A 286,125-nucleotide genomic window follows, 5' to 3' on the forward strand; every position below is an offset into this window, starting at 1 on the left:
ACAGAAGTCACAACAGTTCAGAGGGAGAAGAGAAACCCGGACATGCAGAGAGAGCGACATCTGCTGGACAAATGGAGAACTTCCGGCAGCACAAATGTTAAAAGGCACAACGCGACGCTGTGTGTTTGTGTGTGGAATAATATGACGTTCAGAGTTTAACTCCCGCAAAGATGTTTCTCCAAACCCCAAAGCAGATATTTTCTGTACACCAGCATTCACTTCCAGCCGCTTGCCAGATCAAGTTGCAGACAAAGACTCTGCTCAGTTCAGTTCCTCACCTGCTCAAAACAATGTGACACAAAAACACGTGTGCCCATGCGCGGGCTTTTTTCCAAGCTGACTTCCTGTCAGGAGGATGACATTATTTATATGCAGATTTCCTCCTGCTGTTGTGCTGTATTGTTCGACTTTCAATAAGAAGTAATTAGCTGCAGATCCGTGTGGATGAGGCTATCACCTTCAAGTTGATTTGTCATTCATAGCACAGGCGTCAAAATGAAAGAAAGCCTGTAATAACAGATCTCCAACGACCAAACAGCCAAGAAAAACTCCTCACGTTTTCCTGAGGGCGGCTACACCACATCACCAAAAGTATCCAGACGCCTGAACATTAACCAGCATGTGAATGATGAATGCTTCATTCTAATCCAGGGGCAGGCTGGTTTGCTCAGAGTCTTTGGGCTCGTGTATATTTGTGCTTAGAGAGTTTTCATCCCTGTAGTGCAGCTTCAGACCACGTTGTAGTTTTTATCAGTCTGACAGCTGCTGCTCTTGAGTGTTGCAACACTTACTGCAATGTTTTCCTCCCATCTCTCCCATAATTGTGTTATGTTTGCAGTGTAGTTTGTCTGTCTCAGAGGGACGTCTTCACGAGGTGTGCGGCCCTACGAGGACGTGGAGTCTCCTGGACAGCAGCAGTTCTAAAAGTCTGGTGGACGCTGCACTGAAATGAAGATGACTTCGATGTGATGCTGGAGTGGAGTTTACCACTAACTCTTTTGGTTTCCTCACAACACTTACAGCTACTTTCTACTTTACTTTCCATTTCCAGTGGAAGCAGCCAGAGCAGCACTTCCCTTTTCAACATGTGGTTCTGGAATGAAAGGATGGACAGACACAGCGAAACAAAGGTGCATTTCAATGAAAATCAGTAAGCCAACAGGAAACAGAGTTTGCCAGGCCAACACTCGCATCGTTAACTCTTCTCTCCAGCTCATACAGTTTTCCTGAAAATGTCATTTCTGGTAAATAAACTGCGTGGTTACCCACAGGTGTTCTGTCTGTTGTGTACCTGTCTGTCCTTTGCAGGGCCACAGGAGGCTGGAATCAGTCCCAGCCCGTACAGACGGTTTACCTTCCCCACAGAATCCCTTGGTGAACTGGAGTGCCAGGACCAAACGGAGAGAGGACCCAGCAGGGCTGCAGATGTGACAGCTGTGTCCCTCCCTGCAGCGATGACCGCCGCTCACGTTTCATACGCTGAAATGTTGTGCTTTGTCTGCCTTCATCTGCTTCTGTCACCTCCACAATGAGCCGCACTGGTTTTACTTTAAAGGCCAAAGGCTCAGAGAGAATTTTGATGTGAGGTCTTCTTTCTGTTTTTGCTCTGTGTTGCAGTAATAAAAGCCTGAAACTCCAGAGATGCTGTTGTTTCTACCAGGACAGTGCCAGTTTTGCTCGCTCTCAGTATTTTTACCGACTCATAAGTGAGATGTATGTTTTGTAACACTTGTTTTTCAATAAAGCACGACAGACGGGAATACAAATACAGAAGACAGAAGGAAAAAATACTGCAGTCATATGGACCTTTAATATGTCTTCCAGTTTGTCCAAGGGGAGCAGATTATTAGCAGGCTCTGCTGATTGTTCCAAGTCCAGAGAGCAAAATAAGAGAAGGTTTTTGTTTCCTGCTCAGTGAAAACCTTCAAGTCTCTTTTATGTTAATTCATTTAACACCATATAAATTTCTGTTTGCTATTTATCTGCATGTAGAGGAAAACACTCCTGATCTCAGAGTCTAATACTCCGTTCAATCAGTTTAAATAAGTCCTGATTTAAAGCAAGAGCCGACTAATCAGTCGTTTTGGCCACTTTGGGGCAGAGCTCTGCACAAACTGTGACGTGCTATGACTTATTATTGATTAGTGCAACTTTAGAAAATACTCCTGAGCTTTTTTACAGACATAAAACTGGAAGTGCGATGGCGGGAGAAACCGGTCTGCGCCGTCTGCCGACAAGGAGAAGCTGACTGTTGGCTTTGCTGGTGCCTAAAGACCAATTTCAGTCGCACAACAAGCTTGAAACTAATGGTAGTTATCTTTCCAATCAGTGAGACGTCGTGGCGACACACGTGGTGAGGAAACTTGGCCTGGAGAAACACTTGTGTCGGTCTCACGTCCCTCTCTGAGCTCCAGCTCTGGCAGAAGGGAGGCAGCTGAGGTCAAAATCCCCCCGGAGGACTTCAGCAGTAAGAGCTCTTCAACAAGTCTTTTCATCATCCTGGCTATATCATGTGCAGACAGCTGTGGTGGTGGCAGCTCTTTCTCTGGAAGCACTCAGTCTGCTTGCTCTCCTCTGCAGTGCAAGAGAGCATCCTGCCCAGAGGACGGAGGTTCAGGGATGCAGAGGGAATGTGGGGGAGTTTAGCCACCACGAGGTCCAGACCACCCAGAGGGAGGACTCTGGGAGACCCGAGTCGAGCCAGTAAAATTATTTCTTGTTCATCCTGGCCTAAGGGGACATTTTTACTCACAAGCAGAGGTCAAATGCTTTTCAGTGTGGCGAGATATTAAAATATGGTCCTGATTCTAACAGGCACAAACATGCGAGTGAGTAACGACAGCACAGCAGTGAATTTTAAAAACAACCTGCACATTTTGCCATCTGGGAGACAGGAGATCATTTTAAAGGTGCGCCTCACGGCCATCACTGCTTTGCCTCTGAAAAAAAGTCAAATCTTATGTTCACGTGCAACACAAAACCAGAGGCGTGCGGACGGGGCTGTTAGCCTGGCTCAGAGATCACGTCCCCGGCTTGGGCTTCAGCTGCTGACAGGCAGGTGAGGCCCTCTCGAGGGGATGAGATTAATACTTTTCAGCGGGGTTCTCATCACATCATCAAGACGAGAGATTCAGGCACAGCATGTTTCCTTTCACTGAGGAAGAACCTGGACCGACCGCAGGGCTTTAAGACCCTCGTGCAGACCTGACAGTCGGGTAACCTTTGATTTTATCGGGCCAAACATATTTCCTGTCGGCAGCTTCTTCTTAATTTGTCGAGTTCCTTCAGACTTTGACTGTTGCTCAGTCACTTGCACTGCATATTAAAATAAATAATAAACAACTGAGCAGAAACAAAGAAGCGAACAAGACTCCAGTGCTTAGAAACAAATTTGAGCCTTTATTGGAATGTTGCAAGGCATTAAATACACAAATCCCAGTCTTTTAATAATTTGGTATTTAATAATAAAAAAAACGTCTAGTCTAACAATACTGGTCTGACAGTCATTCTCATTCAGTTCCATCGTTATAACCTCAGCAAGTCCTCCTTCTCTCTCATCTCTCACTGCATCACAGAGGTGGAATCCCGACAGTCCGAAGTGAAAGCAGACGTGAATTAAATGTGCTGTATGAAGAATTAAAGGGCAGACAGCCATGACAGGAGGGGAAAGACAGGAGAGCACCCACTCAGACTCTGCACAGCACCGCGCATCAAAGCTGCATGGTGGGTCAAAACAGTCTCGTGCTCAGATTTATTTTTTAGCTCTTTTTTCTTTTTTTTTTTACCCCTGATTTCCCAAGTTTTACATATAAAAAACTTTTGTATGAAATATAAACAAGCTCTTACCGTCATACACAGACATGTGCATTTCAAGTTGGGAACAAAAATGCAGGAAATAAAAGGAGACAATAATATGTTCTAAACTCGATCTCAAGAGTCTTTCCTGGTCAACATAAAAACATGTTCTGGTGTCAGGAAGTTACTACTGATGCTCTGGTGTTCAACCTCCACCAGCACCACCCTAATCATCATTATTATTATCATCATCATCGTCATCATCTGCATGTCAACAGATCCAGAAATGTTCTTTTTGGCTTACAAACCGTTTTCCCTCATTTTGAAAAGAAAGACACACACACATACACGCACACGCGCACACACACGCACACACACACACACATAAGAAAAAAAAGGAATATTCATGATAAATTTTGCAGCCGGTCTGCGTTTGCTCCGGTAACTTTTCTTATTTTTTCTCTCCTTTTCATTTTCTGGATCACCTGCTCATCACACACACCCACAGCTGAACAAGTAATCAAAAAGCACAGAAGCACCACCGTCCTCCACCTCCTGAGCCCCTCCTTTACACAACATAACTCCACCCACTCTCTGCTGTTAGACTTCGGAGGTCCAGAGTTAAGACATGACTCCAAACACGGGGTTGTGGCGACAGATGCTCGGCCCGATCTCTTCGTAGTCCTTTTTGGTGTGGCAAACCTGGTAGAACTCGGGCTGCGGGAGCACAGAATGAAGACAAAGGTGAGCGTGAACACGAGCTTCGTATGAGAACACGTGAAACATTGACAAATAAATACAAGCCACATGTGCTGCCTTCGCGGATCTATTTCCCGCAGTGGAAAAGCAGCCTTTCTCATGCATCCCATTTTAGGAAAGCAAATGTTAAAGCTTTTAAGTGTCAGAGAAACTTTAATGGTGCGTTTCTGGTTCCAGAAGTGGACGATAATGTCTGTTAGTTTTACTGCTGCCAAATTAAACCTCTCAGATGGTGATGACTGCGAGCTGGATTTCTATGAAGAATACAGTTCTGGGTGCTGCTAATACAGAGAGTTAATTCTCCTTTAGCTGGGAAACCCGAGACATACACAAAAAGAGCAATTACTATTATCAGGGAACGACGCTATTCAATTTTAACATCAATTAGCCTTTTGTGAATCAACTGTCAGAGACCTTCGCTCGCGGTCATATTTCCTGCTGGTAAAATTATCATCTCTGCTCACACAAATAACTCATCAAGAAGGGGGGAAAATAATGAAAACACCCACAGCATTCCCTGCCATAAATTACACAACACATAAGGACCGAACAGAAGTGCTGCACGGCCTTCAACGTCACAGCAGATGAAAGCCGTAATGATGGCGAGCCTAAAAGTTGATAACATCCCCCTGTCAGAAAGTACAACCGGTACAGGATGATGAAGTAGTGCAGTAATACTGTTTGAAATACTTACAGTCGACGCTAGCATTGATCCACCGAACCACACGGCATATCTCTGCATGTGATGAGTGATGACTTGGACATCGATCGGTTTGGGCTGAGGAGGGAGGACGGAGAGACAAACGGGGGGTCAGTTTGCAGCTTGTGAGCTTCATTATGTGAGTGTGGGACCGATGTGGGTTTTTCAGTGCTTGATGGCTGACACATCGTCCCGATATGCTGCTGTTGGTCATTCTGGCTTTGTTTTTTTTATATAACGAGACACAAAATTGGTGCACTTAAAGGTCAAGAGGTGAGTTGCTGCAGTTATTTCCTCGTCTGGATCGTTGATATCAGCTGAATGCGCAGCTGTGACTTTGGAATTAAATATTTGCTGGCTTCAAACTCCTCTCTGACTCACGTTTCCACGGTGGACTTCCTGCAACAACTCACGTCTCGCGAGATTTCAGAGGGACACTTGTCTCCTGAGCGAGACTTGTGTTTGTGGTTAAACATAAAGGGTTTTACCCTTTAACAAAAAGGTCTTCCTCTGTAGGGATCCTCCCTGTGATGCTGTCCCCCATACTTCTCCCCTGAAGGTGAATCTTTTGCCGTTACAGACTTTAACACCCTGTTATGTTTATGCACATCTGTGCCAACACTAACTGTAGTGCGAGAGGACATAAACTTTACAGACATTTTATCTCCGTTTCGCTCCTCACACAGTGATTATGTTGTGTCGGACCGTATCGACCTCACCTGTGTGTAAAATAATGTGTGTCCTCACCTTGAGTTTGCCTCCGCTCAGCTCCTCACTCATCTTCAGTCGGGCATCAACCGTCCTCTTCAGGTCCCTCTGCAGACGACGTCCAAAGTCCCTGAACATGGTGGAGCCTCCTGACAGAACAATGTTCTGTGGAGGAAAAGGTGACGGGGATTACAGAGCTGTAGGACGAGAAGCACTTAACACCTGTGACCTGCAGCTGGCGAGTGGCCAGTCAGTCTGCGAAAAACAGTCCACTTGTGTTGGAAGTCTGTGATGGGAAACACCACTCGATGAACACAGCGATGCATCACTTCAGTCTCTGCTCAGTCGGGGTGAATGTACAGCAAAAAATAAGTTTAATCAGAATGAGTCAAGGCTCTGACACGAAGCCCCGACCCGATTAATCGCCAAAGACGGAGCAATTCATCACGTTAAACCGGAGGGCGACCGACGGTGGGTTTCAGTGGCTGATGAAATAACGAGAGTTTGGAGCAGGAGGAGGCCAATAACCCGCAACAACGTGACTTTACCAGAAGCTGAACACATGAGTCAAAGTCATTAATATTCCAATACATAAATAAATAAATCTGGATCACTGAACATCAAACTCGAAGTAAAGTGTCTTAACATAGTTTTAGATTATCAACGGGAGTTGGTCCTTAGTTGTGCATCATTTAAACAGAAACATCTCAGATACACAATGACTTCACCCTGACTTTGTGTATCGACCCGCCGCGTTAATGTTTTATTTTACCTGAGTGAGAAATCTACCTGCTCAAAATAACAACAAAAAAAAAAAATTCAGAGAAAATCCATTGAAAGTAATGAAGGCAGACTGCTGGTCGCGTCCGCACTAAGCTGCTTAGGAGATAAAACCCTGCAGTTCTTCAATGCACGTCAAAAACGGACGTCTGAATGGATTCACTGAAAGGTCTGAAGGTGATGTAACAAAGTGTGTCATAACTTCAGCTACAGTCAACAAAGGTGTTGCTGAATGCTGCACAGCCTGTCAGAATAGAAAAAGAGCGAAGCCTTCAACACCGGTTCATCACCAACACTCAGCCCGTCGTCTCGTCAGCTTACCTTATAGAGAGGACGCCTGACATCAATGGGGCAGTTCTGAATAACTTCGTCCACAACCTCAGAGATGGGCTGGGTGAAGTCAGGGTTGGCAAACTGGGATCAGAAGTGAACAGAGAAGACATGTCATGCTGCAACGCTACAGCAGTAATAATGACAGAGCAAAACGTGTCAGAGTGATGTGGAATAACATAAGCAGGAGGACACAGACAGGTGAGCTGACAAACTAAATGTTTGGACCGAGTGTCTCAGGATTCTGCTGGCTGGTATCTTCACCCAGTCACCATCTTTCATTCTCAGATTAATTTAAACATTTCTATGACCTAAATCCAAATGCAGCACTGAGCAAAGCAAACTGCCGTCCTGCAGAGTCACTTGCTCATGCGCCTTTCGGACCTCCAGCACTGTGCTCCGTGTGTGTGGGCTGCCTGGTGTTTGCAGGCTTCCATAATGCTGACTTGTGCTCCCTGCTGTGACGCACACCGCACTGACAAACCTCTGGGTGGAAGAAGATCTCAGGGCCCAGGAAGCGTTCGTAGCCCACATCGATGGTGAACTCCTTCTTGCTGATGGCGTTGATGCCGGTGTACTGCTTGATCCACTTGGAGCCATCCGTGTCATACTTGTTGAACTCTTTGACGAGATCTGGGCACACGTAGCTGAACCGCTCCTGGTGGGCACAGAACGAGTTGGGTTGTTTAATCAGCTTGAGTGTAGCACACAGAAGAAGAACCTCGTGTTAATAACGCTTGTAAAACGCTAACAAGGTCGCAGTGACTCCAGCACTTTAATCCCACTTTTAATCTCTGTGTGCAGACGAGTTACTGAGCAAAGTCATCAGTGGGAAGGAAACAAACTGAATGATTGAGAGCTGATAAGAAGATCAACAAATAAAGTTGTTTTTGCAGCTTACACAGAACAAATCACCAACACGATGGGAGGAAAGCTGTTATCTGATGAGGGAATCCTTGCTATTTATTTAGCTTCTCTAGTGAAGCTTTGCCCATTTACTGTGCAGTCGTCTCTAATATGAGTTTTTGTACTCAGTGCAGCATGTAAGCCTGACTCTGGTTAAAACAGGTATGATACCAGCACCAGTTTTTTATCTCTAAATATCAAAAAGGTCGGCTCATGGAGTCATGTTGTTGTGCTTGTAGAGTTTTTGAATCAAGCAGCAAAATTAACCTCCAAAAGTCCTCTTGTGTTCGTGTCAACATTTGTCATCGTGCAGTTGTGATAATGAGAGCCGGGACTGTTTGGTGTTTACCTTGCTGCTGTTTTCTACTGCTATTTGTGAAGCTCTAGAGACACGTTCCACTAAAAAACTTACACGTCTTTATGGTGTAATTGATTTTGCTTCTGTACCCGTGAATACGAATGAGCACAACACAAGCCATTAGTCTGACTTGCAGGGAATCTGGTCCATACTGTGAGGCAGACAGCAGCCGAATTAACATTTCCAGACATGATTGGCAACATCCCCTCAATGTTAATGCTAATTATTTGAATTCACACTATTTCTCGTTTGTCTGTCTCGAGGGATAATGAAGAATGGTCCTTGACATCAAGAACAAAGTCTTGGATAACAAGCTGTTTAATAAACATGAGGGAATTGCGGAGAACCGAGGTAAATCGATAAACTGCGGTCACTGACAGAAGGAATGACGATAAATGAAGGTAAATGGTGTTAACACAAAGTCAAATCTATTTGTGACCTGGAAAAATTGAAACTAAAATATATATATATATAAAAAATAAAACACTTCAAAGTATGTCAGACATGCAAGTTTGGAGAATCAAAGTTTAAACTCCACAGTAACTTTTGCAGTTCATCTTCTGTCCTTGTTGTCCTGTACTTTGGCCTGATCTCAGTTTGGGAAACGGTGGTTATTATCTGACAACAAACAAACAACGCAGAATAAAAGCAGTGGGTTTTTGAAGGACACCGGCTGCATGTGACACGCAGACCGAGAGTGCCATCTGCTGTCCGCATGAAGAAAAACAGAAAAACAACGAAATTCCAAATTTCCATCTGGTTTCTCAAACCGAGTGCAACGTCGTCACTGTGAAAATGGAGCTGGGTTTAGAGGAAAGGACAGCTGTGGGGATATTATCTGTAAACACTTTCAAATACGACTTCACGGCCTTACGCACTGATGGGTTGGGAAAAGGAGGCTGATGTGCAAAGCATGGAGGTAACAAGACTGAAAAGGTAACAAACCAATTAAAAATAATGAGCTATGTTGGTTGTCCCCCTACCAACATGTCAGCCACAGACATCGCGAACCGGATCACAGTTAAAAAGAATTTTTAGCCATCCGCAGCTTCCAAGCAAACAAACCCTCAAAGAAACGTGACTGTATGTCTCTTAAGCTTTCCAATAGCTATTTTCATTAAACCCTTATATAATCAATTCCAATTCCACAAATATACATAAGATTATTATGCCAAATATATTTCATTGAGACAGCAGGAGGTGTGTGACAGTATTCAGCAAGACTGCATAGAAATGAAGCGTTCATCTAATTCTCATCAAGTCAAGGTTAATTTATTTATGCATAAAACTGCTATAGATAAAATAATAGATAATCAAATCCCCATGAATAAAGAAAGATGGTCATTTGATGTAAATTATGAACATAAGGTCACGAGTCGAAGAGCTCCGTGTGCAGTTACATTTCAGCTGTGGAAACAGGCAGCTTAATGTCCTCCCTGAAAAGACTTTGTGATGTGATTCAGGTGAGACTGAAGCTGAAGTCCTTCTAAGGCTACACTGTTGATTACACTGCGATTTAAGGGCTAAACTTTTCATTAAAGATGTCCTTCATTTCACATGAGGTCTTCTGAATGGATGATGTGGGAACCTTCCTCGGGGCAGATTGTATTTATGGGACAGAAAACAATGGTCTGTGTTTGCAATGTCATTTAAAAAGTTATTTTCATGGTTCACCACAGCAGCTACAGGCATGACACAATAATTGACGTGACAAAGTGGAGAACTATTCGAATATCCTTAGAACATCCACCATAACATCACCCACTGGTTTGTGGTTTGTGTTCTACCACTTTGAAGACTCGAGTTTGGCATTATGTCCAACACCGTCTTGTCTGTTAAGAGCCAAAAGTGACCACATCTGAGCAAGACAGTGGAGTTTGAAGGGACACGCATTACTACATCTCTGTTCTGATAGGATCTGACTGAGAACCAGAAGACACAGCATGGACTTATCAACCATGTGCTAAAGCATCCCTGAAATTAAGGTCTGTTTAACTCTAAATCTGAGCATAATGTACAAAATGAACCTCATGCTGTATTGAAGAAGACTTGAAACGAGCGACTGAGACCATAAACTCATTTGGAAACAGCTTACCGAGGTCATAAATCAACTGAGAAGTAGGCTCATTTTCTCACTTTTCAGAAACTCTGTCCACTTACTATACTGTCTTTCATGTGATTTCGCACCTCACGTGTGTTGTTGTTTTTGTAGCTACTCTATAGTTTATATTATATTTCATCAGTATGGCATATTGACCTTCAGTCTGTGCATTCTGTCCAGAGCTTCTCCAGACCACTAGGAAGAGATTCATTAGTGAGGTAGGCAGAATATTCAAAAGATGCCCACACCAGAACAGCCACTGCTGCGAACGTACAGGCCTGTGTGTTGTATCCCACTGATGGTACATGGAATGACTCCTGTGACTCCGGTCGGTACCAGTGGGGGTCACCACATCACCGCCTTCTCAGCAGAGGAAGAAAGGGCTGATGGGAGGTGTAGCTGTGGACCTACCTTGACTGCCTTGGCTGTCTCCAGAGACTGCTCCGGTGGGATGCCCACCTCCCTCTCCCTCAGGAGCTGCTGGGTGAAGTAGGTGATGTCTCGTCCTGCGATGGGAATGTGCTTTATACAGCTGCCAATAACATAACCTTCAGCCTGAGAGAGACAGAGGGATGAATAAAGACACAGAGGTTATGTCACATGACGTGCTCCGTGACAGAACCGCGTAGAACAAACAAAGACATGCAGCTGTTACAGCTTGAGGTTTTTTCATCAGATGGACATACTGCGAGGCCTTCTCCATGTCCCCACTGTGTTGTGTTTGGCTCGTTTTATGTGCGTGTTCAGCAGTAGCTACAGACATGCTGATTCAGTCTCCCAGCCTCTAAATATAATCTGCAAGCACATTTCCTAAATGTGAGTAATTTGTTCCAGCCCCTGAAACACCGTGGCCTACTTTTAAACACCAACACGGTCCGGTTACAGTGCAAGTAAAACAGGTGGAAATGTATTTATTTTAAAAGGCAGAAATTCTTCATTCTCATCCAGTTGGTGTATAAAACCTCAATATGGCACCTCTGCCATTTTGTTCTTAAAATCCTAAATTACTGTGAATTTTTACATGGGAAGAAACATGAAACTTCCAAATGACCTGGAGAGTACACACATAAATGTTGATGCTTAGGGAGTGTGTACGTGTGTGTGCGAGGGAGCGAGTGTGTGCCTGTCGATCTGGAAACTCACCACAGGGATGACGTGGGTGACGCCGTCTCCGCTGTCGATGACGGTGCCTGTCAGCGTCCTCTCTCCCACCTGCCTGGATGTCCAGGAGGCGGCTAGAGCAAGCACAGCCTGACACACACACACAGAAATGTCATTGTGATAATAACCTGACTGCAAGTACACGACACATGTCTGGAGTTTGATAAGATGATGAGTTTAAAACTGACTTTTAAGTGCATATCAGGATAACAGAAGGAAAAACCAGAAGAGAAATATCTGAAGGCATTGAGTATATTTCTTTGTACCAACAGAAGGGAAATTTATAATATCATTAATTATAGCTGATAATAAGAAGCTAAACGGCTTTCAGGGATTCAACGAGTGCAGCATCCACACAGACTGATGCAGTATGTGGTGGTATGAACCTTTAAAGTTGGTTTACAATTTGAAACAGAGAGAAGAGGAGGAAGAGCAACAGCAAAAAGCATGTTCCTGTCATGCTCATGACCAGCTGTTGCGGCACCCAAATGTTTTTCTTCAATTGTTTTTTAAAACAATGTTGGAAAAATCCGAAGACCATCCATCATTTGACAGAATGGTGACAACAACAGTATTAAAATGGCCAAGAGAAGTTGTCTGCCTGAGGCAAAGACGCAAAACTAATGACAATCGCCTCTGCAGCAGTAAGGAACCAGTTTAAGTCCAAGCCGGCCAGAACCTCATAACATCTTAGTCTTCCTAATCCTCAGGTGAGCAGAAACTAACAGGTTCATTTTTGTTTTTTTGATTATTTGTTGTCAACATCTGACAAAAGCAAACAAACAAAAAACTATTTTCTGCATCCCAGATTTCCCTGTCAGACGCTACACAAACTAGATGACCCAGCATATCTCACCTGCACAGCGATGTAGAGCCCCGGGACGTTGAAGGACTCGAACATGATCTCCGCTGTGTACTCTCGGTTTTCTGGAGTGTTCAGAGGCGGCTCTGTCTGAAAGCGGAGAATAAAGAGCACACAAGTACACGGTTACAGTACAATTAAAATACAAAATCAGACTTAAAACAAGTAGTGTGGATAAAGCATTTATGATTTTTGATTTACTAGGCTTTAGCTGGGCTGAAACGCTAATTTCACACTAAGAGAAGAACTCCGAGAGTCTGAATCCATACCGGACTGACGACATTCTTTAAATCCTCTTACCAGGAGGAAGTAGTGGTCCTCAGGCTCAGCTCTCAGGTATTTGAAGATGATCTGCTCCATGAAGCGCTCCATTAGGTCCCAGTCCTCAACAATCCCGTGACGGATTGGCCACTGTTGGCACAAGGCTTCAGCTGGTCAGAACATTGCATGTGAGATCTGTTTATCTGCATGTGACAGTACACTGTCCTCCACTACATTCATTCAACTTCCTGTCTGTACGGCTACTATAGCCACCGATGTTTTTGTGAGATCACTGCACTGTTGACCTCTAAACCACTGAAGCTGAATATCTGTGCTCAGTGATTCCCATAGCTGAACAGTGAAAGTGTGAAGAATACGATAATAAGCACAGTTCCAGTAATGAGTAATAGTCTTTCCTCACAACTACTTCATAATCTGCTCACACACACACACACAGTCTATTTTGTTTTTTTAAATATGCCTCGAGACCCAGATAGACACAAATAACTGCGTCTGACAAAAAACAGACCAAGTCAGTAAAGTCAGGGAATGTGTACAAAATTTACAGTCACCTCACACAATGTTGTCACATTATTTAATTTCTAAATAATCCCCAAAAGCAAAACAGTTGCTCAACATCTCTGCAACATGTCAGAAAAGTCTTTAACTTGCCTCTTGTGTACAAACTGCAGAAAGAATCACACATTCAATCAATACATCAGCTCTCTAAAGAAGCTGAACCAGGTTAGACATGGTGACTGCTCTGCTGGGTGCTGCTGTGGGTGCTGCTGTGGGTGCTGCTGTGGGTGCGTTGAACCAGCGCGGTCTCATACCTTAGTGGAATACGTGGGCTTGTCCACAGCCTCGTCTCCGATGTAGAAATCCAAGTCATCCACCCCCTTCATCATCCTCCGCTGGGCCTGGTCTCCGACCTTGGCTGACTCTTTGATAGCGATACCTGACAAGAAAACAGAGAGGATAAACTCTCACACAAAGCTGTCTACACTTTGTGGGCAAAAAAAAGGTGAAACAATCAAGAATTGTTCAGAATTTTACAATTGTTTTTGCATAAAAAACAAAAATGGATCTTTAAAGTTAGCACTAAACATGATGGTGTTACAGTGACAGTGGTAATAGAAACTGATTTTAAAAAATTGGGACAAATGAACAAAGGTGTCAAAATTGTAAAAGTTTTCCCCCTATCAAAAATGCTTCGTGGTCTTTGTTAGTGTCACTAGCTGGTGTGAAATACTCACATGATGGAACGATGAACTGTGGCTCTGTGTTTCCTGCATACCCCAGTTTGGTGTAACTGCAACAGAAAAGCATCACGTTTCATTTCACAGATCCTGCAGGCTGAGCACAAAACCAGCCACCTGCTACACCGTGTTCGCATGCATAAAAGTTTGCATCAGTAAAGATTATTTTTTGGCTGCTATCATTTTGATCAATGCCATCACTGTCCTCTGGCTGCTTGGTCAGATGCCAAAAGCAGCTGCAGCCCTCGAGTTTGCTAATGGGAGCCATTCATGTCGCACTGGGAGACTGAAGACTATTCATATTTGTCTGGAGAAAAAGAAAAAGCTCACTTCTGCATGAACCGACCAGTCTCAACATAAACTAGCCATGACCTCAACACTACTGCATTCTTCTGCCCACTTCTCTAAACCAAAGAGAGAAGTTGTATGAATGGAAAAAAATGACAGAAGATGTTTCTACAAATTATTATGACTAAGGCCAGTAATATTTTGACCTCCGTTCTCCTGTGATATTCAGCCAAAACAGCTTCAGCCTTAGCATCAAAGTCTTGAGGCCTCACAGCCCTCTCCAAGTCTCTGCTCTGCACAGTGGCTGCACATGCTAACCAGATGTAGTAATGACCGGGTTAGGCCCACACAGGACTCCTACACTTCCTGCACACAGGGCCCAAGGGACTGATAGAGGACACTGCTGATGACTGCCAAAGCACTGTGGGCATAGCAGGCCACATCCTGGTCATAACAGTGGCTCCTTTGAATTTCAATTTGTGAAAAAAAAGAAGCAGGAGGGGCCACATGAGCAATCTTGCAACGACGTGGGAATGTTATATGCAAACTTTGGCCTTAAAAAGGCTAAAATGTGAGTTAAAACGGCCGACAACTGTCTACGTCAGGCTTCTTAGAGTCAACCTGCAACAACTTTATGAACGCTTCCTGTCCCGAACACTCAATCAAAGGTTTCTTTTTCCTGGATCACAGGAAACGATGCATTTAATTGCTATGCATCTATTTGTGTAGAACAAGTGCTGAGCGGAAGCAGAAATATAAGATGAAGAAACAGCCCTGTACAAGTGCAGGGTTAGCGGGGTTAGCGGTTATGGTGGACCGCAACCACTTAAGTGCACAACACCAAAGCGGCAACTTCTTTTCATCAGTGACGACACTACATGGGAAAATTTCACCTTCTATAGTTTTTCTAAGAGTTTAAGGCTTCCAATAAAATAAATGTAGATAAAAGGTGAGTCATATGATCCCTGTCAAGTTTGTTTCTTGAGCTAAAATGCAGAAAGGAAAGGCTGCTTCTCAGGACATCACCATGTATGTCTCATGTGAAACTGACACAGCCTGAGCACACATCCTTCAAGTGAGTGACTCTTGGTTTGTCTGGAGCTGAAAACAGTCTGGTTGTGTGAATAAAGCTATATAATCTAATCTGGTAATCTGTTAAACACACAGAAAAACAAAGCTGCCATAGTGGATATTTGAGGCAGAGTCAAGAGTCCAAATATGGTAGAAAACTGGAGGAAATATTTGGCACGACCACTATTATTAAAAACATAGTCAGATTTTAAAATTTCTGTAAAAATCAACTCAAACCGGTACAACAGATCCCCACGTATGCACCTGCACGCATGTCCAAAAGTTAATGTCAGACACATTTTTTCAGACTCTTCAGGTTTGGGCTGAATGTAAGACTGAACAGTGAAGGTCACTTTAAAACTGCAAATGGCCGACTATTCCTCTACTTAATAAGAAAAGAGGAGAGAGAGAATTATCACCCGACTCTGCAGGAGCCTCACGGTCAATAGAGTATTTTAGCATTTTCAGTTCACCGGTTTGTTTAAAATTGGCTGTCGGGCGACTGACTTGACTGACTTTAATCAACCCTGTTTACAGCCACAGTATGTTCAGTGAAAAAGTGATAAATCTTCAGTGCACATTTAATCTGCCGATTATTTTCAACATTAATCACTTATGAGAGGTCAAAAAAACAAACAAAAAAAAAAACTCATCACAATTTCCCAGAACACAAAGTGACTTCTTCAGTGTACTTCCTTTGTCCAACCAACAGTCTAAAACCCAAGACTTTTAATTTACTGTCTTACATAAAAGAAAATCAGCAAATCCTGACATTTAAGAAGATGGAACCCATCAAATGTTTCACTTTTCGCTTTAAAGATTACAGAAATTATTATTTGATTATAGTTGAATGCATCACTCACACATTATAACATATTTAACTCAACCCAGTAACGATTTTAGGTTATTACCGGTTGATCTGATTTCAGATCAGATTTGAGAAAAGACAACAGTGACTAAGGAAATTTAGGTTTACAGCAGGATGTAACTTTTTAATCACCTTCCCAAAACTCACAAGGTGGAGCACTGACTTCTCTCTACAGCAGCCACACTGTCAAAGGTGCCTACAGATGTGTCTGCACGTTTTTTATGAGCCTCAAGAGCAAAAGGAACGACCGATGCTGATGCTGATCACCTCAAAATTCCAGATAATCGTCCCTGTTAATCAGCCTATCACTAGTTCAGTGATAACAGCAGCCGCCTTGTGACACTGACAGCAACAAAATGTAGCAGCAGTACTCTGAACACCTTCATACCACAGAACAGTCCCAGCTTGTCTACCTGAACCTGTCTCGACAAGCTTCACATACACCACGTCTGAATGTGGACATAACACCACAGCACACCAAACTCAGCAACCGACTGAACAGCTGCAGTCCAGCAACTGGTCAAATTATTCTATGTTGGTAGATTTTTGTAGGGATCTTATACTTGTTTTCTTGAGCTTAATGAAGCATCTACCTTTTGGCAAATGTTAACAGAAAACCTGTAGTCATAACGTAGGTACACTTTGTTTTTAAATTTATCCCTGTGCTCACTGACGCTCATTGATGACTGCAGGCTTACGTTATGAAATATCAACAGTTTGCTTAAGATAGATGAAGAATGACTCCACCCTTACTTGGACTGCACCAAGCTACAGCACCTGAGATGTTTTTTTTTTTTGGGTAAAGAAGCCATGATTTGACAGTGCAACACTAGTTTTGAGGCCACAACCAAAGCCAAACTACACCCCAACCCAAATATGACCGCAGTCCTTCCATTGCACAGTCAAGTAGTCTTCTCTAATAATAGAAGCCAGGCTGTTTAGAAGGCCGGCATATAAGAGGAAGTGGAGTTGTCACTATTTGCACATCATGAGCATTACTCAGCGACAGCTGTTGAAAATCTGCCAATAACTGGCACTCTCTGGGCAAGCTGCAAAATCACATGTCAAACTTTCCCCTTAAAATCAGGAGCCAAATCTCAGCCTAAACTGTGACTTCATGACCAAGCGTTATTTCTGCAAGAAGTCCTGTAGTCACTAACGTTGGAACATATGTGTTACGACTGTAAGGCTTGGCCGGAAAATGGAAGCCATCTACCTGACGAGTAGAAACTAGCGCAGACTAACCTAATTGTCAGCTGCACTTTCTTCTGCTGTCCGAGAGAAGATCAGAAGCAGTGGACTGTTTAACAGCCTGAAGGGAGGAGGGGGATGAGTGGGGGAGTATGCAACGTGAGGAGTGACGAGTTCAAGTCTCTACATGCAAGCAATGCAAACCACTTTTAGCCCCCAAAACTTAAGCATACCTGTCCTGTACTGTTATTTGGAAAAATCTGCATGTCTGCATCGGTGAAAACACATTTTTCTTCCTTTAGGTGTGAGTCATTCATGCAGAAAACCACATACAATGACTGCGTGGGTTCATATGGGTACAGTAAAGAAAACAACAGGTAAAAAGAAATAATGACTCAAAAATATTTTTCAAATCTCTTACATGGTTTAAATCCTCATCTAAAAAGGAAAAGAAACAATCAGAGGTGTACGTATACCGAATACCAATACAGGAAAAAGAAGGTATTTACACAGATCAATACAAACACTGCTGCAGGAGGAGCCAAGACAATGTCCAGTCCTGTGTTGTTTTGTCTGTCCCTTAAAAATAAAATACTGCTAAAGCAGGTTCTTGTTGCGGCAGCACAACTGAGACAATCTGGTTCGGAAAACAATCGGTAGCCTGGCAAAGAAGAGAAATTAGAGAAGTTAATCAAAAAAGCATGCTCGGATGCCGAGAAACGACCATATATGGACTAAAAAGCGTGAATGAGGAAGTGTAGGCTGAATAGGAAGTAGTATTGCGCCTGCTCAAATCCAGACAAACGAGCAAAAAGATATATGAATTTCACTAGCTGCAGTCACGATTATCTTCACGGGACACATATTACTGTGAGAAAAGCTGATAAATGAACACGAAGCGTTTGACTATGAAGGCAATAACGGCCTGCTCCAAATGAATGAAACCAGCTGTGAGGGAAGTCTTCCTTCCTCAGCCGCTCTCGCAACAGCACACACTGGCTGGCTGGCTGCTTGCAGCGAAATCCCTTCGGCAGGAAGAAAACACAGTCCGGTGATGAAACTCCGCTAATGGTGAGGCTAGCTCACGAGCGGGAAAACGAATATGAAACATAAACGGCCGCGGTGCCCTTCACAGCCGTTCGAATGGCCTGGCAGGGTTTGACTCGGAATGCAACCGGGCAGAGTGTTAATATGTCACAGTTAGCTGGCCGTTAGCATATTAGCTCGCTGGCTAGCTGTCTGCATATACAAAGTGAGACACACACACACACACCCAGTTGCTGCTGCTGCTGCTGCTGCAGCTGACACTGACAGTCCCTAACCGTACTCAGCCTTTCGGTGACACCCGAGTCCCCTGTCTGCACGGAGGTCAGGTTTAAACAGCTTACCCTGTGCCGCAGTCGACAACACACGCCGGTAACCGTCCTGCCATCTCTCCCTGGGTCTCTGCGGTTTAGAAACGGTTAAATGTGATGGACAGCTGGCTGTGTCGGCTAGAGGATCTGGCAAGCCGTCCACAGGCGGAACCCGAGCCCGCTGCACAGTGCTGTTTCCACTTCCGCACTCGGCTCCTGGCAGGCAGGGAGAGGCAAGATGGCGGAGGCCGGGCTGGCTGTGGTTGAGCGACGCAGGCAGGGCTGTGCAGCTGTCAATCATCACACTCGTTTTACGTTGACTCAAACATGAGTTCTGAGAAGATGAGGTGATGTTTTTTTTGTTTACTTTTCAATATTAAGGATAATAAGAATAATAATAATGATAATGTTATTTTTATTCAGGGTAGATCTCTTTAATGGATTTATTATTTAGCCTACATTAACGTCCGATAAATAAATGAATCTTAAATGGCTACTACAATACCGAGTCTTGTTGCCATTAATTAACAGAATAAGTAATGATATAAGTTACATTGCTGTAACTTATATCAGTACTGTAATATAATAATGTAATATTAATAACAATTATGGTGACTCACAATCAGCTATGAATAATAACGACTCGTCATGTGATACTATATGATAATATCTTCATAATACATGTTATATAATTTTTACACACAAGCAGTCTAAAGCTAACAAATAATAATGGTCAAATAATGATTAGAAATATCAGATAAATACTTAATTTGTATTATTATAATTAAACAAATCTTAGGGTTTTTTTTACACAAAATAAATTAATAATTACACCTATATAAATAAATAAAGATAAAACAGTAAGAATAAATGAATATAAGCTGCTAAATCTCAGTCCTTACTCCAAATCGGCTGGTGGCAGTATCGCCCAGTACGCAGCTCTACTCCATCCGGGGTGCAGCTAAACTACAGAAGAAGAGAGTAATAATCAGCCGGTGGAGCAGGTTCAGCATGGAGGTTCAGCATCTAACGGTCCTCGGCTCGTGAATCTGGTACATGTCAGAGGTTTTGACCATGACGCACTGTCGAGGTCAGATGCGGGGGCGGCACTGGGGCCCTACGATGGACAGCATGCTGATCGACTTCTGGCGCAAACACGACTGCCTTTTTAACTCCTCGGCGGATTCTTACTACGACAAGAGTCTGAAGACGAGGCTGTGGGGCGAGTTCGCCTCATCCGTCGGAAAGTCTGGTAAGCCCGTGTGGCGGTTATGAAGGATGTAACTCGTCTCTGCGTTGTGTGATTTTTAGTGAAAAGCCGACTCGGTGAATTTGGTTCAACTCGCCGTTTATAGACCATGTCCTGGGAAAACAGGAGCAAAATGTCTCACAGGCAGGACTGTAACAAGCTCCGCGACGAACATACACTGAAATATACAAACTAAGATTAGCCATTATTGTAGCATTTAAGCTAGCGACTTTCCTATATTTGAGTGCACTTTAAATATTGTTGAAGCACACTTGTTTCCCCGAGTAGGTTGATGTGAGAGAGTTAAAACAGAGTCGTTGAATAGCCTTAAAACAGAGTTATTTATTTAGAAACAAAGATCTTTGGAGATCTCACCACAGAGTACAAGTCTGTTTCAGCCAAACGCCAAGTGGGATCTAAAGCACTCAAGGAAGTACATCATTATATGTACTTTAAGATGACACCGGTTGTTAGTCTCAGCACCTTTCCACTCAAGCCAGAGGGGAGGGGTGGTGTATCAGTGTCTCCGCCTGTCGGTCAGAGTGACTTGAGATATGATGTCCTTCTAGTATGCATGATGCCTCTATCTCCCTCAGAGTGTGCAGTCCTGAGACAAACAACCAGTTCTACATGATTATAACATTAGGAATTATACCAAAGCATATAACAGAATAAGGCACGGTAAATATGTATTAATCCACAATATATAAAAGTAAAATGGAATGTTTACAGGCTAGTTACTGTCGCATTTGAGAAATGCCAAGCCATACAAGTACTATATAAATTTACAGTGTAGAATAATAAAAGTTCGTCCTTTTATTAGCAGAGCTTATTACGACACAACTCACCACATGGAGCAAACTGGCAACAGTAGTGGGGTGTCCCTTGCCAAGTTTGCAGGGGCTCGACAGGTGTACCAATCCATATTGTCCGTGGGGAACCAACAACTGCCACCCACAGCCACAACAATATCCCAATGGCAAGTGGAAAAACAATAACACCAAAGGAAGTTATTACCCTGTTACACCTGCCAGGTGAACAGTGAAATGCACAACTCTTTATTCCAGTTCGTATTCAGGATTTGTCCGACAGCTTCATGCTGAATTACATTTGCACTGGGCAAGACAAGGTCTGCCACTTTGAACAGAAGCAGGCTTTTTCTTTTACAGCTGGTGTTTTTTTCTTCTTCTTTTACTTCTTCAGGCATATTTTCACCTTTTCCTTGCAGTATCTGAAGTTGAGAGAAGGTCCAGATCGCTGCGGACTCAGTATGGGAGGGTCTTATGGCATCCAGAGAGGGTCAGCTCTACCCAGCAGGAGATGCTCAGGGAGAAACTGGCTTTCCTCAGGCCTTTCATCGTTCGCAGGCGAGGGGATTCACATGTGGTAAGTTTAAAACTAATTCAGAAAATCCTGCAGATGCTTCCCCCGATTGTGCAAAATTCTGTTTCTGCTAATTTCGCAGGGGGGAAAGTTTGAGGACAAAGAGGAGTTGGAGACTGATGGAAGTACTGAGCAGGAGATGGGAAGCTCGTTTGGTAGCCCGCTGGATGCTGATGTGACTGACCAAGATCTGGATGATGGACCCCCGTGTGTCGCCTCCACCTCTGCTCCCCTGCATCGTCCACACCCTCAGCCCCGGGTTACAGACGTCGTGTCTTTGAGCTGTCCACACCATCACGGTAACGAGGCCTCCGCTGATCAGCCTGAGCAAACGACAAACACATCCGAAGGCGACTTGCTAAACCAGTTTGCACAGGTGATGCTGGCGGATATGCGTCACATTAAAGACCCTGTGGTGCTCATGAGACTCCGCCGAGACATCACCGACCTCGTGTTCAAAGCAGTGGAGGAGGACCAGAAGAGACGATGCGTTCGAGTGCCGTCCACACCCCGGCTGGTGCAGAGCGTGCAGTCACGGAGCTGCTCCAGGCTCCCACAGGTCTCTTCACAGACAGACTACGGCAGGAGGACGAGGTCTTTGAAGAGTAAGTGGACACGAAGGTGGGAGGACGTGAAGCACATGAGGAGAATGTCCAGGAGTCAGGTATTAATGCAGCCCATCCCGCAAGGTCAAACACCAGAGGAGATGAATGAAAGCAGCTCTCAGGTTATTTTTCAGCCCTCTGAGATCAAAGAGGAGACAGAGCGGCACATAGTTAAGATCGAGGAGGAGACGCTTCCATCGGCTTGAAATTTAAGGGACAGAGGTGACACTATTTTCCTGATCACAGTCATTACAGTCAATAAGTGTAGGATAGAAAGACGTGGGACATTTAAAAGGACGGTTCACCACAAAATCCATGTTCTTCCTCTGCCTGTACTGCTGTTTATCCATCTATGTAGTTTGAGTGTGAGCTGCAGAGTTTTGGAGATATCAGATGTAGAGATGTCCTCCTTCTCTTGAATATATACATTTGAATAACTCAACAGCAGTGTCTCTTTGCATATGATGCAACACAGATGTGCTTAACTCACATTAAAAATCAAAGCAGAGAGACTTTTTTGCGTTTTGCAAACAAGCTGCCTGGTTTCTAATGGATCTAAGCCTTCCAGAATCGATCCAGGCCAGCCGTCTCTCGGTCTTTAACTGTGGTATTTAACATGAGAGAAGCTTTCAGGCTGAAAGCATCAGGCAGTGGATGCTGAACGGATGTTCTGATGTTCTTCTCAGAATGCTGCCTGTAACCTGTCCTGCACTGTGCTGTATTTATGAACCATAAACATTTTCCACAGGGAAGGAAAATACTGACCGTTGCAGCTGTTGACCAGCAGATGGCACCGTGAACACGTTCACTCAGTCAGAGCTTCTGCTGTCGTTGCTGGATATGCTGATGTAGTCTTTTTATTTGTATTTATTTTCTTTTCCATATTACTACTTTTATTCTTTCCATTTGTTATATTAATATTTTGTGTTTTGCATTTTGCATGTTTTATCCTATTGTCTTAACTTTATCTTGACCTTTCATTCATTGTTTCTGCTCTGTTTGGCTCTCTGTTGTCACATTGTCTGAGTATCCTGCTTTTGCTTTGTCTGTCAAAGTACTTTGTAAACTCTGTTTTTAAAGGTGTTGCATCATCCAAGTTGTTGGTGTTATTATATTGTATTATTTTATTGTATTACACAATTTCACTTTAAGGATGAGCAATAGCAGGTTAAGGTACAAAACCTATAAACAACACTTGAGTACCTCAACATGATTCATGCAGTGATAAAAAGTGAAAAACTCAGTTGGATTCGAAGGACTGAGTATTGAATGTGTGTTGACATTACTGTAAATGTATATAGAGCTGACATTATACCATGTGTGCAAACACATTCTAACCCCACACAAGATAATCCCAAAGATTATTTAAGTGAGAATAGAAGATGCCTGAGGGAAGAGACACAATAAATGTGGATATTCTGCAGTGCAAGATAAAAGATCTGTTCACGTCTAGGACCAGACTCAAAATTCTTATTCTTTTTAAGGATATTGCATTTAATGTGGTAATCCTCTGTAAACATGCATATTAATCACTCTTTGGTAGAGCTGTTAAGTAATAGACCCCGTGAACCTTGACTGCAAACTGCCCTTTGTAAGATGTCAGAAGTCAGAAAGGTTTCGTCTGTAACAATGTGTTCTCTTTTAAAAGCTCATTATTTTATCCAGTGTCTAAAACCTTTACAATCTACTGGAATGGAACTATAAAGCAGCATGAAACAGAGATACGTAAAAGTAAAGCACAAGTACCTCAAAATTGCACTTAAATACAGTAAATAAATAAATAAAATATAAAATAAAACTCAGTAAATATATTTAGCTACTGTCCACCAGTGGTTAAAACAAAGCTGACACTTACTTTGCAGGTGTAGACTACAGTTTCCCTCTTGATTTCAGGATAGACATGAAAACACATAACATAGATAGATAGATGACTTTATTCATCCCTGAGGGGAAATTAGGTTCTCATAGCAGTCCGGTATATTTGAATACAATAAAACACACAATAACATGAAGTACTGAGTAGAATAATACAATAAAATATACCTAAAGGAAATAAATAATAGTAAAATAACATGTCCTGTAATTTCAACAGCTGGAACTGAAGCTTATTTTAAAATTATGTTTAGGGTTAGTGTGTTTAGCTCTCATTTAACAGGTCTGGTATCATTCATTAACTCAGTTCTTAACAAGTAATTGATCGTCGATCGCCACTTAAAGGTCATGACACTATGTTACGATCTGATGTATTTTATTTCTACTGGAGAAATTCTCTTGTATTTCTATTTTTTCAGAATAATTAAATAGTTTCCTGTGTGTTTTGAGACTTTTATGTCACATACTGAAACAATTTGATTTTTCACCACATACGCAGCATGACTTTTGTGCTTTGGAGCCACAGCACTTGCACCTGGTGCCTCTTTTTGTCCGTGCCCTCAGGCGCTCTGTGTCCGCCTCTGCTGTAACCACACACATAATCTCTGTGGTCGTACAGTTCTGGACCAACCCGTGGATGAGGCCGGGTGACATCATGAGTTCAGGCCGCCATGTATCGAGTTTCCAGACTTGAAGAGGGAGTCATCTGTTCGAGAATCCACCTCGTTAATCCGTGGAAACGACACGGTGGATTTTTCTCGCCCCCCGCGTCCTAAAGAGGCTCTCCACGTGCCCCCAAACCTGATTGGACAGCGCGTGGCCGACGCCTTCGAACGCGTAGCCAATCACGGACTCAGCACTGACCGGTTCCGGTTACATCCTCCAACTGATCCAGAGGGTCTGCCCCGTGGACGTGGTCGACCTACCACCTCACGAGGAGCCGTGCTTGCCATTAAGGAAAACACAACTCGTTTCCACAGCTAACTGTTAAAGCCGACGGCCGGTCGTGTTCCGTGTTTTCTTCTGAGTGTTTTCCACGGACAGGAGGAGGAAAAGAAAAAACTACGAGGATGGACTCGCTGGTCGCTGCCATTGATCAGGGCACGAGCTCGACGAGGTTTCTGGTGAGTGGCGTGGTAAAGCCGGTCAAACGTCCGGTGCATTTCACGCAGACGGCTGCTCCTCACTGTCCCTCGGCAGTACAGCGAAGCGGGGTTATCGACAAAGGCGTTATCGAAGTCTTCGATGACAAATGTCGAAGGCTTAGGCTGTTGCAAGCGGAACTGATAAGTCTTGTTAAGAAATACCACTGGAGGGTGAACGAGGCTACACGCTAACCCTCTCCGTACATGTGTTGTGATGTTAGCTAGCAGCGTCTTTATTTTTAAGTTTAAACTTAGGAACTCCGTGTCCTCAGTGCGCCCCTACCGGCAAGTGAGCGCATTGCTGGTGTTTCAGCACAGAAACTGTAGCTTTGGCTCCTAACAATAGTTTGATCATGAAAAACTGTTAACTCAAAATACGATAATGACAAGACTGCCACCAGTCACTTCCTTAAACATTATACGAATAATCGTGCAAGACAATTGTTTTCATACAAATATATTTGAATCCTTGAATATTTTGGATAACAGTCAGATATTTGTTGAATGAAATGTTGAGGATTGCTGAAGTTCGTGACCCCCTTTTCAAGCCAAAGTGAGTCAGTCATCCTGTCAGGTTTATACTGCTTTGCTTTAATCTGTGTGTAATTTCAAAAGTTATCCTGCCTCTTGGAAACCCACCATTTTTTTCATTTGTTTTCACTGATTGGAGAACAAAATGAATCCTGTTCAGTGATATTTTGTGAATATAATTGGGCTTCCTCAAGTAGGTCAGCTGGAAGATCCAGACTTGACACAGAATACAGCAGCTCTGTAGCAATAACAAATCTTTTTTCATTTACCTGATTGAGGTCACAGGCTTGGGAATCTGAACTTTGCAGGGTCATAAATGATGGGTGTCCACAGAAAACAGGTGTCACAACTTTGATCTGGATGTTTTAATTAGTGAGCCATTCCCTGCAAAGGACCTTTGACCCTTTGTGAGGTCTGTGGCTGAATGCTGATCTGATGACACAGAAATGACATTTCAACCCTCAAAGTTAAACTTTAACATAAAAGGTTGTTTTTGAATGTGTTTTTCCCCCCCGCAAGACAGAGAAGTGAACATGTCTCTAGTCATAAATGACTATGATAATGATGATCAAATGTTAAAAGGAATCATCAACATAACTGATCTATGACTGTGTATTCTCCGGCACACACACACACACACATATGTCTGCACACTGTTAATGTTGCCAACAGCAAAATGGAGATGTTTGAGTGTTGGAAGCTTTGTGGGGAGTCATGTGATCTCTGCTCTTTGGTTTTGATCCTTTAAACAGACAGTCGGCCTGAACTCACAATAAGACATGTCGAAGCTTTCCTGATGGACTGATAACACGCCGGCCATGTGGATACACGGCTTGTATTCTGGGTCTTTCTGGGGTCAAATTGACAACTAAAATCCAGTGCAAAGAGTGGAGTAAATAGAACTTGACATCAGAAGTTTTACTCCAACAGAGCCGGTCATGACGTCAGTCCTTTTTATTTTGGCGGGGTGTTGATATTCCTGTTCGCTGTCCAAGTGCGCGACCTCAGCTGAATGTTACCTCTTGTAGTGTCAACGGGGTCATCTTGTATCCTGCTTGTGTCGCTGTGCGTCTGCCCAGTCTTTGCAGCTGTGGAAAGTTTCAAGAGTTCGAGCTGCTTGTGGCTCATGTTGTCCTCGAGGGTAATGTTTCCCGGTTCTTCCTAGTGTGGTGTGTTGCTGTGATGACTTCATGTGACCTGGGAGGCTGGAGTTCTTGTCTCTAGCTGAATTCAGTACACGCATTTATCCTCTTACCTCATTAGAAGAAATGCTGACTTCTGTCTGCAGGTTACAGCCTGACCTGCTGCCACATGGGAAGCCTCCACTGTCAGTGACGGGGAGCAGTCCTGTGTTATTGTGTTTGTTTAACTTTTTCACAAGCGCCCCCTGAATCTTTTGTTTTGTTTCTACTCTTGGTCACTCACAATTTAAATTTCTTTGCAGGTGTTCAACGCAAAAACAGCTGAACTGTTGAGTCACCACCAAGTAGAGATCAACCAGAGTTTCCCCAAGGAGGGGTGAGTTCTTCATGTTCCCCATGACCACAACCACCAACGTACTTTCATCAGTAATCAGTCTTCTCATTGAAATCCTTGTGTATAAAATGCTTGAGACGAGCGATAATGCCAGTTATAATTTTCCACAGACCAAAGTGACGTGTTCAGATGTCTTGTTTTGTCCAACAGCAGACCAAAGACACTCAGTTTACTGACATACTGGTTTAGTCCTGCTATTTGCTAAAACTCCCGGACAGGAAATCTGTCAGGATGGCAGAAAACTTTACATACAAAGTAATATTAGAAGATGTAGTTTTTAAATCTATGCTGCTTTGCACGTTAAAACAGAACATCTGGAACAGATGAGTTCCAGATTGTGCTGACTTTGCCCTCCTTTACTGACTTTACAATGTAACTTCCTTTCAGGTTAATGACTTATTTTATTTGACACAGGCAACACATTTCAGGTTCAGCTCTTATTCTCCTGCGCACACAAAAGCTGGCTTTGCTGATACACATTCAGATGTTATTTAAAATCTGGTTGATGAGTACCGTGTTCAGAGTACCAGAGTCCACTGATGTTCGGCACTGCCTGCTGTGACAGAAACATTAGAGGCCGTGCCAGTCATGGGTATCACTTTACAATTTACAGTTCTAATCTTTGGTCTGTGTTATGTAACAAGTCTAAATCTTCCCTCACATATCCTGAAGCTACCATAGATCATATTGCAAGGTTACATCAGCTACTCCCTGTCCCCTCAGGAAGACATTTTCACCTATTTGTTGTATGTGAAAGACTTTTTTTTGCTCTGTAATTGTGGGTCCATGTGAGAAGTAGCAGTTTCAGGCTTCACTCAAAGGCCACCATGTCAGACCGGCTTCAGAACCTGGGGGTTTACATGTTTGTATTTGTGTTTCAATCAGCTGGGTGGAGGAGGACCCCAAAGAGATCATGCAGTCTGTCTACGAGTGCATCGAGAGGACTTGTGAGAAACTGTGCCAGCTCAACGTTGACATCTCCAACATAAAAGGTGTGTGGGGGTCCTGGTTAACCACACCTCTGTCTGTAGGTGGATGAACAAAAGCTGCCCGTTGACCACACGCAGCAGAGAGCAGTGTGTGGGCCGTGGCTTCTATTGACATTTATTCTGTTGTTGCTTGTCTCTCAGCGGTGGGTGTGACCAATCAGAGAGAGACGACCCTGGTTTGGGACAAAGAGACCGGAGAGCCGCTCTACAATGCCATTGGTGGGTGCATTTAACATCTGAGTGAACAAATGTCGCTGCCAAGTATTCTTACTTACATTTAAGTAATGTTTAAAATGACAAATTATTGCCCTGCAACAAAGTCCTGCACGTTAGTGAAGGAGTAAAGAGAAATCAGTTAACTCATCTCCTCCTTCAGTTCGACCAAGATTCTCTTTGTTACGGCATCTTTAGCGACAAGCTCAACACTTCATACTTCTGAGCTGGAACATCTTTAATTGAGCAAACAAGATTATGTCATCTGGGAAACGGCACATTGCATGCTCAGGTTGCGTCAGCCTGCAGTGTCTCACGTCCTGTCTGTCCACGTCCCCACCTCCTACCGTCGCGCGTGGCAGTGATTCAGCGTAGGAGCCGAACGCTTACGGTCATCTCCCACTCGAGGCCCGTGTGCTGACATCAGCAGCACAGAGAAGCTTTCATTCTTACCCCAAAGGCCTTTCAGTTTTTTGAGTTTCGTGTGAACTGGCTCTGCAGGTTTCTAGAAGTTTTGTCGCAGCAGGTTCAGTTCCTGTTTGATGTTGAGGCGTAACAAAGTAACTGTTAATGATGGGTTATTGTCATTTGCCTCGAGTCTCAAAGAATAGAAATAGAAAAAATAGCGAAAATAGAATTGAGTTTAAATGAGCAGAATTTTAACTTCAGTGTCAGTACTTAGTCTGCTGTGTTAGCAAATTGCATATACACAAAAAACATGATTAACGTGATTAAAGAAAACAGTTCTATAGCTACAACAACAGACAGCTACACAAAATAAATACATTTTTTTCTGAATTTTCTGTCATCTTTTTTTCTCTAAAAATCACACAAAGCCCTTTGACTGATTTTTCTTTTTCTAACTCATGTCAGTCTTCTCTTCTTTGCTCAGTCGATATTTTGGATTTCTGATTTGTCCTTAGTTTGGCTGGACCTGCGCACACAGTCGACAGTGGAGAGGCTCATCAACAAGGCTCCGGGCCAGAACAAGAACCACCTCAAGGTAGGAGACGTGGACATGAAATCCTTCAGTTGGGTCCAGTTTTTTCATTCAGAGTGCAGCATCCACAGACACAAACAGGATACACAGATTATAGTACACTCATTACTTTGGAAGTCTGAAAGATTCTTGATTTCTGATGTAAAATCGGAGCAGCCAGACGTTTTTCCCTTTTCATTTGCTGACATTTTAGCACCTTCAGGTCGAGGTTTTTCTCACTCCTTTTTGTACCAAACAATCACTCTGATCTGTGATTCTGTCCAGCACAAGACAGGCCTTCCCATCAGTACCTACTTCAGCGCCGTGAAGCTCCGCTGGCTGCTGGACAATGTGGACGAGGTGCGACAGGCAGTGCTGAGCGAGCGCGCCCTGTTTGGCACCGTGGACTCCTGGATCATCTGGGTAGGAGCCGCTCAAAGCCTGCAGCTGGTCACACTCTGTTGCTTGTTTTGCTGCACTGAATGAAGTCTGTGTACAGCCTGGAAAATGTGGTTTCTCGTGAGCCAAAGACGACTTCTTGACGTGGCAGCTGATTTCAAATGAAGCCACAGAGAACAAATCGATTGTGAAAATGGATCTGTGAAGTCCGCTGGGTCTAGCTGAACGCTCCCAGCATTTTATGCACACTTGTTGTACACAGAGTTGTTTTTCCTCAGTGCCTGACGGGGGGCAGGAAAGGAGGTGTCCACTGCACAGACGTCTCCAACGCCAGTCGCACCATGCTCTTCAACATTCACACCTTGGACTGGGATCCTGAGCTCTGCAGGTCAGAAGTACTGAACGTGAACACAGCTGTGTTTGCTTGTGTCTCGTTTGGCGTCTTACAACCCCGTAACCGACTGCTTGCTGTCGTGCTGCTTCCAGGTACTTTGATGTCCCCATGGAAATCCTCCCCAAAGTCAGAAGCTCCTCTGAGATTTACGGCTGGATGGTGAGCTCAGTTGACCTTCACTTTTTGTTCTGTGATCCTCTTTGTGTTTGATGGACCTGATAGGTCACTTAAACCCTCAGAGCTATAAATCCATGTAAATCGAGACTAATTATAATCATAAAATATTCTGCTCAATGTTCTCATGAAGCCCTCTAATGACTGTAATGGCCACAGGACTTGATAAGATACAGCATGTGATTCCTCAGAACAGCAGGTAATGTACTGATAGGACTTCTGGCTAAAAATATAAAATATATGGGTTTCTGCAGGTCAGAGGCAGGAATTCAAATGAAAACAGGCTGATGTAGATGGTGTTTTAAAAAGAAAACATGTTCCTTGAAGAATGGAAGATTTCTTGTTGTGTATCGGAGAGATCAACGTGGATGAGGCTTGTGTAAATAGCCAATCACAAGCCAAATACTGCATGCATACTCTTTTGTTTTACTTTTACTATGCACTACAGCTGCTCCTGTAAACTACAAACAGATGCATTTTATGTGATTGTGGGTTGGAACAGCTAGAAAAGCAGGCTGTAGGCAGTAGAATTTGCTGGTATTTTTTGGCACATGCTGAGTCTCTTCCTGACATATTAAATGTATGGCGGAGCAGCTTGTGGGACACGGGGTTGTTTTCCTGCTTCTGTTTTACAATTGTTTACTCTAGAGTCTTGTTTAAATTGGCTGTTGATTCTGGATTCAAGGATTAGTTGAATAAAGTTGTTTATCGTGGCCTGATTGATAAACGCAGATAAGATCCTGTGTTGTTGTGTCACACGGGCGGGTTGTTTACACACAGTAGACACACACACACACACACACACACACAGGCTGAGGTGGTGTGTGAGTCCCACAGCTGGTTGCATTATGATCAGTTATGATCAGGCCTGTCATGCACAGAGTGGTAACGCTGTGTGTGCTGTGGATCCTCGGTTCTGTCGTCATGTGTTGTTTGTTCGTCTGCCTCATATCTTATCTCCAGGCTACAACATGGTCCTCCATGTTAAACCTGTTTTATGCAACACGCACTTTGCCCTGCAGGTCAGCATGACAGCTATCTTTGTTTTCCTCATTTTTTTTATTTTATCTCAGTTTACTGCTGTTGTTAAGCCTCCACCCACATCCTCCCAAGGCCTCCATCTAAAGCGTGCACAGTGTGTCCTTTTGGGAAAACACATCTCTCACATGCTGTGAAAACGGCTTTTCTGGCAACTAAAGTAAATGACTAAAACAACTGAATGTTATTGGGAAAGAGTTCTTATCTTGTATTGGAACCGCTGAATTCCATCAAGCAGAGAGACGTGTGTGTAAACAGATGTTTAACTGTAAAGGTGATGAGTGCAGCAGTGATCAGTTGGGTGATGTAATGCTCAGCCCCAACTCTGATCGTACAGTGTTATTGCACCAAAGGAGGTGTATTGCATAAAGCTGAAAATTTACATGAATGATTAATCATTGATTGTTTGATTTTTTTTTTTTTTTTTTTTGGTTGGGATCACTACAGTTTATTTTTTAGCAGTGAACATTTCTCTGATGTAAAAATACACTATAGTAGTAACTTTTTGCATGTTTTTGTGAAATAATTGCGTTAAGAGCTAGAAAGACGCTCAAAGACGAGGGCTGCCACTAATGATTATTTTCAAGATTGATCGTTCAGTGTATAAAGTGTCAAAATGGCCGCCACAGCTTCTCAGAGCCCAATGCAACGTCTTCAAGTTTCTTTTTATTTGTGTGTCCAACCAACAGCCCAAAACCCAAAGACTCTTCATTTGCTGTCCAGAAATGACAAAGAAAAGCAGCAAATCGTCACATTTAAGAAGCTGGAAATGTTTGACACGTTAGCTTGAAAATGAGTAAAACGATTTAATGACGAAAGGCAGCAGCTCTGAACACAACAGTCGCCTTCCTTAAGTTCTTCTTCTTCTCACTGGATCCAAAGGCGTCCACTTCCCCTGGTGTGTTTTAGCTGACCTGCAGTCTGAACTGTGAACATGTGTCTCTGTGTCCTCACCAGAAATCCGGTCCTCTGGCAGGAGTTCCAGTCTCAGGGGTAAGACTCAGCAGTGACGTGTGTGTGTGTGTGTGTGTGTGTGTGTTGCATGTGACTTTCATCCAAACGTTGGAGTGACAGATTTTTCCACGAACACCCCATGACAGTGCAGCACAGGCCAAAGTTAGCTCATCACAGATATATCATGTCAGTGCATATGTCAAAGTAAAAGTACATGAAAGAGTACATGAATCCTGAGTCATTTATACACTTTAGTGTAGTGAAGCGTGTTACAGCCAGCATCTGTTTTGCTTTTATCAACTACAGAATTTTATTCTCATATATTTTTGTTGTTTATAGATGATGTTTACAGTTAAAAATGTTGACAAGTTTTGCTTTTCAGGTGTCCTGTTGAGTTTCAGGCATCCTCTTAAAAGGTCCTGTGATTTTTAAAAAAGTTATTTCTGCTGTTATATTTATTCAAATATGCTCACAGTGTCCTCTGTAATATATTGATATAAAATCATAAATTAACTTTGGTTAATTGCTTTGTTACCATCTAAAGTCATCGATTGGGATCATTTTTGCAAAGTCTCATGAATGGTTAGCAGAAAAGAGACGACTGGAGGACCAGGAGATTTCTGTTATTATAGTTTTACTTTAATTGTTCCTAATCTCTCTTAGACATTATTGTAAAAAAGAAAAGAACAAAAAAAAAAAGTTGATTCCATGTGTTGGCAGAAAGTGAATCTCGAAATTGTGGTCTCCATGGTTACGGCCTTGAGATAAATGCATGCGTGGACTGTCACGGCCCTCTAACTGCCACCTTGTCTCCATCAGTGTCTCGGCGACCAGTCGGCTGCCCTGGTTGGTCAGATGTGCTTCGAGAAAGGCCAGGCCAAAAACACGTAAGTCACCCGTCTGTTCGCCCGCTACAGCCGCGGTCACGCCGCTTAAAGGAAGGGATTCGGTCATTGTCTACGCCCGGTAACCCATCGGTGTGAAGAATGTCACTGATAAGTCATTTGTGTTTGTCTTTAATCTGTCTCCTGTTCCTGTCCTGTGAAGGTATGGGACCGGTTGCTTCCTGCTCAGAAACACAGGGACCAAGGTGAGATGTTCCACCCGAGAAAGTATTTGATGGGCCGAACATTTTCCACTGCGTTCATGTCCTCACACGCCGTTTCCCCTCCGACTCTTTCAGCCTGTCATGTCGGACCACGGCCTGCTCACCACGGTTGCCTACAAAATGGGAAGAGACGAGGCCGCCTGCTACGCGCTCGAGGTGAGGGAAGGCTTTCGCTGCGCCGCGCTGCAGTAACTTCCTGTACCCGTCTGCTGCTCTCACGTTCTCCTCTGTTGCTCCCAGGGCTCCGTGGCCATCGCGGGGGCAGTGGTGCGCTGGCTGAAGGACAACATGGGCATCGTGCAGTCCTCTTCAGAGATCGGTACTCAGCATCACACCTGATCTCGTGTGAATTCTGTGACTCGTTCATAAGCAACAGGCAGTCGTGGTTCTGCAACGACATCAGTCAACTCTGTCGCTCTTTTGTCACATAATACGGGCAAAACACAGATTTGTGTTCGAGTAACAGCTCTTCTTCTTGTTTTTCTCACCTCAGAGGTGCTCGCAGCAGCAGCCGGCACGTCTTACGGCTGTTACTTTGTGCCGGCGTTCTCCGGACTCTACGCTCCCTACTGGGAGCCCAGCGCGAGAGGGTGAGAGACGCTCAGCTGTTAAAACACTCGTCTTAACGGCTAAACGGGGGGGGGGGGGGGCAAAGATTTTAGTGCGACAGCCGTTTGTTTCCTCTTGTGCTTTCAGGGACACGTCGGCAAAGCGAAAGCGTTTTTAACTCTTCTGTTTGTTTTCCAGCATCATCTGTGGGCTCACTCAGTTCACCAACAGGAACCACTTGGCTTTCGCAGCACTCGAGGCCGTTTGCTTTCAGACCAGGGAGGTGAGCAGCGTCACAAAGAGCACAACGAAGGCTGTTGTCATGTGCGACAGCTGACTGCAGATACATTACATGTTGTGCTTATTTGGCCTGATATCAGTGCTTAACTGACTGAATGATTTGTGGTTCATTTTATCCTTCTATAACCATTAATGCGCAGATTGTGCTTTCACCCACTGAAAGGCTAACAAGGACCCCTTTAAAACAATGAAAACTCATTTCATTTGAATCCCTTCGCACACGTCTCTGAGTCGGTAAACACAGAGAGTAGTTTTCTTCGATCACAGTCAGCGCTGCTCGAAGGAAACTCAGAAAGACTCTTGACGTCCCCCTCACACAGTCACAATATGAGAACTGGTCTGTTGGCTGTTGAAGGTCCTGGAGGTTGAGGTTTCTGTTGTCTGGTTTGTGTGCGTTGTTCAGATCCTCGATGCGATGAACCAGGACAGCGGCGTCCCTCTGACGCAGCTGCAGGTGGACGGAGGCATGACGTCCAACAGGTTGCTGATGCAGCTGCAGGCCGACATCCTCTGCATGTCCGTCGGTAAGAAGACACTCATGCATTTATGTGCTAATACACTCACAGAAAACGGCGATGGTTTAATTGCTTTTAACTGCCCATCAGCAGTCGGACAGCACAGCAGGAGTGCAGCTCTGAAGGTTGGAAATCTGTCAAAACGAGTAACTGCTGACACGGGTCTGAACCTGGACTTTATACTCTTGTCTTCATGACTTTTGTCCCATTTAAAAACGCACACAAACCTTGACTTTGATGTGGATGAGCACAAGCGTGTTGGCGCGTACGTGAGGCTGATCTGCCACATAAAAACATTAAACTGTCAAGTTTTACTTTTGAGGAAGAAAGTTTTTGATTCTTTGTGTTTGGTTCACGTCTCCTGTCGGTTTAGTGCGCCCCACCATGTCAGAGACCACAGCTCTGGGTGCAGCCATGGCGGCGGGTGCAGCGGAGGGGGTGGATGTGTGGAACCTGAGTCCCCGTCACCTCCCACACATCACATCAGAGAAATTCGAGCCGCAAATCAACTCTGACGGTCAGGAAAAACAGAAGAAATGAGTGATGCACTTTTTCAGCTGTGCGTGTCACCTCACCTGACCTGTCTGTCTGTCTGCCTGCCTGTCTGTCTGTCCTCCTCACAGAGAGCGAGTTCCGCTTCGCTCGATGGAAGAAAGCCGTCCAGAGGGCCATGAACTGGGAGACCACAGAGCCTTGCAATACCAACGGTACACGTTTGTCTCATTTATGACCCGAGTTTTAGTTTGGAATCTGTTTCATGACGTTTCGTGAACCTCGGATGCTCTCTTTTCTTCTCCACTGACAACAGGTTTAGGAAAGAAGATGAACGGCGCCCCCTGGGGGGTCCCTCCCACCCCTCCCCCCTCCAGAGTGGACCCCTAAGGTCCGACATTGAGCGCTGCATGATGTGTGTGTGACACTTATTTTGTATGTTGTGGCAGGGCTCAGTGCAGCGTGGTCACCTGTCATCACTAACGCAGTGTGCTGAAGGCCAACACAGAGGGTTTCTTTATTTCCAACAAGCCTCTGAAAAGTCTCCCCCACTGGACACTCGGTTTCCCAGCAGTGAGGAAAACCTGATTCTGACACTTCGAGATTCTGTGTAGAAATCAGAAATCTAAAACCGTTACTCAACACTGTGACCACCCGTAACCACCAGGCCGTGTGGATGGCGGCAGAAATAAACGTTCAGAAAATACTGGGGGGGCTGACTGTCAGTGCTGTCACAAAATATTCACACAGGGAAATTTTTAATAAACGATCATCAGTAATGTGGATATAATGGCAGAGTGGATAAAAACCAGAAGATGACTTAAACATGTCCAAAATCTAAGCTCGTATCTCAGTATGCATATAATAAGGATGATGCATTTAAAGGACCAGTTCACATAAAACACTAAGCAGCAGTAAATGTACAGTCTGTCCCGTCTGTGAGCTGAGTGGACTCTGTGTTGGTCCACATGTCTGCATGTTGCTCTCTTACTTCTTCTGCTCACTTGTTTTGTGGCTCACCAACGGGGGGCCGTCGCTCTGTCTTCAGCACAGCTGCGGTTCAAGGACGGCGTAAAGTCTGCATCACGTGATCTCCGACTGTCTCAGTCCTCTGAAGCCGAGCCTTAAACTGCACGTGTGGTTCAGACTAAATCCTTCACAGCGTGATGACATTTCCTGTCCCGAAGGTCAAAGTTCAGCTTCGCTGTGACATCATCGTGTTTTCTGTCCATCGTTCAGCAGCAGAGCTCAGGAACAGGTTTCACTTGTGGTCACATGCTGAGCTGGTGTCCACGTGACAGAGCGACGGTTCCATGTGTTTGGTTTTGTACTCAACTGATTTACATGTGAAGTTTGTATTCAACCAGAACGACGACGTGTTTTTGCCGTCATTGTCATCTAAAATGGTCGTTTTTCACCTCGCAGATCACCAGCAGTAACTCTGGGACAAGAGCTTCACGGGAAAGTGACTACAGGGGAAAACGTGCTCACAGGGACTAAAGAGACTCGACGGCTGCAGGAAGTGACACGCGGCCGTCACACGACTGTGAGACACTTTATCATCGACCTGTGGAGCGTTCTGAAGCGACTGCGGCGTCGTTTCTGATTAACTTCCTTTTCTGAAGAAGAAGAAGAAGGTGTTCTTAAACCATCCCTTGAAAACTATGAATTTGCATTCTCCAGCTCCCTCTGGACTCGGTAGACAAGACGGTTTCATTCAGCACGTCTTTGTATGTACGTATGTATGTTCGGATGTACGGGATCCAAACCCAAGTGAGCAAAGTCAAACATGCTGACTGCAACTCGGTTCTCGCTCAGCTTGTGTCGTGTTGAAGCAGCAGTTGGAGGAACAAGAGAGAGACGTGTTTTGTTCTTGGACTTAAAGGTTTAACGTGAGACACGTCGGGTCGAATCATTAAAATGAGCTTCAACTTTCTGGATTGACGTGGCAGGAAAGAAAAACACTGAAATGTTTTGAATGTTTTCTGTTAATCGGTACTGATGTCAAAGCGACTCTGCGGGCTCTCGACAGCACTTTAACTTATCCAGACGTGGGGCCTGCAGGGCCTTTTTTTAAAGAGTGACCACTTGACCATTTTTAGGGAGTGATTTTTATATTTTTTAGATTCATCACTACTGTAGTCAGAGCCGTGACGATTAAGGAACCTTCAACTAAATGTAAAACCAACAGCTTGATTTCTGTTCACACAATTTTATATGCAAGTCCAATGAAAACGCAGCCGTCTGACATGCGAGCCGTCCAACGCGTCCACTGAGGAACATCTCAGAATGAAGACGAAGTCAAACTTTCAGAAAGCCGAACGTTGTTTAAATTCAGATTCAGAAGGGTACGTTTTATGAATTTCTGTTGACTGATTTGTGATTTACTCAGAAAAGGTTTGTTCATGTTTGTACTGAGGATTATTACACCATATATCAGCATGCTGTTGAGTTTTGTTTTTGTTTTTTGTAATTGTTTTGAAAAGACGTACAGCGAAAGTGCTTTAGCTCTGGAGGAATGCTGTAGACCGTGCAATAAATGTGATGAAGATCTGAGCTGGGTTGTAAACATCATGACTTCATTGTAATTAAAAAAAAAGTTGATATAATATGAATGAACTTTAAGTATTCAAAGTCAACAGATTTAATAATCCAGTCAGGTGTAAGGAACACATTTCTGGTACATTTACAAAATACTTGTACACAACTCACAGGAGGAAATGAGAGCCTAAATAAAGTCTGAAGGTGGCGTGTCACAAAGGCGACATTATGCCCAAGTCGAAGCAGGAAGTTCATGTTCATGTCAACCGGGTGGTTCTCCAGGCTCGCAGACGAATCAGTCCAGAGTTTAAATGGCCTCAGCGGGAGAACTGCCTCTTCTCACTTTTGCCTTTATTGACGTGCTTAAAGAATTTGGACTTTTGCACGTTTTTGGACTTCTGATATCCAAAACCGCCTCCGCCACCACGCTTCTGCAACTTCACGCCTTTACTGCTGTGGACGTCTGGAGAGGAACAAGTTAAGGACAGCAACACACCTAAAGTACAATCTGACCTTTTGAACACATCAAACAAACGAGGTGAAACGTGACGGCGTGCAGAATCGCTGCAAAGGATACTCAGGTCGACGTATGGAGGCACTTTGAAGCCGAACGAGAGCGCCACCATGGGGAGGTTCAGGGTGTTTACGCTGTAGATCTGTTTGAGCGAGTGGGAGTCGTAAGCCCTCACGTAGGACTTGTAGGCCTCTTGGGCTGACTTGTGGAGATAGTAGTTCTTCTCAATCAGCTTCTCCAGCTAAAGAACAAAACAAAGTTTCGAATTAGAACCAAGCAAACAGTTTGTCGCCACAGAAAAGAATAAAATTTAGATTTTCTTGAAAAACAAAGTTAATGTCTTAATAATATAACTATATACACACACTACAATAAATAACTTTGTGATTTGTTTAGAATGTTGGTTTTTATTTGAAATACAAAATGGGAAAAAGGTTTGCTGAAGTGTTAAAATCACAAGAGAAGATTTCATTTCACCCAGCCACACTGTCGATAACAACCAACATTTAACGATGTGCGGTTACACCTGATGATTTCCTACCTGGGACTGGATGTCAGAGATTTTACTCCATGAAAATTCAAACTCACTCAATGGGACCTGGAAACAAACAAACAGCACATTTGCAGTTAAGGCTGCATAACCGACTGCTAAGTAGAAATTATGTAGAAAACTAAATCAATTTGCAGCTGAGCGTGTATGTAGATTAAGAAGGGCAGAGTCTGAGATGTTACCTTAGCCTGTTTCAGGAAGCGGAGGAAGCCGAGCTCCTCTGGACGCAGGATGAGGAGCGCGTGGCCTCTGCCGTTGATGCCTCTGGCTGTCCGGCCCACCCTGTGGATGTACTCCTGCGGACAGAAAGATTAAAAGCCGTGTGACAGGCCTGAAATCGATTGTGCTGTTGTTCCTTTGAATTAGTGCTGCGTCTTTACAGTTTGGATACCTTGGGGTCATCCGGGGGGTCGTACTGGACGATCCAGTCCACCTCAGGGATGTCCAGCCCTCGAGCTGCCACGTCCGTGCACAGCAGGATGCCCGAATCAGCGTTGCAGAACTGGAAGAAGGTGGTGGTGCGTTTGGTCTGCTTCTGCTTGCCCTGCGAATCAGAGGAGGAGAAAACATTTTTCCAGCAGTTGGTTTAGCAGATGATGCACCCGAGTGACGATGATGACGCTAGTGGCTAAGTGATTCGTCTTACATGGATGGCCATGACTGGCAGGTCGATGTAGTTGAGTAGCTCGTAGTGGAATTTCACAGACATACAGGACGAGAAGAAGACCATCAGCTTCTTCTTGCGGTTCTTCTTCAGGAAGGTGAAGAGAAGCAGGAAGCGCTTCTCTGACGGACACACCACGTAGCCCTGAAACACAACACACACCAGGTTACATCGGTTTATACACGGTACGTATCACAGCACAGACCGAACAGGAATGCAGCGGCCAGTACCTGCTCCAGGCCATCCACGGTGGCTTTGTCTTTGTTGTCGTCCACACCCACGTAGAGGGGCTCCCTCTTCAGGGAGATGCGAGCCAGGTCCTCCACCTTACGGGTCTGAGTGGCTGAAAACAGCATGGTCTGTCTCTTCTCTGGGGAAAACATCCAATGGTGACATCAGAGAGAGCAGGACAGGTCAGAAAGGTTTTGTTGAAATACTGCGTGCAACTTAAACTGACCATAAAGAGAACAAAATATTCTTGCTCCAGTCCCCTAACATTATGGAAGAGCAAAACCAAACCACACAAACTCAGTTGGACAAGAGGAGATACGCACTCGGCAGCAGTTTGATGATCTGCTTCAGCTCCTCCTCGAAGCCCACCTCTAAGATTCGGTCGGCTTCGTCAATAATCAGACACTGCAGGTTCTTGAACATGAATCCAGGAGTATTCTGAGGGCGCAAAAGTCTTGTTAATAAAGCGCTCAGTACATCTCGGTCAAGTTTTTGGGTCATATTTCCTCGTTTACCTGGAGGTGGTCGAGCAGACGGCCAGGTGTGGCCACCAGGATGTTGACGCCGTTGGCCAGTTTTTGGGCCTCAGCCGAGCGGTTGCTGCCCCCCATGATCAGACCGTAGGTGTGCACGTGGTGCGTCATCAGCTCCTTCAGCACGCCGTAGGTCTGCATTGCCAACTCACGAGTGGGTGAAAGGATCACGACACCAGTGCCTGGAAGGAGGAGATCAGTTCAGGGCTTTGTCTCAGTGTGACGTTAAGTTGGCCGATATGTAAACTGGGCCCAACTGGCCACCTTCAGCCCCACAACCACTGACGGATGACAGTGATGATGCAGTTCTTTAAAGTAACAAGGTTCAACAACACTGAGGACAAAGAGCAAATGAACAGCAGGATTACCATTCCTGGGCATGAACTTGAGTTTGTAGATGAGCTCTATAGACGGGATGAGGAAGGCCAAAGTTTTACCGCTTCCTGTCTTGGCTGCAGCCAGAACATCCCTGCAGAGAAGCAAAGCAAACAGTTCAGGTGTCCACAAAGTCACAATACGATTCTGGTGACAGCAACAGTCTTTCTCCGACCAGATCAACATTTGTGAAAATACTGAAGGGTTGCATCCATTAGGCACAAAGCCCAGTTTGACATTCTGGTGCACCAGTAAAACCAGCCACACCAGATCTCAGACTCACCTCCCCTCCAGCAGGGGGCGAATACTTTTGTGCTGGATCTCGGTCATGTGTTCGAAGCCCATCTCCTTCACTGCCTTCAGCGTGTTCTCGCTCACCAGCCCATCGAGGGAGGCAAAGGACGTGTCCTCAAACGCTCCTGTAATATCAGATAAGAGTTAGTGACGAGTGCACCGAGGCGACCCGCCATCACCCAGCGTGTCCTTGTAGTTGTTCCCGTCAGGGGGAGTCAATGGTGGCTCCTCCCAAAGACGACCACAAGAGTCTCTGTCTGCCTCCGCTGACACCCGTTTCATGATGGAAACACTGAACGGGCAACACATGAAGGCAATAAACTACTAAGTTAACTAATAATGTCATTTTGTATTTTAACAAGAAGTTTACAACCTGCAGTTTGTGCACACAGAAGGGTAAGGAGCCCTTAAGGAGCCTGTCCAGATGCTAATGGTCCTCACAAGCACTAAAGCTGCTGAAGACCCCATCAGCTCACATCCAGTCCTTCAATACCTGTTAAGCCAGTAGGCAGTTCAGGCTGGTCGTCCTGTTCATCATCTTCCTCAGTGGATTTGTCCTCCTCCTCATCTTCGTCTCCCTCCTTTTCTTCATCTGAAGCTCCCTCTGGTTTACCAGCAGCCTGTTCTCCATCTTCATCTGCTAATGCTGCCTCCTCCTCCTCCTCCTCATCATCATCATCATCTGCTTCTTTCACTGTTTTGGTCTTCTTCTCAGCTGAATGAAGATTACAATTTGTTAGTCATCCAACATATTATCTAAGCTGTCAGTCTCAGGTAGAAGCTCTTCCGGCTGTTACCTGGTGATTCGGCGGCATCAGCCAGTTTTCTTTTCTTCTTTGTCTTCTTCTTCTTCTTCAGAGGAGTTTCCTCTGCTGTGGTCTCCTCCTCAGCTTGCTGCTTCGGGTTTTCCTCGGGTTTTCCAGTTGTCGGCTCCTCACAACATTCTTCTTCCAGCCCGTTCGACTTTACTGTCAAACACGTTGCAAGAAGAGGACATTTTTACCTGATCGGCCAAATTAACGCGCAAAGAGCTGACAGTGGTTATGGCGGTGGTATGATTACCCTGAGAATTTCAGTTTTTCACTACAATTGTGTAAGTTGATTCAGTGTAAAGTTAACGCTGATGACAGGTTACCGTACTGAAGCAGAGCCCTGAACATCTGAAGGTGTATCAGTGTTAGCTCGCTAAAAGTTTGTCGAGCAAAGCTGGAAATCACACAATTCATAGTGACACACACAAAGTATTAAATTATGTTACACTTTTATGTCACACAAAGTTATGACTGTTAGTAAAATGCCAAAGCTAACATTTTAGGACTCCCGAATGAAAATCGTCCCGTGAGAAGCTAACACAGCTAGCTTAGCAGGGCGACAGAAAGACGGAAAACAAAGAAAAAGCGAAGAGTTTGTGTTTACAGCGCAGCAGCACATACCCGCCTCTTCTTCTTCTTCTTCTCTCTGCTTGTTTAACAGTTTGCGCTTTTTGTTCTTCTCGTTTCTTTTCTGGATTTTCTTCCGGAGAAGCTTCATCTGTAGGTCCGCCATGGTAACGGCGCACAGCACACGTGTGTATGTGTGTGGTGTTCAGGACCCTTCATGGTACCAGTCTGCTTTGCCTGAGTGAAAATGTGAAGGACCCCGCCGGCCTCAAAGGCAAAGCGTGAATGTATCGCATATAAAATCCTAAAATGATTTTTTAGGCTGCGGAGAAATTTAACTAAATGACATAAACCGAAAAAACAGATGTGCCAATAGACTCTGGCTAAAAACGGCTCTATGGTAATTATTGATTCATTACTGTGTTCATTACTTAAATGAACCAAAGCAACCCAACGTAAATGCACTTTAATTCTTCCAAAACACTTTTCATCAGAAACGTGATTTTGCAGTACCTGAATGTTAATGAATGTACGTATTTATAATCCATTAATCCTTTATTCTTCACGTTCCTTTTGTAAAAAATAATTCAGACAAATCCTAATTTGTCGTTCTGCACTTTGGAAATATTAAACTATTTTACTGTTGAGACTTTGTACTGAACTCTCTAAGTGAAAGCTCCATCTCATCACAACACATACTGCATACACCAAAACTACAACAATAGAATGCCATTTAATCCAATATCAAATAAAAAATATCAATATATGAAAAGTTAATATACTCCAATAAATAAATAAAAGTAAAGTATATTTATTTATTTGTGCATTCATTTATTTATTTAATACTGAATGAAATGGCATTTCATGCAACAACAGCTGCTCAGAGCAGCACACAGTACTCGTGCTTAGTGCAAAGTACATGAACAAGTAAAAGTACAGACTTCTGAGTGTATTTAAATCAATGCAGAGTTGTTCAGTCTTTCGATAAGATGCCTGAGATCGGCGCTGTTCACTTCCACCTCGTTTCAGTGTGAGGCTGCTTTCGAGGCCTGAGGTCCGGCGGCGTCTGCGTGGCCGTCGGCGGTGCTCTGTGAGCCCACGGCCGCCTCTTTAGTCTTGGCTGTGCCGTCGCTCTGAGCCCGGTTCTGCTTCTCCCTCTCCAGAGCTTTCTCCATCTCTGTGTAGTAATCCAGAGCCTTTCGCACTGGATCGATGATGTGTTGCTGCACAAGGAATGGAGATTTGTGTCACTTCCACGCCATGCGAGCTGTCTTTCCCTGCATTGAAACTTAAAACGAATTACCTCCAAGCAGGGGAAGAGGTTGGCCAGCTCGATGAAGAGAGGCAGGAGGACAAATCTGATGAAGCCCGTCTGAGATGAAGGCTTAGTCACTTTGTCTCGATCCATGAAGGGGGTGACTGGAAGACCCTCTAACTTCTCCACGTCACTCTGGAAGGAGCATTCAGAACTTTTACTCAAGTGTCAATAAGCAATAAAATTATTCTGTTTCAAGAAAAAGTTGTCTTTTTAAAGTATTACTTAAAAAATGCAGAAGACAGACTGAATCAGGGTGACTAATTATTAGATTATTATAATGGATTTTATTTTGTAGCTGGTGAAAATGAGACAAATTTAACAAGTTTTTACAGAATTAGTTTAATCTAACAAATCAACATTTGCATCTGAAACGTGTTGGAGTGGAAGTTTAAAGTGGCGTAACACGGAAACAGCAGGACTCAGTCACCTGGTTGTAGAACTCCTGCAGGAGGCAGTCCAGCCAGGGCTCGGCCACCTCCATGGGCCTCGCCTCGTTGGATATGTCGCTCACTTTGATCAGAATCATCATCAGCTGCACACACCGCGGGAAGGAAGCAGTCACACATTAACACAACTAATCACGATGCAATCGGAAAGTGTCGGCAGGGTAAACTGTTGCAATGCTCCGGCTGACGGTCAGCTTCCGTGTTGATGTAAAGGACTACATGGTTCGTTCATAGTTGATCCGGATGAGTTCGGTCTGCAGGTCTCAGATCGGGGACAGCAACAACAGAGACTGAAGCACTAAGGCCTTGTGCTAAGATAAGACGCTAAGTCTACTCGCTGCTTTGAATTATGTTTCTCTGTTTATTTTTCATTTGCTCTGAGGTCACATCATCTCAGCAGCACACTGATTTAATGGAAAACACAGACGTAATTAGAATCAGATCTCAAGCCCTAATGATGAGTCTGATAGAAAGAGCTGAAAAGGAGAGAAATCTGCACACAAAAAAGCTCCTTTTCACAGAGCTTTAATTCAATTCATTTAAGGACACAGCTCTTCCTCAGATGGGACTTCTGTTTAATCATCTTCACAGTGATACTATAAGCCCATTCATTTACACGTACACACAGTCTGCGCTGTCCTTCCTGTATTTGCTAGCTGCAACTGTCTGGGATTTAGTCAGGGCCCTGTGTTGTATATTTGTCTAATGTTAAAGCTGGCTCTCTGTCCGCTTGTCTCGTCCACGGTTGTGATTGGCCACATGCATGCGTCTCTTTCATGTGAATCCTGTGTTGACTTATTGAGTGGCTGTGAGTTAATGTAGAAATCAGAAGTCTAATCAGACGGACGTGGAAGCACCTGTGTGGGTGAGCTGGGTCTCTAATCTGCACACCTGTCTTAGAGAATAAAAATAATGACGTCACATTGGTTTGTTGATGTATCTGCCCATTGACCGTATTACTGCAGCGTCCTGTTCAGTTGGGTTTACATTTGTGCTTCTCTCACCACGTCTCTGTGGTCCTTGTTGGTGAAGTCGAAAGTCGGCAGGATGGACTTGAACTTGTTGAGGATCTCATTGTGCCTCGACATGTCGGTGGCCAGAATGCATCTGCGATTAGGACAGAGTAAAGATTCTTGGCGTAAATCACGACCAAATAACGCGTGATGATGAGTGAGAATTAGATGGATGAGCTCACTTGATGATTCCTTCTCTTATCCGTTTGTACTGGTCCACGGACAGATTTCTGAAGATGTTGTTCTCCGTCTACAAAACAGAAAATGGTCGGTTCATTGTTGCTCACTGCATGGTCGTCAGGCTCCAGCCTCTGATCTCGTCCAGGTTTAGTTCAGACCCTTAAACTAAAACGTATGTTTCACAGCAGCTTGCATGACGTCTTTACCTTCTCCAGTATCTCAAAAGCTACAGCACAGTGGTGGTTCTCCAGTGGAGAAATGTCGTTGTAGCGCAGAGCAAGTTCAGTGCGAGCATTTATCTGAAAGGCAGTCGGACATTAGCTCATCATTAGCTTTAAACGGAGTTCTGTATGCATCTGGACAACAATGAAATATTCCCCAATATTACAGTTTTATCAGCACCAACTTCCCATTTGTGTTGTGGCTCAGCGTGTGGAAGCACAAAGCGGGAATTTCACTGACCTGATAGGCGTTGTTGTATCCTGTGTGGTCGAGGTCGTGGCAGACGGCAGAGGTCAGCATGATCAGCAGGTCGATGCTGTCCATTTTACTCCTCAGGTCAGTCAGCCAGATCAAACCATACATCTGCCCAGAGATGAAGAAACACACTCTCACAGAATATTCCTCAAACGAAGGCTGCCAACCTGCAAAGTCGAGTTGTTCACTGATTTGAGTCACCTCTCGACCCCGAGGACCGCGTGTCCTTCACCGATTAGCCATCGACGTGATGGCATAGACGCATGATTTCCTGATTGGGCCCTTCATGATTTCCCTTGATGAAACGTCTCTCTAAAACACACACACACACTTACCATCTGCGTAACACAGAAGCAGTGTTTGAAGTTGTGGAAGGGGATGTTGTTGTATCTTCGGTAGACTTCAAACAGGAACTGTTGCAGCACTTCAGGCTCGATGTTGAAGGCAGCTATGAAGTCTAAATCTGTGTACATGACCTGCAGGAGCACCATGATCTCTGCATCCTCCCACTGCCTACACACACACACACACAATACACAACATATAGGAATCATTTCCCTCTAACACCTTCTAAAAAGCCCACATCTATAGTGGCCTTCATAGTGTCTTATGAGGCATACATAAAGCTTTATGCCTCCACTCATAAACACACACAAATATTGCACCACATAAACAGTCATGAAACATTACAGATGTTTGTTTGCTACTTGCAGTTTTGTTGGTGTCCAAAAACACTTTGACTCTCACAAACAACATCCTACTGCACTTCAATGTGTATTAATCCACTGCTGAAAATAGTCCATAACTAACGTGTTATTCCTGTCTGAGTAAAGTTTGGAGAAAACTTCAGTGTCCAGCTGAAATAATTGCGCTTTCTTGGGAAAAATTAAACTGTGTACTTGTAAGATACTTTTCAAAGATGTCTGAATGAGGAGCTTTGGGCTGAGCGCCGCAGACAGAGGAGGGAAGTCAGCGATTCGTCATTGCTTTTGGTATTTTCATTTTATTTGCTGACCATAACAATAATGTAGAATAATCCCAGATCCATCTGTCATAAAACCTTTAAAAACCGCATACAAAGAAAGCAAAGAATCAGGGCTTCAAAGGAATCTTGTGGAAGGATTGTGCGACGCCTCAAGCCTCGGTTTGTCTTTCTGAGCTTGTGCATAACCACATTTGTATCAAACCGCCTTCAGTGTGGGTTTGCTTTAAAAGCTTGGGAACAAATGAAATCATGACCAAGCCTTACTGAAAGCAACGTGCGCTTCCTCCCCATGAAGCCCACTTCAAACATGGTGTGTTGATTAAGCCTTTTATGAAGGCTGTCTTTTGATTTGTGAGCCCTCTGCAGGCCTATTTATATTGAAATGAGCGCGTCTCCCAGAAGAAACGGGTGACAGCTCCCGTCCTCTTCAGAAACGCATCAGAGGTGCTTGTTGGGCACGACTGCCATTAGCTGACCGTGCACCTCACATGAGCACTGACAGAACAGGTGCGCTGAGTGTTTATTCGTGATGGCACAGGTGCAAAGACACCCCGCACATCGCGGTGACATGGAAACACCTCCAGATTAATACTGGCCAGGTCACAACTTACCAGTTATCAAAGGTTGGAGTCTTTAAGTACTGCCTCACTTCGTCTGAAACCTCCAGGGAGCTGCCAAAGTGCCATCATGAGCATTAATGACTGCTAGACATTCAAAGGCAGTATTTATTTCTGTCAGTGAGTTTTGCGTGTGAACATGCCTCATTTGAAGAAACTTTTCCCGCACGTGCTCACACTCCTTCCTGGTTTTGTGCAGCGTCCTCTTGTGGTAGAAAGGGGACGGCTTGTGTGTTCCCTCCGACAGGTCTTTAAACAGCCCCAGCCAGCTCAGGTGTTCCACACTCTGACACAGAACGAAGGTAAATCCACTTAACTGAAGCTGGAGGTTAGAGGGACACATCGTTCTGCACATCAAATCCCCAGACTGACCCTTCAAAGGAGGCCAGGGACCACAAATCTATTAGTTAGTATAGATAAATTTCACAGCCATTTAACTAACCGTTTCTACAGAAATATTAGTAAGTAAATCAAGTGTCCCAAAGTGTTTCGAGGTTTAAAGACTTCGAGTACTTTGTGCGCACCTCCAGTTTCTCCCGGAATGAATCTACCTGCTTCTTCATCTCATACACGACTGCAGGAGTCTCACCGGCTTCAATCAAGATTTTCTTTTCCAGGCCCTGCAGTCTGAGATCACACACCACCACTGAGTGTTAAATCATTAAACATTCATCTTTACATGTGGTTGTACAAAGTCGTGTCCTCAAATGGTCAGTCTGGTCAGCATAATGAACCTAAATGCCAGATCTCCCGTTCCTCACACACCTTTTGTTTACTTTGATGAATATCATGAAATGTGTCCTGTTTCTCTTATTTCCCACCTTGCCTACCTTTTCTCCATGGATGAGAGGTCAAATCCTAGTGCACCAGCAACCTCCGCACCTGAAATTACAAGAGGAGAGGAGGACAGTTAGGAATTTTTACATGAACCCCGCCACGGCGTTTCCCATGCTGCTAAGTTAAAGATACCTAACGGCTCACTGTTGCAGTCAGCGGCCACCACCTCCAGCTTGTAGCAGGAGTTCGGACTGTTGGGCTCCAGACGCGGGGAGATGTTGATGATGTTGCCTTTGGGGTTGTACAGCTTCAGGATGTCATGGGGTCCTGCCTCGGCTGCAGAGCGGAACAAATCTGGGAAGAAATGGGCAACAGATCCCGTTTTATAGAGCAAACCTCGACCGTTGTGGAAGATCATGGGGTGCAGTGAAGGCTGTGGAAAACCTTAGTGAATAATCCTGGAGTGATGATTTTTTAGTCAAAACTTTCTTTATTTTTCATTACTTGGCAACCCCAAAATTGAGCTTAATAACGGCTGATCAATAAGCATTTGTAATGGTTAATCAGTATCAATATAAGCATTTAGTTACTACTTATGAGCCCTTTATAAAGTGCGTCTTAAAAGGCTTTCATATAAGACTGCCACAGATACACGCAGACCACGAATAACAAACAAGTGCTGCTCGAAGATGGCAGCTCATCGAGGTTCTGTGTGAGACCTTCATCAGCCTTCATCAGCACTTGAAAGACAACATACATGAAGAGCATGTGAAGCTGATGTGACGGGTGAGGAGCTGTCAGGGGCAGCTGTATCGCTGCCTGTAGCGTGGACAGCCTCCATAGCACTTACACAACTCTTTAATCTGATGTGTAATGACTCATCTGTGCACCGTACCAAAAACACTGTTAGAGTAGTTTTCTGCCTTTGAATTTTTCTCTGTTAAAGCAATTCATACTCAGTCTGTAGTCTGAAATGACACATCTGATATGTATATTATATTTAATGTCTTTCTGTAAATGTAATCATGGGAGAAATTTGTACATTATAATAAAAAAAAGATCATATTACAGATATTAATTATTGCACATGTGGACATGTCACGTATGCAATGAAATATTTTTCTAATGAAGTTTAAATTCTAACATACTTTTCTGCTCCTACCTTTGACATCCTGGGCCGGGCAGTCCACTGGAAACTCGGCCTGCTCGGGTCTCCCATTCACCGTGAAGTAGATGATTTTTGTTGCCATGTCATGGATTCAGAGGCCCTGATGTTGCTCTGTGCACTGCTGATCTGCACCTCATTATTTTACTGGCAGACACTCCTTCCCTCTTGTGTTTATTCCGTCCACCTCCTCCTCCTGTGCTCCTCCCCTTTCCTTTTTTCCCCTGCTTCCTCCTCCTTCTTACAACAGGAATTAATTAATCAGTACATCTTTGAATGGAAACTGTTGCCGTCAACTGAAAAACAAAGTCTACTAATGAATGATATGAATACATGAAAGCATTTTGTGTAATTAATAAACTCTTTTTTCTTTTCCCACAACAGTAAACCATTGCATAATTAATATCACATAATGTTGTATTGTTATGTTATCAAGTCATACAGATTGCACAAAAACAAGCACTGTAATGTAAGCACCAGTAATGGCATACTTAACACTTATGAATAAGCGCCAAATAAGATAAGACTATGATGATTTAACTAATACATTAAAATAAATAGAAAAAGAGATTAAATTTAATGGCTATATATATATGTGTGTGTGTGTTTTGAATTATAACACTTTAAGCCATATACATGATCTGAGCATCCCGTAAAGGTTTCATAATTAGGAGAGAAAGTGTTTCCTCCAAGCCTGCAGATGGCGCTGTGCGCAGCGCGCCACTGTACACAAGACTTAACTGACTTTCGTACCGCACCTCTTTGGTTGTCACCACATGGGCAGCCGGAAGAAGAGACCAACGTGGTTTGTGGCGAGCTGCGCGACGGTGTTGTTTTCGCTTTACACTCGATGTCTCGTTTAATTCTTTAGTCGAAATGACTGAATGTAAAGCAGAAGTGGCTCCAGCGCCGGCCAAAGAACTGCTGGCTTTGAACCCCAAACAGGAGTCCGAGTTCAAGAAGAAGGTGCAGGAGGCGAAGAAGAAGAAATCCAGAACGGTGGGTCGAGATGAGGTGGCCCTGAGAGAACACGAGTTCACGATAGTGCTGTTGATTTATTTAACGTACCTGATTACACCCAAAGCTAACAGACGTTAGACTTTGTCGTGTCGTCGGGGTTTTAGCTAACTGCTAATCTTTTTACTGCGGTCGCGTTTAAATGGCGGCTCCAAAGTTTTCGCTCTCCGATTGAAGATGTTCTGTTGTGCGTTTAGGGATGATCAGAGAGAGGAAATATTAAAATAAACTGACATTCAACAATAAAACCAACCAAATCACTGTTAGAAATGATAATAATAATGCCAGGGACCAAACAATTGTTCTTAACACAATTATGTATGTACTCTTTTATACAAAATCTGTATACAAAAATGAAATATGAAAAGGCCTTTATGAATTGAGCCTGTTTAACAGCAGTCATCTTGACTTGACTTGTTGTAAGCAACATGCTCAACATCATCCAGTGAAATGGAATGCAGCCATCCTTCATGTTGTACATTTTTACTTACAGTACTCAGTTAATTTAAGCTTTAATTTAGCATCTGTGTGACTTCATCCTCTTGTTTATTGTATTTTCTGTTTGCAGGGGAACCGTTTGGCACCTGGAGTGATTTATGTCGGTCACCTGCCACTCGGGCTGTTTGAACCACAACTCAAATCTTACTTTGAGCAGTTTGGGAAAGTCCTAAGGCTGCGGCTGTCGAGGAGTAAAAAGGTAGGAGAGACAATAACGAAATGCTCAGACATGATGGACGTGTCAAACTGGACACAAGCAGATTGTGTTGGTTTCTACCAGAGAGCCATGTTTCTCACAGTAAGAATCAACAAGATAATTTTTAGCGATTTTTAATTTGAAGTTTGGCTCAGACTGAAAATGATCTCAGATGTACCAGTGGTCTGAGGTCAGATAACTGAGCCTACAGTAATGTGGTGCGTAAAGCTTATCACCTGCTCACCTGCTGGCAGAGCGATAAAACCCATGTTCCAACAACAACGAGAGCAAAACCAAAATCCTCTGTTTTTTGCTTTTGGTATGCTTTTCTTATTTATCACCATTTGTACTGATGCTATTGTTGCATCAACATTTTGCTGTTGGTCATTATTATTTATTGTACTTTATTAGAACTTTTGAATGGTGTCCAGTTATGTGTATTATTTCATGTTTTGTACCACTATTTTTATTGTGTGTATTACAGTGTATTATCATGTTATATTCATCTTTTTTCTTTCTGTCATCATCTCCCTGCAGACAGGCGGCAGTAAAGGCTACGCTTTTGTCGAGTTTGATTGCGATGAAGTTGCCAAAATTGTTGCAGAGACGATGAACAATTACCTTATGGGAGAGAGACTCATCAAATGTGAGTCCTGCACCTGTCTGAGTTCGGTTAAATTTTTAGAAAATTAGCCACTAAATCCCGTCTGTGCCATAATATGAAAATGTGATCTTTGTTCACGGAATCGTTATTAACTGGCATTTTACCGATGTGTGTACAGAAGCTAGCATTTTCAAGCTTTTGTTGGACAGCACTTTTTATCCATTGCTTTGCTTGCGTTAAGATCATCAGCCCAAACTTGCCTCTTGTCGTTTCTCAGGTCACGTGATTCCACCAGAGAAGGTGCACGAGAAGCTTTTTGTTGGCTGCCAAAGGGAATTTAAAAAGCCCTCGTATCCTGCTGTAGCGCGCTACAACAAGAAACGCACGGCAGAGCAGATCACCAAGATGAAAGACAAACTCGTGCGGAAGGAATGGAAGCTCCGCAAGAGACTCGCAGCTCAGGGCATCGACTACGACTTCCCTGGATTTGTGAGTCGAGTCAATTTTATTTAGTGAGGCCACTTTCTTTCAAAGAGCTTTACACTCAGCTTCCCTTAGAAGCTCGATTTGTACGTGATTGGATTGATTGGAATAGTAATGTTAGATGGAAGCCTATGTATTGTACAGCTGTAACACCACAGAGCTGATCTACACATGTCAGCGTTATGGTGACCTTTAGTGCTCTGTCTGTTTCTCCAGGCTGCCCAGGTGCCTCCGAAGAAGAAGTCGTCTGATCCCATGAATGCGTCGACGTGTAGCGAAGTAAGGCCAGCACTGGTGATGCTACTTGTAGCTTTGGCACAGACTGAAAATGGCCCCGGGTGTGTCAGTGATCTGGGGTCAGATAACTGTGCCGACACTACCGTGGTGCATAAAGCTTATCGCGTGCGTCTTTCGGTGGCCGCGTGATAAAACCCATGCACCGACATGCCGTATCAAGCGGAATGAACACGTGTTTCTAATGAGCTCCTCTTTTCCTCTGCAGGACGCCACACCAGTCTGCACCCCGTCCCTGCTGGAGAGGAGGAAGTCCATGGTCATAGACGATGATGCAGATAATGAAATTGTCATTAAGATGCCAACGGTAGAGAAAGAAGAAGAGGGCTCCTCGGAGGAGGAGGAGGAAGCTGGAGACAATGAAGAGGATGAGGAGGAGAGTGAGGAACCTTCTGAGGAGGAGGCCGAGTGAAAGGTCCTCGCTGTTTTATTGTGGACTTGGTGATCTGACTGTCAGAGCACAGACGTGTGCATCGGGATCACGTTTAGTCTTTGATTTGCTTTGAGAGCCACAGGACAAGTTTGAACTGAGTTCAGAAATCACGGTGTTTCTGTCAGCCATTTGTCTTTCTGTATTTCAAAAACAAGTATAATGGGCAGTTGTGAGTACCGTGCACGGTGCTTTTGACATGGTCACAGTAAGCTGGATTTATGGGCAACAGCTGTGCTTGAACTTCTTTGACCCGACGGCAAAATGTCTGTCTCAGAGCAGGCTGTTTCCTGTGCCGTAAGGCCTGTAGTGTTGATCCCAAACAGACCGAGACATTTGTTTTATAGCTACGCTTGTCTAAATACGTGGTTGTATTTGTATTATGTAAACTATGATCTATAAAAATAAATGATGTGAGAATGAGTGTGTGTGTGAGTGTTGTTTTTCAGCACAAGCTTCTTTTTAGCAGAAGATATTTTCACAGATGGAAGAGCGCGGCTGTGAATAGAATAAGCGCTGGCTGAATGCCATTTAGCTGCTTTATTTCCCAGTAGGGTGCATGCTGCTTCACTGTTGTGGCTGACTGGGACGCTTGGATCTAACAGCCAGCATTAATGTTATCAGTAACATCTGAATCATAGTGTCGGCTGTGAAGAAAGGAGTATCAGTGACCCAATGAAAGTCCAGAATAATAATGAAAATTTGCATGCCATTGGAAGGTATTGTAGCTTTGACTCCTACTGAAATATGAAGGTTGTGTTCTGTGTATTTAAGCTTTGTGTTAACATGTAAATGAAAGACTGTAAATTGAACGATTCATGTAAATTGAACATTCATTTACATCTTGAATTTCCCTCAGGATCAATAAAGTATCTATCTATCTATCTATGTACCTCTGTAGAACCTGGCTGCACCTGTACCTGACACAACAGGCTGTGTTTGTGGGCCATTTTGTAATTTTTGTCATACAGTAGATTTTTGGCCATGTGTCCCTGGTGTCCGTATTGTCTTGAGCCACACACACACATAACCCTTAAATCCTCACTTTTATCTTTCTGTAGCCAACAGTTTGAGTAAAAATGTAAACGCTGTAGGCTTTGAGTGGAAACGACCCTTCACATACCACACGTCTCCAGTAGATGTCGCTACACGTAGAGTTTTCAGGTCCACGATGCACACCGACGGGTTTTTTTTTTACATTGCCATGCGACAGTTTTCCAAGTGCCAACATCATCCCTGGACCGACTGCGCCTGCGCACGACGATCCCATTCTTGTCCTGCAGGCAGAATTCCGGGTGGAGAGTGTGAGAGAAAGAGAAAGACAGGAGATTTGAGGCCGTGGACTGGATATTTACAACAAGAAATAAGCGCTGTAGGTCCACTCCAGGTGCGGCGTTTGAGCAGGATATGGTAAGTGGAAACCTGAATGATGTATGGACACCTCCTCGCCTCCTTGTCATGTTTTCTTTTCTCTTTGTGCGCTGCCTGTCTGCCTGCTTGGTGAACTGACGTTTCATTGAAAGGAAGGGCTTCGCTAGGGGCTAGCTTTAGCTTTTATTCCCCCACACACACCTACTCTGTCCGGTGCTGTGTAAAGGTTAGCCGGCTGTTTTAGAGACAAATGAGGCAAATGAAGGAAGGTTTCATGGCCACGGGGGTGAAATTCACGGGGAGGGGGAGGCTTGTTTCACGTTAGCAGTGACGAGAAGCTGTCAGGGCGCTCCTCCGTTGGGCATTTGCTAGCAGTGATGGTCAGGCTCCGGGCTAGCTGGAGATCAGCTAACGATGAAGGAAAAAGAGGTGTGTGTGTGTGTGACAGAGAGATCGAAAGAGAAAACAGACACCAGGTGAATCTGTGTGATAAAGATGAACAGCTTACCAAAGGTGAAAGTAGGTCTGATTAAATGAACAAAGAGGATGGTGAAATTGCAAGCAATTTTAGGATGGTGTAATAACATCATAAGGCGGCAGCAACATGTTATTGGCATGTATTTTATTTTCATAGCTTGGGTTTAACAGCCTCGTAACAGCAATAATAATAACGATACTGATAACAGTGGACTGGAGTCATTATTACTAAAATGTACTCCACTCGACATGTCACCGACACGTCGATGCTCACACTCCTGTTGTTTTTATCCTGTATCTGTTTTAGCTGCCTGTTTGTTGTTTTAACCGTAATTTAAAGGTCTTGTATCCAGGGATCCTCAATGTGAGGTGTGAAGTCCCACAGGGGTCCTTCAGGGGGTTCCTGAGGCCCCCAACAAAAAGGGGAATAACAGAGTGTGTGACTGTTTTGGTCATGGGTTTTATACACACTAAAACCTCTAAAAGCAAAATTCCTATGACATGGGAAACCCCCTGACAAAATGTTATGAAATGATGGTCTGTGGTCTAATTTGTGTCAGTTTATGACCATGACATAAATAAAAGTTTGAGAACTGCTGTTCATCCCTGTTGTCCTTGTTAAATAAACCAACAATAAATTCAGCAGCTTTTACCATAGACAGCCAGTGAAACTTCGCACGTAGTTTATTGTTTCAACAACATGATTGCACACGCTTCACACACTAACGCTCCAACAAGGTCATAGTCCAGTGAACCTGGCTCACATCTCACTGCTTACAGGTTTGATTTTCACTTCCCAGAACAAAGGCCCACGTCTGATAGAGGTTGTCTAAGCATTCCTCTGTGGTAGATAATCCTGTCGCGCCGAAAGCTCGGGGTTATATGAAGGGAAGAAGGCCAGTCGGCATACGATGGAACGGTTTGGAACTGGAGAAAATAAACTCTGCAGTGACGTCCTTGTTTCTTGGTCGTTTGAAGCCCAACCCCTCAGCCCCCGCGTTTCCACGGCAGTAGTGGGTTGTCAAGAGGAGCATTTGAAGCTGTCAGACATGGGGGATGTGCGTTTGAGTGGGGAGGTTCATTCAGAGCCCTAATTCAGCTGTCATCGTGGTTTTGAATGTTGTGTGGCTGGATGACATGGGTTTATTCAGCACACTGTTGGGAAGTACCCAGGAGTGCTGGGGACTTTTACTCTGTGGCCAAAAGTATTCGGACACCCATATGTGATTGTTGCAGATCTCAGAGCTTCCACTCACATGACACACGTCTTTTCTAACACAATTTTTTTCTTCACGTTCTGATGGGCGACGGTGCTGCGTGCAGCACTCCTCACGGAGGATCTGAACTGAAAGTGTGCAACGACAAATCATTGCGGCATGCGTTCTGGTGGAGCAGCCAACTTTCAGATGGCACCAGCAGTTAATATTTTGCAAAGCAACAGTATTGACATCAGAAATTGGCAGCGGCAGACCATCTGCTGTAACAGCCTCATATCCTCACAGATAGTTGCTCTCATTCAGCAACAAGAGCTTTGATGAGGTCCAACACTGATGTAGGGCGATAAGGCCTGGCATAAACTCGACGTTCCGGTTCATCCCAAAGGAGCTGGATGGGCCTGAGGTCGGGGCTCAGTGCAGGCCAGTTCAGTTCTTCCACACCAAAGTGGGAAAAGCTGAATCTATACCATAAATTGTTGTCTCAAAGATTAGATTTGATTAATAAATTAGATGTTAATCAATATAAATGCTATCCAAGCCATTTCCAAGCAAAAGTGTCAGACCTTATCAGGCTTCAGCTGAGTTTTGATGTATTGGTTGAACAAAACAAATTTGAAGACCTGTTCTTGAGGACTGGTGAAATTTACAGATAAGTTTCACTGTTTTCTTACACAATAATGTCCACGTACTTTTAGTCATACACTCTAAAAAGTTTTTTTTTTTTTTATTTATTAAGCTGCTCTGGTTTCATTGTAAATTCAGAAATCTGTAACAGGAAGAATCAGTAGTAATGTTATTAAATTAGGAGATTTGATAATGAATCGACTCAACTGTTGTCCTTTCTGCTTCTCTTCAGGGTTCTCCAGGGCAGATCCCGGGACAAGACATGGAGCTCTAAGCTAGCCCTCTTCCATTCGCTGCCTTGCACGCTGCTCGCCAAAACCATCTCTTCTACTGCCGCTGTAGCGGTTTGGCTCAGACTACTCTAAGAGAAGAAGAGGGGGGAAAAAACTAAGTGGGAGGGAGTGGTGAACTCTCCCCAGCTGCTGTCCAGACACACACATGCTGCATTTCTGCCATTCCCCAAGCTCTGCTCCATCCATTCCGAGGGCACGGCCACTAGCTTGCTAGCGAGCTAGCACTTCAAACAAAGACACGGCCTGTCCTCTGGGATAAAAATACAACCAGACTGTGTACACTTTCCTTGTTTTTTTTCCTCTTCCCTTTTCCGGGTCACTCAGCCACACACTCATTAATCGGGGCTCCTTTTGTTTAGCTGTCACTCCCGCTGCTTTGAGCAGTGGTGGATTGCTAGTAGCCAGTCATTCAGCTGGGCAGACTGAGGAAGCCAGAGGGGTTGGTTATCAGAGGCCAGGATGATGGAGCCCAGCATGGAGAACTGCCTGGCCCAGGTCCTGCAGAAGGATGTGGGCCGACGGCTGCAGGTGGGGCAAGAGATCATTGATTACATTTTGGACAAGGAGAAGTCCCATGACCTGGAGCAGGATCAGACGGCACTGGACAAGATGGTCGACGGCATCGCCAGCTCCTGGGTCAACTCCAGCAACTTCAAGGTAATCCCCACTGACGAAGCAGTAAATGACATGAGCAGGTTTCCACACACTTGCACCCATGCTGGCTTAACGATAACCAAATAGCTTCGGGACCTCCACCATTTGCATTCTGTTTTAGACAAAAGTACATGACTGCACTCAGATGACTGTGTTTACTTTTTATTTCAATTAACATATCGTTTTCTACCCACTGAAATTTTCTGTCAAATTTCGACCGACTCTCCTCGTCAGTGTAAGAGGTGGTGTATTGTTTCACAACATGCTTGAAGTATCATTTGGCCTTCACTTTATTAGGAAATGTCTGCTAGGACTCATTCATCTCTGAGTTATGCTCATCTTTGAGATAAAGGGTTCAGAGACACTTAATGGTTATCAATGATTCAGGAGGCCATCTGTCATTTAGATATGGTCTGGTTTCATTGCCAGTTTTCCTTACACGTATAGTATTTGCTACAACTGGAAAACACTGTAAGCTTGCTGCAGAATTCTGACTGCATTTCCATGTCATTGTAGAACCGTATAATGGAGTTTTTCTAGTTTGTTTAAGGAGGAATTTCCAGTTTTTCCGACTGTTTGCTGTGCAGTGTTCTCAGGCAGACAGAGGCTCATAACATTATTGTTTCCCTTAACCATGGAGCTGGCTCACATTCTTCTTGTGTGATTGATTGTGCTTTATTTTGGAGTTTAATCTAGGGCACAATTTTATCTGACCCTGAATCGTGACTGCATCAGCAGTTCTCTCAGTGCCCAACCACAGGTTGCTTTCTCTGCCATGACTGTGAGAACACATTGTTTACTAAAGCTCTGATTTCATGTCGGGATATGCTGCTTTTGCTCTGTGTGGGCCTAAAAATGTCCAAGATATCTGCCTGAACAAAACCAAGCCTGCCTCACAATGCCCTACGTGCTGTATCTCGGCTGGTACTTGCCTTCTCTCAGTGTCCCTTCAGCCCCTTCAGTGTTGTGATGAGATGTTTTCTGGGATGGAAGTTTTTGCGTGCTGCAAATTACCATGTGTGTTGCACTGCTTTGTTTTTGCTCCGAGAAGTCTGGCACATGCCTGAGAGAAATGGTGATGTGAGGCCAGAGAGAGAGGGAGACTTTGAAATGTATGTTTGCAGGCTTAATTGGATCTGGCCTGGTTACTGCTCAAGGTACTGGAAGGCCTGAGCCGACAGATAAGAGTTTTCATAAGGGGGGAGGGGGTGGGGAGCAATATTTTTTGAAGCAGAAAGTCCTCCCTACACTGTATCATCAGTGGGCCTTTCTGGCTCTATAATGTATGATATTATCCTCCTTAGAATTTCATATTCTCTCAAAAATGCATCAAATCATCCACCCAGTTGCAAACACTGTTCAAGGTTAAAAAACACATTACTGTCTTTGTTGTTCTGGCTGCTGTAAACCTGGTGAAGGTTAGTTTGGCTCATTCTGTCGTCCTGTCTGATGCAGGTGATGACATTTCCTCTTCTTAAGGTCTGCTAATGCTGATAGAAAAACACATCTGTACATTTTCTGTGGCACTGCTGGTGCTGTTAGCCCAACAGAGGCAGTAACATCAGCACAAACTGAGCTGATCACTTGGCAACTAATGCGGAAACTATTTAGTTTGAGAGAGAGGGTGATGGATTCATTCGCCATAAATGGAGCTTCGGGCAGATGCTTCTAATACCGAGCAACTGTTTAAAGAAAGAGCTTTACAGTGTTCGACACTGCTAACCTAAACTGGAGTGTGCCATTAGGCCATTCTGTGTGTTTTCTTTGCTTTTGTGTTTAGATTCCAAACATTAGCTTGTTGTACTGCTGTAGTGGTGAGCCGACAGGTCAAGTGAAGGTGAAAACTCAGAGTCACGACTCAAAGGAGGTCAACATCATTTAAAACTGGCAGTACAGTTTAGTTTGGGTCTGCAGCTTACAAATAAATCAGTTATTTTTTGCTTGAACCGAATTAAATTATTTCTGCAGCAGCTCTTGTATTGTATTTCAGGCCTGCAAAGGTTGCTGAGAGACAGAAACACAACATTTGTCCCTTCTTGTTGAGAGCTGGAAGTTTGTTATGTTAACCTCTCCTGCTGTAGCCTTTGTGCTGCAGCCATATTGTTTTGTTTCAAAATGAACAACCCCAGATTAAAATCCACTAAACTTAGTTCATCACCCACCAGCCAGAGCATTTATTGGTCCAGTGCAGTGCATTGTGGTTGTTGTAGGTTTCTTTCTGTCTTTTTTCTTCTGCATAGACATCCCAGGTTTATTCGGCCATGTTCCCAGCGCTGAAATACTTCTTTAAGTGCAGTATCTTTGCATATCTTAACTTGCAGTATGTTAAACAACTTTTGTTTGCTTAATCTCAGGTGAGCTGTCTGTCACAGTACCTGTTCAAGCTAAGCTGTTCTGGTGCAATCTAGTATGCAAGATATAAGATTTCATTCTCTGTGTTGCAGACTTTGTTGGCCCACAGTAACCTTTCCACACACAATGGGCTCCCATGCATGTGAGGAACTTAAAAACAGAAAAGCCTATTACTGTAAGATTGGTAAAGTACTTAAAAATATTGGTGAACAATGCGTTTTGTGTCTTCTTAAGGGAGCAGAGAGCTTGAACATCCCTGATTGCTGTTGCCAGGCTATTCTGACTGTTTCTAAATCGAGCGATTAATGATTCATGTGCATGCAATTTCAAATCAAAGCGTGTGCTGTGGATGGACATGTCCGGGTGGCAGTTGTCATTTTCCAAAGCGACTTCCTTCTGTGTGTCTCGTCCATGTCGGGGTGTGTCAAGTCAGCAGCCACATCCCAGCTGAGTTTTCAGCTGCTAATTCAGCTTGGAAAAACGTCTGCATACGCCTAATGATTGGCTAAATGCAGCAGCGCTGCTCAGGAAGCCAGAGGTAGTGAGGGGCGTTGTGCTCGTCAGAAGTACCCTGAATTCACTGTGATGGTTTTGTAGACAATCTAAAAGTCTGTAGAAAAGGTGAAATTTAATCTGAGTGACTGAGTGACTTTGGCTCTGTTGCAGTCACTGGTAACTAAAATTACTAAATAAATGTAGTGGAGTGAAAAGTGCAGTATTTGGACTAGAAGTATAAAGTAGCAGAAAACACACAAAGTAATGGTACTCAAGTAGACCAATAATCAACATATGGAACTTGTAGTAAAAATAAAAGTCTTTGTATGGAAGTTTAGAATAACCAGTGGTGGAATGGACTGCAGCTAACCACAGTTTTCTCAAGTACTATACGGTACTTCAGAACAGTTTTGAGGTACTTTTCGTTGCTTGAATATCTTCTGCTGCTTTATACTTGGACAAGGCTCACACCAAAAAAGACAAAAAAACATTTGACATTTGATGGTCACTTGTATTCAAAGCACCCTCCTGTGACGGCTTCATTACCACGTTCAGCTCCCAACCACCATGAAGCTTGAGAAAACAAACAATAAACAAGGAAGTGGTTTATACATGACTGCTGTTCTCACACCTTTCCTGCCTCCAGGAGCCCAGTTAGGCTCTTTGTCAGTAACAATCATGTCAGCTCTCTGTTCTATCGTTTTCATCTCCCTGTGCAGAGCTGAGACCAGGAGCTCAGCTCGGTCACTGAATAAATCAATGAGGGCTGGCAGGACTGGCTCCCAGGTTGACGAGGCTTGAAGCAATTCTTCAGACAACCTGGTGCCGCCTGTAATGTTGTTGGAGACCGCCGATATGATTCTAGAGATTCTGTTACACTCCCTACAAGAGGTCAATGAGGAGACAGTATTTTTACAGTATTCTGGGACAATTTATCAGCTGCTATTGTGTATTATGTGGTGTCTTTCAAGCTTGGTCAACAGTCTGAAAAGTTGACGTTTGTGTTTTGTTTTTACCTCTCGTCCTGACCACCCAGTCGTTATTTCTGTTCATTCTGCTTGATGACTGAGCAGCACCAGGCGTGTGTTCAGTTTCGCTCATAATGTCGGCTACACAGATGCCCGAGGAACATAGCATGACCACGTCTGCCTCTCCTGCAGCGCGTTGGGCCTCTCCAAGGGTTTCAGTCAGCTCGCTTTAAAGTGTTTGGGAAATGTGTCCAAGCTTGTGTTTCTCAGATTCTGCGTAGAGGACTGGTGCGGTCTTCAGGGAGCAGTTGAGTGGCTTTTAAAAGGCTTTATCTCTGCTGTTACATTACAGTTTACTGCTGGGTTTTTGTATATGATGGTAATATCATTTCTTCTCACTTCCTTCAACAGAAATAATTACCAACGGTTCTATCAGGCCAAATGGTTTGAGGTTTGCCATGTCAACAATGACTTCATCCTTTTTTTATAGTGCAGAATAAGGTGCTTGGGGTAATAATAATAATAATAATAATAATACTTAAAATAGATGTCATGTATGAAGAACATTGGCTGGTATATTGTCATCATCCCCAAAAATCCAGCGTTGCTCAGGCTCTAATAGAAACAAGAATGGACAGGAAAGTCAGGACCTTTTGTTTGTGTCCGTCTGTAGTCTGTAGCTGGAGGGACGGCCGACTGGCTGACTCATTCAGAGACTGGACGGATGATTAGCTGCATGATGCTCAAACACTCGGGCAGCTAAATGCTCCAGGGCGCAGCTTAATGACATCATTTTGAAGTTGAACTCAGAAAAGGCTGCTTCTGTTGTTCTGCAGGAGAGTCCGATGTCTCAACAGGATATTGTACAGCGAATACTGTGGCCTGTAACGCAAGAGACCCCTTCCTCTCTAGCAACATTTTAAGTGCAAAGTCTCACATTTAGTCTCTGCTGCTGAATGGGAGGCAAAAGTAATGTGGCTGTAGTCCAGTGTTAACATTGGAGTGTTTAGCACTGAATACTTATACTGTCATTAGCCTCCTCTCTTGTCTTCTGTTTCGTACTTTATGTAATAAAGTGTTCATACAGAGTTATCTGTATTTATTTATTTATTTCTTTTTTTAGCTAAGATTTTATCTTACTATCATACCTGTTTGCAAATACTTATAGTACATTAGACTTCACTTTATTGATCCCTTTGGGATGACTCCCTCAGGATCAATGAAGTCTAAGTCTCAGTCTAAGTTTAATAAAAACGTAACCATAAATACAGGGATAATGTTTTATCAGACCAGTTAAAGAGCAGTCACAATAAAAGAAGAGCATCAACGCACGTCATTTTTCCTGCACTTCACTCTCTCTGTCTCGCAGTTCACTCGGGCAGTGTGTGTATTCGGGCAGGCTCTGGGTTTTGCTCAACAACGTTATCCAGATGGCTGAGTAAACCTGTAGTTTGGCTTGTCAGGGGACCGATGACCCTGTCTGTCTCTCTGCCTCATGGGCTCATTGATCAATGGCTTTTCTCTTTCATGTACTGCATCAGGACACTGTGGAGGTGGGGATAGTGTGTGTGTGTGTGTGTGTGTCTGACGTCAGTTTGAATGACAAACCCTTAAAGGAGCAGCTGCAACCTTTAACCAAAGCCTGGTCTAATACTTAGGATTAATCAAGCTTGGACACAAACACACACACTCTTATAGGCACTAAAACACACCTCCTGTTGATTCTCTTCAAGCGGTCAAACAGTCAAGTGAGTGGAAATCTTAAAAAGTGACGTACGTCATATGTTGCCTGTATGTGTTTACAATGTGAGCCTGCGTGAACTGACCACGCTTGTTCCCCACGTACACCTCCAGGTCCGTTTCCTGAGTGATCCGGTCATTTCAGCCTGAAGGAGGACTTTGAAGCCTTGGCACGGCCTCACGTTGAACGTTAATCCTAAACCGTGGTAACTTAGTGAACCGTGTGCAGACCTCAGGGGAAAAAGCTGCAGCACGCAGCTGCTTCCTTTGTCATTTATGATGATAAATGAACAGTCTTTGGGTTTCTCAGTTGGACACAAGCCATTTGAAGATGTCCTCTTTGGGCTCTGGCAGACTTTGAAGAGCATTTTGCACAGTTTTTTCATTTATAGTCTAAACCATTAATTGGGAAAATAATTGTCAGATTAATTGATAATAAAAATATTCATTATTGCAGACCTTGTGTCATAAGTAAAGTTTCATTCTCATTTTGTGTGTTCAGAGTGTCAGGAAGCACATGATTTAGGTCTGGCATTAGTGGGTGGAGTCAGTCCTTTAGGAGAAATTTACTGCACTCGTAGTATTGCTGTAATTGGGTTAAGCCGCAGAATTTAAGATCAGCACATCTTCTGTATCTCTACTGATTTTACTGTTGGTTAATTCTGTTTACTGCAGACAAACACTGCTGAATCGATCTAATATTCAAGTAAATCTACTTAACGCGACAGTTCTGGTAGAGCTGTTGTTCAGCGTTTCAGTTATTCAATTACCAAAAGGCCACGCATTCGTGTAAATGTTTGGTTTTTAGCGCAAGGATGTCCAAAATGGGGTCTGCTGGCCAACGTTTTGGTCCTAGTCTTTTGTGGCAGAATCAGAACTTCTTCTGGTTGGAATCTTTTCGAACTTAATGATGTGACGGATGCTTGGCTGTGTGGTGTGTAGTGAAACTCTCCGCCTGTGGTGGGGGGGCGTGTGCAGAGTGTAGCTGCTCATGTTTGTTTTGTGTGTATGTGTCCAGCCACAGCAGAGCCAGCTTGGCAACAGGGCTGCACTGCGATGTAAGTGATGCAGCAGTGGGTCGAGAGGGAGGAGGAGGATGAAGGTATTGATGGACCTCCTGCTGATGCTCAGAAAGCCTTGTGTCAAAGCACCCAGCACCTGGATCCATACTAACTGTCCCTTTATTCTGCCTGTGCTCCTTTTTTCTTTTTGTCTGTGCCTATTGTCTGTCCTTTATTGTTTTTTTTAACTTATCCATTCTTCCACTGGAACATACACTTCTCTGCCGTTATTGTTCTCACTCTCTCTGCAGATCTCCTTCACATTCAGCCCTATTTTTAACTCCTGTGAAACCTCCTGACTCCTGTTGCCTCTCTCAGTGCATCGTCTGCTGACGTGGTACGCAGCCCGTGTGTTCATATCCTTTGTTCAGTTGTGCGTTTGACAGCGAGGTGAACTTCACCCCGGTCTTGCCTCTTGAGGATGCTCCTTTCACACCCAGTCATGATGCAGTCACCTGTTACCAATGATCCTGTTTACCTGTGGACTGTGCTGTTTTTTTTTTTGTTTGTTTTTTTTGTCCCAAATGGTTTGTGGTGTGCTGCTGGCATCAACTTCAGAGGAAGCAGATATTTACAAAAATAAAATGAAGTTGATGAGGTAAAAAATTAAATGTATTGTCTTTGGATTGTTTTTAGCATATGCCAAAAAGGATTAACAAATCGTCATATTGATATTTATTAATGTTTTACATGGTGTCCCAATTTTTTGGAATCAGATTTGTATTTCGAGGTTTAACTGCATTAAAAAACCCAACAAAAAGATCCCTTTGTCACCACCACCACCACTGCAGCAGCAGCTGTAAACCCCCACCCTTCCCATCACTGCCAGTAAAAATCTGTCCATTGGTGAGACCTTTTCCGGCGCCAACCCCATAGTCATAATCTGCTCTTATTTAATCTGATCAACCCAAGGATTTTTTTCCTTTTTCTGAGTTAAGCTAGCAGCTCCATGTGTGTGGCAATCCTTCATTTCGACATGCCACTTGATACATGTCAGATGTATTTTCTTTTCCAGCAATTTCTTACACAAACTGTGTGTTTTTAAAATGTGCGAACAAATCACAGTGTTTGTTGCAAAGTGGGACTGCTGGTCTCCCTGAACGCTGTGAATGAAAGCTGAAATTCCACTCAGCAGCCGTCAGTTGGCAATTAATGAGCACAACTGTCTGGCAGATGGAGAGAGGAGATAGACCACTGAGTCTGTTTAGGCTGGGTTAGTCCGCCTCTGCCAGTCGCCTCTCATTACAGCACACGCTGACCGATGAATGAGGGGCCAGTGCATCTTATCAGCACTGCAGCAGGCTATGCAGCATCACATCCTGAGGTGACTGATGAAAATGTTTGTAGACCAATAGATGCCTTGTGATGCAGTTGTTGTGGCGGATGTATGATAATAAGTACTAGTACATGTTGTACTTGTGTGAATTGTAACTAGTTACATTTCTACAATGCATCACAGATTTTTCCTGCAAATGTATATTGGTTTGTCAATATATATATAGCTAGTAATAATTGGTATCGGCCCTGAATGTCCAAGTGTTAATCAGTCATTTAATTTGAAGATAAAAAGATTGTTTAATTACTTAATTACTCTTTTGTCTCTGTTGTTTTACTGAAATTCAAGGGATAAAATGTCCTTGAGGGAGTGAATGAAACAGAGAATGAAATAAATACAAAAGTGTTGTGAGGTTAGCTTGTTTGGGCAGAAGCAAAAAATGCAAGGAACTTTGTGTATAAAGAGATGGATGTTGACATTTGATAGCCAGGAGTTACTATGTTCTCTGTCCCAGCTAAATATAATGAACAGAGGGAAAACCGCAGTCTAGACTGATGCTCATATTCATGTGTAATGGTCCTTACTGGCAAAGATGGTCGAGTTTTTCTCCCCAGCTGATCAAATGTCTTGGATGATCCACTGCTGAAACCGTTCAGTCTGAGAGCTAATTATGTGTGAATGACAAGTCGGGAGGAGTCGGTTTGCCAGTGCACAAATTAAAACAAGGGTGAAATGCAAGTCTTTCTCACTGTGAGTTGTGCCAGACAACATCAGGGGAGGTCACAGAGAGGGTTTGATCACACCTGAATCACTGCAGGCTCATTTAATTCACTTACTGAGACATATTATCCAAGTTGTTCCGCCTTAGTTGGGCCAACTCCCAGTCAGCTGTGGAGGAAGTCACAGCATGTTATGTCACCGCTGTCTTCTTTGTGTGTGTGTGTGTGTGTGTGTGTGTGGGTGTGGGTGTGTGTGTGTGCGGGCGTGTCTCTAAAAAAAACCCAACCTGCAGGCATTGATCAGCTGAGCGTCAGTGTGTGGATTCGTGTTGTGTGTGTTCTGTTCAGCCACAGTTTCATAGTTCCTCTGACTGTATGTTCTTCAGGGATCAGTGCTCATGTGCAGGCAGACCCACAAGCAAACCCTCCTCCTTTGTCTTTGTGTTGAACTCTGTCCCCTCAGCTCGTTCACCGCCGGAATACTGCTGCGTCATTCTGTCTAAATTGCTGTTTGAATGTGAGTCATGCAACACACAGCTTATGTTTTAAATTCTTTTGTTTCAGAAGAGAGGCCTTGCTTAGCCACATGGTAGTGATTTAAACAGCTTTTTGTGCGTGTATGCAAATTGCACCTGATTAAAATCTTAAGATAATCTGTGGCCAAACATGGATAGAAATTGGATTTAAAATCAAGTCACATCTATAATCACACACAGTGCAATGTATACCGAAAGTCTTTGGTGCTTTTCTCCAGAACGAGCCTAGCAAATAGACAAATAACATAAAGATCGATTGGAAAAAAAGCCATAAAAGAATCTAGCACATAGATGAAATAAAAAGTAAAAAATGAACAATAGAATATTCAGTAATGATTTTCCCTCAACACTTATTGTTGTAAATTATATAATGAGGAACAGTCTGAGTAGCTCCATGTTCCAGTGCATGTGCTGCTCTCCCTGAACGCCTGCCTCTCACACCGCGTTCGATGCTTTGCTTTGGCGGCCCGTCGCTCAGCCTTGACTTCGATGTTGTCATCACGTCCTCTTGTCTTCCGTTGTTGTGCACTGCAGCTCCGTAACTCCTGTCTGTTGCAACAGGGCACGTGACGTTGTCCTTTATGGCAGATAATACCACAGCCTCTCCTTCAGCAGCTGGATTACATCATGAGCAACACTGACAGCGAAATGAACACAACAGTGACAAGCCCACCTCTGTGATGTGCTCATTGTCCACTGGACTGAACTGAAACAGTCGATTGTTACTGCTGAACGGGACTTGTCTTCTCCTAAATCAGAATCAGAATTCCTTTATTTTCTTTATTTATCCCTGAAGGGAAATTCTTAAACACTCCTGAACTCTGAATAACTCCTGACTCGTGATGCAAGTGTGATTGTCTCAGTTTTTCCCGGTGAGGATGTTCTCACCTGCTCCCTGCATCAGCCATCAAGCTAAGCAACTCATCTCATCCTGGTTCTGTGTTTGTTTTATAAGGTTTATATTTAAAAAAATGTTCAAAAAGGATGAGGTTTGGTAGGAAATGGGTGAGTTCTGGCATTAGGAATAAGTTAACCGTCCTCCAACTATACAGAAAATAGACTGACAAAATGTAGCTCAACTAAATAAAACAAATGGAGTAAAAGAATGTGGGCAGGGATGGTTATAAAGAAAATACCATTATTTAAACAAAAACTACAAACTCAATGGTCATATTGAGATTAATTAGGGTGCACTTGTAATACGATTGTCGGTGTGTACGTTTCCCCGGTGTCGCCGCTCCACCTGCCTCTGAGAGGAGCGGCGACGGGCCAGTTGTGTATATAATTTATATTAGGATAATCTCTTTTGTCCCAGCAGTGAATGGAAAGTCACATGTTTGTCAGTACAGTGTGCTCGAGTGGCAGCGAGCTGATCCAGGACGCCGCTTCCTGCTGTGCTCCACCTCCTCTTGGGAACTGCATACAGACATGTCACCCTCGGAGGAGCGCGTGATGAGACAATAACCCTGTAACACTTGCTATAATCCTGGGATTATATTCTTGAAATTCAAAGAAGTATATCCCTCCAGTCAGTTTTCCTTTGATCTGCTCTCGTCCGTGTCATTCTCCACGCCAGTCCACAGGGGCTCTAACGGCCGTGTCATGTTATCAGCTTGGCCATTTGTTCTGCCGAGTCAGCAGGGCCCAGGAAGGAAGCCGCCGAGTGTACAGCTAATGCGCTCTGTCATGGTCCAGAGTGTGGAGGAGTGCTGCGTCATGGACAAAAGAGTGTGTTGTTTTTTTCCTTCTATCAGAGTATGTAATTTTATATCACAGTAAATGGTTTAGAATGACCCTGCTGCACTTCTTCACATTTGATCATTTTCTTCGTTCCTTTGGGCTCCTTTTGGGCTCCATCGGTGTAACACGACCATTTGTCTTTGAGTGGATAATAAGAGAGCAGTTGTTTTCCTGATTCCCATGCCCCTAAAGACGGAAGGAGAAGAAGGCTCACAGGGATGAGAGGGGCTTTTGGGGGAAATGTACAGCGACAGTCGTGACCTCCTCTGTTTGACGCGGTCATGTTTAGACCTCCTGCTTGACCTCCTGCTCTGCTCTTCTGCTTTTCACTCCCAGACAACACAATCTGGAATATCTACAGAGCCGCAGTAACAAAACTCCTGCTGAATGCTGGTTTTATTTTGTAGCTTTTGCTGACTAACTGCTGATGTTATGACTTGACCCTAAGTGAACTGTCGGCTGGCAGTCATACTGTAGTCATATTGTTTCTTTCCTTTTTTTTTTTTTTTTCTGCTAATTCTATTTGTATCTCTGGTTAACCATAAAAATGTGACCGCACATGCATGCTGGCAACATTATACTTCACTTCAACACATTAAAAGGTAATCTCACTGGCAGCCACAGCACAACACAAACGCCACATCGCCCCTCATTTTCAATACAATAAGTGCAATGCAGGGGTTGCCATGAAGTCTGAAATGTGAGAAGACAACACAGAATATCTTCTTTTATCTTTCCTTCAAGCACAGCCTGATGTTTCCCCTGGAAACTGTGCACATGACGCCTGCAAGTCACCACACTGCTGTCACAACTCAAGGTTACAACAGGGACTGTCCTTCTTCATGATTAGTTTGGACATATTCCTAGAAATTAAGGCAGGGGTTCCCTGTGAGCTCTGGAACGAAGGGTTGCCTACGTGCTTAAAGTTAAGATACAGCGAACTGATTTATGTTTCTGTCTTCAACCACTCCTCTGACAGTTAGTCAGCCCAGCACCATCTGACAGTCGTGTTATTGTGAAGTGTTTGCTGATGCAGCGACTGTCCCTCTGCCTCCATGTCTCTTTTTGTTTTGGAGCTGAGCCATGTTAGTTTGCTGCCACTGTCATTAGGGCTGTTGTCTGCCTACAGAGTGATGTCCTCCTCTATCCGGTGTGGCAGGTGCCATGGTGGTGTATGCACGACACCGTCAGACACTAACTTTGTGTCAGAGGCGTAAGCATCGACAGTCACGCCAAATAAAGCTGCAAACAGTTTCCCAAATTCGGTTCAGTTAGCTGAAACATCCTGCAAAGTGTTTATTATAGTCGAATAATAAATATAAATAAAGTGGTATAATAAATAAAATAAACTGATAAAGCATTTATGCGTAAGTGCATTTGAGTATTTGTTTATGAGTAGACCTGTGAGGGAAAGTGACGCTGAGGTGCATGTGGAGAACAGCGGTCCCAGTGTCCTCGGTAGTCTGGGCTCTCTCTGCTCTCAGCAGAATCAGTAAAGCATATTCATCAACAAACCGAAGTGCTGATTTGTCACATCGCAGTAGCTGGTCGAATATCTCGTCTCTGTCGGTTGTGTTCTGTGAGTGTGGTCAGTTGCTGCCTGGCTTGCTGCTGCTGTTTTTAGTCATCTGCCTGAGGGAACTGGCGCTCATGAGCACTCGTGGTTACCGTCTGATAGGCCCCATCTTTTCCTCTAGGACACGCTGCAAAATAAAATTCTTTCAAAATAAACAAGCAACTTAAATCAGACCTCCAGCTGCATCAGGATAACAAGTGGCTGTTCGTAGGTTACTTAATATGCTTTTTGACCTACATGCTTTTTAAGTGTTTCCACGCTCTTTTCCGTACAGTCTGAAACAATAGAATAGGACTGCTCAACATTTGGTTGCTCAGTAAGTTAAGTCATATGCCACATGTTTGCAGCGACACATACATTCAACCTGGTGCTAATGAGAAAGCTGCATGTGCCGTATGAGGAAATATTGCCATGTTAGTGGGTGGGAAAGAGTGTGTGTGTGTGTGTGTGCTGGTAAGTCACCAGGGTTTATCAGTGAAATAGGCTCAGTTAGACTTTTTGCTTAACCAGAACCACAGGTCTCTCTCAGGGGGAAGTCTCACTCTGGTGAAGTGAGTGATTGCAGTTGTTTCCTCAACTGGATTGTTGAAATCAGCTAAATATTCAGCTGTCACTTAGGAAGTAAATTCTTGCTGGCAGTTCCTCAACAACTCACCTCTGGTGAGGTGTCAGAGCAACTATAGATTTCTGTCTATAGTATATATAGGTCCCAGGTTTGAAATTATAAGAGTTTCTCTCCAAGTCCTGCACCTGACCAGAGAAAACACAACATGAAGAGGCAGATTTTGTGTGTGTCTTCAGCTGAACTGTTGTCATATGCTTTTCTTCCTGTGTTCTTCCCAGAGCTTCAGTCTCACGTTAGTCATTTTTTTCACCTGTCTGCCTCTACATTTTCTCTTGGTCACTCTGTTTCCCAGCACCGACTCCGGTCTAGCAGGAAAAGTGTTACTACAAAGAGATTGGCATTGTTATACTAATTGCCAGCCAAATGTAGAACATTTTTGGCAGGTCTGTGAAGTTCATCTCCGTGTCCCTTTTGGAGGAAAGAAGTGTTTTTAGGTTCAAGGGGAATTTTTTGTCATTCTCCTCTCTTTTCAAATTTCCTCGTAGACCATCCATCCTCCCTGCTTCCCTGTTGTGCACTCACTCTGTCTACTCTGCATGGCCCGTGTTGTGGCCGTACTTGTTTACTACTCTTATCAGATGGCACTAATGATAGAGCTGTGGTTATACTCTGTCTGTCGAACTGTGTGCACTAGGATGCGTGTTTGTGTGTGTGTGTGTGTCTCTGCAAACCACGACGCAGGCTGAGTGACATTCCCCACAGCTGTGTTGTATTCAGATATCAGGGGAAAGTGTTGCATGCGGTCTCTATATGCAAATTTGAGGTAATCTTATTGTGTTCCTGAGATAAATTCTATTTAAATGAAAGTTGCTGTCTCTGAGCATTAATAATAAACTTGATTGTTTATAAGACCACCTTTTTAAGCTGGCATATTCAGAATGGACATATGCAAGTTGAAAGTCTCAAGCTTTGTATCCAGAGTAGTATGTCCACAACTTTACCATGCGACTGTCCCTCAAAGACAAGCTTCTCATCTTCAGTGGTCAACTGTCGCTGACAGATTTATTATCTGCAGGTTGTTAGTTACAGCTCTGTCAGGGAACCCTGGTGGTAATGAGGTTACAGCTCTGACCATTAATTGAAATGTGATTACTTGTCTCATTTCCTGTCATCCCTCAACTGTCAAAAATACATTAAAAAAACTTCACAAATTATTTGATAACCTCTTCTGCAAAAAGGTCCTAAATATTTGATTGCCACACATGACAAAATACTAATTCTGCACTGTGTAATGCTGTCTTAATGCTAAAAGCTAAACAGGCGAATATCAGATTGTCTAACATAACTCTGTTCAGATGACTACCGCAGGAAAACATGCTCAGGCTAGCAACTCAGATGTTAGATATTAGATAGGCTTTAACTACACTTAATAATGTGGTTAACAAGTGGTATCCTGAACTTCACTGTTTTAATCCAACCCTGATGCTTTACTAAGGCAGTTTTTGTTTATTTTTCATTTTAATTTGTTACCACATTCATGTTAATCCTGTTTAAAATATATAAATAAAGAGAGAGAGAGACGGTGAGAGGGAGGGAGGGAGGGAGGGAGGGAGATGTATTAGTATCAGTAGCAGTATGTCTGGGGGAGGATGCTCTCATTTTAGTGTTTTCACTGCAGGAAGTCAAGCGTGACGCCTCGTCTCTGGAGGAAGTGAACTGGAAAAGACTGATGTGTTTGTGTGTGTATTTGTGTGCTCTTTTCATTTCTGTGTAGGTAGGTCGCTGTCTGGTTTTCTTCCATAATGAATGTTTTACTCCACATTCCGCCGTGTAGTTGGCCACCACACCTGGGGTCCTGAGCTCTGCTGAGCGGCGTTGAGTCACCGTGTGCTCACTGCTGGCTAATCACACCTCAGGAATATGATAACACCAATGCTGCCATCTTCAAATGCCGGCATGACATCAGAAACACCCGCCCCATTTCCATAGGAGGTGATTAAATCCTCAAACATTTGCGGCAGAGACTGCTGTCTTGTGTTGAATGGTGCCATGAGTTTTCCCTCACACAACTGTTTGACCATTTTCAGCTTATCCTCGAGCAAAATGGCAGCTATAAGTTTTTAGTTTGGCTCATCTGCTGAGGGGTTTATGAGCTGTATGGCGGTGAGCCACCAAGGGGCGATGCAGATTGTTTGGCATTGCTTTTAGGGAGCTCTCATGTCGTCCATCTCTTTATACACCCATTGGCCCCTGCCTCCCTCTCTGTGCCATAACCAGTCAGCATGCACTCACTCTTGTTTGCCCAGAAAGAAAAATTATTTGCAAGAAGGCAATCAAAACAAACAACAATTACTGTCACTTTTTAATCATTGTCGTGACAATAACGAGATCCGACAGCAGCCTGCGACACAAACACTGACGAGACAGACTGTAATCTGCAGCGTGTAGTTATTTTACAGTTCATGTCTCTTTGTCTACAAATGTAGACACGTCTCATCTTGTGTGGTGGTTCAGTGAAGACGCTACAAAACCAAACAGGAAAAGGTGAACTTCTTTTGTTGGTGCGCAGGATTGGTAGCTAATAGAAGCACTTAAAACAACTTAAACCAGTGCCTGCTAATGTCAACAACTGTCAGTGCAGGTGCTGAAGGATTTGGTCCCATTTCTGCAGTGATACTGCAAACAGAAAGCAGCCCTCCGCGTTGCAGTCACAGCTACAGTTTGATTTCAGTTGGACTTGACACTAGACCTGGTCCAGACAAAGCCCTGGCTTTATGGAAAGCCCTGAGGTCTCAGAATCCAGTCAGTACGATGTAGCAGGAAGCAGTGAGGCAGCGCCAGGTATGCTGCATAATCATAAAGCACTTTGCAATAAACTGCAGCCTTCATCACGTGAACTCAGTTTGGAAGAGTCTTACAGTTTGAATTGCTCTGTGTGCTTTTAGATTTTCCCTTTAATATCCAAGGAGATTTTTTCTAGCTTAATTTGGGAAACTTAAGCCTTGTTGTGAGGTGATCTTGTGTGGTTGTTTATGTGGAAAAGAACAGCATGCGGTGCGGCAATCACTGCAAAGATGGCAACATGTTTCTGTGGCTGCACTTGTGTCTGCCTTTTCTCTTTGTACATGTGTGTGTGTGTGTGTGTGTGTGTGTGTGTGTGCGCCGTTTTGTCTTGTGATGAGATGACAAGTTTGGTGAGTGAAGTGAGTGAAGAGAAGAAATCCTTCATTTGATTTAAAGACTCCTTTGCTCGCCTCTCAGGAATGGAGATGGAGAAGCCGGCTTGTGGTTTTGCAAGCAGTTTTTCAGGCTGAACAGGCACATTTTGTTTGAAGTGAACTGGGATTCATGTTCCTGGGTTGGTTTGATCAGTGGTTGATCCCTGGGATCCAGCAGCCCTCTTCTGGAGCACACAGTCCCTCTGCAGTTGCCTCACATCTTAAATCTGGTCAGAGCTGTCAATCAGACACTGATTTGTTGTATGCAAGGTTGAAAATGGGCTTGTTTAATCTCCTGCAGCTATTTTACCATCCAAAGCCTAAACAGAACATCCACAGACGTAATGATTGGTTGACAAGCACATTAGCGTCTCGCTTGCTTTCAGCGTCTCATTTATATGATTGATGTTGTGTTCAGACATGCAGCTACAAAGACACAAGAAGAAGCAGGATGTCAGTCTTATTCAATCCTGCTCCACAAAGACACACTAATGTCAGAGGTGTGAAGTCTGGGACGAGAAAAGTTCTACTTTCAACTGAGATGAAACACATTTGTACATAACACAGGTACACGCAGAGGAAAAGTAAACAACCAGTCATAGCTGGGTATGTAAATGAGGGCATACAAACCCAACTGCTACTCACTGAGTCAAAGGCAAGAGACAACCTGCCTGTTTGAATTCGTCTGAGCAAATGATGAAGTTTCAAGACCGAGTGTTTACTTGTGTGGGTTTTTCTTTTAGCATTTGGATTGTTTTTGGATAAAAGATTGAGATGCAGTGGATTTCTGTCTTGCCAAGACTCTTCTTAGTTCTTGCTGAAATAAGCTTATATATTAACTTTAACATTCTAGACAAATATATAAAAATGTGCAATCAAGAAAAGTAAATGTACAATCAAGAAAAATAGCGCCTTTATTTACAGATTTTTACTAATACTGTACCAAGCAAAGATATCACATCACCCAACTGTATCCAGACGTCTGGGTTTTAGAATTGGTTGTATTGAAAATTTGGATTATCAAGCTATGAAGTTTTTCTCAGCAAAGGTATTAAAATGTAATAAGTTTGTCTTGTTGCTTTTTCGGTGATCCCCCCCCCCCAAAAAAAAATATCTTGGTGTCTAGAAAAGAGTGAAAATCCATCGCCAAAGCCTGGTCTTTTAAAGAGGTGAGTTTATGGAAAGCCTGAGGCTGTGGGTTGGTAGGTGTCTGTATTTTAAATATGAGCCATAAAGAGAGACGGCTAACAGTGAAAGAGCCTGGATGTCCTTGTGCACATTATTGTTATTTAAAATTTAAAGGTTGCTAAAGATTGGTTTTCAGGATTGGATTTCATATCCAGTGTCCTCTGATACAGAAAAATGCTGTAGATAAAGAGGAGGAGTAGAAATGAGAACGTAGCATGTCGGGTAGGAGGATTTGTCTGTCTGGAGTTGAAGGGGGTTGTGTGTGTGTGTGTGTGTGTGTGTGTGTGTTTTGGGGGGTCTGGAAGTGGATGACAGCAAAAGGGAGTTTGCCGTCTGTCTGACAGGAGGAGGAGCCTGTCTGTCCTCATCCACACCGGACTGGACTGTAGTGTTATTCTGTGTTTTTGACAGAAGTCAAACACACGGTGCAGTTGTTACCAAGGTCTCCTTTGTGACTCAGCTTCCATGAGCCCAGAAAAGGGATGACGTTAAGAGCGTGTTTACCTCCACTTGTCACACCAAGAAAGACCTCCTTCATCGCCCTTACCCAGGCTGAAGCTGAACATAGATTTGAGATGGCCTTTTCAGACTGAGAAGTTTCTGTGGAGGTTTAACGTATTGTTAAACTGCCCTCAGAGCTTTCATTGAGTCTGTATTTGGGCCCTGTCATCAGTCTAATTACTGTAATTCCCTGGAGAACAAAGGGGCCTGCTCTGAAGGATTAGGCCTGCGCACACCAGCCCTGCAGCCTGCTTGGATGGTCACTAACCTGTTCTGCAAGTGGGAGGAAAGAGCTGGAAAAGCAAGAAAAACAGTATGTGATAGCATAATGTGTGTACAGAATAGCCCAGCATGGTATTAAAAAGGAACACGAATGATACCTGGCAAGGTGGAAATGTTATTTGTACGTCAGCAGAGGTAGAAAATTAAAAAGAAATCCTTAAGCTGTGACAGTTTATCTCATTTGCTTTGGCTCATTTGTTGTCGTCACAGCTGTTTCATGGGACATCACAACTCAATAGCACGTCTGCAGACGGGAATAACTCACCCAAAACATTTCATTCAAGATTCAGAACAGATTTATTGTCTAAATGTTTGTCACATACAAACCCCTGCTTTGTTCTATTTTTTTGTTGACACCGACTGCTTCCTGCGCTACACAAGGACGTCAGTTTGGTCGACCTGAAAGCTTTTATGTATTTCAACAGCAGATGAAAGTTAACCTGGAAAAGGCAGTGCTGTACCAGATACAATGTACAAATCCTGTAGTACACAGAAAAAGGATATGCGTGTGTGTACACAACGAATTTATTTGTGTAGTGTTATGTGTGCTGTAAACAGAAATTTCACCTCTGTTCCTTTGCGTAAAGTCATAGACAATGAATAGAAAATTAGCAGAAAGTGTTGTGACTGGTTGATTGTCTTCAGCGTGTCATACATATCTATGGAAACAAACATGTATGTCTGTCAGTCTGACAGAATTTGGTGCATGCGTGTGATAGCTCAAACAATGAAAGAATATTTAGAAGTCTCTAAGAGAATGAGAATAAGCCCATCGATTTCAATCAGTGTGCCAAACACATCCAATTTGCATGAATGAATAAGAAAACCTTTTAACTCATTGTTTTGTATTGTGACATAGTTGTCCTGAGCTCAAGGAAGCACCCACCAGGTGGCAGTATGTTGTTCTTCTTATTAACATAGTGTGAGTTTCCAAAAATTGCACCGTAATCTGCACAGGAGTCCAGGTGGTGCGTATGTGTTGTTATGGTGTCAGCAGAGCTACTCTCACGAGACGTTCACTGAGCAGCTTTCTCATCCCATGACAAGGCAAGACGTGATCTGAATGACCTGCTCGTGTCCCACTGTTTGGTCAGAGGGTCTGCATTCATGGTGTGGTGCTGAAAATGTTTCTGTGTTGCCCTTGAGTCCCAGATGAGTAAAAAAGGTTGGTTACCCATAATGCTTTGCAGCATTTTGAGTACAGCCATTAAACTGTTGTCCAGAGTTGTGGCAATGATTCTTCCATTCATTTGTGATTTTGAGTTTGTCTGGGGGATTGAAGAAGACTGATGTAATTCACTTTGATGAAATGTTATTGTAAAATTGCATTTAGTTGAATTGCTGTTTCATTGTGTCCCCACCAGGTGGCGCTGTTGGGCTTGGACCTCCTCTCTGCCTTGGTGACGAGGTTACAGGAGCGATTTAGGCCCCATGTGGGAACAGGTAAGATTCAGCTTCAAAGCCACTTACTTCACATTTTTGAGCCATCAGTTTCTCTTGGGCTCTTTATGGCCTCAAAGAAATCATCATACATTTTGAATTTTAAGTTCAGTTTTTGTCAAGTTAAACAACACCATGTCTGTTTCTTTGGTAGGTACTCATTCCCCTTTCTCTTGTGAAATCTCACCGTCCTCTCACCTGAACTAAACCGTGCTTGAGTCAGGTCATTAGATTATCGTTCAGCACACTCCCTGACAGCTGGTCGTCTTCTTCTTCATTTGAATAATGAGATTCTCTTGTCCTCCTGGCTTTGTTTCTTTCACTCCTCACTTTTGCTTTGACTGCTGGCCACTTCATTGGATCTCTGTACTTTGTCTAAATGAGAATGAATTCATTTGAAATTCAGATTGTTCCTCTGACTGTGTGGCCACATCCAGAACTGATTTTTTCTTTTAAGTTTGAATGTTGGAAATTAGTTTTTGGAAGTTAAAAAAAAACAGATCTGTATTTCCATAACATTTAGCATTAAAAGTCCCCTCAATGTTATTTCCTGCCCACATGTTGTGCTTTGTCTGATTTCTGAATGGACAATTGAACATTTCCTTCGGTTTTCTTACCTCCAGTTCTGCCCAGCCTTATTGATCGATTGGGAGATGCAAAAGACCAAGTTCGAGACCAAGACCAAATTCTGCTGCTAAAGATCATGGAACAAGCTGCCACCCCACAGGTACCAACACACACACACGCACACACACTCACACTCTTGCTTTTGTAAGAGTTATTTTTAAATAGCTATTTTTATTGAATGTTTCAGCACACAGCCCCAATTCATTCCGATGCCGATTGCTGCTCACCTGAGTAACAGAAAGTAAAATGGCCTCAATTAAACAGCAGCTTTTTAAAACTCAACACTGATACAGTCAGTCTGATTGTTAAACCTGTGATGCTGCGACCCAACACGACCCCACTTTTAAAGGGTCAGTTTGCCCAGAATGAAAATTCATTCATTTTGTACTCATGCTAATGGCAGGGGCACAACCAGTTCAGTTTTTCTTGTACGTTAGTGCACTAATTCATTACCACAATAAGGCACATGTGTATATTGTTTGGTGTGTGTTGTTGCAGTATGTGTGGGACAGAATGCTGGGAGGCTTCAAACATAAGAACAACAGGACCAGAGAAGGAGTGTGCCTTTGTCTCATCGCCACGCTGAACACGTGAGCTTCCCTCCCATTTTACTTAAAGTGGTCGTACTGGTGAGACGGTAGGAAGGCTTCATTTTCAAAGTCCTTGATGCAGTTTTGTCTTTCCGGTTGGTTGTTTTTTTTCCCATGTGTCAGTTCAGGTGAATGGATTAAGGTTTCTTCAGTTAAGGACATTCTGACCCAAGGTTTCCACAGATCTTTGAAATCCCTGGAAATTTGTCAATTTGAGGGGAAAAAAAATCAAGGCCTTCAAAGTGTAAATAAATAGACATAGGTCAGTGAATGCGCTTGATGTGTTTTGTGCCAGAACAGAAACTGAAAGTCTTTGCGGCTCTCTGCTCGCGGTTACGTCTTGTTTCACAATCTGACTGTCTCGAGAAAGCGTGACGGCCACATGCATGCATGAGTGACCGAGGTTGGACTGTGCCTGGAACGTCCTTGAATGTCACGTGAAGAAGTGCGTGTTAACTTAGCTAGCTGTCATTTGATAAGAAACAAGACTTTATTTAATATGCTTCGAAACGCTGTCCGGTTCATACTTACTTACTAAGTGTGTGTGTGTGTGTGTGTCTGTGTGTGTGTCTGTCTCCGGACTGATTCATTTTAACTCTGGTCTTCCAGATACGGAGCCCAAGGCCTGACCCTCAGTAAGATTGTTCCCCACATATGTAACCTCCTGGGGGACCCCACAAGTCAGGTATGTTATCTCAGTTATCTTTGTCGACATCTCTTTTCTCACTGCTGTGAAACGTGTTTCATTGTCAAAGGTGATTGTGGTGATTTGCTCCTTTCAGAAATAAGATGTGCGACCTGACATTTTCCCATTCAGATGTCTAAAAATGTCTATGTTTTGATGAGTTGTGCACTTATGATATCCTAAGTGTTTTCAACAATACTCAAATCCAGTGTAGTCTAATTTTGTTCAAGCTAATGAGGTGTTTCATTTCCTGTTGCTGTAACTTTCAGCAGAGTCAGAGAGCGACAGAAGGAGGTGGTGACTAAACGTAACGTGAATAAAGCTTTGAAACGCCACCTCGTCTGTGACGTTTCACTTCAGACTGACTTCATTGATAATGGCTGTGGTTTAAAATGAAGACAACAACTCCCATGACCCCACGCTGCTTCACTGCATCGTCGGATGTAGACTCCGTCTTTTGTTTGCATTGTTTTGACTGAGAGACTCCGAGCAGCAGAAATGATGCTGTATACTGTATTATTTAATCAAACATCAGTTGTAGTTGACAATGAAAGCAGTTGTTCAAAGAAATTCTCTTGGTCCAGGTGGTTTCATTTTCACCCCAGTTCCAATACAATGAATCTGGTGCAAATGAAATGAAAAAAGAAAAGAAAGAAAAGACTTGAATGAGGAGCAACACTTGCTGAAGTTGTTCATGAATTCTTGCGGCGCTGTGTGCAGGTTCGTGATGGGGCTATGAGCTGCTTGGTGGAGATCTACAGACATGTGGGTGAGAGGGTGAGGATGGATCTCAGCAAAAAGGGCCTTCCTCAGTCACGGTACGTCAGCAGGAAGCTGCTGCTGCTGTCTGTCCTCTTATGTGTCTCTCCTGCTGCCGCCCTTTTCGGCTGTTTGTTCTTTTCTGTTTTTGCATCATTTTGCTGTCACTTATACTTACACACACACACAAATACACACACTACATCTGGGTGAGATGCTGTTATAATGGTGAGATGAAGACTTTCTCCATGTGTAGACACAAACAGGTAGCAGACCTCAGCACCCTGGTGGTCCCCCTGGTGGCAGAGTTAACACACAGCAGCTTCAGAACACTGACGAGGGGAGCTTCACTCCCGAGTCTTAGATTCAAGCTGTCCAATACAGCAGAACTGCACTGAATACACCATTCAGGAAGATTGTATTGTTCAGTTTTTATATGTATTATTTCCTACCCGTGTAAATCAGTGAGAATAACAATAGAAACACCTCTCACTTTATAATCCTCATATAAACTATAAAACCTTCTGTGCCTCCCTCTCTGTCTCCCTCTCTGGTCCTCATGCCAGTTTGTCACCTGTGTGGCAGTTTTGGACCTCGTCTATTTTGGTCTTGGCCCTCTCTGCTGCACAGAGCAGAGGGAAGAGATGGACAGTGCAGTCAGCAGCGCCAGCATCCTTTTCACTGTCCGTGCTGCTTTGTCCTTTCCTTTTTTTCCTTTTCTATCCTTTCTACATCGGTGTCACTTCCTGTTTGCACATCGTTTTCCATTCTGTCTGTCTTTCACAGGTTGAATGTAATCTTCAGCAAATTTGACGAGGTCCAAAGATCCGGAAACATGATCTCATCCTCTGGCTCTGGTGAGTTTTCCTCCTGTGTGTCGTTATTTAAACTATTCAAGCTTCTGCCTTTGTCTTCATGTGGTATTTTAAAGTGTTTAGTTTGCCAAAATGTGGAGCATTGTTTTTTCCTTTAATTCTTTGCTGGGTAGCTGTGCTCTCACTGCTCACGTCATTGTTTTTGTTGTTTTGCTCCCCACTGACATGCAGCACAGTGGGGAATGAGCTGCACTGTGAATGTCAGGGCTCTTGCAGTGTGGTTGTAGTGTGCCGTGAACTGAGGACAGCTGATGGGTCTTGAGCAGCTTGTTGTTGTTTTTCAGGGAGAAATTTAAGGAGCGTCTTCTTTATTCAGGTTTTCATCACATTGCCCTCGCCCTTCAGTTGACTGTTCCTTGCCTGTCACACTGTGCCGCTGGGTGTGTCAGCTTCCTTTAGACTGTATTTTCCACATTTTGTGTGTGTGTGTCACTATGTGTGTGGAGGAAGAAGGGGCTTTGCAGGCCACACGGGCAGCCTGGGGCTAGAGGGATGAGATTTCTCCACAGGAGGTGGCCTTGTTCTGGAGCTTTCAGATGTCCCTCTGTGGATCCAAAGACCAAAACAGACTTCCTGAGGCTTCCCTCTAAACTGTATATCAAAGCAGACAGGACCAAACAGAGTAGAGGCACTGTAAGATTTAAAAGGCAGATTCTTATACCTGCATTCATCCGCTTGTGAGTGTTTGTGTTGTGTTGAGACCTGTGTGCAGGTAAAATCACCCTGACACTGACTACATCCACAGGAACAACATCTGAGCCGGGGACAGCGCAGTTAGACGGGGCTCAGCCTGCAGTGGGGCTGGGTAGGATTCTGGCCTTCCTGGTCTGGTGTTTAAGCCTAAACTGGTTTATGTGAACTGACTGAACCAGCATTTGACATGTGTGGGTGCAGATAGATAGCAACATGCAGCCATTTGGCAGAAGTCCTGGGACAGCGGATTAGCTCACCACCTCCTCTTTAACTTAATAAATTGACTTTGAAATTGGGTTTGACTAGTTTTAAGCAAAAATGATAACATTGCTGAATGTGAGTCCTAATAATTAGGATGGACATTTCTGCCATGCGATCCCCGTGTTGCTTTTGATGAAAGTTAATTTGGAAAGTTAGGAGGAAGGTGCAAACGTGACTCATTTGGCAGTTATTAGACAGTCGAGCATCACATTCATTGCAGACTCGACTTCCCTCTTTTCACGGTAGATGACGGCTCATTTTAATTTAAATCCTTTTGCCGCAGAGCTGAGAAGAATGTCTGGTGTTAATGTGGACAGAGGGTGAGCTGTGGCTCTTAAACAGGCCTCCAGCTTAGTTTGACAGCTTGTGTTGACAGCTCCTAAATAAACTCAGCAAACAGGAGCCAAAGAGGAGGAGGAGTCACAAAGTATGTTGAACAGTAACTTTATGGACTGCATTTTTTTGCTCGCAACTTCAACCATGAAGGTTTCGACGCGGCACAAAATTCCCAAATTCTTCCTTGTATTCATACTTGTGATGCATGAGACTTAATGATGAGAGGGATGGAGGCAGCGAAGCAGGACAGGAGGGTAGGGGCGGGGAAAGTGAGACGTAGAGAGATAGTAGAGGAATAGACCGAAGAGAGGGAGGGGGTGATACAGAGCAAAACAAAGCAGCCATTTCTGTAGCACCACTGAGAGGTAAACGGTGGGCGAGAGCCGAGCTGTCAGCTGCGAGGCGACATTCCTCTCCGGCTTCAGGACTCAGGGCGTCTTTGCACCATGACAGCAGGAGAAGGTAAGACTGGAAAAGGAAAAGGTTTTTGTCTTTGCTGAGGTCAGATCGCACACATTCATAATGCAGATTAAATGGATTATCCATCTCTAGGCTGTGTGTTTGTCGGATAAGGAGAAAATAACAGTTTAAACTCTCTTATGTAATCTTTGTTTCTGCTGCAAACCACAGCTGAGCGGGCTCAGTGTGGTGCTGCTGTTTGCTGTATTGCAGCAGCACTTTTTCCATGCTGGGCTGTGAGTTACACATCACACCTCTTGTTTATCTCTGCCATGTAAAATGTCCCGTCTCCAGTGTCCTCCGAGCGCCTTGAGCGACAGCTTGCCTGAAGCGTCCTAAAACTTGTCTCACCTCGGTCCAGCCAAGATGAAGAGGGCAGAGAGTTACTGTCAATAAGTCAACTTTATAGGCATAATATGCAGCAGTTTCCTTAAAAAGCAATATATAGACTCATGCAAAATGAAATTTTTCTCCGTCATCACTTATGAGACTCTAGAAACCTCCAGATGTATTTAATTTAAATACTTATTACTTTGACTTACCCGCTTCCCTGACAAAAGCTATTGTTATTATATTGGTCTGTGAAAATCTACTCTGTCGACCTCCACTTCTGAGAAAGTAAACAAACATAATCTGTGTGGTTTTGAACTTGCACTACAGGTTTAATGAGATCAGCCATGTTGCCTTTTGGAGAAAATTACAAAAAATATATATACTCCATTCGTCCCTGCACCAGGAATGTGTTTTGCACAACAAGTACTTCATTAAGGTTGATTGGCTGAAGCAAATCATTGATCAGAGTGCTAGTTAGATTAATCATGCCGGCATCCATAGACTGGATTTAAAGGGCTGAATAAGTAAACGTGAATTAGGGAGAACATTATAATCTCAGTTCATTGTAAAGAATTATCCATCACAGACATTTTTGCTGTATCATGTATGGAATCTGAAATAGACAAATGAATGTACATCTGAGTAGTAAGAAGGTGTAAAGCTGCTGTCAAACAGTGCTGAAATCTGCTGGTCATGATGTAGGGTACAGAACTGCTTTGTCACAAGTATTTTCATTATGTATGAATCTACTGATTGATTGGTCTGTGACGTGTCAGCAGACGGTGAAACAGACTATGATGAGTTCAAGGCCTTGATGACATTTCCAAATAGTTGATCTGACCAGAACTCTAAAACCCAAAGAAGAGGAAATACAGAAATCAAGAGTGTTGTGGCATCTGACCATGATGCTGTAGCACATTTTAGATTTAATCATCCACCAATGCGCAGTCACAGCTCTGTTTATGATCTTTGTGTCGTGCTAAGACAGTCTCACAGGTTTGTCTTTGAATTGTGATCATTAAATTACATTTCTGAGGCTCCATGTTCATGACGGCTTGACAGGCCGCGCCGAAACGCCCGCCTAATTTAGCCGACATCTGGTGACGTGGGACTGTTGGTGTTGTCAGGTTGTCTGTCGTCTGTCTGGTTCTGCACTGGGACCATTTATAGCAGATAGCTGCACAATGCAAACTGCAAACTTCAAACAGAGGCAGTATTTATAACCACAGGGAAAACTGCCAGCCGGCAGTCGCTTCTTGAAACTGGGAACACTGAGAATACGTGTGAATTGTTGTGAATATGGTACATTGTGGTACATTGGCCGATGGGTTCTCAGCTTCTTCCACACAGTCACAGAACGCCTTTGTAGTTGACTTAATCCTTGAGGTGTTTATGTGTGTGTGTGTGCATGTGCTGTGTTCAGTGCCCTCAGTTCTGGTGCTTTGCTGTAACATTGTGGTCTTTTCCCCAGCATTGTGCTGCGACTAGGGGAGCACCTTCAGTCCCGTCATGTCACCGGCTAATCGCATGCAGACAGTCATGTGAAAATCCTGTTGCATTTACTCGACTGCAATTTGAACTCTGTGGCACTAACTTGTCTTATAGCGCACGGCACACTTCTTCTACAAATTTACCAAGTGCAGGTTAATACAAATGATAAGGATTCTGATGAATGTGAAGGTGAAAATTAGTTATTGGGATTGTTAAACTTTCAAAAGCCAAGTTGTGTGTCAGCCGGACCTGCTAGTCTCATGCATCTAGGATGACACAAGTAGCACTGTGTGTGTGTGTGTGTGTGTGTGTGTGTGTGTGTGTGTGCGATTTTATGCTGCACCGTGTATGAAGTAGTTAACACCAGTGGGCGAGCAGTAGAAAGGGGGGTTGAGTGCTGAAGGAGTGCTTTGATCATCTCACACACATGCACACACACACACACACACATAGAGGGAGAATATGCTGCTTTGCAAAGAGATTAACATGTTTTCTTGTGTGTGTGTGGGTGTGTGTGTGTCTATTGGCTGCTGCTTAGTGTGGAGGAGGCTCAGGCTTTAAAGCACTGAAGAAAGACCTTTTCTATTTTGGGTGTTTTCATCTGTTTGTGATGCATTCAGATTTAATTTGTAAGAATGAGCTCTGAGGAAAAGGATGCCTTGATTTTATCTGCAGTCCGCAATGGGTTGATGCATTTCTTTTATTAATTGGATCTTTTCAAGTTAGTGGAGTTTATGTACAATTTCTCCACGGTCACAGTCAGGGTTACTGACAAATGAACGACTTCATTATTGATCACCTCAATACCTTGTTGAGTGTGAGGTTTCCCTGAAACCCTGTGAGAGGGAAGCCCTTGTTTTGATTTTAATGGCCATGAGACAGAGTGTGTGTGAAGGGTGAGAAGATAACATGCAATAAAGAGAGACAAGAGTGTAAACTGTGTCCCTTCAGCTGAGTGACGTGATTGTCTTCTTTATGCTCTGTGCCAAGTGAGATGGGCGAACAGCCCCTCTGTCCAAGTGACTCTGGGCATAAAAGGGAGCCTTTCAGGGCCCCGTAAGAGACGGCTGTAGCAGAGGGCCCCTCTGTTAGGACACAGGACTGAGAGTTGGTCTCAGAAGGCACAAACTCAGTTTCTCATTTCTCTGTCTATTTATTTTTAGTTCAGTTTCTCATTGGTTTTTCTTGCATTGCTTTAAAACTACCACAATAACATGGTGTGAATGAAGCTGAAGTGAATAAACAAGCTTGTAAGCAACAACAGCAGGTGCTGTTAAAGATTATTTCATTTTTTTAGCGTTGTAAACTCGCAAAACGCAAGCCTGTTTATGGATTGATATTTTGAAGACTTTCCTTTCTGCATCTGAATGTTTCCTATGCAGCGAAGAGAGAAATAAGAGCCTGCAGTAGCTGCAGTGGCTGCAGTATTTATCCACAAAATAAATTTTTATCCCCTGCTGTTTTCCCGTCTCAGTCGAGCTTGTTGACTCTCCACGTATGGGTTATCCTAAGAGCCCAATGACGATGCATAAAGAGGATCTTTGAATGCAGTATTTGACTCACAGTGCAGCTGACTGGGGATTTTAGCACCCGCGCAGCATTTTTAGCTTCATCAGAACACCCTGTAACGCCTTGAGGTCGTCGTGTTTATCAGCAGGTGTTCGTAATAAAGTACAATGCTGCCTTGTTTTGCAGTGAACACATGTAATGTTACTGATGCTGATGTGGCCCTGGGGCCTCTTTTGCAGAAGAAAATCCTAACTGACTGTACCGTTTTTAAGTTTCAAAGACAGGAAAAATACTGCAGTCCTCTCACAGAAGTAATTCTCCTAACCTCTCTCAGACTTCTTAACTTTTCAGCTGTCCAAGATCCTAACCAGAACAGTAAACTCAGTGCTCGTCCTGCCGTCACGACTGTGTCTGTTTAGAAAGTATTGCCTGTATCCATGACAACGGCTGTCTCACTTCACCTGATGCCAGCTGGCTACATCTTTAATGGACAAGAAAAGACATCAGTGTTGATGTCATCAAGTAATGACTATTAAAGTCTTAGATGATTCTGTAGTAGCTGAATTCTTATCTAAGATAAAATAAGTCATTTTTCTTAATGCAGTTCAGGCAATGTGACATGTGACAGCTGCATGGGGGGAAAGGTTTTCCCCCCATTTTCAAAACACTACACCCACTCACCCAACATAATGAACACAGTAACATTTAGGCATTTGGGATGAGCTGAGAAGAAGATCCTGAATGTTGGCAGGAACAGTAGATGCTCTGGGCTGGCTGTAATAATTTGCTATAAAATCAATCTGGTACACCGCAGCAGGCTAAAAATATAGCCCGATGCAGGAGGCCACTGGGAAATCAACAAGTTGCTTCTCTGCCTCTGTTCTTCAGCTGATGATGAAGTTTGAGTGGGACAACCGGCTCCTTGTCCTCACAACCAGCCAGACTACAATGAAGTGTTTCTGCTCTGTCTGTTTGCTGTGAAAACATCACCTCCACACTCAGTGGCCTTTGTTGTCACTTGTATGTCTGAAACGCTGCTTTTTAGGGATCATTCGTCCATTTTATCACAGCTGGAAGGAGCTGATGTTGGTCCGTCTAGTTACTGATGGTTTTATTTTTTTGGACCCACTGGTCAGAGAAACAGCTCGTACAGACATAATCTGTTCTGTAATCAGAAGTCGGTGCACTGTTGAATACATAGGTCACTGTATTCATTAAAGATAGCCTTCTGCTAACTAAAATTAAAAGTTAAAGAAGAACCTTTAAGGGGCTTTAAAGGCAATTAAAATTCCCTTCGTTGCTTGCTCTCATGTGGAATAAGCGCAACCAAAATGATCTTTTCTTGAAGTTTGAACATTTTACAGGTCAATCGATCTTCAGTTGACTGTTGTTCTTCCTGCTGCGTAGAGGTGAAATGCTAATCTCGTACTAATGATACAGAAGCTGTCATCAGCAGCCACAGTGCACAGTCAGAGCTCCGCCTGGATATAGAACAAGCTCTTCCCCTCTCTGGCTGTAAGTGAGATGTTCCAGGGTCCCTGGTAGATGTGTGGCAGGCTTAAATTCTGACTGCCTTAAGCAGGTAGAGCCGAGTTTTCTGGGGGAGCAAAACTCAGCTAAATAAACTGACAGGCAACAAAAGCAAAAGTGCTAAGTGACTGGTAAATGTTCGTTCGTATAAAAACATAACATGTAGTCCGAAGGCTCGTTTCTGCCCCGCCAGCAGCCTCTCTGGTGTGTAGGCAAAACAAGACATCTTTGTTATGACATAACGCAGATCATCAGTCATCTGTCTCTTATGTAACCCCACAGGCTGCTGGCTAAACCACGTAGAAGCAGGGAGACCCAGGAGGAGACAGAAGGGTTGGGACTGACAAGAAGCAAAATGAGAACCAATAATGAGATGTAAAATGACAGATTAGGGGATAAAGAGGGGGAAGCTGCAGGGAATGAAGAGGTTAAAAGTGGAAGCAGTGAAGGAAGTAAAAGCCAGACTGTGTCTCCCACCACTTCTTCTGTGTCCACCCCATTTTAAGGCCTTTACTTTCCAGAACTTTGTCCAAATCCCCGATGCCTTTGGCTGTTTAATCTTTTTTTTCTAAAGAGTACAGTGAGGGGAGAGAAAATCCTCCCCATTATATAAATGTGTGGTTCAGAGACAGATTACTGGTGACTGCTGATGCCAGTGCAGCTTCAGCAGCTCTGAGTGCTTCAGTGTGTTGTGGTGTGTTGCAGTTTGCAGAGTATCCTGACACCCAGTGCTCATATAAGGTAGCACATCCTTAATCCCTGAAATGGACCTGCGTGTGTGTCTTAATGGTAAAATAACACCAATGTATATCCTGTGTCACAATATGTTGAATGATGAAATAACATACAGAAGTGGAGGAGTATCCGAACTGCTGCAGCTCCCACTGGAATGAGAGAAATAACCATCAAAGGACAAAATGGGCCAAGAAAGCGAAGGTGTTGAAAGGCTGTTTTTCAGAGGTGCTGAGGTGTTTTTGTGGTTCAGTTGTTCTTGTCTGTTATGGCCTCCTCTCTTTGTAGAAGAGAGAATGTGTTTCAGCCTTCTTCTTTTTTAAGGTTAGGTAAATAAATAATATATTTCCAGCTGTCTGAAGGTCAACAATAGACTTTGCTCCTTCTGTGTTTCTCTCTGTTGTGTAACTGTATGTGAAACGTTGCTAAAAGGAAAGTCAGTGAACTTTCACCAAGTTAAGACTGTAAATTATTGTTTTGAGTCAGTATGGTAGAGTATCGATGCTGCTCATGGGATCTCTTCCCCTGAGAGGATGTTGGCAGCTGCAGTATTCTTTGTCCTTTGTCCTTTTGCTTCTCGTCTGCTGTCGTGTAGTGAGGCAGACTATTGCAAGTCCTGAATGCGCTGTTGTATTTTCCTGGAAAAACAAGAAAATGTCTCATTGAGCTGCTGATTTGACACAATAAGCTGCTGCCTCCTGCTCTCCGTGTTGAGCAGCTATCAGCAATTAGACGAAAATCAGAGGTGATGTGATGTCAGGAGGCCCGTCACCTTCGCACGGCACGAGTGACCGGCTTGTGTGTGTGTGTGTGTGTGTGTGTGTGTGTGGACTGCTTCCTGTGTGTCTGTATGCGTACAGCTCGTCGCGTGTTGCATGCTCTAATTGCTCCCCTGACACACAGATAAATCACCTCGACATTTGTGTCAGTGATGGGGAGCACAGTCTGATAGCTGTGATCAGTGCTCCTCTGAGTGTGGCAGGACACTGTGCTTTCATTAAGGTGCTCAAGCTGTTAGCTACATAAGCAAAGTGGTTCAGATGGTGTGAGCTCATATATCTCTTTTGGAAGGTTTGTGTTTGGATCATTTCCTCTGTGTTATAGTTAGCTTTAAATGGAATGGAAGACAGCTGGCAAAACCAGCCTTTATATCTGACGTTTTCTGCTAAAATTCAGACTCCAACAAACGATTATTTTCATTATTAAAATGTCGAGTTCAAAGTGATGTCTTTGTCATTGCTTCTTTTGTCCAGCTAGCAGTCTATATTGTTTACAGTGGTCTATATGAGAGCCTTTGATTCAGGCCAGCATTAGTCAGCAGGACACTTTTTGTGTGCTGAATTGAAATGAGGGGAAACCACGCCCGAGCAGCACTGTTGGGGTTTGGAGAGCGCCCATCATTATTAGTGCAGAGTTTGGTGACATCATTTTATTCCCAGCAAAGCTTGAACTGAACGTCAGCCTGACTCGAGGTCTCCAGAGTCAGGCTGATGTACGGAGGTTTCCAGCATTAATGTTTTTCTGAGTTTTGGTTCTTGCTGTCTTCTTCTTACAGCTCTGCTAGGTCAAGCTCAGAGCTGTCAAAAGGGAAGCTGTGGTCACTTGGTCGTTATTCAGTCGTTCAAACACTGGCTTCGCTGAGTGCTGCTTCTAGGAGCTTGTTGCAGGGCTTTAAAAAACTGGTGTGGTGGCATAGTGTGCCATCGTCAGCTTCTGACGCGGAACAGGTCGTGTGTTGTTTCTTGGGTAAGGATTTCAAGCCGTATGCTTTGTAGCTTTGTTCTTAAGGGCCAGGAAACAGAAGAGGGCCCTCCAAAACCAAGGTTAGGACCAATATATCGCAATATATTGATTTGTAACCGCAATATTGTGATATTATGTGCACATACATAACAGTACGTAACAGTAGTAATATCTTGTTTTGCTGTTGTTGTTTGAATGTGTGTGTGTATACTCACTCAGCACTAAAGAGGTGATCTCACAACAATAGACCCCTCCCTCATCAACACACACTACTGAGCTGAGGGAGGCTTAAAGGGTGGTTAGTCTGGCACTTTGTCAGAGTCCAGTGTGCCAGAGGCACACGCAGAACACACACACACACACATCCTGCCGCCAGAGATGCCTGACGGAAGGGAGAGAGTGTGTTAGAGGGAACAGCAGAGAGATGCTGAGGAAGCTGGTGTGCAAGAAAATCTGCGCTCGTAAGAACGATGTCTTTTATCTTATCTTTCCTCTCTCTCTGTTCTCCTCCCGCCTTTGTCTTTGCTCTGCTTTCTCTGGCTGAACGGCTCTTGTCTCCGTCAACCTGTTGCTCTTTTGTCCCCATCTTCCACTTTTTTTCTCTTGACTGTCTGTCTGGTAGATGCAGTGTCATGGTTGTCTTCGCAGCAGGGACATTAAGGGAGCTGGTTTTTGTATGTGAGCCTGATCTCTCTTCTGTGATTTTATTTGTTCCACTTACATCGATGTAAGTGATGTCTATGTGTGTTCCTAAGCTTATTGTAAGCTAATCAACAGATATAAGTTCCCTCTGATAAATTGATCGAGAAATTGTTTTAAAATCAATCTGTTTGTCTATATGACCTCAAAAATAGACACTGACCAAAGCTGCAAACATTCACGGTGCCTCAGCTGACGACAACCAGCCAGCGTCGTCATATCTGCCCGGGGCTAATCACTGGTGTGAATGGTCACGTTGGGCAGGTGACAGGGGGCCGTGTATCCACGCACGGCTGCCAAACCAGATTAAAGTCAGATGGATGGATAGATAAAGGTTGAATGGATGCATACACACGACCTGACAGATCCACTGTGTTCTACTCTCTGCTGAGGCAGCCGGAGGTCATACGGTGCTGAGATGACTCTGTAGGCGGATTAATGGGAACAGAATGATGATGCATTTCATCAGGAGTCCTAACACTAACCAGGAAGAACACTGACCCCCGAGGGGAGCGACTTGTCACTGAACAATGAGCCAATAATAATTTATTGATCCTTACAGGAAATATCTCTCACGCAGTCACCGAGCTGTCAAGGCTTCCGTTTACCTTTACGTTTGCTGTTATTTCTGGTTTAAATGAACTGGTTTATGGCGTATTTTCCCTTTTTTCCTGCCTCTTTTGCTGCAGATAAGAACTTTGAGGATGAAGACTCTGTGGATGGAGGCCGGTCCTCCTCCTCGTCATCATCCAAAGCACCCCCCAGTGGCAGGAGGACTGTAGTGAGCTCTGTTAGAAGACCCAGCTCAGCCACCACAGCTAAGACCACAGGTGAGGGAGGGACTCAGTCCACACAGAAACACAGCTATCATATACTGTACTATACTGTACAGTTCATACATATATATACTGTACAGTACTGTACTATACTGTACATATTTATACTATACAGAACTTCAGCAGAAGACATGGTATATTTGACAGCTACTAGAGTGAATAACTCTTTGCCTGATGTGTTTAGCAATGTTTTGACACAGCATTTAAAGAACTATGACTTTCCTGCTGCCGAATCGCAGTTATGACACCTTTTACACTTTTTTCAAAGGTAAGGAAGCAGGTGCTGGTGCCGTCGATGAGGAGGATTTCATTAAAGCCTTTGAAGATGTGCCCTCAGTCCAGGTAAGCTGAGCTAAGTAAATGAAGTGCAGCACAAGAAGCGGCCAGAGAGACAAGTTTGAATAACTGATTGTGATGATAATAACATCACTTCTCCTGTCTTTCGTGTTCAGATCTACTCTAACAGAGAGCTCGAGGACCAGCTGACCAAGATCAGAGAAGTGCTGTCCGATGACAAACATGACTGGGAGCACCGAGTGGTGGCGGTAAGACTCGCACACACGAGGTGGACATGTAAGAATCCAGTGATGAAATACTGACACGCGTCTCTTGTCTCTTGTCTTGTCTTCTTCCCGTCCAGCTGAAGAAGGTCCGTTCTCTCATGCTGGCCGGTGCAACTGAGTATGAGAGTTTCCCTCAGCAGCTGCGTCTCCTGGAGACTCCCTTCAAACTGTCGGCTAAAGACCTGCGCTCACAGGTGGTGCGTGAGGCCTGCATCACACTGGGGTAAGATACCGAGGAGGGCTTCCTGTCCCGCACGCAGCTCGTCATCACACTCTGCAGAAGAGCTGACAAGGATCCCTTGATTTGAATCGGACGTGTTGAAGCAAGGAAACATCTAAAACATGCAGAGCAGGACTGAGAAACACTGGATTCAACACACTTGATTTCAAAGATTTTTAACATGATAAATTTAAAATCATTATGGTCGAGGCTGTTGGTTCCTCTTGTATTTGTCTTGACCACATGTCGAGCCGCCTCATTATTCCTGCCAGCTCAAAGCACTTCTACCTGTTAGCTCAACATGACCATCGTGTGCTGTGTGAATCAGAGACTTGACTTTGAGTTTTACTCATAATTTTGGTCCATGTAGGGATTTAGCACTTACTTAAAGTGTAGAAGCATTACATTAAAGTACCCTGTATTATTTGATAAGTACATAGTAGAGAGGGCAGTTAGAGAGACAATATTTTTGTCATCAACATTGTGTCATCAACAATGTGTTAAATCGCTGAGAGTGTGAGATTTTGTCAGGAGAAAGAACAGCACAGCACTAATAAACACATTCATACAGTGAAAAACTCAAAGCCTCATAAAATGGTTTTTACTTGTGTTTTAATTGAAAAGTCGTTCAGTTTTCATTCATGGATCAGTCGCCTTGCCAGGATAGTCTTAATGGCTCTGATTGGCAGCGGTGACATTAACACAAACCTTTAACTGATAAGGTTACGCCATATTTTCTTTCCACATACTTAAGCTAATGAACATGAGCCCTACTCGGGTATGAAACACGCAGCATGCTGGCCACCCTCAGGCATCAATCATCCAACTTTTAATACAACCGTGATGAGGTGGAACAGAGCAGAGACGCACTGAAGAGCAGCAGGTTGATGAATAGATGGGAGCTTCGTGGATCCCGTCATCCCCTGTAGCATCACAGTTTGCCTTTCAGTCCAGTACAAACACTCACCCACTGAGGTGGACCAGGTTTTGAATGTTTACAAGACCGTTTTCTTGATTTGAATGTCAAAAAATGCTGTAGCTGTCGTCTGTGCACACCTGCCACACCTGTCCTCTTCATATTGTCAGAGAGAACAGTAACACACCACCATGAGTGGATAACCTGATGCTTTGTTGTCTTTAACAGATATTTGTCTTCAGTGCTGGGAAACAAGTTTGACCACGGAGCGGAGAGCGTCATGCCCATACTGCTGAACCTCGTGCCCAACAGTGCCAAAGTCATGGCCACGTCCGGCATCGCCGCCATCCGCCTCATCCTCAGGGTAAGTAAGACGTCTAGAGGGGAGAGTTGAAGGTAGTCCACATGTACCACTGGACTACAAAGGCATCGTCGTGTGAGAGTGACAGGAAAATTGTAGGACAAAATAATGAAAGCTGGTGTTTCTGTCTTTCTCCTCCAGCACACACACTACCCGCGTCTCATCCCCATCATCTCCAGTAACTGCACCTCCAAATCAGTAGCAGTCAGGCGGTAAGTGGAGCTCAAAACTGCACCGACGTGAAAATCATCCGACACCTGATCATGTGGTTACAGGTGTGAAAAGCTGTATTAATTAGCTTTTTTTAACTGACTTTCAAAAATGAGTAGAGTTTCGTTTATATCAAGCACGGGTTTATTTTGAACGGAATGGACAATTTTGATTAGTTGTCGTTTAAATTATCACCAAAAGTTTTAGTTTTCTTTTGTATTTCTTGTGTCACACTCGCTTAATTTGACATCATATATCATATTTTGTTCATGAATGAATTTTATAGTGCAGATTTGTTTGTGGAGCTCTTTGTAACTCATTTTTTGTAAAATGTTAAATTCCTAGTCAGTGATTAACTTTGTCCCTTTTGCAGACGTTGTTATGAGTTTCTGGACCTCATGTTACAAGAGTGGCACACCAATACACTGGAAAGGTAAGCTGAATCACTTCAGAAGGAAAATATCTGCTGTTGAAACCACCGCAGCACTTGGCAAGCGTGCATGTAGTGTGTGCAAGTTGGACAGAGTGTCTTAACGTACATGTGCTCCTTCTTGCTCCTCTCACATGATGGCATTTCAGTTTTCCAACATTTGAGTTAGCTGGATGCACTGCTGATGAGGCCTGTTAAATTGATGAGTCCTGGGAGAGCCGTCATCATCAGGAGCCCCAGCGATAAGACGACTCTCTGTCTCTGTAACCATGACAACCGCGGCAGAGACTTTAAAAAGCGTGCGAAAAGCCCCGTGGGTGGTCACATTCCCTTCTGGAATCAAACTGGAAGAGACAGAAAAAGATCCAGAAGGAAGATACACGGCTGGAGTGTTATAGTTTAGCTTACCGGTGACATCTGCTTTTACTTCCTGGTTAACTGTTTGTGTCCTCCTCACCATGTTCCCTTACTACCCCAGACACGTGGCTGTTCTGACCGAGACCATCAAGAAAGGAATACACGACGCTGACTCTGAGGCCAGATCCATCGCAAGAAAGTAAGTGACATTTAAGGGTTTTCAATCCCAACATTTTTTTATGTCTGTACTGTTTGTCTTTATCTCATCTTTTTACCTACAGGTGCTATTGGGGTTTCCATGGTCACTACAGCCGGGAGGCAGAGCATCTGTTCCAGGCACTGGAGTCCACCTATCAGAAGGCCCTCCAGTCCCATCTGAGGAGCTCTGACAGCATCGTGTCTCTACCGCAGTCTGACCGATCCTCGTCGTCTTCCCAGGAGAGTCTTAAGTAAGTTCCCTCTATCTCCTCTCGCCCATGTTACGTTCCCATCCCTTTGTTCCGTCTTTACTCCTGAGGTTACGCCACTCTCTGTTCGTTGCAGTCCTGTCTTCTGTCTTTTTCTATATTCTCAAAGCTCACGCACATGTATTTGCTGTAATTGATTGGAGGAAACTGCTAATGCATCTGTCTTGTTGGATATGATTGTAAAAACACTGGTAATTATTATCAGATGGGCAGCAGAGGGGTGAGCTCCCTCACACACGGCCACATGCACACCCTCGCGTGGATCGATTGCCATCATTTATCCAGTTCATAGATTCCCTGTGGAGTGTGTTGGCTAATGACCTCATACTCAATCCATCAGGACTGCAGCTGTTGCTGTTCTGTGTGTGTGTGTGTGTGTGTTTTAGAGGGGTGAGCTCACTTTTCTTCTAAGATTTTATATTTTTTTTTGTCTCACAGGAAGCTTAGGTTTACAGTCTGATTCTAATGATTTCTTAACCAGGAGCTGGTGTTCCGCACTACATACTCATTTACTACTTTTGTTTTCATTTAAGCTGGCCTGCAGTACAGTGAGTCCATATGCTCATTTGGTTGGAATGTGATGTACACAAAGCCTAAAAAGTGTCTTGCTGTTCCTATTTCTTTTCAGCCGGCCTTTGTCTGTGAAGAGCGTCATTGGAGGGAGCATAACAAGGAGTAAGTTACTTCACCGTGCTGATGCCTCCTCAGTCAAGACCTTAAAGTGCCCCACAGCACCTGTCTGTAGCTTAGTGGTGCAGATGAGATAAGGCTTTGCTTTGCTAAACAGCTAAGAAAGACATAATTAACTGTTGAGTATAGTAATAAGAATTCTAAAGTACAATGGCATTAAAAAGCTGTATTTGTAATATGCTGAACATTATAATGAAGTAGACGTAATGCAGAAGTGACTCATTGTCGTGTGTGTACTGTTGAAGGTAAGCTGGTGAGCACCAGGGGGCACACTACGCCGGGTTCTCTGCAGCGTTCCCGCAGTGACATCGATGTAAACGCCGCCTCCAATGCCAAGTCGCGCCTGTCCACCGTTCCTGCCTCCTCGCCGTTCAGCTCTGCGGCTGCTCTTCCTCCGGGTTCCTACGCCTCATTAGGTAATCCGTCAGTCGTCTCCCTCAAACCTCCCAAAAAGCAGAAAACCACAGCTTTGCCTTTGAGTTATAATACTTGACTTTCTTAAAGCGTCATTATGCTAGAAATGGTATTTTTTGCAGCCATACACTTTCTCAGTGTAACTCGCCAGTGTTGTAAATATGGACAGCCGTACATGCTTTTGTCATGTTTACATTACTCAAATGTCGACAGCTTTGCTAACGGCCAAACATCAAGCAAGTGCCACAACACACCGCAGAGCAAACACGCCGCTGTTGCATTTGAAGACATTTACTCAGTTCTGAGTCAGTGTCTGCAGTATCTACAGTATTTGAACAAAGCTTAGTTAGGAAAGTCCTTTTTCAGAGGCCCACTGAAGCCAATCATCATGAAGTATTAAAACGTCTTCTGCTGTAGTCACTGGCTTTTATGGGCCTGACTGGGGTAATTAATGACTACTGATGTTGCCATTAGACTGTTCTGCCAGCAGGAACTGTTTAAATCCTCCACTGACACTTTTGACAAATCAAGTAGTCCCCTAGTGTGATGAAAACCCCTGACACCTTTTAAGGATGTTTTCACCAGCATCCTAAGCTAATGGGGAATTTTAAGCCAAACCCTTGCAGGTAGTTGTCACATTTGCTGTCTTGCCACGTACAAACTTTTCTCCCTCCCTCGTTCTTCTCCAACAAGTCCCCGTAGCTCCATGAAGGCCTTTACTAATGACAGTGAGGCCCCTTGCTTATCCACTCACTCCTGCTCCTGCTTCAATTGCTACTAATGTCTTCCTCTATACCTCTCCTCCCACTCGCTGCTGCACCGCCTTTCTTAAATGCCCTAAAGATGGCGCTCCTGGTAAAAGCGATGGTAAGACTTGTGTGTGTGTGTGTGTGTGAAGAAGTGAAGGTGTGTGAGTGTGTCCTTTTGTCAGCTGTCACAGGCTACACGTTTACATCCTTTCCTTCTTCATCTGTGCCCTCTTTTGCTCTCTTTATCCCCTCAAGTGGTCGTCACTTATGTGAAACTCTGCATGGACTGTCTGCATGGATTTCCTCCTCTGACTGTAACCCTAACAACTGTGTCCATCACCTCTGTTACTGACACAGAGACCGAGTCTGACATTTCTGTCAGGAGAGATGGTTGTTTTCTGTTTTCTTCCTTACTTCATAGAAGTTGGTGCATCACTCTTTAGTGCAGTGCAACACCTGCAACATCAGTCTCGGACTGTTCTGTTGTGTGTACAGCAGCACGAAATATAAAGAGAATCAGAGACCCTCTGTGTGTGAGATCATGTTCTGTACATGTTTAAGTTAAATTAGCTATTTATCAGTTATTATGATCCATGAGTCAGTTGTAATGCTGTGAATGAAGCTGAGTCAAAGTTCAGGTGTACTTTGGCACAGTGTAGTAAATGTCGACGACCTGGAGGAGATTATTGCATGTAGTTTGATCCCAGAGTGACACTTGGCCTCTGCTTCAAGAAGACTTGTTTTATTTTTAGCACTTTATCACTTTCAGCACGTTATCACACTGGCCGCTACTCGGGTGCTATTTCTGCCGTGTTATGTAACAGGCTGTGTTATATGTTCTAGGTGAGATACCTTTTGCCCCCAACTTACGATAAATTCCTTCAATGAACTTGCTGAACTCAGCGGCTCTCGCTTTTATCACAGCTCACATTTTATAACAGTGTATGGGAAACAAGAGTTTCAAACACGCGTGTGTGAAGTAACCAGCATGAATTGCTTTTATGTATGTACAAAGAGCTGTTGACACTTAAAAAGAAGAAGACCAAGCCTGGAACTGAAATGTATTCTATTTTTTCTTAGAGGAGTGTTCTTTGGGTTGTCTTATCCAGTGTATTTCAGGTTGAGTTGTTTTGATTGATGCTGATAAAGTTTTTGTTGTTTTTTTTTTTTCAGACCCTCCATATATTTAACAGAGGAATACTTTGACATGCCAAAGCCTGATGGTACACACTAACACTAGAAATGAATCTCTCTCAAACTGGAGAGGAGGTTTCTGTTAATTTCATCGTGCTAACTTAAAAACAGATAACATTTAACCTTGTAGCTAGCACTAAGAATTTGAATTAGGAAGGTTAGCAAATCTTCTAAAAACTGAAAAATGATCACCAGATTGTTTTCATTCCTCACTTGCCTCTCAGGTTTTCTGTGAGTAATATGAAGATGTGAATAAATTTAAAATGTCAGTGTTCTTTATGTTTGAGCTTCCTTTTGAAGCAGAGCACATAGGCATGTGCTAAGAGATATTTAATGTTTGTTTGTCTTTCTCCAGACCTGGGTTTGACAGTTTGCCAATATTTCTTATAGTTTCTTTCAGCGCTTTAAGCCGCACAGACGAGATATAACTCAAGAACTTAAAAGTCTGAGCTTTTCTGTACTTCTTGCTGAGCTGTAGCTCAAGTGGGCTTACAAAACAGGTTAAAGTGAAAGATGAGGATTATTTGCAAACACGAATAGACCCAGGTTTGACTGTTTCCCTCCTGTGTGTTTACAGGGGGGGCTCCTCTATCCCCTCATCCAGGTCTTCATTCTGTCTCCCCAGACTTTTTCTTCTCCAGCATCTCTGTCCAGGGTTGGGGTGAACACGTTTCAGTTCTTTGTGTGAGTTAACTCGCTCTGCCCCCCTTTTCTCCTTATCATCCAGGTCGTGTTCGCACCAGGAGGCAGAGCTCGGGCAGCGTGGGCGGGGCCAGTACCTCAGTGGTGGACAGTAGGGGCCGCAGTCGAGCCAAAGTTGTCTCCCAGTCCCAGCGTATGTATAAACACCCCACATATGCTCTCTGAGTTGAATTCAAATCGTAGCCAGAACCTCGTCAGTCACACTCATCAGTCTCTCTCCTGTTTCAGTATGATCTTTGTCTGCGTCGGCTGCGAGATCATACAGGATGTTTTGCTGTTTCTTCTACGTGTGTGTGAGACGTTTCTCATGTGCAGCAGCGCCCTGAATTAAACCTCCAGTCTCTCACAAATCCTGTGTATTTGTGCAAGTGCGCCTACATGCATGCATTGTGTGTGTGCTTGTGTTTTTAGGTATATGAGTGTGTGTGTGTGTGTGTTGGTATCTATGTTGAGTTAACACAGCTAACATATTCACAGCCGTCCAGAGTGCATGCTGGCTAAATTCAACAAACATAACCCCCTTCTGTCTCATTTTGACCGTTCTCGATCTCCACCCTGTCCGGCCTATTGCTTCCATCAACCAGGATCCAGATCAGCCAATCCCATCAGTGGTAAGGCCTCAGCTTCATCCAGTCACGAGCCAGACGCCTCAGCACCGTCCCCGTAGCCGACAGAGCTTTGCACGCCCTTCTGTTAGCCTCTCATGTTTGTTTCACCACGTCCAGTAGCAGCATGCTCTGCTCATCACCTTCCTGTTTTTCTTTCACATCCCTCACCCACACAGTTTCAGAAGCTGCTTGGAGATGGAAATGTTGCTGTCCACCATTTTATTTAGTCTTTGTTTTCACTGTTAGAGTGTTGTTTGTTCCCATTGGTGACTGGTGCCACTGTAAATGTTCCTCTGTGGATCTGCCCACCCCTCCACACCCACCCTGTCTGTGTCTGGGCTGTAACTGTTGTTCATTCAGACTGATTTGATTTCCTGCAAGGTTTTGTTTGCCTCCTACTTCTGTTTTGTCTCTAAGCTAGTAATCATTCACCTTCAAATTCAAATAAAGCCATGAAATAGACAGTACAGGTTTATACTCAGCACTGAGATGGAAGATGACATTATAGTACGTTACCTTGTGTATTGTTACTCTGTCCGCGCAGCATTGGCTCTGTTGACACAGGGCTTGTGTTTCGGGATTTGACTCATTCCAAGCATGTTGTTAAAAATTGTGCCCCTCACCTTTTTTATCCCAGCCAGTGTCTCAGCCACGCTCAGTCTTTTCTAACTGTGATACATTTGTTTGTTTGTCTTCTCTCTGCCCCACAGCCGGCAGTCGCTCCAGCTCCCCAGGCAAGCTGCTCGGCCACAGCAGCTACGGCCGGATCCCTCGAGCGACGGCGTCAGCCTCCACCACGCCAGCAGACAAGCGCAGCAGGATCCCTCGCAGTCAGGGCTGCAGCCGCGAGACCAGCCCCAGCCGACTGGGACTCGGTAAGGCACTACAACGCTCACACAAATCCATCTCTTTCTGTAGTAACAATCTACTGTGGTTCTGCAACATATACACACACATATATCTATATATATATATATATATATATATAGATATATGTGTGGATATGTTTGTGTGTATATATAGAGTACAATGTATTTATCATGTAAGCAATGCATCAGTCATTTAATTAGTTGATTCCATTGGCTACATGAGCATGAGCTTGCCTGCATGTGCAGGTGCAGGTGTGCCCATCACCAAACAGCACATGAGCACATGTTACGTTACATAAGTCCACGCAGATTTATGTGAAAACAGGTGAAACTGGACTTTTCTACCTTAACTCCTAACAAAGAGCTTCTGATTCTGTTTTGTCCACTGAAACACTGCAGACTGGTTTTTGGGTGATGTAGTAGCTGGTATGAAAACATCTGTGGGTGAGGTTGAAGCTACAGTGAACTGATTCCTGTTTGGCCGTCATCACCATTAGGTTTAAATAGCGTGGCTGAGCAACTTTGCAGAAATATTAAACGATAATGGAACTCTGTGGATACCAGGCTGAATCAGCATTGCATTGACAGTTTCCTTTAATGGACCGACTGCCTTTTGTATGTTTTCATGTGTTTCAAAAGGAGAAAATGTTGAATGTTTCTGATTAATTGCAGTTTCTTCCATTTTGTTCAGTTTACATTTTTGTTTTTAAAAGAGGAAGATACTCTTAATGTTTGTTTGTAACTACTGTTTGTAATACAGTTTGATGTACTAATTTATTAATATCTAAATATCCCTGGAATACTTTTTATAATGTGTCTTATCATTGTCACACGCTAACAGAAGCTTAAATTGCTCTCTGGAGTCTCCAGACGATCTAACCTTTACTAGCAGGATGATGTTTGACCAGCTTATTCTGCCACTGCTTCTTCTTCTCTCTATCTCTTTTACTTGTTCTTCTTCTTATCTCTCAGCCAATCTTTGTCTCCCTTTATATTTTGGCCACAGTATTGGCAGGACTGCTGGATGTCAGCAGCAGTTGATTGTCTGTATGTCCCCTCACTTTGTCCAAGACCTCACCAGTTACTGTACTGGCAGGGTTACCGAGGAATTTGTTGTAACCTGAACTTTCATCTCACATCCTATTGGGCCACAGTGAGCATTTGTTCATACATATGAACAAAGTATGGAAATTTCTGTACCACAAATGAAACTTGCCTGTTGTGGTGTCCCGCAGAGGCCAGAGGCCATCAGATTGATACGCGCAGTGCCTTATCATAGACTGAACAAATTTACATGAAGTTTGCTGAGCAATTCAAGGCAATGAAGCCTTTTGATTTTACTGAGCTTAGTGCTTCCCCTAAACGCCAGCCTCATTTCATCAGCACTATAAACAAGTGTGGATGAGTCGGAGTTTGTTGTTTGTTTTCCTCTGTGACAGTGCAGCCTGCAGGGCTTTATACTCCCAGTCTTCTTCTCTCTACCCCTCATCTTCTTTTCCTCTTCTCTGACCATCGTCCCCCCATGAATGCACACTGACATTCCCGCCTAACTTGTTGTCCTGACAGCCAGCCTGTGTGGTAAAGCTCTTCTTCCTGCTGCTCTTCCCTACCGCACGCTAGCCCGGAGCCGCATTCCCCGTCCCAGCATGAGTCAGGGCTGCAGTCGCGACACGAGTCGCGAGAGCAGCCGCGACACCAGCCCCGCTCGGGGCTTCGCTCCTCTGGGTGAGTACCGCTGAGCTAAAAGCTGCGCAGACTGCTTCTCCCAGTGAGTGTCCCGTCCGGACAGTCTTTACCAGACGCTTACACGAGCTTCCTTCCTGTTGTTGTGTTGTACTGTCTTCTGGCTGTGCCGGCTCGGCCCGTCTTTCTCTGTGCATGCACTGACTCTGGGTTTGGGGAAGGTTACTGTTCTGTTATGGGGACACAACCTGATTTCTGTTGGCTGGAGCTCTGTCTTCAGATTTATTTTCAAGTCGGATTTATGTGTTTGAATTGCCTCTGAATTTGTACAAATGTTGGGATTTGAAGTCTGGGGGGCAACATGGAGAAAAGAGCAGTGAAGGAACAACCAGAGCGTCACCGCCTGATCTGCACCAGCTGCCCCATCCGTGCTGCACACACACAGAAGTGGTCCTGCCAGTCAAAGCAGGTTACCGCAAATGTGCCTGTTTGTGCAAGACATCAGCTTCTTTTTATTATCTGCTCTTTGTTATTTTATCATGAAGAAAAGTGATACACATAAATGAAGTTTATTTCTGTGTTCTGTGTGTACATTCTGTTTTAATTAAACCTCATAGTTGAATCACGCATTTTTAAGTTTAGCTGTATCATTATCAGTATTATTATTCTTATTATTTGTTTATTTTTTCACTAAGCGTTGGAATGTAAATGCAGATTTAGTTGATGAATAATGGACCTTTACTCTAATGTACTGAATAAGTGTGAATCATTTAGATGTGACCCTTTTCATGCTGCGGAGCTAAAATCACAATCCACATCAGAACTGTGAAATTTATCAAAATCTTTCTCTGTATATAAAAAATAAGCAGTAACAGTGAAATGGACACATTATTACTGATCAGAAAGCTACAGTAAGGCTGGTGTAAATCGATTAAATCCTGGTTTAACTTGGGTTTGCTGAGCTTTTAGATTTTGAAATATTATCTTTGAATCTATATTAACGGGTTTTAAACGAGTTTTACCAAACTGACTAGAACTGATCCCAGATTAAATTAGTCTTTTCTGCTGTCTCAGCCTAATTCCTACAAATCAAACGTTGATGTAAATATCAAGCCACCAGAATGAGGCCGGTGATGCCTGACGGTCAGTGCAGCAGTGTGAAAATGGCTCCCTCAGTCTTGTCTTGGAGGTTGGTGTGAAACCTGCCGTGTCCTGTCTCTAACCCCCTGGTCCGGGTGTTGCCCACCTCTGCTGTCCCCTACAGCCTCCCGACGTCACTCCCGTTCAACCAGCGCTCTCTCCACAGCCGACCCCCACAGCCAGTCAGGTGACCTGCATGTCCAGACCCCCCCAGTCCCTCTTGCCACCCCCCACCACCCCTCAACCCCACCTTAGAGGCGGTAGTGCCCTCTGAACCAGCATGTGTCGGTGATTGTGTCAAGTGATGTGACTGCAGGGAGCATTCATCATCCCATACCATTATGTTACCTATTTTTGAGCATTTTATTTAGTATTTTAGCACAAAGGTAAGAATGGACAAGCTGTTTTTGTGTAGCATGTAGATGGAAACATTGCGTCCTTCGCTTGTCACCACTTTGTGTTTTCACGGTGCCTTATACATCCTCTTTTTTTGTTCTCATGGAATCAACAGCCTCCCGTGTGCTGCCTCGACCTCCTTAAGTTATACTAAGTTGTTTTCTTTGTGAATTGTGTCTCTCTTGCTTTAATTTTTAACGTACAAGTCCATATTTGTGGTTTTTCTTCTTTGGTGCATCGAAGGTGCTTTATAGCCTTCAGTTTGAGAGGAAACGGCGCCTCTGCATTGTGTGCCTGTGCTTCCCAGGGCCTGGTCATCCCCCATTTGTGTTTTAGTTTTGCATTTTGTTCATTTTGCTTTCGGTGGTGGGAGACTTGAGTAAATTCCTCTCTGGTGATCTTTTCAGCTCAGTCGTGTGCAGCATATTGTTTTATGTTGAAAACTGTCTAAAATAAACCGTTAACTCTGTGTGGTAACAGAAATAAGAAAAGCATCCTTTGCTTTAAGGTAAGTTACAGCGGTGGGTTTTTTTTTTTAATTCTTCACTAAGCTTCACTCATCATCTTTTTTTTTTTGTGTCTTTTTCTTTTCCCACTTCCTGTTTAGACCGATATGGTTTGATTCACCAGGCAAGAATCTCTGCGTCAGTCAATGCCATGAGGGTCCTTAACACGGGCACGGAGGTGGAGGCGGCGGTTGCTGATGCTCTGGTCAGTTGCTGTGGATATTTTCGTTTCGTTGGTCAAGCCTTGTTTTTTCCTTCTGATTTTCAAACTGAAAACATCTGACACTGATTTTATGTTTACATACGTGTTGAAAGGTGTTATCGGACAAAGATGCATTAAACTAAAACCCCTTTAGATGGGAGTTCTGATTGGTCACTGTGCAAAGCTCATCCATTAGACCAGAGTGGATCACCATTAAATGTTATTACAACTTCATTCAGGACATTTTATTGGATAATTAATCAAGTTTTTACATTCGTGGGATTTAGTACATTTTGATCAGGCTAGCGTATCATCTGCTAACTTTTACGTACTTTTAATGTCATAAGAGAAACTGAGTGAGCAAAACACAGTCAGCTTTTGTTGGGTTACACTCTTTGAAAAGAAATGTGATCTGTGTTCATGCATTACAGCATCATCAAACCTAAAGGAATAAATCAAGGTGTCCACGTGTCTCCTGTTTAAACCTTCCCTCTCTCCTCTTTCCCTCTTGGTTGTTTCTTACCATTTCAGCTATTAGGAGACTCCAGGAATAAGGTAGTTGGTCCTTTTACACGCTGTTCATATTTCAATGCCACCATGCACTAATCAAATTCTGACAACAGCTTGTGTCATTTTGTTGGCTCACGACTTCCCGCCACCCCAACCCCCTTCTGATTAATTTATTTGTTCTTTTATTTGTTTAGTTTTACCTTGAATGTTTCTGTCCATCGCATCCCACCTGTGTGCATCTACGGTTTTTTCACATTGTGATATTGATGTGTTAAACCTCATCATTTTGCTGCTTTACTGTACTCATGTTTATTTTTCAAAAGACATTAAATATGCTCGACTGTTTGGAGCTTCCAACACTCCGTCGCATTTGTAGTTGAGACTTTTGCAAAACTGCTTGGTTGGCTTTTGATGTTTATTTGAAGCAAACAAAAAAGTTGTGTAATTTAATTATCTAAAATATGGATGAAATTTATTCTTAAATGTAAAAGTAACATCCACAGAACAAAACCTGAGCACACAACAACTGCATGGCTACCTGATGCACCTGACAACCGTGTGTCAGAGATTCTTCCCTCTGAGTATGGCTGAGTGTATCTGCTGAAGCACTTTCCCTGCACAGCTTGGTTAACATTTCGTCATCATGCCGTGCGTTGTACGCTTCCCTCACGTTCTCCATCTTTCTCCCGCAGAGGAAGCCGTTGAGGCGGAGGTACGAATCTCCGGGGATGTACTCTGACGACGACGCCAACAGCGACGCGTCCAGCGCCTGCTCAGAGCGCTCGTATGGCTCGAGGAACGGAGGCATCCCTCACTACCTGCGCCAGACGGAGGACGTGGCGGAGATCCTGAACCACTGCGCCAGCTCCAACTGGTCAGAGAGGAAGGAGGGCCTGCTGGGCCTGCAGAATCTCCTCAAGAGTCAAAGAATACTGAGGTGGGACTGGACTTGTGTGACAAACTGTACCAGAGGGGAAATGGGAGTTTTGCACTGCGTTATTAGCATTTATTAGTTGAGTAAAGAGCTCAGGTAGAAGTGCAGGACTGTGTAGCACCTTTCTGAACTCTGTGAGCATGTGAAACAATGGAAATGACAAACCCTGCCTTTTTGTTAGATTTCCTTGCTTTACTTAACTTCCTGCGTGTCCTTCCTTCACTGCAGCCGAGTGGAACTGAAGAGGCTTTGTGAGATCTTCACAAGGATGTTTGCAGATCCACACAGCAAGGTAAAGAAGATGAGTTATACTGACGAAAGCAGCACAGCTACTGATGACTTTAGTGTAAAGGCATGGTGTCCACAATACAGCAATAAATAATGGAGCCGTGACTTACTCAATACTAATGCAGTGTCTCTTGTTGCATGGTCTGCCTTGCTGTGGGTCTAACAACAGAGAGTAAGTGTGTTCGTTATCCATCATGCATTAATAAATCTTGACAGTTGAATCTCATTCAAGTCGGAACAAGCAGAGTTGTGTAATGAACTCTGGACTGCGCTCTCAGGTGTTCAGCATGTTCCTGGAGACTCTCGTGGATTTCATCACGGTACACAGGGAGGACCTGCAGGACTGGCTTTTTGTCCTGCTCACTCAGCTGCTGAAGAAGATGGGCGCAGATCTGCTGGGCTCGGTCCAGGCCAAAGTCCAGAAGGCCTTGGATATCACAAGGTGTGAAACATAAGCCAGACATGGCTGTACGGGTCACAGGGAGGGGACTGCAAGGATTAGTGGCTGCTGAGGATAAGGGAACATTTCACAGTATTGGAGTTTAGTTTTCTGTTCATTTGTTTAGTTAGTGTCAACTTTAGTGTAAACCGTAGCAACCTTTGTGCTTCTTTGTCCCTCAGTGTGTGATAAACTATCACCTTCACTGTACACCTTAACAGTCCTTGCGTAATGTTTCTGCACATATTAAAGCTCTGACAGTCCATGTTGTGAGCACCAGAAGTCACCCGAGGTCACTTCGAAAGACAAATTTCTTCCTGAGAATCTCAGCTAGTCAATCTTATCACTGCTACAGTTTCATTAACTTAAGGTTGTAAGATAATCAACAAATGCTTTCATTTAAGAAGTTGCAGTCAGCAAACATTCTCCATACTTGGCTTGACTGAATCAGAATCAGAATCAGAATCAGAAAAGACTTTATTGCCATGTAAGTGAAGAGGTTTCACATTACTAGGAATTTGTCTTGGTGATTGGTGCATACATAGAACATAACAGTAACATATAATTGAAGAATAAAAATAAAAAATAAAGATAAAAATAAAATAGAGTAAGGCAACACAAAATAAAATAAGTGAAATAAATATTTTTCTGGAGGTAGTTCAAAAGTAAGGTGCAGGGTGGAGTATAGTGCAAGTGGGTGAGGTAGACAGTGCAAATGAACAGCAGGTGAACCGTGAAAGAGCAAAATCAAATGCTGAGGTGCAGGGCAGCATGTTAGTCAGTTGTGTTCAACAGTCTAACAGCACAGGGGAAGAAACTGTTCTTGTGGCGTGAGGTTTTGGTCCGAATGGACCGTAACCTCCTGCCTGAAGGGAGTTTTACAAAGAGTCCATGTCCAGGGTGAGAAGGGTCAGCTGTGATCCGACCTGCGCGCCTCAGAGTCCTGGAGGTGTACAGGTCTTGGAGAGATGGAAGACTGCAGCCGATCACCTTCTCAGCAGAGCGCACAGCACGCTGCAGTCTGTGCTTGTCCCTGGCAGTGGCCCCAGCATACCACACGGTGATGGAGGAGGTGAGGATGGACTCGATGATGGCCGTGTAGAACTGAACCATCATCTTGGCAGGCACCTTGAGTTTCCTCAGTTGCCGCAGGAAGAACATCCTCTGCTGGGCCCAAATGCTTCATCGATTAATTACTATTCATCAGAATGGTTGGCGATTAATGTCCTTTCCATGGAGTAATCAGATACTGGGCCTAATAGAAATGAAAACGTTAAAACTTGTTATTTCTTCATGTTTGTCAGGGAGTCCTTCCCCTTTGACCAGCAGTTCAACATTCTGATGAGGTTTATCGTCGATCAGACTCAGACACCTAATCTCAAGGTAAAGCACAATCTGATTCTGTTCATAGGCAGAATGATTTTGATTGGTTAGTGTGATTGATGCGACTTCTGGCCCAACGTTTCCTGTCTCTTCAGGTCAAGGTGGCCATTTTGAAGTACATCGAGTCCCTGGCTCGGCAAATGGACCCGACAGACTTTGTCAACTCCAGCGAGACGCGCTTGGCTGTGTCTCGCATCATCACCTGGACCACTGAACCCAAAAGTTCTGATGTCAGGAAGGTAAGCCCTGATTGGTTCTTGCTGTCAGTCCGCACTGGAAATGGACCTCTTTGCTCAGACAAAACTTTGAGTTTGTTTGGGTCTTTCTTTATTACTTTTTTTGATTTTGATGTTGATATTCATTCTTATGTGAAGCAGGTGATAAGATGTGTATATTCAGTACACAGTTTTGACTTTAACTAAATATGTTACTTTAGTTTTAGGTCAAACAGATTGTGACGTACAACATAATGGCTGCTGGTTTTTATTTCATGATTTTATTTTGTTGGCAGGTACTATTATGACTTATCTTCATAGGAAGTTACTAATCTACTGTAATAAAGTAACGACCGGGTGAGCAAGCTTGTTGCAATGCTAACTGCTTAGAGCCTTAAGTTTGACGAAATGATGTGAAATGGGGTGTAAATTATTAATTGATATTCTGAATATTTATTTGGGGAACAGATTCGTCACCCCTGAAAGATAAGTTGACAGGTAGTCAGGGGACACACTCCACATCTTGTGTACCTCCATGATATTGTTTTTTCATTTGGATTCTTCAGCCTGTAGCGTTTGTGTAGCAGCAGTTGTAAACTCTGATAATCGTCTCTCAGCGTATGGCTGGCCTTGGGTCAACGGCCCATTATCTTCCCCTTGTCTGATCCGCGTCATATGTTCTCCCCTCTGTGTCCCCTTTTGTTTGTTTTTCCACTGCTGTTCCTCAAAACGAAATAAACACTTAGTTTCAGTTCCTGGTCTGACCTCCAGGCAAGCTGATAATAAATGCACAGGGAAAGAAGTCCTCGCAGTTTTCATGAGTACAAGTACCCATTATCTGGGAGGATGGATGGTTTGTGGTGGGTTTGTTGTGAAGAATGGTTCAGTGTTTCATCCATATGTGATGGTGGAGGACCTGTGTCATGTCGTAACGCCCATTCTGCCTTGCCACTGTGCCCCAGACCCTTCATAACTGGGTGAGCGAGGAGCTAGCTGGCAGGTCCAGCACTGCAGCCTTACTGTCGGCTGAGGGCAACCAGGAAGAAAGGTGTAAGCAGGTAGAGCCCGCTGCAGCAGCCAATCACAACACGACACGATAAGCACGCAACGCCCAGCCTGCCCGGCGCCTAACCAACACTTTCAAGAGAGCGAAAAGTCGACTGTGACATCTCTCACTCACCTCTGCCATTTACGCTTTAGCAGTTCTGCTGTAACAACTTAAAAAAAAGACAACAACAAAAAAACAGTCTGTGCCTTGCAAATCGATGACTCACCAGATAGATTCAGCTTGTTGTGCAACCAGAAAAGACTTTTGTTCAAACTTGATATATTTTCAAATTAGAGGAAATGCTTGTTGCTTTGAAGCAAATTTTACTGCTCGACGTGGATAAGAATGCTGTTTTGTTACTACTGTGTGCCTAACACATTTTGTTTGTCTGACTCACCGTAACAACCTGCATACCTGCATGCTGTTAACACGTTACTGTGGTACAACACCAGAGTTTCGCAGGACAATTAATGCTTTGACATTTAGAGGAACAAGAGTTGGATACCATCTAAACTCAGGACGTGTATTCCTGTCAAACAAACTATGCTAAAAGTGCTCAGAGTTTAGCGTGGGTCCAAGAGATAACTCCTTAAAGTCAGTTAATCTGCAGGAAATATTTATGAGAAATGTGTTTGTGCCTAAATGAAACCAAATCAAATGAAATGAGGTTTGATCTGTACTCACTTGCATGTTGCACTGAAATGTTGAAATCATGTCCTTGAGTAGTTGTGTACTTCATTAGTTTTCCACTGAATGCAGCTTTGAACACTCACCTTATAACAGTTTCTTTCTACAGGCTTAAAGGGACAGTTCACCCCAAAATAAAAAAAAAAAACCCAACTGTAATGCTGTTTATCCATCTAGATTGTTTTGGTGTGAGTTGCGAGTTGTGAGTTTTGACAAAAAAATACGTTTGAAATAAATGACCCAATTACTCAAGATAATCCACAGGTGATTCATGATTTTTTTCCCTAAAATGTATTAGTCTCAAAACCTCTGCAGTTCACACAAAAACAATCTAGATGGATAACCAGCACTGCAGTTAAGATGAAATGTGTATTTTGGAATTTGGTGGTGAACTGTCCCTTTAACGCATGGTTTAGTCTGAGTACACTGTGGAGCTGAAAATTTGGTTTCCGTTGTTTCAGAATTGTTCCAGCCTTTATTAACGCTGGATCAGATCAGTCTTCTGTGGTTTTACAGATGCTGACCATGAGGAAAATTGTCAAATATTACAGTAATTCAGAATTCAGCCAGCACCTGTACTGTCGGTCAGTACAGGTCCTCTGACTCACTCTGATGAAGTAACTGGTAGAGTCACATGGTTGAGGGACTTCTGGAACCAGGGAAGCCATCTGCTCCTTCTGAGCTGCAGTGTTCACCATCCTAACTGGCACCTTGTACCTCCAGGCTGCCCAGGTGGTGCTGATTGCTTTGTTTGAGCTCAACACCCCAGAGTTCACCATGCTGCTGGGAGCTCTGCCCAAAACCTTCCAGGACGGAGCCACAAAACTGCTGCACAACCACCTGAAGAACTCCAGCAACACCAGCAGCGGTGTGGTAAGATGAAGCCATTCGCACAGAAATCCAGCTCTGATGAAAGATTGTGTGCCAGTCCTCAAGTGCCAAATAATCTTTCATCTGCAAATGGTCCTCAAATGCCTCATTTTGTCCACAACCCAAAGATACTCAGGTTATTCTCATAGAGGAGTGAAGAAACTAGAAAATAACTAAATGAAATAGTCAAATCCATTAACCAGCTATCAAAATAGTTGGTGATTGATTTAATAGTTGACAACTAATTAATTAATCATCGCAGCTCTATTCCGTTCCAGTTCGCATACCTAATTTTGAACCATTTGGAGCATTTCGTACAAAAATGAATTTGTTCATTACCCAAACATTTGGTTCCCAGCTGGAATCAAAAAACAGCACCTTGATCTGTGCAAACCGAAGTGGGCGTGTCTTATTCGACACGTTCTGCATTTTGTCCGCTGACAGTGCGTCCTTGATTACAGTGCTTAGCTCAAAACTGTTGGAAATGCATACGTTAGATAGCAGGTTTCAGTAGCCTTGAACAGACTCGGCTCATGAAACCAGAGCTGTTCGGTTGGGGGCCGAAAGGTGACCACCATGCTAGTAGAACCATCATTCAGCAGGGTGACCACATGTAGATTTCATCATCATTTCCATGTGTTCCAGGGTTCTCCGAGCAACACCATTGGTCGGACGCCACAACGCCACACCCCCAGCAGAACCAGCCCGCTCACCTCTCCGACAAACTGTTCGCATGGAGGACTTTCTCCAAGGTAGCTTATCACTAATCTGACATGAAACTGTTTATTCTACAACACACTTCCTGTCCTGTCCTCCTGTCCAACTGCTTGGCTATGGTTCAGCCACATTTATACTGCTGTTGGTATGATCGGTCATTTCTAACTGAACTAACACTCAGACCGTCAGGCGGGTTGGAGCTCGATACTGAGTGAGCTGCTCGCAGATGAAATACAAATTACAGAACACCTCAAACACACTCGACTGCTAAGACATTTACTGCTTTCAGTGCAGTTGATGCTGTAAAACAATTGATAAACGGGCTCTTTGATGTTGTCGTGACTGATTGGTACAGTTCCATAAAATACAGCTGAAATCAGAGCAGCTCATTCACCTGACGCGCTGTACAGTCCTTTTATCTGCAAGCAGAAACCCATAAACACAGATAACAGGGCTGTTGAATTTTCTGGTTGTAATTAGTCGAAGTATGCTGAGATCATTCTGGCTAAAACATGCGGGAACAGAGTTTCCGTTACAAAAAACTGGTGCCAGTCCACACGTTCTGGAAGATTTCAATGTGCCGACAAATGGCAGAACATGCAATCAAACATTATCTGTGTGTAAAAACAAAGAGGCCACTGATTCCTGCATCACCAACCCAAAGTGAAGCCAGTGTCTTCTTTTCCCTTCTTCTCTCGTTAAAGTGCTTCCCCTCCAGTTAGCAGCCAGTCAAGGACGAAGGGGACCAAATACAGTATTACACCTTACAGTTCATTACAGAAGCCTGCACAGCGAGTTGCTGCTGCAGAGAGGAATAAAAATTGACTTTTTGATGTGAAAAGTTAAAAACTCTGAGCCTCCTCCTCTTGCTGGTAGACAGCAGGCTCTGGATCTGACCAGAATCTGGTGGTTTGTTCCTGTTGAAGATCCAGATCTGCCTGCTCAGTCCTCCCCACACTCTGCAAACCCCGCGACACCTGCTGCTTTTTAACTCGACTGGCCTTTGCATTGATTTTGTGTGTAATCAGGCTGCGCAACACAAGGGGATTATTTTCAGTGGACATTATGACCAGAGAGATTCCAATATGTTGGGCTTGAACAGATCTCTCCGGTGGATAACGGAAACTCTGCGTGGAAAATGGCCGCTCTCTCATGATGAGGAGAGATAAATTTTAGCTGACTTTGTGGGATTCTGCTCCTTTCTTATGCTCCTATAAATGAACACTTTCCCTTAACTCAAAGCTCAGACTGGTTTGTCTTTTCTCTTTCTGCACACCTGTTGTTTGTTCTCTTTCTCCTCCCCTCTCGTCTCGTCCTGTGGTCTCCACTTGTTGTTGATTTCCATCCTCCTCGCCCCACTTTCTCACTCCTGTCTGTGCATCCTTCCCTGCCGGCTGCACTGTGGCCACAGTCGGTTATGGGGTTGGGGTGTCGACGGACTGTCAAAGCACCCCCCTGCCCCTCCTCCTCCTCCTCCGCCCCACTCCACCCCTGCTGCCCCCTCCCTAAGGGTCCTGCGCAGAGCATATTCACCCAGGTAATGAGGCGGGCTGAGACACAAAGGACATTATTCCATCAAGGGAACCAGACCCTGAACCTTTTCCTTTTCCACATTTCCTTTTCAAAACCCAGCTGAGCAAGTCTTTCAGTTTTCTTGTGTGTCAGTTTCTCCCTGAATGCAAATTACTCTGATCAAATGAAGAAATCATTTTGCATTTCTTCAAAAGTGTGATTGAGGCTGTGCTGCGTGTCCAATTCAAAATAGATTAAAATAATTAAGTTTACTTACACCTGATCTTTCCCTTTCCAACAACTAACATTAGCCTGCGAACAGCAATGCTGAAGCACTTTGCATGATGGCAGATCAAATGCATGCTCGTGACTCTTCTGTAGAAATACATTGCATTTCATCTTGTGTGCGTTTCTCTCTGTGTTTGTGCGTCTGGTAGCATGATGGAGTATGACACTGAGAACATGAACTCGGAGGAGTTCTACAGCTCGTTTCGTGGGGTCACCGAGGCCATCCAGAGCTTCAGCTACCGGAGCCAGGAGGACCTGAACGAGCCAATCAGACAGGAGGGCAAGAGGGACGACGCAGTAAGTCATAACATGTTCATCCAGCAGCCATTTCCAGAATAAACAAACTTGCCTTGCAGCAATTTGATAATTAAGGTTGATTGTTAAGTTTTAGAGAGGCATCGCTTGATTTGTCTGAACTGAACCTAAAGTATCTGTACGTTAAAGTGTTTGCTCGCTCGGATCATGTTCATATTCAGCACTTTTGTTCGTGCTTTACACTAAGAGATGCAGACAAAATCCACAGCACCGTGCAAAATTTCACTCCAGAGTTTATCTGATGCCAGGCTTCTGTCGAATGAAAAGCAAATGTTCCAAAGTTTCAGTCTTATTAGTGAAAAGTTCCTTCTGTCTAGCTCAGCAAGGAAATGCTTTGGAAGCACAAAGAGGAAGTTTTATCCATAAAAGACAGAAACTATAGATGATACTGAAGTGTCACAATTAGCATGTTGTGAGGCTGAAATGTGAGTGAAATGGAGTAAGGAGTCAGGCCAGCAGGACACAGGAAGGCGGCAAACAGGGGAAGGCTGTAGGGACTCGACCGCTGCTGGACGGGTCTCTTCTGATCCGCTGTAGAGGGGAGGCTGAACTGGGCTTCTGCTGTTTTATGGTCGCGTCTGTCCCTCCTCCCGTCTGTCTCACAGGCAGGAAGAGAAGGCGTAGCGTCGTCTCCCGGCTCTGACGCCCGCCTGGGCTTGGACATGGTGGAAGGAGGTCGCACCGCCTTGGACAACAAGACGTCATTACTCAACACGCCATCGCCTCGCTCGTTCTCTGGTCCGCGGAGCCGTGAGTTCGCTCCTTATGGTTACGGCGAAACCATCTGCACGTATGACAAGAGCGCCCTGAAGGAGGCCGTCTTTGACGACGACGTGGAGCAGTTCCGTGATTGTGAGTGATAAGGAAGTAGTGAAAGGTGGTGGTGGTTGATGTAACACCGGGAGGGGAGGGGTGGGTATGGGAGCAACAGACAGAAATCATGTGTCACAGTCTACTGTACAAACACACATTTGAGTTTTAAAGGCTTTAAACGTGACGTCTGGGACACGTTTTTTGTTTTCAATGACATTCACTTTGGGCTCCAGTTGAGAACGTCTTCCAAATTACATTTACTTCAATGCCTTCCAGTATATTCTTACTAAAAGATTATTTTTTTTATTTTAATAACAAACAAAATAATGTCACAGGAAGAGGGTTTGTGTGACTCTTCCTGACTTTTCCCTTATCACTGCACGACCTACCTGTCACCCCCCACCCCACACCCCACCTGTGTGATGTCACATGAAGAAAGGCGCCTCTGAGGCTGCTGCTGTGAAGTCATGTTGAGACTTCAAACACGAAATGAACCACAAACGTGGTTGTAATTATTTGTAGCCAGTTTTGACCGTCAGTTTGTTGGCTAAACGTTGTTTTGTACAAGTTGACATGTTTGTTTACACAACTTTAGCTGCAGTGTGTTTAGCACCAACATCAGTCTGCAGCTCCTCTGTGCTCTGTCATCATCATCACTTCCTTTGCTGTGCACCCTCTCTTGTCCCCTCTGTCCCTCACCTCCATCCCCCCAAACCTCCCTCCTCTCCAGGCCGACGTCAGGAAAGCGCTGAAAACAAGATGACGCTCCCCAAGGTCTTTGCTCCTGGTAAAGATACCTGCCCCGCCTGACTGACCGACTGTCTGACTGATTTACTGACTGCACCTTCACTCCACTCACCCTGTGTGTGTGTGTGTGTGTGTGTGTGTGTGTGTGTGTGTGTGTGTGTGTGTTTGCATCCTTCACTCAGCTCTCTCAGTTCCCATCACCATTTTTCATGCTCTTTTAACTACTTCCTGTGTGTTCACTTGTTCCGACCAGAATGAGCTGATGTGTTGATGCTTCCAACTTTCTCTGTAATGAACATAATGTTTGGATGGTTGTGTTAGCATCTCTAAATCATCTTTAGAGATCTAACGAATGGCATAATGATTATGAATATGAAAGACACTAACACCTGTAGCACAGTGAAGTACATTTCGTCCAACTGGACATGGACGCCTGTAATAAGAATATACAAATAACAAAATGGTTATTAAACACTTTATATTAAAGTACACATACGCACTATTAATTCAGTGCTTATTCGCATGCATATTTGTAGCATACTGACTCTTTTCTAGTTATTATAAAGCTCTTAAACTACCAGACCATTAACCGGTTTTCCTACACTACAGTGTCCATCCTGGCATGTCATGTTTCAACGTATTTTTAAACTGAGAGAGATTTTTAGCCGTTTTAACGAGTCAGAATCTGGAAGATCATTTTACTGTTGAATTTATTTCTATAAAATAATTTGGTCTCAACCTGCTCTAGTTGAAAAGTGTCATGTAAATAAACTGAATTAAAGTTGAAATTTGCATTGGAATTGAGTGAAATCTTTTAGACAGCTTTGGTTAGTTTTTTTCTTCTGAAAATGCAGATGATGCATTTCCAGTCAGATGACTGATTGTCGACGTGTTAGCAAGATGTCTTCGGCTGTAACGTTCTCTTCTCATCCTCTCTTGGCAAGCAGTCGGTCAGGACCACTCAGACCTGGTAGCCGACCTGCTTAAGGAGCTGTCCAATCACAACGAGCGTTCTGAGGAGCGTAAGGGTGCCCTGGTGGAGCTGCTGAAGATCACGCGAGAAGACAGCCTGGCTGTGTGGGATGAGCACTTTAAAACCATCCTCCTCCTTCTGCTGGAGACCCTGGGTGATAAAGATGTACGTGACGTCATGTGGCACTGAGGGGGTGTGAGATCTGCCGATTATCAGACCCTGAAATTACATGAATGTGTCGAGGATATTGATTTCCACTGAATTTAACACCCACCAGTGGGAATCCCGCTGCTGATATGGATTCGAGTTCTAACTGACATGACGCTGTTCTCCCCAGCACACCATCCGAGCCCTGGCCCTGCGTGTGCTGAAAGAAATTCTGAGGAACCAACCGGCCCGCTTCAAAAACTATGCTGAGCTGACCATCATGAAGACGCTGGAGGCTCACAAAGACTCTCACAAGGAGGTACGGCGGTGCACAAGCAAAGATGTACAAACTGATGTGTTTCACAGACTGTTTCCTAGTGGCACATCTAGCAGATGTGGAGCAGCGTGTGCATTTATGTGGTGTTGGAATAATCAGAAAAATGATTTCCTGCTTGGGAAAATTCACATGAACGCAGCCTCATGTCAGAACAACCACCGACATTGACAAAGAAAAAGTTTTGTTTTACTGTGAATGGTCTTATGGAATCTGTGTGACGCTGCCCACATGTATAATAAATAACACAATAATGTATGACACGTCGGTGACTATAAGCATTCGAGTAAGACGGTCTGTTTATCAATACGACAGCAGTGATCACAGTAGAGCACAACCTTTGGCCGTTTACTCAGGAACTCACACTCAGGGTTCTCACAACTCAAATTCTTCCACCGGGACGCTCAGCTGGAACACCGAGTGGATAAGCAAAAATCAAGTCTTGATAACAAGCTGCTTTTGATGAAATTTCCAGATCAATAATAATCTCCTGTGAAAATCCAAGATTCAGAGTCCAGAATTTGTTCTTCAGTAGATGAAAAACAAACTTTTGAATCTTCTGCAGAGCCAAAACAGACTTTCTGGCTCCTCATGTTGTTCAAAAAAAGGTTGTTTTAATCTTAGAACTTTAGTGATTATGTCTTGACCTGCGTATATAAAACACAAGCACACATAAAACGACAGATTTTTGAATGGAATTTGGCTTGTTTTGTATGTATATTTACATTTGGCACAGGACAGTCATGTAGATTTACATAAATCCTTTTCACAAAGCTGTTGTTTCAACTTTTGTACGGTTACATAAAGTATCATATGTTTTGAGTCCTGGTGATATTCCTGAAACTGCTGCAGATGTTTCAAGATTCCCACTGATTGATTCTCCACCAAAGATACACAGATTTCCTTCTTTTTTCCCACGTTACTTTATCGATCTAAACCTGCGTGTTGCGTTCGTGTCCCCTCAGGTGGTGCGTGCAGCCGAGGAGGCGGCGTCCACGCTCGCCGGCTCCATCCACCCCGAGCAGTGCATCAAGGTGCTGTGCCCTATTGTGCAAACAGCTGACTACCCAATCAACCTGGCTGCCATCAAGATGCAAACCAAAGTCATTGAACGCATCGCCAAGGAGTCCCTGCTGCAGCTGCTGCCTGACATCATCCCTGGACTCCTGCAGGTCTGAGGCTCAAACGTTACATGCTGTTTGTTAAGACGCAGTATAGATAGATTGATTTTATATAGATTATATACTGTATATTATTATATATATATTATTATAGATTATAGATTTTGACTGTTGCATTTACACATTTTTATGTGTTAGTTCAGATTCAGTTTACTTCTGCTATTTGCTTAAAAAACAATCCCTGAAATTCTTTTTACTTCTGTCGTCTTAAAACTTGCAAACAAAAAGACATCTTTAAGAAATGTGAATAAACTCTGCTAGACAACAGTGTTAAATGCTTGTCCTAATTCATTAAATAACAGAAAAACAGGTTTTGGACACAGACAGGGCAGAGACATCCCCGGCGGCTCCAAAGAGGCATATTTGGACAATGTTCATATTTGGACAGTGGGAATTATTTGCCTTATTTGTCCCTGGAAATGTTTGCGTGTACTCTGCACTCTTTGCGACTCCTCCCACGTTCCTGCTGACCCCTGGTGTGTGTGTACGTGTGTGTACGCTCGCGTGTGCGTGGTGCCTGATGCTGCCTCGTCTCCCCGCAGGGCTATGACAACACAGAGAGCAGCGTTCGCAAGGCCAGCGTGTTCTGTCTGGTGGCTATCTACTCTGTGATTGGCGAGGATCTCAAACCCCACCTGGCACAGCTCACGGGCAGCAAGGTACTGTCTGCGCCAAGTCTTTGCATTCTCACACACACACACACACACACACACACACAATTCTTCAACAGACGTAGAGCCTTATCATCTTCCCATGTTGTTATTTCTGTGCTGGTTTTAACCGGTTCTTCAATTATAAGGGGTCGGGGTCATATTTGCCCTATTTTCGCTACATGTGTCCTTGGGTTATATAAGGGTTGAGGTCTGAGGGTCACATTAACTTGAATTGAGGGGCCCATCCTCCACTTAGGATCACCGCTGGTAAAAAGTGTGTTTGAAAGCATGTGATGAAGACATCGCCCGTCGGTGCTTCATCATCAGACCTCACAGCAGTATGCTCTTACTGAAATAAGGAGGCGTATTTTGAGAATTCAAAAGGCTTTCGTGATGGTTTAATTCAGTCTTCCTCCCTCATTTTAAACCCACACACAATGAGTGTTGTGTTTGTTTGCTGCTTAAATCTCTGATGCTGCAGCAGCTCTAGCAAATAATCAGCGAGCGGCGCTGAACGCATCTTAATAATTATGATAATGATCCATAATAATCACTGTGCCGAAAATGGATTAATGTGTGTGGTCTGTGCTTGCCTGCAGATGAAGCTACTGAACCTGTACATCAAGCGGGCCCAGACGACCAACAGCAACAGCAGCAGCTCCTCGGACGTCTCGTCTCACAGTTAACAGAGGGACGTGTCCTTTGGAAACCCTGTGGACGGGCGGCGGTGGAGGATTTCCGATTTCTGACTTGTCTGTCACTTAGCTTCCCCTCCTTCTCAGCACAACTCGAGCTCCACTGCGCTTTCCTCCCACTTCGAGGAGCTCCTCTCAGCAGCCTGTTCGTCGTCTCTTTCCTCCTCCTCCTCTTCCTCCTCCTCCTCCTCCTCCTCCTCCTCCTCCTCCTCCTCCTCCTCGCTCGCTGTTGCTCCAGAAACTTTTGAATGTAACTGTGGATTGGTTTTAGACCTCTGGGGAGGGAATCAGCACATTTGGAGCTTTTGGCTATAAGAAATGCACTTTCTCTTCCACGTCGGTTCCCACAGCCTCCTTTTTGTCAAAGGAAGCCTGTTTCTCGCTCAGCCCTCAGATCTGATAGAACAGTTCAGGATGAAAAACTGAAGAGAACTTCCTGTCAAATCGACTACAGCTTTGGCATGACATGTCATTCGGCGGGCCCAGTGATGGCAATGAGCCCGTAGGTCTTGGGATGAATTCTGGTTCGGGGAGCATAAAAACCAAATATTGTGAGAAAACAAAGTTTAAGGGAGCAACGTGACAGAAAATAGAAAATACTGAATGAGTATTTTAGTTTGACGTTTATTGAACGCGATCATAACTCAGAAGTCTGTGCATCAGTTTTAGTCTTTTCTTCTTACTGAGAGTGGCTTAACCCCTTTCACAGAAAACGTTACGCTCTCCGAGGTAACAAGTCGCCAAAACGTAATTTTCAGCTTCAGAATTGACAATCCTTCAAATTTTGTGCAGCCGTGAAGGCACCGAAGATGAAATCTCTGTTAAACTGCACAGTTAAAGCTGTCTGAATTTGTCCTAAAATTCACCATCAAAATGAGCCTGTGAAATGTTGTGTTGTATTTTCACACGTTTGAGTTTGTTCTCCTCTTTGTGGCATCTTAACCTGTAAAACTCTGAGGCTGCTGCTCAGTCCACTGACTCTGTTTGAAGAGGAAGTCCTTTGTAAATACTGCACGTTCCCTGCCCCACTTTGGAGTCGGGAGGGAGCTCCAGCGACGCCAGACAGTCGAAAAGACATTACCAGGCCTTATTCACTTCACACACACACACACACACACACACACACACACACACACACACTCGGGCGTCCGCTGACTGGGAGTGAATGGGATGTACAGCACTGTAACTCTTGGCTCTCAAAAAATGTGAATCTGCAGGAAAACGGAGCCTGGCGGCGTCTCAACCTGCGATGATGCAAATACAGTATTAGTCTTACCCCCCCAACATACCCACAGCTTCTGCAATAACCGCAAACCCACAGATACTTTGTACATACACTTTCTGACTGCTGCTTTGCAGTTTTACACAGTGTCAGTGGGGGAACAAAGGAAAGAAAAGTGAGCGGGTTTGCTATCTTTTTGCACGTTAGCAAAATAACTTGCATGTAACCTGCAGCACACGTCAGCTTTGTGCGGCTCCGAGGGGCCCGAGGTTTTCGGCTGTTAAAAGTGCACTTGTGACATCATCTCTGATTTCCTGTTTCGGTCGAGGAGTTAGTCGCTTTTGCCATGCTCTTATGGATAAGGTACAAAACGCAGCCGCTGCAACCAAAACTACGAGTTTGGTTTACTGGTTCTGGTAGAAGTATCCAGGAAATTTCTTTTTCGTGTCAGTGTTAAGTTTGAATTATCGAGAAGCTTTAAAATGCTGGACTCCTCTTTTAGTTGGTGGTTTAGACCCTAGAGACCCCACAGAGATACGAGTGGATTTTTCTTATTGGAAATGGTCCAATTCATCGTGGTACAGTTAATCTACTGTAGGAAGGGATTAGTTATCACATTTGCTAACTCCTAGCAAATTATTAATAATAAAAATATTCCTGATTTCACCGGGGAACAACCTGGGGTGCACCATTTTGGACTGTTTTATTTGAGTGGGATCCCACAGAAAATGGGCCAATAGTGGTTATTTAAGTAAATGAATGTATAGACTTTACATGTGTTAAGATTAGCTTTTTAAGTATTGGTACTGAAAATGATTTCAGCAACATTCAACTCTGTAATAAGCCTGTCTGCACTCGACCTTTTCCTTATCCTGATTGGCTTCAGACCATTAATCAGCCTGGTTTTGGGTTTTATCTCCCGGTTTAAGTAAATCCGCACATGGAGGTAGTTCACCAGTCAAACTGCAGGTTGCTGTTTCTGGTCCTGGAAGCAAACAAGATGGTTTTTCTTGCAAACTGTTCACTATGCATGTTCTGCAGTTCACAGTCTTTCTTTTGTCTCAGTCGGTTATGTAATATTCATACCTGTATTTATATATTTTATTTTATTTTCTCTCATGATAAACTGTACAGAAGGGTTTTTTGTTAACTTCCACCTGTGATAGATTTGCAACAATGTAAAGAAATTGTTTGCTCTAGAAATAAACCAAGTAAGAACTGATCTTGGTGTCGTTTTGTTCCTCATTGCAGATTTCACAAGTGCTAAAAAGTCGCTTCGTCTTTTCTGGTCCGTCTTGCCCCGTTGTCTTCGGGTTGGACCTTGTTCCCTGACTTCCACAGGCCTACTGGCAGCAGCACTGCCCAGTTGTTCATCCATTTACGAGCACATGCATCCAAGCGCTGAGGTGTGCTTAGCTGCTCTGTATAAACATTAACCTGAGCAGCCAGTCAGATGACCTGTTGAGAATGCTCTGAAGAGACCGGACAGCAGCTGCTGGAGGCAGCATGGAGGCACATGTTGGGATCAAACTGGTGTCCCTGTTCGTCTCTGTTCATACTGTTATTTTGTTGGTGTGATATGAGTTGCCATAAAAGTCTGAACTGTTTTGATCTGTGGAATTTGAAAAATATTGTCCGTACTGATGCTCTTCCATGGCTGTTCTCAGACCTGTGAAGATAATTATTTCCATTAGTTTCAGTGCTGCTTGCCCCTCATTATCCCTGCAAAACCTGTGGCCGTTCTCATGTTTGTTTTCCAAAATTTACCTCCAAATATCACAACCCATGGTGAGCGTGAAGTCTGCCTTTAGGGCCGTGCTGTTGGCAGTGTCAACAAGTCAAGCGAGGCTGCTCATTAATGCATCAACCCAGCTAGACGCTGGTAGTGGGAGGGGTGCCTACACAGTCCGCCTATCAAAGGTCATCCAAGGTATGCTAATGGGGCTCCTGATGACATCAGCGGGACTATAAAGGAGGCAGGCAATGAGGTTTGGCTGCAAACCTCTCTGAGCTGAAATCTGAGGAAACCAGCAGGCGCAAAGCTCGCTCCATCTTGTCTCCACGTCTTCCCTGTGCTCCTGGGATACTAGAAGACACCGCCCTGGAAAATATGCTGTTCTGCCATTCCCAGCCTGAGTCCTACCACCAGCACTCTGCTAGTTACATTAGGTAAAGCACAAGCCATGCTGAGAGGCTCTGCAGGCGCTTGCATCTGGGAAAAGTTCCGTGTACGGCAGGTTAAAGAAGTGTCAGTGCAAAGCAGGGTGTGTGGAGGAGACTGTGGAAGTGCTTGTATAACTTTAATTTATCTTTAAAATGTGCAGATTTGCAGTAATTCTGCCTCCCGGAGTACATTTAAGTGACTTATTATTCACATTAAACTGCCATGTGAAAATGAAATTTTAAAATGCATTTCAGTGGCACATTTTAAAGGGACATTGCATTGAAACTCCACATTTAGACTACAAATAGAGGTCACACAGACTACTTTTTTTTCTCAAACTAACACCCTTGAAATGAACTGAGCTAGATGAGTGACACTGTATTTTGTAACATCAACCTCTCGCACCTTTGTTCCTATGAGTACATGATTAGATAAAAGAGAAAGCAGGACAAACACGTCTACTGTTGCCATACTCAGCCCCTCTTCTTTCCGTCTGTGCTCTTTCAGAGAGGCCTTGGCACCTTTCTTGAAAAACGAAGAAGCGAGGCTTATGGCTGAAAATGGTGCCAGGAGGACCCCATTCCAGTATATTCTGTGCGCAGCCACCTCGCCGGCTGTGAAACAGCAGGAGGAGAGTCTCACTTATCTCAACCAAGGTAGCTATCTGTCCTGCTAGTTGGATGTCCACATTGACTAAATGGACTGGAGCTCATTTTGTCACAACCCAGCAGGGTTTATTCAGGATTCAGAAACATCTTGCTAAATTAAATCAGGTTCTCTTGAATTAATTTAAATTTACTCCCCTGCAGTTTGAGACTTGAGTGCAGAGGAATCTGGACTTGTCCAAAAGATTTGGGTTACCTGTGGGGATTCCCTTTGCTGAAGCTCTTCACTGTCACAGCTCTGAGCTTCATCTTGTCTGGGTTTATGGAAGCAAAGAAAAGCCATAATGAAGTTTACTAAGTCATTTTTAAATAAGCAATTTGCTCCATTATTATCAATGAATCTGACAATAGTCTTGATTCATCTCTTGAAAGTTAGTGACGTGCTAGAATTTCTCACAGGCTGTAATTACGTGTTCAATTTGCTTGTTTTGTCTGACTAACTTGAACGTATTGCTGTCCCATGTGACAGCACAAAGCCACAGTTGAGAGGCTGAATTATATTTGATTATCAAAGTAACAGTTTTACATGCTGCTGATCAATTAATCTGAATTTAACCACTACTGAATACTGATATATATTTAATATAGAAATTAAATTTACTGCTTTGAAATGCTTTACTTTGAAAAGTGTATCATTCAAATTCATGCGAGGTTTCTGGTCACTGATCCGAACTTTTCCTTCTCGGATCATGTGATCAGCAGTATGTAACCTCGTAGGACAGAAGTTTGATCAGTTCCATTCAGGCTCGATCAATTATCCTTTTTAACTGTGGTGTCTAAGTTAGAGTAATGCAATTAAAGGCAACCTGATGGTTTTCTTTTTAACCTGATTTGAATTTTAAGATCACAATCTGACTGTATTTGGGATAAGGATAAATTTCACAGGTAGGTAATCACTTTGCTCTTAAAATGAAAGAATGGTCTTGTTTTGCTTCCATAGATGTCTGGATTTAGTAGACGGATGTTAATATTCACACTTACGGTCCAGACTGGACTTTTGAATTACTAACTTACCAAAGTTACAGTGTTAAGCTTTGAAAGACATTATGATACAGCTGTGAGCTAAGCATTACTGGTTTATCTGTACAACATGAGCCCCTACATGTATGCAAATCTGTCTGACTTTCATCTTCTAATCTAATTCGCCCTCCTTTATTTTATCTCCTTTCCAAATTGGACTTTCCCCTTCTTCTTCTTCTTCTCCTTCTTCTTCTTCTTCACATCCTTCTCTCCCACTGATCGTTTCTTTCTCTCTCTCTCTCGTTGAACAGTGACATTTTTATATGTGCTTTGTTTACCTTTATTTATCTACAAGTTTGCCCTGCTTATCTGCTGTACAGTAATTTGGCTTTTGGAGTGAAAATACAATGAAAGTAAGCTTGCTGTAAGGGTTAAACTGCCCTGTAAAGATGGCTTGTATTGATTAGAGGTTACCTGCCATCAGGGGCCACAGCTTAGCTCTGATGAAAAAGCAGTTAGTCTTATAGTGTCCCTTACTGGCTATTTTAATAACATTTTCTGTGATATTAAAGTTAATGTATCACATTTGATCAGGATGGAGATACTTTAAAGTTTTCTTGTGGCTGGCCTTGATATCTGGCTTGACAGTTTTCTAATTTAATTTAATTTCTATCTCCACTCTTTTCTGATTGACTGATTTCCCATTTTTCAATTTTAATCAGGTTTTTTTTTTTTTTTAATGTTTTAAAATGTAGGTCAGTCCTACGAAATCCGTATGCTTAACAGAAAACTAGTGGAGTATACAGATATAAGCAGCAAATATGTAAAGGTAGGTGTAAGGTATTGTGTGTTTTTGTTGTCTGTTTGTGACTTTGATGTGACCTCTTCCTCTTCCTCTTCCTCTCTTATCTCTTTATGTGTGCACATTTCTTGGTTTGTCTCAGGTCCCTCAACCCGCCCTTCCACTTCAGGGGTGGGGTGTCCACGTTGAAGAGCTTGGTACTATCACCCAGTTTACCTTTTCCTCTTTCCTAAACCTCACATTAAACCCTTAGCAAACACACGACTCCTCTTACCTTCACATTGTTTACCACATACACACACACGCACACACACACGAACACACACACACTCATTCATCTGCTTTTTTCTGCTTTACTGTGATTTTTTTTCATGAAGACTTGTGCATCGTTACATCAATACAACACTCTGTTTCTTTAACTGAAACTTTTAAAAATGTGCTGGTGTATTCCCGATGCCGTGGCTTTCTGAATAAAGCTCGTTAGCCACTTTTGTTTTCAGCGCACGGGCCGACTGACTAGATTTCACAAAGTTGAAAGTGACTCAATTTATTGCAAAGCCGTTTGTCAAATCACTCACTTAAAGAGTAAGGAGAGGTCATTCGATTTCATTTCTGCGTGAGTGCATCCACTTGACATGTCTCTGTTGTCGGGCTGCCGCTGCTTTGCGACTGCAATGCTAGCGGTAGCATCCTAGAAACACAAGTATGGGACAGGTGGCGTCCATGCAAACACATGACATGCTGGGTCAGGGGCTCTTTGAGTTCTGGTGCTCGGTCAAGCATGAGCCCCCCTCCATAAATACCCCAAATGGTCCGTGTTTTTGCAGGTTGTTCATTTCATGTCTTAAAATACACGATCCCACGTTTCCCCTGATTTGATAGCGCACTTAGCTAGCCCCACGTCGCCCCGGCTGTGACTGAAGCTTTCTGTTAAAAATCACAGTCCTCATACTAAATCCAACATGAATGAATTCCTAATCTAGAACACTAGAACACACTATTTTTTTGTTTGATATGGTGACAAGACAAATCACTGCCAACACCAAGTCAGTAAGTCGGCAAGCTCATAACAACAGCTGAATTAGGACGTCTTTGTTCAGGGTTCCCACATGAATCCAAAATGACACAAAAGCTTGGTGGTGATGTAAGAATAATTCTTGTGAAGTTTGGAAAATTAATGGATGAAACCACAAGAACTTTTGGTTTGAACTGTGCTGATCATTAGTTGTCAGTGGTGTTTGCCACACCCTCTAAGTCTGTGTACCTGAATATCACCAAAAAGCCTTAAAGGTCCCATAAAATGATGTGAATGAGCTGCTTTTCTTTGTGAAACCGGTCAGACGGTTTAATCTGATAAAGAAAGCCTAGCGTGGCATCACAACAGTAACTCTCAAATGCGTATTCATCTGGTCTGTTTCGCTGGATATTTCCAAACATTTGAGGCGACAAACAGACAGTAACAGAACTGTGGCAGCTCAGACGTTCCTTTCATGGGATCTTCAAAGTTGCCGTCCATGTGAATGTGGGAGCCCTGATTTTTAGGCAGAAAGTCACTGTGCTGCACCTCACAGATCACACGTAGCTCATCGGCAGGACTTTCCTCATGGGTGAATGCAGATGCTCTTGTTGAGTATGACTGATGTATGACGGGCAGCAATGGAGATGAAATTCACTGTGAATTTCCACCTCCTTGCCTTCGCCCAGTGGAACTGCCTCAGTATGTCTTCATGAATAAGTCAGGGGAGCGTTTTCGCACTTTGCCCAACAGTCCGGCTGTTCGGCGATGTGCGAGCTGCCCCGCTCAGGCTGTAGCTGTACTCCGGCCTGAACGCCTGATCCTGCCTGTTCACAGAGCATTGTCCGCGTGGTGTTTCATGAACGTCGGCTGCAGTATATGGAGCACCAGCAGCTGGAGGGGTGGAGGTGGAACAGACCTGGAGACCGAATCCTGGATATAGGTGAGTTAACTGAACGTATGACCTGAGCTCACTGATGTGAAGACTAAAGATCGTTGGTTTTGGTGATGACCTTGTCTACTCTGTAGAGTTTACTTACCGAGTACAGCATTAATCTGTTCTGAACAGTGGCTGAGTTCATTATTGGCCTCCACACACGTGACCTTAATAACATTTTGAATATTGATGACCAAAAAAGTAATAAGCTAAAAATCAATGGATGTTTTTTATGAGCCAAAGATTAGGTTTTGTTTCAACATGAGGGACAAACACCTCATTTCAGGCATTCGTCAATTTATGCACCAGTTTGTACCTTTTCTGCATCAATTAATAGTAAAATATCTTAACTAATAAGTTTGGTGACATGAAGTCAAAAGAATTTGACCTCCTTCGTATAAAATTACACAAACTTACTGCCATGTTAGCGGCTCTATCAGACTGTATCTTGAGCTAAATTTAATGGCAATTCGTCCAACAGTTGTTGAGATCTTTCAGTCTGGACCAAAGTGCTGGACTGACCGACACACAAATCTATCTGCTATCTGTACAGCCACGCCACCAGCGTGGCTAACGAAAACCCGAAGACTTGAGCAAAATATCAGTTTACTAAAATCTGGACCTGCCAACTTCAAAGCAGCCAGAAGAGCAAAGACAAAAGACAGGAAAGTGGACAGTGAAGCGAAGTGTCCCGACATTCACACTAACCGTCACTTATGGCAAGACGCTAATTGAGAAAATATTTATGTTTACTGACTGACTCATAATTTGCAGATATCCCTTTGTCAGTGGGGATACTGGAGCCTCGTTCACACCCTCTGCACCTCAATACCATTGAGTTCCTCTGGGATCCGGTCAAGAACGCGTCTGTGTTCATCCAGGTACATGTAGAATCTGGTCGGGCGTCTCGGGAGGACGCTAATACCGTTGGTTGTTCAACCTTCTTTGGTCTTCTCAGGTCAACTGCATCAGCACTGAGTTCACCCTCAGGAAGCATGGTGGGGAGAAAGGAGTGCCCTTTCGTATCCAGGTGGACACGTTCACCACCAATGAACACGGCGAATACATGGAGCACATCCACTCCTCCAGCTGCCAGGTCAAAGTCTTCAAGGTAAACCTGCCCGCTCTGTTGTGCGAGGTCATGCTGTACTCTAGTAAAGTGGAGTGTTGCTTACATCTGTGTTTATAAATTTAAATAAATCCATTTGTATTTATTTATTCGTTTGTTTAAGCCTAAAGGAGCTGATCGGAAACTGAAGACTGACAGGGAGAAGATCGATAAAAAGTCCCCCCAAGACAGAGAAAAGTATCAGCCGTCCCACGAGACCACCCTGCTGAAGGAGGTGAGCCGGCCTGCATAACAGCACATCTGAGAGGAGCCTGTGTTTGCTTTCATTTTGTCACGAGTGTTGTAATGCCCTTTGTTGATCCCGCAGTAGTAAATTCTCGCGTCACCTGGATATTTATCTAATCTCATCCGCACTCAGGCCACACAGTCATTGTTTTATTTTATGTGCTTCGCCTGACGGGCAGAACTTGTTCCTCCATCATGCCCACCGTACGTTTTAAACCGGCGCCACACAATATCAGTGTCAACATGTTACTTTGCTCGTTTTGCGTCATTTGTTCATTAAAGTGTGCTCGCATCGCCGCTGAGCTCTGTCAATGATTGGGCCTCTGGTGTCTTTGAAATGACTCAGCTGTTCCTGCTTTAGTCTTAATCTGGTTTTTCATTCATCTGCACGAAGGAAAGTGAGCACAGACTGAAAACCTGTGCTGGAAAGTAAAGTACAAGTTATAATGTCACCATGTAAAAATACTGCATGAAAATGAAAGTCCTGTTTTCAAAATGTGTGGTCTCTGTGAAAGTGCAGACGTGTTATCAACAAATTGTGCTTAAAGTATGCAGAATGGCCTCCTTCAGACTCTTACATTATTACAGGACTAAATGTTAATGTGTTGCTGTAGTTACTGATGGACTACAATAGAAGCAGCGATTTAATGTTGTTAACTGGTGAAACTTCATGTTTTATGAACCGGTCAAACATTTTGCACATGAAATATTAATCTGCGACTATCAATCAGTAACTGTAGCTGAGGAAAGTACTTGGCTGTAATTGTACTGTAATATTTGCTTGCTTGGTTACATTGCATCACTGAAATGAAGTGATGCCTTCACACCAAGCACATCAAGCAGACTCACTGAGCGACATTAGCCTTCATGTGGAGTCGTGCTTCTGTCTTTATCTGCTCACCGGCTGGTTTCTAACTTTGCCAGCATGTTGTTTGGTGCTGATCAGGTTTGCTGCCTGCTGCAGCTGAAAGCAAAGTTAGTTAGAAGAGATTTCAGGCATGAAAAGCAAAACAGTGAACGCTGGTTGGTCTCTCTGCTGTTAGGTTTGTTATTACAAGCAGCACATCTACAGTATTTATGGTATAAAAATACTATGTTTGTGCTAATATACACTGACTTTGGCCGAATAATTGAATAATAATTAACACCTTCCTTCTTCCTTCTCCGTCTTAAGTGTTCCCCTTGGCCTGATGCCCTAAACCTTACGGCCCAAACCAGCGGCAGCAGCACTCCATCACCTGTTTATCACAGTTCACCAACTTCCTGTGGTTTCACAGACGGGTGAGTCAGCATTTTTGTATGTGCTGTTGGAATTAATTTGGGTTAGTAGTGATCTGCTGGAAAGCTGTGGATTAATTTGATACTGGGGTCAAAAAGCCAGCAAAAATCTATAAGTTTAATAAGTAATAAGAGGTTTCTAGGCCTGGGGTTGACCACAGCAGCAGTGGTGTAACACAAACTGTGGTAACAGCTCCCTCTATGGGTGCTCACCAGGATTACTCACCACTGTGTGTCAGCATGAACTTGCACAAGCTGTGCTCCATAAACAGAGCTGAAACAGATCACTAAATGGACAGACAAATGTGTTTCCGAGCTGTGTGAACAAAATACTCAAACAATCACCCCAATCTGTTCTTTCTTCCTCATGTGCACGTTTCTGTAGCAACTGTTCTCCAAACCAGCAAGGGGATCTGCTCATGTCCGGCTGCTCTGATGTAAGTAACAGAGAACAGTGCAGTGTGAAAGTGTTAATGTTGCTCTCTTATTCCTTTTAGGCCATTATTTGGAGACAGTGGATGCTGTGCTGCTATACTCATTTCAAGGGCTCTTCTTCTTTTTGACATGTAGCACCTTCTGCCATCGTCCTCGCCGCAGGACACTCAGCAGTGGCTGCACCGTCACAGGTTCTCACCTTTCTCAAGGCTCTTCTCCAGCTTCTCAGGTAACGGGGGTAAAAACCACAAGAAACAAAATGAAAAAAAAGGCAGGCACACGACTGAGTGACCCAATCGTAGGGACGAAAGAGAGGAATTCATTGATCATCTCTGAGCGGGAAGGAAGCAGAATCGATTCCCTGCTGTTGTTGCAGGTGCTGATCTGCTGAGGATGAGCAGGGAGGATCTGATCCAGATCTGCGGCCCGGCGGATGGCATTCGTCTCTTTAACACCGTGAAAGGAAGGTGAGACGTTAAAAAACAACCGCTGAGTGTTAAGAAACTCTGCCCATTTCCATTTCTTTTCTGTTCCATCAAACACAAGCAGTTCACAACAGGTCCATGTTACGTGTCATCCCTCGAGTCCCACACAAATTTACTTTCACTTTGCTCAAAAGTGAACAGTTTCAGGTTCTGAACATCCAGAGGAGAGAAGATCTGAGCTGATGAACGCACCCGAGTCTCCTACTGTGAGCTCAAATCGATGAACTTAACGAGCAGCAGCGGGTCTAAAATTCAGCGTTGGGATAGACAAGAGGGCAAACAAAGACCCGCTGTGAGTCGTGTCCTGGTGGTCCTCGCATCACTCTCATTACAGGTTCTGCTCATGTTTTCCAGGTGTATTCAGCCCCGTCTTACCATCTATGTGTGTCAGCAGCAGACCAGACATCAACCTCCCATCAAGCCAGGGGGTGGAGAAGGTGGGTGCACATACTGCACACAATCATTCTTATTGTATGCATATTAGACGATCTAAAGTAATCTTTTCCAACCAGCCTGCCATAGCATGTCTTTACAAAGCTCACACTGCTGGAAATGTGGAATATCAATGAAGTTTTTATCGCTGAGCTCACAGGCATCATGATGGAGCTTGTGTTGGAGTGCATTGGGTTGTACAGGCGTTCCTGACAAAGTGGACTCTGAGTCTAAATGTGCTCTTACAATATGTGAGAATGAGTGAGAAGACTGACTGAAGCTTTCTTTTAAACTGGGGACTGGGATATCATGGAATACTAGCAACAAGTGTTTCCTCTGTGAAAGATGAAACTTTACAAACTGGTCACTGAAGACAGAACAAAAGTGATTGAGGAAAACTTGAATAATGTGATCTAATGTGTTCATGGCGTGTCTCCTTTGTCTTCCCTGCAGTCTATCAAGCTCTGTACCTGGAGGAGCTGACACTGCTGGACCTGTCTGAGAAGATCGCCATGCTGTACAACATCGGTCCACAGCACATCACACACATCTACAGACAGAAACCCAACGGGATCCATGTCTTAGTCTCTGACGAGGTAACCTCACGAAAACATCGATGCCAGACACAAGGGGTCACGGGCTGATCTGCTGGGGGTTTTGACTCGAGATGACACGTACATCAGGGTGCTCATAGAACTGGAGTTACACCCACGTAACTTCACTTCTGTGCACTGAAAACTGAGCGCTTTCTTCAGCTTGCTGACCAAACACACGTCTTGTTGTAAACTGGGAAGAAATAATCTGCATTAAAAAAACAACAGTGGATTTAGCAAAAGCTTCATGATTATGAAGTACAGCTGGAGATTTCTTCAGGTTTGAAACGTTAAGATCGGTCGGCCTTTTCTTTTCAGATGGTGCAGAACTTCAAGGAGGAAACGAGCTTCATCCTCAGCACTGTGAGGGGTAACTTATCTTCACCTTCTCATTTCACAGCTGAACATTCAGCATCCATCACAATGTGTCCTTGATTATTTGGTACTTTTGAATGACCTTTTGCTGGATTGTTTTCCGCTACACAGACGAAAACACCGATGGCTACCACGTTGTGTTGAAATGACCGGCGGGTACTCGAGAGGCTCCAAGTTTCATCAGTGGAAATGTACAGACTGTATATAAATTCCTTTAGACTACAATACGATAAGACTGACAGTACAGTAAAAGGCCGAAAGCTTTCAGTTTAGTCTTGATTTTGTAGTTTAGCTTTCTTTAATTTTCCAGTTTTCTTTGTATTTTTGTTAAGTTACTGATTCATGTTTGATATGTCGTGTAATTCGTGGTAAACAGCGAACTGTATTAACTCCTCTGCATGTGAGTAAGTTTTCGGTGACTTTTGCGATAATAAAGCAAAGCGAACGTCACACATCATCATGTAGACAAATAGAAAAGACAAATGAACAAAGCAGTGTTACGTTGTGTTGATGCAATGCGGACTTCATGCTCGCAGTGCACTTCCTGTTCCTGTATGCCGTGTGGCCTGTTTTCTCCAGGAGGTGTAACACTGAATTAGGCAAACGTTCATGCACACGGGATGTTCAAACGGAGACACTGTGTTGCAGTATGGACGATGATTTTGACCGAGTGTATTTCACTCAAAATAAAGTATTTTGCACTGTTTTCTATTGGTCCACTTTTCTTTTTTTCAGGTAGGTATGTGAAAATACCTGTTCTGACAGTGACTGTATAAGAAGGATTTCCTGATCAATGAGGCCGTTGACCTAAAGCCGCCTTTTGTTCCACAGACATGTTTATCTCAGACACTCCGTCCCAGTGTCATAAAATAATAATTAAAATTCAAGTTCAGGGAGCACAAGTTCATGGAGCAAGGGCTATGGCCTCCTGTAAATCCATTTTCCCCCTCCGTCAACCCACCGATAAAGTCTGATAATGTGCCGGCGCTTTATTTTGATGTTCAAAGGGGACCATAACAGGAAGTCACAAAAATCTTACGGGACAGGGAGTGTTTGAGGAGGGAAAACAACCGCTGCTTTGGTCCAGGTTGTAATATGACGAAACCTTTCAGATTTCACTGCTTTCTGATTGGCCAGAAACTGACACCGAGCCACGTATGGCACGACAACATATTTAATACCAGCTGACTAAGGTTACTTGCTGCCCACCAAAGTATACTTGTACTCATCAAACACTACACACGTTTTCAGGAAATGGGCCAGCAAACTTAGGCGAGCGCTCACGCACGCACGCACGCACGCGTCACGACTATCACGCACACCTCCGCATAAAAAACGTTTTTGTTTGTTTGTTTATCTCAAGGAAATTCAATCGGAGTCCCAGCCTAGTCAAGCCAGCATGAACTGATGAAGCCTCTTGGATGAGAGGTGAAACGTCTTCAGAGACAAATAACTAAGTCCAGTTGCATTCGATTGAATTTCCTTGAGATAACCATGACCTGGATGAATGAGAATATCCACAGGCTGTTTGTTTGTTTGTTTGTTTTCTTTAATCAGACAACAGGAAGGAGCAGGTGATTGTAACACACTGAGGGCATGTGAAGGCTTAACGCCGAGTGAAAACAACGGTTTGCTTCCTCTCGACGGAATGACGCACCTGAGAAGACGTCGGCATCTTGACCTGAAAGTTAACGGTCTCTCGCGGTCCCCCCGCCCCGCACGCGCGCACAAAATACCGAGCGAGTTTCGTTTCTCCTGAACTGCCTTCTCATCGGGGTGGGCAGCCTTCCGCGTTGGGCGGTTCGGTCGCTCTCCCTGCCGGCACTCGCGTCTCGCGTCTCGCGTCTCTCGTCTCGCTTGTTAGAAAACGATGTCTTGTTTGAAGGCCTGAAACCACGGCGGCCTGCGCACATAAGAGCTCAGATGTGTCCGGAACCGGTGAGTGTGTTTTTTCATTTATTTGCGCAGTGTGATTCCAGTGCGGTCGGACAGGAAGGATCTAAATGGTTGGTTAGTGAAAGTCGACATGTTCTCAGTTTTATATTCTCCTGCTCGCTTGGTGTCGATCGGTCGTGAGATTTCACATATTTTGAGTAAACACTGAATGTTTTCCCTTTGACGTCGCACTGATGTCCATCACACACACCGCGGCCGAAAGAGGCAATAAGCACCGATAAAAACTGTATTGTGGTAGTTCTGTGTGCTGTGCTGCGAAACTGCGCACTCAGCAAACAGTTGAAAACCAGAGCTTCTTCCTGGTTTCGTTTTTGGTCAAATCCTTATTCTCTCGTTAAGGTAAGTTTAGATCAGGCAAATTAACCAGAGTGTGGAATATGAAGCCTTCAGCGTACTGCAGCCATGGCATTGATCAGTACTTCAAGTTAGTGGATTCAGTTTCACCATGGACCCTGCTAATACAAATACTGAACGTTAATGAGACGTCCTACAGTCACGACTCCAAAAAGTTGGGATGCTGAGTGAATCATGTTGTATTTACTGTTCACAGCATCCCAGCTTATTTTGAAACTGGGTTTGGCACGAAAAAAAGACAAACGGGTCTTTCCACATCTCTTAGTAATTACAAAACGCTGTCTCCTACCCGTCAGAGACAGCAGGTCTTTCTCTGCGAGATACAACGAGCAGGTTATAAGTTTAGCTATCACAGTATTTATGGTGCCATCACTGATGTCACCTCACAGGTAGGAACAACGTTGTGTCGTGGTCAAGAGGTAACAGCTATCATAATCATAATGTACACTAAATGTGCTGTCAGGGATAAAAAAAAACAACTTTATAAAGATATAACAACATTAAAAGATGCAACAGAAAATTAACTCAGCTGAAATGATTTAAGCTGAACATAAATGACAGCTCAGCCCCAGTTGTAAAATCTGTCGTATTCTTCCACTCATCTGCCCAGGTGATCCGCCCACCTGTAACCCAGGTGAGCTCCACTCCTTCTACGGCATGACACAAGCTCATGTGTGTGGTTGGACAAGCTCAGTCGTGTCTCCTCTGGTCCTCTTCAGCAGCACAGGGCTGTTTTTTCAGGGTTTGGGCTCGGCCCCTGACCTCCAGTGAAGGGAAATCTTAATGCTTCAGCATACCAAGACATTTTGGACAATGCTATGCTTCCAACTTTGTGGCAACAGTTTGTTGAAGGCCCTTTTCTATTCCAGCATGACTGTGCCCCAGTGCACAAAGCAAAGCTCCATAAAGACATGGTTGGATGAGTTTGGTGTGGAAGAACTTGACTGGCCCACACAGAGCCCTGACCTCAACCCCATCCAACACCTTTGGGATGAACTGGAACGGAGATTGTGAGCCAGGCCTTTTGGTCCAACATCAGTGTGTGACCTCACAAATGCTCTACTGCATGAATGGGCACAAATTCCCACAGAAACACTCCAACATGTTGTGGAAAGCCTTCACAGAAGAGTGGAAGCTGTTAGAGCTGCAAAGCTGTCTGTGTGTTTACAATGAGACGTCATTAAAGTCCCTGTTGGTGTGATGGTCAGGTGTCCCGATACTTATGTCCATATAGTTTAACAAACAGTTCGGAAGCCAGTTGCTGCTTGCTTGATCAGAGTATTGAGGTTCAATATTTAATTCTAAATCTTCTCAGCCATTTGTTCATACACTAATGCATTCATTTTCTCTTGCAGCATTAGTGGTCAAGATGTGTGACAAGTGAACCAGCTATCGTGAACAGATGATCAGAGAATAAAGAAGGTAAAGATGAAGTCTGTGACATTTTGTGATTTTGTTTTAGCAGTACTGTGTCTTTGTTAATCACTCTTTTAAAATAATTTTGCAGCATGAGTGATCCCCACATTGGTGAAGAAGGAACCAACGCTGTAATGGCAGATCAAGGCGAAATGAAGGTAAATAACAATTCAGATTATCAGCATTTTAATGAAAGATGTTCCTATACCATAGTATATTAAACCACTAGTCACAATAAAAGTCCTTTTTACTGTGTATTTAATTATTATTAATGTATTAAACCAGTTCAGGTCTTTGTGCAGTACCTCATCTAAAACTGCAACATTAACCACAACCAATCAACAAAGTTAAAAATTAGGAGAAATTAGGAAAAATAACAGCACTTTTTTATTTTAGAGTCAGGAGGAGGATCTGTCACCTGACATCAAGGACTGGAGTAAACATCAAGTGAGAAATTGGGTTCTCAGTTTGAAAAACGTGGATGCCAGCGCTGCAGAAATACTGTATCAGCAGGACATTAATGGGCATAGTCTTTTGCTTTTAGATGCAGCAGACTTAAAAACAATGGGTGTGACCTTTGGACCAGCAAAACTTCTCATTAATTACAGAGACGAATTAGTGAAATTAAAGGAAGAGGAACCTGCAAGCTCATCAAATCAGCCTGGAAGACCATGCAAACCTTACCCATTTTGTAGGTACCACGATACATACAGATACATGGAGAGCAGCATTCTTGATGTTACAGAATCTGGTCCCTCAGACTTTATCGAACCCTGCCATGAGTATAAAGCTTTCATCAATACAACAGAAGAGACAAAAATGAGCAAGTTCATAACTGAGGTCATTCGCTTTGCAGCTGCCTGCATGAACAGCCGAACCAATGGCACCATACATTTTGGAATAGGGGACAAGCCAGACTTTGTCCACGGTGAAGTGTTGGGAGTGGTTGCTGAGGACAAAGAGGCTTTTGCAAATGAATTAAAATCTGCCATTAATGGATATTTTGAGCATAAAGACAAAACGACAGCTCATAAGTGCATCAAACCTCCTCGATTTGTTGGGGTTCTCAATAAGAATATGACTTCATCTGACAAATGTGTGATAGAAGTGGACATAGTTCCTGACTCTGCAGTCTGTGAAGAAAACATCTATCACACTTTCAACACGGATACAAAAAAAGCCAAGAAAAAAGCAAAAGGTAAAGAAACAGTCAACACCGAAACCAAACAACTGAAGCGCTTCTTTGTCCGAGATGGTGGCAGCAGCAGGGATCTCCTCGCAATGACCACATTTGCTAAACCTATGGAAGAGTACAAGCGGTTTGTCGACGGTATGGCACAATTATCACTATGTCGAAAACAAGCGGAAGAGAAGCACTTCAGTGTGATAAAAAGCAGTACTCAAGGCTCTAGACTGAGTCAGATGGTAACTGGTGGAACACTCTCTTTGGATAAATCGCACTTTGAACAGTATGTGATAGTAACTAACAAATCAGATTCCATCCAGTTTGAATCGCTAGGATTTCTTGTGGAGCTTAACCCAACAGCTGTTTTAGATTTTGATCCAGAATCAGCTAAACATGGATTACACCATCACTTTGAAGAGCAGAGTACAGTGAGTGTCCATTTACCAGCAAAGTATAAAATCACGGAAGGAGTTGAGGACATTGCCAGCAAGCTGAAATTAACTCGAAACACCAGCTGGGTATTCTGCAATGGAGGTATTGAGGATGAGCTACCTTCTGACATAGACCAGTGGTTAATGGAGAAGGGAGCTTCCGTTAGAGATGTGATTTCTTTCTTGTGTCGGAAAGAAGTGCTTCCAAACAAGAAATTCCTTGTCATTTTCCTACTTCTGTCAATAGTGAGTGAGAAGATGGACCCTCTTGTTGAGACTTTCAGTACATTCCTGCAGGAGCTCAAAGGCACAGAACAAATCCTTTGTATATGTGACAGTGAGAAAGCATTTACCTCCTGGAAGGACCTCATCAATGCTCGGTGCGGAATTGACATCTCTTTTAGATGCATTTTTGAGCTTAGTTATGCTGAAGTCAATGGCACCATTCTCAGTCTTTTCTCAAAAAACCGACTATCCAGCCGTTTCCTAACATGTGGCGGAGGAAGCAAAGTCCTTCTCGAAAAGAAATTTGAGCGTAGCTTAAACACATTAGAGGTCCTGTGCGTGAACCAATGTATTGGAGAAAACGAGGACAAAATTGCCATTGAGGAGAACTTCTACAAAGGGGAAAAAGTGTCATGGTGGAATTTCTACTTCTCAGAGCAGGTAGGATCCACACCATTCATCAAACGAGACAAGTTTGACTTCATCATGAACACAGTCATACCAGATGTGTGCTCCCTGAGAAAACCCTGTGTGTTGTTCAACCTCATGCATGTACCTGGATGTGGTGGGACAACTTTGGCCATGCATACTTTATGGGCTCTCCGCCACAGATTCCGTTGTGCTGTTCTTAGAGACAGTAACGCTGACTTCACTGAAGTAGCTGATCAAGTGGTCAGACTTCTAATGTATGACCACGGGGAACAGGTGCCACGGGTCCCTGTTTTGCTGATGATCGATAACTTTGATGATAAGGAAAAAGTGTTTGACTTGCAGCATCTGATTGAAAAAGAGTGTGTGAAGAAGGACATTCAATCCAAGTCTCCACAAGTAATTCTCCTGAACTGCATGATGTCAGAGTCCGCTGAACAGATTGAATCTGAAGACACGGTATTCCTCGGAAATAACCTTTCTGAGAACGAGAAGAAACTGTTTGAGGAAAAACTTGTAGAAATAGAGAAAATTCACAAGGATGCTCAAGAAACATTTTATGGATTCATGTTCATGAAGAAGAACTTTAGCTCAGATTATGCCCAGGGTGTGGCCTGCAAGACGCTGAAGAGCTTCAATATCAGTCAGAAACAGGCACAACTCCTGGCTGTTTTAGTTCTGTTGCATGTATACTGCAAGGGTGCCTCTCTCTCTGTCTCTCTGTGTGAGGAATTTCTTGGTCTTCAACCAAAACCAATTTGTGGAACCATCAAAGTTGAAGAAGGATTTGGAAAATTTTCACCTTTGATTGCCAGCTGCTCAGTTGAGGGTAAAGTAATATTCAAAGCTGTGAAAATGATCCATTCAAGTATTGCACGGCATTGTCTGACGGAACTTACAACAAAACACAATGTGACCAAAGCTGATATTGCCGACCTTCTGCTGACCACAGACAAGCTTTATGAGAGCACGCAAGGCAAAGACAAACTTCTGCAAGATGTTCATCACATTTTGGTGAAGAGATATCATTCAGTGGAGGACGAATCTAAATTCTCTCCACTCATTCAAGATATTGCAAAGGAAACCCCGGGACTGGAAGAGATGGTGCTACAAAATGCATCAAAAAGATTTGAGAAAGATGCCATTGTTTCTCAGTTATTAGCCAGGTACTTTTACCTAAGAAAGAAGAATTTCTCAGAGGCAAACCAGTGGGCAAAGAGAGCACGAGATATTTCCAAAGACAACTCATATATTGCAGACACATCAGCACAAGTTATCAAGCATGAACTGAAGCTTTCCATTGCAAACCACAAGGAAGAGCCTATTGCTCCTGAAACACTGAAGATGTTTCTCAAAATGGCTCAGTCAGCAATAGAGGCATTCAAGGAGACACAGAACCTTGCAAAAAAGGAGTCAATCCAGCGATTGCAAATCAAGACAGACAACTGCCCTTTTAACACATCAGGGTGCCTTGGAGAAATTCAGGTTGGGGTACTCATCACTGAAGTGCTGGCCAGGACCCCCGTGTTTTCTTCTGACAGAGTCCGCCATGACATAATGAGTCAGGTTCTCTCTGGGAACATGAAACTTGAGGAAGTAGAGAGATGTGATCAATGGAAAAATAAACACAGACCCTACTACACTGTTCTCAGACAGTTTGAGGATGTCCTGTACAACCTCAAATATAAGATGAAGCAGAACTTTGACTTACTTGAGAATTTTTATGTGAACTTGGGCTCCAGATTTGGAATAAAAGACAGCCGTGAGCAAGTGGCCCAAAATGAGCTTTTGAGATGTTTTGAAAAGTATGCAAAGCTCTTCTGCAAGATAGATTCTGCAGCTCTCTTCAAGAATAAACCCATGCCACCAATGCTGAAGCTACTCCAAGCAAGACAATACCTGGAGAAGCAAAAAGCTGATACCTATTGTGGGATTCTGAATTGTCTATCAGAAGGCACATCACCTGAAGTAATGGAGAAGATTGCTAGAGGGTATGAGTTTGTTTATGAAACTGATAAGACTGTGAAGGTGAGAATCAACTTCCTCTATGTCAGTGTTGTGTTGAGTCTAATCAGACTGGGATCACGACACCTTCTGCCATACCCACAACTGATTAATCTCCTCTGCCAAATTCTGCATGGGCCAATCCCAATCAATGATAACTTGCCACTGCACTTCATTGCAGTTGTGCTGTTGTGGCCACAGCAGTACCAGACCAATCCAGAAACCTGTAGAAACCTGGGAATGTACATCTCACAGATGAGGACCTCCTACCACACAGTGATGAAGGAAGTTTGCAATGGCAAGAGACCCATTATCCATTTCTTCCTGGGGAAGAAACAAGGCTACGAACGACTGTTACACATGGGGGAAATCAGAAGGTACTTCATGGCCGAGCAGGAACAGTTTTCCTCCCTGTGGGAAAATGGCAAAATATGGAAAGAGAAGAGGGTGGAGGAACTCCTTAGCAGGGTCACTGGTGAGGTGAAGAATGGCTCGATACAGGCAAATACTTGTATGCCAGGTCTGAAGGTTGAAGTCACTCCGGTGTTTCGGAGTGAGCTTTGTGGGCTTGCTCAGGGATCAAGAGTGTCATTCTTCCTTGGTTTCACAATGAAAGGCCCTGTTGCTCTTGACATTAAACTGTGAAACCAGTCTACTCACTGTGGATCCATCTGTGTCTTATACCTTTGTGCTCTTTGAACAGGGACCGAGTTGCTTGTAATTAATTATGACACCATGTTACATTTTGCCTGTATCCTTGACTATGTAACTAACATTATTGATGCTGTTGCTTTGAAAGGAAAACATTTGTATATTGTATAACCTCACAGTCAAACCTCTAAAAAATTATTCATATTAAAAATGTGTGCTGTAGCTCAGTCATAGTAAATATGATCATTTTTCAATCATGAAAATTTAAATGTATTGAAAGGAATTTATCTGTTACATTTTGTCATGCACTCCATCAGCTGAACAAATTTAATGATTGTTCTGTGAAATGAAAAAGTCTTACAGTTCGTTTACTTGGTGTTCTTGAGCAACTATGTGAGAAATTGCACTGTTTTACACGTAGTATCTATGATCTTGTATGTTCCATTATTGATACAACAGATTTGCTTTAAATAACATTTGAATGATGTTTTACTTACACAGAAATGTTTCTCATATTTACAGTCATTTATTTTTACATATTGAATATTAAATCATTGATTTTATGTCCATTTTGATCCTATCTATAATCTCCCTGGCCTGGGATCAGTAAAGTCTGTCTATCTATCTATCTATCTATCTATCTATCTATCTATCTATCTGTCTAATTCTGTGTCTTTGCTGGGCGAATGTTTGAGACACAGTTTTTAATCTTTTGCCAGTATGTATAATTAAGTGATTTTTTTGTTCAGTTTTTTTTTGTTCTTTTGTTTTTTGCATACCATGAAACACAGTGATGAACATTGATGAGTTTTGTACTACTTTTTGAATAAAGATGTGCTATAACAAGTCTATGTGTGAATTTATTTCAAATCAATCACCATGTAACTCTCTAGTCCAACAATTAAGAGACACATTTCTACCCTGAACTGAGTTAATTGTACTAACCTGTAGTACATTATTCATGTACTATTAACATACAAACATTAAACATTTAATTATTTGCAGGTACTGTACAGTTTGATTACGTTAACGTTTTCAATTTAAGGATTTTTGGGGTTTTACCTGTGTCACGCACTGGAGGGCGCCACAACTTTATATATGAGTCTGTGAGTTCCCATAATTTCATTTAAGAGATACAATATTTGGCTGTTTTGTCCTCCAGTGTCCAAGACAAAAACAGGATGATATCAGCTGGTTAGGTTTCAAACATTAAAACAAATCTAAACTGACTTTGCATTTCATGCTGATCATGTGAAATGAGTCACTACATTAAAAGTAAATAAAATTTGAATTTTTGTGGAACATATTTAGATATATGGAACATGACCATAACAGAGTCCTGTGAACCTAAAGGTATGCAAAACCTGATTCAGAGAGTGAAAATAAATTTTAATTTAGGGTGCATAATAACAAGGGACAGATGGTTGTAAGTTGACCTGAAGGTGGAGGAGAGTCAGACAAACAAGCAGTTGAAATTGAAATGACCAGAGTAGAAATACTCTGATACCCTTTCTGAATAACGTTATTGTATCACAATTACTGATGCATTAATATGGAATTTCAACAACATGTCAGGAAAGTCTTTTGTGTAATGATACAAAATAATCCCGCGACCCTGACGGATAAGCGGTATAGAAAATGGATGGATGGATGGATACAAAATAATGTATTTGTGATTATATTGTATACATTGCAAAAGTACAGTTTTTACCTCTGAACTGTACTTGACTGCAATACTTCAGTAACTGTACTTGTAAGTTTCCACCATTCAAAAATGGCAGATAACGAGCTAATGTTGTCATTGGTATGCAGAACTTCAGTCCTTCTGCTCTGTCACTTAAGATGGATCGAGTCAGATGTTAACACTCGATGTACGAGGCGCTGCAGCACATGGCCGAAAGGAAACTTCAGCAGGTCATCTTCTGTAGGTCAGAGGTCATTCTGGTGAAGAGTGTGTCCCACCTATGACATACTGTAGTGAGAGGGAGCTGTGGATACCAAACGTAGGTGTCAGCAGAAGACAGGTGTTCCCTCCCTCAAACAGGAATGAAGGATCACCAACTAAAATGCATGTGAGCACAGTGCATTAGAGAATGACGAAGGAGGTGCATTTAGATGACTCGCGCCATGTCGACAGGTGTGTGTCTCTGCGATTTGCAGCCACACAAAAGTGAAACCTGCACCTTTGGCATAGATGGTCAACAAGGTCTAAACGAAACATGATGCGCCTTCTTATCCCCAAGAGCTGGGCTGCTACATCTTCAGAACATGCAGGCTGGAACGTGAAAGCAAGCATGTTACTGTGCCATCTTGTTGTGTCTCTTCAGAAGGCACAGTTTCACTGGGGAACTAAAAGGTATGGAAATTTAAAGACCAGTCAGCTTGCAAATCGCAGTCAAATTATCTGCGCTCCAGTAACTTTGTTGGACTCAAAATGGTCAGTTTAGAAAAAGATCAAAATCAATGCGGCAGAACCTGTGATATCATCTCTTTGGCTTTCGTCTTCCTTGCCAAAATCTGCGCCAAACCCCAACCGGGAAAGCAGAGATGAACGGACCTCCGAGGTCTGCTGAGCTTCTTCATTTTCAGACGTCGCACAGCAGAAAGCCGTTGTATTCCAGGTTAAAATTGCAGTATTTTTCAACTATATAACAATAAAGTGATAAGGTTATCATTTAAACGTGCTAGATTGTGTGTTTGTGGTCATTTTTTCTATCTTTAGAAGAGTCAACAAACCAGACCAAACGTCTTTTGTTCATCTGGCAAATTTACTTTTGGAATGTGAATTGAGTTGGAACTTTCAGTTGAGATTTTTTCAGTTGTTGTTCTTAAAAATTTTACGTCTGCTCTGCACAAAGTTTGGCCTGAGTGTGTGTGTGTGTGTGTGTGTTGAGTGATTTTGATGCATCACTTCCTCCCCTGCAGAGTGCGCATCAGAGCCGTGTAACGCTGATCTCAGCTCTGACTAAGGCCTTTGTTGAAGGAAAGAAATAAAGAATCTTCTTCTTCTCTCTCTCTCTCTCTTTCTTTGTTAGCCTGTTGAAGTTTTTATTTTGGAGGAGCCGAAAAGCACGTGTGTTCCCTCAGTGGTCAGTGGGGATGAAAATGATCCTGATCATCTTGCTCCATTCTGCCATAAAGTGCAGCTGTCCGCCCTACATTAACACATCTGTGAAAAGCTGAGCCGGCTGAAAATTGGAAGAAAAACTTCTGGTCAGCTCGGCCATCAGAGATTTCGCCTTCACAGATGTTGTTCCCACTGCAATAATGCGTCCCATTCATGATAGATTATTGCTGTGATTGTGAACTTGGCTTAGAGGATTGGAATAAACATTTATATGATTCGTTGTGTGCCTCAGGTCGACTAATGTCACGTTGTTTTACATGGATCTGTTTCCCACAACCCCTCTGAGCAGAAGTTCTCACTGAGCCTAAAATACACAACCTTGTTGACCTTCCTCCTAAAAGTCTGCTACCACCAAACCCAACCTCCCAGCTCTGTCTGCTGGCTTTGAATTATAACCTTTGCACACAGGCGGGAGCACAATGCGATGATTGTGATTGTATTTTAATTCTGATGGCAAGTGAAAAAAGATGGCTTCCTCTGAGAATGGGCGAGATTTATGGGCCCTGTCCTGGCTGCCGGCCCCACATCCTCTCTGATCTGCTTTTACTCTGACGACCCCTCGACCCTGGGGGGTCATTAGAGAGCCCCCGAATGGTCCGGCTGGCTGCCAGCCCATCTCAACACTGCTTGTTTTCCAATCAAATCACTATATTTAACGGGGACACGAGCCCAGGGCCAAGTCCAAACAGACATCTGTTTGAAATTGTTCCTCGCAATTATTTCACGCAGAAGTTCTCCCTCTGCACCCCCCGTCCGCACTCCTCGTCCCACTTTGGTCTTTTGTTTGTTGTTGTTTGTTTTCAGCAAATCCTCCCCCACTGGATTGCTAATGGAACTGAGAGGGGGAAGTGGGTGAGGCGGGTGGGATGGGTGTATGTGGTGCTGGTGGCTGGTGAGTGTGGTGGCGGTGAGAGTCTGGCCCAGAGTCACAGAGATATGCAGCCAGAGGAGAATAGGAAAACCAGCAAGGGCTTTTTGATTTAGCACAAAGCAGGTTTTTCACTCTGAACAGGCGACAGCTTTTACACTCAGAGGCCCTGAACTGCTGCCAGCTCACATGACGTCTCCATCAAGACTGTCAGTCAGGCGCTTTCATGCCCTGCTGGCAGCACGGAGTTATAAAGAAGGCCAGTCTGATAGAGGAAACGGCACTTGTTGTTATGATTACTGGTTCAGTGTGTTTTTACTTTTTGGCAAAGACCAAAAAATGTAAAAAATAAATAAATAAAATAATGCAACCACCCAGTGTTTCCTTTTTTAGGTTTGTCACGAGATGCATGAGCTGAAAAGATTTTCTTCCTCACAAAGATATCTTGTGCTGTGTGTATCATCCTCATTAAGCCCTCATCCTATTTTCCCCCCGGGACAACTGGCTTGGGACCAGAAAGCCTTCCCTCCTCTGAGACTTTGTTCAAACAGTGGACTTAGAGGAAAAGGTCAGACCGAGATCTTTCTGCCATGCACTCATATGGCTGCTCTGACAAGATGAGGACACATTCTGAGTCTATAAAGGATCTGCAGCCATGCTAGCGACTCTATGAAGCTGATGTTTAGCAGGTTTCATTTTCACCGTGTTTACCACCTGCAGCGTCATGTGAAATACCCCAAAAGTCATACTTACATAAAAGTAAAGCTGTTGAAAATCTTATTTTGGTAGAAGTGGGAAAAAAAGCAGTGAAATTTGGTAAGTTACTTTTATGGAAGTGAAAATCACCCATAAGATTTGAACTCGAGTAAAAGGTGGAAAATGTACTTGATGCAGTTCATCCTCAGCGGGACATAAAGATCTGTCCAGGATTTAATGGCAGTTCATCTGACAGTTAAAACATCTTAATCAGAGGAACTGCCCAACTGGCAAACACAGAGCCAGACTTCCTCTGTGGATAAAACAAAAAAGGCACTGAATTCAGCTGAAAAGATGAGATGAAATTCAGATGAAATTTGTTTTTGGCTGCCACATGCTGAAGTAACATGCTTAAAGTCTCACTCTCATGTTTTTAACAGAAGAAAAAGCTTCTTTTCAGCCGGAGAGATGTCAAAAGCCACATGTGTGTTGACATAACAAGAAGGTAGTGAGACCAGGGTGGGAAAATGTTTTCATCAAAATGTTGTATTTTGAAAATCAATCTTTCACTCATGCTTTCTTTTCAGCCATTAAGTCAAATAGAGGGGGAGACAAAGCTGGGAAAAGCCAGGATCCTGGATGCCTGTGGGATCGTGATTGTTTGATCCCGTTTCTGTTTCATATAACTTCAGACTGCATGAAATGCATAAAAAGGGCCATTTAGTTGTTGAAGACATGTCTGTAAAGATGTGAGTATAACAGGCTCTTATTTCTTGTTGCTTGGCTGCTGAGATCCATTTATACAGTATGAAATAGTAAAGTACGGCACCATGCAACTGACACTTTCAGAACTACAGTGTTGTGTTTGTACATCAGAGAAATTTGTGGGAAGGCAATTACAAACGTTTATGAGTTTGTTTAGTCCACGACTGACACCTTCATGACTCACAGAATATAATGGTTGGTTTCCTGGATAAGCAGAGTAATGATTATGCATAAGTACAGGACCTTGCTGGATTTACCCTAACTAGACAATTAAACATTTTTGCATTACTGATTCATAATTAGATCACTTCTCTCTGATCCACTTTCCAGTGTGTTTCAAGGACGATGCTTGGTTCAGAGGAGCTGTGCATGTGCATGGAGTCTGTTGGGTCTTTGTGCATTTAGCAGGAGTATCCTGATGTCAGTCAAAATGATGCTCTTCATCACCCCCACCCATGTAGCCGGAGATTAGACGTGTGATAATGCATTGTCACCTAAAGTGGGACGTTTTGACACTTTGGAGTGCTAAAAGCAGGGATATCGGTGAGGACGCTGTACCTGAGTTACACTAAAAGCCAAGTAGTGAGTGGTTTTCCTTCAGTCATTTAGCAAAGCTGCAACTAAGGATAAAGTACGTGTGTAGGATCAGATCCTACAATTAGTCTTCCTGTTTTAATGGGTGACCTCAAAGGACAGTCACATATACTGGAAAACAGCAGTGTTTTCCATTTTCCATTTCCATTCCCTACAGAACGTATTAGCAACAGGATACCAGGATATGTTACAACTTTTTTTTCCTGTATGTTTCATCTGTGACAACACTGTTCTTTAAGTCTGGTTAGGTTTAGGGGCAAAAATCCCTTGCTCAGGGTTAGGATAAGATCACATTTCGGCTTAAGATACCCTGTTTTTCTCCACAAACATAACTAGAAAATGTCCTGATGTCTTGCTAAGAACGCCTGGTTTTGTTTCCACAAAGATAGCTTGAAAATGTTCCGACAGTTGCTAAAAAAAATTGGGTTTTGTCAGCTGAAATGGGAGGCGAACTTCAGTGTCAAAGTGTTCAATTGTAAGTCACCTCATATGCAAATACACTCTGTGATATGCACTCTTTGTCAGGATTGTTGGAATTTTCCATTGTGTGTGTGTGTGTGTTACCTGGAACCTATCCAGAGCTGAGCAGGGCTGTCCATTCTGTTCTACCTGCTTTCCAATTATTCGACACACCTGTTGCAGATTCTGCCAATCACCTGCTCCTGCCTTATTTAAACACCAGTCCTGCCTCACCATCTTGGCCACATGATCCTCTACTGCTTGGTGTTATCACATCAGTCCAGAATCCTTTCTGTGCGTGCGTGCGTGCGTGCGTGCGTGTTCTTACTCTGGAAGATTTTTGCACACTCGCTCTGGTTTCTCTGTGCTTTGGTTCACCTGCCACCTCTGCCTGCTCAGCACCGTTCAGCTCCGGTGTTCAGTCCATCCTGTTTTCTGAGATTCATTTTTTGAGCCCACATGCGCTCACCTTCCCCCCCGAGCCTCTGAGAAGACTCGCTGAGTTTAGAGACTTTGTGTTATTTTGCCTTGATGTATTTTGTGAACTGTGAGAATATTTTTGAGTGAACTTCAGTAAAGACTTCTAAACTTGACTCACTGACTCAGACTGTTCTGCTTTGGGGATGCATTTTTAATTCACCCAACACTCTAGAAATGTTATGAAATGCATGAATTTATCTGTGGTTTGCCTAACATACGACCTGGTCTCACTTGTGATTTTCCCTTTATTTTTGGGAAAATCCATTGGCTTATTTGACTTGTGTGATTCGTCATGGTGATTGTCAGGTGTCTGTTGTTAGATTATTGCTGCCTTGAGTTACGCTTTGAGCTTTACCTCAAAGTCTGATCACACACCTAACTGTTCTGTCAGTTTTAGTTTGTGGTGTGTAAAATATGTTCGCTGGGATATTTAATGTAGTTCAACCAAATTCTGGTAGTTTTTAAAGACAAAAGATGACCAAGAATGAGGGACTCAGTAGTCCCTTTTAAAAATAGACACCAGCGTCCCACGTGCTGGCACTGTGTCCAGGATACATGCAACACTTGTTCCTTCCTTCTGAATGCACCACAGTGGTTTACCATTCTACACAGACCTGCTGTGTGTGCTAAAAAAGAGGAACTTTATTTGGCAAGTGGACCATTGTGCATTGTATGGAGGGAAACAATCTGTGTTTTGTCTGAGCTGACTTTTCTTGCTGCATCAGACTCCTTTTCCTGCCTCCAGCCCTGGGGAAAAGCTGGGTGAACACATGATACTTGTGAGATGGTCAGGACTGTTAATCTCTGGTCACCAGCTGGGACTTTTGCAGCAGTTAAAGGTAACTGAGCCCAGAACCTTACTGTGCTTGGTTATGGCGCTAACATCCCCCTCAACACGATATCCAAGCTTTTTGTGATATAATCATGAAATATACATGGACACAAATTTTCTATTTTTTCATGAATCTCAGCTCGTGTCTCCTGTTTCTTTGGCTGAGTGGAGCACTGCATTCATAAGATGGTGGACAGCTGGTGTATCGAGTCCAGGACTCCATCAGCAGATCTGGAGTTCCCATCTGTGGTTGGGTTTTAAACGAAAGCTCTTTGAGATCAGGAAAAAATACTTTCAGGTCATGAAACAGTCACGTTATTTAATATATAAGATTCACTTTGGTTAAAGTTAGGGAAAGGTTTGAATACTGACAACGTTTAATCTTGAGGTTGACCTCTTTGTTCCAATGATGTATGATGGAGTGTATATTATTATTAGTTCTGAGCCTTTTTAGGGGATTCCAGGTTTATGTGATTAAGAAGAAACTAAAATATTTGTTTGCAAGGCTTTACAGGTAAATTCTCCTGCTGAAGGCCTTTCTTGAAGCCCAGTCATTGCATTTTCTCTCCCCTGAGCTCAGTACAGTATTTTGGATGTGAAAATACTAGTCCATCCACGACAGCCTTTATGTAGCAACATCAGCTACAGCCCAGGTCTCCCAACCTCTAAACAAGGTCAAGGGTTCAGGCTTGGGGTGGGAAACCTCCTTTGGCTTATTAGCATGTTTGCTCCAGAAGAAGCAAAAATGCTCACAGTGTTGGGGAGGTGCTTGGGTCAGTGTGGCCTGAGGAAAATGTGAGCCAAACCAAAGGAACATTAGTGAAAACAGAACTGCCCAAAGTCCCTGTGGTCTTTACCCTGCAGATAGGTCTGTGCCACAATAACAGACAGCATACAGGAATGTTAAAGAATGTTTAATATTTTATTCCAGTAGCAGGATATCAAACAGTGAATGCACAATTATGCTTCAGAAATCCAAGTTTAAAACCATTCATTTCAAAGGCAAAGTGCAGTGGGTGATAGAGATGCGTGGGTGTACGTTCTTTGTGCCAGTTACAACAGCAAAAGTTGAAAAAGTATGAAAGAGGAGTTCAAAACGTTGCTGACCAAGAGCTAAGATAAGGTCATCCACTCCCTGCACCCACTAAAGATCCCCCTCACTTCAATCAAACGATGGCATTTCTCAAAGGCCTACTCATGACAAAGCTCTTGGAGCATCTGACCTCCAGTCTGGCTGGCAATAGAGGATAACCTAGAAGAGGTCGTGATCTGAGTTTGGACTGACCCTGGACTCTTACACCCAGGAGGAAGGCCACAATGCTGGCCTTCATCACAGACATCCCCCAGGCTCTGCTGCGAGTTCATCATAATTCTTGCACTTCCGGAGCGTAGCAGAGCACGTTCTGCCCTTGGGCCAGCAGCAGCAGGATGGGCCAAAGCCCCATTGGAGCAGTAGGTAACCCTGACTCAGACACGGGTCACGTCCCTCTGATCTCAGAGCTCAACGCAGGAAGCCTTTGATGAGAAAGTGAGCCAAGCCTGGGGAGAACCGCCCCGGCCAGTGAATCGCTTTATTATGATGACCTGACCTCAAAGGCCAAAGAGCAAAATGTGACACACTCTGGTACTTCAGTTCCGTTACAAATTCATTCACTTAGCATTTCAAACTGAAGTTTGGCCCATTTTGTCACAGTTTCACAAAAGCAATTTAGGTTAATTCATAGCAGCAACATCAAATTATCAAATGTTCAAACTGGTGGCTGTAATGGTGATATCAGTGTATTATCAGTGAGAACTGTATGTTTAATTTCCACAAGAGGAAGGATTTTAAATGTGCCTTTAGCAGCTTGTCTCATGAAACAATGAACGACTGCTCACACACTACTGGGAGCTGATGAACTGCCAAGAAACTTAAGTCTCCCGCAGGTGTGAAAGACGACTTTGAGGTCCTAATGGATCTGAATGATTAAAGAAATAAGAGTCTATATGGAAGCCTATATAGCACTCTGACATAAATGTCACTAAAGAAACGTGTAAGTAAAGTAAAGCGCAGTCAAGGCTAACGCAACAGGCAGAAATCAACAAACATCAACAGGCTTTTGTGCTCACAATAACAACGTTAACAATGTTAAACAGGAAATATTTATGATTCTCATCATATCAGAATCATATCAGCTTAGTATGATCGCATGTGAAAAGATGTGCTGTGTTTAGTGCTAATTTGCATGACACACAGACAGCTGAGTCTGATGGGAATGTTGTGGCTTTGTGTTTAATCGACTTTGACAGATTGAAAATTTGACCTGATGATGACACTCAGAGATCTTGCAGTTTATCCTTTGGTGAACATGAATAAAGTTGTCAAGATGTATAGAAACAAAGCGTTAGAGGAAAAGTCGGTAGCATCCGATCAACGTGACATCCCTGAAGTCTGGCAGCTAGTGTGGCTAAAGAGACACCAGTGAGCTCGATCCAAGCGCTGTTTCGTGATACTGGAATACTTCTGCTTCTGCTTTTACGAGAACATCACTCTCTCGCCCGATTGTAAAATATAAAGCCAGAAATGTCAGAAAAAGTAATTGTCACTCATCACATTGTCTCCTTCATATCTGTCCTTTAAAGCACTTCACTAGAATCTATTTGCGTTCGTTCCATTGTGGGTCAGCTGAGGACAGCAATCTTTCGTCCATGTGACCCTCTGCCCCCCTGACGTGTGTTGTTTTGTCGGGAAGCAGCCATGGCGCATGGCGTGAATGTCACCAACCAACAGCTGACTTCCTCCGAATGCCTCCGTCTTGATGGGCAGCAGCACTTTGGAGCTCGTACTGAGATGCTGGCCAACTTAGGGACAGCTGAGCCGACAGGAGGGGGATTTCTCAGACAGAGGTTGGACCCTGTCCCCTCTTCTCTGCATGTCTTAGATCCTGGATGACAGTGAGACCTGCCTGATTGTGCAGCTTTAAAAACACTGAAAGGGGCAGTTTGAATGGGTCAGATTACGACCCCAAATAATTCCAGCATCAGAGTGGGTGACTGAAGGGTTTTGCACCAACAACTTAATGTAGCCTTGACATCAGGTGTCTCAAACAGCTAAAGTCCCACTTCGTCTTCACTTTAAATTCTTAATTTTGAGTTGATCATTGACAAGGAAACAAGCAACGTTTCTGTACTTTTTCACACATGGCTGCACTCCTGTGCCATGTTTCGCTTTTCTCTCCTCATCTGTGTGCTTTGTCTAATCATCCATTTCTGCCTCACTAACCTCTTGTTCTCCTCTCTGGTGAGACTCCTCACCCTCGGGCTATTTTTCTCCCATCCTCTCTCTAAGAGAATAAGGAATTCCAGTGGCAAAAGCAATCAGTGGGCTCCACTTCTCACCAGTCCCCAGCTGAATTTGCTGTCAAATTAAACATGATTTCTTCTCCCTCTTTTAGGAGTCCGTATCTTTTCTTGTACCCCTTCTCTTTTCTCAAGTTCCTCTCCTACTTTGCTCTGTCCAGCAACTGCAGCAGCTCTCTATTTTTCTCCTGATTTTTCTTTTTCTCGCAACACCTTTTCTTCTTTATGCTGCTCTCAGACCCATTTGTTTAGAGCCATCCTGCCACTGTTAATTCTGGACGACATGCCATCTAACTTTAGGAACTGCTCTGTATGCATTTTGTGTAAATGGAGTGTTCTTTTCAGACTGGAGTTTGTTTCTTCTCGTTTTGCTCTGTATGCAGAGTGAAGTATTGCAGATAAAAAGCGCAACCACTGAACGCGGCACATTATATTTTCATTAGCACAGCTTCAGGAAGAATGCACAAATGTATGCAGAGGAAAGACAGGCCTTCAAAGCAAAACCAACGGTGCACCTCAATTATTGAAGCATATGCACTGCACTTATCTAAAGAGACCTGACTCTGAAACAAGTGAAAGGAGTGTGTAAAATGGTTTACACTTTATTAATTATGTTGTTATATCTATGTCAAAGCATCTTAAATAAAATGTGTTGTTTTTTTTTTTTAACCTACACTGAAAAACCAAGACATTGCAACAGAAAGTTTGAGGAATAATTTTAAAAACTTGCTTGCTGCTCTGCTAAAGTGGAGCTTCAGATTTCTGTGAATAAATTCCTGAGAACCTGCCAACTGAAGTATAGAAAGATGCTTAATTTCAGTGACAATGACGTTAAAATCTCACCACTGCAAAGTAAAAAATGTCAGGTTTGAACTGGAAAGACCAGGATGCGTTTGGTAATGTGCAGTTTATGGACAGTATGGACATTGTACTTCTGTAACACTGCCGAGAATTGTACTGCACAAATATATGCTTTGCAAGCTCTCGCAGGCCACACATGCAGTGTAAGTACCTTCTTTTCGAGGTTATTCTCATTAATGTGTGGTGCTCAGAAAGCTCTCTGTGTGTGTGCACCCTTCATACATACTTCACCCTCACATACAGAACTTGGCAAAGATGATTTCACTCCATGAAAGCATCTAACCCAACTTTCATGTGGCCTTCAGGGACCACAGACCATGTTATATCAAAGACGATGACACAACGCAGGTATTTAAACAGAAAAAAAGGAGATAGTTTATTTGAAATGTACAAAAGCTATATACACACACACGCACACATACACACACACACACACGCACAGAGCACAGTAAAAGTGAATGATACGTACACACAAACATCTTAAAGGCTACTTAGAAATTCAGCAAACATAGTAAAACTGAGGAATTTGCAGGACAAGTTCACCAATCCTGTCCGAAAAAAGATTTCATTATCAAAGTCTGTGTCCCTTCCTGGACTCTTTGCAGTTCATCCAGAGCCCAGGGGAAGTATGGGTTGCAGCAGAGATGGGGGATGGTATGAATGTGTTAATTAGGATTGGATCTCTACTAAGAACACACAGAGGTACTTGTATATTCTTTCAGAGAATGCTCCTCATCAGACACAGGGGTTTGCATGCCCCGATCGACTAACACAGAGGCACATCCTTGTCCTTTTCAATCATTTACCCTTGTGAGATGAGACCATGGAGAGTTAATGCTTCTGATCCAGAGGGCGAAGAAGGACATTTGATTTTACAGTGCCATCCCCAAGAGCTCAGACCGTGATCAAAAAGCACTTAATATCAATGGATCATAATGATGTACAACCACATGTTTAAACTAGGGCTGTCAAATGTTTCAGTTTGTACGTTTACAATTAATCACAAATGCGTGGTTGAATGGTATTAGTTACATTTTCTATTTCATGACTGTTATAAATAAACAGTCCATTTTCACCGTGTTTAACGCGGGCAGAATTTGCTCAGATTACAAAGTAACCATCATTTCAATATCAAGGTGTCACTGAAAGCCGTGTAAAACAAGTTGTGCACAAGACAATTTGCTAGAATTGTTTGTTTAGTCCTTGTGCTGCAAGACAGTTGAGATAAGTGCATGTAGAGAGGCAAAGTCCCACCAGTTCAGTGGACCACCATGGGACCTTAGTTCAGATGAATTATGTTCGGTAGTTAATGGCGAGAGAAATAATTTTGTGCCGTGAATTACACATTGTGTGAGCGATTCTGTCTTATTTAATATGACCCAAAACGTCGGTCCCTCATACTAGCAAGCTCACAGGACGGAGTAATTCTCCTTTCACATAGCTGTAAGGCGGATAATGGAAAGGGGAGGGACTGCGATGTCTTTCAATGCGTGGTTTGTTGTACTAAGTTGGTTTAATTGTCTGTGTCCACTAACCTCAGTGCGTGTTGAGGCGTGAAGTGAAACGCTCTCACTGTAGTCCTGGGATAATTTGCCCACCTGTTCTTCGTGAGTTTTTAACAGAAATGTTCATATGTTACTGTACCTGTGATGGCCCTAGTTTAAACATCAAAAGTCAATAGCATAACTTAAAGCAAGTACCATACAGTATAACCTATACACATAAAGGTCTTCATGAGAAAATATTATCTGTTATCTACATATCTTTTCCATTTTCTGGTAACTTTTGTTTTCATGTCATACTCGGATGCTTAACCTTGATGTCCTCAGCAAGGTACTGTGTGAACTGATGTCAGTGCACCACTTTGTAAAGGGCTCTTACACCAGCAAATACTGAATGGCAATTGGTTCTTGATGTATTTATATACCCTGGGCTATCATATATTTGTAGGTAATATTTGTATGGCTTTTTAACAAATAATGATAGAAAATTGTCCTTGACCCTAGTTATACTCACTATTAAATTTTAATGTTACATAATCTGAAGCAAATATTACAAGATAAGCAAATTCCTATGGACAATGAAGAAAAATGTATGAAATAGCCAGATGTGCATTGTTCAATCAGTGCCTTCTTGTGTTGTCCATATATTCCTGATGTAGAAATGCTTAAGACTGGATGGATGATAAGGTGTTTGATTGCTCTCAGCTTATCATGTTGAGGAACTTGCTTTCTTCGGCCAAGGCTGTGAGCATAGAGTTCATGTCACCAATGGCCATGTTGCCAATCCCTGCCGGTACGGACGCAAGGGTGACAGAGTTGCGGGGTGTAGTGAGACGTGAGGAATTCTGGGAGAGGCTCTGCAGAAGGCCTGGACTCAGGGTACCCGACATCAGGCTGGAGTGGTCCCCATCATCTAGCATGGTGTCAAAGTCGATCTGGGCATGTTCCGTGCCACCTGATCCGCCAGTGGAAGAATCGACTGTACTGCTAGAGACCAGGTTGACTCCTGGTGAGGCCATATTAGCTGCAGCAGTGGTGTTGCTAGCAGGAGCCTGGCTGGCACAGGGGGACATGGGAGCATCAAAGGTGACAGAAGATGGCTCAAACATATGAATCTGACCTGTATAGAACACAGCGGAGTTTGGATTTTCGGGGTTGCTGTTGTGCTCTACTGACCCACTGGGCCTCTTGGGACTCGCCTCTGAAGTGTCAGTTCCACGACCGGGACTCAAATCAGATGACTTGGGTATTCGGTTTGGTTGCATCACGCTAGTCCCTGTATGTTGTCTGGAAATGGACTTGGGTTCTGTAGGAGGCCTGGGTTGCAACATTCCTCTGCCTCCATTGTGGATATTGTGCTGCTGCTGTTGTGAAAGAACGCCATAATTTTGCTGTGGATCCACTTGGCCCACATGAGAATACCCATCAGCCTGTGTCCTTGCTCTGTAACTCTGCAGTTCTGGATCTGCCATACTATTCTGGGTAGGTCTCATGCTGGTGCTCCCAGATATAGAATTCGGGATTGCCTCTTGGCCAAACCCTTGCTGAGGACTCATTTGCTCATTAAAGTTCAGACTGTTGCACTGCCTCTGATGCTGATGTTGCTGGTAGGTGATCAGCCTCTGGCTGTTGTGGTTCACATACCCCTGCATAGACATATTTTGACTCATAGGCACTACCTGCTGGTTGCTGCCCAGGCCCTGTCCTTGTCCCTGGAAGGAACCAAAATTGTGTCTCTGCTGAACAACAGCTAGGTTCCCCCTGAGTGGGTGCTGCTGTTGTTTGGAGAGCTTAGTTGTATTGTCCACAGTCCCCGAGCTCACTTCATTCCACTGCACCGGCATATTGTTCTTGTTCATGTTTTCTGACGGTGCTGAGAATGGCTGCTGGGAGCCACTGGGACCCATCGGGCAGGACTGCATGTCCTGACCAGTCATTGTGGCATCTACCATGGCCATTCTCCTCTGTGCATAAAATGATGCTGGAGGGGCCATGCCTGTCTGGTAGCCCTGAGTCTGACTGGTGGAATGGTAGTCCACTTGCCCCGAGTTATGACCTGTGGGGCCAGAATTCTGGGACCTGAGATACTGCACCACATCGTCTGGAAGTACTATATCATCCTCCCCACTCTGCTCCCCCCCATTCATCATCCCATCTACTGCCATGTTCTCCATGGCAACATTCTCAGAAATACTAGGTGGTCTGGGAGCAAATGGGTAGCGTTGCAGGCTGCCATCAGAGCGAGTGTATCCCTGCATAGCCAGTGCCTGGTGGCGCTCAGCTGATGGACCATTCATAGGGTTCATGCTGTTCATGCTGTTATAGCGCTGAACTCTTGGAAAGGTGAGAGGGTCCAATGAGGGACGACGCACTGGGTCACTAGCGCGGCGTGGAAGGTTGGTGGGCACCTCATGGGGCATCATGCTACGTGTGCCATATCCAATATCGCTGCATCGCCGAGGCACAGTTCCAGAGGGCGGCTGATGGAATGGGTGCGATGAGCCTTCCTGTGAGTCGCTGTAGAGTGCCATGCGGGTCCTCAAGCTCATTCGATCCATATTGGGGAGAGGAGTTGGCGGAGCTCCGCCGGTGGCAGCAGCGTACTTTGCTTTGAGCCGATAATGCTGAGCTGGTGTCAGACTAAGGAGGCTTGGGAGACCTCCTCCACCTCCTCCACTGACGCCACCACCTCCACAATGGCTGGCCTCGCTGGAGCGGCGAGACAGATCAGTGGAGATCGGGTCATAGGAATCAGCAGAACTGATATTGTTGTGCCGGTTAGCACCAAACTGGGATGCCTCACTGGAACGGCGGCTGGAATAGCAAGGTGAAATACCAGAGGAACGGCGACTCATGGTGTAAGCTGAGCTGATAGTACTGGTGGTGCTGTCACGGCGCTCATTCAGCTGGTTCAGCAGTGTTACTTCACATGAAGACAGGTCACCCATGCGTTGGGCAGGGTATGAACTGCTCAAGTTACTCATCACGTTGGAGCTCTCCAGCAGGGAACCTGGCAGATGAAAGGGACGTTATTACATAACGAGACCAAATAGTTTTCAACAATTTACATTTGCAGTTATTTACAAGAATGGAACGAGCATCACTGGTTGTTTTGGCTTTTGGATAGCCATCTTGCACTCTCATTTCCACCCAAAGGACGCAGCCTTAAAGCATTTCCTAAACCTTTCACACTTACCGACTGCAGGTATGGGAGGCAGCTTCATGTTATTGCGATGGCCCTGCAGTGGCTGTGGTGCAGAGTTGACCCAGGGGCAGGAGTCCCTCACTGTCTTCAGCCTTTCCTTTTTGATGTTCTCCAGCTTGATGGTGACCGCACCACCATGACCCACGGCTTTCCTCAACTGAAGCCCCATCCCAGCCTGCTGTCCCCCAGCGGGGACAGTGGAGTCAACCATGGGACACTCATCCTGTGTGCTGAGATCCCCGAAGCTGCCCCCACTGTGCATGGCCATCTCTACCCCACTGTCGTTGTTGTTGGCGCTGCTGAGAGGTGACGGCTCGCTGCTACATGACGAGTGGCCACCAGGACTTGACTGATATGTCTGAAAGGAGGACAGCAGGGAGGAACTTGTGTAAGTGTAGTGAATCATAATATAAAAGCTTTATTATAAATGATGTGGTGACAGTGTCCAAACTTGCAAAAATGGGGAAAGAATGAGTGAATTTTAAAAACAGTAATGAATAAAATAAAACAATAAAAACTATGGTCTCATGCCAAGTTGAGAGAACTTCATTATGTATTCTTCGATATTAAATAATTACCACAGTTAAAAATTCTGATTGTACTGGTGTTTTGTAATAACTAATGTAGGCCTATAGTTCCATAATCTCATTCATTTTAGATGAGTTTAATTTATTTACAACAAGAAAACAAGTGGATAATAGATGAGTTCTGCGGGTAATAATCCAGCACAGCGGCAATGGTAATTTAAACTGGCCGAAAATGAACTAAAGTCTTGATCACAGCTTGATGCTGGCACTATTTGTTCAGCTCACATGCTAAAACAGAACCCAGCCTCTGAATATTAATGTAACAAAGACTTTTATCATCAGCCGACAGCAGAGGCTACTGCCAGTGAGCTTGTGGGCAGAAAAATCCAGTTAAATGGTTATGCTTGTCACCATGCGTGTATGTGTGCATCCTATATACAAAACCCAAGATTTAAGAAAATGGATAACCATGCATAAAGCACATTTTACGTCATGCAAGAATGCAAAGATGTAGCATGAAACACGAGGGCACATTCACACATCTCCTATGCTGAGTTGCAAGAAGACACAGAAACCGTTTGAGTGCTCACCTCAGTGAAGTCTGTCCATAAGGAAGGTTAACTTGAGAGAAGCGAGTTCAAGCAACAACCAAACAGGTAAGTTAGGAGAGATGTAGGAAGCACCAGCAGTTAAACATTTAACCTCAGAGCAATGTTAGTGAAGTGGAAAACAGTCAGAAATGAGTATGTCCTCCTCTTTGTTGTTTCCTTAAGATACAAAAGCCATGCAAATACGTAACCCTTTTGCATTGACAGACGACACTGATAACCTGGACTGCTGAAAGAGGTACGTTTCATTCAAGACGCAGTCAATCAAAGCCCAAAATGTTTATTCAGAAACACTAAGTTTCCAAAAATCCACAAATCTTTTATGGGCTGTATGAAAAGGATGAGTCTAATGAAGGTTTCTAACGTATGTAATCAGGACCCACCATAGAGTTCTCAGTCTTGATAGATTTGACTTGCAGGCAGTCCTCCACTCCTCTCGAGGTGCTGTTGGCTTCGATCTTGCCTTCCAAGCCTCTTGCACCGAACTTGGAATTGGCCTCGTTCTCCCCGTTGCCTTTGGGCGGCTGTGGTCGTGGGGCTGCATCACTTCGTTGTTTTTTGGTGACGTGAGCCTCGGGTCCGTGGACTGTCTTAACATGCTTCCTGAGAGAGCTGGGGTCCGTGTAGCGCTTGGTGCAACCGGGGATCTTACACACATATGGTTTCTGTCAAAAAGGGGGATTTTAAGTTATTTCAGGTTTGCCACACTATAGAGGTATCCTCTCTAAACCACTTGTGTTCTACTTTGAGAAAAATCTAATTTTTTAGCTTTCATGAGGGTGCCTTCTAATTTTGTGACCTCAGCTTGTTGAACAGCCAACTGAACAAACTTTGTTCATGTGCTGGTCATGCTGGTTTACAGGCTAGAAGCAAATTAGCAGCTGAGCATTGAACAGTATGGAATCAAACTTTAGACCAGTTATATGCTGGTGTGGCCCTTACTCTTCAATAACACTAACATCCTGTCTGACAGTGCAAGTTTGTTTACTTTATTTCTCAAAAAGTCACATTCATGAATGTGACAAAGTTCTCTCAAATAACTTGCATGAGTGCAAACCCGTTGAACATTACACGCCAGAGTTAAGCTGATGGCGGCTGAAAGAGATGAAACTGCACAGAGTGAGCTGAAGTGTTTGCACGAACATACCTCATTAGAGTGTGTGCGGTTCTGGTGCTTGGCGCGGTCTGAGGCGTTGGAGAAGGCCTTGTTGCAGCCTTCGTGTTCACACACATACGGCTTCTCACCGGTGTGCGACCTGAGGTGGGTCTTGAGGTTCTCCAGGCGAGAGTACGCTTTGGAGCAGCCCTCAAACTGCAGAGAGACAGACGGACAGTGAGGCTGTGTGTCTTGAGTGCTCTGTTGTTTTGTCGGCAGCTGGGCAGAGAAAAGAGCTGGGCAGCAAAAGAAAAAAAAAGCTCTGCGTGTTTCAGTTTTCAAATGTAATCTACTCTTGGACTCGTGCCCACCTACTGTGGTGTGCCCCACAAAAGCAAAGCAGTGCTACACTTTGGTAAAAAAAGGGCTATTATGTGAAATATCTAAACTAAGTGTGAGGTGTGGTAGAGCCCTTTGTCTGGTGTGCTTTGTTGAGACAAAGAGAAGTCTGTGTTTAGCCTTTGTATTCACTTGTACTGTACAAGCTATAATTTGGTATTCCTTCTGAGTAGTCATTGTGAACGTAATTGGCTTTGAAATTAAAAGAGAATCAAATTAGACAAGCTCAGGAGTTGGATATAGAAGTCAGAAGATTCTCCCTCAAAAGAGCAGACTAAAGGGGAGTGTTATGAGAAGATGCATGTGGGATTTGTGCAGAGAACATACAGCGTGGTCTTAATAAGGACCCATGGCCCCTTGCTTGTCTGCAGATTTTAATTACACACCCACACTGTCAATCAGCTTTCTTAACTCTCTCTTCCACTAGTCATCTGTTTTAATGCATTCACAAGAGCCTGTGAGCAGGCTTTGAAGCCGAGCAAACAGGCCCTCAATTTGATCTTCAATGAAACCCCCGTGATTTATCAACATGGAAAATATCACTGGTGCTCAGCACAAAGAAAATCACATGTACATTTTTTTAATCCTTCTTTCTGAGGCAAAGGGAAGGGTTGTAGGGTACAGACTGTAAGGCTGCTAATGTGTCTGAGTAACATCCAAGTTCCAGTTCCAGCTGTTGGGTTACCAGTCAATGATGTATGGGTGCTTTTTTTGTGTACGTGTTTAATAAAGAACATTGTGACCCTTGCTAAACAAGTAAAGAACATCACTACTGGATAAATCTGGGTTTTACAGTACACTGGAGCTTGAACTCTGCCAGAACTGAAAAGGGTAGCAACCACAGTGATGGAGTGGGATACAGCTAACAGGAGGCTGGAGGAGCTGATGGATTCAGAAACACATCAACTGTGTGTGGCAATGAACCTCACTGCCAGAGACAAAAGTTCCACAACTTCACGGAAAAGCAAAAACTGTGAGTCCACCTTTAGATACAGTCAGTCAGGCAACAGGCCATTGAGTCAGACGACCCTGAGCTCGGTCAGTCAGTCACTAACAGTTTAGTGATGCGAGGTTCTTACTGTGCATTTGTGGGGCTTCTCCCCTGTGTGACGCCTCATGTGGACCACCAGCATATACTGAGCCTTGAAGGGCTTCTGCTCCCGTGAACACTCCTCCCAGCGACACACGAACTCCTTCTTCTCACCGTGGATGTGGTCATTGTTGATGTGCTGTGGAGACAATCACAGTTTGTGTGTGAGCATGTTTGTGTGTGTGTGTATTAGTAAAAACGAGTCAGCAAATTCTTGTCTTTTTTTCCCTGTCAGAAGATTCTCCCTCTTTCACAGGCATCCACAAACACATACAAACACACACACACACACACACATATGTGCACATTGTGGCGCCATCCATTATGGCTGACATTTATTACGCATCTGTCAGCAGGAGACAAAAACTATTAAAAGTGTCTGTTTATTCAGACTATTTGTGTCTCGCTGTCTGTGTGTTAGCACGTCAAGGAAGGGGAACTTCCTTCACATCTCAGTAAAAGTGATCAGGAAGAGTATTTATCTTCCATTCTTCTTGCTTTTGATGGATCAGGAAGTCAGCGGGGGAGACACAAAGCTTCCTGTGTGATGCCTGAACACCAATCCTGTATCAGTTAGTCTAGTAGTTTGAGACAAATTAAGTTAAAAGCCTTCATGTCCTGTTAAAATTTCAAATACTGGACACAGACACAACAGGTTTAATCACGCTCGAATGACTTACAGTGCACACACACACACACACACACACATACACACACAATGTTTCTGTGCAGTCACACTTAAAAACTTGCATCCTGTGCACCACATGCAAATATCCACACACCCAGAGGAACCACTTCATTTCCTGAGGACATCCAGGCCCACAATACTCCTCTTATGTGGCCATTTCTCCACCAGCAAGAAAGCTCAGTGGTTGACGATTCTGCTGAGATCTATTTTAGGTTAAGGAGGAGGAATGAAGACAAGTGGAGGCCTCTATTTTCAGGTTACACACAACTGGGAATCCATAATTTTGGGGCTCTTGAAATGGGATTTGGTTAAGCAGTAGCCAGAAAAACCCACAGGTGTGTGTTTTTCTGCTGATATTAGAAGAGAACCTCGAGTGAAACCCTGCATGTGCTGTCAGGAGTTTTAGCAGAACAAAACGGCTATTACTTACTTCTTTTTTCTATAAAGTTGTGAGAAAGCACAGATCCTTAAAAAACCCTTAATCCTGTGAGGATTTAAGAATGTGTTGGTCTCACGCTGTCCATCCACACCTGAGATCAAACCTTCATTAGCCTACTCACTAGTCCTGGCAAGCTGTCACAGAGTCTGTGGCTTGGGAGCTGGAGTTGGGACAAAAGTTCTTAAAAGGTAACTCTGGTCCTGACATGTAGCAGCCCCATAGCAACCACCACCTCCCATCAGTCTCTGGGTCTGTGGACCTGACACATGCCCCTCCTCCTAACCACGTCTCTGAGACGACTGACAGCCAGTCGGAAAGCAAGAGGAGAAGTTGGCCTGGAAAAGTGGGGAGCATGAGGTTCCATAACTCCAGAGCTCCTGGCATGAGGATGGATTTATGGTCAGCCCTCTGGGCTTTGGGGGTTGGGGGTGTTGCTGGGAGTGAGAGGTTAGGGGTCAGGGGTCATGGCGTTGGGGGGGGGTCACAGCTGCAGTGTTGGGGCTTGAATTTGGCGAGAGCTGGCAGGCTCATTAACGTTGCGTGTGTCAGCCCAACAGGAAAGGATCAGTGACTGGACAGCTTTCTGAACCAGTGTGGATTTAATGAGTAGCAGAGGAGTCGTTTGAACTTTTCACTTTTTAACACAACAAAATGCAGCAGTTCTAACAGCACAGGTTGGAATTTTACTGTCACTACGGCAAGGAAAACTAATAATGTTGATGACGGCGTTCCAGGACAGCAAATATAGTTTATGTTTTCACAGCAGAATTTCCATTTTTATAGCCGTCTATGAGCTGTTATAAAAATGTCCAACTGAGTCTGTCATTTAATAATTCCAATCTGCTGAAAAAGCCAAAAAAGAAAAAAGCCAGAAACTGCAGTTCCTTGAGTGGCCACTTGAGACAGTACGAGGATGAATTTCTTGGTGCCTTCTGGAGAATTTTTCATTATGATTATGGGACAATGCAGCTTGCTGTACTATTTAATTGTACTAACAGACGATTCTAGAAGCCTGTCCTCCACCTCTTTGCCCCTTTTTAATTACCCAGGAATTAGTCAGAGTGAGGCACTGCCAAGATGTCAACAGCTGGAGCCACCACATCGAGCTTCACAATAACTCCTCAGAAAACGGGTGGGCAACGTCATAAAGACGCTCGATAACAGGGTCCTGAGGACACCAGGCCTGGTACTCACATGAACAAGCTGGTCCTGGGTGTCGTACTCCTTGGTACAGCCCTCCCAGTGGCAGTTGGTCTCATATATGGCCTCAGGTTCCTGCTTGCACTCATCTTTATCCAGATCCTCACTCAGGTCCAAGATCCCCCCACCGTGGTCCTGGGGAAGGGGGGACAGCACTTTGTCAGAAGGGGGTTAACAAACAGAACAGATGTGTGGGTCCGCTACAGAGTGCAGATGATCGGAATAAAAACAGGCTACATGCTCTACCAGAATCTGTGGCCAATATGTTAAAGACGTCTTCTGTGCTGTTTTGCATCTCTCTTATCTTATCTGTTTCTTAATCCTAATGAGCTGCTGCTCGATCGCATTGCGTGACAACATCTCTTGTCACTGATTAAAGCTGCTATTTATTCGCCACCTACGATCAATTACAGTCACATTAGCAACTACAGGTAAAGTGGGGACTATTTTCCAATTGTAAGCAGCCGAAGCAATGATGCTGTAACCAAATCACCGAAAAAAATTAAAGTTGACTTTAATTTAATTTCAGATTCCAAAATAAAAAAAAGTAACTTCGGATGTTTCATTTGCTTTTCGTCCATATTTTTTTGATTCTCTCACCTGAGAGGATGGCGAGATGGGCAGCAGACCTTCTGCTTCCGTCTTCACCTTTGACCTCTTGGTGGTCAGTGGGTTGACTGTGCTGCTCACTGCTGGGTCTCCGCTGGCATTCTGAAGAACAGACATGAACAGAGTTGAAGTTTATTCTGAATATGACTTTCTGAAGTAGAAACGGAGGCAGAATATTTTTTGATGTTTTTTTATTTTTTTTTAATTCATCAACTGATCTGTCAGCCCACTCATTCATAATGCACCAGTGAATCATCCCATTTATCCCAACACATACCATTCATCCACCCGTGCATCCAGTTTATTAAACCACCAGATTCCACAGTCACCACAGGGATCGGCGGAGGGGAATCAGATAACAGAGTCACAGATATACTACGCAATTGTTTTTGGCTTGATCGTCCGCTGAAGAGATGTGTGGAGTCCTGGTTGCGCCAGGCACCGCGGCCCATAAGTCAGACCAAGACCCGCCGCCGAGACTAAACAGTTTAGACTGTTTTATGATCGCCAAAGCCGCAAGGAAATATGAAAGAAGAGGAATTATTACCCTCGCTACAGAGGGGGAAGGCGGCAGGGTCGGGGGATTGTGGGGGGTTAGGGTCTTTGATCTGCCAACAGATTCTGAAGACGACAGAGAGACACAGACACATAAGGCCTGTTAAAGCTCTAATGGGGACGAAAAGAAAGGAAAGATACAAAATGTAAAGCAGCTGATAAATTATTGTGTGTGTGTGTGTATAGTGAGGTTCACTGGAGGGGTTCAAAATTGGAGGGGGGTCTCCTAATCCCACCCAGACGCTACAGTGCAGCATTTCTGGGGGCCTCAATGATTCATTCAGCTGGCTGAAAACCAGGAGGGAAATATGGTTCTGATCACTGCAGAAATGAAACTGAATGTGTGTTAGTGTGTGTGAATGGGGGTGAGTCTCTTGTATGTGGGTGTGTGAGTGTATGAAAAAACATATATATAAATATATATATATATAAACACATGTATATAGTCTTGGATATTTTCATTGTGTGTCAGCAGACAGTGTGCAAAAAGGGGGCAGCGTGAGGAATGATTCACTAAGTGGGAAGTTTACATTACGAGTGTCTGCGGTGTATACAGTGAGCTGATAAAGAGAGACCGAGGAGACAGCAGGAAATAAGACGGGTGGAACTGCGGGGGGAGGGGGGCCTCCTGCATATTTCTGACCTGAAACAATTCACAAATATAATTCGTTCGTGACAACTTGTACATTTAGGATTCATTTTCAATGCAGAACTCATGTGCCCAAACAACCAATCGATTAGTTGACTGACACATTGAGTTAGTGCTTATAAACATGATATTTTTGGAGGGGTGACAGCTCACATAAGGCTAAGCTGTGAGCTAAATCTAAGCTGCACATTTATTTGATTGTAAAGAGAAATTCTGACACACACAGAAACAAAACCTCCTCCCAAACAGAAACTGGACAACACAGACATGATGTCAGACTGAATGAGAAAGCTAAATGATACGATGTGATAATCAGACTATGTAAACTGCAAGAGCTTTTCTTCATGATGTCCTACCTCAGGATCAAATTTTTTATATTTTTTATAGGCTCTTGTTCTCATTGAAGTTGATGCACCTTACAACTTTTCACAATGATCAGAAACCACATGAAAGTGAAAAACCATCCTTTTGGTAGCAGACATTATTTCTATCCTGCACATTACCCTTCCTTATGAATATGATGTGAGGTTAGACAGACTGAAAGAGAAAGCGTCTATGCCCTTGAACCTGTGAGAAGGCTCTCGTTCCCACCTGGTTTGCCTCAGAGTTGGAGCTGTTGTGAGAGGCGGACATGGCCGAAGCAGTGAGGGGGTGTTGGCGAGCAGAGAAAGAGGATGGCGACGGCTGAATCAGAGGGGGTGTGTGGCCGAAGGCGTTGAGACCCCTCTGCTGGGACAGCAGCTGCTGGTACGCCACGGGGTTGATGTGATGAGGGAAGCTGAACGAGGGGCTGAGCAAGAGGGAAAAGGGAAAGAAGTTTTTTTGCGGAAAATCTGTGTGGAGATTTTTCTCCAGTGGCTAATATTCAAAGACTGAACCCTGACTAAAATCGCATTTTGATACATTCCAACTAATTTGAACAAACAATGTCCTGTTCTTTTGCACTGTTTGACTACCTGATCCCTCCGACTGAAAGGTGGCCGTAGGAGCTGCTGGCGGCCGAGCTGGAGCGGGAGTTGTTGATGTAGGCCACCAGGGAGTTGGGCGAGGTGCGGATCATGGTCTGCAGGTCGATGCTGGCGTCTGACAGCGGTGAGATGGACAGAGCCCGCTTCCTGCTCAGCCGGGGTGTCAGCCGTGGGCTGGAGAAACGTGATACTGGACATAGACAAAAAGAGACACAATACAGACGATGTCAGCCATCTTGGCTTTGCTATTTTGGTGGACAATTTCAAAAGAAACCAACCGCTTGCTACCAAATGTGTTTAGACAGCTCAGTATGGCTGTGCAGTACATCGTGGCCCAGCCATTAAATCTCCACCAGGCCTCAACAGAAACCAGCATTTATGCTGAACCATATTGTTAGAAAAATTCAGCCCTGAGCATTCTAGTGGAGGTCACAGCCATGCTAAGCTACACTCTATCTCTGGCATCTTGCTCTCACAGACACACAGCTCCCCTATTTAACATTCACATCCTCTTGTGCATAATGAATTGCTCCCAATCATTCTCAGTAATTACCACGATAGCAATCTCTTTCAGACCGCTGTACTTGGGCAAGTTAAATGGAGGCAATTTAAACAAATTGATCTCAGAATACCATTAAAAAAAGAACAAGGCAGACTCACAAAGGTAGGGTTCATGGCCTCCCGCTAGACCTGGCTGTTGCACTATTTTCATACACTCACAGAAAAAGCACAGGAAAATGATGGTGGAGACTACTTTCCCATGAAGTTGAAGAGAAAACCATTTACTTTTCCATACATACTGATAGTCATCATTCATGTGTGTTTATTTCTTTTAAATTTCTAAAGCATGTAGCGACAACTCCTACACAGAGACCCAAGGCATGCTGGGAGACCAACAGGTGATGCTTTGCAGTGTGAGGGGACAGAGAGCAGCACTGGCATGTGGGTCTTTGTGCACAAGTGTAATTAGGTCTTAAAGCAGACATTACCAGAGGCGTGAGAGGCAGGAAACTCATAATGGGCCCATCACAACTCACCTAAGCACACATTTGCTGCATGTCAACCTCACTGTTTTCAATATGAAACCAATCCCCGACACTTTGTTGGTATAAGTTGCAAAGCCTTGAGCCAAACGAGTTCAGGCACCGCCATAATCACCGCGCCAGACCTACAGCCATAAACCAGGATCTTACTTCCAAAACTATTATGTTTGGAGGTGGCGAGCCATAAAACAGACGCATATGCACTTCGTTAAAAGGCCCCCAGGAACTCAAGACGGCAGACGACAGTAGTTGGAGGCCTGAAGGAATAAAGACTGGTGGAGATGACAGAGAGGCTAATAAATAAATGTGTCCTCTTTGGTTAACTACATGGAGGTGTGAGGATGCAATAAAGGAGGGAGGTGGGAGGGGACGAACAGAAAAAAATCAGATGGGGAGGCAGACATTCCTCTACCTGGGAACATGGACTGTTACGAATGAAGAGTTTATTCTGATGGAGCAACGCTCAGTGCAAGCCGTACCGCTGCTAGGATTTACTATATTTTCTGTGAGGGGAGCTTTCTGCCTTGCCAACAGATTTAATGGAAGATAAGTGTATTAATATTCCCCTTTATAAAGCAGGAAACGGGCCTCACAACCTGGTGGCCTGGCGCCTGCCTCACCCTTCTGGGCTCTGTGCCCAAAACGCCACCCACTACCTCCATCATCAAACCACCCCCTCAGCCTCTGCTCAGAAGAATTTTTGACGCCTCCAGCAACAAAGCTTGCTGTAACATTTGGTCTTATGGATGTCACTGGTCTAACCTAATTTTACCTGGAAGACATTTCATTTCTCTCACACACACACACACACGACTCTCACCGCTTGGTAACGGAGTGTTTTATAGGTGGCGGTTGTAATTGAAAGGGCGAGCAGGTTCCGGCAGGGAGTGAGAAAACAGATGTTGCGCAGGCCGTGGCGGCACGGCAGTATGCGGTAATATGGCATGTGTGTGAATGTGTATGTGTGTGAGTGTGTGTATGTGTGTGCCATTGCTCTGTGGGACTGTGTCGTTGACTGGTTGTAATTGTGGGATCTGGATTTATATAGAGAGTCATAATTACAGGCGCTCCAGTGCACATCACTACAGTAAAGAGAAAAATATATCAAAAAGGATGGGAGTGAGGAGTGTGCATGTGTGTGAGTGTGTGTGATTATTTTAAGCATTTGCCTGTGCTGTTTTAACTGAAATGGCTTTGTGGAAAATGAAAACACTTTAATTGGAGGGTTGTTCTAATCCCCAGAAGCAGCTCGCGCTCAGTGTCGAACGCATGGAGGGTTGATATGAGGCCCTGCAGAGAATTGGTACGTAGCCTTTTCATCCCATAACAAAAGTTGTGGCTGCAGTTGTTGAAACTAATCGTCTTTACCTAAAAGAAATGAGCATTTTTGGAGGAAAGAAAAGTAAAATCTGAAAGTTTCAGCTTCAGATTTGGGTCAATGGCCTACATATGAGTGAAAGCAAGCAGTTTCCACTTCTCTCATAATCCACTGGCCTCTTCTTGAGTTCATGGAGACAGCTGAGCGAGTAGAGATGGTACAGTCATACCAAAAGCTGAATGAGGAGCAGTCTGGGCTGGATACAGAAACAGTGCCAAGAGCTCAGCTCAGCGCCAGTACATCCTCAAACTTACAGGATGAAATGCAAGCGACAAAACATCCCTGAATGCTCGAACAAACAGTCTCTGCTAACAGAAAAATGTGCTTGAGTTTACTGAAAAACAAAATGCTGACAGTAAAGCCATGAAGATGAGGAACATCTTGCTTTATTCACAGCGAGTTTCTCCTCCCTTTACCATCTTGTTTAAATTTGAGTAGTTTAGTTTTGCATGTACAAAAGTGTGCCATGTATGCCCAGCTTTGGCCAAGCGTCACTCAGACCAGTGTTACGCTGTGTCAAGCTCTCTTGACAAGCAGCTGATCAGTCCTGTGTCTTTTGGCCTGTAAAACGTGAATTGTTTTCTTTCAGATTAAACATGTTCAGAATCAGAATTCCTTTTGTTGCTGCTGGAGTTGGGGGGTGGGTTTTGCAGACAAGTAGTTTGTGGGAGTGTAAGAAGGGGAGCCACAACACAGGATTGCCCCTCACCAGGACAGCACTGCACCGCTGGAACATCCGACCAGCTGCTGAAGGTCAAGTTACCACCAGTACTAATGTATAGAGCCAGGACAGAGTGGCTTTATGCCGCATGAACATGTTTAGTGGCTTTGGTGTGAATTTTTTTAAAATCATTATACTGAAGGGACAAATGAAGTCAGAGAGAACTCTGTGTCCTGAGCTGTTGGCCTCAGTGGATGATCTTTGGCTCGTCAACCCTGACCTTGTCTGGAGAGAAGCAGGCCTCAGCAAAGTCCCCCTCCATGATGAACGGGAGCAGCTCTATGCTGGTTAACCCCCCCTCACCACCACACCACAGCCTGACTTCATGCCAGCAAGGCCCCAGGCCTCCACATCTTCAGCCAGCTTAGCGCCTCCCCGGGCTTAGTCAGAGTGGGAAATGTTTATTTTCCCTGCTAAATCTCACTAATACTAACACTGTGAATTTTATTAGTGGGGGGGGGGCTTGCGCTGAATCCTCTATGAGCCCCCAGTGTCCTGCCCAAAGCCACCGTTGTGTTTGCCAGTGTGTGTTTATGCACACACTTCCAACCATGTGCTCATGAACCAACATATAGTTAAGTGTTTGTGTATGCAGTCTGAGGGGAACACACCACCCCTCAACCCCCTCACTCCTCACCACCACATCAGTACACAAATCTATCTCCCTCCACTGCATTAACACTAAAATCTTTTTCTTCTTTACTTTGGCTGCTGCTTTTGTCGCTGGAGCTTCGGCGTTTTCCCGCGAGGCGTTCTGATATTTCTCTGCCCACCCACCCCTTACATACCTGCCCATTCATATACAGTCTTCTGAATGCCTCCCCATGTAAAATAATGCAACTTTACTTATGGTTTAAGTAGCGGTGGTGTAGCAATGCTAAGACTAATTACCGGTACTGCTTAAATGTCTTTTCATTAATGCTGGAATTAGATTTTCTTGCATTAGAGAGCAAATGACTCCTGCATGGACAAAAACAAAAGACACACTGCTAATAATGTTGTTGGTGCTGTCAGATTAAACAGTGAAGTTGGTCCCACCTTCTTTCAGATCACCTTTACAGATCTTGTAAGTTGTGAATGACTACATTAACCATCTCAACAAAATAAGTTATCATGTTGTCTGATCCTGGCATTAATCCTCCATTTGTGTATGGAGAATATTTCAGTGAATGAAGATGAAAACTGAGTTTGTTTTTACATACATAATTCAAAGCGAGCTTTGTGTATGTGTGATTCAAGAAGAGTTGAACCAGCAGAAATGATCCTAATGTTCCCGTTCCTGTTTAAAAAAGCAAGAAAGTAATGCAAGGCAATTTAATGACTTGTTGAAATCAATATTTATTTAACAGTGTGTCCTTGGAACAAAATGTATTTTTGTTGTTTTAACCTAGTCTGTTTCCCTCAGCTTCTTGTCAGATAAGGACAATGATTAATGTGTGTGAGACACCACAGACATGGACACTGACTTAGAGGAGCAGCTGAGCGTTTCAGAGAGGCCTTTTACAGCTTGTTTGTCTAGCAGTCCTGTCCATCATGCTGTCATGTGGCAATTCTGCGGGGGGAAAACCCATCAAGCAACTTATGGATCTTTACACAGTAAAACAAGATCAACAGCCGTTCTGCTGGGCAGGTTTGTGCTCTAACCGAAGTCATACAGCGTCACGGGGGAACTTCTAAATGCTGTTTTCCATATATTCAGAAGAAAAATGTGTCTAAGTGTCTGACTTGAGGTGTGCTGTAAATCCTAAAATTCATAAGTGCAATGGTAAGGCCAGACCTTTACTGACGCATGTGTCCACTACTTTTCCACCAGCACACATCTTCACAGCAGCAGTGTTTCACAATTCAACCCTTGCAGTTCACTTATCGAGGGGGGAAAGCTGGTAGGAGGTGGAGGCGGGAACCAAGCCACACCATGGGTTCACTGAGGGCTCGCAGTTTTTGCGGTGGGTCTGCTGAATATTAGTGCATAAATTGATTTTTAATATGGGTTTTTATCTGCACTGCCTTCCAAAACTAACGGTAAAGGATGAAGCACATCTTTGCCACCTCCACCATCACTCCTCCTCCCTCAGCCCGCTCTGGCAGTAAATGAGGTCTTTGATTCAGGCTGAGGCTGCCCGCGATGACCATTAGCTGGCCGCCTTGGTCAATATGGGCTCTGTGTCTGGAGGCCGCAATGGAAGAGCCTCCAGACTGGCAGAGTGGCCCAAGCCTGACCACATCACTCTCAGCACGGTAGAACACTAAATAAAAGCTGCTGGGGATGGTGGCAGCAAGTGCGGATGCTGCGTTGAAGCAGGCGGTGGGGGTGAGGGAGGTGGGGGTTGTGGCTATTTGAGCAAACAGCCTCGCCAAACAAGTGTGGGTAAAGCAAGACAGCGGTCTTCACTGAGGTGGTTGGAGGTAGAGAAGAAAAAGGGGGAGGAGGGAGGAGAAAGAGGTGGTCTACAGTTTCTGCGAGGCCTCCAACCTTCCTCACCCTTCCCTTTCAGCACTGCTGTGTTTAGCTAAGTGATTGAGGTAATTTAAAGAGACTAAATGCCAGACAGTCATGTATCTGATTCAGTTTGTTTCTTTCTGTTGTGTTTTTCTACCTGCGCGTGAGGATTCCCGCATTAGTGTCACGCAGTGACTCGGGAGAGTGCAGCACTGTGGCGGTGAAAGCAGCGTTTTTCTCCTGGGTGGGTGGTTGGATGGGATGAAAGAAAGAGCAAGGACTCCTGGAGCAGAGCGGGCCAAGGGGAGTGTTTGATTATCAGGCTAACTTTCACGGACAGCTTTCCACTCTGTGCGCTTTCTGTTCCCCATTCATAAGGGCTGAAGGTTTCTTGGATGCGTTTCGCTGCTGAAATCAAACGTCTGCTCTGGTGCCTGACAGTCATCTTGATAGAGGGCCGAGGTTCTAACTGGCATGAGAGAACAGGCTGGCCTCTGTGAGCTTGTGTGCGAACATGTGTACGAGTTTGTGAGCTTTCCCTGCTTGTTAAATTTTTTGTGTGCCACTGTGTGTGTGTGTGTGTGTCAGTGTAAAGCTGCCTCAACCCTGCCTTTAAGTGGACAGTGCTTGCAGCCCATGAGGTTAATCCCTGCTTTAACTGCGCATACACAAAGGTCTCAGGGTAACACTCCTCTGCCTCACACGGACAAAATCGCTCCATGCTGCCCTTTTATGGCTACCCTGGATTTGTTTTGTAGGATGTTACTCATAATAAGAGAACAAACACACCTGAAACACCATCAAAATGAGAGGGTCCAAGGTAACATGTGCCTTTATGAGCTCCCAGCCTTGGGGCATTTAGTGTTAATGCACCCACATCTTGCTGAAGCCTCCTGTGTAAGTCCACAAAGCTCCACTGGCTTTGATGTGGGGAACTCTTCCATGAAAAATCCTCAAGAGGAAGAATAAGAGGATGCATCAACATGTCTAGTGCTGAGAACAAAAGGCAAGATGGCTGTAAATTCTGGCTGTTACTCTTGTACTGAGGATGAAAGACATGCTTACACTTTAGTATTACTGGGGTGCCAGCTCTAATAACATCTTTTCATGAAAATATCATACTGTTATATCATCTTGGTAGATCAGTAGGTTTGTGGTGGTAAATCATATCTTGCTAGAAGGTCAAAGTAAAACTTGAGCTTCCAGTGCAGTTAAGCCGAAACTGTCTGTAAAGTCAACCTCCTCTTTGTCTGTCTACTCTGTGTGGTTGACATGTTGCCAGACGCACGACTGCACTGACAGACAGACACTGACTTATTTTAGTCTTGTACTGTCACTGAACAGCCTCCCTGAGCACAGTGCTTGGTATGACCTGGTGGCGACGCTCCCGTTAGCTTTGTGGCAGCTGCAATGCAGAACTCCAACAGGGAAACTGCTGAATTAAGGGTAATTAGTGATTTAGGAAAGATGGATGTTAAACTGTATATTTAATGTGCGGAACTTGTGATGAGGGCTTTTGATTTGATCTCTTTATGTATTTCAGTCTAATATTTTGTGTGATCATTAACGATTGTTTAATTTTAGCTTGTTGCAGCGACATCTGATGTTGGATTAAGATTTGATAAAAAGCTACGGAAATCCATCCCTGCAGTGTCTCTCATCTGATGTGTTATTGATGCATATAGCGTAGCTCTAATATTATAAATGTCTTATCCTCACCATCCACTGGGTTGATGTAATCCGGCAGATGAGCTGCGGCCGCCGCTGCTGCGGCCGCTGCAGCCGCCGCTGCACCGCTTTGCATCAGCAGGTCACCGTAGGGGCTTCGCTGGCTGGCCATCAGGTGGTAGTACTCTGTGGGGTTGGCCCCTGGTGGTGGAGGGGGGAGACTGAACAGGGTACGGTCCTTCAGGTGTTCATGGGTCACTGCAGCAGAAGTGGAAGGAACAAACTGGAGATGTAGGAGAACAAATCTTTTTCAACTCACAATAAAAATCAAAGAAAAAACATCCTCGCTGTGTACTCGTCCTGTAATACGGCACTGCACAGTTAGGTTGTGTCAAGATCACTGCAGTCCCTGGTAGCGCTTCAGTTCAGTAGTCGTGAAGTCATGAAGTGATGCTAACCACATTTTCACAGATCAAAGGGGCTGAGTAGAATATATTTTGATTTTATTTTTCGGCAATGAAGTGATATATTCGGTGACAGTCTCTGACATGCCCCGTGACAGAATGACAGAAACAAACACGAGAACAGAAAAGTTTAAAGAAGGACTCAACAAAGGAGTCGAGTGCACTGCTTTACAGATTTGAAGATTTGTGCTTGCGTGCATGCCCCGCGGCATGAGGCTTTTGATAAAAGATGTCTGATGTCTTTGAGGCTTGCTGGGTTATGGGAAAATATCTCAAGGGAGTAAAGGAAGCAGAGGGAGAGAAGGAGCAGGATGGGGAGGGGGATACAACATTCCTGCACTCTGGTGTTGTGTATGCATTAAGTTTGACAGGATGAAGTCTTCTATAGTGTGCAGGTGCACACACACACACATACACACTCATAATGTGCTGCATGCGCAAAGGTAATATTGACGTAAAATGTGTTAACACCTGCACCCAGTAAAGCCACATTTAAAAGTGTCAGGAACTATAAGAGTGAGAGATGGATTGGTTTCTCTCTTTCTGACATCTAACGGTGCCTGTGTCCCCCTTCCCTCCATTTCCTGCTCTCTCCCCCCTCGATGCTGCACTGGGCTGGGGTGAGAAGAGAAGACAGGGGTGTGGGCCGATGGTGGATTAATTTGCATGCTGGTGGAAACACTGGGGGAAGTGGGGGTTGGGATCACTGGGCGAGGGCCAAGTGGGATATTCAGGGAGCAAAACCACAGCCTCCCCCACCCTCTGCGTGCACAGACACAGACACATAAATGCACACGTAAAACAAAAAGGTCTGGATCCATCAGAACCTATTAGACCCTGGCTGTAGCAACAGTCCACAGGCAGCTTGTTTGTGCTCCAGCAGCAGCAAACAGGGCATATTCCTCTGGTTTCTCCCCGGCTGCCAGATCACGTTGACACTTCCGCAGTCACGCATTTTGTGTCCTCACATATGAGCACAGAGGGATGAGAGACGGCAACAACGCTCCCAGTAAAACCAGACAAAAAGTTACGCTGATGAAAAGCAGCAGTGTACTCCAAAAACAACACCTGGTTTTCCAGACTGCAGTCTGAGCTACAGACACGACTTTCTTCACATTTCTGAGAGCACTGCATAAATTTCACACTAATGTAAAATAGCAGAGGGAAAATGTAGCACACTAATAGTAAATATGAGGTGATTTCAGACACAGTCTTGGGGGGTCTGTAGCCATGCTAGAAGCTCTATAGGTTTTTAGAGCTGAGGCAGATGATCATGTGATTAGTTTTGCAGATATTTTTTCAGATACACATGTGTGAGTCAGTAGGAGACGATAAGAGCAACCGCACAAGGTGAGGTGGTTTGAAACTTCTTTTCCTTTCTAGTTTGGGTCAGACAGTGCTGTTCTGATTGAATTAAACTGAATTAGTAAGGATTTACACTAGGAATCACAGTAATTTATATAGCAAATCCCAAACAGCAACGACCTTCAACACATTCCTGACACCCAGGTATCCCTATCAGAGGTTTACACATGCTCCACTGAGCTCTATGGTTTTGCAGACTTTATTTATGTTCTGCAGAGCTGCGGCGTGCCCTCCATTTGGTGCCATACTTCCCTGCCACTTTATCAGTGACAGCATCTCTTCCGCATTGCTTCTGTTGAAACATGGAGGGGGGTGCATTACTTGCCAGGAGCATGTGCTTGGTGATTTATTGGTGCCGGGTGCTGGGCCGCGGCTCCTTACTTCTACAACCTGTTGTTTGAACAGGGGTAGCGAGGACAGGTCTGTCATCGTGTGAACTCAATAGCTTAGAGGCACGGTGCATTTGTCTCTGTGCTAATTCCCATGGTTTCTCCAGGCCAAACATACGTAGGACTGAACAGGAAGGTTGCATGTACGGCCATGCGTATTCCTGATATGCCCACAAATCACAAACATGCAAACACATCGAAAAAACCCGAACATGCTTGATGAAAGGTGTGTTTCAGTACCTTCTGTAGGGGAATGTTTAAGGTGCAAGACTAATTATCAGTGTTGGTTCAATAGCCAACTGTGTAAACTGTGTGTGCAGTGAGCTGCAGCCAAGCGGACAGAGTTGGTTTATAGTGAACAGGATACATAAATTCTAAACCCGTTCAACTTTGATCTCACCTCCTTAATGCTAACTGGTCGAAGCAGCTGCAGAATGACCACCATTTGAAAGACTTTCCACATCATTCCTCATATTGCGTGCACTGCATACATCACAAGAGGACTTAGGCTGAGTGTTTCCATCTTGCAAATGCACGATGGTGACAGTAACCTGACAGATATCAAAGTGTTTATGGAGGAACACATGTGCCTGGGCAACTGAAGTCATTCACACATTGAGCAAGCACAAGTCAATGACAGCAGGTGAAAAGTTTCTCACATTTTGCACAAGCGCTTGCCATAGCTAAGTACCATAAATGCACCCGCCAAAGGGCGTGCATATGCTCGTTTTTGTTCAATCTACTATCAAAATGTGTTTGCACCCTGGTGTTAACGTAACCAAAATTTGCCCTCTACTTGAGAGGCTGAATCAGAAATTCAGTCAAATCCTAATGTCATCACCACAGGATGAATATACTGTTCTTTGTGGATCACATACAGGATAGGACAGGAAGACACATTAGCCACGACTCCTGTAGACCTGCTTCTTATCCCAGTCGGATAGGGGTTGGGTGTTGGTGACTGTATAAAGAGCAAATGTAATACGGGGTAAATCTTACCCTCAGCAGGACTCAGTCCTCGGGCCGCTGAGATCATAGAGAGGGTGGGGCTGCCGTGTACCGAGCGGAGGTAGTGCTCCATGTGGGGGCTGACGTAGGGATGTGGAGGGCTGAACGGTGATTCACCCGTCCCGGGCGCTGCATGGGGTGATAGACGGATCAGGGAAATATCTGAGATGACTGGACTTCCTGTCAGTCCTGGAGGTCTGTGAAGAGGGAGGAAAGTAAAGCGATAAGGAACAGAGAATGAGCAAGAGTAGTGGTGAGGAGAGGAAGGGATGAAGGTCATAGATACACAGAAAGACAAAAAACAGATGGAGATGGAGTGGAGGCAGCCTGTGTTAATTTGATTACGCTATTGTGCTCACTTATCATCATGAGTGATCTTTGCTGGTATGTTCATAGACAAGCCTTAACTTCTGTCATTCCACAAAAGTGTCTCCAGTCCCAATCCACTTACACCCTTTCCCCTCCCGAGTCCCACAGCTAATACATAATAATCCCCTTTTGTTCACCTTCTTCCATTAAGCCCTGGAGCTACAGACAAGTTGAGACCAAGGGCTTTCGACTGCGAGGCTACCAGAAGGCATATTTTCTGTCTGTTTGGGTGGGCAGGACTACAAGGTCTCTCCCATCAGGTATTACAAGGTGTGTGATAAGAGAGTGCAACCGGATGCTCAGAACCTCAAGTAGTTGCCTATAGCCACGTTTGGCAAGAAAAAAAAAGAAGCCTTATCTGAGGTTCTCCAACAGCCTGCCGGTCACATCAGCCCATACACTAAATTTGTCATCTCTGGCAGGTAATTGGCGGCTCTTCTTGCAGAAACACAGACAAGTGGGTGTTGTAATTCCCAATAGCCCTGAAGGGCTGAACTTGAGATAAAAATGTCTGCTGGCCGCTGGCAGTGACACAACCCTTTGAAGGGGCACTAGTACTCATGCCGACCTGGTGTGCTTTTTAACTCTGATAAGCGGCCTGTTGCTCCTGCACTGTGTGGTAAGAACACATGGGAGAAATTCAGCCCTCAGAAAGACATTTAAGTGCGACGAACAACGACTAATAGAGAAAAGGCTGGATGACAGAGTGAGGATATATTTCAGTTTTAACATAATCAACACCAAAACCAACAGTTGCAGGGATTCACATTTAAGTGCTGCATCTGACTTACAAGTTAAACTGATCCAAGACATAGAAAGCATTTGCAGAAGAGGACACATAACACACAAGGAAGGAGAGATGGATGTGTTTGATATTACTGGATACATATTTTTTTACTTTTTTTTTTACTTTTAACCTTAACCTCCTTAGTGTTTCCAAGTGGTGTTGTTGTTGGTAACAGTGTCATGAAGAAATCAAATTACTCTCAGTTTCCTTGACTGTAGCAACAACAACACAGGAGAAAAGAGTTTATCAATTCATTTAGTTTATAACAGTGACATGAAAGCAGATACAACTGTCTGGACCACCAGTCAGCCTTCATTTTCCTGAGAGATGTTGTACACAGTGACAGAATTAGTCAGAGCCAGGTTTACAGGGAACACATTTTGCAACAATCAAAAAACTTGTGTATTTATGCAGGATTGGTTCAAGTAAGTTTAAAAATGTGTTTTTCAAGGGAGCTCTGAACATTTTAGCTAACAGGCTACAGTTTGTATTTCAAGATTACATATAACAAACCAAAGTACAGATTTTCACAAAATCGGTTGCACATAAGGAAACGAGGACCCTATCAACCACTGTTTTAATGGAAAGAGACAGCTATGTGGCAATGACACAAAAAACACATATTTAATTCTCATGGAAGTATAGAGACTATAAGTCATCAGTCAATCTCTCCTTAGAAAAACAGAGGAGAGGGTTGAGGGTAATGAACCCTCAGGGAACCAATGGAGGCCGATGTGTCCTCCCTTCAGCAGAAATGCCCAGACTAATGACTCACTGAAATGCTGTCAGCGGGGAAAGAGGAGGACTTGCACAGAGAACCAGAGTAAGACATGAGCAAAATATTCAGCACCGTTGCTTTCTTTTGAAACACGACTTAAGTTTGTGATCTCTTTGCTATTGACTCAACATTTTTGTTCTTAATGTTTGATTCTTTGAGTTATTTTGCTCCACACCACTAAAATATTAAGAGGCTGTATGGTGGCTCTGTTGGAATCTGTTAAAGATTACAAACTACTTGCTTCACTTAAATCTGTCTCATAATCGGGAGCGATTCTTTTGTAGAAATTACGACCACAGTGACTCTCGCGTACGCCACAACAATGCAATAAAAATAACAGAATAGCTGTCTTTATGAGAGTCTGAGAGCAAATGCTTTTAGGCTGACACTCAAGCAGCTCGATGGCTGCTGTGAACACATATGAGTGTTTATATGTGTGGTTTTGATTCTTGGCAGCATCCAATGCATGCTGGGTGTGCAGCATGTGTGTGTATGTGTAAGAAAATGGTAAATTTAAAAGCATGCCAGGATCACATGGAAACATGATTCATTAACGTTACTTAATTACATACGGCAAAGTGGTATCACAGCAAACAGTCATCACAAAAAAATATTTAGAGGATTCACGTACATGGACACAAACAAATTTTTTATGACTCAGCACGACTGTCTTTCGGGCCTGCACCTCGTTTCTTTGACTGAATGAAACTCAACATTTCAAACCTCTGGACAGAGTGTAAACCAAAATACTACAAAATACTCATGCCAAAACCTATAATTGATGTTTCCAGGTATGTGAATAGTAAGAGAAGCTTAAATACTGAAATGATAATACGTCTGTGTGTTGATCCATCTGAAAGAAATCAGTCAGGGGTGTCAAATCATTTAACTCAGATAAAATGAGTGTGACTGGTCCTTGTTGTAGTTACTGGCTGTGGCTATGAAAGGTGGGCCTGAGCCCCAGCAAGACCGCTTGGCAGAGCCCCACCATCCTCCCTTCAGCTTCCCTGCTCAGTCTCTCATTCACTGTCTCTGTGCGGACGCCAACCTGCTCCCGGCCCAGCCCTGCCCAACTCAGGCCGAGCCAACCAACCGAGAGCCTCGGCCCTCGCTCCATTTCCAGTAAGCGCCTGCAGACTGCTGGCCTTGTCCGAGGGCCAACTTTCTGCCGTCAAGCCCACTCTTCCCCTACAAACAACCATAAAGAGCCCTCTGTTCTGGGCGGGAGGGGAGAAGTGAGAAGAAACAGACGCTCCATACACAAAAACACGCTTCCCTCGGTCCGCCTCTGAGCGGCATACAGAGAGCTTGGCAGCACCTTTGCAGATTAGTGCTTCACTGAGGGATACCTGGGTGAACTGGCACTGGTGCTGGCTGACTTTCTTATCAGACTCCTCTAAGTAATCGCATACTGGGATCTCCTGTGTTTAGCTAAAGCCTAAAGATGTAACACAATATAGCTTAGTATGATTCCTCAACGGAGAGAAATATGCTTCCTGTTCAGCATATTTCATCTTTGCGTCCATCCTGGATTTATATGGATTTAAAAATGGATTGCAATGTATGTTAGATTTAAGTTTCATGAAAATAGTGTATGGTTAATGTATTGTACAATGGCTGCACCCTGTAGTTCCTCCTGAAGATGTAGTTCTTTAACAGCAAGGTATACCAATAGAGCTCTTTGGCACGGAGGGGTCCGCCTTCGACTATGAGCGGTTGTTGTTGCCGCAGTGAAGTCTCATGGTCTCGTGTTGACAATAAGAAAAGCGTAGAACATCGCCAGCCTCGTCTTTTAGAGACAGTAGTCTCATCATGTTTGCTGATATGACAATATGAGCCATGAACAAAAACATAACCAAAAGTTCAAGTGTGAACCTGCTTTGAAAATAAATTCAACTCTGATTCTAGTCAACATGGCCTCTTTCCATGCTCCACCTACCAAAACCATTTTGCAACATTTTACTTTCAGCTTCATCCATCAACAAATCAGGGTGCCGACACTCACATCACTCTGGCTGTAGTAAATCACTCAAATGACCAAGCGTGTCTGTGAGGCCCTGATAATAAGGTGAAATTTACTGCTGTTGCCTGTCAAGAAGCTGCAAATAACAGTCCCATTTGGCAGGTACCATTATTGAAGCCTTGTCGATCCACCCTTTTTCTGACAAGATGTTACTTGAAGTCTGTGCGTCTTTCCAGAGACCTCAGTCAGAGCCTGAATCAGAAGCTTTTGGAGGGCCCCGGAGCCTTGTCTCTTCATCAGTGGCTGCTTTGAAAGAAACTTCCATCCTGAACACTAAACTGACTAAGAAACAGCAACAATACTTACATTATTCATTGCTGACAATAAAAGTGCTAGAAGTTTCTGCCTGTTAGGTTGATACAAGGAGAAATATGGATAGACGGAGGGGTGGGAAGCCAACGCGACTCAGTAGATGACATGGTTTCAACGAGGTAATTGCTGTTTTTCTGTGTGTTCTCTACTGTGTGATTACATACTCCCTGTTGTTCCATTGTTAAAACTATGCTGTGAGAAAAAGTGATTTGGACATGGTACAGCTTGTTGAGCATATGAGTAACCCTATGAGTAAGTGCATACCACAGTGCATGTACATTAGATTGCAGGCGGGGGCAGACTGTAGCAAGATTCATAGAGAAGTGAGGAGAAATGTGAAATTATCTTCTTTGCAAGTCCCTTTTTATATTCCAGCCAGTGTAGCACCAATCCAACAACGAGAGCCAAATGATAAAAGTGAAGTTTTGGTATTGGTTTGTAGGGAACAATGGGTTCAGAATGCTTCCAACAAAGTGTCTGTTGGATCATAAAACAGTCCCTGTCCTCACATCTTTGCCACATTGGCTGCGTCGGACAATTTCTGCAATTTTATGAACTCAACAATACATCAATAAGGCCCACTTTTGCCAGCAACTGAGAGTGTGTGCAGAGGAGAGAAAGCATGCAGGGTTTAAACTTCTCTCTCAAACTCTCTTTTTCATTGCTCCCACAAACATTTTCATAATCATGTGTGCAACCAAATGCCAACACCGCAGATTAGAGTTGAAAAAGTACATGGCTCAAATCTGTAACCAGCACAAGTAATTTAGTTTGTACAGGTACGAGTATCATCTGAGGAGAATGTGACAACATCTAAAAGAAAATCCTCAATGGGTAGCTGACCGAAGTTTATTCATTAAAGTTTATGAAGAACCAAATATGATATAGGAGTCCAGACTACCTTTGTGGAGAAATTGTCCAAAACTCTGCATTATCCCCATTTGTACAACTAGTCATGTCTCGTCTCTTTTTACCCAGCATTTGACTGTAGCCGTTTGAAAAAAAGAATAACCTGTGACACTTCACTCAAACTAGTTCAAATGTGTGTAAAAAAGCAGTATGGTATATGAGGTATTTTGGCATAAATAAATCCGACCAATCTCGTTGTGATGGGAAATCAAAAAAGTTTGAATGGATCTTTCTGCAAGAGGTGACCTGCAGAACTATCCATGTTCACTGCCTCAAGATGCTGCTCATGCAACCTGTTTTCAAGGTGAGGTGTTAAAGCCACATTGCAACTTCAAGTTCCCTTTCTGCCTGCCCGCCTGCCCTCCTGGCTGACCAACAAGTTAGAATTTGCCTCTCTGGCATTTTCCCTACTGGCTCAGGGTGGGATGAATTATGATGTGACACACTCCCTTCTGTACTTCTGGGCAGCCAAGGCGATCAAGATAAATCACCACACTGCCCCACAGGGGACATGCTAAGATCCTGCCTTAGTTGTTTTTGGGGCCCTGATCAGGATGCTGAGGATTTGGACACAACTTGATACTGTACTCCCCGAGAATCGAGGACCGTGTACAAAGGAGGGGCCCAGTCAAACGATGGGATAATGTACTTAAATGAGATGGGATTATACTGAGGGTAATTATCCATTGCTGTCACATACCATTTAGTCTTCTTTGATTGCAAGAAAATTACGTTGAGACCATGCGATAAACCGTGAAAATTTCAGGCTATTGATTTGGAACTTTGCAGTCTTTTGATTGATGTGCCTCTTGTCTTTTTAGCAGCACATTCCTGGCTGTAACTCAGGGGAGCATCCAAATTCAAACACTGACCGTGACGATGAGCCGGGGCTGCAGCCAGCAAACAACGACATAAGATAACAACATGCCTGTCAAAGCCACCGACAACCAATCATCAGACTACAGTCAAAATATCCACCCCCTCTTGTCCCCCACTGTTCCTCTTTCCATGTTAAACAAACCAAAACAATGAAGGGAAAAAACAACATCAACACAAATGGCTGATCTGAAAACTGTATTTAATCAACACATTCCGTGCTGTGGGGCTGCGGGCCTTGAGCAGGCTGATTGCCTGGTGAGCGGGACCACATCTGTTTGTGTACATGGGCGGTGTAGGCCACAGCTCTGCCACACAAAAACCTTGGGCATATTTCAACTTTTCAGTGCTGCAATTTGCCCCCCGACTGCTTCCCAAAAAGCATAAATATGGGTTGTGGAATGAGCGGGGGATCTGTTTTTCTCATCCGTTGCGTTGTCGTTGAGGTTCTGGGAACGGAAGGCTGAATTTCGGATGCTAATTACCCGGTCAAACATGCTGGCACAGTGGCTCGCTTTCCTGGCTTGTGGGTTCGTGAAGACGATGCCCGACTCCACAATATGCAGCAATCAGCACGTAAGTGCTGTCTTTAAGTTCTACTGTCATCCCACGTGAGGCTCTTCCTAATGTGTTCCAGAGATGGTTCAGATATGGCATGTTTCTTCTCTCTTGAATGTTATGTTCATGAAAGGCAGGGAGACCACAGCTGAAAGATTACTACGTTTAAACTGTGGATCAAAAACTTAGAAATGTGTTGACAAATGGCATCTGCAGCCCAGTGATATGCATATTGTGAGTTTAATTCACATTGCCCCAGATATTATTTTGTCCAACCGAAGGTGTTTGTCACTGCTTTTGAATGGAGCAGTTTGAAGACAATCAAACACACACCTCAGTTTCAGGACACTGAAAGTCTGTTGGTTTATCTAATTAAGTCTGAAAATGGAAAAAAAGAAAAGCAAAACAAAACACTAACAATCTGGGGCGTTTAGAAAGAGCTTACCAGACCTCTGTGGCCAACTTCTCATTTCTGCATGAGGTCAGAGGCTCCAGGCCAAATGAGACACTACTACATGAGGGAGGTAAGCCAAGTTGCATTGTGGGTAATGTAGGCAGCAGGATTTTTGTTTTTTTTTTAAATCAAAGATGAATATTGCATGGGATGAAAAAAAAATCTGCTGCCTCAATTTTGATTTTTTTCATTTAGCCTGAAAATATCACAGGGGTGAAATGCTAAACTGGTTGAGGACTATTACATACCTTTTACTGGAGACAACTGAATAAACCGCTAAAGGCAAACAGTTCGAAGCTTTTATTTCGGCTAAATTGAACTGCATATATTGATAAGAAATATAAAAGGAAAGCCAGGAAAGGATGCCTCACAAAAGTTGCTCCAAGCTACAGGGCTGATGGGGTTTGTGCACTGGCCTTTTCAGCCTCTTCAGGCACACAATAAAACGGTGAGGCCTGCAGGATCTGCTTTATGACAGCTGTGACAGAATGACCTGCAGCCCTTATTATGTTACATGCTGATGACAGACGCTCCATATGAAATTAGCACCATCCCACAGACAGGAAGTACAGCCCTGACACACAGCAACCAGCCGCGGACGAAGTGCTGCCACCAAGCGCCCAGCGCCGAAGCCCTGTTCCATTTCGCCGGGACGACGCACAGTAATTAGGTGAATTTGTCGCATGCTGGAGAAGAGTTGGTTACATCAAGGTTTTGATGAATTAGTAGGAGCGCTCTGTCAGAGTCACATCACATTAATCAAAACAAACCGGGTGCACAGCCACACTTCTCCCCCCTTCTTTTCCCTCGCTTTGCAGGTGATGAATAGCTCTGCCTGCGCTGTGTATCACCTGATCTTGCTGAATTTAAATGTAACAGCACAGTTCTCACAAAACCGCTATTGATCTTACTCCTGGGTTCCCTTCTTGGATTCCAATATTTTAGATAAGCATAAGAAGGCCCTGCTATGTTAGGAAGGCCAGGCTTTATGGTAATGCCACAGTAATAAAGTCAGAAAATAAATTAGCGTTTCTTTGTAGGTCAGATAGGATACAAGTTTCAAAACCAATTGGACTGCCTACCTATATGTCCTGACCAATATACTGTGAGTTTATGTTTTTAAAAGCTTTAAGCTTTTTAGAAATTAAGTATGATATAAATTCTGACATCTACTTTAGTAGCCAATACTAACGATGTTTCACATAGATTTTACTATTAGAGTTAAACCTGCCAATTTTACTTAAGCGAAGCATCTGTGTTCTTCTTCCAACATCGTCTTATCCTGGGATCTCTCTCAGCGAGGCAGTTTTACTCGAGACGTTTCTTGGCAGAGCTCCTCATTGTTGGGTTAGGAAAGGAGACAGGAGAGGAAATGTTAACAGCCTGTTGTGTTATGCTAATGTGGCTTGTCTCCCTTCATCTCTGTCTCCCTCCTGCTCTGTGTATCTTGTCTGGCTTTGATGTATTTAAACTTGTCTTTGTCACTGAAGCTCAAACAGAGGAGCTGCTCTTTCTTTCCAGCTCCAACTAATAGGAAGATGTTGCCACAAGTTCTCGGAGAGAGAAAGAGTGAGAGCATTGAAAAGTGACAACTGACTTTCACAAATCAAAACGCGGTGTTTTGGGTCAAATCAGGCACTCAGACTATTAAAGAGTCTGGGGGTTCTGCGGATAAAATTTTATTCAAACTTCACATGAACTCAAAGCTATCCAGAATGTTCTACTGCTGCATGCAATGGTGTCAAAAACCAATGATCTCTATGGATCAAATTTTACTTCACTCTTTACTCTGGAGATTTGCAACAGCAATGTAAATGTGACCACAATGTAACTCTTCACTGAGGCTGTATGTTTATACTTATTTCCCCAAAAGATCAGTCTGATGTATTGGGTATCTTTGGAAACTTTAGGATCTCTGCTGGAATTTAAAATAAAGTGGATCTGAAAAATGTTTGGTTGCACAGCTGGGCTGGAAATGACCAGCGCACCACTGAGCCACTGTTTGTTAGGGAAGATAAACTGTCAACGTAATCGTTTATTTCAAAACGAATAACGATGTCTAAACTTACCCATGCATGGCTTGAAGTGGGTGTGGCTCATAATGGTATCGCCCCTCGTGGTGCCTCATGTCGATTGGGATGGGTGTGTGAAATGTGGGGAAGAGGTGGTGGGCACCTGGGTACAAAGAAGAGAGAAAATGTCAGAAAACACTGGGGCATATTAATATTACAGTTCCTCACTAGTGCCTGCAAAGCAGCATGAGACGCAACTGTACCATTTTACAGTTCCCGTAATCCAGCAGTAATTGAAACCTTTTACACTGTCTGTGGCTTTTGCCCCGAGAACTGTATGTTCATTAATGCCCCCTTTATCCAATGAGACCAAAGCAGGGTTTACACAACAATGAATGTGTTTTTATGTGTCAGACAAAGAATGCACGAATCCACCATTTCCTGCCATAAATGGTCTGATGGCTTGGAGGGGAAGTCTCATTAAGACAACACAGCCGATCTTCATTAATTACTGTCATTACAGCCTCTGAGTATGAGACATTACTGTCTTGACTGGAGGAGGAGGAGGTGGAGGAGGGCTCTAATCACAGACAGGATCACTACAATACTCTGTGGTTTGATCGGTTAATGTTTTGCACATTTCATGCAACTAAAAGCAAAAGAGTGTAAGAAGCCTTGAAAGCATACTCGGTTGTATCGCTATGTGTGTGTGTGTGTGTGCGAGAGTGTGTGTGGATGGACAGAGACAGAGAGCACACAGCAAAGCAAATCCCTTGGGTTGAACCCCGGTTGCTATTAGGATTCTCTGGCTGTACGGTCCAGTAAACCGGGGCTGACCTGGGAGCAGAGACCACCAAGGTCAAAGGCCAAAGCTCAGTGAGAGCAGATTGTTATCTCTATCTGAGGAGTCCACTGGGACTCGATGACAAGGGGAAGTGGGTGTGTTTTCTCACATTAATGTGATGCCAATATGTCACAGGATGAATCAATGGACAGCATATCAAGTGCATCCAGCAAAAATGTACATGACTGCAGCACAATCAGTCCAACAGTCAAGCCACTCTCACTGTGCCTCCTCGGTCCCAGCTTCCTTTTTAACAAAATGGGCCTTCCATCCTGAATCAGAGTGAACATTATATTAAATTTATATTAAAAAGAACATGTAAATATGGATGAGGGTTGAGTTGAAATTTAAGTTTTAAATTTTATATCAAGGATTATCTAATATAAGCCTGTTCCATAATAAAGGCCCGGTTCTTGGAAAGTCTAGTAGTCAACTCCCTTTGGATCTTCTTTATAAAGTCTGCATTTTTTAAAAACACCTTCCTGTTTGAGACGTGCCTTCAGGGTGCTAACGCGCTCTCGCCAGCCTTGTGAAAACAAGGTGTAACAGGACTCTGTGCCTGTGGGCTATGGCAGAGTGCTGGATGTTGTTTTTAGGTGATGCCAAATACAAAGACGGACATTACAGCTACTTAACCCTGATTGAGCCTTTTGTTATGGTGATTGGAGTAATCATGGTGACGTTGTACCATCTTGTTCTTGGTTAATTCTGCCTGGATTACACGGCTGGGAGAAGACAGTCTCCCTGAAGGCATCTCTGAACCGGGAAGCATTTGACTGGTGTGGAATTTGTTTAAGAACAAGAATTATACAACAATCACTGTTTTCCCTTTGAAAACAGTCGCGCCACAGATAAGGTTGATTAAGAAAAGAATTCTGTGCCACTGGTTAATTCCTGTTTTTGTGAAGCAAAATGTGAAGCTCCCGTCTTTTCTTTACTGTTTTCTATTGTTTTTATTGTTACGCTACTACTGTACTGGACTTTCCCTCTCACCCTCTCCACAATGTGCTGATCAGCTACAGGAGCTCGTACAGTGAGAGACTGACTCCCATGGTGCACCACAGAGCGACACAGGAAATCACTCGCCATCAAACTACTGAACTCTGCACTCTGACGGACACACGGACATTGCACATCACCATGGGAATGTGTGTGTATAGACATATATATATATATATACATATGTATGTAAATATCCTATATTTTATTTAATATTTTTTCCGCTGTAAATATTGTTGCCATCCCTGTTCACTGGTTATATCTTTTTATTCTGGTTGTTTTTATATTTATAGCATTAGGTATTTGTGGGTTACTGGGCTTACCGGGACCACCTCCACCTCATGTTTCTACATGTGTGAATGACAACAAAGCTCCTTGAATCCTTGAAGTATTTTCATTTTCTTGGTTTGGTAAAATTGCACTGTCTGTAAGAAAGAAGAATTTCCTCTTCAGGACAAATAAAGGAGTTCTGATTCTGATGTGCCAAATATAGTAAACACTTTCCTGCTAATTTCTGCCAAGCATCTGTGTAGTAACGTAAAAAAAAAAATATATATAAAAATACAAGTTTTAAAGTTTTAAAAAAATGTAAAAATCATTTCACAACAATGACATTACAGTTTCAGCGCTTGCCGAGATTTAAATCTTAGATTTGGAAACACGGATATTAATTATCTTGATTCTATCACCAAATGCCTGGTATATTCTTAAAATGATTATGAATTAGTCCAGAAACATTAAAATTGAGGAGTTTACTAGTAAAACATTGGACAGAGTGAACTCACATACCGTTTCACCACTTTCACTCAGGAACTACCATAATAATCATACTGCCAAATTATTAAATAAGTAAAGGTAAGGAAAGTAACTTTACCCTTAAATTAGTGATTTTTTTGTTTTTCTTAGCCTTCATTTTTTATTATTATTAACAAAAAAATATTTTAAATTATTAATTAAGAATATCAAAAAATTGATATTATGCTGTGTATTTCAGCTGTAACTGTCTGATCTGAAGTAATGTGAGCTAAAAACTAGCATTTCACACAATTTTTAAACCTCTAACACTAATTAGAGACTTCTTATTTTTAGACTGAACGTATTTAACGTAAGATTTTTATTCAAGTTAAATTATTTTGCTGAGTGGACAGATGGTTTTACTAGTATTGGATCACTTTCTGCCCAAACTCAGTGTTTATTTCTTGTATGTTAGCTTGGATTTTTGCACTACATTGCCAGAAGACCTTCAAAACATGCTGGGATCATTTCTGCAGGAATTCTGTAATGAGTACCCTGAAATTTTTTACAAATCACAAGATACCTGCAGGTAAAACAAAGTCAAAACGGCACACTTCAGATACACACAGAATAGCGATAACCGTCAAAGAGAGTTGTTAAAATCCGTCTCCTCTCCCTTTGTCTCGTCTCGTCTGGGCTCAGAAGGCCGAGGGCTCTGTGCGTCTATCAAGATCTGTGCCGCTGGATCTCAGCCAGCGGCCCTCCCTTGCTTTTGTGAGCGGGACGGGCGGCCAATTCCGAGTCAGCTTGTGTGTTACAAAGCCAAAAGAGGCACCCAGTAAATGAGTGAGAGGGAGTGAGAGCTGGGAAAAGGAGTTTGAGCTTTGTTTTCACAAGTGGAGCCAGAAGTTTGTGCTTTGTCTGAGAGGTGCCCCCTGCTTGTGCTGCCTGGCACATCTCTGGTGGAGAGGGGGGGAAGTGCACAGGACAAGGAGACTGGACTATGACAGCCAGCTTGAGCTGGAAGTCAGGACAGCACTGAATAGTCCAAATTCTTACACTGAGATTTCCGTGTTTTACTGCAAATATGCATGACTTCCAGATATTGGTTATGGGTCCAATTGATTACTAATAGTCGGTATTGGTTGTGAATAAATGTACTGGTTGATTCCATGATTGGATCTCACTATTAGTAATGAAAACTCTTTATTTATTCATATAAAAACGTCATATGATTTTGCATCCACAGATTACTGTTTAAATTTCCATCAGGTAATGAAGTTATTGAAAACACAAATACGTAAACAGTATCCAGCAAAGGCCCCAGAGACCTATCCACCCACCCCACCCCCTCCCAGCTTGGGGCTGCTGGATGTGGGGATGATAAGGGCTGAACAGGCCCTTCCATCACCCAGACAGCTGCATTGTTTCCTGGGCTACAGGGACAACTACGGACAGGTACGTGGTTGAGACGATTCACACACACCACACTTTCTTGATTTACTGCCCTCCTGTCTCCTTTGGGTGTGCTGGCATGCAAGGCTACTCCACCCTGGGACTCTTACTGTATATCCAAAACAGACCAACATTAGCACAACTTGTCTCAACTTTTAACACAACACAGCATTGAGTAGAATAATGTATATTATTGGAATTACAGTTATCGATGCATTACTGTGGTAATGACTTTAATGCTGAAGCTGATAAAGGTGAGAAAAAGTGTGTAGATATACGAAGTTACTTTCCAATTTTCTAAAATGCAGTTAAGTGCAACACAGTGCTTTGTGGCTTTGTGTTGGTGTAAGCTTATATCATAAATCAGTTCAACCCACCGGAACCTTCAACCATATCTGCTCTGATCTCTCATAACCTGTTTGTTTCAAGAGTGAACATATCTTTGCCCCCATAATAAGGCTCCAGACGTGCCAAACATCCTGCCAAGCAGCAGGGTTAGAGCCCCACGTCTTCCCCTCCTTTTTTTAGTTAGCATCTTAAAGCCCCAGTTTGATCTCTCGCTCAAGACAATGCCAGGTGTTCGCTGTTAACAAAGGCCCCTTCGAGTCTCATGACTCAGAGAAAGAAGAAGGAAAAGCACTTTCTCATTATGTCCAAATGAAGCCCCAGATCAGGACCATGCTGAAGTGGAGAGTAGAGTGGGCTCACATCTTCGAGGAAGTACTCAGTGATAATAATAATAATGCCCTGAGAGGCCAGGCCAGGAATAATTTCAGGGAGAAAAAAAAAGCTTTTGTCGTGCTTTGAGAGAAAGGGGGCAGTGAGTGAGAGAGAGAGAGAGAAAAGTGAAGAGCAGAGGAGTAGGAGAGGTGGGGGTGCTCAATTCAGACAGGAAATTCCAGCAGAAAAAGTTGGCCTGCGTCCTAACTACACTGCGCTGTGCCAACGGCTATACACAAACGCTCATGTGCATTCATACACACTCACAATAACACACACAGACACTGATTTGTTCTGCAGTTCACTCTCAGTGAGCGACTGAGACAAACGTGTTGCTCTGAGGCTGAACTGAAATGCCTTTCGTAAACACGCACAAAACACACTACAGCAAGTGTTACGTCCGAGGTTACTAAAAAGTGTATGTTCAGCCTAATCCGGGAATCCTGCACTACACACACAACATGAGGCCTGCAGGTTTAGTCTGCAAGACGTCGCTTCCCCTAAGGCAGTACATGGGCGCGCGATGGCGACAGAAGGATTTAGAGGCTTACAGGAGAGCACGGAACCACTGCCATCTATGAAAGGAAGTCTTAACCGAGTGGCTCTTTGCTTTTAACAGCCTTCAGGGAGGGGAAAACGATACCATTTTTATTGATAGGGGGGTTTTGGGCAGAAGGTAAGTGAATTAGCCCAGTGGTCTCTTCGGTGACACGAGATGGTTTGAGCGGAAATTCATTAGTCCCTGTGAACTCGTGCAAAGTCTGTGTATGTTATGATCAAGCACACACTCGCCGGGAAGACTAACACAGTTGTTTTCCAGAGGCTTTGAGTCAGCACTGTAAGGAGGGCATGGTGCTAGAAGCTTGCATCTGCTTTATAGCACATCATGAAATCAGTTTATAGTTCAGACATAGTGGTTGTGTTGAGGGCTGTTTTGTTTCCGGCAAAGTCCTTTTACTGCAGCTTTGGTTTAGATAACATGTTAACATCTTACATTTATTCTTTTAACCAAGGATCTAATTTAACAGGGTATTCCTCAAAGTAAGGTATTGAAGTATTGAAGAACTGCTTTTTTTGCAGATGATGTGGTTGTGTTGGCTTTATATATCCGTGACCTTCAGCATGCACTGGTGGTGGTTTGCAGCCGAGCGTGAAGCGACAGGGATGAGAGTCAGCATCTCCAAATCTAACATCAAGGTTCTTGGGTGTCAAACTTGTTCGGAGTGAGTTTCTACTCCAAGCAAAGGAGTTTAAGTATCTCGGGATCTTGTTCACGACTGGTGGTAAAACAGTGCAGATAAGACTCACATCTGGAATACCCTGCCTAACCTGCTGCCACCACAATCCGACCCTGGACACACAGGAGAAAATGGATGATTTCCAATGATTAACAGTAAGTTTGCATTTCTCAAAGTAAGGTTGTCTGCTGTTTGGTGCTGCACAGGAGGTGTAAAGTAGATAAACCAGCTGACCTACACTAGAAACAAGGTTGAGAATGGAGGAAGTGAATCAAAACAGTTAAGTCATCCTTTAAAAAAGGACAATAATCTAAAATATGCTGAAAGAGATTTTGATTACTGTAAATTTCAAAAAAGTCAAATGACAAGTTGTTTTTTGCAGTGGTTTCTGATGAACTGTGTGTGATGATGAAGTGTGAGATTACAATCGGTGCAGGTGGGTTACTGTGAGGGCCTCATGGCTATGTTTATATCTCATTGCCATGGCGCCCTCATCCACCCTGCCGTTGCCCAGATGTGTTGTATCACCTCACAGTGGCTGTTGTGTAGCTCCCCAGGCTGATGCTGCCTCTGTTCCTGTCCCGGTGTGTTTACAGATCCCACTCAGACCCAGCTGGCCTCTCTTTTCTGTGATCAGTCTCTGTCAAATCTGTACGCCTGCCTCAGCCAATCACTCCTTAGTCTCAGAGTCAACCCCACGAACCCACCACAAGTATGATCCATCACCTGCGCTACAAGGCGCTGCACAGCCTCTCCTAATTGTTCTAAAGACTGAGTGCTACCAAGACCTTATCTCACCTGGGTTGCCATTAGCTGCTGGTACTAATGTCCATTCAGTGTAAAAAGGGCACAAAGGAAAGCAGTAAGGCATAAAGAGACCTTTACTATTTTTTGCCCTTAAAAATATTGCATTTCTGAAATTGCAGTTCGTTTTCCATAAGCTCACCAGCAAAATTTTATCCCAGCCCACTGAGACTTGACTGTAATAACCAATCAGTTTTTAATCTTAGAAATAGTGATGTAATCGCTGGTGTTCAGCAGCAGCAGCACCTGGGAATCACTGTCTAATGACCGCCATGTATCACCCGGCCTCAGTGTTCGGTGTTTAGCGGGTGTATCCTTCATGTGTGTGATGCTAGCATACAGGTAGCTTGGCTTAGCATGCCTCTCCCTATGGCAGGAAGTGGGCGTCTCTGAAGACTGATGGGGTGTCAGGATAATCAGCTTCCTGTGCAGACTTCTGATTTATCGCCTGGCCTCTTTAGAGCACAGGTGTAGACCTGATCAAGTAATTAATGCACTGGATTTGCTATTGTTGCAGCGACTGTAAGAATAAACTGGTGGTCAATTCAGGAGGATGCAAAGTTCATCTTGCTGTAAAGGTATAGAATGACACTCAGAATCTTCATATGCCACTGTTTCCTGCTATTCCCACTAACCAAAACAACTGTGTGACTTCATCAGTCTGCTCCTCATCCTCTCTGGTCTGGTTGCCAGTTTCTGGCAAGAGTAAGCGCACCAATCAAGCCACATCACTTCAAACAGCGGGAACTCAGAGCTTTCCTCTGTCTTCCGTGAGCCCTTTAACCTCTCAGACACAGCTGACGGAGTAGCTGCCAGTTCACACAAAGAGCGTCCTCAGCGCCCTATGACGCCATCCTCAGCGCAAGCTCAGCACTCCCCCTCCCCGACTTGTAAACAGGGCTTTTTTTCTTTAAAGGAAAGAAGGGAAAGGCAGAGGAAATACCCACAACAGCTCACAATGTGTGGGAGAACGAGGAGGCAGTGCACATCAATCTAAAGCCGTCTAAGCTGGGGGTCACCCTGAGGTGAGGCAGCCCCCCCGCCTCCCCCGGGGAGACTGCTCTCCAGGCCCAGGCAGGAGGCTGGGGAGTATCTCCTGGACAGACCTGGCCTGGTCTCCATCAAACCACCACACTGAATCCGTTAGATGTGTCTGTGGTCTTACAGAATAATGCACAGCGTTTTTGAACAGTGAAGACACCAGTGTTATTTAAGACACAGATGGACAGAGGTAAATTCCTCTTGAGGGGCCTTTTAAAATAATGTCCCTGAAAATGTTTATAACCATCAGCATGGAGGTTTTCATTAAATAAACAACAGATATCCATTAGTTTCATTGTGACATTAATAGCAGCAGAGTTTGTAGCTCTAAAAACATGTGGTCCATTTCAGACTTAACTGCAGGACACTCTACTTTCCCTTCAAACGTGTTTGCATTACAAAGCTGACCGACTGCAATATTTTAAAAGTCTGGTGACAGGTGAGAATAAACTGTCAAAAACACTTGTTCGGCCATATTGTTGCTTTAAGACGTGACTCGGACGCATTTCATTCAGGCTTTTTCCGTACTCTGTGTAACGTACCATCCAAGATAAGGCTTAGATGGATTTGTTTATATTCGCCATCACTTGAATCAGAGGTTGACTGTCACTAATTTACTGTAAACATCCTGTGAGCGTTATTGAAGCTCAGTTAAGGGTTGATACTTTCAACGCTGGGGAGAGATTTTGAAGAACTCAGCTGACTGTTGGTGGTGTTCATAACACAGGACAGAGCATCTTAAGTGCAGGCCCCTGCGCTCTCAGGTCATCTATCCCGATAAGATAAAACGTTAAGGCCGGGCTGTTTATACACACACATACGTAGACACACACAGCAGCAGGGTCTCATAAACCCCCTTCTTGTCTGGCCTCTTTCTTCAGGGCAGGATTCAGCGTGGAAACCATCTCACTCTGGGAATTTGTTTTAAAGCACTAACAAGAAACAGCTGTGAAGCAGGTCAGAAGGTCTGACCAACTGGTTCCCCCTCCCCTCCAGTCCGGTGGTGCTGCCCTGCTCTTTCATTTTAGGTGAAGTGACCCTTATTTTAGGGTCTGTGTTTTACAAAGAAAAGATGGAGTTGATAGCAGTTTAGTGTGATATTTAATATTTATGAAAGGTTTTTTGGATAGAATGACCGTCCCGAAGCAGCAGCATCGTCTCTTGGTTGGCTCTCTCCTACACTGCATGATGTTCTGAATAGCTAAACACACACACACACACACACACACAGTACCTTGTTTCAACAGCGTAAGTGTGACACCATAGAGCGATCTGTCTATGAATACAGTGTCAGTTTTAGAGAAGGTGTCAGAACCAGAAATGATGTAAAACCACTGCTAATTTTTCAGAAGTCAGAGTGGCTCCAGAACTCACTCATTCAGCCCAAGAGACTAAATTATCTTTTCTTAATTTTACTCCAATTTTCTCTAATTTAACTCATCTAATGGCTCTGCTTGCGATTGGAATGAGGGACGGGGCATGTATTGGTATTGGTTAATGGTGAATTTAAATGGCATCAGTTTTCCTAACTGCCTTTTGGGGTTCTAATAGAAAGACAATCAATGAAGCTGCCTGAAGGAAGAAGTCAAGTCGAATCATACAGTAATAAGCAAAGAGGAAAGGGCAGAGGAAGAAGAAGAGGGCACAAGTCAACAATGGCATGAATTATTAAGGCCACAACCTCTTTTTCTGCCACAGGGTGCCAGGATTGCTAAAGGTTCCTCGGGCAGAGCAACTGCTTCTTGAACAACAACAACAAAAAATAAAAATAAAAATAAACAAAAAATAAAACATTACGTATTTTGTAAAGTGTCTAGTTATCTTCAGATGCAAAGTATAAAGCTGCACAAAATCCACTACAGTATGTCAGCACCACAAGACTACTAAAGTTCATTCATCCTCCCTGCAGCTACATTTGGCTGTAAGGGTGGTGCTGTGAAAGCGCCCAGAGGCCAGTTGATATGTTTACTTGGCCTTAATGCAAGTATGGAAGTCAAATAAACAAGGGGCCCTATGAGTAACACATGTCGCTTTCATCAGTACCTCGCCAGCAAAGGGGTCGAACCGTTTATGAAGGAGAAGGATTTGCGACATTGAAAGAGAAAAGGGGCTTGCTCTGTGTTAGTCTACATGTCTGTCTTCATTAGATTCTATTCAGGCAAATGGAAAGGCCATCAGGCCGAGCGCTGGAAAAGCTGGAGTCGGAGAGGAAATGGCAAACAGAGAGAACAGTTAGCCTACAGGGTGAACGACACCTGAGTTTGTGTACAAATCAAAGAAAGTTGTTTTTCCTGCAAACCTGGAATTGTGTGCATCTTCAGTCGTGTGTGCTCAGTGCGTACATGGCTGCAATGTGAATGTGGTTCCTGACAGTTGACAGCAGGGCAGCTGAAGGCTCCAGAGACAAGAGCGAGTGGCCAGGACATTACTCAGCAACAACAAACAACAGCCCTCAAGATAAGGAATCATTTGTCACTGGAGCCACGCTGACAAACAGTATGCATTGTGTGATAAAATTAGCCAACGCGCTGCTTCCCTCGTGCGACACTGAAAGAGTTGTGTCACCTCGGGGGTAAGCCAGTGGGGGAATCTTCTATTATGGATACGGTCAGGAAGGGCTCTCAGTCGTAAGGAAGCTTCTCTGCAGGTTCGTAAGATAACTTTTATTCAAGAAAATTTTGCTAGTTGGATAATAATTATCCTGTTTCAGTACAGATGAAACAATATATAAATTCTTGCGCATTGTCAGTTAGCAAACGCTTAAATGTTGACTCTTTTAATGTTGTGCACATAACAAGCCAATTATCAAATTATCTCTGATCTCAGATTAATGAATCTGAAATTCTGATCAGAATCAATATAAAGAAATTACTCTGAGCTGCAGAGTATCTGCCCAGCTGTCTGTTTTTCACACTTCCCCTCACTTCCCTCACTGACACAGTCACACACACAGTTAACACAGGGAATCTTCCCAGTTTAACCACAGACCATTACTGATGACCACTGAGTAACCCTACTGGAGCATCTGGGCTTCAGTGAGTGCCTTCCTGGAGACCACATTTTCCTACATTAACCAGATAAATGCGCCCTGTGTTGAACTTGATCAGGTGTATATCTGATGTTTAAAACAGGCAGCAGCATCTGAAGACAACTGCCACTGCTAATAGGATTGCACGCAGTTGAATGTGCGGTTGAGAAGTGTTTAATAATCCATTTTTAGATCACACAAAGATCGTGTGCCCATGTAAGTGTTTAGAGAGCACTGGTTGGATTCTTTGAGACCTCCTTCAAAGAGGGCAGCTGTAGAACCATCTGCTATAAATAGTTAATTCTTTGACATTAAATGAGTTACATTACTTCCTGACAGCCCAGTCTCACAAGGCCACAATTCAACCATTAAATCCAACAGCTTTCTGTGCCACATTAGAGGAAATAATACTAAAAGTCTTAATTGATGATAATTAGTAGATTGGGGCTCTGACTCACTGTGGATGCCTCTGTCAAGTCGTGGACTACATGTTCAGTAGGTTCAGTCAAAGCTAAGAAAGGTGTGATGACAAAAGACTTTAATTTGGTGATGAAACAATTACAGGTGACAGGTGAAATTACTCCTCTGAAGAAGTCAATGGGGATTTGAGAGTCAAGCCATTGTTCGCCTTTGAAACAAGTAAAAAGGAACTGACTCATGAATCCGCTGGACTCTCAGTACACTTTCCCTCTGCATTTGGACTGCATTGTGCATTCATTCACTCTCAGGTACGCAGATGTATCTTTACAGTGTGTCAGTCAATATGGTCAGAACATACAAATGTCAAAACAAAAGAATCCGCTTCCACACTGAGGCAAATCATCAGAAAGTTAACGGCTGCTTCAGCAGGGTCAAAGAAAATGAAAAAATAGGATGGAAATTGTGATGACAGCGAGACAATCAAGTAGTTGGAAACGTAGCTAAAGTGTGCGGGTTTTGATTAAAGCCTGAACTCCCTATATCCCCAGTCCCCATGCAACCTGACACTAAAAGAGAAGCAGGCAAAAGAGCTGTGATTACGAGATGAAGGCCTCATTTGTAGAAAAGCTGAAAGCACAATTGTGAGAGGAAAATTCGAGCAAAGTTGGAAGATTGATCTCAGTGTCACATGGCTTATTTTCTGTATAGAAGCACTAAAATGGAAAGTGATTGGTGAAGGGACTCTCCACTCTGTGCTAAACACGAGAGTCAGTTTATTAGCATTAGTATATGGCCTTCTGGGGCTCTGGAGAAACTTTGGCTGAATTCTGAAAAATCTCAACTTGGGCTTTGAGATGACGAATTTGCTACAGAGAGCCTGCAATAAAAACAGGGGGAACAGAGTGTGAGACTTGTGCTGGGAACAAAAACATGTTGAGCTGAATTGTGGGAGATGTAGTACCCAGTGTATAGGGGATCATAAATGAGGACGACTTCTCGTATTACAGCTACACAGTCCACTAAAATACATTTCTGGAAACATTTTAGGTGCGGTATAGGAAATGCAGTCACAGAATCTTGGTTCATATTCAATCACCACATTGTAATGATACAAATCTGCAAAGTTTCCCTTTAAAACTAAAACATTTTTACATTCTAATTATAATATATGTACTGTATTATTATAACATACCCATGTTTGGTGACCCATACTTAAGAGTTTTGGCCATAGACCTTTGTACTGTATAAGCGTACTCTGTCATTGAGCCCATTTCTTCTAGACTGAATTACTGCCAGAAGCATCCATCAATGTACAAAATGAAACATTTGGGGAATAAATTGAAGACACTTTCGGTTAAGCATTTCAGACTGCAACAGTGATGATAACAGTGGGATTTCATCAAACCTTGACATTTTGGAGGGCTAAAACAAGACGGCTGAAAATGGGAGAGCGTTCCATTCACTATCTCAGTCTTAGTGACGGCGCATTGAGTGGCGACATGGTGAAGCAATTACAGTGTGGACTGATGCCAAACTCCAGGCTCCAGAGAAAATCCAGGGTAAATTCTTGTACACTTATCTTGACTCAATTCAAAAAGGAGGAAAAAAAAGACTGTTGGTTAATTCTCTTTACAATCTCTTTCCAGTGCTGAATTCCACTTATTAAGCCTAGAAACTGTTGTTTTATATGTCTTGAAGAATCCCCAAAGGGGATTTTTGCTCAGCTTTTACATACTAAGCAAACAACTGACTACAGACTGACTTATCATGTAATTCTTTCACTATTTAGCTTGGTGTTTCTTTCAGTAGAACCAAACAAACAAAAACCATCTGGCTCCTTAGGTTGAAGATGGTCTTCTTTGAGTTTAGGCATTGTGGCTTTTGTTTTTGCAAGGCCTTGATTAGAAAACATTTTCCCTTTGCCTCGCTTCAAAGCCCCAATCTAAGAGCACATTGAATTTTTAACAGTCCCTGCCTGGTTCTTGATAATGACCCACATGTGGCACAGTTGTGATCTGTATCAACCAAGTCTTGTTCTTTCTGTGGGAAAAGGGTGCCACATGCTGCCACTGTATTATTCTTAATCTTCTCTTTAAACGCACCACATTAAAAGCTCACAACAAACACCGCGTGAAGTGGCACAGTGTGCTGTGGTTTTGGTGAGGTGGGGGATGAATCATGATTCTGATTGTGATTTTAGTGGCTTCTGCTATCTCCAGCTTACATTTTCAGCAAGAAGTCGTCAGTTTTCACCCATCTCTCTGAACCCAACAAAACACTGTCGTTCATTCTGCATGTCTCAGGTAGTCCATGAAATCTTTTCTGCCATCCAGCCCAAGGCTCTAGTTGCAAAAAGTGCAGTTAAGCAGGTACTTAAGGTGAAGCACACCTGGTGCACTTCTCCAGTGTTCAGTTACCATTGCCAGTCCTTAACACTAACATTAACATAAGCAAAAGTGCTGGCACTGTAAGCATTAGCCAGCAGCTAAATCATTGCAGCTTGCCGTGCTATGCATATAATTGGTAATCAAAATCAGCTGCTTAAAATTTCACAAAGACACACAGTTTAACTTCATGGCAATTTATTGAAGGATTCTTCTTATTATTTTATGGCTGGTGGCAACCACTGTTAAATTGAAGCATGCTTGAGTTACCAGGAGTTTTGTCTGTTTTCATTCATCTAGTATAACCTTCATGAGTATCCTGTTCAAACCAGAAGTGGGAGAGTCCAAAGACTTTTGTAGAGGGGAGGATTCAGATTGTACCATGTGTGAGCCATTGCCTGGAATGTTTTCATTAGTTCTGCAAAAATGCTGCTTTTAAGGTCCTAAATAAGCATGTAGTCACGCTAATTCTGTGTCAGGAGAGCTAGAATGATGTGTTGATGAGTAGAGAAATGTTTAAATATGTAAATATTATATATGTTGGTTGATTGATTGCAATTAGCTGTGGTTTGTCTGGGAGGAGGGGCTTCCAGTATAAAGTCAGAGAGTAGAAGCTCCTCGCGAGAGTTCAGCTTGAGCCTGGAGAGACAGCAGATGCTGTTTTATAGTCAGGGGCCTAGTGCTGGCTGGTTTTGTTTGTGTTAATGAGAGGAGTTTAGTAGTAGTAGTTTTCTTTTTTGTTTGTTTTGTTCCCATTTTTATCTTTAGTTCTCCACAATCCACATTTTATCAGTTGCATGTTGCAATTGACTGGTGACAGCAATAAAACAGCAGGCGAAGTTTTGAGTTCATGACTCCCCCTGTCACCAATGGGCCCAGTGTAACATGCCATGCATATTATTTCCCATGTGAGCCCACACACCAGCACTGAGGTGCATTTGAGATGCACCACGTCAGGAAGCAACACTGTCCTATATCCTGGCATCGCTCCCAGATGGCACTCCATAAAAGCTGTGAGTCTTTCACGTTCCCCCATGAATTGGTGATAGCAAGTCTTCTTGTGTGGCGTTGCAAGTGTCAGAGCAGGCGAGAAGAAGCATTTGAGTGCCTCAGTCGCAGCAATAAAGAGAATTTTCCCAAGAATATATTTCCTTGTAAAGAAGAGAAAGATGATTGGATCTTCAGCTGAATTTGTGACAGCAGTAAAGCATGACAAAACCTCACAGGAAGGAGGTTGGGCTTAATGAATTAGTCAACAAAGTGTATAATTTTCCATTTTCCACCAACAGAGAAATTTGGTTCCTTTTAACCATGACTGCTAACTTTCCCTAATCTTAACCAAAAAGAATACGTGCCTTAACTTAACTGAATTATTTGGTAACTGTGATAACACAGTCAAAATAAACATCATCAAACAGACACCCATTCATAGAAAAACAGCTCCATAGTATTACTAGAGATCTCAAACTCCATAGGACCGTTTAATTAAAAGGATAAGTTAAAGACGAGAGGCCATATGAATTCCAGCAAGTGTGTCTAACAAGCCAGTGTAGGTCTAGAGTGATGGAGAGACCAAGAAGGAGGGGAGTCATGATTAAGTGTTTCTTTTGTACAAAGACTCTATTTAAAGCAAACCACCCCACCATAGGGTTCTGTTTCAATAGTGATAGGTCAGCCCAAGCCATCTGATCTCCCCTTGTCAGACCGCCACTTGTCAGCTCCTATTAAGGCCAGTGGTTGCCTCTGCTTACATGTGGTACCCATCACGCCAGACCATGAGGTAGCAATCGTGTTTGGCTGCAGCAGCGCCTTGGCCTCGGGGGTTCTCAGTCCTGAGATCACCTCAGGTTATATGTGCCGTGTTATGACAGCCTAATGGTGCTAGTAACTGTGTGGCAGTGGACTGGAGAGGGAGGGAGAAAGTAAAAGAATGAATACCAAAGACAGAGGTTAGGCTTTTACACAGTGTTGGAGCAACGTGTACATGAAGAATTAGGGCCACGTATTGTTGGTTGACATTGTTACATACAGCCATGAGTCTGTGCATGTAAATAACTAATTTAAAAAAAACCACTGGTTTAAAAAACAATTGTGTTTTTGAGAAGTGATTCAGTATCACAAAAAAATATCTTGATACAGTGCTACCAGGAAAACCTTAAAACTGCCATAAAGATTAGAAACACATGATTCTACACCTAAAGGCATTTTAAGCAAACCTCCTCTTAAATCAGAATACTTGTAGCTCTGAATAGTACGGTTCAGTTAGCCCTCTTCCTGAGATGTTGCCTTCAGGAATAACTTTCTGAAGGAAGAAAAATATTTCTCAGATAATCTTTGCCTGAACACGAACCTATAGAGTCCGTTCCTTCTCCCAGTGCAGACTCTTGAGTGACAAGGGCGACACAAGTTGCCAGTGTGTGAAATGTCTTGAGTTACCAGTGTGTAACAAAGGCAACAGTTAGGCTGAAACACAAATATTATCTTTCTCAAACTCTTTACCATAAAAAAATACCACAAGAAGTTATTAATAAATATTCATGACCAGGGATGCTTCTCTGGTTGCCTGTGCTGTTGTGAGTAAAGGTGAGTCACCCAAAATGAAAACCTTGTGTTATTGTTACTGCCGCACAGCCAAGTTCTGAGGCAATTACACTGTCCCTGCAGCTAAGACGAGCTGCCGAAGCTGAACCCTAACCAGTCAGGATAACACACACACACACACACACACACACACACACACACACACACAAATGTATGCTCAAGGCTCATTTCACAAAATCACAAGCTGTCTAGTGGTGACTTAACGGAACGCACACCTGCAAAAACAGCTCTATTGCAGCTTCCCTTTCATGGCTTAGTTAGTGAATTCTAACAAAATAAGTAACAGCATCCTTTACAAGATATGAAATCAAGCTTTCACAAAAATGTTCTTCTCACTTTTTTGGCATACAAACAAAAACAAAAACATCCACAATTGCTTCATGTTCTGAATTATGTGACTCAGTAAAACGCCAGCTCTCTTGGGATGGTCCTGTTTGTATAGAAGCTCCAATGGATTAGCATTAAGCAATGATCTGAACTGCTTTGCTCTAAGCTGGAACAATATGTGTTTTAGAGTAGTAGACCATTTTTTGTATCTGACTACTCCCAAATTACTTGGCTGGTCCACAAAATGTCAGCACATAGCTAGGAAAGCTCACCACAAAGTCACTGGGAGCAAAATGCTTGTTGTGTACAACCAACAGTCCAAAAATCAGGTAGACTTAGTTTATGATCACATAAGACTAACACCTACTGCAAATTCTCAGAAACAAGAGGCTGAAAAATAATTTTAACAGGAAAATTACTGAAGGATTATCAAAGAAATTGCTCATAATTTTTCAGTCTATTGCTTGATTGATTAATCAGCTGATTATTTCACTATTGGTTTGAGATAATCTCACCTGACATAAAACCCAACTGGTTCCAGAGCTTTTCCTAAATCATGTGAAAACGTCTTGAGGAAAAAAAAATGAACTTCCATTAAGCTTTTTGGCACTTGTCACTTCAAGTTAAAGTGCAGGTTAAAAGAAGCGAGAAACCCAAACCTTCTGCACATTTATTCAGACTGAATACACAACATAGTAACTTGTTGATGGATAGTTTTGCAGTTTCCATATATTTAAACATACATCTTAGGTCAACATTTGCTCATGTCTGTCATTCTGGCTTACTGTGCAAGAACCAAGTCTGGATGTTAATTACCAAAGTTGTTAAGAGATGGTTTTTGCATTAAGTGTTCCAAAAGTTGGAATGATTTTTATGAAGTGATTTTCAGTCTGTAAAGGGTAAGGGTCCACGGGGCTTGGCAGCTTGTGCCAACCCCCAACCGTCCACGTCCTTCAGGCCAAGACGCCTTTAAGTCTCCACCAGTAGAGCTGGTCTGGCCTCACGGAAGGAAATATTACTCAGAGCAGAGTGCTAATTGGCAAGCACCCAGACACCCCACAAGTGCTAATGAACAGGCAAAATGGCCACAGCAAAGAGGGAGTGAGAAATCCAGAGTGAGGCTGGGGAAGAGGGGGTCCAAAACTCACGGAGGCTCTCTGTGAGCCTTCGCCCTCTGTCCGGGGCTTAGGGCTACTTCCTCTTCTATAATTAAGGGGTTATCCCCCTGCACAATGGAGAAATTAAACTGTAAAACCTTGCAAGGTAAATTACTGCTTTTCCCGGGAGTTGGAGGAAGTGTCTTGATATGTAAACAATACCCCCTCTTCAGCTGAGTACCCTCTCCCTCACTCTCTTTCTCCGTCTCCCTCTCCGTCACCCTCCCTCTTTGTTCCGTGGGAATTCCAGATGGGCCAGATTCTCTCTAAGACTACAACTCTGCTGAATAAAGAGGATTTACAGTACCTTTATTGCTTGAGCATCTCAAACCTGTTTTGCCAAAGCTAACACTACGACAATGTGCTCTGCACTCACGCAAAAAGAACGTGCAGGCACACAAACATTTTTGCAGTGCACATTTGTTACATTTTCCAAGCTTTAGCTGAGCTAAACGTGTTAATATACTTTTTTTGCGTTCATTATAAAGTCAAGATGGTGACATTAAATATGATAGGCAGTTGACCAAGCTATTCGGGGAACTCAAAAAATGTTAGTTGTACAATGAGGACACGTGCATGGACTGCTATGACGTGCTTTGAATCTAGGAGTTACATTGCTTGAATGTGGTTAGTGAAGGAGCACCATGCCACAACATGCCAGGTGCAGACACTTTACAGTCGTTTACCATGACAGTTGATGCCAACCTTATAGTCTCTGATAAGACAACAATCTGGAGACAGACTGCGTTAAGCCTCCAGTGTCAAGAGGTGACTGTGGTGTTATATATCCTCACTAAGCTGGCTAAATTTGAAGATGCCATCTTCAGGTTGTTGTCATAAAGCGCTTCATCCACACTGAAAGGCCTGACCAATAGGAAGAGAACTAAATGAACATTTCTTTCCCTTCTTCAGCTGGATTTATAGATGTGCATTAAGGGGCCGTAGTGAAGCTATGGTGCAGAATAATGAAACGATGTTAGCACAGCAGCCGTAGGGAATATAGTTAAAGCAGAATATTGCTGGCTCACATACATCACATTCATTTATTCTTATGGAGGTGCCGTCAACAAGTGAAATTAAACCTGTGCAGCAGGAATCTGAGGCCACAGTAAAGCCCTTTTGTCAAATATAAATACAGCTTTAGTGTGGATGTACTCTTAGAGGGTATTACTGTGTACATTGTGAGCATGAGTGAATGTAAGTATAGGGCTGAAACTAATTGTAGTTTTCATTATTGTGTAATCTGTTCTGAAAAATGCCAATCAGAAAATTTAATCTGAAAATTACTAACACAGTTTCCCAGAGTCAAGGCGTCCTCCTACTGCCTATTTTGTTTCTGTCAAAAAGCCAGTGATAATTAACAGGGAAAGCAGCAAATTCTTCAATTTTACAAGCAGAACCAGAGAAAGTTTGGAATTTCAACTCAAGTATTATGGTTCTGAGACACTTCTACAGTCTCTTTCTGTCACATCTTCAACAAATGGCTGGACAAACCCAAAATGTAGCACGATGGCGGTCAAGCTGACAAACGGTCTGCTTGCAGTACTGTGCACGTCTGATCCACGTCTGCCCAGAACATGTCTGTATTCGCTGCTGCAAGGGGGGACGACCCTGCTGCTCTTTGAAGCCAGAGCCAAAAATTCTCAGGCTTAGCTAACACCGTTGGGGAAATCACCTGGCAAACAAAACACAACAGGCTTACACGCTATGCTAACACACAGACACACACACACACACACAGGCTTTCATTCAACAAAACCTTTTCATTCGTAGACTGTTTATTAGACAGTCGTCTCCTTCCACTTACGTAGGCTGAAGCAAAGCGATGAACATTGGAGTGTAATTATATCCTCATAGAACAAAACTTTAATTCAGCAGTTATGGATGTTTATTTGACAGGAAGGGGTTTGAGGGTATTTTTCATTGTTTGTAGCTATGAAAAAATGGTTGAACGACTTTGAACAGCACTGACTTGAAAGTCTACCTTGTCTGCCATGTTCACCTGCAGGTGGACCAAAACATCACACACTGAGGAGGTTTCTCGCTCTTCACCACTCAGTTTTCTTTCTGCAACATTTATCACACTGTTGTTTCATTTTTACCTATCCTTATCACCAACTTCTGACTTGTACTGAGGCCATACGAAAAGCACTTTGGGTAAAAGTATCGGCCAGGGGGCAAAACTGTTGCCTGGGTAACTGAAGTGAGAATTTAATATAATAACATCTAGAAACACAGTGTCTTTTTCTTACTATAAAAACTTCCCTGCCAGCGACGGCACTCAATCATCTGTTGCTGCCCAGCTGTTGCAGAACGACTGTCTTTATCTCTGTTTCTGCCAGCATATTTCCTGCAGCTGTATGATGAACAACGCTTCACATCAGTTTTCCATATGGCAGCATTTTGTTTGCTGTTTCTTTTTTCTTCATTGAACCAGGACTGCCATACAATAACCATATTACAGGACTTGCTGTGATTACAGAGCAGCGTAAACTAATAGTAGCGCAGTCCCAGAACACTTTCTTGCTAAGAATATGACAAGTGGATGCTTATAACTGGCAGGAAAACCAGAAAAAAACAGCCTTTAATTGAAATTCCTACTCTACTCTGTCTGGCTAAATAAATTCAACTTGACCTCCTAGCTTATCACAGCTTGAAACCACATCTCAGTCTTTTATAAGGTGCCATAAATGTAATAAGTGAATCTTGTGGTGCACCACAAGATCATGACACCTGAGCCAGCTCGATTTGCTTCATGACGAAGAACCATGAGATGTGGTTGAACGGTCCTTAAGGGTTAGTAAGAGGACATCATTTCTCTGTAGTGCGTCCAATGGTTGCCTGGTAATCTCAGTGACAACAAAGTAAGTCACTGCACCCGACTGTTGTTTACTAAAAAAATACTTAAAGCTTCCCCTAAAACTACAAATTGTTTTAACAATTCTGTGGGTGTATTTTTTAAAACTTTGGACACACCTGGGCTGGCTGTTTCCCCCTGCTTCCAGTCTTTATGCTAAGCTAGGTTAAATCAGAGAATAAATCATTAAGAGGTAGTGACACAAAGTTTGATATGTGAAATTTGTTTGGGAAACCTTTCAGTTTTTCCTTTCCAATTTGGATTTTAGGACATGTTCCAAGAGGTGTTTGTTACACATGCATCCACAGTATTTACTTAGGCAACCTTGTGTGCTTATTTTGCTGGTAGCAGAGTTTACTGTGACTCGTCTGCATCCCGTTCTTGGATTACGGCCATAGGGAATGGACAGTGTCAAGGCTGCACACTCCATCTGGAGAAAGACTCACCCTCCTGGAGATGTGGCCACAAAAATATATTGTAAAAGTTTATTTTTTCATAAATGTTTATGGAATTCCTCCATCTCTGCAGCTCCAGTTGCTGACAAGGCAGGACACTTTGGTATTTTTTTCGGCTGTGAAATCTGTCCACCCACTGACTAGCAGGTGATACGTAGGGACAAGTCTGGCTCTATGTGGCTGTGCCCCCGAGCTCTCGGTGATTAGGCCAATTGCTAAATACCAGCGGAGGCTTGAAAGCATCATCAGTGAAACATTAGATCTGTAATTACAAGAAGCAGTGTTTCCCTCAGGAAAAATTTCACTGATGGCAAAAATCAATTTCCTCTTGCATTCTGGGGAAGCTACAACACAGTTACACCGGGCTGTTATTGTAAAGACAGCAATTGTCCACTGGCATAGTCGGGCTGGGACACAACTGAACTGTGAGTGTGAGGGGGTCTGTAAGTAGTGGACATCTAGAGCACTGAATAAAACATATTTGTGCAAGAGTTAAGAGTTTCGATGCAAATGTGTATATTCTTTTTCTTTATATGTTTTATATATACACCTGAGTGACTGCAGACATGCACTTCTCAACATGGGTGAGTGGGCTTTTTCGCCCCGTGCAGGGCTGTGATTAATTCTTTTCCTCCAGCAGCGTTTCTGCGAGGGCAGACCACAGCTGTGTCTGCAGGAGAGGTGGAGGGGGCGAGGGGATACGAACCGGAAGAGCCTGACCACAAACTGTCCGCCTCTAGGCCAACTCAGCCATAGGAACCAGGCCTGTTTACATAAGCGCCTCCCGCTCGTGTTTACAGCTAGCACACATTTTTGTTTTACCACGTCTAAACTCCAAGGACGTTTATTTTGCTTCACTTGAACTGTGAGTGTTAGGGCTACATTAACAGATGAAAGTAGCTGGGGCTGGCAGACTAGTGGCTCAAGTCCGATGGACACTGAAGGTTACACTGGGTCAGGGAGATTGAGAGGGTTCACAGCAAAGAAACGCACAGGCACGGACTTTCAACGAGTTCTTTAATAACATGGGGCGTCTTCGCGTCAAAAGAAAAGCGGTTGCCTGAGGCGACACCTTAAAGAAGAGGAGAGCACTAGGCACCTTATTGGGCTCATTCCCATCAGTCCAACAAACAAAACAGGCAGGAAGTGTCTCAGAGGCAGGGGCATGGATTACACTCTGCATGCTGGGAAAAGAGCTTTCTGTTTTAGAGAGGATGAAGGACAAAAAGAAAAAGGGAAGTACAAGCCAGGGGACTCAAGGGATGGGGAGAGAAAGCTGGCTGACGGGGTGTTGCTTAATCCCCTAAAGCATTCATATATTGCCTCCACCTCCTCTCCCACTGCTTGTAAACGGTGAGGAATGCAACATGTTGTCTTTGGGCCCTGTGTGTAAGCAGACGCCTCTGGTACAGAGAGAGATTTATATTTGTAGACATTGCCCAAAGCACACCACATTGCTTTTTTAACTCTGGAGGCTTTGAAGCATCAGCGGAGCGTTCCAAAGAAACAACCAATATCAGATATGTCCTCTCATTTGGGTTGATTTATGTTCCATAACCACATTAAAGACCTGCCAAAGGGTGTCACACCTCCATTCAGTCAGGGCAGAAAGACTGGTTCAGAAAATACAATGTGAAGACTAGGCTGCTTAATATTAGCCTTTGTGACTGTCTCTGTGGTGCTTTCAGCTTGTTCAGAATCCCTCTGGTGGTTGAATTCAGCTCGGGATTTCTTCACTTATTTCACGTAAGCATAAAACAGATTCATTGGAGCCTACGTGTAATTCAGTTCTAAATATTAAGAAATGCAATAGCACATTTATTTAGAGTGTGTGATGCTTCAAAACTCTTGCAAACAATTGCTACCAATCACTGGACTGCGTCTGTCTCTTCTCTTAGCTTGTAGGCCGACACCCTGTAATGAGTGATGATAATGTAAGCAACTTCAGCGAGTACTCAAACCCATGTTTTTGGCTTTTTACGCAGCAAACCAGTGAAAAAAACAAGATGGTCCTCACCTGTTTTCATTCGGCATATCTAATCTTTAAATCCAGTCTTACCCAGCCAGTGAACGAAACGGAGCTTGAGATAACACAGAGAAAGAGATGCAAGGATGGAAGCTGGGAGTGGAGTCAAAGGGTTACTTGGAAAGCTAACTGTTTATAAAAGCCACATGAATCCATGCAAGCACTGTAACCCAGACAGCCAGTCAGCCATTCAAGTATCTGAGCACGTTTGTTTTGTTCTTTTGGCCGGCTGGGAGTATGTGAATGAAAATAAAATGGATGTAATGTTGCTTTGTCCAATCCCAAGTTGTACTGAACACATCCAGCACCAGGTGTAAACTGACTCTGCAGATGGTAAAGCTCTGAGGTTGTGAACAGAAATTGTTCACCATTCCGGGACAGAGAAGATATCACTCTCTCTTGAAACCACGAGGACAGCAGCGGGTTCCTGATAGTGTGTGGCTATAGACCCTGACAGGAAAATAAACAACACTGGGACATGGTCAATAGGCCTTCCTGTAAGCTTGTTGCTCGCAGGTCTTCTCAAGTATCAGTGAAGGCATTATTGATGTGCTGTTGCAACATGTTACTGTAGATGACACCTGATAGAGCTGATTCTTTCTCAACATTGGGCGAACCTCTATCAGGCATCTGGAAATGAATTCTGATTCCCTCTACTAAACTAAAGGACCAAAACCTAAAGGGGGCACAGGGGTCTGGCATGAGTGCAGTCATCCCTACATAACCCTGGCCAGTGAGCCTTCACCCCAGCACCCCTCCTCCACAGATCACCCGGTCTGTGGAACCACGGCAGCGTAAGAGCCTCATTTAGGAACATAGAAAGAAAGGCAGAAATCTCTTTCTCAGGAAGATTAGTGGCTGTCCCTTTGGAGTAGGCCTGCGGACGGGGAGGGAGCTATGAGGGGCGGGGATCTGCTTTTCTCAGGGACATTTTTTTCTCTTCTGGGCGTGACCTGCTCCAGAGCACCCTCCAGAGAAAGACCCTGTGGCCGGTGCAGAGACCTCAGTGGAGACCCCTCAGACTGGAGCTCCATCTTACCCCGTGATGGCCATGATTAACACACAGCTTCTTATCTCTCTACTCCCTGTAAGACTAATTATAGCAGACTTCTCCTCTTCATCAATCTACACTACAGTGACCGCTCGGAGTTAGACTTGATCCATTTGCATCTGGAAAAGCTGGAGTTTGGATGATTTAATGAGGTATTCTTGTTTGAGTACAAGTGAGGACTTTTTTTGTGGCACCTCCATTGGCACACTCTGTAGATATATCAAATTTGTGAATAATTATCTGCGGACAGTGTGGGGGTTTTTTTTTTCAGTGCTGAGGAACATCAATCTCTGTTGGGAGTTCGCAAGCTACGACCAAACCATAAGAAAGATGAATATGAACACACTGGTTCGGCAGAAATAATCAGAGTGTTACTGCTCCACTGGCCTCGTACAGTCAACAAAGAAGTGAGGGATGATGGAAAAATTCTCTTTGGCAAACTTTCTCAATATATAATAAGGGCTGTAAGGAAAAAAAAAAGTCTGCGTTTGAGACTTCATTCAACATCTGAGCATCCATATGCAAGCTTTTGGCGTGGAGCAAGGAAGACAGGGGTGCATCAATCACAGGTATTCCTTTGAAACCGTGAGATGTTTTACAGTCCTGGTAGTGGGCACCTAATCTGAACACATGTTACTCTGACATGGTAAAGCACAAGCCGACACAGACTCGTAAATCCAAGGGGTCCTGGGAGTCGGGTTGCAAGGGCTGAGCCTGTGGAAGCACGCCCTGCAGATGCGAGACAGATGCAGGCTGTCACACAAAATGTGGGTGCCCATTTAAAACCATTAACAAGATCCCGAGAAAGAAGACTGATTCCTATGATATGGACTGAACCCGACCGGCATTCCCGGCCTTTATCCCCTTTCCACTGCTGCATTAGTGGCCGGGTGCACTTCCATCAAGTCTTCACACTCCGAGACACAGATGAGTTCAACAGGGCAAGGCATGTCTCCATGAAACACAAGCAAAGTGAGCTCTCTTGAAACAAGTTATGAGAGTCGTGGCCAGCTGACACAAAGGATTAGGTTGAACAAGATGTTCTCAGGATGTCTCTTCTTGAGTTACACTATTGCACTGTTTGGTGTCATTTTCAGGCTTAAAAATTATAATGCAGTCTGCATGGTTTGGAGGACTTTTTAATTCCATTTGGAATAAAAAAATATAATAAGAGGGCCTTTAAGTAAGCCAGTTTTGAACAAAGACTGTTTCAGGGCTGCTTGATTTATTCACATTTGCCCCATATTTTTGTTTCTGCATGCATACTAATTTGAGAACAAATGAAAAGAAGGAATAATCAAACTGAAAACAAAAGCAGAGCATTAAAACTTTCTAATGACATACTAATGTCCTACTTCTACTGTTCCCGTGTGACAAAGTGAGCTTTGTGATGGCAGGCCACCAGGCCCTTCATTAAACAGTAAAACGACTTGAATGATACGTTCCTGCGGTGGCCCCTCGGATGATGCCAGCGTGTCTTCCTCAGGGGTTTCAGTGTCCACCAGCAGGCGTTAGTAATTCATAACACTGGATACCTCAGAGGCCCGAACAAGGTTCTCAAACCTCGTTATGGGGAGTTTTCATCACGCATCGACTAATGAAAATGAGTTCTCATCTTTTAATTATGACCTCTTTTATAGTGGGGATCTTACATGCTCTGCACCCTCCGTGTTACCTCACAAGCACAAATAACCCCTGATCGGTACAGGCTGCTTCTCTTCAGTAGTGCAAGGTTACGAAAATTCAACCCCCACAGCCCTACATGACACACAATGGTCAGAACTGTGTAAATGACTGAATTATTCATATCATGGCAAGTGCAATATTTTCTTCTTTGCCGATTTGAAAAACTTGTGGCCTCTTTGTGGAGGTGCCAGAGAGGGTGCATTGAAACGTCCTAGTTTCTCACCCCATATCCCTAAACAATTAATGCTCAGGGCTCCTCTCGTGGCAGGCCACCAAGCCCATCATTAAGCAGAAATACAGCAAAGGCCACAATGTCATACGACATCTTCTTAGCATTTCAAAGGTGCTTCCCTCCTTCCAGCCTTTATCCAGGCCCTCTGATGCACCATGTTGTCCACTGCTTTGCCAGCCCTTTTTAGTAATTCATGAAATTTACACTCGGGAGGTGAGAACAAGGTCTTTCGACCTCATTATAACATTTTTTCATCACCCATTCTCTGACATCTCTGAAACATGCAGCCCCCATCTCTTGGTCTAACTCTCTTCATGTGCCACCCGGCTACTTATGTGAGCAGCCATAATGTTTCAGTTCACTGCACTGCTGAGTACACGATCCTACGGAAGAACAAAAGGATACAGGAGTGCTATATTCCACTAGCATTTAAAATGAAAAGGACTGAAGTGTCGCTGGTTTTTCACCAAATTACAAATTGATGATAACTCTGCAGCGTTCATGTATAATATCTACTGTATGTTCAACCTATATCAAACATCTGGCATTAAGGCTCAGTGGCTGTACCTCTGGTCAAAGTGGTGGGTGAGGGCTTCTTTGGGATTTCTGAGAAGCTGCTTCCATCCAGACCTGAACTCTTACACTCCTCCTTCTCGGTGGCCGTCGGAGCTGAAGTCTCCATGTTGCTAACCGATTTCTGTCACAACCTGGAGAAGCAAAACAGACAGTAATGTTTAGTTAGTTAAATTAAGTGTTGCACTTTACATTTGATGCGGCCCAGGACATTTTGTACCCGGTGGCAGACAGAACTGCAGAGTGAACGTGAGGCTTATATGGAACCAACCTAAACGCAGATGGTGTCGTTATTCTATTGCATTACGCTGTGCGTAATAACACGTTTAAGTGAAAAATCCAGTTAAAAATTTCTTTGAGTAACTAGGCAGAAATAACAGTGTGACAAGATGGCTGAATTAACGTTTGAAATTCCTCATTTAAACTCATATGCTACATTTTAAAAAGTGGACTCCTTTCAGCAAGAGAATCCAATTATACCTTTTTTCACTGTGGTAACAAAAACCTATTACAATACTTACACTGATTTCTCCATATGTGTGTATGTATTTATTAGTGTAACTAATGTCAGGTGAGGCGCGCACACACACACACACGTTTCACGGTTTGATGTAATGAGTTCACAGCTCTTCTGTTCCATTTGTAAATGTGAGTGGCTCTTAGCGCTGAGGTTTTAGCTGCGCACGCTGTGTCAATACCTCCTCATGTCTGTGTGAATGGCTCGATGACTTGGCAACGTGCCACTTGTTTGACTTGGTGGGACCTACAAGATCATCCTCTGGTGAGAACAAACAAGACCGTGTTCCAGCCTGGGTGGAAGAAGTCATTCCACGCTCTCCAGCAAGCTTGCGGTCATCGCTTTTCCACCTGCTCTCAGACACTGGTGAGAAAATGTCTGTGCGCTTTGACAGAGTGCTGAGGTGACATTATGGATGTAATCAGGACGTGTTTGGAAAAGGGAAAAAGGCATAAGTTTAGTGAGCATCTGAATGCTGTGGGGCATCTGAATGAGGCATTTGTGCACACCTGTTGGCAGCTATGAATTTCAGTTGATTAGAAGTTTACACAAACATACCAAAGAAATCATTTCTTAGGTCGTAAAAACAAAAGTGTTTACGACTTGACTTGTGCCAAAAGGACATAAACAACACGTTCAAACATCAATCCCGGAAATTAATTCTCACTCCAGTTCGGGAAACAAATGTGATTTCTGGCTGAAAGAAAGACCACAAAAAAATTCTAAAGGACGAAAGGAGCATATTAAAAACACACTCTTGTGTAATAGTGGAAGGTATGAGAATATGTAATGCATAATTATGAGTGCTGAGAATGAAACTGTCATTGAACGGAAAGAGTAATTGTTCAGCGATCTGGTTTCCACTAGCCGTGGAACGTGTGAAGTGCTGTTTTTGGTTTCATGTGGATATCCAACATGTCATCCTTTACGGCGAGGTGTGTGTATTAGCAGCCGTGTCTCTCTGTGACCCTTCGGAGGTGCCAGTCGTCTGTCACCGAGCCAATGTAAGCCGATTAGAGGTGGGTGACTAACAGGTTTAGGCTGCATCTGTTTCTTTTTTTTTCTGCTGCCAAGACGTCCTCGAGTCTCGTCTCGGAGAGCTCCGTCACTCTGACATCACCTTTGTGATAGAATTTAATGTGCCTCTTTCATGGGCTTTTATCTTATTCAGCGTTGGCCAGAAAGCAGGCTCTTTTTTGGTAGTGAACCCTCTTGGCCCAGATAAGATGTGCCCATGAACACACCAGTGCTCAAGGCAACAGAGTTTGCCTTCCAAGCAGCCTGCCCCTTAAAAATAACTGAGAATCCTCCCCTTAACATCACCGTCTGATGAACATCTGGCACCACATTAATAGCTGTTTCCATGCTTTTACAGCATGCCAACTATTTGCTTTCCAATTGCCTCTGAACCTCGAGCCAATATTTTGATGAACAGAGGTTTGGGGTACAAGCACCTGCAAAGGTCACTTACCTAAAAAATAAAACAAGAGAATACAAGCAGGTGCGGTTCAGTGGACTAAAAGTAAAACTACTAGCTTTGAGATCATTTATCAGAAAGTGGCCCCAAATTCACCCTGACACCCCCCCTCCCACAACGTCTCTTTCCTTAATTCTGTGGAGCCATAACATTACCCCCACCAACCCCACCCGGTGTCTCCCTACAGGCCAGACCCGCGTTGCCCCCAGTGACAGGGAAGCCCAGTTCTGACAGGCTGGTACAGGTGTCAGGAACCAAGTGGACAGATGGCAGGGGCCAAAGGCGAACAAACAACAAGGGTGCACTTCTTTTCTCATCTTCTGGTTGGCTGGGCAGCCCGTTGCGGCACGAACAGGATAAGTCCCCCTCCTCCCCTCCCTTTCCTTACCCCACCGTCTTGTGCCATGTGACCGCAGGCAGGGCAGGATTACCCCCACTTACAACACAGGCAGTCACCAAGATTTCCCATTTCGGTTACATAAATAAATATTTCATTTTACTTTATTTTTCTTTTGGTCTGACACATCTGATGGCTTGAAAACCTGTCACAGGAAGTGATGATCAAGTCACCTCAAAACTGATCCTGAGGGAAAAGATGCCCCACGATCAGCCCCATGATTCTGGTAAATACAGAAAACACCATAGCAATAATGTCTGTAAGCAAGAATCCTACCGATTACTGCTTTAGATGATTTATTTAGCTGAATGCAAAGCTGTTTTTTTACATGGGGAACGCTAGACTAACCATATCCGAAACCAGTTTTACAGTGAGGCTGCTTTGTTCTCGTTCCTTCCTGCCACACAACCACAAAACTGCATGTTTTTTCCATTGAGAAATGTCTTTGCCTATTATCTCTCAAACATTTGAAGTGAGGTTTGGTGAAGAATCTGTCTGTGCATTTGTTTTTTTCCAAGTGCAAGACTTCCGGTTTTCAAAGTGAACACAGATGCCAGCAAATACGTCTGGTGTTTAATAAATTCAGCAGGGAAGGCTGGATTTGTTCTGGCTGAATATCGTGTCGTTAATGAATCATAGTTAAAAACAGATTGCAGAAATTCTGCTCTTTGAGCCGGTTTGGTGCACATCGTGGCAAATATTAACAGAAGAGTTTATAGCAGAGATTGTACATGCAGCAGCCCCTGCTCTGATGGACCATCCAGACATGCCACTTTAACCACAGGAAAAAGTCTGAGGTAATGGGGAAAGTCACCGTTATTCTTTCTTCTGTCAAGGTCCGTCTTCAAATCACAAACAGTTCTGCTTGTTTACAGCGCAGAATCACCCTGCTGTTCCCAGAAAACGTAGATATCTTAAAACCAGTAAGCCGGCATAATCACTTGAGTAATGAATTTAAGTTTTAGGTCAGTAATTATCTTTCTCCGTTTGCACATCTCTCTCGTCTAATCTTCTCTTCTCTTTGAACTCCTCTTCCACTCGCTGTTCACTTACCTTCACCCCCACCCCACCTCCTTCACCTCAGACTTTTGTTATGAGACCCAGCGTGTGTTTTTCTTAGCACCTCGATCAGTTTCAAGTGTTCCTCTCCACCACTACCGTTCAACAGCTCGCCTTTCACCAACACTGAAAGGAATGCAAACACACATCAAAAGAGGCCCTCTCATTTTGAAGATTTCCAGGCTTTGCTCTTCTTACTTTCTTCCTTCCTATCTTTCAGTCGGTGTGATCTGTATGCTGGTAGGCTCTCTTTCCTGGCAGAGCACACACACACACACACACACACACGGGCTCACCAACTGCTGTCCCACACTCTGCTCACTTGGCAGACAGGACAGAGATAGATAGGTGAGGTCTCCTGCCCCTATGCCACCTGCAGACCTCTCTGCTCAGGTTTCTGGTGGTGACACTCATGCAGGTCAACATAACATCCACCAAAAGCCAAAATACGGTTTGTTTTACATACTTTTGTGTCTTCATCACAGATGTGATGTTGACGTGTTATTTTTTGAGAACTGGTTGAGTTTATTTTTTTTTCATTCTGCTTGTGATCTGGTTTTCCAGTGTGCTTCAGCGCTGCCAGAGATGTTTGTTTTGCTGTGAGACAGAAACTGGGAGTAACTCGCCTCCTGCTCATGCAATTTTAAATATTTTTAGAATTGTAATCCACCTGATTTCAGAGGGAAATATGCTGTATTTATGCTACTTTTTTCATCTGTCATCTTTCACTACTGACTGCTCTGCAGATTGAGAATTTCATTACAGACTGATGTTGGACATAAAACTTCCCAACATTAGATCGAGCAGTTAAAAGCTTGACCTTGACATTATAATACAATAACATTAAGGCAACTAAACCTGTCTGGTTAAAGTTGCTCTAATCTATGTTTTTTTACATTGCTAATGGATCAGATATTAGTGTGACACAACAGGGATTTCCAGTGGGCCAACTCTGATTCATCAGTCAACTCTAGTTCTCCTCAGCTCATAGTGGACTGGCACACCAAGTGTATCTTAGTCCAATACTCAAAGGAGGACAACAAGGATGATTTAAGAACTCCAACCCTGTGCTTTAAGCCGTGACATGGATGAAAAGCCATGCAGTCTACGCTCTGCTGCAGCTCTTGACCCTTCCTCCAGTTGCACCCTAAGTGGGCAAAGGCTAAACATGGTGATACACCGAGGAGGAATGCAGGAGCCGTCAGATCTAATTTACAGGTGGACAGGTGTGGGGAGGAGGTGGTGAGGGAGTCCTAAGAGGCTCCTTCTTTCACTGGGCTTTAGTTGTACATTCGTTATATCTGGATCCAGAGAGCTCCTCACGTAATCCAGACATATATACAGCTGTTTTTCCCCTCACGTGGCCAGCCCTAACCACCTTGGCCAGGCTCTCTCCGGTACTCAACGACAGTTTCATGAGAAACCTTTAATTTAACTTACCAAATGTTCTCTCCATGAGAGATGTTTTCACTAACCAAATACTTCCTTCCTTTGACAGCACAGCTCATTTTTAGTCCTGGCTTCCACAGTATGGCTTGCATCAAAATGTATAAATGCTTTCACGAAATACTTTCAAGCAATGTCACTATCAAAGCAATCAGGAATATACAAGATTTTGTCCTATGAGCCTATAAACGACCATCCGACTGCTCCGCTGACCCTCACTGTTCACTGAGACCCGTGCTGTTTACCAGAGTTTAGCTCGCGGATGCCGAACCAGCAATGCAGCTCAGCATCAGCGTCTCAGAGGCTGGCAATAACACAACAGTTCCTTTGAAACTCACGTTCTTTAGTTTTTAAACCACATTCTGAAACTTTCACTTTTGGTTTACCACATTTGAAACGGTATTCCTGCCAAATTCATCTTCATGCATTGCATTTAATGTTATGGCACCGATATGGAGAGTTTATACTTGGATTTAGGTGTCACAAAAAAAGACAAAGTAATAAACTTTTTTAAGCAGCTATATATAAATATATATTTTAATCATAACAGTGGATCAAATGACTATGTGTTATGTGAATGCGTCAAAATCCAGCAACATTTGCATGATATCATCACAAAACAATTCCTATCAGGCTGACAACATTTTCGCTGACAGATGATACACTGCAATTGATGGCAAGTTTCAGAAACCTGTGGGGAGAAGACAAGTTTGGACGAGGACAGGTCACATTCTCCATGAGTGAATCACCCTGTGAGGATTCGACGCTCAGGTCTGAAAGGTCACGAAGTACGTTGTGAGAGGCCTGACAGAAACACATTAGCAATTAGCCTGATTCAGAGGTTGAAACAACATCACTAGAGGCTGTCACACAGTACAGATTCAGGTAACTGAAGCGGGAAGGAGAGTCTTAGCACAATATGCTTTCCCAGGGTTCAGGTTTTCTCACGGCAGGTCTTTTAAGTACTCAGTGGCTCAGGGCAAATATCAGTCTAGTTTTTAATCATGTAGTCATATATTACTGGACTTTTATTTTAACAAATGTTTTCTCTGCCACATTCCCGGTGTTTACTCGCCTCCCGTCCATTCCAAACCAATCTGCAGACTGCACATGAGGACTCAAATCCCGTACCAAAACTCAACCGTCCACAGTGGATTGCAGAAGATACGGAGTAATGAGCAGCTAACAACTGATGTAATATAAAAGGCATCTGAAACAGCAGAGAAAAGCCCTGTGGATGAGTTCTTACCCCACCCCTGAACCTGACCTTTCCTGCTAGTAAAGGCAATATCCTGTGGTTGATCTCTTCGTCTCTCTCAACCAACAGAAAACAGATGTGGAGCTCATGGCCTACACACAGTCCTGAGGCGTGGAGGAATCTACACGGATGCTGTTTGGTTATTTTGTTGTTTTCAATGACTCACTAAAGTGACTGAGCAGACACACAAACATACAGAATAAACTTAACAGAGTTACAAATAGGTGTGGTTAGAGGAGCATGTGTGAGCAATTACTTGGTTCATCAATTACACAGAACAGCAACAAAAATTAATAGATGGCAGCTTTCATTATCAGTTAAACTTTTAAGTCACTAATGCATTTTTACACCAAATGTAGCATGCTATACGTGTTTCATTGCGAGTTGTTGTCAGAGATATATTTTAGGCTGGAAAACTGCATTTTTCATTATTTTTAACCTTTATAACAAAAAATTCAACTGATAGATAAATTGATAAGAAAACAGTCTTAATGTTTTTAACTGTTGACACGTCACAGCTGAATTAACACCAAGCTGACCCTGTAAGCATGTACCGAAGGTGTGTGTGTCTGTGTGTAAAAGTCACAGCTGTTACTGGTGCCACATTACACACTGCTGAGCTGAGCAGACTTCCCCTCTGAAGCATTTGGACTTAGTCATTCATCCTAAATGTGCTGTTAGCACTCACTCTTGACTGCCTCAGCTGTCAATAACCTCAGCACCTATTGAGTAAGACTGACTTTGTGTGTGTGTGTGTGTGTGTGTGTGAGTGTGAGTGTGTGTGTTCCCGTGCAGGACCACAGTGGGTACATCTACAAGCCAGTGAGTAAAGATCTGGCCAAATCAATGTTGGCATTTGCCACGCTCAGGTTTCACTTCCACATTGTTGTGGTGAATTGTCCTCTCCAGCAGAAGTGCTTGTGATAGCTGACAGTCTTATGTGTGCTTGTACGCTGCTGGCCTGTGCAAGCCGGCTGCTGCTACACCCAATCCGAACGTCAGCCCTTTGGTGACGGGAGGAGGACTTCCCTTGAAGTTGGGGGCAGGGGTGGGGCAGCTGGCAGAATGTGTGTGTGTGTTGGCCTGTGACGTGTCAATAGCAGCTGTCAGGTGAGATCTTGTGGTAACTGTAACTACATCCACACTAAGTGGGCTAAATTTGAAAGTGCATCTTTCACTCATCATTTTAGTCTTTTGTCCTCACTAAACCAACATTTTTCTTGCTCCAAACAGAGCATTAGTGCCTCCATGGTGGATACATTCTAAAACACAAGGCCTATATTTTAGTCTGGATGGTGAAAATTAAACTTCAGGAAAGCTATGACATAAGCCTGCTCAGAGAGGCTACGTTAGGAAGATGACTTTCAACAGAGACGAACTCTAACTGTACGATCGCTCAAGCAGCAGTGTCATCATTAAGCTGCATCTCGGTTTACTTAGCCTTAACTTTAAAGATGAACCGGCAGAGGTTCAACAGCAGCGTAATCAGGCTGCGTCTGCCCCATCAGCAGGAAGAGCACCAAGGAAAGGATGTTAAACCGTGTTTGAGACACCCTGATGTTATGATAGTATTTCCTGACAATCCTAAAATTCAGTGGTGCCCCTTTAATCAGTTTTGCATGAACTCAACATAAAGACCGGGTGTTGATGAAACTATTTTAACACTGTTACCTTCATCAGCATGCAGCTTACAAAGTGCAGTTTGTGTTTAACAGTAACTGTACTTCACTGTACTCTAAATTGATTTTTTTTGCTGTCTTCACCACCAACTTCTTTTTCTTTTTCTTTTTTCCCTGGAATGCTTGGCTACGCTGCGACCACCTGTTGACACCCCTGAGTTCACTCTGAGAGCAGTACGAAGTCATGCATGTGAAACAGCCCGACAAAGATGGCTCTGCGTGTAACCAGCGCGGTTTTCATCCCACTTTCTCTCTGATGAGCTGATTACAAAACATGAGCAAACCTCATTTTGGCCCGGAGCCAGAGCGAGAGAAAGGAGAGCGGAGACGATGGCAGCTAACAGACACGTTGTGAGGGAGGAGGGGAAGTTTTGAGGAGCTCGCTGCTAAAGACAACCACATGTCTCCATATCCAGGCCCAACTCTCTTGTCTCCAGCTTCTATCTGAGAGGAGACTGTGGCCTGGCAGGGAGTCAGCGCGATCTGGAATCTAATATCTCAAATCGCATGAATACGTAAGAAAAGGAGCCCGACCGCCCTGCCCTTGAGGCCGCGTCGTCTTTATAGCTATGGGAGGTTCTGTAGCGTAAATCATAACTTCCAAACTCCTCACCCTCTTCCCTCCCAGCACAAACCCCAAAGTTAGAAACACAAACACTCCCATCTCCTCTTTCTCCCTGTGTGTGTGTGTCGACTGCATGTTGTTGTCCGTGGCCTCAGCATAGACCCCAGTCTCTGCCTCTGCATCAGATTAGGGCCCGTGGCAAACATGGCAGACAATACGCCATTGTCTGGGAGCCTGTGTCAGTCTATCTCAGTGGCTCACAGTCACAGTGTAAAGCTTGTGGGGTGTTTGGTGAGGAAGTGATAATGATACAGTGAAGCTACACCATGATCCGTCTTCTTATGACTGATGGCACTAACAGTTGATCATCTTCTTACAACAGCCTGCGAGCAGGAGGAGGAGGAGGAGGAGGAGGAGGGAGGAGGAGGAGGAGGATGAGGAGGAGGGGGAGGAGGAGGAGGAGGGGGAGGAGGGGGAGGAGGGACGCCTACTCCACATAGTTCAGCCTGTCACTGCAGCACTGAATGTACTTATGAAACAAAAAGAGGCAAAAAATGTCAGTAAATATTAAATCTATATTGCTTCTTTAGTAATGAATGACTGCAATATTTTATTGTAGTTTTTGTTGCTGAGAGTTCATTTTCTGTGATGTTTCGGTTTAAGAATTAAAGGTTCATTGCTCTTTGAAAGGGTGTATGCGCCTTATTGTGTGATTATATTCGTCAGATCAGTGGAGTAAAATGGTCTCAAAATGACAACAGTAGTGTTTGTTGTCTAGCAGGGTTTTTTGTTTTGTGAGGCAATCAAAATAATAAATTGTGCACGGCTCCAAATAACAACTACTTCCTCTATCGATTAATTGATTAGTTATTTGGTCTAAAAACTGTGAAAATTTCTCCTAATTTTATCTGACTAAAAGCCAAAGACAGTTCATTTACTATCACAGAATACAAAAGAATCCTGCATTCACACACCTGACAAGCTGCTGTGAAAAGTCAAAGTGCTGATAAAACACAAAAACAACCTGTCACTCTCCATTGTCCAGAGAGTTTATCTTGTGTGGAGATAATGAAATTAGCTTCACCATCTCCCCTGCAGCAAATGAACTGACCTCCGGTGACCTGGGCAGGTTTTCCCCCCGCAGACCCCAGAGCTGCGAGTACCATTGTTCCTTTGTCAGCCCACAGACAATGATGATGTTACTGCTTAAAACACTTTTGGGAAACTGGGCTTCCGATGAGTCAGTAGTGAGTTAAGGCGTGTGTGAAGAGTTTGGCCGGAACGTGACGGAAAGATCTCTGCACTGTGCTGGTGATGACACATCATGCATCACCCAGAGTGCTCTGTATACAAAACCGAATCTGTTTTCCTCCCTCTTGGAGATCTTCTGCACTCTGACAGAAGCACAGGCAAAGCAGGCTTGTTAGGCCCCGCGTGACTTGGGAGTACATTTTTCCCAAGTCCACCTATTTCCGCTTCAACTTTGCACCAATGCTTCAGACGAAGGGCAGCGCCGCCGGTGATTGATGAGTTCAATCAGCCTGTAATGAGCCTGTCGTTTGTTTTACCGTACAGCCACCAAAATGGACTCTGCGCCGTTTCGCAACGACATGCGTGTTTTCAGACTCTACGGCGTGAGCCTGTTCTTTAGGAGGCGCAATCCAGTGCGACCTCCGTTTCCGTTCTGGGACTCGAGTGCCCACTCATAGCTGCTCTAGTGTAAAGAGGGGGAAGCAGCCCCCCACACCCGATCCGCAACCCAGATATGATGTGAGCCTCTTTAACCTCACACACTTGAGGGAGAATGAACGAGACGCCTCCAACCCGTCCCGGGGAGGAGGGGGCGGGGGTTGTCCTGTGCTGTCCTCCTGTCGAAAGCAAAGGATTCAGTGAAGGGCTCTACACATGAATGTAAGCAGCCATCTCTCTCTCCATCAGAAGTGCAGGCTGAGCGTGAAGGATCGCGATGGCACGTCAGCCGCCTTTTACAGCCTCCTAAATGGCCATTAAAGTCTCATCAATTCATCCCTGAACATGAGTACGCTTGAATCCACAACACCAGACTGCTCTGCGGGCTCCAGGACACCATGACAGTCAGTCCCACTCAGATGGCTGATCACACATTAATCCATTTCCATTAATTGTCACAAGTAAATTATCAAGTAAAAGTATCAAACACTTGCTGCCAAAATGTTCTCAATTCTTGCTGGTTTTCTCAGTTTCATAATCTTCTAATCTTAATACAGTCGGCACTTTATGGTTGGTCAAACAAACATCCATTCTCTGGGCTTTGTGGGTCAGTCCACATGGGAAATGAAGGGAAAAACGAAGTGAAAGCTGCAGTACTTCATTGATTTGAGTCATTTGTTAAGAAAATGTGGTCAAATGTTTCTGATTTCAGCTTCTTGAATGTGAATATTTCTGGTTTCATTACCCCTCAATGGCAGTAAACTGAATATCTCTGGTCTGTGGACAAAACGGGACATTTCAGGACGTCATCCTGGGGATTTCTGACATTTTCTAGACCAAACAACTGGTTGATTAATTGAGAAGAAAGTCAGTGAAAATGATCGCCAATAAACCCAAAATAAACAGTTCACCACATGGGATCTCCAGAACCACATTCAAGAACACAGCGATGCCAGGATTTTCTGTTGCTTAAAATCCGTCGAAAACTTTTTGCTGACTCTTTAACTGCAGCATGTTTAGCAGCAGGTCAGAGGTTTACGCAGTGCTTCAGCTGCCCTTCATCCCCAGCCACTAAATTCCAGTGCAAACATTTTTCAGCTGAACCACTGAGGCCTCAGCAGCGCCTCCTCCCACACCCCACCTACCGCATCCCCACGCCGGCTGCGTTTTCTTACGGCTGCCGCCGTGAGGTGACAAGCGGCTGAATGGCTTCATTGGAACAGTAAAGTGTCTTCACTCCGTGAAGTGACGGTCGCTGTGGGACGGGGATGAAGGCATTCTCTGCTTTCTTTTTTTTTTTTTTTTTTACAACTTTTTAGTTTACTCAGCAGGAGTGGGTGGTTGTGGCGGCTGAGGAGGGTGGTGGTGGTGGTGGTTGTGGGGTGCTCCTCCCCCCTCCTCAGAGTCACTCAGACTTCACCCTGTCCTCCAACCCTCCTCTCTGTCCCTGTACGCTAGACTTCATCGGTATTTGCTTTCAAAAAAGCTGCCCCTCTCCTCCTCCTCGTCCCCCACCTCCTCCTTCCTGGCCTAAACCCCTCCAACACACACACACACAACACAGTCACTCCTTTTCCAGTATTTGGTTCATTAAATTTTCTCCCAGAAAAGAGGCAAAAAAGGAACCAGATCAATAAAATGGGGCCTGTGCAGAGGCGATGTGTGAAAACGGGGGCTACAGCAGCGTGCACACAACAGCACACAGGGGCTGGGCTGAGGAGATGAAAGTGACATGGCCACTATGGGTCCCTGAACGCCGCAGAGCGGAGCCCCCGAGCTGAGGCTGAATGAGCTGAATAGGCTCATCCATTCTTTGCTCCTTTCACTCTCCGTAGGCCCTAACTGTTGGAACTCTTCATTCCTCACAATGGGCAAATGCACTAAAACTTTTTCTTTTTTTTCTCATGCAAATCACCTCAGCCCTGACTGGGGCTGTCATCATGTGAAGCGGAAAACACACATGCTCGTACTCTTACTCGGTTTAAGATCGCCAGCACTGCTATTATTTGAGAATTTTTTATTGCTCTTTTTAGTCAACATTTTTCCAACTTTTCTAGGTCTGTTTTTTATCTGCCTGCAAAAAAAATAAAAGTCATCCACGGATGGTGGCCTGTTTGATTTTCAAATGTAAACTAAAAGCCTTAAGAAAACCAAGCACAGTTTCTTTTATGTAGGCCAAAACAACTAACAAAAAAGTGGGACTCATAAGTCCACACATGAGTTTGGGGATCATTAGCAGCCTGTTAGATAGGGGTAAAAGCCAACAGCAAATATAGCTGCTTAAGGGCCCCCACAAAGGCGTCAAGTGTTTGTTGACTGCTCAGGCTGGAGAGCAAACAGTAAACTTTGAATCTTTCAACAATAAGTACACATCTCCCACAGTCGTGTCCACGCTGCTGCTGCACTGCTCCCACTTTCTGTTTGCTTCTTTGCTTTGTGGCATTAAGAGATTAAAAAGTGCTCCGAAAGTGACCGCGTTAGTGCACTGTGTTACAGTGTAATTAAGTTTTTAATTCCAGCTTTAGAAAAGAAAAAAGAAATTAAAAGTTTTTCTTCCTGATAATGGAAAATGTTCTTAAATTTAAAAGTTACATTTGCAGGTCACTTTATTGGATTTTGTTTTAAGGTTAACCATAAATAAACAACTTGACTGTTGGGGCACTTCAGTGCAAAACACCACCACAGTTTGTTTTGAGCTGTTAAAAGCCGTGTGGAAGGATTGGCGCCGACTTTTCTGATCGCATCTCTTCCCATATGGATCAAGTTGCAACGGCGAAAAATTTTTTGGATTCCTGTGTCAGATAAGTTCAAAGTGCAAATGAGATGTGAAGCTGCTCTAAGCCTCATCTGCCGTTGACACGCAAGGCAGCAGGAGGAAAAAAAAGAGTCGAAACCAGCAGTAAAACACTTTCAAAGACCTTCAAGTGTGAACAGAAAAATCACAGAAGCAAACGACAACAACAATGAAGCGACGCGCTGCTGTCAGCATCACCACAAAGTTTGCTTACCTTCCCTGCCGTCTCTGTTCACTCCGAGGCTCTCCCACTCGCTCTTTTTGTCCGAGGAAAACTTCGCCTGCAGTGTCGGATTCCGAACTAGGACTGAGCTGGAGCCACCATTGAACGCACAACGCGCAAACAAGCCTCTCCGGACTCTCCGCGAAACTCCATGAACCGAGTTAAGAAAAGTTTAGACGCACTCAAAGTTTGCATTACCACCCCCTCCGTCCCGGAGAGCGATTCAGTGCGGAGCACAAGTCGACTCTAACTTTTTCTTACAATCCATCTTCTCCAAGAGGTGCGCTGTGCTTGCGTGCTCTGCGCGCATTTCAGCAAACTAACATGATGCGTAAAAGCTTGTTTTTCTTGAGTACGCGTAAAAGTTTGGAACTAAATGCGCTTTGGCTTCACCCTGTCGCAGAGACATGCGGTGGTGTTGAGATCTTCAGGCTGCTGATCTGTTTTCAATCCGACCCCCCCAACACTCCTTCTCCCCCCCCACTCCTCCCCCCTCTACCATCTCCTCCTCTCTCACTCCCCTCGCTCCCTGGTGAGTTGGGCCATTTGCTGCACCAGATGGGCCGGGCTAACTCTATCCAGCAGTTGTAGACGGGGGGAGAAGTTAGACAAAGTTTCATTTATTGTTCGATTTTTCACGGGCTCTACAGTTGAGGACGAGTATCAGAGCCAGTTTACAAGCCGCAGGAGTTATCACACTTGAAACGCACAGATTTGCCTCAGTTGCAGTTGGAGCGCTTCTCAAAGCAAGCTGCGTTTCATGCAGCTGGAAAAAAGAGCTCCTGAAGCTCTTTAATTGTGTTTTTTCTCTCTCCAGGAGCAGTGATTCCTTGAGTGGGTGGACACATAATTAAGGCGCTCTGAGATCTTAAACAAACCCAACTCTCATTTACCAACAAATGCATCCAGACCCTGTAGTTAAAGTCAGTTGGTTTAAAAAGCAGATCTTCATAATTTATTGTTTATTCCCATCCAGGCTTTTTCATCTTAGTTGGAACCTTTTATTCAGCAGTGCAGCGGGGGCAGCGCTGCAGCAGGCAGTGATATGTTGCGGACAAACAGCATTTATTACGTGATTTCACCCGGAGTAACCCTGTCCGTGCCACTGCATTGAAATGCTCATTTAGTGGGCTTAAAGAATTATTTTGAGGGAAAGTGAAGAAGTAAAGAGGAGGAAGAAAATGTTCTGCCCGCGCCATTACAGTTTTTATTACGAGAACACAACAGTGTGATTTGATTAAAACATATTTAAAACATTAATATGCAACATATGGGCCCCACAGTGAAACACGGAAGCTCTTAAAGCCAGACGTGGACACGATGCCGCCTGCTCAGGGTTAGAGAATGAAGCAGCTGAAGGTTACCTGTTCAGTTAGCACAAAACGCAATCACAGTAAGACTAAAGCTTTCGGGCTCGGGCCAGTTGTTGGGATGGTAACCAGCCCGAGTGGAAATGCTCCACTGGAGGTGAAAGTCAGGAGAGAGTACAGGAAGTGTGTTCTGTGCGATGGGATTACACAACACGTATAGAACACAATCCCAAAGACTTCCGGCAGTTCACATTCAGGTGAAAGACAAATTTTATAATATGAAATTGTATATTTCTGGATTATAATCACGGCCCATTAAGCATTCGTGGATAAGCAACTTGAGAGATGTTGAGATGAAGATGAGCTTCATCTTAATCACTTCACACACTTCACTTCATCAACAATCCATCATGTGGTTAACTCACATCTTTGTGTCTGGTCAGTATAAAGTACTTTTCCTTATGACATATGGTCAAGTTTAAAGTAGGGCAAAGTGAAAAACAGAAAGTAAAAGTACCCCTCCAGGTGTAGAGCGCATGACTGAAATGATACCAAGCCCTCCGCGTGAGGCCGCATCCTTCCGCGTCATTCATTCATCCTGTGCGCGGGCTCTCAGGTTGTGCCTCACACACACACGCACAGAAGGAGTCTGAGAGTCGGTTTGTCATCTGTTACTGGCCTGCTTGGTCTTTCAGTTGTGGGAGAAGCTTCTCAGAATCACAGGAATCACGTGTTAACTCCACACGGATTGGGCCCCGGCCCCCGTGAGACGGCAGTCCAAACTACCGAGCGGCGGGGACTGAAAGAGCTGGGTGGCTGGAGGGGATGAGGGGGCTCACAGGAGGACCGGGAGGCCTGCTTGGTGTCAGGGCTCGAGGTGCTGCCACCTGTTGTCTCTCTCGGTCCCTGCGCCATGGCCGAGTGGCCGCTCTCAAAGCGAGCCCGAGCTCAGCAGCGACCTCTGCAGGCTCGCTGGCGTTCAGCCTCCTCTTCCTCTGCGCTCGTCTTACAAACAGGAATTTTAATGAGCTTGTTGTTGGGCTGTTCAGATGAGGAGATGACGGTCAAGCTGTTGGATGGAGCTTCAGGGAGGGAGGAGAGGAGGGGGGAGGAGGGGGAGGAGAGATGTCAGCCAGGCCATACGATTAAAACTTGATCATATTAAGTTTAGTGTTTGATTTATTTATTTATTGAGAGAGAACAGAAGAGGAACAGAACTTATATTCCTGTTTTATTCCTACATTACTGTGTATTTTGTGCGTATGTGTGAATTTGATTACGTGCTGCACAGATGAACTTATTATTATTATTGTTATGACCTCACCGGTTGAGCTTTTTTCCCGCCTTTACATTCATTACAGAGACATTACATGTGAGAATAAATTGAACTGAAACATTGTGCTGACACAACACATTCACTAAGGTGATCACATGCATAATAAATGCACATAAATTCACATAATGACGTGAAACACAGAAATGTGTGAATAAAACATAAAAGCGAAGAGCTCGTGATGAGCTCGCGATGAGCTCGTGATGAACGCGTTGCTTCGCCAAACATTTCACAGAAAATTCAAACGCGATTTATCGGAAATGTTTTTCCAGCCTCCATTTAAACCTCCCATGGCTTAATTCTAACATGACCCACTCCCTGCTCCAGTCCCGTTTCTGACCCCAGCGACCTGAGATCCAGTTTTTCCGAGACTATCAAATTAAAATAAAACTTGTGTCCAGTTTTCATTTCCGGTCTTTCTGGGTGAAATCTCTCGTGACTCGCGTCACTTGCAGCATTCCAGCAACCCAAAGGAATAAATACTTGTGTGAAGTAGATGTACATGTTCTGTGTACACACTCACCTGTACACGTGAGTGCAGGCCTTCAGTCAGTGTGTCATTAGTGTGATTTCACTCTTTCCGTTGCTGTGAGCTCATGCATTCTTCAGAGGTAACGTCTGGTGCAGCTCATTATTCACCCAAATGTTTATGGGCTTCATGTCGTTTAAATGAACTCATGACTGGATAATCCAAAACAAATTTAAATGTGATGATGCGGTCAGGACCTCATACAGAATCAGCTGGTGTCTTTATAACGACGCGTGTGTTTTTGACTGATGTGCTGGGACGCAGGTGGTCAATATGTTACATATTGCTGAGTCAGCTTGACACGCTGAACGCGTCAGCATGTTTCTAATTAAAGTCTGGTCCTCATTTCAAGGGCCGTGATGATGATCCAAATGCTTCCTGTGAAATGTTGCTTCTTTATTGTTTTGTTTTCTTAAAAGATGGATGTGCACTTGAAAAGGATAAATCTGAAGTTTTATCTGAATCTATAATATCACATCACCATTTATTTGTTGATTATGTTTTGTCTTAAAATATATTTGCAAAGTAACTAAAGTTATCACAGAATTGTGGTCGACTAAACAATTGCATTCTAAACAATTTATTCATTTAGCTCCACATCACAGTCTTCACGCTCTTCATCCGCTGACTTGACCCACCTGCATGTCAACTGGCTGAGCTGGCTGAGCTGGGTGAGCTGGGTGAGGTGGGTGAATTGGGTGAGGTGGGAGAGCTGGATGAGGGGGGTGAGGTGGGTGAATTGGGTGAGGTGGGAGAGCTGGATGAGGGGGGTGAGGTGGGTGAAGTGGATGAGGTGGGAGAGCTGGATGAGGGGGGTGAGGTGGGTGAATTGGGTGAGGTGGGAGAGCTGGATGAGGGGGGTGAGGTGGGTGAGCTGGGTGTGGTGGATGAGGTGGAAGAGCTGGGTTAGCTGGATGAGGGGGGTGAGGTGGGTGAAGTGGATGAGGTGGGAGAGCTGGGTGAGCCCATCATTGGGCCCCTGACGGTCTCTTCCAACCAGACTCCATGTGCCCTGAGGGGCCCTGCAGGGTCTTCTTGGTTTCCTAACAGCTGAGCAGTGAGAAGGTTGAACCTGCTCGTAGCTGCTGGTGGGTATTCAGACCACATGGAGAACTGCTGCTGTTGTCATGGAGTTATGCAGTGTTGTTTCACTGTCTGTTCTCAGTCTGGTTGGCCACCTGTGACCCCTCAGGGCAGGTTTTGGCTGTAGTGTGGACTCTGAAGGGGGGTACATTCAGTCAGTTTGTGTCAGTCCTGATGAGTTAAAGGAGGCAGAGGGATGAATTTCTTACAAAATGCTGCCCTCTAGTGAAAGTTTTGAAATATTGCAGCTTGCTTGTGAAAGCTCCATTCATGGTACAAATTTATTCTCGGTGTAAATGTTTGAAGTGTTTTATTTCTCTTTGACAAACAACCTTTGTTTATATTGCACTTCTCTTAACAAAGTTACAAAGTGATTCTCATGGGTAAGTGAGCCGTATTTAAATATAAATTCATACATTAAGATAAAAAGCCTGTTAGTTTGGAACGTTGGGGGCAGTCATGGATCAGCGGTTGGGGTATTGGACCCGTCACCGGTGGGTCGCTTGTTCGATTCCTTCACAGGCCATAACTGTGTCTGAACTTAGATTAAGTTTAGAGGCCCAAGTCCATCCACACAGATGCTTTCTCTTGTTTTTCCTGAGCAGACTCTTTGTCAGGACTTGGTGTTTGATTCACATCTCTCTGACTGTTGTCCTCTCCAAGTTTTATTGAATTTGATGTGGCAGTTCAGCACCTTGCTGCAGTGACTTCGCCTCACAACATGAACATTTAAGGTTTGATACGCACTGAACCGGCGGAGCCCGCCACTCGCTCAATGTCTTCTGGGATTGGCCCCCTCGATCTTTTTGGTTCAATAAGTTTGGTGAGTTGATGTAATTCCAGGAAACTCCTTCACCCTGAGCGGAGGTGTAATCAGTCAGGTGAACAGAAAACACCTGCATGTGTGTGCAGGACATGTAATAGTCAGTTTGAGGAGTGACAGCAGGTTTTTATCCCGCTAGAAGTTTGGGGCTGAGGTGACCCTTTGGATGTCCTCTAATGTCTCTACAGTATCCCTGTAACGCCAAATCACCTGGATGTTCACGCATGTCATATAAATCTTTATGTAATATGTAGACTCCATCTTTTCACTGTCACCTTTAAGTCTAAGCAGGCTGCCCTCTGCAGACGCTCTGTGCAATCAGCCTCTGTAGTGTTTGTACTGACACAAACAGATAAAAATTAGGTCCAAACAAAGGGCAAAAAAAATATAACGGAAAACAGTTTTGGCAGACTTAAATTCTGCCGAAAGGAGTGTATACCATGTGGACAAAAGTATCCAGACATACCTCTTCATGGATCTGTTCCTCAGGGTTTGGGCTCGGCCCCTGACTTCCAGTGAAGGGAAATCTTAATGCTTCAGCATACCAAGACATTTTGGACAATGCTATGCTTCCAACTTTGTGGCAACAGTTTGTTGAAGGCCCTTTTCTATTCCAGCATGACTGTGCCCCAGTGCACAAAGCAAAGCTCCATAAAGACATGGTTGGATGAGTTTGGTGTGGAAGAACTTGACTGGCCCACACAGAGCCCTGACCTCAACCCCATCCAACACCTTTGGGATGAACTGGAACGGAGATTGTGAGCCAGGCCTTTTGGTCCAACATCAGTGTGTGACCTCACAAATGCTCTACTGCATGAATGGGCACAAATTCCCACAGAAACACTCCAACATGTTGTGGAAAGCCTTCACAGAAGAGTGGAAGCTGTTAGAGCTGCAAAGCTGTCTGTGTGTTTACAATGAGACGTCATTAAAGTCTCTTGGTGTGATGGTCGGGTGTCCCAATACTTTTGGCTGCATAGTGAATTTGCATCAGCACTGTTCTGTGTTTAAGGGTGTTTGTTAAATCCTGTTCAGTAGTTAATCTTTAACGATGTGTAATATTTTGAAATTTATCATGTTTTGTGTTTAACATTTACAATTGGAAACTAAAGCTGCTCAGTAAAAAATAAAACAACAAAGACGTGTAGAATAAGTACCTAACAATTGCTTAGTTGTAGTACTTTTACTTCTTAGTTACATTGCATCAGTGGACAGCAAAATGTTGGTTCTTGAAATAACAAATAAAGTTGGTGTGACAAGTCTTTATTACAAGCTCAAATATAATACTGTAATATACTGTGGATTTCAGTGACAGAAGACTCAAAGTGCGTCCAGTAGCCAACAATCTGCACAGGTTTACAGTCAGTGTAGGATTTCAGTGTTCCAGCTGGATGTGTGAATCCTGAAACGGAAGTCTGTGACATTTGGCCTTTGCATGTCTTGTCCAGTGAGTGTGAGTTTTTTTGTGACAAAACTGTCCTGGACTTGTAAGCCTCAGTTAGTGTGCCTGGCCGGGCATTTGTTCTGGCTGCGCTTTGGGAATCCTCATTTCCAGCATTCTCAAAGTGGCCATCACAAAAGAGCGTCCGTCCGGAGGTACGAAAGCTACAAAACAGCCCTATAAAGTGAATAGAACTGTCTTAGTGGCCATTTCCTTGCCTTGGGTGGTAAATCACAGCGTTTGTCGCAGGGAGGTTTATGTTGTTTGTGCACAATCTGCCACCACTTCAAAGCTGTGGGAGGAGACCGAAAGACGGGGGGAGGGAGGGTGTTGTCCCCTTTCAGTGACTCATGGTCAACCTCAAAGGAGCCGGTCTGTAACATCCGGTCCAGGCATTTTGTTGGCTTAACTGGGAGATGTGATCAAGAGGTTGTTTGAGGTTTTAGGAATTCAACAGGTGGGAACGAGTCATTTCTAAGTTCTAAGACTTCAAATAGCAACTGAGCTGCCTCCATCCCCAATTTTACTTTCCTCTACAGGAAGAATTACTTCTCTCGGATATGACTTTGTCTGGGACTTTCCTTCATCTCCCCTCTGAGGGACCATGAGAACGTAGCTCCGGTCACTTGAGGTCCAGACTCGTGGCCACAGATTGCTGCTGATACAGTAGCTGTCAGGCTAAGCCTCACCGCAGCAGCTGAGTGAGCTGGCAGTGCAGCAGGCCGCAACTGCCCCGTCTTTTCTGACTCACGGCCCAGTCTGGCTTTCCGAGTCACGGTAGCGTGCGGCGCAGAGCCTGTGGAAGCGCATCAGACGTCAACACACACCCTGACCACTAATCACACATTAACAGTCTCTCTCAGGGGAGGAATCAGCGAGGGACTTCTGTGAAGTCTCCAAATGATCCAGTAAAAAGTCTCCCCGCCATTACAGTAAAGAGGAGCAACAAAATCTCACATTAGAGGACGGTTTACAGCTGGAGCCAGTGTTTTCTTTTATAGAAGTAATAAATGTGCTTTTACACTTTGTGCTGAGTTTAGACTCTCACTCTGAGATGTGTGTCAGGTGCAGTAGCTTTAGTGAACACTAGGAGGAACCAGCGATCTGTTTTTGCTAGCAGGTTTGTGTAGCACAATTTTTTTTAAACCATGAATTGAAATTCTTACCTACTGATTGCACTGATTTTGATTTTTGCAGCCAGTATTTGCTTGTTTCTGACAGGGCACAGACTCTCAGCGTGGCAGCGTGAAGCATTAGATGTATTCCCTTCAACCGATTCCCTCAGATAAAACCTGTGGAGCTGAGGATAATGAAATGAAATAATAAATAAATAAAAAGACATACTTGACTTTGAAACAATCAAATGGATCACAAATTCAACTAGCATGTAAGTCCTCATGTTTGACTGCTAAATGACTGACTGTAACATAATTTCTTCACTTGACAGTCATTAATGAAGATGGTCACTCAGTTTTCATCAGGCAAATGCTGAAATGTCCTTGAATTTAAAAAGGCTTCAGGTACAAGAGCAGAAAGCTGTTCTATTGTTGCTTTAAATCAACGTTTCAAACTGATAATTCTGTAAAGTAACGCTTGTTTAAGTGTTGAGAGCTGATACCACTCAAATACAAAGTAATGAATATCAGCAGCTGAGTCAGGGAATAGTTCAGGGACAAACAGAAAAGGATAAAATGTCTTTAAAAGACAAAGGTGTTTCCCTAAACAGCCACAAAAGATTTTCATCTATGATATATGTGTCAGTGTAGCACAGAACTGGACAGCTTTACCTCCATTCAATGCTATTTAAAGTTTAACACTATTTAAAAAAACAGATCTACAGTCAGAATTTCGATCCAAGGGGCTCCAGCAAAAGGATGAACAGAATATTTTAACCTTTGTCACATTTTTAGGAAGTTGGAAGAACAATGAACAAAACAGTGTTGGTTGGTTTTTGATTCTAACTTAGAAAGATCCAATTTTGATCATTCATTGACTATGTAGACTTTTTATCTTAAAACTGTGAAAAAACAAGAAAAAAAATGGATGGAGAAGGTTCCTCAAGACAAAGTCCTCTGGGACTGAGGGTCTGAGGTCTGATGTGCATCTACTGAGACACAAAATGGATTTAAAGAAACACAAACTACCACAAAGAGACGTGAAACAAAAGTCTTGCTCTTGTGTTGAAAGTGTGGGGGGCCTTTTTAAATACATGTGGTGAGGGGCCCCATTGTCTCATAATTCAGACATGACTTTAGTGGTGCATATTACAGAACAAATTTCCTATTAATTAGTCACCAAAACCCAACTGGCACTCAGAAAAGCTGGGGCCCCTGAGAGTCTGATGCCTCTGGGGTAATTTCCCACTTTGCCCCGTTGGTAAGCAAGCGTTGTTAATTACATCCTCAGGTTTACAAACAGAGCATGTGTGCGCCTGGTTTCCTGTGGGTACACAACCAGCATGTGCACACAGACAAACACACAAACACGCACTGCACCCCCCGTGAAATCATCCTGTGGGATCAAACCGCAGCGGACCTTCAAATCCCTCCACAATTTCTTAAAGTTTGTCATTTCTGACCTTCTCTAACGAGATTACTGAAACATCTGGAGAGATAAACTGCCTTATTGCTACGAACGACAGAGGAGCATATCAAACAATCACGGTCATTGTTTGTGGAGCAATGACCTGCCTTGTATGTGAAAGACCTCCCAGCAATCTTCAGTGATCTGTGGGGCTGATACGAACGAGGAAGAGATAAACACACATCTTCACCTGAGGCCATTTCAGTGACATCCGCTCGCTTCTTAGAGTCCGATTTTTGCGGTGGTTCATTTGCCAGTTTTGCTGACAGTAATGCAGGAAAGCAGGAAATTACAACATGCATCCTGTTGTTCTCTGGACTTGGACAATCTGTTTGAAATTAGACCAACCGCTTTGGCACATTAACATAATTGACTTATCAGCTGACTGGTCCTCAAGGCTTTCTGCCAGAGTTAGCGATTTATAGTCAGTCTTTTTATCCGTCCGTGGCTTAGAGGCGGGAGACGTGAACAGACACAGCTGATGAAATTTCAAGACCTTCAATGCATCTGTTCAGGCGACGCTGTGCAGTGTATTGTTATTGTGTGCTTCATAAATCAAGTAGCCATTGACCTATGAAGCACCTTTCACAGCCCGTCTTGTTTCTGGGGCCGCCGCTGCAGAAACGTGAGATGATGGGCACGCATTGAAGCCGCTCTCCCAGCTGCCGATGTCGAGATAAAAACTCAGCGACTGTGTGCGTCACTCTCTTGTCATGGTACTTTGAATACTATCAGCTCTCTTTCAAGCTTGCCCAAACACAGAGGGGCAGTTTGAGGAACCCCAGGGAGGGATCAGTCCAAAATATGCAGGCCAGATCGAGATACACATCGCTGGTCTGAGCCTCGGAGAATGAAAGGACAGCAGATGAGGGGAAAGGAATAAACTCTCCCTCATCTCTCAATCTCTCTCCCACGTTGCTTGCGTTCAGTCTTCCTTTCTGTAACTCTTTCGGTTTTCTGTTCACCCTGTGACTTTTCTGCCTCTTCGACTGCCTGTCTTGATGCAACACTTTTCATTTCCAACTGGACAATAGATTAGTTTTCAACAGGGAAATTCTTGCAAAGTTTGCGGCAGTGACGAGTGGGACAAAATAAAAATCTAAATTCACTTTATTTGTCATCATATTTCAGTGAACTTCAGTTGAATTCTATGAATCACTGAAGACTTTAAGACTGAACTCTTAAAAAAAATTTCTCAAATTCTTTTTCTTTTTATTGTCTGCTTGTTTTAGTTCTTGTCTTTGAGCTCACTGTTGCCTGAGACAGTGTTGCTAAAATGACCCAAAAGTCATTCAAGTCTTCAGTAAAAGTAATCTTGCTAAAATATTACTTTGGTAAACTGAAAGATTGAAAGCCAACCATACAAATAGTATGTAAGTCAAATCTGCTGTTAAATGTGCAAAACTATCAAAAGTAAGCAAAGTAAAAGTAAATAATACATATTTTATATTTCATGTAAACTTACACTGTACAGTCAACAGATTATCAGCCTGGTGGATTATCAGATCTGATATTCAGCATTTTTCTAATTATTGGAAACATTGTCTTTTGATTCAGTTGCTAATAAAATAAAATTCATTAATTTAAAAATGTGCTACTTTGATTATGATGCAATTTGCCAAACAACTAAAGTTAAAAAATAAATGTAGTGAAATTAAAAGTCCAATATGTGCCTCCAGAATGTTGCGGACTGGAAATATGAAGTATCAGACAAATGGAAATACTCATGTCAGGTATCTCAAAACTGCATTCAAGAACAGCACTCGACTAAATGTACATTCCATCACATCATAATGTAAAATAAATAAATAAAAAAGAAATTAAATAAATAGCATGGAACAACTCAAGTTAAGTACTAAATATTTCAAACATGTACTTCAGCACAGACGTCCAGTTCCTTTCCAGCTCTAATTTATTTTATGATTTGCATACAGCAGTAAAACCTCGCTGTTAACCATTGACACTGAAGCGTATTCTTGTAGCTCTGCCTGCCTGTTAGTGTCAACCTTTACGATCTGAACTTCATCTGAGAGCTTTCAGACACCTGCCCGGACGGCGTTGCCTAAATGCTCTGCAGATGTATGAGATCAAGGCCATTCTTTTTTGACATGCCTTCCTCCCTCTGTTTTTATTATAGTCAGCCTGTGATATATTACACAGTAACCCAGATGACTGGCCGGCTTGATGCTTCCTCTCAAGTGAAAGACCTGGCTGTTTTTTCCACATGACCGAACCGTCTGGGAACCTGAAGCGTCGAGACAGACGAGGAAATTGGATGTAGACTCTCTGCCTCCCACTTTTCTCTGAAATCTGCAGTCTCCAGAGGATCCACTTGCTCGCTCTCTCTCAGATATGATCCAGTTGCCATAACTGACCCCACCTTGGTTCCTGCCGCAGCCCCCATCACAGGGGCGGCTACAGTTGAGTGCAACTGAAGCTCGTGGGGCAGGAGGGGGCTGGGGATTGAAATAAGGGGTTCATGTGTGCCACATCTGAGCACTTTGATTCCTCATGGGAAGTCTCATAAGGGAAAAGGGTCAGAGGTTGGGGAGTTTCCCCACTGTTTCTTGCTTTTGTTGTGGTCTCTTGCTGCAGCTTTGGTGATTAAGTTAAGGTGCTTTGATGTACCATTAGACGAGCCTGCAAGTGACAGCGGTGTGTATGGAGGTGTGGGGGGGGGGGGCGTTCTCCGAGAGGCGAGTGATGGATTCAGACGGGTGAGTGATGATGAAAGACAACAGCCATTGTGTTGTCAGCAGACTCGGGCCTACTGTAAAAACACCTTAGCGAGTCACAAAGGGGATTTGCTTCAGGAGTGCACTCAGAACCCTCTCAGTCAAAGTCCCAAATGACCACGCTTTATGTCACTCAGTGGCTTATGTATCGAGCCTCTACGCATGTAAAGACAAGCTGCTTAGCAAGTGTCGCTCGCGGAGCTTTTACATTTGAAGTATGTAGGTGGAAGAAAACATCTTGAGGGCCTGTTGTGTGATACATGTCCACCGAGCACAAACACAAACCTCATATCACATTACCGAAGCCCACATATGTTGTGTGTAACCAGGTATTTTAGGGACAAAAACAATCTTTCATAGTCCTGGAACTCTTGTTTTGGAAAGCAAAGACATATAATTCCCCCCAAAGCATGGAGTGCAGAGGCAGCTTTTGAAACTCAGTAAGCAGGTCTCACACCATAACATGACATGTAGGTCAGAGACATCTCTATGGTGAATCAGCCAGACTGGGGCACTGTCTGGGACTTCATGTTATTCCCCAAGTGACCGTCTCGACTGTCTTAACCCCATTTACCTTGTCTCACCAGCGGCAGACAGAGCGGTGAACATGCAGGAACCCTCATCTAAGTATGTTAAGACCTTTGCTTGGCTGGACTCGCTTCAAGTCGCTCACCTGAGTGTCACGTGTGCCTGTGTTAGTGGCTCCTTGCCACCTCTGGCTCAGTGTTTTCTGTTGCCTTAAAGGGCCGGTTAATCTCAAAACAAATGTAACACGCTTTTTTAACACATTAGTCAGACCTGACCGTGCACAGTTTTTACTGAAAAAACAAAGAAAGTTGTTTACATCTCCTGAATTTAAAGAGAAGGAAGAGGCATTTAAATGTATTTAGAACGTGGTATAATGTAACGGTACAAGTGGCACAAGCAGCTCGTCATTAAATCAGCAAACTGCATCGGTAATCAAGTCGAGTCACACAGCACGCAGTAACCTTCTAAAGTTAGCTAATATGAGCAACATTAGGGGCTGTAGGTTGATGGGCATGCCAGACAAAGGCAGCAAATCCCCTGCATGAACTGCACGGATACAAGATGCATTTTATTGCATGTGAATCCAACTTTGCATTTGAAAGAGGGACACTCTGGCGTTTCATTTTAAAAATGAGAAAGCCTTGCTGTGAGTTCAGATAAATCACAAGATGGATCACTACAGTTAAGAGGAAAAGCATGTAATAAACAATGATGATTTAATCTGGTGGTCTTCCAATCACATGCCTGCATTTTTGGGATGAAATTTCCCTTTTATGTAAAGAGTAGAAAAGGGAAAATCCTCTCTGTGTGTTTCTGAGCCATTGAGGAATTCAACCTGGCACATCAGTGAATGAAACCAAAGCCCTCTGGCTACCCAGAAAGCTGCCCCGTATTACAACTACAAGTGTAATCACAGTAATCTGGCTGAATCCCATTATAGCACTACCGGAGTCTAGACAGCATGATCTCTGCACTGGTCCGAACTCTGAACTCATAAACGACATCAGTGAATTTCATACCATTACATTTCTCTCAACCATACAAGCAGGAGCTGAGAGAGGTTGCCTCCACAACACACACACACACACACACACACACACACACACACAAAACCCCCATCCAATAATCCATCTAAATCAAACGGCAGCATAACCCTGCATGATATCGGACAGAGGGGATAGAGGATTTGCACTCTTTCTAAAAATACAACATAAGAGATGAATGAGTGGAATCCTTTGCACTAAGCTCCATTATACATTAGTGTATGCACATGCTTTGTGTTCATTTACCACCTCTATTTTGTTTTTCACCTTCCACCCTTCATCTCCTATCAGTATGTCCTCTGGTTTCTCAGCAAAGTAGATTGATTGTGCTTAATAGTCTGCTTTGTGTGGCGGGACATGTTCCAGACAAACACGTGGATTAGAGAGGGACACATTGTAACTCGAGCACAGGCAGATGAAAATGTTCTGGATTTCGTCCCCATGAACACGAGTTCATGTACTTTTGTGTTCTCACTGATGGTGTGATGGTGCTGCTGTCCTTAAATGGAGGGCATCAGCATCCTGACAATGAAAAATGTAGGACAAGTGAAAACAATGGCAATGTCCTCAGAGAGAAGTTCAGACATCAGATGAAACATTCAATCCATTTCAGGCCTCGGGTAATAGTTTATAAAGTGGGTGTAATACCACTGATGGTGGGAGCATCTGCTGGTCACTTTGGCCCAGAAGATGATTCCTCATTCGTGTTCACTGTCCACAGAGAGCACAAATACTCTCCAAGGCCAAACTCTTGGCTACAGTATTGAGTGTAACTGCCTTTCAGCAGGAAGAAACCTCGGGGCAGGTCCTGGAGGCCATCTGCTGTTTCTCCAAAGGCAAAATAGCAACATCATTAAACACGGGCAAACCGTGACGAACAAACAACCAAGTTATTCTATCTTACTCAGAAAAGAATCAACACGGACTTACTGGTTCAACTGTGATCAGCCACACAATGACAACTCCAAATGAAGCTGAGCTAAATTATTGGTGTGTTTTCCTTTGAGTGCAGTGTTATTATAACCGATACAAGCGGTGTGTTTTGTTTTTGTTTGTTTGTTTATTCATTAGAAACAGCTGATGTCCTGAGTGTACAGCAGCTAGCTAGCTGCTCGTCTTGTATGCTGTGTTTGTGTCACAGCTCAGCCTGTCCCTGAACTCACCATGACGCCTGTTGTTTGTTATTTTCCTCAAATCTTTCTCCTCAGCCTCGGGATAAATGCATATTTTTGCTCAAGTTACAACATTTTCAGCTTGTGCAGACACGTCTTAACCTCAATTCTCACTACCAAGAGCAATTTCTGTTTGTGCCTGCTTATGTCCTCCCGTTCACTTTATATGTAATTGCATCAGATCTTAAATTCGCTTACCTTTCAGTCCTAACAGACATGCCGTTTGTCCAATACTTCACACAGTTAGCCCATTAGCCATCCTCTGCTCTGCTTGGGTGCTAGCATTATGAGGCTTATTCACGGACTACTTGAGCAGTTCAAAGTACATAAATATGAGCATTCGGTATATGTACTCAGAATTCCTTTATTATTATTAATCCCTGGAGGGAAATTCTTGAAACTCTACTCATAGATTAGACTCCTTATTGTCAATGTTTGCAGTATAACTGAAGCCCTACTTTTCAAATCTTAGACAACCAAACATGTCATTCACTATAACAAATCCCCGATGCGTCCTTTGCAGCAGGGTTTTCGTATTTATGGTGACTATGCTCTGCTTCGTCTTTTGATCTGCTATGCCTACTGCTGCACGGCTCGTGTGAAATCACTTCCTGCCACTGTTGCAGTGTGTATAGCTTGCTATGAGCCCCACCTTCACCGTATCGTTTACATATTAGCATCTAAATTATCGTCACTAGTCAGTGCCGAATGACTTTGGTGTATCCTTGCAGGGAGTGACTACGTCAGAACCGAGACACTGAATACCTGCATATATTCTGCATTCATAATAATGTGTTCCACATGAGGTGGTTTAGTGAGGGCTAGATGATGGACTAGGACATCTCCCAGTGGATCGCACCCCGCTTGCACATGTTGGCATTGCAGAGCCCTGAAGTACCACTTGATTTAAAGAGCTAAGCAGGTCTGGAGAGCTGCCAAAGCGGAGCTCCGATTGCAGTGTTGACATTGCTTTTTCTCATCCTTCACCTGCTGTCTATTAGCTCTGCGCTAGCGAGACTGGAGCAACACTACATTGTTCCACAACGACTCATTTTTGCCTGGGGTTAGTTTCACTGCTTTGGACTCTGAAAAGTTTGGTTGAAAGTTAGCGTGGCAGCCCTCCTAGTATCATGAGTGTTATGGAATACCCACTCACTACACTTTGGTTATTTAAGATTTTAAGTGACAGTGGTTATCCAGTATAGCAACATTTTCATCTTTTCAGAGGCAAGACAGGCTGTGACACATTTCAAAATGTATGCCAACTGATATGAAAGTATGATTCCTTTTTAGAGCGAAATGTTTTTATCCAGTAGCGATACAGCCTGTGTCTTTGTTCCAATCGTGTGAGAGGCCAGAAAGGTCTCTGTTGTGAAACAGTGCCCAGCTTACACCTTCTATAATGTTATTATTTGGCTTCTTGTTCCTTTGTGTCTCCCCGCAGTATCAATAACACGTGAATTATAAAGGCATTGTTCCGTGTTTTGGTCATGATGCGGCACATATTTCAGATTCAATATACTGCAACTCCACAGAGAGAAGCGTCAAGGTGGTGTGTGTTACCCCCCTGAGGACAGGCAGGTATAAGTTTACCCACACAGACACTCACGCGCGCACACATTTACTGTATATGCACCTAACTTCACACACCAGCTACAACTTCGAGTGAATCATCTCTCTCTCTTTCTCTGTCTCACAGGTTGGGATTGTTGATTGGTTTAAAAGCAGATTTTCTACGCGTCTGTCTGTCTGTTTGTCTGTCTGGGTGAGAGCTAAATGTTTGCAGTTAATATTTCTTTGTTTTGCTGTGGTGTTTTGTCTTTATGATCCTCTGAAGCTGCCGTAGGTTAGTTTTTATTTAGTATGAAGCTCCAGAGCACCTTACGATTTAAAATACACAATTTAAACCATCAACATCACCATCAGCGTTCTAACCTTTTGCAGCGTGATCAGGTGAATGCTGAAATCATTTCTGTAAATATGTTGTCCAAACATTCAGTTTGGGTGAGCTAGCCTAAATGAGCATTGCTAAACAGAGTGACAGTTGCGGTGTGGGTGACTAATCAGTAACCTGCTCTAGGTTAAGCCTTATTTCAATTTGGGATTTTGAGTCATCAGACCATAAGTGTTTTGGACTTATTGCATTTTCTTTTTTGTGTCCCACAAGACAATAAGTGTGCTTCCTGTCCACAGTTTGTGTCAGGAGGCACAGTGACGTCCCAGGATGTTATCCGTGCTATTGCTTTTTATGAGATCTTCAAAAACATTTTTATTCGGATTATTCACCACATGTAGCGTCCAGTTTCCTTCCAAAAAGCTGAGGTCAAATTAACCCAAGCAGAAGGGGGGATTAACTCATGTGCTGTGCAGGCTGAGGCAGAAAACCCTCTACTGTCCGTCCCTTAATGCTTATTAATCAGTCTCTGGCTGTAGTCAGCTCCTCCTCATAACACACACACCCACACACGTGCGCACACACACAGGTTCATGCATTAGCACAGGTATGATTTTTGTGACTGTTGACCTTAACCCATTTTTCATTGAGGTGTGATAAAAAGAGCCACATGCTTTCATTAAACATGTACTTAATACATGGAAAATCTGGAATCTGCACGTGTGCATAACAATGCACATGCAGATTAGAAAACAAAATTACATTCTGTACACAACATGCTAATAAAATATAAAACCACACACAAAACATGTCCAGCTTTCAAATTGAAAGAAAAATACACTTCCTGAAAGAATTTAATTCCAAGTGTTGGAAAACTTGCTCCTCGTGCCTTCATTCTGAGGTCCAGGTGGTTAAAGAATAATCCAGCCTCGTGAGGAGAGAGAGTGCGAGTGTCGTATGGCGTCTGGACAGCATCCTTGGGACTGACGGCTCTGCACGGCAGGTCCAGACAGACCTAAAGAGGGGATTTGGTCACGCAGGAGTGGGAAACTGGGGCACACTGGGATCTGTGGTCTTCAGATTGGAGTCTGGGTTTTACTGAATGAGCCTGGGCCGACCCAGCAACAGTCGCCACCACGTCCCATTGGTCCAGCTGCAACTGGTGGCGTACACATATTGGGTATCAGCTGTTGTGCTGGCAGCTGTCAGTCAGTCACCACCTGCCTTTGCGTTGGATTGGCTGCTATGACTGGCTGTGCGGCAGGTCTGTGGACTGTGTGTGTGTGTGTGTGTGCATATCAGGGCATGACTGGGACTCCAGATTTCTCAAGAATGATTTTTGATGTACTCTTTAACTTCCGTGGATTAGCAGAACCATTGACGGACCAGCACGTGCATGTCCAACACATACCTGAGGTGAGTGTAATTCATTTGGCAACAGCATGTCCAGTCTAAGCAAAGTGTTGCATACAGAGTGAAGTGAACTTATAGAAGTGACAGGCCAAATAAGCACATCACAGGAGATATGAGCTGGTTGCTGCTTCTCGACAGAGATGTTTCTGGCTTCTTCTGTGACTGGAAGTCAGGTTGTGATGCAGCTTGTGGATAAAAACTCTGCATGGTCTGAAAAGCTCTAAAAATAAGACAGGGCATGCTTTTCAAAAAAATTTCAGATGTATCCTGTTGGCTCTGGGATGATGTGTTTGTGTTCAACCAGTGGCCTGGCAGGTGCTGCACACCCCCCTTATTACCTAGCCTTAGCTGATTACTTGTAATGCCTGAGTGCGTATGGCTGAAGGCGCATGCTGGTGTCAGTGGGAATGCCCTCTTAATGGGGGCAGCAATCAGGCGGTCGTCGCCGCTGAGCCAAAGGAAAACACGGTGGAAACATGCAGCATGACAGAGGCTCATTAAGGAACGAAGCAGCGTTTATAACACTGCTGAGAGGAACAGTAAATCACTGTGCTCCCTAAGAGCGCTGAGTGCAGGCAGTCCTGCCCTGTTTAATGCACTGGCCATCATTCTGACTGTGTGTGTTTGTGTGAGAATGCTGAACAGTGGTGATTGCAGGGGCCAGTTTCTTCATGGAGTAACAAACGTGTATGAATGTGATTCATATATTGATGCAAGTAAAATTGTACGTGCGTATGAGTTGTTCATGCGTCAGTGCTCTGTCAGTACAGCTGGTCTGAGATCAGTCATCACTCCAGTGAATCACACACAAAATATATTGAGCTGGAAGGGCACTCAGAGAGCACACACCTCTGCCAAGGCCAACAAGAAGATCTGCAAACACAACCACTATGTGCCTGGACAAATTTCCAAAAGTGAGTGAAAATGTGTTTGCATGTGGCAGAGTCACATATGAGCCACTAGAAGTGCAGAGACCCTTCATGTGCCTGTGTCATGGATGTATGAAGAGCTGCAGGTGTGTATGTGTGTGTGTGTGTGTGTGTGTGTGTGGAGGTGCTTTAGAACATAAACACCCTGAAACAATCAGAAAATAGTTTGATTCCCCTGATTCATTGCTTTACTGTCGCTAACTCGGCTCCCTCTTCACTGATTGGCTCCTCGTCGCTGCTCCCTCAAGTTGGGGAGGACTGAGATCCACCCTCTCTGTGAACGTGAAAAGTCATATGATGCTACACTGCTCGAGTAGTCCTTAAAGGTCTGTTAAAGTGTAGTGCTTCAAATCCTCGTCATCCCATCAAGGTTTTCTTTGAAATCATTTAAAACTGAAGAAAAAAATAAACAACTGGTGTGACATTAAAAATCAGTTTGACTAAAGCATTTTGATCATTCTGATCCTGTAAAAGGTTTGCTTGGGTTTCAGTGTAGTTGTTTTACTTTTTAAATGTAAAATAAAACGACCAGCTCTGAGCTACGATGAAGAAAAGCCAAGTTTTAAGGGGCATAAACGAGTCTTGCCAAAGATAAAAGAGGAGACAAAATCTCATTCTGATTGTGACCCACACGACTCGCCTCCCGTTTCTGTCCACTCAAAACGTCATCCATCCGGCTCAGCTCCGTTGAATCTATGAATCACAGCTGGAGGAAAGACTTTGTGTTCAGTCTAACCTGAACACATTAACTCTTCACACATTAGCTCTTGATTAACTCTTCCAATTATTCCATCAGCAGCGCTGGGGCCCTGATACAAACCAAATGGGATCGCAGACACACAGTCAGAGTGAATTGTTTCATTGTAAGGCTGATAATGGCTGCCTTCTTACACACATTAAATGCAAGTCAGGGGGGCCCTTGAGGCCCCTGGCAGCCTGTTTTTGCATGAAGTAAAATGCCTCCCATTCAATAGGGCATGAGCAGCAACGTTAAACATTTATGGGGGTTGTTTAAACAGCCGTTAACTGCAGATTAAGTGAGATCTGTGCTCCTGCTTTGGAAGAATCTGCCTTTCAGATCCTGCACACACACACACACACACACACACACACACACACACACACACACACACACACAAAGGCAAGCATGCAAGTGTATGAGGACAAATATACACACACAAAAAAATGACAGCATGCATGCACATACAGATGCAATCACACACGCATACACGGATATCTGAACAACAATCTGCTGTGTGTGTGTGTGAACACATACACACACTCACACACACACACACAGGCACACTTAGATCATTCATGCCACATACCCCTACTTTCCTTGGGGGCCATTGATGCCACTGAATTTGAGCCGCTCATGTGTAACCAAAGTTTTAAACTCTGATGGTTCCCTGTTGCATTGTTAATGTATCTAATAGGTGTGAACGTACTTAGGATTTATACACAAAGTATTTAACTCTGGACATATTTAATCATCTTTAAAGACATCTACTGCTCCTAGCAACCTTACCATGGATTGATTTGGACGAAACACAACATAACGTTGAAAAGTAAGTGAAACCACCGTGGAAGGAGTTCACCCATGATCCAATCAGCTTCACTAATCTGAATCCTTTCATATTCCTTATTATTGTTGACTTAAAATGAGAAGCCTGATTCCCACATGTTTTCTACAATATGCTTTACCATTGAAACAAACTAGAAGGGCTAAAAAGGCTCAGTACGACATTAGTTTGTCTTACAGAGTTTTGTCAACAGAAAGGAACAATGACAGACACAAATCTGTTCTTTAATTATGAATTACGTGGGAATATCAGAGGAAAAAAATGACATGTTGACAATAAACATTTTGCGGTCACTTATACCCAGTTTCAGGGAAATTAATTACATGAGATCATAATTTGAGACAAATTGGGTCACTTCATCTTCATGTCAGCAGCAGAACATTTTGAACATTATCAGCCTAATCTATACTGTATGTACTGTACTGTATACACACACACACACACACACACACACACACACACACGTGGGTAATATGTGTCAAACCCTTTGAACCAAACAATCCTTCTGTGCACACCTCTGTATTTCAGGATTGGGGCCAACCCTTTAACGTGCACATGTTAAAACTTGTTGAAGCATGTGTACACTTGTTTATTATTGTCCTGTGCCCTCATATTGCAGGCCAAAGCGTTACACTGTCCTATTTTTCACTTGCCCTTTTCTCAGCTAATCTGGCCTTGAAACCTCTGTCTGAGCGGACGAGACCTGGCCCCTCTGTAAAGGACAGGGACTCAGATTGGGACCAGATTATCTTTGCCCGTCCTTCCCGCCGTCTCGTTGTCAACCCAGACTGAAACGTGACGTAAGGTTGAAGTTGTCCCTTGAGACGAGTGTTGCGCGCTAGCCCCGTCTAATATGGAGTTAGCCTCCTTTCACCGCTCTGTAATTAGCAGTGGAGGGAGGCTGGGAGATGGACAGTATGTGGACAGGAAACACCATGAGGTCATGAGTGTGGTGGCGGCTCGGTGTCAGGGTAAGGGATTTGTTAATGAAGTGAGGATGTTTTGACTGCACTGATGAGCTAGTTGGCCTGTAGAAAGCACTGGAAGTGATTTGGACTCAGTGCAAGAAAAAAAAATCACAGGTCAAAGCTATGCCAGCCTGAATCAGACAAAAAAAACAAATCTTAGTTTAAATTAGTGTTTAAACATTTGGAATATTTTCACAACCTCCAAATGAATCATCAATGAAAACTTCTTTTGTAATTGTTTTATTTACGTCCTCTGAGCCAGTGTTTGAGATATGGTAATAAGCCTGCACACACAGTTGACTTGGCAGCGCACACAGTTGGCTCGTTGTTGTTTTGGTGTTTTGTGTGGGCTGGGGCCAGGGTGCCTGCCGAGGCGCTGGTGTGGACAGCTGGCCCGTCTGAGCCCTCTAGTCTGCTCTTAAATTGGTTTTAGCGGCAGCACTAATAAAGCTGATTATCTGTGTGGCTCAAGGCCCCACTAACCCTGTGACACTCCTGGCAGCTGGTGGGACCAGCAGCTCAGAAGCCATCCACCCTGCCTAAAAAGAGGCATATTAATTAGTATTTTTTTCATATAATGTTGAGATCACATTTGTTCCTCAAAGCGAACAGTAAAGGAATATGACAGCAGCACACCCAGCTCACCCCAGTTTTTCATTTGTGCTAAGACTTCTGAAGCTCAATGGCTATTTTACCTTGGAGTGTAACTCTACCTCCTCCTTCATCCACTCCTCTTGATTGACAGCTAAGTCTCGTCCCCTTCCTACCTCCTGCTCCCCTCCAACGCTTTGGATTTCCCTCTCTCCATCCTCCCTCCCTCCCTCTCAGTCCTCCTTTCCTCCCTTTAGCTCTCCATCTCCTTCTCATACAGTCGTGTCTCTCTGGGCAGCTGCTGCCACTAAACCCTCTCTGCTGCTCCGCCCTCATCAAAACCCCCTTCCATCGTCACCCTGCCTCACCCTCATCATCACATCATCACTACCTTACCTTTACCTTCTCTACACGTTTGATGTATGATGTTGTCTTTTGGCATGTAAGCCTGCATGCACATCAGACGGGGTCTGCCCCTCTTCAGAACTTAATGTGCTAAATGACTTACAAAAACTCCCACAGGACTTTTTTCCATTCATCCAGAGAAAGTTCACACACGCACACACACACACACATACACACATTATGGCATCTTTATATTCATATTGATTAGAGTGCGATGTTGTGTTGGGTGGACTGCAGGGGACAGGCAGTGGACGGGGAAGTTATTTCAGTCAAACATGAATCATTTAAAGCAGTATTCACACAGAGCATTCACAAACAACTTGACTTCTGTGAAAATCCACATTATGGTAATATGGTAAGATTAAGATCAATGTTTGGCAGTAACCCCATCAGCAGTTCAGTTATTATCTGCACAGAAGCAAGAAAATTGGATCGTGATAGGAAAACTGAGGGCTGAAATACTAAAAATTTTACAGAACAACTTAAAACCCTGTTTACCCTTTTCAGTGTTAAAGGCTGTTTTAGATTCTGTTCATGAGTGGGAGCTTTTTCAACAAAAGCCCTTCGATGTGTTTACACTCATTACCTCTCTGACCTTTTCTGCACAGGATTCATATTGTGTATACCAAGCACAAGGGATTCACAGGATCAATGCATGCTTGTAGTGAAAATGATGCAGAAGACAGCATCTGATCATGAGTTCAGATGAAATTCTTCTTTCTTCAGTAAGACATTATGAATCCTCTGAGTGCTCGGGTCACTCAGCTGTGTTATGTTTCTCGCCCTAGTGGCTGAAACTTATCTGATTTTTAATGGAAGTGTGGGACCTGTCTGATGCTTTATATAAATAAACCAGGTCTGATATCTCAGAGGTATCCATCCATCCATCCATCCATCCATCCATCCATCCATCCCTTTTCTTTCACTTCTGAGATCGAGTTGCGGTGGCAGCAGGCCGAGCAGGATGTTTCAGATGTTCCTCTCCCCAGCAAAGTTTTCCAGTTCTTCCCGGGTGAAGTTCTTCCCAGACAAGTTCTGGGTCTAACCCACTCCTTCCGCTCCTCTCAGCTGGCCACCAAAGGAAGGTGCCCAGGAGGAGTGCGGATCAGATGCCTGAACCACCTGAGCTGCCTCAGTGTCTGAGCTCTTCACCTTATCTCTAAGGCTGAGCCCAGCCACCCCACAGAGGAAACTCATTTTGGCCGCATGTATCTGTGATCTCATTCTTTGGCCGCTACGCAGAGCTCAAGACCATAGATGAGGGTTGGAACAACTGGTAAAACAATAGCTCATCTTCCTCTTTACCTCAGCAGATACCTAAACTGCTTCACTTGGAGCAGCAACTCACCACAACCCGGAAGCAGTAAATCCTCAATTTCCATCATTGTCATGAGCTCAGATTTGGAGGAGGTTCCTTGTTGAATATTTTTCTCTCTTTTCTTGTCATTGAGTGGGTCTCCATTGTGAGCACACGGATACGCATGTGTGTGCACAAGCACTCGGATGCTACATCGAGTTTGTGCCACAGAGATTAGCATCTTTGCCAACACGCTTTCAGTGTTTCTTTCCTGTCTAAAGTGTTCTGATTTGACCTTCGTGGCGCTTGGAATTTTCAAAAACATATGGAGTCAAGGCAAGACAAACTTAATGAGATGTTTGATGACCCCCATACAAAGAGATCCATATATTTGTTGAAATTTTCTCTCTCACTTGCAAACTGCTGCCTGTCAAAAGTCGACAAGGTGCGAGATGGTGTCAACAATTTACTCAGCATGTCAGAATGATCTGTGAAAAATAAGGATCAATAACACCATTTAGGTAACAACAGAGAAGGTGTGATCCTTGCATAGATCTGCTTGTATAGCTTACACCCCCGGGAAGAGTGTTTGGCTGCTTGAATGGGTGTCTTTGAGTCTCTATCCCTGCTCCCATAAGCATTGCCATTTCTCTGGTTTCACTCGCTTACAGCTTCTTATAGGCCCTACACTCAACAAAGCTTTTATGACACAAGCAGTTTCAGTCGCTCCACAGAGACTGAAGGGGAATTATCACGGCCGAGAACATATCCTGCAGCACAGATCTGCAAACCAACAAAGGCTTTTTTGTGTTTGCTTGAATGGTGCATCTTCTTACTGAGTCAGTGTTACTTTTTATATAACATTTCATAACATCACACTGTATGATCTGAATGCAAGTCTTCATCCTACATATTTGCATCAGACAGTTGAGGAGGTCCAGGTGTCTGTTTAGGATTCCTCCTGGATAGGTACCTTCTGACCGGGAGGAAACCCTGGGGCAGAACCAAATCGCACTGGAGGGATTATATTTCCCATCTGGCCTAGGAATGCCTCAGGATCCCTTAGGAATATCTGGTGGAGGTGGCTGGGGAGAGGGACGTCTCACTGCCTTACTACTCCAGCTGCCACCTTAACGTGGATGAACAGCTGACGGATGGTGGCTACTTTTTGTCGATAATGTAGTTCTGCTGAGACACTCCATGATACTTGGAAAAATGGCAGATTTCTCTTTTTTGGAGTTTTGGAGTGACTTTCTGAGGAAGTATGTTGGGGTCTCGTTCATCTGAAGGGACAGACTTTGCTTGATTGACCTCTCCCTCCTCTCTGTAAAGACGGGATCATTTACACCTTTATCGCTCTTCTAAATGTATGCGGACCTCACTGAACTGACAGCTCGAACCGTCTCCTGATGGTGAACTGAGAACCTGCAGGTGCATGTGTGACTGGTTGGATTTGCAGCAGCGAGTTTTAAATCCAATCACAGCAATTGTGTTAACAAATAAATCAGACAATGCACAGGCATTTTAGTGATATCCCTGCGCTGAGAAAAGACAGAGACCTTCAAAAAGAACAGTCCTGAGCACTACAACACTAGAAAACACAAGTGCTTCTAGATTTGTGGGGAGTACCGTCTGGTTGTAATATAGTCAACCTGAACGTTTTATAGCTTCTCATTCTGTACATGCAGCACGTGTGATCCTACTGCCAAGGTGACAAAACGGAGACTGTAACCCAGTTGGGACCGAGTTGATTATTATGGCACACAGCTGGAACTGCTTGTGGTGGGCTTCTTACCCTCAGAGAGAAAGAGGAGCTCCCGAACACAAGGGAATGACTTCAAAAGGTCCAGGGTCTTATGAACATTGAGGAAGTAAACAAAAAAGTGACGCAGGCGGCTGCACTGTAATTGCCTGGCTCCTTTGACTGTTGCCTGGACTTTAAGCTGGAATGTGCAGTGGGGAAGAACACTGTTGACATTAAGCTTGGTCTGCAAAGTCTGCATGGCACCCTGCTATGGACCTCTGGGGCTTTTGGTTTGACTTTGCTGCATGGTTAAATGGTTGAATATTTGGTTGGTTTTTACAAATGTCATGTGACCTAAAGATGCCCACATCTGCAACCTATAGCACTCTTGCTTTACAGCAGTCAGACTTACAAACACAAATACATTATAGTGTGTTTCTTTCAAACATTCTCCATAAACAACACTGCAAGGCATTTAAATTAAATTGAAGTTCCTGTCACTAATCCAAGCAATGCTTTGTTACTTAGTCATTCTGGCAGGAGAGCTGGTTGAAAAAACTCATATCATTTGAAAAGTCCAGGACATGTTTGTCTTAGCATTACCTGAGCACAAAAACTGAGAAGAAAAAATCTGCACCCCAACAAACAACACTTTTATTTTCAGGCTGAACCAGGGTCACAGCGGTGAACCACCAAAGTTTTGTCCAGTCGAGAAAGTGCGTGAAACCACCAACTTCAGAGTAAACAGAGAAGGAATTCTAAACTCCATTGTCATCATTGTAGTACCAAGGATTTCACTTGATTAAATCTTTAAAATATGGAAAAATAACTATAATCTAATTTTCAAATGTAATGTGGTTTTATTTTTGCAATTGCATTCTCAGGTCTCACGTTTCACCAAATCCAGCCTCTGCTAAATATTTATACAGTCCATATAAAAATTACATAATACTGAAAATGAAAGGCTTAAGGCCTGAATATACCAAAGGGATTTTATTTGTCAAGCAGCACATCATAAAACCTGAGCTGCTACTAAACAAAAATGTGTCATGCAAACACAGACTGTTTCTGGTATTCGGGGGTTTAATGGCAGGTATATTTCTTACACAGTGAAAAGTAATCTACTGTAAACCTCTGCAGCGCTTTGTTTTATGTCATGGACCACATGTGACTTTCGTTAGAACTATCAGAATATATCTCTTCTTATAATATCACCTCTGAAACTGAGCACGTTGCCTGAGAATGTGTTTTCATCACTTAGAAATGATGGATCATGTAAACAAGAGAGAATTCTCTGGCAACGTGACCAGAGTGAGATTTGAGATGATGAAGAGAGATGCAGGACTTCTTGTTTTGTTTTTTGTTTTTTTTCTCATGCCACGAGTTCAGATGAATGACATATGGGCTCTGGCCTTCAATGGCCAGACATTTCTCTGCATTTAATTTCACTTAGAATCTTGATCGGGCATTGTGTGGTTTATACAACATCTGTTTGAAGTTTTCAGTTGATACAAAGGCAACAGAGAAAAATCAGGACAGTGCTGACACAACTGTTGACAACCCAGGGCAAAGCTCAAGAGCCAGTAGAGGAAACAGCACTGCTATAAAGGCAGGTTTGTAGACGCAGAGAGCATGGGACTGTGGTATACATTATGTTCATAGTTATGGTTGGGCAGCTGTAAAACTTCAAACTAGTTTCATATTATGTTTATTTGCATTACACACGAGTACAGTTAAGTTAAAACCGTTCAAAGTGGGGACATGAACATCCAGCCTCTTTCCACCACTTTCCGATGTTCTCGCTCTTTGTACTACGTTACCTGATATTTTTTTCCCACATCAAAGCTTAACAGGGACGTGTTTAATGACACCGAAAACTCCTTGTTGCTCTTTTTGTTGTTTAGTCCTTGACAGCCAACACACACACAACACTTCCTGTATCTCTGTAGTGGCCATCAAGAGAGTTAAATGTGTCTTTGGAAAAATATTTGTTGATGTTCAGTATTAGATTGCCACAACGCTGTGGCTGCACCTCTGACATCATTCATTGGTGTAGTGTAATTGGGACTATGCTGGAAAATTAATGGATCAGCCCCACATAAAACCAATGTAAACATTTTAATTGCAGTAGAGTCGTGTTATTAGCTATAATTGGATTATTATGTGCACGTAAACACAGCCAAGGGGTTCAGGGTCATGCTATAAGAAGCAGACTGTGTTTGCAACAACAAAGTAGTAACTATGTAACTTTCATTCTGTCAGGACCACCTCCTAATTGCACTTCAGGGGTTAAAGTAAGGCCTGAAATGGAAAAAAAAGGGCAAAGAACAAAATACAATAAACAACTAGTGAGCGCTGCAGGTCAAAGTTATGCATAAGGCACCACTGATTCTGCATATGAAAGGTCAACACATGAAAGGAGGTAGTTTTTGGTCTATGAAATCCATTGAGAAATGTTTTCTGTTGCTCTGAAAGAGATTTGTCAAGTGTGGGAATATAATCCTGATGATGTCATCGGGTTTTATCTCAGTTCAATGCCCCAAATGTGACCACAGATCATGTAGAGGGATGATATTTGGTGTTTATGTTCTGACTTTGTCACTAGCCACAAGAGAGCCCACTTCACATATTCTGTAGCCCTCCAAATGATATAAAGAGGTTTTTAGGGCTGACTTCAGGGTCGATATGCTGTTGTCCATTGTTCTCAGTGGTCAGACTTCTTAGTCCAGAACCTCCTCTCTCATTGGAGGAGATACAGTCTCTCTTTGGATCACGGTGGCCTCCAGGCTGTTGGGCTGCTTGTGACATGCAGCCAACAGACAGAAGCTGTTTCCTCTTGTGAACTCTGGACGATGCAACTCTGCAGACTCAAGTCAGGACATCGTGCTGCCCTCTGACACCCTACAGAGACCGATATTGTCTGTGGTCCGTCTGTTCATGTGCAACGCAGCCTCAATGACTGGACCATATCAGTGCATGTGCGTGTGCATCAGAACCAAAGTGGTGCATTTTTAATTAGATTTTTTGTCCCCCAAGAATTAATCGATTGTTTGAAGACAAACTGGGAATCAGAATTTGAAATATGTGACCATTTACCAGGTTAAACAAAATTTTAGTTTTAAGTTGCATTATGAGAAATATGGGATCCACTGACCGACACTGAGGGATTTAATCTCAGCCCCTCCTGCTGTCATTCTGACAGTTCACTTAACGTGTCTTTGCAACCCCCCCCCCCCGACAATGTGGAAGTTCAGTATCAGGGGTTTGATCTTATTTTTCTGTTTACATTATTCATCACTCATGCTCTTTGTAATTCACACAGATAAGGTTGTTAAAAGTGTTTGTCATTGCTTTTGCTTTAACTCTACTACATTCTGAACTGCAGAAAACCTTGCAACCAAAGATAAGCAAATTGTATCATCAGCAAGAATAAAATTACAGATTCTGAAACGACTCAAAATTTGCAACAAAGTTCGAGTTTCTCTTGGACAATTTAATGTGGAGATTCTACAAGTCGTATCTTTAATAATCACAGTTGAAGATCCACTTGAAGTGCCTTGCTCAAAGGCCTAAAAGGTGAGATGGGGAGACATGAGAGCATATCCCATCCGTCGGGAGATTTTTGGACCTCCATTTGTTCCTTTGTACAAACAGAGGTAATGCAGCAAACTGCCCCTCTCCTTGGAGCTTTCTAGAAAGACTGGGTGCAGCTTCAGAGTATGGTACGCCTCCATAACCCCAACCTCCTAAAAGCAGTTTCATAACAGCTGTAAATGGGACAGTGAAAACAGGACAACCGTGTTACGGGGCTGTGGTGACAGACAGCATCCAAGCTGTTTACACTGGACTGAGTCTGACATAAACACACACTCTGCCTCCATGTTATCCCCTCTCCTTCCTCTGCCTCTCTGGAGCCCACACTGTGGCTTCTCCTGGCAGGCCTCTCAGTGGTGCTGCTCGGGTCAGAGGTTAAATATGTGACCTGGCCTTGTCAGGATCTGCTCTGGGTTCATCGTGACTAAAGATAAGACTCTGCCCTGCTGACGGCTCCCTCTCCTTTTTTTCTTTTTTTTTTCCTTTTGTTTTGTAAACTCGGTCATCATGAACAGAACCTGCACTGCGTGGTTATGTGAGTATTTATTATAAATGAACTCCTGTACTTTTCATGTATACATGGTGTATATAGATAGTATGTGTGTGGTGTGTGTGCATGTGAGTGTCCTCGCATGATGAGGTAGTGTGTGTGAATTTGTGTAAACAGCAGTTGAAATGCCTCCCCTATATGGTTCACAGCCCCATCTGTCTCTCTCTCCATGTGTTCTTTGGGAAACGTTCGTACTGTGGCTTTGAGTCGCTGACTTTCCTGAGAAAATGTGACAAAATCCCACTCACACTCTCTTTCAGAGCTGCATCAATTAGCCAGTTAAACAATTAGATGAGTGACAGAAAATTAGCCTGCATCAATTCTGATGAATGGTTTTTTTTCTGCCATTTTTCAAGCAAAAATGCTGAATATTTTCTGGGTTCAGCTTCAGAAATGTGAAGAATCGAGCTTTTCTTTAACATTAACATATATGTGAGTAAAATGAAAAGTGAAGGAAACTAAATGGGGTCAGAAATGATGGATTGTGTAAACAATGAAGCTGAAGACATCACCTTGAGTTTGGAAGTCTTGTAAATAGCTTGAAGACTAATCAATCTATCATAAAAACAATTTGCAGATGAAAACTATTACGTCATTCTCCCTTTTAATGTGGACACTTTGCCACTTTTGCCCTCTAAAAGGAAAGGCTGTGAGCAAACCATTGTGTGTTTGTGTTTCAATGTGGTGCTCCAAGGCGAGATTGTGAGCTGATTACATTTTAGTACTCTAATAAGTGATTTCTGATGTTTATCTTTACGGCGGTGGAGAGGAATCAGCACACCACAGCTTCAGGAAACACACACACACACACAGGACAACCGAACACACAAACGTGCTACAAATATACAAAACCCTTTACATCTGAAAACTGATCAAAGCTGAAGAAATGAATGAAATTGTTAAGTTACATGCAAACAGCAACAAAGGAATATTCATGTCAGTGAAGACATCACGGTGATATCCTGCTTCACGTTTGTATACTAATGCAGTCACAACATGGAAAGTGATAAAATGTGAACTACTGATAGAAACACACTTACTGAAGGAGACAACAGCGCACACACTAATTCAAACACGTGTTGGACAACCGACGGTTGTTGGGATGTGACAAAGTACTTTTACTCAACTGCTGTACTGAACCACAGAGCCAAAGTGGTTGTACTTGAGTTGAGTTACTTTTAACTTTAGTTTTCCTTTCCCTTCCTGTGAAAACGTTGTATGTTCAGATGTGTTGATTCTGAATGTTTGTGATAAACCGAAGGGTGACGTGTTCCTTTATGTGTTGAGAAAATTCTTTTTAAGCTCAGTAAAGTCTTTAAAAAGCCTCTTGGATTAGCTGAAAAGTCATCGTCACAAAGCTTAAAACAGCCTGTTTTTCTGAGCTCAGAAAACTTTTGAGAGATTGTGGTTCTCACGGGACTGCAAACTCATGATGATCTTACAGAATATGATGCACTGCAAATAAGAAAACGTGATTTAAACACAGGGAACTTTTTAATGGCACTATGGGTACTTTTACTTTATACACTTTGCTGTGTTTAAGTATGGCTTTGAATGCAGGAGTGATACAGGAGTATTTTCACACTGTAATATTAGTATTAGTTAGTTAGTATTCTTGAATTTCCCTCGGGATCAATAAAGTATCTATCTATCTATCTAGTAATTTTACCAAAGTACATCTGAATACTTCTGCCATTGCAGCTCATGAAGCTAAGCAGAGTTAGCTTTTGTTTTCACAGGGTAAATGAAGAGAAGAATGTTTCAGAAATGACAAGTGGAAAACGGATGCCACATGTGGGGGGTATGCTGAGATCTGAAGTCATTTTACGCTCATTTTCATGTCTTGACTACAATCACGGATGTTCGTTTGGTGACACATTGCTCTGCCCTGTTATTGTGACAGGAATTCAGTGACAGTAAATCAGGACAACATTCAGTTAAAAAAGAGAAAAAAAAAGCAGGCAAAACACAAGGGCAAAAATAAAAACACAACAGCACTGAGGTGCTCAGCCACTTGTCTGTGTTGTAAGCTGTGCTAGACTTGACCTTGACAACCAAGCAGCCTGCCATCACACCTCATTAACATTAACAACAGTCTGCCTGGTGTGAACTGCTGGCTATGGGAACCTTCTGGACTTTTATGGCTCCAATTGGCTGTCAGGTTCTAACATGTGGAAGGAGGAAGTTGTATTATCTTCACTGCTAGGCTAATGGTAGGCTGCATTCATGTTAGAAATGCCTCACGGTGTGCAGTGGTTAACACCCACACCTCGGAGCAGTGCTGTATCAAATTCTGTCAGAACACTGGGGAAACTATTGTCCGCACTTGTACTCTGAATACCCTGACTAATTGTACTCTTAAAATAACTGGGCTGCAGACGAAGCAACAGGTTTTCATGTTGTTCTTTGTAGTTCGCTGTCACACAGCTCTGATGTTTGAAAGGATGTGGCAAAAGTGACACTAAATTTAGACCCCGGTGGTTCTGGAGCAGTGAGGGTTTCTGGGATCCTGAAAGCGGTTTTTATAGGCTCACGGAAAAGTTCCTGCTGTTGAAAAGGGCTGTAGCTCACTGATTTTAGGGGACGGTGCCTGCCTGAAGTGCTCTGTACAAAAACAGTTCCTTGCTCCTGGGCTGTAGCTGTCCGCATGGCAGAGCTGGCAGAGTGTGCTGTCATGAGGGTTTTCTCATGATGCTGGTCATGTGGGTGTGGAGAGCAGAATCGAAGGAGAAAACATAGGAAAGATGAAAAGAGGGAGGACGTAGAAAATAAGGGAGAAGTGTACCGAGGGGAAGAGGTTAAGACTGAATACATGTATTTAGGGAAGGGATAAGTATAGGAAGGCAATGCAGGGAGTGAGGAGTGTAGATAGGAAGACAGGGAGGGCACAAAGACCAGAGAGACATATTAAATTAAGAAGAAGGGAATGAAGGATGAAGGCAAAGATGCTTCTGTCCTTATTTTCCTTCCTTCCTCCGGGCACTGGAGAAAGGAAGCAAGGCAGATGGGACAACAAAGAGACAAGCGAGAGTGGGAAGCGTGAAGGATCGAGGGTGAGGAGGAGCGGGCAGATGGGGGAGATGGGCATGACAAAAGAGGAGGAAAAAAAGAATGACGAAAGGATTCGAGGCTGGGACGGAGGAAGGATGAGATCAGCACACTTTCAGGCGGTCAGGGAGTGTGCTCCTAACAGCTCTTACAAATGGCTGCTAAGTTGTTAAATATTTAAGGCCTGCAACACTTTTCACATGCCAAAAAGACGTCCCTGTTGCACCAAAAGGTGACCTGGGAAAACAAACAAGGCACCCAAAGCTCTGGTTGTAAACTAAGCTTCTTCTTCTCCTGTGTTTTCTTCCCAAGGTTAGCTGGAGTTAAAGCGAGGATAACGATACATGAAAGCGGGGAACAACCAAACTTGACAGGAGTCTGGAGAGATTCTGCAGAGTACAGCGGGAACGCACAGTAGTCAGCCGAATTTTAACTGCCTGCCGAGGAAATGTAAAAGATTTTATTGGTGTTTAAAAGAAGATAGGGTGAATGAGGGCCTATTGTAAGCAGCTCTGCAGAGAAGCGGGGGTAGGGGGGCTCAGGGGTAGAGGATTGTGCAGGGCTCAAGAAGCTTTGAAACACAGGGGTTCAGGATCAGCCTCCTCAGCTGTAAAAAAACATGAAGGCCAAAGCTGTTTTATTCCACCGTAAAAAAGGGCCTCCTGCAGCACAGCACTGTTTACACAAACCCCTTTTATGTAAAGTCACCAAACTAGAAGTGATGGTATTAAGAATGTGCAAAAAATTAGATTGTTTCCTCACTTCAAAGCAGAGGGAAAATCTGCCCTGAGGAAATTAATTGCATAGTCATAAACTTAAGCTCTGAGTGAGCATAGGAGCAGCAGAGCCAATCATGCCAATGCATTATGAGCTGGCTTCTGTTTATGAGTTTACTTGTTAAAACAAAGCAAAACAAAGCACTTCCAAAGTCATGTAGCTGATGTACAAAATCCAGTTTATTCTAAAAACAACAATAATGATAAGGAAATCTTACCTTGTCCCAGTGGCACACGCTTCCATCCAAATGTAGTGCAAATTTTAACCCAGTTTCCATCGGTGCCCCTCTTAAGATAAATGGGAACCCACCGTCTAATAATGAGATACAGGAAGTGGGGCTAAACTGAGCTGTTTTTTCCTTCTCCCAGCTTCAAGTGAAACATCACCTCTGGGTTGTTTGTCACTCAACGGCCCATGTTTCCTATTTATTTTTGTTTTCAACAACAACAGAACTGTTTGCCTGACGGGCCATAGGACTGAGGCCTCCTGAAAACTAAAAAACCCCAAAACGATACAGTGTTCTTTTAACGACATTAAATTGGCAAAGACTTCAAAACCTGCATGTGGATCTGCTCTCATCCACGTCTCAATACATCGCATGTCACATAAAGTATGCTAAAAATATGAGGATGTCCTGCTAAAGCTGTGTTTGTCTCTTTTTACTTCAACCTTTCAGTGGTGCATTGAACCTGGCACGGTTGCAGCAGTCTTCTCTCCGCCGTGTCACAGTCAGCTCGTACGAGGATTTCTGAATGATTATTTCTCACCATATATGAAGTGTAATTATAAACACGGAACTAAAGACAATTCATCATGAACTGGTGTCTATTCGTGTCTTTTCCTTGCGTATGCGTTAGACTATGTGTGTGTTGTTTGGGTGATTGGAGACACGACGGCGTTATGAAACACGAGGGCTGCTGGATGCTGCTTTACACTCTGATTTGGAACGCGACTGGCTTTCGTTTGGACGGTGGAATGCGTGTTTTGCTAAGCCACTTGTTGTATTCACGACGCGCTTTGTTCACTTGTTCTGTTTCTACTCCAGTATTTCCTCATCTTAACATGAAAATGAATTGCAGAAATCAGCTGCAGGTGAAAAGCTGATCTGCATACACAAGCACAAACATGTTTAAAATCCTGCGATCCCACGCGTATATTTATCGGGAAAAGGGTGTAGATTTGATCAGAATGAGTCCTTGTTCCTAGGGTTCCACTCTCCTTTGCTCTACTGCAGTGTGACATAATAAAAGGAAACCGTGATGCAATCTGTTGTTTTTTAACAGAAAAATGTGTTGTGCTTACTTGTGTGCTCTGGACTGTTGATAATGGAACAGTCTCCAGGTGCGAGCTGCAGGTGTAGCACAGGGTCAGGGAGGATGATGTGAGATAATCCGCTCAGGTGGCAACAAGACGCTCTTGTTTCGTTTGTGTGCACGTGAGCGTGAGCCAAACAAAAATGCCTCGAGTTGAAAGTGATGCCAGTTTCATCCTGCTGCCACCAAGAAAGCAGCGCAACCTGTCGACGGGCCAAACTCTCGCTGCTGACACGTCCCACAAAGAGACCAAAACCACCAACAAATGGATCCAGTGAACCGCAGTGTTGCACTGGTGACAAAATCCTTCATCACCACAAACATGCACACTATTGTTGGTTTTGATGTGGTTCCACTAAATAGGCTCCAAACAGACCCCCCAAACTGCAGGGTTTCCTCCTGTTTGGCTAACGTTTACTAGAAAAAAAAGACTTTAAGTGTTTAAGTAGCCTTTAATCAGGATCTGACTCCATATTTATCAACGATAAATCAACGACGACGCATCTCCACTTCCCTCTACTGTATGACAGTGAAGCTCTTGTGAGTTTTCATCCCGGAAATAAGGGCTGCCATCTTGTTCTGGTGACATCATTTGGAGCCAGAGTCTGTGCAGTGGTGATGGAGGAGCAGATGGAGTTCCTGCACATACACCTGCCAGTCAGGAGCAGCAGTCAATCATAATGTTTTGGCCCCTTTTTATAGCATCGTATAACTGATCAGGATGTTTTGCCATTACTTGTAGATAGGGCTAATGTCGTTAGTGTTTACACAGAATTAACAGCCGTAACGAGCTGCTTGAGCAGATGACCGATACGTCTGTTTTTCTGGTGAGGACGTGATGTTTTCTTGATGTCAACAAATGGCACAAAAAGACCAAAACTGAACGTGTCCGTCCGTCTTTCAGTTTTCTCTGTCCAGCTTCCCTGCCCTGCTGCTATTATTCTATTGTTCAAATGGAAGGTGCAGCTCACACGAATCCTCACAATTCACATTCCTCTCGATATCCAGCGTCACACCACAACTCGTCCACGGACGGCTGCTCTGACATACAGTAGCTGCAAGTCAGAAACACTCAGAGATGTTTAACTGATATTTAGTGTTTCTACTTGTGCAGCATGTCACGAGTTATTTGATTGAGTGTGAAGTCGTGATGGCACGCGATGAGAAAGTAATGAAACAGACGACTGCAGCTGAAGGCAACATGTCAAGATGTCCAACATTAGCTGCCTAAGGCCTTGCTATTTAGGGCGGGTTAAGTCCAGCAGTATGTACATGACACATAGACAAAATACCTTGTGCATAGCAAAACGCTTATCTTTCTGTGTTGCTAGGTGGAAGCGTGTTCTATTTGGGAGTGCGGTTGCCTGTAGTCAAGCAGCAGCGTTTACTGTTTTGAAATATTTTTCCGACCAGAATGCGGGGCCTCAGGGCTGACTTCTCTCATTTTCATCATATGACTAAATGAGCTCCCAGCACTGTGTTTTAGTGTCCTCTCCTGTTTTTCACAAACTGTACATTTGGCTGTTTACTCCCAGAGAGCTCAAAGCGAGGAAACACTTTCAGATAGAGCTGCATGGGCGTAACCAAAACTCAGGGGATAGCTGACGTGTGCGGACACGTTCTGTCAGAGAACAGTGAGAACCCAGGTGATGTCCTCGTGGACAAACACATGACTCACTCAAATCCATGTGATGTGTGTCCCTGTGACAATGCAAAAATAATAATTACAACGAGTAAATAATTCACTGTATGAACCTATGTGCGAATGCTAAACCATAAAAAACTTTTCCATGTTAACCATGATGTCCCATGTCTGTGTTGACCTGATGCGGTCAGACATTTACAGTGTGATGTTATGCAGGACAGAGACACTCCAGGTGTTTTCTTTACGGCTCGGAGGCCTCATCACAGGTGCTGTTCAAACGCGGGCCCTGAGCTGAATCTGCATCATGATGTCACTCTTCAGGGCTTTTCCATGATCTGAATTAGCTGTGAGACCAGGAGGAGATCCAAGCGGAGGGTAGAGAGACCCAGAGCTCAGATCAAGGCTAGCGATCAAACATCAGTTTCAAGCAATAATCACTGCCATTTTGTTTCGCTGTATTCCAGTGTCCCGTGTTGACTGATGTGTCGTAGTTCAGTCTGCTCTCATTCCATCAAAGCTTTTACTGTCACTGTACTAATTTCAAGACAGTCAGAAAAACTTCCAGGAAGAGATGCTTTCTGTCTACGAGACAGGAACAGCAGCTTGTCTGAAAGCAATGCAAGACCTTTAGCCTGTGACACCAATTATCAACTTTACAATATCCTTAAATTCCAATGACTGAGAGAATATGTCAAATGATGGTTGCTTAGTGCAGTTCAAAATTCTAAAATACCAAGAAAAAATGAGAAACTATTAATATGTTATATGATGCAAATGACCGATTGGAAGTATTAAGTGGAGGAGTGGAAAAAATCAGTCTGTCAATTAGTCACCGAGTTCTCCAGTTCAACAAAATGTCAGTCACTTTTCTGTTGCAGTGACAAACTGTTTCACTGTCCAGATTCTAAAACTCTTCTTGGGTTTCCTCCCAACGTGCTCCTCATTAATTCCGGGGAGAAAAATCTAACCAGATTCCAGTTAGTTCAACCACATGTCTGCAAACAATTAAGTAATCAAAAAGAACCATTCCTGGAGGAAACTCGCCTATTATTCTGAATTACAGTTTGAGAGATTGTATTTCCTTGTCTTGTTTCATTGAGAGCTACACGCTCGGTAGGACTGTCCCGGATCAACACGCTTCTCTTCGTTAATCAAGCTCACAATCTACTTTGACGTGTCCTTCCTTCTTTAATGGCTAACATCCATTTGCTCGTTTGCCAGAAATCCAAACCTACTGTGCAACCCCCCCCCCCCAAAAGAAGACAGACTAAGAGATTACAGAAATCATATTTAGGTTTTTGTGTGTGTGTGTGTGTTTTAAGCTGCAAAGTCTTGTAAAGTCGAAGTTGTTAAGGTTCTGATTAAATCGCTTGCTGGGAAGGTTTTTATTTTTTTTCTTGCAGCATATGACCAGAGATGCGTAGCTTACAGGAAAGCAGCAGCAGGATGTCCCAACAGCATCAGGAAGGACATCCGCGAAACTAATCAAGCCAAAACCACAGACCCCCTTAAGTGGCCGGATTCACATATCCTTACGCATGGCATCACCCCAGCCAGATCCTGTAGCTAATAAGGGCAAAGTCCACTAATCGGGCTTTAAGTCATTTTTATTGCCCATGAATCCAAAGACCCCGCACCCCCCACCCGAGTTTGTTTATTTGTTTGTTTATTTTCAAATCTCTCTGTAACCTACACTGGATCACAGTTTTAATTCGGCATGTTAGCAGTATAAATCAAGCAATCCAGTTGGCCTATCCGGCAACGTGCCAGCTACACGCGGTGAGATATCTCAACATCTACGCAATGGCACACCAAAGGAGCCAAAGCGAATTTGGTACAGACATTCATGCTTCCCAGATGCTGAATCCTGAGTTGACCCACTGACTTCTCCTTTAGCTCCACCGTGAGGCTGACGGGTGGATTTGAATGGGACTTTTCATTCAGTGCCCTCATCATCAAAACTTAAATTAGTTTTTTTTACTGATGATTGTTGGACATCATTTTGAGCATGTTTGAATGTTGTGTGTTTCACATCCGCGTGTTAGCATCCAATTCTTAGCATTTAGCTTTAAGCACTATTGTCTAAATAAAGCATTTAGATGCAAGTGAAATTATTCCAAATTTAATTAAGACATTTCAGGACAGGAAAGGCAACATGACGGGCACATGGTGCTCTTTGATAACAGTGGGTGAACGTTCACAATTTCCTCTAACATGCTAACACACTGTGTCGACAGCAATGCCACAATCTGTTCCTCAAAATAGACATTTCCTGGAATCAGTTCACTCAGTATCTCAGATTGGGAAATGGAGTGGTGGGATGCCGGGGGGGGTCAGAGCCGGATTAGACGGAAGCTGTAATTTACTGACTGGGAGCTGGGAAAGAGCTTCCCATCATCACCACCACCTCTTTCTCAGGTCATCCCCCTCAGGCAATGGAACGTCGCCTCTTCTTAATTTTCCTTCTCATTTAAAGTTCAGTTTATTTCAGTTACTCAACATCTGTCTCAGGTTAAAAAGCAACCGTCATTTGCTGAAGATGTTCTACCTTCCAGTTTTCTCACCTGACCGCAAGCAAAGTCCAGTTGCTTTGATTGAGCAACTGCTGGGTGATCATGTGACCCGAGAAACTGAAAAACTCATAAGAGACGCATTATTCTCGAAAGGCTTAGATTAGGGCTTGTAAAATCCCAGTCCCGGGCCAAGCAGTTTTCACAAATACTTTCAGTGGTTTGTTTTGGCATACATGCTGTGGATACCAGATTGAACTGATGTTTAGACAGTCACAGAGAAGTCAGTTTACTCTAGTCTGGGAGTTTAAGCAGATTACAATTTCATTAAAAAACTTGTCACAGCCATCCTGCCTATTTGCGACCACAGAGAGCAGAGTCCTCTCACTGTTCCTGATGCAGATGTGAGCAGCTGTGCGTCTTGTCCCAGTGATACAGCGAAAGCACCTGGCAGCTTAAAGCTCTGCTGTAAAATCCCGATAAACAAACAAGTAAGCAAAAGGGGGCAAATCACTGTTAAGCCCAGTAAAGACGGTTGCTGTTGGAAAAACCCCCAGCGGCTGGAGAACCAAAGGGCGCTCTTACTTCCCAAGTCCCTCTTCCTCTACCCAACACAAGGGTCAGTGTATGGTGTCAGGGTTCATGTGGAGAGCCACCCAGGTCCAATAGCTCTTATTGTTGCTGTTCCGACTGTGTTAGGAATGCAGCAGGAGGGAAATGCCACCTCAGGTATACGTGAATATCTGCAGTGACAAACTGTATTGATCCTCTGGTGAGTTTTTCCCTTTCTGTTCCTATTGTTGAACCCTCACACCTGACTCCACTGAGTTACAAATGAGTTTCTGAGATTAGGGAAAAGCTCAATAATGCAGCATCTTTGTTGAGTCTATATTGGCCCTGTCCGTCTTTTGAAATCTTTTTTTATTATTATTCCAAAGCCCCCCCCCCCCTCGCAGAGAAATCCACAGGGGTTTTGACCATCCCACCTGCAGAGAGAATAATATCCTAAATCCATATTAGTGCTCTTTCCCAAAAGCTTTGGTCAACAGATGGTTTACCCAAATCCCCTGGACCTCCCATCCAACCCACCACCCCCACTCCCTGCCCCATTTGACTCTGAGCTTGGACATGTGTTGGCAGGGTCTTGTTTCAAAAAAAGAAAAAGAAAAAGGAGATTCCACAATTCCCTCCTAAATGTTTTGTTATTATTATTATTATTATTATTGTGGAAGCCAGGACAGAAGTAGCATTGCAACAAAGGATCTGGATCCAGGAACACTGGATCTGACTTAGGTTAATATAATTTTGCATCTCACATATATAATCACACCAGTAATTGAGCATTTTGACCTTATGAGGACAGAATCAGGACATGTGTGTTACCCAGTCTGAATTTCCTATAATCAGTATGTTTTGATTCACACTTCAGTGGTGATTTTTCTCAGCTGGCTATGAGATAGGCAGCGAGGATCGCTGTGCCAGAACCAATTAGGCCTAACCCTGCGCTGGTCAGGAAGTGTCCCTGCTGCTGGCTTTTGCAGTGTGCGGTCATTAAGCCCCAACAGGAGTGGCTAGTTAACTGTAATCCGTGGACGCTGGAACAACAGCCACACTGTGGCGAACTCAGTCTTGCACCCCCCACCTCAGAAAACAAGTTAGTTCAAGCTGCTTGTCATGTGTCGAGTGGCTTTGCCGCTCAGTTGTTGTCCCGGGAAACAGCAGCAACCAATCAGAGCTCTTCAGGAGTGATTTTCATCATGTAGACGGACGGATAACATTAATCGTACCTGAGAAACACCTTTTGGACAGGATGTTACCTTCTATGCTTTCTACTACATATGTGTAATAAGTGCAGTATAGCAAATTCATAGCTGTGGAAATGTGAGAAAATCAAGACAGATGCAGCTTTAGAAAAGAATAACAGAAAGAAAACTTTCTTCAATCTATACAAGTTAAAATATGTCCCCAGCAGGTGGTAATCCTTCAAAAACATTCAAAAACATAATACGCTTTTACCTGTCAACTTTGCATATTGCACATCTCCCATCCATGTGTTGCATACAGTATATATGGCGGTATGGCATTTTTTTGTTAAAACTTGCCTCAGGAATGTTGTCTTGTTTCGCAGTCTTGGTCCCATTCTGTGGGGTCCTATTTGTGTGTTCAGGGAGGAATGCCAGGAATGGCAGCATTGCAACACAAACACATCACATGGGACATGCCAGGCAATAAATGAGAGACTGACTGATGCACCAAAGTCAATATTAATGAGTGTTGATCTGCTGCTTTCCATGCTGACAAAATCACCGTAGATCACATTGTTAACAAATATAATATATGCTGAAAGTAACAGTGTAGTTACAGTTTATATTGTTCCCAGGAGCTCGTGGAACAGGTAGCACCTTATCTGATTTGTGTGTGTTAGTTTCCCAAAGCATGAGAGGCATGTTGCATTATGTGCTGTAATTTGTTGTTGTATAAGATGTATACATGTGCACTGATATGATTGTGTAAGTGCATGTGTGGCAATTGTATACTGTGCTGTGCAGAGTGTCACATTACACTGTCAGTGCGCTGTATACCATCTCTCTGTGTGCACTGCACAAGCATGCACAATACAGCATGTGCTGTACATTACGGAGCATGTGAACCTGATCTGTTTGATCTCTGACAGGAGATGTTAGCACAGCATGGGAGTGTGACGCTCCCGCCGTACCCGTCAGCGTGGAGTGTCACCTCTCCGTGGCCTGAGCGTCCAAAGCTAGCACGCGATCTTGTGTCAGCCCCTGTCAAAATGCTGCAGGTGCTTTCTGCACCAGCTTTCCCACACTGAAGGGCACTGGAGGGCATGGACACCTTAGCTGCCTATTCAGCCAACACCCTGCACAGGGCAGGCAAGCAGGGCCGGTCCCCTCCCCTCTCAATAGCACAGGGCCGCTCCTCTCCCCGTAGCCCAACAATGGGCATTGCTATCACTGCTTGGCTACACAAACCAGGGTGGGGACCCGCCAAGTGCTCATAAAAGACCCTGTCACTTTGACACTGGCAATCAGAGAGCTTGCCTTTATGAAAACCACAGAGAGGAAAATAGTTCTTTCTCTCAGTTCCCCCCTTTTTTCCTGCTCCTTTTCCGCTCGCTCGCCTGAGCCCGATGTGACATGTTGAGGACTGCGTCAGGAGGTCAGATGTCAGGACCTCGTGGTCTCTCCTGGGCTTGTCTGTTGGACACAGCAGGATGGTGTAGCGTCTGTAACAGTGCAGACTGAACAACAGACACAGTGTATGATGATGATACTGTGTGTTGACGTAGAGGATTCTTTGAGATCTTTCTGTATTAGGAAGTTATAAAGATAATGGAGTTTTCCACTATCTTTATAACTACTCACTGGAGTAGTGAGTGGGACATAAATATAAAATATGTACAGTGGACACACTATGCAAAAGGACTTTAACTTTGAAGGAACTGCATCACCTGTGCAGCATGTGTAATAAGCTACTGCATAACATCCCTCCTGAGCACCGGTTTCTCTGTCAGATATTTTCTACTTGCCCTCAGGAGTCGAAAACAGTTTGACCCAACATGTCACTTCACCTTCCATGAAGGAAACTCCTTTGTTACTGAATGTTTGTGCTTTTTCTGATGTTATAGATATTTGTCAGACAGGTGATAGAGACAAATCACACTGTCTGAGCCTGAGTGTTCGCTTTATGTGTGCCAGCTTTTACACATGGAATGAGTTTTGATGTTTGCGACTCCCTGGAAATGCTGACCCTAAGAGCAGTAAACAGCAGCTGGCAGTTTGCTGGCAGGAAGGCAGACTTTTGCTGAATTTTGGAAACCTTTCTGCGTTAAGAATGGTATCGTTAACATTGCTTGGGCTCCTGTTTTTTCTCTTCACTGTGAGAGATAAAAGTTCTGCGTAGATTCACTGCATATGGAATCTCATTTATATTAAATTAATTTGTTATATTGACCAAATTATGTAAAGAAAATGTATATTAAGATGTATAATAGTATAAGTGTAAGGTGTCCACTTCACATGTATTGTAATACACTGTGTGTCTTAAGGGTCTGGACATGTGTGTGCTTGTGTGTGCATGCATGAAAGAGCCCTTATTGTTCCTTTAACTCTGGCACTCATATAAATAAAGACCAAATGAAAGTATGTCAGGTATTGTATATTGATTCTGTACAGTACAATAGCATGTGATAATAATGCATAGTTGTATTATGCTCAGGCCTTTGTTACCCTCAAAGTGCTGCCTGTATGGTGTCCAGTGCATCTGCCTCGAATTGGCTTTTCAGTGTTCGACTTACAACAAGTGTTGTACCATAAGAGGGATTTTCCCCAACAAATATTTAGTTGCTGCTGGTGCCAAGCGGGCAGACAATGTGTTCATTCTCCCTCATACTCTTAATTTTTCTTGGCCCATGACGTAACAAGGAAAACCTGATGGCAAAACACGATTTTGTCCTTGCCTCTCTGGTTCTCCCAAAACCCATTAGGAATTCATTAATACACAGATTAATATTTGTAATGTGGTTTGTTCCAGTGTGAACCTGAAAGGAATGTAGCACTGGAAACATTAGCATACTCATTTCCACCGCTGCAATAAAACCATGCAGGTCCACAGTCCATAAAGTCCCTAATTTCGCTCTCAAATTGCCACTTACTAGCATCATCAGCTACTGTAAGGTTCCCCAAAAACAAACAAACGTCCCGTGCGTGTTTTAGGATCATTTAACAAATCCAGTGATAGATTTATGAGGACAAGAGTCAAAGCTCCACTCTTCTTGTCTTGGTGTCTTGGAGTGTGGACAAAACGGCTTCAGTTTAAATTCAGCCTCGGTATCTGTTCATTATTTCATTGTGCGCCCGAGCCACCATGTCTCATTTGAAACTCCAGGGAGGCCATAAAGCAGCTTCTAAAACAGCACCTCACTGTACGCATGTAGCACTTTTGTCATTTTCATGAGGGAAAGTGTTTTTCTGCAACTGCTCCTGAGACTCACATGAATGCCTTGTATGTTGTCGATGTCCCCTGTGGAACCGTCATTAAAAGTTACAAGTGTTTTTCTGTCGCTGCTTAATACAAGCATTTATTCAGTTTGATTCCCCGACAAATGTCTGAAAGGGCTTTCTAGCTTCATGCTGCTATTCTGCCTTCTTTTAAACTGTTCGCAGTATGTTACAGCACTCACTTAAACATATTTATCTGAGATGCATGCTGTTCCAGCCAGGCTGACTCAGGCTTTGGAATGAGCAAGACTGGACACACATTGTGTCACTCAAGGTCAAATTTGGCACTATCAATAAATTAGCTTATTGTGAATGCAGTGTAGAGTTACACTACTGCACCACAGGAATCATTATCATAAATTAGGTCATGATAATAACTTTGAAAACCTCCCTTTTCTAAGAAAAGGACCGACTCTCTGAAGGTGGGAATAAGGGCACCTTGTTTGGGTTTGGGTTAAGAGGCAACAGCGAAGCCTACATAACTGACAAGGACTTCGAGCAGCCCTCTGAATTATGATTATTACCTCCCTGGAAGTGACATGACTTTTCTATAGAGCCACAAAACTTCACAGAGAGGAGGTCTGACAGATCAGTATCCTAGGAACTGAATCCACATAGGACGACATGTTTCTTCATTAATGCAGAAAGCATTGTGCATTTTGTCGAGGCTGAAAATAGGTAAATCTCTAAGTTAACAGTAGAAATTGAAAAAGCAGCCACGTAGTAAAGATAGAAATCGTAGAGACCGGTAGTAAAATGATGGGTCTTAAATCTGGCTTTTTTCCCTTCATGTTTATGTGAAAACCACATCTCACAAAGTTGCTTCATGTCCTCTGTCAGTCATGGATCATAGCACAATGGCAATTTGAACCATCTAAGATGCAATTACAAACTAATTACAGATTACCCCCTCCCTGCCTTCTCCTCCCAGCCCTCCTTACCTTTCCATAATCCTCTCTCAATCCTCCCCTACAGCTACAGTAACTCCAATTATGTGCTCCCACTCATGTCAGCTAAGGGTTGTTTTAATTTTGTACTCCGAGATGCATGTTTCACACACTTTTAGCTTGACAGATGAGTACATGACGTTGACAAGAGGGCTACATTTTGTGGTGATGGGGATTTTGTGTTGTGTGCATGTGTTGATGGAGATCATGTGCTCGCCTAGTCAAGCATAACGCTGAACAAAAGACTGTTTACTTTGGGTAAATTATTGAGCATGTGCAAATGCTGTTTGGCCCCATTGAAGACATTTGACATTGAAGACATTCATTGAGGCAAACAGCAGGACACTTAAAGCATATGGTTTTATATGTTCTGGTTCAGTTTCACGTTGTTTCTGGGTTACACATGGAGATGGCTCGTAGTGCAGACAGGTCTGGAGGTTTGATGAGGAATAATGCTAACTTGTGCTGGAATGTAGCAGGAAAGTGGGACCACTAGAGTCTGAGATTTGTTTTATTTCAGTGGACCACAGACATTTGCTTTTTTTTGTTTTTTCAAAAGCTGCAACAGAGCAGCTAAAAAAACTCCCATGATGCACAGTGAAAGCATTGCGTGTTTACATGAGAATGTGCTCCGTTCTGTAGACAACCCTGACAGAATGTATACAGTTAGTAGCCACTCAGGGGCTGGATGTTTTGACTGCACACCATGTATGTTCTCGTTATCTGCTTCACATTTTGGCTTCATCTACCCACATGCAGAAAGCTCCAAGCTAGCATTTGCATTAGCTTAATTCTGTTTTTGTGTTATCTGCTGTGCGTCAGGAGATAATAGACTGGGAGCTGGTCTTTTGCGTCATTGTTCGGGGATTAGACCCAGACATAGTTATATTTTATAGATCTCAGAGGGTTTGGGAGGGAAGATATAAGAACACTCGGAACAGAGGCTCTTTAAGATGTTTGCCAAAATGAAGGTGTGCTATGAAGAAGGGTGACCACAGAGGAAACTGGCTGTTGGGGGACTATTGCTTTCGGCCAACTTCATTTGTGCCTCGAGACACGTACATGAATCACACATAAACAATTGGCACGTTTGCTGCTGTCTGCAGTCACCAGTGGACAGAAAATACATTCAGCAAAGCCTCATCGCCACAGAGACCCAGAAAATATAAATTTGGCATTAGTGAGTAAAAATGTCTTGCTTTGTGATTTAAGTTTCAGAACTTTTCTTCAGGATTTTATGACGGTGATTCATCAGTTCTGCCAGTATTTTAAACAACAAAACAATAAAATTTCAGGTCAATAAATATCCTCTTTCCAACCATGAAAAGTAATTTTTCGACTCACTTTGCAATTTGCAAATTTGACAGGTTCCTGGAAACACCAATAACTGATGCACTTCATACTATTGGTACATAAATCTGATGTATGTAAAAAAAGAAAAAAAAGAGTGAAGCAAATACGTGGGAAGATGATTTTCCAATTGTCGGTAAACTTACGTTCAAGGAAAATGAAACCAGCATTACTCTCAAGTGTCAAGTGTATTCTGTTCAACTGAAGATTAGAACCAGTGACCTGTAACCCTTTGGCTGCATTTGCCCCAAAATCATGCGTCTGCACGTCATGGCTCGGCCCTGCTGTCCGAAGTCTGTCCCAGCTGATGCCCTTCAACAGAATGACAACAATCAACATCAAACCGAAATCCTTCAGCTCCCAAACTGATCACATTCCTTTTCTGGACCCATCGCTGTTGTTGGAGGTAGGCTCAGAGATCCGTAGCTGGACGACAAAATGTGGATCAGGGGAGTTGGGGGGTGGGCTGTGCTTGCACTGTTGACCTGGGTAACCCTGGTGACCCCTAGGCCCATGTCCCCTTAATAAGTGTTGCCCTCCCCAGTGGTAACAGAATGGTCAAACATTATGTCAAGGGTAATTAAGGTCCAAATGCTCCTGACCCTGATATAATCCCCTTTGAAAGGATCTCCAACTGTTTGCTGTGATTAACAAGGACTGCTGCGCTGGGAGGATCTGCCGCTGGTGAGAAGGCTTTATTGGGCCCTTTTTTTTATCACCACATAAAGTGGCCTCCAAGAGCTTCAGAAGATGTCCGCAGGTCCCAGAGACAACAAGTCGGTGCTTTGAGCTGTCATTGAACATTACCGACCAAATGGCCTGTTGGTTACAGACTTCGGAAGCTTTAAAGGATTCCCTCAGGTCTGAGCACTTTTTAAAAAGCAACCTGCTAAGAATGTACGCTTCTTCAGATATGGAGGGTTTTTCCATAGCTGAACTTGCATCCTTGAAACATAAAGTCACACTTATGCACGACTGTGGTGTTCCAGTTAGTTGTACGAGGTAAAGCCAAGGGAACTGCTTTCAGCTCTTTTGATGACCTGAGTTTTAAGTACACCCATAGTTCTCCTTTAAGCTTGCAAAGTATTCCCTGCCTTTGTACCTGTGAAAGCAATCAGACAGCCAACATATAATGACACTGTGGACAAATTGGAACTCCTAACCACCTATTTTCCAAGACCACCAAACAACAAATTCAAATTCCAAATTCAACAAACAGCTATGACACTTGAATCATGCCCACAACATATCCAAAGCATTCCCCACAACTATAACATCAGGCCTCAGCCATATTTGTCCTGTGGTGGGCCCTATGCTGCACTGCACGCAATACCCCACTTCCATACCAAACAGACCCCCGCGCCCCACCTTGTCCTCGCACAAATATTGACCACACGCACACAACACTGTCCTTCCACCGGGAGTCCGAAATGACAGACTGTCCTTGCCATGTCCACTAACGGTCACTTTAATGCTCTGGAGGTCACGGGATTAGTCTCAGGGGGTCATCTTCACAGGGCCTGAGTTTTTAATATGAATCCTACAAAGAGGTCAGTGTCCGAGGGCGGGAGAGGTGGTGGATGATGAGACTCCCCCACACATGCACACAGAGGCTTCAGTATGTCCGTTCTCCTCCCCATTCCCCACAACCATACCCTAACTCTCCACCCGCTCCCTCCCACTTCTTGTAACAGCTCCCCCCCACCCCTGCCTTCACTCCACCCGCCTCTCCATGAGGACAGCAGCACCCCATCCATCCTTTATCTCTGGGGGCAGCGCAAGTCATGCAGAACTCACGAGAGGAACATGCTGAGTGTGAGCTCATCGGATTAGGCTTGAAGATAGGTTCAGGGCGCCTCAGAAAGAGTCAGTGTGGCTTCCTCTGCCTCATGTGCCTTTCCTTCACGGCCAACATTTGCACAAACGCAGACTGAGCAGGAAGATAAATAGGCTCAAAACTAACCAGAAGACACACTGCTTGATGATAAAACACAGAGTCGTCTGAAGGCCGGGGATATCTCTTCAAAAGTTTACACACCTGGCTGTCACTTTGCGTAACAAACATATAAAAACCAAACTCTCCACGCTGTTCTGAGCCGTCCTGGATATTTTCCATTCTCTGCCCTTTATGTGAAAGGCTGAGCAGGATAAACAGTAAACAAATCTGTGCCCATTTCAAAGTTACCTCTCAGACAGAATGGAAAACAAAGGCATTATGTGGGGATATTCCCCATCGCGATGCTAATTTGTGGTGATGTGTTCAAATGGGCTGGGTGAGATGAAATATCAAAAGCGTAATAAGGCGTGATTAAAACGAGCCACGGGTGAGTGTGGGTGCAGATATGGTACAGATCACAGATCAAAGATGACTCTGACAGTGTTGAATTATCCCTCCTTGAATTACATCAGATTTGGAGATGCTCACCGCGCTTTGTTGGGTGCCCAAATGCCTGATCAATTTGACTCTGTTACAGCTTTGACGGGAGCAGTGTTCTGTGATGAATGGGGTGAGGCGCAACCTTTTGAAGTAATAAAACAAAGAAAAGTAGGCCGATGCATGGCTGTGAGCCAACGTTTTAGCAGGGGGCAAAGGGGGAAGAAAAGCATATGATCGCTAATGGTGACGGCTTTGATCCTGCTCCCAAACAAACGGCCAGATAAAAAGGGTAATCAACACCTCTGGCCACAAGTCCAAATTTGCTCCTGCCAGTGTCTATAAATTACCCACCATTAAAGACGAACATTTGGCATACATTTGGCATTGTTACAGCACTCGGAGTCCAGGCGGTGACATGTGAAGGGCGTAGCTGATGTTGGGAGTTTTTAGTTACGCAGGCAGGCAGGAACAGCACATCGGCTCACAGAGCAGTTTCCAGCTCACAGCCTCGTCGCTGGGAGCTTCTTAAGATCAGTGGGTGCCAAAGAGTGAGCAAGATGATCACCAAGGCTGAATAGTGTGGTGGTGGTGGGAGGCTTAGGCCTTGGTCTCTGAGTCGTGACCTTTGTTCTGTGGACCGTCCCCCCTCCCCAGACAGCGCTGCTCCTGCCAAATGAGGGAATCCTTCAAGTTGAATGTCCGCTCTGAATCTCTCACCGCTGTTTTCCTTTTGCTCAGTCTTTACACAACAGTCGAGTTGCAGTCCAGATTCATGACATTTCTGAAGTAACTGACAGAGCGCTTCTTCATACGGTGCAATAACAATCACCTGAAGCTCAGCATCAACAACACTGATGAGCTTGTGATGAGGATGTCGTGTAAGCAGACTCTAAAACGTGGAGACTGAACCCGGCAGCATAGAAGACGAGAAAAACCTGCACAGTTTCAAGGTGGACACCTGAGATTAGAGTCAGCAGCTCAGTGTGTGACCGCATGTGAACTCTCATCGCAGTCTTCAGGGCCTGAGTTCTGCCTCATCATTTTGTCATATCAGACATTTGAGTGAGATTTTGTTATGACTAATAACGCGTTTTGTAAGGCCATCAAAAGTGAAAATCTTTGCAGCAAAAGTTGTCAGCTATTATTAAATTACAGTGAAATACAATATATTTGGCAGAGAAAGTATTCTATCATAAAAATAATCTTTAAAATATAAAAAAGTAAAAAAATACTGCAGAAATAGCTTTGAAGCTACCGCTCTGCGCCGTCATATGCATGTATGAGCTTGCCCTTCATGTTAATGTGCCTCAGTACAGCACCTCACTGAACACTACAGTGCTCTCCATGTCATAACGGTTGCAGATGTTGAGCTGAGTTGTGTGTGAATGTGAGAGTATGAGGGGCTGAGTTTAAGGTTGTGCAGAGCTTTTGGAGGGTTAATTGGGTTCAGGAATGTGACACACATTTATATAACTTTCATTTTAGCACCATGTCTTGTTTGATCCCAGACTGTAAAGATGTTTAAAGGGCAGTTCACCCTAAAAAATAAAAATGCGTTATTATTTAACATATCTTATTTAACATACTTATATACTTACACTATATGGATAAAATTATTGGGACACACCACTTTATTATTGAGCTCAGGTGTGTCGTGGGGCTGTTTTCCAGGGGTCGGGCTCGACCCCTGACTGACTTTGTGTCAGCTTCATGATGCACACAGAAAGTGATGGAAATGTTGTGTGGGAGAAACTCAATGAAAAACAATTTCTACGCTAAGCACGTGAGGTGAATCCTGTTGTTCTCCATTTCCCACTGCCTTGTGTAAATGTGGGTGTCGGATGTTAAAGCCTGACACTTCACATGGGCCTTGGATGGAACATTAATTTCTATCGCGACATTAACATGCTCATCTATTAAAAACGATGTTTACAGTTCAGAAGAGGAAAAAAAATTCCTCTCTGAAGTCATCACAAGAGAAAGAAACGTGTTGTTGGAGTGCGTTCCACTTGACTTCTCTGTTTAAATCACAGTCCCTAATGTTTGGGTTCGAGATTGTAATTTTGTAATGGCTGTTTACATAGCTTTAGGGTTGGCACACACACACACTGAGAACACGTCGTGTGCTGTCCTTTAACTGGAGGCAGCAGTGTACACACACATCCATACATTTCAAGTGTTTGTGCTGATAGTGTAAGTCAAGGCAACTTTTGCCTTATTACATCATCTTTCCTTCAGGGATTTTCTTGTGTTACGTGCATCACATTTCACATGGAGATAAAAGTGCCGTGAAATTAACCTCAACTAACTACAGACAGAAAAGAAATATGTGCCAGTCCCAGGACAAGTTTTTACCATGACCCCATTCCAACACAAGGAACCGCATCTGTGGATATTTGCATCCCAGCACAAAACACCACAGGTGTCTCGTACAGGAGTGTTTACACGTGGACCTGACGAATACACAACACAAACATGGGAAAAACTCTCCTGTGAATGTTGGAATTTCTTCAGTTGTAAAATTATCTCTCATACTGACAAAATCTTACATAATTCATAAAAAAACAAAAACACAAAACAGAACAAAACAAAACTCTTGCTATTAACTAGCGTACATATTTTATATGAAACAAAGTCTCAGTCTGCAGTCTTTCTGTGTAGCAGTGGCCGAACAGATGGATTTGTTAAATTAATCATTTTAATTCATCATGTCCAGTCAGTCAGAAATTGAGAAAATCTGTGAAAGCACCCAGACAGATGATAAGCGCTCTGAAAACAAACGAACTGACAGAGAGAAATCTTTCCTCCAGGTCGTCATGGTCAGTTTTGCAGTATCTAAAGTCAGACATGCTATCATCATCTAATGACAGTGTGGATCATGAGAAGCTGCTCCCAGACCAGTGCGAGACAAGCCTGTGATGACAGACGCTGCTGCGCGCTGGGCACAACCTCAAATTAAAGCTAATCCCTAAACGTTATTTCTTGGGATCGGCTTTTGGAGGAGCCTGCCATGCAGTTCTCGCTGCGCTACATCATCCCACAAGAAGCGAATAAACAATCTGTTCTTTCATCTTGGTTTACCTCCACTGGCTGTTTATTTTAGGCCAAGCAGGTAGCACACAATGGCTGCTTTGTCAGACATAATCAAGACAGCTGCATTCAGAAAAGAGATGCTTGTCTCATGTTTCATCATCACAACGTCGCCAGGCTGGAAAAATTGCTTCAGGCTTAAAGAAATGCTTGATTTCATTGTCTTGAATGAACAAATAGACTGATTTAGGAGCAAGTTTATGTGCTCTTTCTTAATTTAGGGTTTCAGTCAGTCACGTATTGAAGGCTTGTTCCAGTTATCACCTGGCCTGAAGGAAACATAAGCAGACAACACACACATACACACACACTGCAAAAATGTGGCACATTCACATTTCATTGATTAAACTGGCACTCTTTGACTAATCATCTTTACGCCCCACCAGCCCCCTTTATTGTCTGCTACACAATGAAATCAGATGGGGGTGGGGCACTGGGGTTTGTCAGTTGATCTATTATTGTCCACTATAACAGACAACAATAAGGCAACACATTGCTCTGATTTTGACGAAATATTGAAGCATGATGCTCCCAGGCTGTAGCTGTGCAGGTTTGACCTTTCGGGGGTTTTTTTGAAATGAAAACAGTAGTACTAACAACCAAAAAATGTGGAGTTTTTTTGTCAAAGGGGTGAATCATCTGCTACATTAATTTGATTCCTTTGTGACTAACTATCCAAGAACCATCCAATATTACATGGACAGCATTCAACATGTGCACACTACCTCCTAAGTTTAACAAACTCCCCTTAAACATCTGCTGCTGTGCTTCAAAATATGAAATCGGGTGAATTAACAAAAGCAGGCTGCTCTCAGAAAAAGGCCTTTGAATAACACACATTTGTCTTAAGTCATTTGGCGTGTTATCACGTCGCACTTTTCGGCCCTTTGGGAGACATCTAAAACCACCTGCATTAAGTCTTTTTCAGGCATGAATGTCAAAGAAAAACAAATCAGGTGATGTAGCGTAAAGACCGAGAAAGTCCGCACACGGAGGACGTTGGGGAGGTGGATGCAGGTCTTAAACCCAACCCAAGCCGTGATCGTTTCCTGAACCCAGCGAGTAGGTTGGTAGGCAAAGTCACCTGACTTCCTCCTCTTGTGTGCATCTAAATGTCGATGCCTTTAAATGTCACACAAAAAGCTTAAAACCTGTGAGATCAAGCTGAAGTGTTCTTGTTATTTATATGCCATTCGAATAAATAAAATGTTTTACAGCACCACAGAGTATCACAGTTAATGTGAATTACCTAACTTAAGATAGCTTGTCTGACCTTTCTTGCAGTGTGCAGCTGACACCTCATAACTCTCTGTGTCACTGCGTAATAGCATGACACAGTTTATCACTTATGCCACCTCTGCTGACCTCCCGCTGGGACCAGCCATGGACAGATCGAGTCTCTTATTCCCGTCAGGAGAGATCACACATATGAGGCCCCGCTCCCTTAACTTAACTTAACTCAGTGCAGCTTCGGTGCAGGTGTGCAGCCACGTCTCCTGCGTCTCAGGGTGTCCACGTCATTCCTCCATGCTTCCCCCGGCGAGTCTGCCTCATCACAACTCCATGGAACAGATCTGTAACTGTCCGTTACTCAGCGAGGCCACAGGGGCCTGCTCGCTGATCCCTGTAAAGCCTCTACTGGCTGCTGCCCGCCGTCGGGCTGCCGACACCTCAGTGAGTTGCTTCAAGGAGACAGCTGTCACAACATTCATCAAAAGCTCGGGGAAATGTGTCATTTCACCTTCCCATGCTGATTTGATTTCAGTCATGTATTAGCAGGAAGGTGGATGATTTACTGCAGTTAAAGGGATGCACTTACAACATATGTGAGCCGATTGCCTGTACAGATGTGTGCATTGTGGATTATGTTTTTAACGATTTAAAGGGATGATTTCAGACATAGGGCGGCACGGTGGTGCAGTGGTTAGCACTGTCGCCTCATAGTAAGAAGGTTCGAATCCCGGTCTGGGCCCTTCTATGTGGAGTTTGCATGTTCTCCCTGTGCCTGTGTGGGTTTTCTCCGCTTCTCCGGCTTCCTCCCACAATACCAAACACATGCACATTAATTGGCTACTCTAAATTGCCCCTAGGTGTGAGTGTGAGAGTGTGTGGTTGTTTGTCTTTGTGTGTTGGACCTGCGATTGACTGGTGACCAGTCCAGGGTGAACCCCGCCTCTCGCCTGTAGTCAGCTGGGATAGGCTCCAGCTCCCCGCGACAAGTCCCTAAGCTAGCTGTTGATGGACAGGAAATAGCTCCTAACATCCCTCAAGCGTTTCTCTCTTGTAAGAGTGACAAACAAAATACTTCAAATAAAATAGGATGCCAATCCTACATTTGTGTATTTTTGTATGTATGTGTATTACATTATGTTCTCAAGAACAGCAAATCTTATTTATCCAACCTTGTGCTTAAACAACTGAAAAGGCTGATTGCCAGTGACCCAAAACAGCATCTATAACCAATGACATGCAGCAGATCTTCGTCGTCATGTGAAACCGTCACGATTTGGTTAGGATTAGGCACCAGAACTTAAGCTGCTTTGGGTTGTAACTTATGATCATAACTTAAATCGCCTCCTTTGCCTAAACATAAATATCATACTAAATTGCTTGCACAGGTAACTTATACTGCTGTTTTTCTGGTTTGACAGACTCGTTTATCTGTCACAAAATCACAGACTTTCCTCTCAAGCTCTTGGAAGCGGTCAGAATGGTTTTAGATTGTCGTTATTTGAGTTGGAGTTTGAGTTCCAGTGATGCAGCGTGGTTCTGCACTTGTGTCAAAAGGAGATTCTTTGGAAAAATTTCCTCCTTGCAGCAAAACAATGAAACTTATGTAGGTCAAACTGGGCTAACTAGCTCTGAAGACATGAACCCAGTGGCATCCATAAGGCTACAAACAGACCTTAATGCAAAGAGAATGACATGTAGACCTTGAATATAACATGAAGCCATTTTTTGTTTCTCCATACACTGGACATATATTGACATTACTATGTCAAGAGTTGGACAAAAGAATGTGAAGCGATGGCTTGCAAAATTAACTCATGAGGGACTCACATCCAACCGGCTCTGAACTATGGGCAGCCATTCTTCTAGAAACACTCAAATATCACTTAACAGCCCTCACATGCCATTCATGTGCACACAGAACTAACAACCATCGATTAGTGGACTCAGGTGCACTAATTCAAGCGTAGAACAATGTGGGTACTTGAGGAATAATAGCTGCTGATCTTCAAAGTAGCCCAACAGTTTGATTCCTCAGTCTGCACTTTGCCTGTGTCACAACACAGGGAGGCGTTCAGGGCAAAGTGAAGACTCCCAGCTGGATCTGACGGCCTGTAGAACCAACACAAAACCTACAAGAAGGGGATGAAAGAGGGGTTTAATCTCTTCCATTGAATGTTCGCTGACAACACATACAAGGGTCTAAAGTGTGTGTTAGATGTGGGTAATGAGGGTAGGTTATTATTTTGCCCCCGACTAGTTCTTCATACGCAAACTTTGTCCACACACTTCAGAGCCTCCGTTTGGTTCTGAATAGCAAGATCACAGAGAGGATACGGGTGTGAAAGACTGGTGTCACTGAGGCTGCACACATTCATACACATTCTTCTGTTAAATTGGAAAGATTAGTCGTGAAAAACCAAATGCAGCACATTTTCCACTGAAAATGTCTGATGGGAAAGTTTAGAAATAGTTGGAATGGGAGGCACAGTTTTAACAACTTAACATATTCTACTAAAATTTTTATTTTTTTGTCAAAGATAAGCTGCCTGCAGCCAGGGGACAGTATTTGGGACTGTGGGTCCATGGACACAACATGGGAAACCCCCCTACTCACCCAGACCACAATCAGGACGATTTCTGCTCATTTTTTATTTCTGCGTGGTTGTTACTGCCACTATAATGATGCTTTTATTAGTTAGCTTTTATGAGAGTCAATTTTTTGACAACAGAATAAATGTTTGCTTTTGGCCTGTTGGCCCGTCATTAATTTTCAGTCTTGGCTCTCCAATGGAAAACGTTTAGGTATACCTGTTTTACAGCATGTCAGCAGGGCAAAGCGCAGCAGGATTTGTTATCTCTGGTGAAATCATCGTTGGAGAGAGAATACAATTCATGCTGTGATGTGCTTGCTTGGTTTTATTGGCACATACAATAACTACATAAAGCCTCATCATGACGCAGGCATACAGCAGAAAGTGAAGTTAAACCAGTTCATAAAAAAGTTTATTTTTCCTTGTCTTTCATGTAATGATTGATAGAAATACTGGGAATGGGATATATGGGAATATTTGCTTTTGTTGCATGTTTTTAATGTTTTGTGCGTGTTCGGAGCATTTTGCAAACAAAAACTGTCTTTTTGGCCAGCGACTTCCTCTGAGGTTCTTAACTGTACTGAAAATGTAAATTGTGAATGGACAAACTTGTTCCAGCAAATAAGAAAATCCGTGTGATACAAAGAAGTCTGCCTGTAGCGCACAACTATGTCATCATTTTCTGAAAGTTTTGGCACATGAAACAAAATGAACTGTAATAAATCCCAGTACCTTCACCAAGCAGACCCACACAGGGAGATTCATGATTCCCAGAGCATCAAACGCCACCTCACACGTTGCACTTGGACCTGAACACCTGCAGGACAAACTCAAAATTATGACTCACCTTAAACCGCCACTCTGCCGTTTGAGCTGCAGAAATATTTGGGAAAAGAACAGTTTGTGTGGACTCGATCAGAGCTAAGCTACTGAAAACAGTGACACTACCAACACGTTACTCAGGAATGTAATTGTTGCTTGCTGCTCCTGCCCAACACTCCCAATTATAATATTATAATATTCATGAAACTTGAATTTTGTGTAAAAGTGATGCGAAGTGAAGCACAGTTTAGTCCACATTGACTTCTGCTGTGCTGATCCTGTTTGAAAAACTACGTACGAAAAAGCAAACTAACTGTGAGTTAGCAATTACAAAAAGTTGACTATTTTAGCTTGTTGTCTGTCACTTTCCCTCCTCTCTTTAGATTCCCTGTGAGTGTGGGATCACATACGTCTTCTCACATCTGCCAGCTCAGATTTCTTTGATATGGAAAGTTTGCACTGAAATACAAGGGAACGTAATTTCAGCATAGAAGATTTATTTCTGACACTTGAAATGAGTCCAGAAAATTCTCCTAAATATTATTTGTACTGTTGGTGTAGCATGTCACGGTTGGCTGCTCATCCAGCCTTTCAGGCTTGTGAAAAAAAAAAAAAAAAAAAAGCTCAGATGTTTTTCAAGCTATCACTGGCAGTGACAGGCAGTGGTCCTGCCTTTCATTTGAAGGCAGGGAATCCTCAGCAAACACGATGCTTGATTGATGACTTGTTCTTATTGATACAATCCCTCACATGTGGTTTGGCCATTGTAGCACATGTGGTTAACCAATAAAGAGCAGATCTAGTTTGGATGGGAAGAGGACATGTAGATTACAGGCTTTGATTCCCTTTCTAATTCAATTCACTACATTGTCATTGGCTGGTAAACTGACTCCAAAGGACATGTTATATTTTTCAACCTCTCATTATTGTACCTCAGAGGTTTTTAAATAGGCTTTCTGTCATGCTTCGTGTTCCCAATAGCAGCAGCTAAGCGTGTTTCTCATGGAATACAGCAGCGCTTCTCAAGCTCTTTCACGTCAAGGGCCCCTAAACTGACACAAATTAGACCACGGAAGCCCATTTGATAAAATTTGTCAAAGGGTAGCCCATCTGAAAAGAATTATGATTTTAGATGTTTTATTACAAAAAAACATGTAAGAAACCCATGACCAAAATAGGCATATAGTCTGTCTTTGTGTGACTTATGGATTGAAGTCTACAACATCTGGGAGAGACAACAAGGAGCGTGTGACAACGCTGGGGTCAATGTTTACTTGCAGATAGATTAACTACTGCTCAGTTCCATTATGTTAAGTGTCTCAGTAAGCTGTTCCAGGACCAGGACCTTCTCAACCATAAATAACATTATCAAATACATGCAAGCTTTTCCTCCTATGGCAAAATGTCTGCTCTGAAAAAAGTCTATTAACTTGTTTTTACTAACCCCAACAGCAATGAGGGCTATGAACCAATAACAAAGTATCGATGTGTAGGTGTCTATTCACGTGGTTCACTTCTAGCAGAACTTTTTGGCTTTGGTGAGGGAATATTCCCAGTCTAAACCTCACTTACAAAGCTCTGATCTGCTTGGTTTGCTTTCAAGGAACAGTCGATGTTGAGCACAACACGAGACTTATTAGAATAGCTCAGAATAATCACCAACAGTGCCAGGGTCCATGTTGCAGGAAGTTTTGATTTTTCTAATTCGTTATTGTGGAAGTGCTTGCTCATAGGCGAACGTTGGTTCTCCCTGTATCAAAGGCTAAATTAAAGCGTGTAGTCTAGACCTGCACTGTCTGGAAAGTTTCAAGAGATTGACAACTTTTGCTGTGATTTGGCGCTACAGAAATAAGTTAAATTGAACTACTGTGAACTGGGTTTTAAGGATTGTCTAACTGATTTATGGATGTAATGTTAAATGCAGACTGTACCAACAAGTAAATTTACAATGTTTGTACAACAACTGTGGAGTATAGAGAGGTAACTAGTGCTTCACAGAGGCAATAGCAGAAAGACTGGTATATAGAAAACAGAAAGAAATTACACAAAGGCAATTCTGAACAAATGGAGCTGCTTTTTAAAGGTGTCCCCAGATCTCAAGACTTCCAAAGTTTAGAAGTCCCAACCTGCTCAAGCACGGTCTCTTTTAGTTAGCAGAGTTGGAAGTGTAATGAATTTACTCTGACAGGAGAAACACCCTCTATTTGTACAGAGGCGACTATGCTGTCATATTTATTGCTTTTGTTGACAATGTCTTGATTATCTGCCACGCAGTCCGGTTGTGGGCCAGGTGCTCGCCTCTCGTGGTTGTCATGACAAGGACGGACGGCGGCCACGTCAGCTGTGCATGTGTGTGCGTGTGTGTTTGAACCTGATGCATTACTGACAGGAGCGGGCCCTGGTGCAGCAGTGAGCCATTGTTTTGCTTGGCAGAGATTAGCGGCCCCCAGGGGCCCGTGCCACAAAGGGAGCTCTGTTACCCACTAGAGTGCTTTATTGTGCCCCAAATTACCCCCGTGGAGAGGGGAAAAGCAGCATGGCAAATATCGAGCATGCATAATGTCAACGAGCAACATGACAGCTGCTCAGTGCAGAAATTCCGTGCTGCTCGAGTCCTCGTGACAGTCAGAAGAGATGTGTCGGCTCTCCATGATAAAAACAGTTCCAAGTCATGTCCAAAGCTCATAAATCTAGAAAATGTAGTCCAAATGTGTTCAGAATCTTGTTTTTAGATCTTCGTCATGCTTGTGAAATGTATATGACATTTGTGTTTCCACTTTGATTCTTGTGTTTAGAGCCCCTCCTTTTATCACATCAGATTAAAGAAACCACGTTGTTTTGTGTGGCTTTGCTCCCTCTTAAAAGCGTGTTCGTTTTCATCTGAAACATGGGTAGACCTTTACATCCCCAAATTCCTCTAAGACGGCTCAAACCTCTCGAAAAGACGAATGGGGTCATGTCTACAAAGAGCAATAATCTTCTTTTCTCCGTGGCCTACAAACAGGCCTGTCAATTGGCTTCATTGTCAACATCCTAGGGGACTGGTATTTAAAAGTGTCAAGATCAAAAGGCTTGACTGACAAAGCACGCTTTTTATTATTGCAGTGGCAGCCCATAAGCTTTTAATGTTGGAAATTACAGTCATTAAGTACAAGCTGTACAAGCCTTGGATCTTGACGGAGACTTTGAGGAGTTAACCACAAATCAGAAAAACAAGCCCATAGCTGAGATAAAGAGGCTTGTATGTAAATATGAGCCCTTTGTACTGGTAAGCAGAGCAAAGAGCTCGTCTGCGGTGTCTCTTATTGTTCCAAGTGGCACAGAACTGACAAAATTTAAAGAGATGGCGTCCTTGGTTTAGAATGAAGGGGAAAGGAGGAATTTTAGTTTTAATAAACAGTGACAGTGGGAGAATTTAATGTAATACCACTGAGGATAAACAGGAGAGGATAAGGAAATCATGGAGATGAGAGTTTGATAGCAATCATGTTAGAACAGCCTGAATGACGTCTGTCTATTGCAAATGTGTATAAACAGTTCGAGACTTTCAGAATGTTGATCTGCAGCCGGGCAGCACAGTGGTGCAGCGGTTAGCACTGTCGCCTCATAGCAAGAGGGTTCCAGGTTCGAATCCCGGTCTGGGCCCTTCTGTGTGGAGTTTGTATATTCTCCCTGTGCCTGCGTGGGTTTTCTCCAGCTTCTCCGGCTTCCTCCCACAATACCAAAAACATGCACATTAGGTTAATCGGTGTGAGAGTGTGTGGTTGTCTGTCTTTGTGTGTCGGCCCTGCGATGGACTGGCGACCAGTCCAGGGTGAACCCTGCCTCTCGCCCATAGTCAGTCAATAGGCTCCAGCTCCCCACGACCCTGATGGATGTTCTGCAGTCAGTGGTTCAAGAAGTCAGAAATCAGATACTTTACTTGGGTAAAAGTACATATATGCACCATTACATGTAAAAGTCCTGCAAGAAAGCTTTGTTTGTCAGAAAGCCTTTGCTGTAGGAGTGAGTGACAAAGCCAGGAGAAGCAGCACAGGACTGGGACTTGACTACCCAGGAGACTGGATACAGCAGTTTTGTTTTTTTTTTGTATATATATATATATATATATAATTATTTGAACTTTTTAGTTGTGGTTTGGTTATGTTTTGAGCAACAAAACCACATGTTGAGGTAAAAAAGTTAAAAACGGATCCTTGTACAAAGAACCTTCTGGAAGAAAACCTTGAAGGCTAAGCTCTCCCAGGTGCCCAACTTGGATTTGGATAATTTCAGAGAATTCAAACTTTTTTGGTTTCCTTGAGGTGGCCATCCATGTGTGACTAGATGATTAGCTCCTGTACCTGATACTAAACAACTGATATGTCAAAGTATGTCAGGGTGATAATATTTATAAAATAGAAGTTTAATAGTTAATTAAGATTTTCTCCTTTTGAACTGCTTGATGGGTAGCATGTGGTTGGTTTATTTGACTTTCGCTGCTGTAAAACGGCTCTGAATCGACTCTACTTTAAGTTTGTGCCGTGAAACTGCATCATTAACCTAAATTATGCTGAAACGCCTCACAGTGTTGACACAGTTGCCAATTGTCTGTGTTCTTGGTGCCAGCGGCAGCACTCTAACATCAGAGTCAAAGATATACATCAGTGCACTTTCTCCTGAATGTCGCACCTTTGGCTGATGAGTGAGAAGGGCAGCTCGGTCCCAGAGAGCTCGCAGTGCAGTGCAGAGCTGCTAGCTGCCCTTTGAGTGGCCACTGCGGTGAAAGGCTGGTGGGCCGGGGTGACTCGGCCCTCTCCTCATTGTTCCCAGAGCTTGGTATTCCTCTCATAGCTTGCCCCGGGCGCTAGAGGATATGCTTTTAAAGATCTCAGGCCCTCCTAATGGCCCCACTCACCTCCCCAGTTCACACGTTTTGACAAACACACCTCTTGAATTTCTTTCAAGAGAAGATCTTTCAACTCAGAACGGAAGGTGAGTTTATTCACAGAAATAATGCAG

The 286,125-nt window shown here is 43.7% G+C and overlaps 10 protein-coding genes, 1 long non-coding RNA gene and 3 other non-coding genes across 34 annotated transcripts; 9 read left to right on the forward strand and 5 right to left on the reverse strand.

Annotated features, from left to right (window-relative positions):
* The first annotated feature begins 265 nt into the window (after positions 1–265).
* On the forward strand, positions 266–1,638 carry LOC124067611. Its single transcript, XR_006844774.1, has 2 exons — positions 266–1,130; positions 1,309–1,638. It is a non-coding gene; the product is annotated as an uncharacterized LOC124067611 (long non-coding RNA).
* Positions 1,639–3,379: 1,741 nt separating this feature from the next.
* On the reverse strand, positions 3,380–19,019 carry LOC124067671 (actin-related protein 3-like). The gene is made up of 12 exons (XM_046405240.1): positions 18,787–19,019; positions 13,978–14,033; positions 13,555–13,679; positions 12,761–12,871; positions 12,455–12,550; positions 11,581–11,688; positions 10,849–10,992; positions 7,557–7,730; positions 7,064–7,156; positions 6,002–6,127; positions 5,249–5,332; positions 3,380–4,512 (listed from the first exon to the last, which is right to left on the reverse strand). Exons 1-12 carry the CDS (start codon positions 18,828–18,830, stop codon positions 4,417–4,419), a joined length of 1,257 nt encoding a protein of 418 aa, XP_046261196.1. The 5' UTR covers positions 18,831–19,019; the 3' UTR covers positions 3,380–4,416.
* Positions 19,020–19,684: 665 nt separating this feature from the next.
* LOC124067672 lies at positions 19,685–23,083 on the forward strand. Of its 2 annotated transcripts, none has more exons than XM_046405241.1 (3): positions 19,685–20,005; positions 21,231–21,388; positions 21,468–23,083. In XM_046405241.1, exons 1-3 carry the CDS (start codon positions 19,810–19,812, stop codon positions 22,194–22,196), a joined length of 1,083 nt encoding a protein of 360 aa, XP_046261197.1. In that variant the 5' UTR covers positions 19,685–19,809; the 3' UTR covers positions 22,197–23,083. The 2 variants fall into 2 exon arrangements, with proteins under 2 accessions (XP_046261197.1, XP_046261198.1); XM_046405242.1 differs by lacking the exon at positions 19,685–20,005 and adding an exon at positions 20,863–20,981 and having other exon boundaries at positions 21,206–21,388.
* A 1,662-nt stretch (positions 23,084–24,745) lies between these two features.
* LOC124067670 (glycerol kinase-like) lies at positions 24,746–37,734 on the forward strand. Of its 3 annotated transcripts, none has more exons than XM_046405239.1 (20): positions 24,746–24,986; positions 26,983–27,056; positions 27,960–28,066; positions 28,205–28,282; positions 29,200–29,279; positions 29,541–29,678; positions 29,933–30,042; positions 30,141–30,207; positions 32,218–32,253; positions 33,034–33,101; positions 33,262–33,304; positions 33,398–33,478; positions 33,563–33,641; positions 33,816–33,912; positions 34,070–34,154; positions 34,575–34,695; positions 35,060–35,203; positions 35,310–35,393; positions 35,495–35,569; positions 36,604–37,734. In XM_046405239.1, the coding sequence occupies exons 1-19, from the start codon at positions 24,933–24,935 to the stop codon at positions 35,566–35,568; spliced, it is 1,620 nt and encodes a 539-aa protein (XP_046261195.1). In that variant the 5' UTR covers positions 24,746–24,932; the 3' UTR covers position 35,569; positions 36,604–37,734. The 3 variants fall into 3 exon arrangements, with proteins under 3 accessions (XP_046261195.1, XP_046261193.1, XP_046261194.1); XM_046405237.1 differs by lacking the exon at positions 24,746–24,986 and adding an exon at positions 26,204–26,679; XM_046405238.1 differs by lacking the exons at positions 24,746–24,986; positions 35,495–35,569 and adding an exon at positions 26,207–26,679.
* ddx18 (DEAD (Asp-Glu-Ala-Asp) box polypeptide 18) lies at positions 37,265–42,496 on the reverse strand. Its single transcript, XM_046405236.1, has 14 exons — positions 42,314–42,496; positions 41,678–41,848; positions 41,374–41,595; positions 40,870–41,005; positions 40,580–40,680; positions 40,194–40,393; positions 40,002–40,116; positions 39,678–39,817; positions 39,430–39,591; positions 39,175–39,327; positions 38,966–39,079; positions 38,775–38,831; positions 38,297–38,474; positions 37,265–38,182 (listed from the first exon to the last, which is right to left on the reverse strand). The coding sequence occupies exons 1-14, from the start codon at positions 42,423–42,425 to the stop codon at positions 38,037–38,039; spliced, it is 2,007 nt and encodes a 668-aa protein (XP_046261192.1). The 5' UTR covers positions 42,426–42,496; the 3' UTR covers positions 37,265–38,036.
* Positions 42,497–42,721: 225 nt separating this feature from the next.
* si:dkey-219c10.4 (high affinity cGMP-specific 3',5'-cyclic phosphodiesterase 9A) lies at positions 42,722–49,454 on the reverse strand. Its single transcript, XM_046404257.1, is given in 13 exon segments — positions 42,722–43,482; positions 43,563–43,709; positions 44,005–44,109; positions 45,028–45,130; positions 45,219–45,286; positions 45,423–45,515; positions 45,679–45,801; positions 46,029–46,206; positions 47,290–47,349; positions 47,439–47,581; positions 47,820–47,968; positions 48,277–48,426; positions 49,235–49,454. Coding segments are annotated over 13 exon segments (1,605 nt in total). The 5' UTR covers positions 49,323–49,454; the 3' UTR covers positions 42,722–43,284.
* A 548-nt stretch (positions 49,455–50,002) lies between these two features.
* On the forward strand, positions 50,003–53,182 carry nifk (nucleolar protein interacting with the FHA domain of MKI67). The gene is made up of 6 exons (XM_046404865.1): positions 50,003–50,236; positions 50,823–50,951; positions 51,486–51,594; positions 51,830–52,041; positions 52,252–52,314; positions 52,538–53,182. The coding sequence occupies exons 1-6, from the start codon at positions 50,114–50,116 to the stop codon at positions 52,739–52,741; spliced, it is 840 nt and encodes a 279-aa protein (XP_046260821.1). The 5' UTR covers positions 50,003–50,113; the 3' UTR covers positions 52,742–53,182.
* Positions 51,100–51,229, forward strand: LOC124067697. The gene has a single exon (XR_006844803.1). It is a non-coding gene; the product is annotated as a small nucleolar RNA ACA64 (small nucleolar RNA).
* Positions 52,353–52,483, forward strand: LOC124067696. The gene has a single exon (XR_006844802.1). It is a non-coding gene; the product is annotated as a small nucleolar RNA ACA64 (small nucleolar RNA).
* A 782-nt stretch (positions 53,183–53,964) lies between the features above and the next one.
* Positions 53,965–121,080, forward strand: clasp1a (cytoplasmic linker associated protein 1a). Of its 14 annotated transcripts, XM_046404404.1 has the most exons (43): positions 53,965–54,169; positions 56,681–57,398; positions 76,977–77,055; positions 77,676–77,779; positions 78,178–78,269; positions 78,879–78,954; positions 79,675–79,772; positions 80,500–80,570; positions 91,064–91,204; positions 91,479–91,552; positions 91,663–91,755; positions 91,851–91,996; positions 93,138–93,273; positions 93,412–93,482; positions 93,854–93,913; positions 94,389–94,466; positions 94,549–94,716; positions 95,363–95,409; positions 95,670–95,840; positions 96,682–96,705; positions 98,509–98,616; positions 99,802–99,966; positions 101,527–101,685; positions 102,908–102,970; positions 103,787–103,890; positions 104,419–104,442; positions 105,090–105,334; positions 105,560–105,623; positions 105,789–105,791; positions 105,898–106,061; positions 107,363–107,441; positions 107,537–107,680; positions 108,619–108,714; positions 110,115–110,264; positions 110,907–111,013; positions 112,928–113,075; positions 113,699–113,945; positions 114,637–114,693; positions 115,601–115,791; positions 115,964–116,092; positions 117,073–117,279; positions 117,831–117,947; positions 118,541–121,080. In XM_046404404.1, exons 2-43 carry the CDS (start codon positions 57,201–57,203, stop codon positions 118,625–118,627), a joined length of 4,785 nt encoding a protein of 1,594 aa, XP_046260360.1. In that variant the 5' UTR covers positions 53,965–54,169; positions 56,681–57,200; the 3' UTR covers positions 118,628–121,080. The 14 variants fall into 14 exon arrangements, with proteins under 14 accessions (XP_046260360.1, XP_046260363.1, XP_046260374.1 ...); XM_046404407.1 differs by lacking the exon at positions 108,619–108,714 and having other exon boundaries at positions 53,966–54,169; positions 115,598–115,791; XM_046404418.1 differs by lacking the exon at positions 108,619–108,714 and having other exon boundaries at positions 53,966–54,169; positions 101,581–101,685; positions 115,598–115,791.
* LOC124067695 lies at positions 76,539–76,665 on the reverse strand. The gene has a single exon (XR_006844801.1). It is a non-coding gene; the product is annotated as a U4atac minor spliceosomal RNA (small nuclear RNA).
* A 761-nt stretch (positions 121,081–121,841) lies between the features above and the next one.
* Positions 121,842–131,981, forward strand: tfcp2l1 (transcription factor CP2-like 1). Of its 3 annotated transcripts, none has more exons than XM_046404424.1 (15): positions 121,842–122,027; positions 122,530–122,678; positions 124,403–124,476; positions 126,302–126,407; positions 127,176–127,282; positions 127,360–127,512; positions 127,634–127,744; positions 128,930–129,036; positions 129,419–129,470; positions 129,604–129,697; positions 129,845–129,935; positions 130,308–130,390; positions 130,839–130,981; positions 131,297–131,341; positions 131,465–131,981. In XM_046404424.1, the coding sequence occupies exons 1-15, from the start codon at positions 121,969–121,971 to the stop codon at positions 131,495–131,497; spliced, it is 1,407 nt and encodes a 468-aa protein (XP_046260380.1). In that variant the 5' UTR covers positions 121,842–121,968; the 3' UTR covers positions 131,498–131,981. The 3 variants fall into 3 exon arrangements, with proteins under 3 accessions (XP_046260380.1, XP_046260378.1, XP_046260379.1); XM_046404423.1 differs by having other exon boundaries at positions 121,843–122,027; positions 131,297–131,348; XM_046404422.1 differs by having other exon boundaries at positions 131,297–131,981.
* An 847-nt stretch (positions 131,982–132,828) lies between these two features.
* On the forward strand, positions 132,829–140,851 carry LOC124067240 (sterile alpha motif domain-containing protein 9-like). 3 transcript variants are annotated; one of them, XM_046404420.1, is made up of 4 exons: positions 132,829–133,291; positions 135,019–135,085; positions 135,177–135,237; positions 135,476–140,851. In XM_046404420.1, exons 3-4 carry the CDS (start codon positions 135,214–135,216, stop codon positions 139,997–139,999), a joined length of 4,548 nt encoding a protein of 1,515 aa, XP_046260376.1. In that variant the 5' UTR covers positions 132,829–133,291; positions 135,019–135,085; positions 135,177–135,213; the 3' UTR covers positions 140,000–140,851. The 3 variants fall into 3 exon arrangements, with proteins under 3 accessions (XP_046260376.1, XP_046260375.1, XP_046260377.1); XM_046404419.1 differs by having other exon boundaries at positions 132,830–133,291; positions 135,171–135,237; XM_046404421.1 differs by lacking the exons at positions 132,829–133,291; positions 135,019–135,085 and having other exon boundaries at positions 135,169–135,237; positions 135,476–135,526; positions 135,624–140,851.
* An 11,063-nt stretch (positions 140,852–151,914) lies between these two features.
* On the reverse strand, positions 151,915–225,302 carry gli2a (GLI family zinc finger 2a). Its single transcript, XM_046403920.1, has 14 exons — positions 224,844–225,302; positions 211,743–211,882; positions 185,173–185,278; positions 176,029–176,234; positions 172,863–173,069; positions 165,550–165,751; positions 165,185–165,383; positions 163,381–163,491; positions 162,775–162,915; positions 160,443–160,592; positions 159,016–159,180; positions 158,252–158,533; positions 156,725–157,091; positions 151,915–156,538 (listed from the first exon to the last, which is right to left on the reverse strand). Exons 2-14 carry the CDS (start codon positions 211,855–211,857, stop codon positions 154,230–154,232), a joined length of 4,560 nt encoding a protein of 1,519 aa, XP_046259876.1. The 5' UTR covers positions 211,858–211,882; positions 224,844–225,302; the 3' UTR covers positions 151,915–154,229.
* Between the last annotated feature and the right edge of the window lie 60,823 nt (positions 225,303–286,125).

Source organism: Scatophagus argus, chromosome 11 (assembly GCF_020382885.2).
Source record: "Scatophagus argus isolate fScaArg1 chromosome 11, fScaArg1.pri, whole genome shotgun sequence".
NCBI lineage: Eukaryota > Metazoa > Chordata > Actinopteri > Scatophagidae > Scatophagus > Scatophagus argus.

Bases quoted from the DNA above. Each gene is read 5' to 3' on its own strand.
- nifk (XM_046404865.1), top strand. From the start codon at position 50,114: ATGACTGAATGTAAAGCAGAAGTGGCTCCAGCGCCGGCCAAAGAACTG. The intron at 51,595-51,829 runs GTGAGTCCTGCA...GTCGTTTCTCAG, and splicing joins GGGAGAGAGACTCATCAAAT to GTCACGTGATTCCACCAGAG. The intron at 52,315-52,537 runs GTAAGGCCAGCA...TTTCCTCTGCAG, and splicing joins ATGCGTCGACGTGTAGCGAA to GACGCCACACCAGTCTGCAC.
- LOC124067672 (XM_046405241.1), top strand. From the start codon at position 19,810: ATGTCAGAGGTTTTGACCATGACGCACTGTCGAGGTCAGATGCGGGGG. The intron at 20,006-21,230 runs GTAAGCCCGTGT...TTTTCCTTGCAG, and splicing joins CTCATCCGTCGGAAAGTCTG to TATCTGAAGTTGAGAGAAGG. The intron at 21,389-21,467 runs GTAAGTTTAAAA...CTAATTTCGCAG, and splicing joins GGCGAGGGGATTCACATGTG to GGGGGAAAGTTTGAGGACAA.
- tfcp2l1 (XM_046404422.1), top strand. From the start codon at position 121,969: ATGCTGTTCTGCCATTCCCAGCCTGAGTCCTACCACCAGCACTCTGCT. The intron at 129,936-130,307 runs GTGAGACGTTAA...CATGTTTTCCAG, and splicing joins TTTAACACCGTGAAAGGAAG to GTGTATTCAGCCCCGTCTTA. The intron at 130,391-130,838 runs GTGGGTGCACAT...TCTTCCCTGCAG, and splicing joins CAAGCCAGGGGGTGGAGAAG to TCTATCAAGCTCTGTACCTG.
- LOC124067670 (XM_046405237.1), top strand. From the start codon at position 26,551: ATGTTACCTCTTGTAGTGTCAACGGGGTCATCTTGTATCCTGCTTGTG. The intron at 28,067-28,204 runs GTGTGTGGGGGT...CTTGTCTCTCAG, and splicing joins TGACATCTCCAACATAAAAG to CGGTGGGTGTGACCAATCAG. The intron at 35,394-35,494 runs GTACACGTTTGT...CACTGACAACAG, and splicing joins AGAGCCTTGCAATACCAACG to GTTTAGGAAAGAAGATGAAC.
- LOC124067671 (XM_046405240.1), bottom strand. From the start codon at position 18,830: ATGGCAGGACGGTTACCGGCGTGTGTTGTCGACTGCGGCACAGG. The intron at 7,731-10,848 runs GTAGGTCCACAG...TGTGCCCACCAG, and splicing joins AGACAGCCAAGGCAGTCAAG to GAGCGGTTCAGCTACGTGTG. The intron at 6,128-7,063 runs GTAAGCTGACGA...TTTCCTCCACAG, and splicing joins TCAGGCGTCCTCTCTATAAG to AACATTGTTCTGTCAGGAGG.
- clasp1a (XM_046404404.1), top strand. From the start codon at position 57,201: ATGATGGAGCCCAGCATGGAGAACTGCCTGGCCCAGGTCCTGCAGAAG. The intron at 91,553-91,662 runs GTAAGCTGAGCT...TTTCGTGTTCAG, and splicing joins AAGATGTGCCCTCAGTCCAG to ATCTACTCTAACAGAGAGCT. The intron at 107,442-107,536 runs GTAAAGCACAAT...CTGTCTCTTCAG, and splicing joins CTCAGACACCTAATCTCAAG to GTCAAGGTGGCCATTTTGAA.
- ddx18 (XM_046405236.1), bottom strand. From the start codon at position 42,425: ATGGCGGACCTACAGATGAAGCTTCTCCGGAAGAAAATCCAGAAAAGA. The intron at 38,832-38,965 runs GTAACATCTCAG...GTTTGTTTCCAG, and splicing joins GCTTCCTGAAACAGGCTAAG to GTCCCATTGAGTGAGTTTGA. The intron at 38,183-38,296 runs GTATCCTTTGCA...GTTCCTCTCCAG, and splicing joins GCCTCCATACGTCGACCTGA to ACGTCCACAGCAGTAAAGGC.
- gli2a (XM_046403920.1), bottom strand. From the start codon at position 211,857: ATGGAGACTTCAGCTCCGACGGCCACCGAGAAGGAGGAGTGTAAGAGT. The intron at 165,384-165,549 runs GTAGTCAAACAG...CCTCTTGCTCAG, and splicing joins CTTTCAGTCGGAGGGATCAG to CCCCTCGTTCAGCTTCCCTC. The intron at 162,916-163,380 runs GTGAGAGAATCA...CCCCTTCCCCAG, and splicing joins CCATCTCGCCATCCTCTCAG to GACCACGGTGGGGGGATCTT.
- LOC124067240 (XM_046404419.1), top strand. From the start codon at position 135,172: ATGAGTGATCCCCACATTGGTGAAGAAGGAACCAACGCTGTAATGGCA. The intron at 135,238-135,475 runs GTAAATAACAAT...TTTTTATTTTAG, and splicing joins CAGATCAAGGCGAAATGAAG to AGTCAGGAGGAGGATCTGTC.